General features: G+C 39.5%; 1 protein-coding gene across 2 annotated transcripts; it reads left to right on the top strand.

Moving 5' to 3' along the window:
* The first annotated feature begins 61418 nt into the window (after nt 1–61418).
* SATB2 (SATB homeobox 2) lies at nt 61419–256476 on the top strand. Of its 2 annotated transcripts, none has more exons than XM_081243265.1 (11): nt 61419–61840; nt 66207–66434; nt 87947–88123; nt 137389–137515; nt 138708–138831; nt 153925–154027; nt 174899–175371; nt 196456–196668; nt 201055–201210; nt 218246–218443; nt 253417–256476. In XM_081243265.1, the coding sequence occupies exons 2-11, from the start codon at nt 66266–66268 to the stop codon at nt 253876–253878; spliced, it is 2202 nt and encodes a 733-aa protein (XP_081099391.1). In that variant the 5' UTR covers nt 61419–61840; nt 66207–66265; the 3' UTR covers nt 253879–256476. The 2 variants fall into 2 exon arrangements, with proteins under 2 accessions (XP_081099391.1, XP_081099390.1); XM_081243264.1 differs by lacking the exon at nt 61419–61840 and adding an exon at nt 64901–64978.
* Nucleotides 256477–288358: the final 31882 nt, after the last annotated feature.

Below are 288358 nucleotides of genomic sequence, written 5' to 3'. Positions count from 1 at the left end.
AAGAAAGAAAGCAATCCCATTTACAATAATATCAAAGACAAAATACTTAGGCATAAGCTTAACCAACAGTGTGCACTGAAAAATATGACATTGATGAAAGAAATCAAAGAAGACACAAATAAATGGAAAGATATTCTGTGTTTATGGATTGGCAGAATTAATATTGTTAAGATGTCCATACTACTCAAAGTCATCTATAGATTCAATGCAATCTCTATCAATATTCCATTGTCATTTTTCACAGAAACAGAAAAAATAATCCTGAAGTTCGCATGGAACCACAAAAGACCCCAAATAGCCAAAGCAATTCTGAGAAAGAAAGAACAAATCTGGAAGTATCACACTTCTTGGTCAAAATATATTACAAAGCTATAGTAATCAGAACAGTATGGTACTGGCATAAAAATAGAAACATAGACCAGAATCAAGAGCCCAGAAATAAACCCTCATATATATGGTAACTAGTGTTTGACAAGGGAGCCAATAGTACTCTTTGGGGAAAGGATAGTCTCTTCAATAAACGATGTTGGGAAAACTGGATAACCAGATGCAGAAAAATGAAGTTGAATCCCTATCTTACACCACTAACAAAAATAAACTTGAAATGAATTAAAGACTTCAAAAAAGACCTGAAGCTGTAGAATTCCTAGAAGAAAACATAGAAAAAAGCTCCTTGACATTGACCTTGACAGTGATTTCCTGCATAAAACACCAAAGCACAAGCAATGAAAGCAAAAGTAAATAAGTGGGACTACATCAAACTAAAAAGCATCTGTTCAAAAAAAATAAAAATAAAAAAAAAATAAAAATAAAAACCATCTGTTCAGAAAAAGAAACGGTCAACAAAATGAAAAAGCAACCTATGGATTGAGAGAAAATATTTGTAAACCATCTATCTAATAAGGGGTTAATATCCAAAATATATAAGGAACTCATACAACTCAATAGGGCAAAAATATATAAATAAAAATGGGAAGAGGACCTGAATTTTCCAAGAAAGACCTACAAATGGCCAACAGATACAGGAAAATGTGCTCAACATCACTAATTATCAGGGAAACGTAAATCAGATTCACAGTGAGATATCACTCACCTCATACTTGTTAGAATGGCTGTTATCAAAAAGACAAGAGATAACAAGTGTTGCAGAGGATATGGAGAAAAGGGAAACCTTGTGCTTTGTTGTTGGTAATGCAAATTGGTACAACTACTATGAAAAAAAGTAAAATATTAAAAATCATATTATCCAGCAATCCCTCTTTTCGGTATATATCCAAAAGAAATGAAATCAGGATCTCAAAGAGATATATGTACTCCCATGTTCATTGCAACATTATTCACTATAGCCAGGATATGGAAACAACCTACATGTCCACCCACAGGTGAATGGATAAAAATGTGAGATATATATGATATTATTCAGCTATGAGAAAGAAGGAAATCCTGCCATTTATGATAACATGGATAAAACCTTGAGGGTATTATACTAGCGAAATAAGTCATACAGAAAAAGACAAATACTGTGTGATCTCACTTATATGTGGGATCTAAAAAAGCCAAACTCATAGAAACATAAAGTAGAATGGTGGTTGCCAGGGGCTGGGGGTAGGGGAAGTTGAGAGATGTTGGTTAAAAGATACAAAATTTCAGATAAGATGAATAAGTTCTGGAGATCTAATGTACAGCATGGTAACTATAGTTAGCAATACCATATTATATACTTGAAAGTTGCTAGGAGAGCAGATCTTAAACGTTCTCCCCACACACACAAAAAAAATTACGTGAGGTGATAGAGGTGTTAGCTAACCTTATTGCAGCAATCATTTTATAATATACACTTGTATCAAATCTTCACATTGAATACCTTAAACTTACACAATGTTACATGTCAATTATATCTCAATAAGGCTGGAAAAAAATACAGTAAAATAACTCAACTCAGCAATAGTCATTCTTGTATACCATCAAACATTGCAATCAATATTCTAGTGACATTAGGACTTCTGGTTTAAGGTGGTGCCAACCTAAGCAGCCTCTGGTACACAATCCACCAACTGTCCATTTAAAATACCTATTTGGACATCTAAAGTTATGCAAACTCATATTACAAAGGAAAATAAAAGTTTACCACATGCCAGAATCTTCCTGGAATTTTCACAAGTAAGAGTGCTGGGGGCCAAATCACAAACACTGTGGCTTTCCCACTCTGTACCACTTCTGAGTCAGAATAACACCTTTGGCTATTGAGTAGGTAGAAGAATGCTATATTGTTATTCTCTCTTCAGTGATGCAGAAGCTAGCTCTATCAGAAAATAAGGCAGAAACTACTTCCCTACAACCAAAACGTTTCCCTTAAAAGACCAAAACTAAGTTTTACCTTCCCTCCAGCATCCGTGCATCGCGTTTTACATCCATTCAGAGACCATTACATGGTTTTTGTAAAAAAGGGAAGTGATTAGGGTGCATTACTCTCTGAGAAGAATGTCCCTTTAGATGAAGTGTCCCAACAGGGCCAAGGAATGGTATGTGCTCTAAGACTACAATGCCCAGTATGAAGATCTCTAGTCACATGTGACTATTTAGATTTAAATTAATTAAAATTATACAAAGTTAAAACTTGAGTTCCTGAGTCATACTAGCCATATTTCCAGTACCCAATGGTCACACATGACTAGTAGCTACTGTGCTCAGCAGTGCAGATTACAAACCATCTCTGTCATCAGAGGAAGTTCTGTTGGACAGTGCCACTCTAAGATAAAAACTTCAATAAAATATGGAATAGTAATAATACCAATTTCATAGAATTTTTAAAGCCTACCAAACAAAGACCCCCAGGAACATACTTAAGCCAATGTTTGTTGAGCTTGGTGCATAGGGAAGGAGGTATTTCAGAGGAACCCTGGGTTATTTCAAGAGGGAGCAGTTAAAGAGTACTTGCAGCATATGGGGGGTTGGATTAATCAAAGGATGGCCTTGACAGGGTAAGTTGCTGAAATAGTCCATGGTCTTTAAACACATGAGTTTGTGCAGAGATATTGCTAGATCACTTTGTCCATGACCTTATCTCAGAACATACGGGTCCGAATGAGCTCGTCATAAAAAAAGTTTGAATCTAGATACCCTGTGATGCACAAGATGGTTCGGTGCAGTTTATTTATTTTGCAGTTTTGAAAATTGTGCCTTCTGTCTCAATTCTCAGTATCTCCCTCCCTCCACCACAGCCTGACTACCAGTAAGAACATTTTTCACTTTCTTGGCGATAGCTCATTTTCTTTTGGGAACATGATCATTTTAGTCCTGCACCTCTGTTGAAAGTGTAGTACCTAACAAACTCTTAGGTAAAAAATGAATGAATTTTGAGGATCTAATATACAGCATGGTGGCTATAGTTAATACCACTGTATTGTATATTTGAAATTTGCAAAAAGCAAACAAACAAAAAAACCCAACAACTATATCTCAAAAGAAAAAGGGGAAGAAAAGAAATTTGCTAAGAGACTAAGAGAGTAGATAGATCTTGTGTTCTCACCAAAGAACAAAAACAAAACAAAACTATGTGAAGTGATGAGTGTGTTAATTAACTTGACTGTGGTAATCATTTCACTATATATATATATATATATATATATATATATATATATATATATATATATATATTACATATATATAAAATCCTTATACTGTACACTTTAAATATATACAGTTTTGTCGTTATGTATCTCAATTTAAAAAAGGAAAGTATGACAAAAATAATTTAAAATAAAAAAGAAAGTATAGGATCTGAATCTATTAAAAAGGATTGAACATTTATAATGGTAGTTATTTTGAGAACTGTATGCATTATACTTCCTAGCTATTTTTGTTGGATAATTATTTATTGAATCATTTGGTATGACAGTGACTATGCAGCAGTATTTAAGACTCTGGAGATTATGCACTTGGCAACTATACCAGAGATAAACATGGACACAAGGATTATTATTAATGGTTGAAACATGTCCCAAATGTCTCACAAACTACTTGGATCTTCCTTAGATGATCAAGTGATTTTTCTCTTTAATTTGGATATGGATTGTTTAGCTTTGCCAGTAACTAGAGAAGTGGTCCAGTATCTGGACATTATCAAGGATAAGGGTGTTGGCATGACTGAGGGAGTAGAACCAGCAAGGGAGAGTGAGATGGCTTAGAGGATAAAAAACAAATGTGTAAAGAAGCACAGTTCTAGTGGCTTCTGGCCCCTGGTTTGGTGGGGAGGGATGGTTTTGAACCAAATCTGTCTACTTTATGAAGCCATATGCTTGTTCTAAGGATCTTGAGCTAGCTAGCTATTCCCATGAACCATCTGCTTCTGGAGATTCTTCAGCTTAATGTTTCCATTAAGTGTGGAAAATTTTTTAATGCTGGAGAATGAATGATGTTGTTTTATCTGGAAAACCTATCATTGGAATCTTAGTGCTGTGTTAGATGTTAACAGCACATGATAAGTTCTTTTCCGGTGAGGTTTAAGAGAAGTCTTTATGGTGATGGTGTTTCCAAAATACCTAAATACCTGATCTAATATGTTGAAGCTGATTAGATAGCTGGCAAGGAAGGCTGTTCATATCTTTTGGTAATAAAAAGAACATTTCATGATAATTTATTATATTACACTACAGTATCTGAATAGAGGAGAGTAGAATTCTCTTTTGAGGTATCACACAAAATTAACCTATAGTGATTTAGTCTTATTCCTAGGAAGAAGAACATATGAACAATGAGAACAGTGATAAATATCCAGTGTTTTAATTTATCCAAAAATATATACTATGAAAATCACCAATTGACATTTCCTAGGTAAATCTGACAAAATCTTTATGTAGGCTGTTATTGTATCTATGTGTACCTATAGATACATACATCTACATTGTATCTGTATGTTTTCTTTAATGTGAAGAGTACACAGTAATTGATACATATTTAGAACACATTTTATTTATACTTAACATAGAAATGCTGAATTTCTCTTTGAATTAGTCAACTTCAAAGAAATTTATCCTAAGTTTAATAAAGGAAAATGTTCTCGTAATAATTTTGAGTTAATTAAAATAAAAATTGTCAGACAAATGGAGTCGTTCCTATTACCCTTTCCTTTATAAAGGAGAAAATCTTTATGTTACCTGTATCTGTTGATGAATGGCAAAGGTATTTCAGGGGTAAAAGCTGTCATGACATTTTTATTATTCTAACTTTGGTGTCTAAATTTGAAAAAGACAAAATCAAATAGAGTCATCATAGGAGACAAGATATACTTAAGGCAAGTAATAGTTAAACTAATAAGTGTAAAACATCAGTTAGTGAAGGTCATCATTAAGAACTTAAACTTTTTCAAAAGTGAAAAGCTTTTAAAATTATTTAGAATACGTCAAAAGCAAAGAGAGGGGCTTCCCTGGTGGCGCAGTGGTTGAGAGTCCGCCTGCCGATGTAGGGGACGCGGGTTCGTGCCCTGGTCTGTGAAGATCCCACATGCTGCAGAGCGGCTGGGCCCGTGAGCCATGGCTGCTGAGCCTGCGCGTCCGGAGCCTGTGCTCCGCAGTGGGAGAGGCCACAACAGTGAGAGGCCCGCTTACGGCAAAAAAAAAAAAAAAAAAAAAAAAAAAAAAGCAGAGAGAGTTAGAATAATTTATTTTATTAAATAATTTTATTATCTAGGCACAGAATAATTTAGACATTTTTAACGGAAAGAAAATCCATTCTAGTTCAAGCTTTTAAAAATATCATCCGTGATCAATTTGCAGATAAAGACCTGTAAGTGTTTTTCTCTTTTGAATAAACCCATCAGTTTAAACAGCTTGGTAAAATTTTTAGCATATTTTTTTCCAACTGGTTACTTACAGATATTCTAATCCCAAGCTAATAAAGTTTACTCTTCAGGAGAGATTTTCTACACTTTTAAAATATGCTAAAATTCTGTCTTTTATTATTTTTTTATTCTGACATAACCAGATATTTTTTACTTTTGGACAAAATTATTTCTTTTTTAAAAAAAATAGTAAACCGAAATATATCCATTACTCTATGGAAACATCCTCCACTATCACATACTTTTATTTTAAAATGAGCACATATGTTAAAATAAATGTATTTTTGTGTTTTTTAACCTCTTAATTAAAGACTGCTCTACATGTATTAAATAATAATAACACAAATATATTAAAATTATATGCTCAAGTATCTAAAGATTATTTCTCAGTAAAATCAAAATAATATTAAGATTTTAAACTGAGGGTCTTGACAAATCTTATGGTTTGTAGCTTTATATAAATTTATCTCTTTTCATAAAGCCTCTATTATGATACAATATACTTAAATATATAATATTCAATTTTATATCTTAAGGGATTAACTAGCAAAACCAATAAAGTAAATTTAGGGAATTCAAATTAAACTTTTTATGAAAAATAAAGTCTAGCATAAACTAGAATATTTTGTTAACATTGTTTTTAATATGGTGGTGAAATCAAGGGAAAAACATAAAGCAGTATTTTTTTTAATTTTTTATTGGAGTATAGTTTATTTACAATGTTGTGTTAGTTTCAGGTGTAGAGCAAAGTGAATCAGTTATACATATACCTATATCCACTCTTTTTTTTTTTTAGATTCTTTTCCCATATAGGCCATTACAGAGTATTAAGTAGAGTTCCCTGTGCTATAGAGCGGGTTCTTATTAGTTATCTCTTTTATATATAGTAGTGTGTGTATGTCAGCCCCAATCTCCCAATTTATCCCTCCCTCCCAACCGCCATCTCCTGGTAACCATAAGTTTGGTTTCTACATCTGTGACTCTACTCCTGTTTTGTAAATAAGTTCATTTGTACCCTTTTTTTTTAGATTCCACATATAAGCAATATCATATGATATTTGTCTTTCTATGTCTGATTTACTTCACTCAGTATGACCATCTCTAAGTCCATCCATGTTGCTGCAAATGGCAATGGAATATTACTCAGCCATAAAAAAGAACAAAACATAAAGCAGTTTTTAAACCTGAAATGATTAAATCAGCTATTTGCCCAAGGAATCATTTTGATAAGAATTTTACATGAAATTTTTAAAAATATAATTTATAAATGTGTATACTTACAAGCCAAAAATTTAAATATTATAAATCATAGATAAAACCTCTTGGCATTTTTCTTTCCTTCTTGTCTTGTTACCCAGAAACTAAGGCCACGTAGTTTGGGGTTTTTTTCAAGACCTAAATATATCAATGTTGTTTTTAAAAGTCAGCAAGAACTTGTTCCATTAAACCTAATTTCTGATATCTTTCCCTTTTGGTTAGATCTATCTAAATAAAACATTCCTAGAGTGACATATAGTGACAACTTTTTAAAGTAATTAGTGTTTAAAGTTTCCAATGAGATGGGGAAAAAATTAAATGAGCCAGCTACAAATATGGAAGAAGTCATTATAGATTGGGTGAAAGGGAGGGTCTGAGGGGTTTAAATACCCCTGTCAGCTAAGTGTAGACACCATGGCAGGACTTCTAGTTGAAAGTGCAGTGTCTGAATCTACTAAAAAGGTTTGTTTCTGTCCTCCTATCATTAGAGATAATTTTCCTTGCTGGTTTAAGGGGTTCGTTGGAAATTAGGTGCTGAAGTCTTGCTTGAAGCCTCTTTATTTTCCCACAGAATCTTCAAGTTCCTTTTTCTTTTTGGTAGAGTTCAGGGCAGCCTAAAGAATGTATCCATGATAAGTCTAAACTTTTAAATAAACTTTTCTTTTAAAATTGTGGCTATTGGCAAATCTTTTAAGGGGACCATTTTAGAATCCTAATTGCATTTGGAAGTTTTCCTATGTCAATTAAAAAAAATAAAGACCGATGGATAGTTAAGATTTTGTTTCCTTTTCTGTTCATGTTCAAATTTTTCCAAAGTGGCCACTGTAAGTACAAATTGTCTTTGATTAAATTATGAGAGTAGCATTGACATATACACACTACCAAATGTAAAATAGCTAGCTAGTGGGAAGCAGCTGCATGGCACAGGAAGATCAGCTCGGTGCTTTGCGACCACCTAGAGAGGTGGGATAGGGAGGATGGGAGGGAGACACAAGAGGGAGGGGATATGGGGATATATGTATATGTATAGCTGATTCACTTTGTTATACAGCAGAAACTAACACAACACTGTAAAGCAATTATACTCCAATAAAGATGTTAAAATAAATAAATAAATAAAGACCATTGGATAGTTAAGATTTTATTTCCTTTTCTGTTCTTGTCCAAAGTTCTCCAAAGTGGCCACTGTAAGTACAAACTGTCTTCGATTAAATTATGCCATTTTGAAAGATGTACATGAGTTAAAAGTATAATTCAAAAAATATTATGAAATCAGACGTTTGACCCAAGGTGACCAGCGACTTAGATCGAGACCACCCCATGTGCACTGCAAGAGTCAGTAAGAATGGTGTTTCTACAATCTCAGGTTTCTGGAATGTAAACAAAGGCCAGCCATCACTAGTGGTGAGATTGACAAATCCATAGATCTAGGCAGATGAAACTGAATAAAATAGTTCTCAGGGGCACAAAGACAAGACTGAAGAAGCCCTTGTAAAGATTTTGAAGGATGACTCAAGGCAAAGTTTGTCCAAAGGATGCCAGTGTGATGACAGCTTCTGAACTTCTCAGCCTTGGAGCCATCTCAAATATGAATGCATTGGGCCTATGTCTATCGTGGCTGCTGGGCCTTATGTGACTGACCCAATTCTAATAAATCAAAGACCTTTCTTCCTGGACGGTTAGAAAAGATCCATTCAGGAAAAAGCAGAGACCAAAGATCAAATCTCTGCTCAGGCATATTTACATTGGAGATTTGCCACATAGGTTTATACTCTAAATGTCCAATATTTGAATTGCAATGTAACAACAGAGGAGAAATCCATTTGAACTGGGAGTGAATTATATCCATAAATGGATATAAAAATCAGGGTCCCCATGTGTTGCTTTTTAGGTTACCTGAATAGCAGTTACTGTGTCCTCTTGTTTGGAATTTGTCTTTTAGTCTTGGGTAGTATACAATTCATTGTGCTTGACTTAAGTGGAGGAAAGAATTGCAGTAAATCTTAGTATCTCAACCTAAAGACTTATGGAGTAATTATTTTTTTAGAGCCTGAGTGCTATTTAAATTTACTCTTGGAAGATCTGTTTTCATGTACCTGTGATCTGTTTGGACTCTGGGTCATGTGGGCTGGCCTCTGACTCACATGCTGAGCCAAACATCTCCGATTCCCAGGGTAAGAAGGGGAAAGTTAACTACTCTTCTAACAGCACACATATAGCAGCCACTGCCTGTGTCAGTTACATGTCATAAGTCTGAGCTGGCAGTCTTTGAGAGCAGAGTTTTTGGCATCCTTGACCGATCTGTTCCAGATGGCTCAATGGTCAACACTACCTCTACAGTGCTGCACTGAGGGTCAGGTCAGGGGATTCCAGTCTTACTTCCTCTTCACTCTCTGTGACCTTGAAGTTACCAAAGGGGAAAGAAAATAATCATGCACCCTCACCAAGCCCCCACTGAGTGACTGCTGGTTTCCCAAGTTTCCCAGCCTAGATAGGCAAATTCTTCACCTATCACCTTGACTTGTTGGGATGTTTATTTAGCAAGAATGAGACCAGCTTCCTAAGCGGCTATTATTTCTCTGCACAGGAGGAAATAGAAAGTTGATTAGGAGCAGTTATTAACCTATTGTTATAGACGCTCTTAGGGCAAAGAGAAAAATGGAGCTGTCAAAAACCAAAGAGCAATATATACAATAGACTATTACTCAACCATAAAAAAGAATGAAATATTGCCATTTGCAACTACATGGATGAACCTAGAGAATATTATACTTAGTCAGGCAAATCAGACAGAGAAAGACAAATGCTGTACGATATCACTTGTATGTGGAATCTAAAAAAATGATACAAATGAATCTATATACAAAACAGAAACAGACTCAGACATAGACAACAAATTTATGGTTACCAAAGGGGAAAAGGAGGGAAGGAGGGACAAATTAGGAGTATGGGATTAACAGATAACAAACTACTACACATAAAATAGATACTCAGCAAGTATTTACTGTATAGCACAGGGAATTGTATTCAATATCTTGTAATAACCTATAATGGAATATAATCTGAAAAAATATATATGAATCACTTTGTTGTACACGTGAAACTAATATAATATTGTAAATCAACTATGCTTCAATTAAAAAAAAAACAACTAAGAAACCAAAAAAAAAATCCCCAAACAACAACAAAATACCAAAGAGCATATCTTGCTCTGAAGCCAGTGACCTTCACTGTAATCACCACTGTGGTCCCTGTCCTGTGTGCAGAAGGTATGGAGACCTAGACTGGAGGTTAACTCTGGCTTCTCTTCTCTACGTCATGAAGGAAGAAACACAGTCTTGTCACAGTGGATGGCTGATGGGCCCTGGAGTCAAGGAGCTTGAACTTGGAGCCATCTCCACCCTCCTCGGATTTTGGATCTGGAGTTCCAGGGTGAGTGTTCCAGTTATCCTTTCCCAGTGGAGTTATGCAACAGTGTCTATTTCTTGTAGCAACTATGTGTGGCAGTACACACAGAATATTGCCAACCAGAGAAGCTCACTTGAGCTTTGGTGTCCACAGATTTTATTAGGGATCAGTCATATAGACATAGTTGACTGGCTCCATCACTGACCTTAGCCTCTAGCCCTTTCAGAGGTTGAGCTGATACTGCATGGCTGTATGGTGAGCTGATACCCCACCATAAGTTACATTGTTAGCATAGACCATTGTGGCTCAAGGGACCAAATAAACAAAAACACTTATCAAGCAGGACATTCTGAGGACTTAGAGGTTGCTTCCCAAGAGTTGGGTACAAAGGCCAAACCTCTCTTAGGGCAAAGTTAATCCTTTACTATAGACTGTTGATAACCAGACCTCTTCTGCACTATCCATAAAACACTAAAATAAGACTTCAAATACAAAAATTAATTAATAATTAATTAATTCTTTTGATAAAAGTTATGTTTTTAGCACTTACTATGATCCATGTACCCTGATGGGCAATGGAGATTTAAAAAAAAAAACTCATTAAGCCAGTGCCTCCCTTAATGAACTATTGGGAAAGAAAGATGTCAAGACAAATAATTACAATATAATCCACCAAAGTCTTCTAGGAGTCCAATGAAGAAAACACTTAATTTTGCTTGGAATTGTAGGGAAAAGCTACTTATTTCCCTTTGGGAGAATTTTATTTTGATGCTTTTATCTTGAAAATTCACTCTTTCTACCTTGAAAAATGGCTTAACTCTGAATTATATTCCTAATCTGTAAGCGAGGACTGACAACAATACTCGAGTGATTGATATGGGTAGTCCCAACTTTTCAAAGCTTCTCACTTCATTGCTTCACCTATTGAAAACTCTAACTAATTCCTGTGCTTCACTTCCCAATATTTTTATGAACTGTTTCAGCCAAGTCATTTGCTTCTGCTCTTGGGTAGTGGCTCAGGAATAAAACAGGAAGAAACAGTATTTGTTACATGTTTAGGAGGAAGTGATCCTCACAAGATACAAATATTTGCTCCTTTTTATATATTGACTATCTGGATCAAGGATCAGCAAACTCTTTCAGTAAAGGGCCAGATAGTAAATAGTTTAGACTTTGCAAGCCAGATGGTCTCTGTTGCAGCTACTCAGCTCTGCTCTGGCAGTGTGAAAGCAGCCATCTGCAAACATAAAGGAATGGGCACAGCTATGCGCTAAGAAAACTTTATTTACAAAAGTGCAGCTGGCCAGGTTTGACTATGGGCTCTAGTTTGCAGACCCCTAATCTAGGTCATTCATTATCACATGAGTATTTGTGGACTTACCTGATGTAGAAACACTGAGGGATAAAGAAGGGTTTTCTAATAAACGCAGAAACATAAGTAGGCCAGAAATTAGGACTGTAGTTATCAGCTTTCAGTGTGTTGTGCTAAATGAGATGGGATTCAGGCTATGTGAGTGAAAAGAATGACTAAGGCAAAAGAGCCCAAATCATCTTTTTGACCCATTCTGGCAAGCTCTGCCCTTTCTGCAAACTCCATAGGAAACACATGGGAAGTCCCTGAGGCTGTGTCTAGGCCTGTAGGAAAGAATGGAGGATTTGAGAGCTAAAGCTTGTTGTTGTGATATAAATTGTTTTTGGATCTTCTGATTATAGCAGGTCATATCTGAGGCCGAATCTATACAACATGAATGAAGTAAAGTAGAAAATGGGTCATTTATTTGGTCACCATAACGAGCCACATCAGACGTTTCAGGCGCTTTTACTTGTCTACCCAATTTCTTTTTTCCTCCCTTCATCCTTACCAATGGAGAATTGATTTTATTGAGGGAAGCAAAGTACTCAACAAAAAGGAAGCTGATTTTCCAAGCTACCCTTTCAACTAGTGGTGGCCTATGTGAGACGGTTCTGGCCATTGAGATATAAGCAGAATTCTACTGACAGAGCTTCTAGGAATGCTGTGTTTTCCTTGTTAAAAAGGGTCAGACTCCGCTGGCATGCACTTCCTTCTTCCAGCTAAGGCCACAGATATTATGCCTAGAGAGGGAGCCACCATCTTGTAAACATGGAAATCAAACATCATGGAAGATGGAGCAGGAAACTAGAAGGAACCTCAGTCTTTGGTGATTTCTTTAATGCTTGTAATGCTTCCTTCTGGACTTCTAATTTATTTGAGAAACAAAACTTTATTGCTTAAGCCACTGTTGGTGGGGTTCTGTTAAATTTAGCCAAATACAACTCTAATTGGATTAGTTAGCTTCCAGTTTTTCAAAGCCATGAAAATTAGTCCATGGTCAGTGTTGAAATGCTGTCAAGGACAAAGCATAAAATCTTGACCTTGCTTTGTGTAGTATAGACAGTAGAGTTAAGAGCAGGAGAGTACTGGATTGATCAATGCTCTGGTTCAGATCTTGTTACTCTTCATCAGCTCATTAGCAGCAGTTTTGGGATTCCTAGTGCCTACTGAGAAAGGCATTTATGATGGTGGAGTGAGGCTCATTAAGGAGTCTGGTTGGCTGAACACAATCCAGGCTCTACATGTTTAATATAAGCAGTTTCATAAAAACTTGGGGAAAAAGTAGAAAATCTCAGTGCTTGGGAATTAGTACATCACCCCCAAGAGTGTTCCCATATTTTTTGCTGTTATCTATGAGTTGACCATTTCATATAAAAGGAAAACATATTTTAAAAGTTTTAATTATCCATTCCTTTTTCTGTACTCAGCTTTATAAACAAATTCTATTGAAACCATGTTTATGATGAGTAATTCTTTGAAAATTTTCTCTTAAAAGCCTTTTGTCATTAATATTTCAGTTTATTAAAAATGCATTATGCCTTAATCCTTTGTTAAATGTACAACAGAATTAAACAGCATATAATATTGAAGTTGAAAGTTTCTTTGGAACTGAATGGTTGAGCTTACAATTAATGGTTTATTAATGTAAACCTATTGGGGGGTAAGCCAATGAACATTTCATGTTCTGATGTTTGCAAAAGAGATCAAACTTACAAGGACATTATTTTTTTCCTACTGAATTCCTAAACATTACTATTAAAAGACATAGAATATGTGTAATACAAACATGTGTATCCCAAGGGACAGTTCAAAAAGATTGCTAAACATGGAAAGTTTATGGAGGAATCCAAAATCAAATTAATATCCCTGAGCTTGGATACTAACTTGGATTTTGGAAATGTTTTCCCAGATTAAAAAGGAGTTCTGGTGTAGGGCCACATATGGAAAACATACATAATTTATTTAAAAGACCAAAGCAAAAGTGAATTCACAGTTTGAAATCTGGTAATTATGCTATAATTAAAGGACTAGTTTGTTTTTTGTTTTAAAATTATTGTCTTTGGAGTTTCTACCAACCCCCTTCCCGCTATTCAGGGATTCAAAAGTTTAGAAAGAATTTTCTTCATAGAACTGAAAGATTTTATCTTTTCACTACAGTACAATAATGAAAATCTTTCTAGCCCTTCACTCATTTTGACTTTCCACTCTATAGATTATATTTAAATAAGGCTGCAAAATCAATGACATTGAGTAAACTGGTTTGGTTGGCTACTTGAGTAAATGAATCAATTCCATACAGAATCATTATACAATATCATTCATTCAAAAAAATTTCCTATTTTAGGTATAACAGTATGTACATGTGTACACTGCTATATTGAAAATAGATAACTGGACTTCCCTGGAGGTCCAGTGGTTAAGACTCTGCACTCCCAATGCAGGGGGCACAGGTTTGATCCCTGGCTGGGGAACTAAGATCCTGCATGCCGCATGCCATGGCCAAAAAAAAAAAAAGTTAAAAAAATAGATAACCAACAAGGACCTACTATATAGTGCAGGGAACTCTGATCAATATTCTGTAATAACCTAAATGAGAAAAGAATTTGAAAAAGAATAGATACATGTATATGTATAACTGAATCACTTTGCTGAACACCTGAAACTAACACACCATTGTTAATCAGCTATACTCCAACATAAAATAAAAATTTTTTAAAAATTTCCTGAAATACTTTTGTATGTTGACTCCAATGGCTATGCATTAAGGATCCAATCCTTGATCCCAGGAGCTTTACAGCCATAGTTGTATAAAAATTCCAAAATACTTCATCAATCACACAACACATCTTAAGAAGCACAATAGATCTTCAGCAGAGACTAAACCCTCAACTTATCTTCTTCTCACATTTTATTAAATGACAAGCAAACAAAAATGCATTTATGTGAGGGAGGAATAGGAAAATATTTTCCCAATATTTTAAGATTCTGTGTAATAGATTCCAATGATTAAACATATATTTTAAAATTCTTCCACAACCACAAAGAAATGGAAGTAATTATATATTCAAATGTAAAAACTAGTTTTGAGGATAAATATCCAAGACTCAAGAAAGTTTAGGTTATATACAGTTGTGGTAGCAAATGAATTTTGGTTTCCACAGTTCCACACTCCTTTCTCTCTTCTACATATATATGTTCAGTGCATATGTACTCAAATCATACAACAATTCTTTATCTATGAGAGTAGGTATTCTGTTAAATGCCCACACAGGTAAATTTTACCTAGAAGGAGTATTTCATATATTCTTTCTTTTGACATAAATCCTGAAAGAGTTTCTTTTCAGAAAACCAAACAAAGAATATAAAATATATTATTCTGTGGTTACTATTCCTGAAATCAATTTGATCTAATGCACTATAGACTAATGTCCCCTCTCATTGTTCAAACTTGAGTACAAAAGTATGCTACATGAGTAAAAAGGCTGATGATTGAGCATAGGAGAATATAGTTGAGAGATGAAATAAAATATAACATATAAATAATGTTAGTCTGCCACATATTTAATGGCATGCATAATCATCTTTGTACTGCATATAGTACAGTACATAATGCATAAGCAGTTCTTGTAAGGGACAGTAATTAGTATTTAAAAAAAACAAACCTAGGATCTTGGAGGTCAACTGAGAACAGGGAGGAAGACAAGGAACTAAGAGGTGGACGTTGGAGGATGTCCTGAGGTTCCTATGAGGACCTCGAGACTCAATCCCCACGTGGAGTCCACATTCTCCCTTCTCTTGGCTGAGAGCTTCCAGGGAGATGGTATTTCCAACATTGCAAGTTGGAAGATTCCACCAAGCTGATTATATTGGACTGGGGGAGGCAACCCCATTCTCTCTCTCTCTTAAACAGAGAGAGCCTGAGAACTGCTCAAGGACAGTGCAGTTATCCTGTACGACCCCTAACAACTTGGTTCACAGTGGGCACTTGAAACATTTTTCCTAAAGGTTTGAATGAATGCAGAGTTGCCTCTTTTCATAGAGAAGCTGATTACCCTGAACAGCCCAGTTTCAAGTTCCAGACAGGAACCTAAGGAGAAACATGCAATGGAGAGATGAACCATACCTCCTTAGCCCCAAGACAGAGACCTGAGTTCTGCTTCTTCATCCCCATTCACAATACCCACATGGAGATTGAAAAGGTTGTCTGCCAAATTGCTTTATCCTATAGTGCCAAAAAGTCCTCTCGTTAAGGGACCAAACCACCTGTCTTTATATCTGAACAAGGGAAGTAGATTGCTGGTTGCGGGTCTTAGGACTTGAGAAAAGAGCCCGGGGTTAGGCTGGGGTTGTATTAAGGATCAGGCAAGGGCTCTGTCTGCCAAAAAACACCAAAGTAAGAGGAGACCAGGAGGGAGATGAGGGGCAGAGCAAGTGAAGAAGGGAACCAAAGGGAAGAGGAAGGGAAATTTAAGAAATCAAGAAGAAACAAGAAAAAAAAGTGCAAAGAGAGACAAAGTAAGTAATGAAGGAATGGTTGTAGGGGCAGCATGGAAACAAAGGAGATGAGAACAAGGAGAGCGAGGAAAATAGGAGATACTGAAACAGGCCAGTTCTGAATTATGAGTAGCAAGAGAAGGTATCCTCAGAGTCTACACTGTATGTATCTGCTTGAATGAAATTGTTATTGCATTTGACCTTACCCCTTTCATATGACTACTATTTGCTCCCATTATATTACTTTAATAATATAAAACTCAGAACTTAAATAATTTTTTTTTTTTTTTTTTTTAGCACCAGCACAACTGCATTCCAGCTTTTATTTTCCTTTGAAACAAGTTCCATTTGTGCAGAATGGTGAAGCAGCATGCTTTGGCTGGAGGGACCGAATGCCCCGACATTGGGGAACAGTTGAACTTAAATAATTTTTAAAGCTGATTTTAAACTTTCCTACATTTTCTGAATGCTGCTGCTTTCTTATCAGTTGCAGATTGGATTTTAAAAATTATGTAAACCAGCCTTTTAGGTCCTGCCAAAGTTTAAAAAAACAAAACAAAACAAATCAAACAAACAAACAAAAAACTAAAATACCCAGCTCAAATATTTCACACATTATACTAGTGGATTTAATTACATTTCTAGTCTCAGAAATATAAATGTTTAATAAACTCATGTCGATAGAATGATATAATCTTTGCCATTTATCAAGCTTTGTTTAAAAGCAACACAGGTGATATTATACTATAGTGTTTATATTATAAGCGGGGCATCAGCAAAGTAATTCCAAATTGAAATTAAGAATAAGAACTCTTTCAGATTGAAATTAGAAAGGATCAAATTGTAAAAGATGAGCTGAGTCATTGATAACGCAGTCCCAAAGCAAGTCAGTAAATATGTGATTAAAAGAGCATGCAAAACATAATCAAACTTTCCTCAAGAAGGCAGAACTAAAGTGTGATTATAATCAAGAAAGCTTGAATCAAAATATTGCATTGTATTCCATCTGAGTACGAATAAGTTAATCTGGATATTAATGCACTGAACCTTGCAAATCTCTGAGTCCTAATAAAGATGAAGTTCCTGCAAAGCCCTCCCAGGAGGTTCCTCTCAGTTTTCTCAGGCATATTCAGAAATAATTTTTGTTTGAAGATATCTTCACAGATACCCTTCTGTTTGGTATTTTAAAGCATCTCAGACTGGAGATCAGGACCTAGGTTTTAGGCATGTGTCAAAAGATGGGATCTCTATGCATTCTGGACTTTATTTTTCCATCTGTGGAATGCGCAGGTAGAGCTAAAAATCACAAAGACACCTTCCAGAGGTGTTGACTCTCCTTCCTTCCTTTTGCTTTTCTGGACTCTTGGAGCTGTCTTCCTTTCCTTACTGCCAACTTTTCTGTCTGTTATGAATGCATCTCATTAATTCATTAAAAAAAGTGGCTGTTGGATATTAGATGAGTACTTGCAATGTGCCAGGGAGCACTTTGTCTGCTCTATTTCATTTAATCTTCCCAGTAACCAATTACATTGTTTCATACCAATAGGTATTCATCTAAATCATTTCCTATATTGTATCACAACAATATTTCATATACTTAAATGCCCAAATGTTGGCTAGTTAATCAGTTTCCAATATTATAATATTAGAGGGATAAGTATTGACACATACATGTGTTTGTGTGTGTATATATATATATATAAACAATGTTATAATAAATGTATATATACATGTGTGTATACATGTATATATGTGTATGTGTATATATATATATATATATATATATATATATATATATATATATACACACACATACACACAGTTCATTCATTCAACAAATATTTGATAAGTGCCTGCTATGTGCCAGGCATTCAAGTTATGATGATGATCAAGAAAATCCTATCTCTTGGCTTCGAGGACCTTACAGTGCATTGGAAAATGTAAGTAAACAGAGAATTACATGACAGAGTGAGTAAATAAATGGAGTATAAAAGAGGGGTGATCAGGAAATGCTTCCTGGAGTGGAGCCCTGAAAGATGAGAGACTACTGATAGAGACATATGACAAAAGTTTCCTGGAGAGGAGAAATGAAGGGTTTTACAGAAACTGCAAGATCTATAGTAGAGCTAACATGTTTTACAAAGTGCTGGTTGCAACCCAGTAGTTATAAAACCAGTTCCTTTAGTCATGGCCAATATTTCATGTAAAATGAGATAGAATAAAAGAGAATGGAAAATACCAGAGTGTATCACTGTAGAAAGGTTAAATCTTGTTTTAAAAACTTTTGTTTCATTATGTGTAGGAACCAAGTCAAAACTATTTGAGAAACACTGAGCTAGATAGAATGTCAAGGATGTGTAGGGGAGACAGCTTAAGGAGTGTCAAAGATGTGATCTGAAATGAATCTTACTATATCCTGAAGACAATGGAAGCCATTAAAGAGTAATTCAGGGAATCTTGTGATCACATTTGTGTTTTGGAAAGATCCCTCTAGAGAATAGATGAAAGAGGAGCCAGGAGACTGCTCAGGTGGCTATTGCAGTAATGTACAAGAGATCAAGATGGGCTGGACTGGGAGAGCAGCAATGGGGATGGAGAGAGAGCCCACTTAAGGTTGGCCCTCAATATATAAAGATACCAATCTGTACTGCTGCATAATTAATTCCCCTCAGGTGTAAACAGTAGGTGATGTGCAAGGCAGAGAAGTCAGAATGATTGATCTGCACTGGGGATTTGACCAATAAGTAAGATGAGATGACACTGGGGCTTGGGACTATTAAGAGAGAAATGGAAGTATTAGGCAGTAAAATGTAATCTGGATTTTAAAAGAAATTAAATCCAGAAGCTGATTTAAATTAAAAATAGTGAGAACAAGACACCTACCAGAATAGCTTAAATTAAAAAGACTAGTATTGTTGAGGTTGTGAAACAAGTGAAGTTCTCATATACTGCTGGTGGAAGTAAAAATTGGTACAGTCAATTTGGAAAACTGGTTGGCAGTATCTACTAAAGCTTATCATATACAGATCTCATGGCCCAACTATTCTACTCCTTGGTCCTCCTCTTCCCCAAAGACAAAAGCATGCATTTGTCCAAAAAGACATGGACAAGAATGTTCATAGCAGCCTTATTCATAATAATAAAAAACTGAGAGCAACTTGAAGTTCATCAATAGTAGAATGAATAAATTGTGACGTTTGAACATTAAAATATTATACTGTCTCTCTCCCCATTAAGTGTGATTACCAGTTATCAACTGACAACAATATAGCAATCTGTAGTGCCTCAGTGCATGGAACTGCAGAGGATTACTTTTTTAATATGAATAGTACAAGATTACTATTCTGTTTCTTTTGATGAGTTAATTTTGCCATTAAGAAGTCATTTTATTGTTGTTCCTTACCAATGTACACTTTTTGATGGAATAGAGTCAGCAGTTCAGTGAAGCAAGGTGAGGATTAGAAGGTCATTCACACGAGCAGAAAAAGAAGATGCGCTTAAGTAGAAGAAATAGGCCTGTGCCTTTGCTGAGCCTGACACTATGGTCCTGAACAGAAGAGACTTTTAAGGCAAACATTTTAAATCTATATACTCTGCGTGAACGAATGGCCTCAGTCAGCGTAGATACTCTTATTGAATCAAGTAGGGTTTGAAAACAGAAATCTAGAAAAAAGCATGGACTTGTTCTTTGTTCTTCCATTACTGTAGATATTAACTGGTTTCGGTCTTCAGTTGTAAAACAACCGAGTAATGTAGTACCTGCAACCAGAGGGAGGTTACATATGACGTCTGTGTTGAAAGAAGCCTGGTTTGCATGTTATTGTCATGATATCACTTTGACCCACAAGTTCTTTGAGTCTAGAGGCTATGTGTTGTCTTTGTATCACCCCATGGTCTGTTGCAGAATATCTAGCATAGTCTCATTATCTGTAGGCACTAAAGCTGTTATGTTAGTCTTAGTGACTTCTTTATTAGAAGTACTTGCATTTTCAGGATTCAAGGTTTGTTTTTAAAAATTGGCTATTATATACTGTGCTGGGTTTTAGTGACAATGTAAGAACTATTTGTAATTGGTATGTTAGGTGTCCAAAACACATTAACATACCTAAGAACCTTTGGAAAGTTTCTTGACTATTTTAAACATACTCAAATTAATCCAGTTTATATGGTTAAAAAAATTATACTGTTTCTTGCAAAAACATGGGTTAATCTCACAAACATAATAGAGAAAGAAAGAAGGAGACACAAAAGAGATACCATTTATAGGAAGGTTAAACAGATAAAATTAATCTGTGGTGTGGTGGCAGATCAGAATAGTGGTTACCTTTGATGGAGGCCAGTAATGGCTCAAAAAACTTCAAGGAATTGAAAATGTTCTGTTTCTTGATCTGGGAGTTGATGATATGAGTGTGTTCACTGTGTGGAAAACCATCAGGCTTTACGTTTAATCTTTGATCAAAATCAAAGATTTTTGATTGTGAAATATGTTTTACTTCAGGCTTTTAAAAAGTAGAAAGTCAACAGAGGCTAACTATTGTCATAGAATAAATTCTAGCAGAAGTACAATTCCTGGTTCCATGGACAGGCACCTCAGCTGCCCCAAGTTGAGTTTCTCACACACTTCAGTTCATGGCTTAGTAGTCCAAGTAAGACTTCTCTTATATGTTATTTCGTGCTATTTTTATTCTCTTTATCCCCCATCTGCCTCTCTCCCAGGTACCCATCCTAGTGTATTTAATATCTATCCTTTAAATTCACTGCCCATTCTTCTATGTAGAAATATGTGTATCTGAAAAACTTATCGTGGTGTTGTATACATGTGCTTTTAAGATATACAAGTGATGCTGCGCTAAAAATCTCATTTTGTTTCTTACATGTTAACCTTAAGTACTATGAATTTGAGATATGATCATGTTATATAAAAATACAGCTAATTTATTATAATTGCTGCATGGCATTCCACTGTATGCATGCATTTTACTTCTTCATTCCCTAATAATGGACCTTCACATTGCTTCCCACTCCTCACCCCATCCCACAAACTGTACACGTTTACTCATGGATCTGTGTGAGAGTTAATGAAGCACATTGTACAAGCTTTTCATCTTTATCATCAATTTTTTTTCCAGGAAGATTCAATCACATTCCTATTAGGTTTTATAATTCTTTTAAATTTTTCCCCCCAATCTGATAAGCAAAAATTATCAATATATCTTAATTTGTATTTAAAAATAACTTTAAAAATAAAAAAAAAACTAGTAAGATTAAATCTTTTTTTCATACATGTTTTGTTCATTTGTATTCTTCTTAGTCAACTGCTCGTTCATGCCTTTAATTCATTTTTCTTCTGGGATTTGTTTCTTTTCCTCATTGACTTTTAAGAAAGATTCATATATTAACAAAATTGACCTATGTTCATACATTGCAGATATTTTTCTCATTTCATTTTGTCTTCTAACTTTCTTTATTATGGTGCTGCTTGTGGTAATTGGGGAGTTTATTTTGGTTTTTTTTTTTTGCTGTTTTGTTGTTTGGTTTGGTTTGGTTTTGGCCTTATAGCTGCCTTTTTGTTTCCTTAAAAAAATTTTTTTTTTTGTATTTGTATAATGCCTTTTTGTGGTTTTGGTTTGGGGGTAATACTCAAGAAGAGCAAAAAACCTTCTAATTCAGTTATATGTTAAGAGGTAAGGGAAATATAAGCGAGGGAGATTAAGGTTGAGAGGAACATTAATCCTATCAAGACACATCAGGGAAGAAAGTAACCAACCAAACCAAAAGGAACTGTATTTGCAAAACAAGTTTTTGATGTTAGATACCACTTGGAATGTTTAAGATAAGCCAAAATAGTGCTCGCTTCAGCAGCATATATACTAAAATTGGAATAATACAGAGAATAGCATGGCCCCTGTTCAAGGATGAAGTGCAAATTCGTGAAGTGTTCCATACTTTGGGGGGAAAAGGTATTTGGACCACAGTAAGAATTCAATAAATGGCAGCAGTTGTTAAGACAAAAGAAGAAAAGATAGACTAAAATATATCCAGGATGTTGTTTTGATTGTACCTACCCTCTACTCACCTATACAATATGATAGTCTTGTTAGGCACTGAAGTCAGGGTAGGTTCCAACCGTCGTGACTGAGATCCTGGGTCCTGTGTCATGCAGTGTCAAGAAGCAGAAGTGGGGCTTCCCTGGTGGCGCAGTGGTTGAGAGTCTGCCTGCCGATGCAAGGGACACGGGTTCGTGCCCCGGTCCGGGAAGATCCCACATGCCGCGGAGCGGCTGGGCCCGTGAGCCATGGCCTCTGAGCCTGCACGTCGGAGCCTGTGCTCCGCAACGGGAGAGGCCACAACAGTGAGAGGCCCGTGTACCGCAAAAAAAAAAAAAAAAAAAAAAAAGAGAAGTGGCAGCCTCTCGCCACATTGGCTGCCTAACATTGGTGGGAATTTTAGACCACCAGGCTGATATCATCTGCAGTGTGTCACATGGTGAAGAAAGCAGTGGTTCTTCTCTGGTCAGCATAACTGCTGAAGAAGTACAGTTACTTCTTTTTCTAGACACTTCAGTTAGAAATTCAAACCATGCCTTATTGAAAAGGGGATTTGAGATTGCTTACATGCAAAAATATAGTGCAAGATTAAAAGAGTAGATGAAGAAATTATGGAAAAGGAAAAATCAGAGTAGGACAAATAAGATAAAACCAGGGATTACATTATTATGCAAAATGCATACCTAAAAATTCAGTACAAGTTGTGAAATAAGGGCAGGAATTTGAGCTGCCTCGCATTAAAAGCAAAAAGAGTGAAGCCTTTTCATGAAAGTTGTTAATGAAAATTACAATCATTCCTGATACTGAGTTCTGAGAGAAATTTCTCCACTGAGTAACCATAAAGAGAATACTGCCCCATGACCCAGTTGATAAGATCCTCCACAACATAGAAGCAGCGAACAGTATAAGCCCTCTGTGTAGGCAACTAAGGGGAGTACTTGATATTTTTACATCCAGTGAGTCTCATACAAAAAGGGTTGAAAATGTCTCCCCTTTCTTGATTAGCAGATTCTCTTAGATAAGGAAGAAAGATGTTATGAAAGTTCATAACATTCGGTTCAAAATACACGTGGCAAATGTTGTTCCTTTGAATTCCTGTAGTCAAATTTTCAATGTTTCAGGGCAGGCTTGGATAGGAATTTTGTAGCAAAAAAGGACTTTCACATTAAACTGTGTAATTCCTTGCTGGCTTTTTATTCCTACCCAGTGCAAGCTATCCTTTTTATAATTCTGCAGGGTACTTAATGAACAAAATTTTATTGTAATAATGATTTGAACTACACAGTTGATTTGCAACCCACATGACTACTTTTCTCTTCCTTCTATTAAGAGTGATTTTGTATGTGTTTTCAAATAAGTCGACTGAGCAATAAGAGTGATCAAGAGGGTAGCTTAGAGGAAAAGAGTTAACAGGAACTAAAGGGAGGATGCGGCACGCATTTTTATGTCATTTTATTTTTGTCCTGGTGCTCTTATAGACAGAAGTGGAGCGAATGCACACTTTATGGAACACAATCGGCCTGGGCAAAAACTGTCCTGTATTTGGAATGAGTTTTGGAAGCAGAACAGAGGTGTGTTTTTCATTATGCCACATTGGATTTTTGCATTCGAGAGTATAATTACCAAACCCAGCCCTCAAACCACTGCAAAAACATCACATGTTTCTTACACACATTTTTTCCCTTCAAACTAGCACTCAAGTGCCCACCAAGGGCCCTGCCCACAGTAGGGTTCGTTTAAAATTCTTTTCAAACACAGTTGTAACATGGCCCTCATCCACAAAACAAGTATTATCAGCAGTTAAATCATAGGATTATTCTTACATTACAGATAACTAGGTACATTCAATGTATAATAGTTGTTATATTAAGACCCTGGGCCAGGCTCTCCCTGTGTATAAAATTGCCATCCAGAAGGCAAGCTCTCATCAATGCACCAGTACCTCTTTCAAGCTTATAATGAACCCGTGCTATAAACTTGAAGTTTAGAAGGTCAATTCAGTTTGGTGTTTAACTTATATTTAAAGTTTAGAAGCAGTGCTAAGGAGAAATAAAGACAGAAAGAGGTAGATATTTTATGCTTCCTTTTTTTCCCAGAGAGCTCTTTTGGGGTCAGTGAGAAATTCTAAACATCAAGCTCTCTTACGATCTCCCTTCCTTACTGCCTATTGCAAACCCATGATTCTCCCCACTCACCCCTGCAGGCTGGGGGACAGCAGTTACTGAGGCTTCCTGGGCAGGAGGATTTTCTAACTGAATTCTTTTCTAGCAGCTTAAAGATTTAATGCAGCTTTTTGAAGAACCTTAGTCAAGAGGAGTAGTATGGGAAAGGGAGTCATTTATCACCTATGGGTTAGTGTGGAATATACACTAATATAATGCAAGAAGCTTACAGGTGTTACATTAACAAACAATTATTTTAATAGTTAAGTGTTTACAATAATAATAATTATTGCATTTAAATAGTACTTACTATGGGCCAGACATTATGCCTTATCTCTACGAACTCATTTAGTCCTCAGAACTCTAGGAAGAGGGTGGGTAATATTATTGTCCCCTGTTACAGATGAGGAGACCAAAGCACAGAAAGATCAAGTGATTTGTCCCTGGTTGTTTAGGAAGTTACGGGTAAAGCCTGGATCTGAACCTATGTAATCTAGCTCCAGTGTCTATGCAGTTAAGCCCTCTCCAGCTCTTCTCAGCCATATCGAGGGCATCCATTGTGTGTAACGAATTGCCTCCTCACCTATGCGTCTAGAATAGTAATAGCTATGTACCATCCTTGGGTGCATAGTGCATATCTAAGGACTTCAGAAAAACAGTCACTTAAATAACTTTCTGCTTAATTCTCTCACATAACCCCAATTGGAAAAGGCCATTTGATTATACAGTATAACACATATTAGAGAAATACATAACTAGCTGTATTAATTATTGTTATGGACTGAATGGTGCTTCCTCTTCATATGTTGAAGCCTAATCCTTAATTTGATAGTATTTAGAGGTGGGGCTATGGAAGGTAATTAGGTTTGGATGAGATCATGGGAGTGGAGCCCCCATGATTGTATCGGTGCTCTTGTAACGAAGAGCCCAGCGCTCTCTCTCTCTCTCTCTCTCTCTCTCTCTCTTTCTCTCTATCTCTGTCTCTGCCATGTGAGGACACATTAAGAAGATGGCCATCTGTGAAGCAGAGAGTAGCCCTCACCAAATCTGCTGGCACCTTGATCTCAGACTTCCCAGCCTCCAGAACTGTAAGAAATAAATTTGTTGCTGAAGCCACCCAGCCTATAGTATTTCTGTTATAGCAGTCCAAACTAATAAAGACATTTATCCATTATTGTATTAAAGATTACTCCAAAACTGAATGGCCAAAACAGCAAATGTTTATTATCTCACAATTTATATGGGTCAGAAATTAAAACTTATGTTTACACAAAAACCCATACACAAATGTTCCAAAAACTGGAAATAACTCAAATATTCTTCAAAAGGTGAATGGTTAAGCAAACTGTGGTAAATCCATACTATTGAGTACTACTGAGCAATAAAAAGGAGCAGACTACTGATACATGCAGCAACTTGGGCGGGTATCAAGGGAGGTACGCTAAGTAAAAAAAGACAATTTCAAATGGTTACATGACTTCATTTACATAGCATTTTCAAAATGACAGAATTATAGAGACATTTGAGAACAGATTGGTGGTTGTCAAGGTCTAGGGAGGGCGCGGAAGAATGGTGGCTGTGCCTGTAAAAGGGTAGCAGGAGAGATCTGTGTGATGGAACTGTTCTGCTTCTTGATGTGATGGTAGTCACGTGCATCTAGACATGTGATTCCAATTACACAGAATGAAATACACACAAAAGGAACCTATATCATCTATAATTCCCCCAAATGTCTTTGAGGGAAACTGGGTGAAGGGTATATAGCATTTCTCTGTATTATTTCTTACAACTGCATGTATAGCTCATTTAGCTTAAAAATACAACAGTCAACTTATTTTTAAATCAATAAAATGAATAGGACGAGTACATTCTGAGAAAATCTACAGAAAGTAGGACAAAAAAAGTAAAGGTGCAAAATATAAGAGACAAGAAAAATGATTATAGAATCAATCCAGGTGGGGAATAAGGAATGGCTGTTATTATGTGGTTTCTTTTGGGGGTGATGAAAATGTTCTAAAGTTAGTTTATGGTAGTGGTTGCACAATTCTATGAATATACTAAAAAACAATGAATTATACACTTTAAATGGGTGAATTTTATGGTATGTGATGCTTTTAAAAATAAAGAAAAAAGAATCAGTCCAGGAGCGTTAAGACCAGACTAATAGAAGTTCCACAAAAAGAGAACATGAAAAATACTAGGGAGGGAATTTTCAAATAAGTATTTCAAGAAAATTTCATAGAATTAAAAGATATGCTTTTATAGATTTAAAAGACCTATGTAAAAGACTTAGAACTACGAAAATAATATGCATACCAATGCACAACAGTGTGAAATTTTAGAATACTAGGCACAAAGAGAAAATTCTAAGTTTCCCAAAAGAAAAAAAGTCACAGACAATGGATAAGGAGTAAGGATGTTAACCAGATTTGTTTAAATTTATTTTTTTTAATTTACATACAGTAAAATTTGCTCCTTTTGGAGTATAGTTCAATGAATATTGACAAATGCAGAGTCATGTAACCACCACCACAAATGAGATACAGTTCTATCACCTCAAAACTTTCCTTGTGGGCTTCCCTGGTGGCGCAGTGGTTGAGAGTCTGCCTGCCAATGCAGGGGACATGGGTTCGAGCCCTGGTCTGGGAGGATCCCGCGTGCCGCGGAGCAACTGGGCTCGTGAGCCACAACTACTGAGCCTGCGCGTCTGGAGCCTGTGCTCCGCAACAAGAGAGGCCACGATAGTGAGAGGCCCGCGCACCGCGATGAAGAGTGGCCCCCGCTTGCCACAACTAGAGAAAACCCTCGCACAGAAATGGAGACCCAACACAGCCAAAAATAAATACAAAAATAAATTAATAAAAAAAAAAAACTTTCCTTGTGCTGCCCCATTGTAGTCAGACCCTCCTTCACCAGTGTTCTCTGACAAGCACTGATCTGTTCTCTAACACTATAGGTTTACCTTTCCCAGAATGCTATGTAAGTGGAATAGTGCAGTATGTAGCCTTTTGAAATTCATCCATGTTATTGCGTGCATCAACACTTGATTCCTTTATGGGGCTGAGTTGTAATCCATCATATAGATGTACCACAGTTTGCTTATCCATTCACCAGGTGAAGGATATATGGCTTCTTTACAGTTTTGGGTAGTATGAATAAAGCTGCTAAAAACATTCACGTATGGGCTTTTGTAAAAATATAAATTTTCATTTCTCTTGAGTAAATACCTAGGAGTGGGATTACTGGGTCCTATGATAAGTGATTGCTTATAAGAGACTGACAAACTGTTTTCCAAGTATTATATATTTCCACCAATAGCGTAAAAGAGTTCTAGTTGTTTCCCATCATCTCTGTCACTTGGTTTTCTCTCTTTGTTCTGTTTTGTTAAATTTAGTCATTCTAAAAGATGTGTACTGGTTTCTCAGTGTGGTTTTGATGGGTATTTCCCTAACGACCATTGATGATCAGCATCTACTTTGAGGAAATGTCTCTGCAAATATTGCCCATTTTTTACCAGGTTGTTTGGTTTTTATAGTAGAGTGTTGAGTTCTTTTTATATTCTGGGCACAAATTTTCTGTCAGATGTATGTTTTGCAAATATTTTATTCCAGTCAGGGAGTTGTCTTTTCATTCTCTTGTGTACTGCATGAAGTAAAGATCTAAGTGATTGTTTGTTTTGCATATAGCTAGTCCATTGTCTCTGCTCAATATATTGAAAAGATTATCCTTTCCCCATTCCATTGTTTTGGCATGTTTGTTGAAAATTGACAAATCATAAGTGTAAGCATTTCTTTCTGGACTTTTATTCCATTCCACTGGTCTCTCTCTCTCTCTCTCTATATATATATATATTTTTTAGAAGATGTTGGGGGTAGGAGTTTATTAATTAATTTATTTATTTTTGCTGTGTTGCATCTTCGTTTCTGTGTGAGGGCTTTCTCTAGTTGTGGCAAGCGGGGGCCACTCTTCATCACGGTGCGCGGGCCTCTGACTATCGCAGCCTCTCTTGTTGCGGAGCAGAGGCTCCAGACGCGCAGGCTCAGTAGTTGTGGCTCACGGGCCTAGTTGCCCTGCGGCATGTGGGATCCTCCCAGACCAGCGCTCGAACCAATGTCCCCTGCATTAGCAGGCAGATTCTCAACCACTGCGCCACCAGGGAAGCCCCCACTGGCCTATATTTTTATCCTCATGCACCATCTTGAATTTATAGCTTATAGTAAGTTCAGGTAGTGTACCTCTTCCAACTTTATTCTTTTTCAGAATGGCTTTGGTTATTTTAAATTCTTTGAATTTCAGGTAAATTATAGGATTAGCTTGCCAATTTCTTAAAAAAACAAAAAAACAAAAACAAACAAACCTGCTGGGATTTTTATTGGGATTGTGTTGAATCTATACATCAATTTGGGAAGAATTGACACCTTAACAATATTTCATGAACATGGAACGTTTCTCCAGTTATTTAAATCTTCTTTCATTTGTCTTAGCAAAGTTTTGTAGTTTTTAGTATACAGGTCTTGCACTTTGTTAAAATTATTCCAGAGTATTTTATTCTTTTTGATGCTATGAAATTGTTTTCTGATTTTCACTTTCAGATTGTTTGTTGCTAGCATAAAACAATTGAATATTTATATTAATCTTGCATGCCATGACCTTGTTAATCTAGTTTATAAATTCTAATTGTATCATAGATTCCCTAGAATTTTCTACCCAAAATATCATATTGTTTGTGAATGAGGATGGTTTTATTTCATCTGAATGCCTTTAGCTTTCTCTTACCTTATTATGCTGGCTAGAACCTCTAGTACAATATTGAATTTAAGCAGTGAGAGTGGAAATCCCTGCCTTGTTCTTGATATCAAGGAAAAGCATGTGGTCTTTTACCAGTAAATATAATGCTAAGTGTAGGTTTTTCATAGATGCTTTTTATCTGGCTGAAGTTTTCTACTATTCCTTGTTTGCTTGTAATTAAGAGAGGGCATCCTATCTATATATTGGAGCTCTTTTCTCTCTCTCTCCTGGATTCAGCATAATTTTCCTGCCTGTTGTCATTTGCCCACAGTTATTAATGAGAATTCAACCTGAAGTGCTAAATTCAAAGAAACAGTCAAGACATTTTTAGTCTCTCCACTGTGGACAACATGGGCTTCTAAAGCAAATACAGTCTGTTCTTCTACAGCTTATTTTTCTTTAACAAAAGCTAGCTTGTATGCAATTAGTAATTAGGATAAGGATATCAATAAAATGCAGAAGTTGTGTTCACTTAAATGTGATTTTTCCTAGGATTTTAACATTTTGTGCCAACAAGTAACAGCAATTGAAAATAAAGCACTAATACAGCTGAAGACAGGAAAACCATGGGGGTACAATCGCCCCACAGTCTTCTCCTTGGCTCAGTTTTACGTGATTGCCTGTTTCTCCCGATCACGGTATTATTTTTCATTCTTTGCTGTAGTTCAGCAACCTCAACAATTCCTTTCAGATATGTTTTATTTATCTATTGCTGTATAACAAGCCACCCCAAAACTTAATGGTTTAAAGCAACATAAATGTTTAATTTACCATTGTTCTGGCAATTTTGGTGAGGCTTGGAAGGAACATCTTCTCTTTGTTTCACAGTATCTGGGGCCTCAAGATGACTCCAGTGGATTGGAGGCTGGAAGAGCTGGGAGCTGGCTGGGTTTCTCTATTTCTGTCTCTTTTTCTCTCTCTCTTCCCTTTCCACATGAATAGTTCAGACTTCCTCATAGCACGCTGACTTCAGGATGGTTGCACTTCTTACAGAGCAGTTGACTTCTCCCAGCAGCAGCATTCCCAAAGTCTGTGGTGGAAGCTCCAAGTTTTCTTATGATCTAACCTCAGAAGTACTAGAACATCCCTTTTGCTGCATTCTGTTGGTCAAGCAAGTCATTAGGGCCAGCTCAGATTCCAGGAGAGGGAACTAGACTCTGCTTCTCAATGGGAGGAATAGCAAAAAAACTGTAACCATCTTGCATCTACCTAAAGCCCCTTTCATCAAAACGATTTGACTTTTTTTTTTAAGTTTAAATTTCATATTTACTGGAATACTTTTTATTAGGAATTTATCATATCTTTTAAAATTTGGCTAGTATATTCATTTTAAATTGTGCTAGTTATTTATTTAGATGGTGCTCTAATTATCAAGTTCCATAGATTTTGGGTGGTTTGTGCCAACTATATTTTGTCCACAAACTTTGTTATTTTGAGTGCAAGATTTCACAGAACTCAACATTTTCAGGAATACATATATCATGTATACCCCCATTACAGCAGAAACACCTGTAAATGCATGTGCTTATAGTCCTAGGGTCTTCACTGAGTGTTCCAGGCCTCTGCTTAGACCCAAAATTTCTTAAGAAACCCCTATTTCTTATTTTACCCCTTGATCCCAATGCAGAAGGACATTGTTACATCAAACAACACTCATTCTTCAAGCAGAAACCGCCACAAAGAGACAGTAATAAAACTGATCTTCTGTGATGAAAATGCAGGTTGACTTCAAGGCAAAACTGGGAAAGTGATTTTTTTCAGATTATTGTTGTTTCTGTTTTAGTCATTTAGCACATTGTTACGTATGTGGCATGGCAGAGAATCTCATGCAAGATTAGCTGAAGACATGTAAGGCGTTCAGTGGGCATAATGCTCAGAGGAATTTGTGTGTGTGTGTGTGTGTGAGACAGAGAGACAGAGACAGAGACAGACAGAGACACAGAGAGAGGGAGAGAGAGAGAGGCTGGCTGATTTGTCATTCAGAGCTCTGCTGAATTCTTTCCATGCCTACTTGCATCTTCATCACTTTTTTGTTAAGTACTTTTCAAAACACAGGAACACTGTAAGGAAACCAAATACCATTTACAACTAAAGCTAAGATTGACTTTTCTTCCGGCCACTTTCTCTGTGGAAATAAAATCACACGCATGTACATGCACATGTGCATTCGCGTGCGCGCGCGCACACACACACAGAGCTTAGCGCTCAGAACTTGAGCACCACCGATGAAGGGTAGGTCCTAGCACCAGATTTCTGACATAAAATTCCATATCAAGATAAGAGCATTCATAAAAATGCCATATGATTGACTAAATTAGTAGCACTATTGAGATGAAAGTCATGACATCTTATAGTCGCAGACGAAATTTCAACAAAAATTTCTTGACGACCTGCTGTATATTAAGCACCATATGAGAAGGATGTATGAAAAGAAACAAGAATTCATTTCCTATTACTCAGTTGCTGAGGCCGAAAACCTAGACTCCCCTTTGACTTCTCTCTTTTCAAAGCTCTCGGTAACTGCTGTAGAATCTACCATTCCGAACATATCTAATCCGGACGCTCCCCACCACCTCCTTGTGTTGCCTTCTTAGTTCAAACCACCACCTTCTCTTCCATGGATGATAGCAGGAGCCTTCTAATTGTTCTTCCTTCTCCCACCCCGCTCGGACCACATACTGTCTACTCTCCACACAGCAGCCAGGATGTCCTTCTTAAAAACAAAATCAGAGGGACTTCCCTGGTGGCGCAGTGGATAAGAATCCGCCTGCCAATGCAGGGGACACGGGTTCGAGCCCTGGTCCAGGAAGATCCCACACGCCGTGGAGCAACTAAGCCCGTGCACCACAACTACTGAGCCTGCACTCTAGAGCCCATTAGCCACAACTACTGAAGCCCTCACACCCAAAACCCGTGCTCTGCAATAAGAGAAGCCACCGCAATGAGAGTAGCCCCCACTCGCCACAACTAGAGAAAGCCCGCGCGCAGCAACGAAGATCCAACGCAGCCAAAAATAAATAAAATTAAATCTTTTTTTTATTTTTTGCTTTATAACAAATTAAATCAGTTATACATATACATATGTTCCCATATCCCCTCCCTTTTGCGTCTCCCTCCCACCCTCCCTATCCCACCCCTCCAGGCGGTCACAAAGCACCGAGCTGATCTCCCTGTGCTATGCGGCTGCTTCCCACTAGCTATCTACCTTACGTTTGGTAGTGTATATATGTCCATGCCGCTCTTTCACTTTGTCACAGCTTACCCTTCCCCCTCCCCATATCCTCAAGTCCATTCTCTAGTAGGTCTGTGTCTTTATTCCTGTCTTACCCCTATGTTCTTCATGACATTTTTTTTTCTTAAATTCCATATATATGTGTCAGCATACAGTATTTGTCTTTCTCTTTCTGACTTACTTCACTCTGTATGACAGACTCTAGGTCCATCCACCTCATTACAAATAGCTCAATTTCATTTCTTTTTATGGCTGAGTAATATTCCATTGTATATATGTGCCACATCTTCTTTATCCATTCATCCGATGATGGACACTTAGGTTGTTTCCATCTCCAGGCTATTGTAAATAGGGCTGCTATGAACATTTTGGTACATGTCTCTTTTTGAATTATGGTTTTCTCAGGGTATATGCCCAGTAGTGGGATTGCTGGGTCATATGGTAGTTCTATTTGTAGTTTTTTAAGGAACCTCCATACCGTTCTCCATAGTGGCTGTACCAATTCACATTCCCACTAGCAGTGCAAGAGTGTTCCCTTTTTTCCACACCCTCTCCAGCATTTATTGTTTCTAGATTTTTTGATGATGGCCATTCTGACTGGTGTGAGATGATATCTCATTGTAGTTTTGATTTGCATTTCTCTAATGAGTAAAGATGTTGAGCATCCTTTCATGTGTTTGTTGGCAGTCTGTATATCTTCTGTGGAGAAATGTCTACTTAGGTCTTCTGCCCATTTTTGGATTGGGTTGTTTGTTTTTTTGTTATTGAGCTGCCTGAGCTGCTTATAAATTTTGGAGATTAATCCTTTGTCAGTTGCTTCATTTGCAAATATTTTCTCCCATTCTGAGGGTTGTCTTTTGGTCTTGTTTATGGTTTCCTTTGCTGTGCAAAAGCTTTTAAGTTTCATTAGGTCCCATGTGTTTATTTTTGTCTTTATTTCCATTTCTCTAGGAGGTGGGTCAAAAAGGATCTTGCTGTGATTTATGTCATAGAGTGTTCTGCCTATGTATAAAATTAAATCTTAAAAAAAAAAAAACAAAATCAGAAAGCTCCAACAACACTCAGAATAAAATCCCAACTCCTTACCATGTCCTTCAAGGCCTCTGTCTCTCTCCTACCTCATCTTTTGTACTTTGCTCCTAGCTCACGCCAGCACACTGACTTTGAACATACCTAGTTCCTGTTCAGTTCAAGCCCTTTGCACGAAGCTATTTCTTCTGCTTGGAGTCCTCCTCCCCTCACCCTACCTCCTGCCCCCAGACATTCACTTGATTTGAGTCTCTACTCAAACGTCACTTCCTCAGAGAGGCCTTCTCTGACCTCAAATACCAGAGCTTAAAATAGGAGGGGCTGCCAACCCCTCACTCTGTCCCCTTACCCTGAATTGTCTTTGTCTTCCAGGCCTTTCATGTTACATATTTATCTTTGTTGTCGTTTTTCTTCCCCACTAAAATGAAACCCAAGAGCTTCATCTGTCTTAACTGCTCTCATCCCAATGCCTAGTACAGTGCCTGCCACATAGTAAATACTTAATAAACATTTGTTGAATGAATGCATGCACGAGTGAAAACCTGTCCTGGCAGAGCCCTGATCTGTATTGGAAGGCAATCTTGGAGACAGTCATGGTCATACGATGTGATTGTGCCGTGACAGGCGCATGTGCAAGGTGTTTGGGGAGCTCAGAGGACTGAGTCACTGGCTGCTGAGGGAGGGAAGGGCCAGAGTTTTTTCACCCGGGTCTTCACGATGCATAAGCGTTCACCAGATGAAGTCTGCAGAGGACATTTCAAGCAGAGGAAATAGTGGCTGCAAAGACCTGGATATAAAAATATAACACGCAGGGAAGCTTGTCATTTCGTTGTGCCTGGAAAGCGGGATATGCAAACATGCCACAGAGGGAGATGAGAGAGGAAAGTCTCAGAGGTGAGTTGATCAGCTCAGAGCCAGAAATGACTTTGCAAGGAACCTGGAAGGGCCATTGGGTATGAGGAAGATAAAATCATCCTCAGTGTTTCAGAGAGAGTTTACTGGCCGCTATGTCGTCGGTAGTGTGAGGCAGAACTGTCATCACGGGGGGAATGGAGAGACGGTGATGGATGGGAGGTGCCTTTTGAGAGAGTGTGGAGGGCGCTTGGTGACCTAGTTGTGGGGGACAGTGGAAAGGGAGGAACAGGCCAGCAGAATTTTAAACTTGGGTGACTTGATGACTGTATCCTAGTAAGGAAACCCAGGTCTGGGGAGTAAGGAAGAGAAATAGTTTCTGCCCACATTTGCCCAGTGTTCTTCCTCTCCAAGCCCCTGGATAGCCATCTTCTACTTTCCAGCCGTCCGTCAGTGGAGGAGCCCACCTGCCGGGCTCCACAGCAAACTGCACAGGGCTGGGCTCACACCTGCTCATCCCTTCCACCCACTGAGCCTCGGGGATTAGGTCACACATGTGTGCCTGCCTCTCTCTTTCCTTGAGACAAAAACCTCTCTCAGGTGGCTCTTTGTCTCAAACATAGATTCCTAGCAATTCTGCTCAGACACGCCAAGTCCCAGCAGGGCCAAGACTTAAGCTCAAGCCTAGATCCACCCAAACTCAAGTCTAATATTACTGAACTTCTGTTATTATTTTATGTAATTTTTAAATTATACAACTAATACATGAATACTTTCCCATTATAAAAAAATTCAGACAATACGGAAGTACACAAAGACTTGAGAGTTCCTTTCATGGCCACCCCTTGAAAAAGAAAAAATGTACACTCCCCCTCCTAAGAGTAAGATGTTTCTCTTTTTCAGTCCTTTATTACACGCGCACACACACACACACATTTATATACACACACACATACATACATACATACATATATACATACAGAAACAATATATGGTTTTATATGTTATCTTTGGGCTCAGATTATTTTGAAAACTTTTTCACTTAAATATATGTCTTTTAAGATGTTCACATCAGTAGATATAAATCTACTTCTTTCTTTGCAAACTACTGAATAGTATTCCATGGCAGAGATGTATATATTTGTCACTGAATCATTCCCCTTCTCATGGATACTTGGGTTGCTTCCAAGTTTGCAAGATTTTAAACAGTGGTACAGTGAGTATCTTTGTACACTCTATTTTGTACACATTTGCAAATGTTTCTCTAATGTGGATCCCTGGAAGCAGAATTGGTGGGCCATCCTAAAGGTATTCCATTTTAATTTGGCTAGGGGCTGACAGTTTTCCTATTCTATCTTATGAAGTGCTTCCAGATGTAGTAAAACAAGAAAATTTCCTGAAATTGTAATGTCAGTTTTATCTTGACAGGATCCTTAACTGAGGTTAACATCAATCCAAGGACAAGCCCAACACTCATTCTGATAGATGTGCAGTATCCTAGAAGGCTAGGAACGCTGGGCTACAGGCACAGTTCTTAGGGTGTTATAGCTTATAAGGGGCCTGCCAAAAGGTTTGGAATCTGAAAAAACTGTTTGCTTCAGTACATGAAAAGAAAAATAGAACATTGAGGTTAATACAGATTTATTACATAATTATAAACTGTAGCATGTGTCAACTTCATTGCTATTAGATTTAGTATTCACAAATGTTTCCTTATTGAGCAACCTGGTATTCTCCTGGATTCTCTCCCTGACCTTCTCTACTCCCTAGTTTGAGGGGCCAGCACCAGCCCTCTTGGCTTGTCCTTCTCATGTTCAGGGAAGAGATTCACAGAGAAAGTATTATCAGGGCTTCCTTTTTTCCCTTCCCTGCTTTGGGGTTCTTTCCAAGGGGATTCCTTTGTGATCCTCTTCAGGAAGGAGGCAAGTTTAACTTGGACAGCAGATTGAGGAGGGGAGCTCCTTCTCCAGGAGGGGGCAGTATTAGGGAAGGAACTGCATTTGTCAGGTGTCAAACACCGGGGGAAAATTCTTCTCTCATCTGGGGAGAAGGCGAAAGGCAGTGAGGGCCTGGAGGGACCAGTCCCAAGCACTCAGTGGGTGGGTGGGGCAGGGCCTCTGGGTCACAGACTCTCTGCTATGGGGATGAAGAGGCAGGTGAGAGTTGGGATCTCTCTCTGACCTCAGCTTTTATTCTGAATATCAACCTCTTTTTCAATGAATTTATTTTCTGCTAGTGCTTAATTCCTGGTGTGGCAGTGACATTGCACCTTACTATTTTTCATCACTAAAGTATCATATTTCAGCAGCGCTGTGGGCTAAACAGTCCTTGCAGGACATGCTGGGGACCTGATCAATTATAATGTTTCTATGGGAAAATGCTTTGGGGTTTCCAACAGTGGACTTAACAGAGGAACCTCTGGAGTACATCCATTCCTGACTGAGCGCTGTTCACGTGGCCCACATATGAGATGACCAGACGTTTCTGTTTTCTAAGGAAGTTCCCGTTTGTGATTCCTTGGGATATGTCCCAGGTCAGGGAGTTTTTTATTCAAGTTTCTCTGTACTAAACTACACAGTACTGTGGATGTGAGATGTCTTATGGATTGACCTGGCTAAATTACATTGTTTTTTTAAGCTGGTGACTTTGTAGTTTACAAAATGACCCACAGAGTTTGGCAGTGTGCAAGCCTTGAAAGCTCAAGATGCATTTCTAAGAGTATAAACATTCCCTTTGGCCACTTGGACTATAAAACCCAACAGGTTCCCCTGCTGGGGATTGTTGGTGGGCTTCCTTTCCTCCTTTTCTATTACTCCTTTTTGTTGTTGTTGTTTTTTGTTTTTTGTGGTACGCGGGCCTCTCACTGCTACGGCCTCTCCCATTGTGTAGCACAGGCTCCAGACGTGCAGGCTCAGTGGCCATGGCTCACGGGCCCAGCCGCTCTGCGGCATGTGGGATCTTCCCAGACCGGGGCACGAACCCGTGTCCCCTGAATCGGCATCATCGGCAGGTGGACTCTCAACCACTGCACCAGGGAAGCCCTCTATTACTCCTTCTTTCCTGCAGCCCAGCCTGGAGCTCTGGGGTCTTTAAAGAAGTAGTGAACTAAGATCTGTTGAAATTCTAGCAATTGCCCAACTACTCGTCCCGATACCCTCCCTGCCCTTCTCCCCAGGAAAGCGACCTGATTACAAAACTCTCTTTATAGATACATTCAAGATGTAGTGACCTCAGTTCCCTCCTTTGTTAGACAATGGAGGTTGAGTCGAGGTCTTCACCCTGGAATTCCCTCCCACAGACACTCAGGAGAGCTCCACGTGGGCATGAAGGGTCCACTAACGATTTTCATATTTGAGAAAACCTCCCAAATGTTTAGTTATCTGAAATAAAGCTGCACAGGAAAATGAAAACATCAAATGTCTTTTGCTTTTGGCTGAAATTGTATAAACTCACCAGTTGAGACATTGACCATACGGAGATGAGGAAGAGATGGACCTATTTTCAGAGTTTTCACTGTCTAGCAGGATACTTGGTAAGTACTAAACACATGCTTGTTGAATTAAACTGAGAGCCAAGAAACACTGGAGGTGATTACATTCACCAACTCTGGCACCCTGAAATTTCCAGAACCCTCAGTTATTCCTTGTCTTGGCCACTTGCACTCAAAAGAAGGTGGTTAGCTGCCCATACCTTTTGCTCTGAGGAGCCCTCCAAGGGCTTCCCATACTCCCAGAACATCTGTCACTGTCTCCGCACAACTTGACCGGAAATTCTCACCTTAATACCACTTTGGGGGGTTAAGCCACTGTTCCCATTTAAATACCTCCATTACCAGGAGGAGAGGGAGGAACCTGCATGGTTCAAGTATGTGTAGAGATGTGTGTGTGTGGTGTGTAGTGGTTATTAAGGGAAAAGGAAGAGTAGAGAGGCTGGATGGCTGTAGTTCCCTCTTATTACCATTGAGCCAAAGACCGTTTCTGTCAGGTTATCTCATTAGAACTTTGGAAGCCTTAGAAACTTGGCTTTGAGGATATAGAAAATGAAATGGCACTGGGTGACGCACTTTAGTGCTACACTCTCCAGTCCAGTAGCCACCAGCCACATGTGGCTCTTGAGCTCTTGGAATTCTGTTCCAAATTGAGATGTGCTGTAAATATAAGATACACCAGTTTTCTAAGACTTAGCATGGAAAAAAACCCCATAAAATATCTCATTAGTAATTTTTTATATTCATTACATGTTGAAATGAAAATATTTTAGATATATTGGCTAAATAAAATCTATTATTAAAATTAGTGCTAATTTGTTTCTTTTTATTTTTTTAATGATGGCTACTAGAAAATTTTAAGTTATGTATATAGCATTGTATCACTACTGAACAACACTGCTCTAGTGGTAGGAGGAAATATCCCACCCGAGAGGGCACTGAAATCCAGTGCACTGGCAGAGGTGCCAGAGGGATGAGGCTGCAAAGTCAGAAATGTCACTAGGAGGAAAGGGTGGCCTCAAGGCAGGGGGAGCAACAAAGACTCCCTTGTGTGTCTTGTTGGCAGCCTGGCTAAGCACACAGGGACTCCCACCGTCCCTTTCCATCCCAAGGTCTTAAATCGGTTTGCTGATCTCCCTCGTGTTGACTCCTATGGCAGGGGAATGGGGCAGGGAAGAAGAGCAGATTCCTATGGCTCTAAGATTTGGCTTGGGGTTAGCTTCTGGGGTGATCCCTGTACTTTCTGATTCCTGGTTCTATATGTAGAACTTACACTGTAGGTTACTGACGTGTTAGTTATGAGCTGTATATCCCAGTCAGGCTTGGGAAGACTAATAATTCTATTGATTTGACTGATTTAAAAATTTCAGATAATACATTTTAATTGTAAGACCTTGTTTTACTGTTTTCCTAAACTGACTTTGCAGATCAGTGCATAGACATTGGTATCAAAGCAGGAATAACTGGATTTTTCATAGTGGTTTACAGTTTTCAATGTCCTTTTCAGCAAATTATCACTTTTTATTGTCACAACATCTTGCAAGGCAGGCGAGGCATGTATAGATTTTTATCCATATGTTATAGCTAAGAAACCAAAAAAAAGGTTGCCTTGACCAGCATTTGAAAGCTGTTAAGTGACAGAATTAGGAATGGATCATGGATGATCTCATTGGAAACCTTGGCTCTGGTCTTGGTGGTTTCTTCTGGTGTACAGAGGATCACTGAGTTGGGCCAGGGCATGAGTAGTCAGCAGCTTCCTGAATTCAAGCAATTCTGCCCCCTTAAAGATCAGGAAAGTAATTTACAGGGCCTGCACATGAAGATTTGGAAAGATGCCATTTGGGGATCCAAAGAAGGAGCCTAATTGGAGTACCACCTTCTACTCAGCAGGAATGCCTTTGAAGTCGGTGCCTCTGTTTAATTCCCTCAGGTGGCCTCCCTGGTAGCACTCGGAAAGGCCCAGCCAGTTCCTCTGCAGAGAAAGGTTCTGAGCTGCAGGCAGAGCCCAGCAGAGGGTGCTGAGAGCCTACTACTTCAGGGTGACATTGGTGGTGGGGGTGGTGGTGAAGAACTGTCTGCTTTGCAGGAATGGACGCTGGAAGAGGAGGAAACTTAAGGAAACGATGGTTATAAGAGATTTCCTATCCAGTAGAGGGATGAATATAATGATGGTGAGATGATGATGATGATGATGATGATGATGATGATGATGATGATGGTGATGGTGGTGGTGGTGATGATGACAATGATGATATAAGTGGTGGCCAGGACTCACCTGGTAGATGTGGTGTGATTTGGAAATGTTAGAGGATCTGGAACAAGTACTAAGTTTCCACCATATGTTTGAGTTAAGGCACCTAGTTCTGAGTTGGCAGCCAACAACAAGCAGGAAATGTGAGGTGGAAAAATTATAGAATCAGAGGGCTGGGGGGAATAGTATAAATGATCTCTGGGTCAATGCCACAGATTATTTCATTGGTCTTGACTGTACCTTTGTGATATTTTTAGAGATCACCATGATCACTGACATACTCCATGCTGGGAAAATAGTTTCAGTTATTTGTCTAGATACTCACAAATCATTGCACAACCAAAATTAGAACCACAGTTATTCAACAGAATGATGGAATCAAAGGGGACCCAAGTGATGTCCAATGCCTTCATTTTATAATTAAGAAAATGAGATCCAGACATAGGAAATAACTTTCCAAAGGTCACATAGCTAGTAATGACCTTGGATAAGAACTAGAGACAGTGAAGTATCAATATTATGATCAGGAATACGGGCTATGGAATGAGATCTGGCTTCAAATCTGGGCTCTGACAATTATTTGTTCTGTAATTTGGGCAAGTTATGTAACTTTTCTGATCTTAGTTTCCTCATCTGTACAATAAGGATTTTTAAAAAGTATCTACCTCAAAAGTATTAAGTGGGATAATAGATGTGAATGAAGTGTTTACATATTATATGCTAATTGCAAACATTCAATAAATAGTAACTGGTATTATTATTAGAATTCAATTTTTCTGACTTCCAGGCCAGAATTCATTCTTTATTAGGCAGCCTTCCCCAATCCTCCTCAAGTCTTTGGCATGCTTATACATTTCCCTATTTATAAGTTCTGCTGTGGTATCTCCATGGAGGATTGTTTGAATGATATTAAGGAAGTTATTTGACTTCACAGTTTCCTTACATACAGAATGGGAGAAAGCTATCTGGGCTCAGGCCAGCTGATATAACAAAAAGACTCCTAAATAGAGTGGCTTAAGCAGAATAGGAGCTTGTTTCTCTTTCATGTAACAGTTCGGAGGTGGCAGTACAGGATTGGTAGGACAGCCTGCCATCCTCAACATTTGAATCCCATCTTTAGCTTCAAAGTGACTTCTCCAGTTCTTGTATTTTCTCAGGCAAATGGGACCAGAAGGCACATGCCTGACACTTTCACCATCATTTCTCTCATTTATTTTTATTGAAGTATAGTTGATTTACAATATTACATTAGTTTCAGGTGCACAGCATAGTGATTCAGTAATTTTAGTTTGTACTCCATTAAAAATTATTACAAGATAATGGCTATAATTCCCTATGCTTGTACAATATATCCTTGTTGTTTATCTATTTTATACATAGTAGTTTGTATATGCTAATCCCCTACCTCTATCTTGCTTCTTCCCCCTTCCCTCTCCCCACTGGTAACCACTAGTTCTCTATATCTGTGGGTCTATTTCTATTTTGCTATATACATTCATTTGTATTGTTTGTATTATTTTTTAGATTCCACATATAAGTGATATCATATAGTATTTCTCTTTCTCTGTCTGACTTATTTCACTAAGCATAATATTCTCCAACTTCATCCATGTTGCTGCAAAGGGCAGAATTTCATTCTTTTTCATGGCTGAGTAATATTCCATTGTAAACATATACCACATCTTCTTTATCCATTCATCTGTTGATAGACACTTGGGTTGCTTCCATATCTTGACTGCTATAAATGGTGTTGATATGAACAACGGGGTGCATGTGTATTTTTGAATTAGTGATTTTTGGGGTTTTTTTTCAGATATATGCCCAGGAGTGGAATTGCTGGGTCATATGGTAGTTCTATTTTTAGTTTTTTAAGGAACCTGCATACTGTTTTCCATAGTGGCTGCATCAATTTACATTCCTACCAACAGTGTACAGGGGTTCCCTTTTCTCCACATCCTCACCAACATTTCACTTCTCTCATTTAAATGTCCAAAACTTAGTCACATGGTCACACCTAGCAGCAAAGGGAGCTGGGAAATATAGGTTTCAGCTGGGCAGCCATGTGACAGAAAAAAGAAGAATACTACATGAAAACCTGAAATTTGTCACAAGATACTTACTGTTATAGACTTGGGAGTTGCTGCTAATATAAGTGCTGATATTTCTAAAGATCTATTCACCCCACTTTTCACAGAAGAACCTAGAAAATTCTCTTCTCTCAAAATCTTCTGATTTTTGGCTTGTGATTCAAAAGTAATTTACAAGCAAGGTGGTTGCTGGTGGTTATAGAAAGAGTGATCAAGGATTACTAATGTAAAACTGAGCTGGAAAAGAAGTGGGAAAGTCATGAAGCAACTGAGGTGATTTTTTGATGGAGAGGCAGAGAACAAACAAGGAGGTGCTGTGCTGTGTTACGAAATACAGATGCTGCTTTGACCATTTGGGGGTTACATTCCCTTCCAGGAAGGAGATGCCCATCCAGCACATGGCTGACCCAGAGACCCTCTACATCTGCTCAGTCTGGAGAAGGCTTCTGGAGGCCACTCCAAGAGTCTGGATCCATAAACATTTTTCTGAAATGCTGGAAAACATTTTCCAGTATCTCTCTCAAGCAGATAATAATTTCTAGAACTTTAGCACCCTTTTGACCTACTTTGGGGCCACCTAACCAGGATCAGACCAGGTTGTGAGATGCTGGGTGATCCAGGCTCTGGAAGAAAATTATTGGGATGGGAAAATCCAGGTAAGGATTCCGGAGGGTATGCCCTGGGGCTGGACTCCAGTAGGCTCAGGGGACTTGCTGTGCCATTTCAGTTATCAGAAGAATGCCTGCTGGTGACCTCCTCTGGAAGGTCTCTCAAATTCAGCCTTTCCTCCCCATTCCCACTGCCACTGCTCTAGGGGTGGCCCTCGGGATTCTGTGACAGGCTTGTTATCCTGTTTAACTTGTCTCCTTGCTACGTGCTGTTTGTTCCTCAAAGCCATCCTGCACATTCTTGCCATGATAATTCTCCAAAATCCTTTTCATGGTGAGCCTTCTTTACCTTAGAATTTACCAAGCAGAATTATTAGGGTTCTTTTATATTTCTCTCTCTGTCTCTCTGTCTCTGTCTCTGGAGCTGGAGTTTTTCTTATACGTACTTTTAAAAGCCTCTACAATAGATATGTATGATTTCTGTAACAATGAGAAGACAAAGTCAGTTTTAAATGCCTTAAAAATTGGGAGGGAGAAGTTGGGAGCCACTGTGACTCTCATTTCTTCTTCATCAAGTCTGTATCCTTTGGGGCACTATTTGAGGCCTCCACAGATAGTCCTACCCTGGCTACCAAACACACACTCTCTCTCAGTTCTTCAAATCTACGCTGTTATACTTTCTACATGGCACCCAGCTTCTGCTCCTGTCAAAACATGTCTTCTCAGCCCACTTAAGTTTTAGCCATCTTTCCAGAGCCAGTTAAAATTTCACCTTCCTGGGCTATTTTAATTCTAAAACTTATCTGTCACTTCTTTGACATTTTATTTATGTCTGTACCACACCCCTAGAAAGTTGATGATACCCTTTTAGTTGTTGCCAACTATTTTACGTGTGTGAATCTTGTCCCCTAAGTGAATTCCAAGTTCTCTGAGGACAAGGGTGAGCTCTTGTAAATTCTTTGCTTTCCTCTCACCATCTGGAATAATTCTAAATACATAATAGGTAATCCATTGATAATTATATTTTGAGAACTCTATTCACATCTTAGCTAAATGATTTAACATGTGTCAGACCACTTCCTACAAAATATTTGAAGGAGGATTTCATAGGGATGGTAATCAAGAATACAAAGGAGGGGGCTTCCCTGGTGGCGCAGTGGTTGAGAGTCCGCCTGCCAATGCAGGGGACACGGGTTCGTGCCCTGGTCCAGGAAGATCCCACATGCCGCGGAGCGGCTGGGCCCGTGAGCCATGGCCGCTGAGCCTGTGCGTCCAGAGCCTGTGCTCCACAACGCGAGAGGCCACAGCGGTGAGAGGCCTGCGTACAGCAAAAAAACAAAAACAAAACAAACAAACAAACAAAAAAAGAATACAAAGGAGTAAAAAGCTAATGGGGGAGTTTGGGGTATCAGTAACAACCTGACGGTGTGGCCTTGGAAGACATCACCTTTGCCCTGACTTGCCAGCCAGTCACTCTCTGCGTAACTTGTTTGCTCTTCTGACCGCTGCCCCGATGAGTTCCTTAGCAGATTGGGAACTCACTGTCTACACCAAGTGCCTGCCCCCGCCATTGTGGACAGCTCTGTCTGTTCATTTGTCTCAGTTCCATCAGCATCTGAGGTACCCCCTTCTCCAAGAGGCAGGCTCTAAATGCCCTCAGTGATCACACATCCTCTAAACCTGAATTTCCAAAGAGACTACTCTTCTGCAAGTGTCACTCAAAAACAGGAACTTGTGTCAGTGTACATTTGGATATAAAATCTGTTTGCTTACCCATATATTTTGTCCATGATCTGCGTGGTCAAGCAGGATACGGTTCTATTAACAGTTAGTCTTAGATTGTCAGCTCTTAGAGGGTATTCACGTTGTATTTTTTTAAATGCCTGGCCTATTTCCTGACCTGGAAACACCCTTCCAAAAGATTGGTAAATGGTGCCTTTAAAAAAGGTCACCTGCATAAAAACTCATCTTTGACTCTTCACTGTTAGGCTGATGATGGAACCAGATAGAAAGTCTAAGTAGCTCAGATCTACTCATTAAAACCACTCCTAATTAGCAGTGTGACCTTGTGACAGTTATGTAACTTCTCTGAACTCACTTTTGAAAGTGAAATGTGGATGATAATAGTACCTATCTAACAGTATTGTTTTAAGGATTAAATGAGATAATGCATGTAAAGCATCTAGTAACATTCATAGCTCTTATTTTTGAAGTTGTTTCAATTATTCCTTGAGATAGAAGATAGCTGAACAATGGAATGTACGAACCAGTAGCTTCTCAGTATATCTGTTGAACTGGTGTGGCTCTGAGTCCTGGGTTTTGAAGTCCCCAGTGTCAGCAGAGACCTGAGCCTTTCGGTCAACCCAGTTTGGTGGCTATCATCCAGATCCATTCCCTTTTGCTTCTCCTTCTACCTTCCCCAGGACTGAAAATATAAACAGTTACAGGAACAATAAAAACAAATGGCTGTTATGCAGAAGGGGAGGCAAAGGGTGAGAGTTGCTACCTCAGGCTCCATAGCTGGGCTTTAGTTTATAATAACCCAACCTACCCCAAAGAGCCTGAGGGGTTTCATCCTGGGACAAGGGTTCCCTGTGTGTTAGTGGTGTCTTCCCTTAAGCTGCTGTAGAGAATTGATTGGTAAAAAGCAATCAATTTGTGTTTGGTTTGTGGGAGTGAACACCGTCTGGAAGGTCATTGAAATTTTATTGTATGAATGTTTCAAACTGATGTAAATATCTAGGCAGAGCTCACAAAGGACAAAACATTGAATCAAAGAGAGAACCATACAGAACAGTGTCTTGGGTGTTTGCCTTCCGAAAGCCTATGACTCTGCATTTTAACACTTAACATCTGAAGTCAAAGGCAATGGTAGGCCAGGTGTCTAACCAACCTGCCGCAACAAGCTGATTTGGCTTAGTGTGTAGACTTCGAGAAATCCTCAGGAAAAGAGACACAAAGCTGCGGGACAGAAGAAGTGGGTCTTTGGTGGTAGCCCGTACAGTCTGCTCTGCTTTTGCGAAAGGCTGGAGAGGCCGCTCCTCTGAGGCTTCAAGTGTGGCCCCCACGGGTTTGTGCTTGGTCTCCCAGGTAAGTGAAGAGAATTCTGATTTGGTATTGCTGCTCCTGAAGGCTCTACTTTGTCATTGCCCCCTTCTGGGGCTGCTAGTGGCCTCAGTGTAGCTAAAAGAACACAACCCAGAGAAAAATCTGACCACAGTGAGAACAGCATAGGAATTTATAAACTGGATGGAGAATACTGCCTAACCCAACAAGGTATAACCATTTTGTTCCCTAAAATCAGATGACTGTAATACAGAGGAAAATGGCAATACTTTATTTCTTTGTCAACAGCAAACAAGCAATACCGGTGCCTGGGCAAACTTAATGCAGAGGGCAAGAGAGATGTTTCTCAGAGTAAGCCTAGGTCTTCTCACCATTTGGTACGACACCCTGTGTCCCTGTGTAGCAAGAATCAAAGAATCTTGCATTTCTTTTTCTTTACCCTGAACCAATATAATATCACAACTCTGAGGCCATATGATAGGTTCTACCTGCCTGAGCATAGTCCTCTGAAATGACCTCTTGGAAGGTAGTCCTGCTAATCTCTGCCTGTCTTGCCCGGCTGAGGAGCCTCCAGTGTAGGGGAAGAAAGAGTACAAAACAGCTGAGGAAAAGGCTCTAGACAGATACTTAATACAATTCAGAAAAATCTCACTGGTGATGAAGTGGTATAAGGTCCTTTGCATTATTTTGTCTTAAAAAAAACTGGATCTAAGAGAACAATGTGATCTAACCTTCAACTCCTTGCTCACTCAATAATTTTTCAGTATGAATTAAGAGAGAAAGAGAGAAGGCCAATTGGATTAGGAATTCCCACATCATAATAATAGAGTAAACATTCTCAAGGTTTTTACTATGTTCTAAAAGCTGTTTTAAGCAACTTACATACAGTATTTCATTTAATCCTCTCAGCTTTATGAGATAGCTATTAGTATCATGCCCATTTGACAGATATGAAAAACGAGGCTCCGAGAGGTAAGTTAACCTCCCCAGGTTTACACTGTTAGTTAAGTGGCAATGACAGAATTGATGTACACTATAGGTTTAAAATTCCGAAGCATAATGCTTCATTCCCCCCAATATTTACATTATTTTTAAGAATTTTTCATAGTCATTAAAGTTACCATTGCAGGAAGATGGATACTATTGTTTAAATACGTTTCATCTTTTTAAAAAGAGGCTTGTTTCCTGCACCAGCTCCCAGCACACACTGGCATAACCTCCTTAAGGGTGGTCAGAGTTCTCCTTTCCTTCCCATCATACTCCCTACCCAACATCTTATTCACCACCAGTCTTCTGGGTGAGGAAAGAGGTGCAGGCAGTATTCCAGATTCTTCTTCACAGGCCTCTCCATCCAATGTCTCTTTGAGAAGAGAATGCCTGGAGTCTAGCCTCAAGGAAGGGTGAGGGGGCACGACCAGGGTAAAGTGAATCATCTGTTCTGGAAGCTCACCCCCCTGCTGGGGGAATGAGAGAGAGAAACTCTCTTCACCGTAGACTTCCACCCACAGACACAGGTGGAGAAACGTGGACTCACCTTAGTGGGAAGGGATTTCCTAGATCATGGTGCTAAACCCAGAGGATTGAGCTAAATGAATAGAAAGTTATGGAAGGCAAAGAGGTTCAATTCTTCTTGGAGTAGGGGAGGGAACAGGAAAAACAAAGTAGCTAATATGCAGTTGTGTTTAGAATGCATTAGAGTAAATCTTCCCTCTTATTCAATGCAGCTCACCCACACGGAGTGCCAAGGGAGAGGAAGTCTGAGGTTTGTTTTTATTCGTATAGTTTCAGCTTTGCTGTAGATACTGTTGTGTGTGGTAATTCCTAGGCAGAGGTTACAATGTAGAGTTTCTCCAGGCGGTTTAGTTGGTATTTTTAAGAGGACTCGGATTAAAGTTTTTCTCCTCAAAAACCGGTTCAGTGATTGAGGCTGAAAGGAGCCAGGCTTTGAAATCCTCTCCTACAGAACCAAAGACAATCAGAGCAGCCTTATATTCTTTATTGCCATGAGTCTGCTGTGAACCATCACAGGTTTAGGCCACAGAAATCTCTCAGACCCCCCAGGTGGGAAGTCACTCCAGCCGACGGACCATGGAGACCCCTTGTGTGATCCACAGCAAGTGTCAGTCTTCAGGGATACAACAGAGCTTACAGGGCCCTAGAGCAGGGCTAACGGGATTGTGTGTTTGAAAGCAAACATGTCTATTCTGTTCCCTTCCCAGCGAACCTCCTCTTTTTCTCTTGTTGCCATTGTTGTACGTAGGCTAACTGAAAACTTGGTGCTTTTTAACTTCTAAGAGACTGAACTGGGAAGGGCAAATGACTGGGTTAGGGGATAAGCAGGTTGATGAGTTGAGTTGCCTTAGTGTCATTCCATTATGAATTTCTATAAGCAGTGCTTCTGAATTGTCAATTTTATCAGCCAAATATAATTTTTGTATGTGTATGATAGAATAAGTATCGCACACCTCAGCCAACCTATGCTTTTCCTTCTTCTCCCCAATTCCCAAGGGACTTTGAAGAAGGGAAATCAATAAATCGATTGGTACCTTGTCCAATACCCATTTCAGTGACATAACAGTGCCATTTGTTAAAGATCAGATGTTAGTTACGGAAAGAGACTGAGACATTTCCATTTGATAATGTATCTCTTTGCCTTTGTGAATCAGATACAAAAAAGGAATAGTGGAGTGTCCTTGTAAATAATTATTTTTGTGCTGACCTTATCAAAAATTAATCAGAGGGTAATTATGGAGAGAATGATAAAATATCATTTATATATCAGGGTTTATTACAAAAATAGTTGGGAATGTTTTCTAGGCTTATCTGATAATATTTCATTCAAGAAATGGCCCTACTGTGGCTAAATCAACTTTTTAGTAATTAGATTTTTATCTTTTTTCAAATCTGATTTTAGAAATATATGTATTCGTTCCTCTTGGTCCTTAAAAATGACACCAGAATTTAACATTTACAAATCTATAAACAAACACTTAAATGCACTAAATTAGCTCTGATTTTTGGAGAAAAACTATACAACTTGAAAGAATGCATTTATAATACCAGAAATCCCACATTTTTTGTTGTTTTGTTCATTCAGACACATATTTGCACATATCCAATGTTCTTAAATTGGGATAAAACAATACAATTTTTGTTTAGTCTTTCCCCCAAATACTTCAATGCTATATGTAACTTCATTTCTAAAATTTCCTCCCTTTGAGCCAATACTCTTTTCACACAGACCTTGAAGATTTTATTATCATAATATATTATTAAAGGAGTATGCCTTACTAAGAACCCTAAAATATGTGGGAACATAATAATTACAAGGATAATGACAACTGTAAAGTGCATATCTAAAGCCTCATAGTCAAACTGTACTGGACTGAGGGTCAGAAGAGGCGACTTTGGGGCATTTGGGCTTTCCCACCTGGCATGTGATTCTTTGCCTGTATTCAGCTCAAGTTTCTCACCAGCAAACTACAACTATAAGAATAGATGGTCTTTAAGTTTCCTTCCAAGTGTGAAATTCTTTGTGTTTGTGGTTCCCCGAAGAGACTTTGATGACTTAGCATTAGGAGAGCTCTTATGAGGTAGTTGTGAGTTCCTGGGGGAAGGCTGGATTTTGTATTGGAGAGCTTGCAGGCTTTTATCTGTGGGAGTATTGACCAGGAAGTCTCTGGTCCCTCAGCACTTCTGTGCGGCCACACTGGGCACAGTGTGGTGGTCTGTGGGTTAACCGTCCAGCTAACTGCTTTCCTCTTGACCCTGGATTAGGGGTGTTCTCTAAACATTTGTCATATCTTAAAATGAAAGCTTCCAAACCCTTGCTTAAGCAAATGGAGTCAGAAAGAAAGAGAGTCTGTTGTGATACTACTACAGCAAAGCCAGCAGGTCTCCTCTGAGCTCGTAGTTTGTGCTGGGACCATCTAAAGCTCCTGGAAATAAAGGACTTGGAAACACAGTGAGAAGGGATTAGATCACCTCAAAATTTGTGGAACTAAGGACAGTCCTTAACCACTGGGGGCGGGGGGGTGGGAGATGGGGGTGAAATCTATATAGTGAATATATTTCCCATTGGATATGGGCAAAGGTGGTAATCTCCTCACCTACAAAGTTATTTAACTACATCTGTATCTAAAGAATATACTTCGGTCTCGCCTATGTTCTTCGCTGTGCAGCAACTGGGAATTAGTGGGCTTGGCCCTGTGATCCCTTCTCTGCTGGCAGCTCGCACCTGGAGAGCAGGTGAGGCGGCCACACGCGCTCCGCGTTCCGTTTGCCGCTGGAGGCAGGGCCAACTGGAGGCCTGGACCCGAGCTGGCCTGGCGCCTGAGGCGGCTCCCCCTACCGGGAATCCGGAGCAGCGCCGGTGGCTGAGCGCAGGGTGGCAAAGCCGCCTCCCTGAAGCCCGTTCCTTCGTGGCTTCGCGGGTGGGATCCGCGAGCTGCCGCCGGCGAGGTCCGCCAGCGCAGGGCGGAAGCGTTCGGTCCGGGTGACGAGCATTTTCCTGCATAAGCACTTAGCTATGAATAAACATCTGAAACGGTGGCTCCTTAAACCGAGTGGCTGCCGCGCGCCTCTAAGTGGTGTGGCCGTGGTGGGGCGGGGGTGAGGGTAGGGGTAAGACAGGAGAGTGGAGGGAAAGATGCGAGGCAAAGGAAGGAGGTGCATGCGTGCTTGTGTGCGTGTGTGTGTGCGTGTGTGTGTGTGTGTGTGTGCAGGGAGCTGCCCCAACACGCGGTCCCCGAGTTCAGAGGCGCCTAAGTTACTAACAAGTCAGGGCCGATCCCTGGAGAGGTAGCCGACCATCCCCGTTACACGGCGCCCTTTTCTCTGGCCTGCGATCCGCGCGCGCTGCAGGTAGTCAGCACAACCCACCTGGGCTCCGGATGCCCTCGGAGACCCGGCCCCCAGCATCGAGGGCCTCGGCCGGGGCGCAGCTACCTTGCACTCGTAGGCTCTGGTACAACCCATAGTTCACTGGGGCCTTCGAATATCTCAAGTTCAGGTGAGCAGAGGAGTTCCCAAGCTCCAGGCCTCGCCTTCTCCTTCGGGACTTCTCTCCCGGGTCTTGGGTTCTAGCAGTGCCCCGAAGGCAAAGCCGTTTGGAGTGAAAGACAAGAGGGCGAATTCATTTCAAAGTGGGAGAATGCTTGGACGTGCTCAGGGCCCCCAGCTCATTTAGGAGCGCGCGATGCTGGAGCTCAGACTAGGATGCATTTTGGGTGCGCAGATTTGAGCGATGCGCACTCCGCTGGGCCAGAACAGCCATCAGTTCTGCCTGAGAGCTGCCGTGGGAATCCACGTGCGAGGTGGGTGGGTCGAGAACAGAATCTTGAAGATTGGTCACCAGGGAAGCCAAATTTGCAAAGCCTAGCCCAATCCTTGAGGCATTTTATGTAGGCTAAGACGCTGGAGTATAGCAGCCATACACCTAACAAAGGTGGGACATGAAAAAAAAATGATAGGGAATAAAGGGGTGAGGGTTTGACCTGCCACGGGGCATCTTGACCTTGCCTCCTTCTCCTCAGGCCGAGGGCAGCCCTGGAGGTAGCGCGAGGCGCAGTGGATGTCACCAGACCACGCCCGGGGTTGCTGAGGTCGCCCCCCCGCCCCCCCAGGCAAGAACCCGCCAGTCTCGGCGCAGCCAGAGGCCTCCTAGGCATCCGCGGCCGAGGCGGGGCCTAATCTAAGAGCCCGGGTGGGTGTCCGCAGCCAGACTCAAACCGCAGACCAAGCTCCAAGGAGTCTAGGGAAAGGAGGCCCAAGCTCCGGGCGTTGCGGGCTGCTTCCCGGGAAGTCTCAGGCAGGGGCTTCGACCTGTGAGTGGAGAAGTCGCCTCAACGGCTTTAGCTGCAGGGAGGTTTCGTGGGTCAAGGGTGCCGCAGGAGCCTGTGACGACCTTCTCCAGCCGCCCGCGCTTTCTTGCCCACCTGGGGCTGAGCCGGAGCGGGGAGAGCTGATGCTCTCCAGCACACGCTCGGTTCTCTGCCCGGGCGCCTAGGCTGAGGGCGCTGGGAGGGAGCTGGCGGGGAGGAGGAAGGGATTCGTTTCCCGCCTGCTTCCTCTTCCTTTTCAGAATAAGCCAGCGATGTGGTGGTTGGGCTGTTACAGAGACTGACTTTCTAAACTCTCCTCCCTTCCCAGTTTTTCTTGAAGGTCTTGCAATATCCACCACCTCCCTAAAACACGCGCGCGCGCGCACGCACGCACACACCTTTCTCCAACCTGCTCCTGCCCCCACTTTCGCCGAAAATGTAGTATGTGTGAAAGGCAGCTCAGTCCAGTGTCTACAGCAGAGCCGAAAACTAAGTGCTTGGGGAGGGGGCTTCCCTGAAGGGTTTGGTGTTTCTGAAGTTGCTGATATACCCCCTTGCAAAGGAGCTCGGCTTGTTGGCGAGTAAAACTCGAGCCCCGGGGTGGGTGGGGAGGGGAGGCTGTGTGCGCCTCTCCAGAGCACAGTCTGACCTCCCAGTCTCTGGGCTGGAGGCCCCTAGGCTCAGCCAGGGGCCAGGATCAGGTTCCTAAGGTAGCAGATGAATCAGACAAGTAATCTCGCTCCTTTATCCTCCCCCGTCTCCCACCCGCCCCACCACTTCTCCTTTTTTTCTTTTCGTAGACGGGCTGTGCAATAGGCAGGTAGCCAGAAGCTGCGATGTAGGAGTGGTGAGCGATCCCGGGGCTGGCACTGCCCTCTTGGATTTAGGAACCGTCTAGGGATGGAGGAGGGTCAGAGGAACATCCGTTTCTTTTGAACCAGGACGCCGTTTACTTCCCCTAGACTGCTCGCGCGCGCGGGGAAGAGCTCGGAGCGGAGGGCTCTCTGGGATGGCTCTCTGAGCAGGTAAATCTGCGGCGGGGTCGACAGCAGGTGACTGACACTTTCGGTGATGGCAACCAGGCCGGGCGGCGCCCTTTCCGGTTATCAAGAGGATTAACCTCGGGGCCTTGCCTCTGGTGGGATCTCTGCTCCCCCTCACAGGGATTAGGGGGCGCTCCTCTCAGAGGAGGACCCAAGGGTCGCGGCCTGGGCCCTTCCTTACCTCCGAGCGACCTCTCCTCTGAGCAGGGCGGAGAGAGGAGGGGGCGGCACGCAGCCTGGTCCCTTCTTGTCGCCCACCTTGCCGAGTAGGGTTCACCGGGCCGGTCCCCCGCCGTCCCCCGGGTCACCTTCCCCGCCCCCCACCCCGCAAACACTTGTCTGAAACTTACCAGATTCCAACCTTTAGGCAGGAAAAAAAGTGTTTCATATACAAACCGATCAGGGTATTTGCAGATAATTGCGAATGTCAAATACTCGGGCGTGATGACAAAGTGCAGAGATTGCCAGGGCCCGAGCTCCGCCTGAGGGGCGGGGGCTACTGGCGGGGCTCCCGGGCCACCACACGCCTGCTCAGAGGAGGGGAGGGGGCAGTCGGCCGCAGCTGCCCGCAGCCCATTTAACCGGGGCGGCTATTCCTTAGACCTCTCCGCCGTGGAGCTGCTTCATGAATTCATTCAGTGCGTCCATACTCGAGCCCCGCGCGGAAGGGCAGTGCGAGGCTGGGGACCGCACCAGCCCAGCAGCCCTCACAGCCCCAAGAATGCACAAACCCCCCAGGCAAGAGGCACACACGAGCGGGGCTACTGGGCCTCAGTTGGACGCCGAGGCCCAACGCCCTGCCAGGCTGCGTTCCCCGAGCTACTGCCAAACTGCCACCCTCTGCTGCCTGACGCACGGGAGAGGGGCGAGTCGCAGGTTACTTTGGGGCCAACTGCTGCACAATTTTAGCGCCAGCATCAGCCCTCTACAGAAGTAAAGACAAACTAAACTAAACTCAAATAAAAGATACCCCCTCCACACACACACACACACACACACACACACACACACACACACACACACACACTCAATTCCCCAACCCAATCCTCCTATTCTGGTTGCAGGAGGCCATGGTGTCGGAGAGGGGGTGTCCCTGGAGCCACAGCAGGCAGCCTGCCAGAGCTGAGCCTGGCAAGAAGGTAGCTGCTCTCAGCAGCTTTCGGGACAGTTCCTCTGAGACCTCCTGCGGGCATGCTCAGAATGTTTCAAGCGCCCCAAATCCTAACATAATAGATAAAGTTACCCTTGTTAAATTCCAGATCTACTGCAAACCAAGAGGAGCCATTACAGATGGGATGATACAGTTAGTGGCAGGTCTGCAGCTTCCCGGCGGTCAGAACAGCAGGGGTGGTGGGGTGATGGGGATTTGGGCGCTGGCCCCGGGAGCTGGAGAGGAGAGGAGAGCAGCAGTAGAAGTGCGCACAGTGCTTAAGGCATCGTACGGAGCGCCTCAGGCGACCCAGCGCTGGCTCTTGTGTCCTGGGAGGAGACTGAGAGACCTTGGCGCGATCGGTCCCTTTCCTTTCTGAGGGCCGAAGAAGTGGCGGGGATGGTTCCGAAGGCTGGGCAGAGGGGAGGGAAGGGTGGAGGAGTGCGTGGGCGTGTGCAGCTGGGCTACAGATGGCGGCAAGTCCAAGAGAGCGCGTTGGGACGTCTGTCCTGGGCGTCCCTGTCCCCGACCCTCACCCCGCCCCCGCCCCTTCCATTGAATGCCTGAAGTCAGCATATCCCTGGAAGCCCTTGAAGTTTTACACTACAGTTGTCTGAGGTTTCCAACGACGACAAATTAGAAAAACGCTTCGGCTGCAACCCAGTACCTCAGTCTGAGAGTTGGGGGGCGGGGACGTTACTAGATGCAGAACTGGGGAAAAGGAGACCCTGGCCTCCCCAGCTTTCTCTGCCTCAAAAACTGCAGGGTTGGTGTGAGGGAGAGCAGGGGACTAAGGCCTGGGGCCGGGGAAGCTCTTCCGCCGTTGGGAAGCCAGATCCGCAGAAGCTGGGCGCTTGGCTACTTAGCCAAGGGCCACCAGGAGTGCTCCGGGAGCTCAGCTTTCCATGTCCTTACCAGGAAGGCCTTGACTTTGCCGGAAAAGCCGACTGGAGGTCACCAGGGACAAACAGGGTGGCAAGCTCTGCAGGGGACTCATCCAAGTCCAGTGAGGCTGGTGTAGACAGACAACAGTGTCTGTCCCCAGCCTGGGTGGCAAGCTGCGGCCCCACGAGTGCAAGATGTGATTCTATTTGACTTTCCAAATCCAAATGCATTGACTGGGGCCCAAGGAGTTCATGGCACATAACTATCTTAATTAAACCTGTTATAAACAGACAAATCACTTCTCCTCTTGCACATAGAGCTCTGGGAGGTCGCATGGGGTCTGGCAGAAGCCTGGCTTGGGGGGATGCTCTTTTTTAAAAAGGAGCGTGAATGAGTCAAAGAGAAAAAGAATAAAAGTGGAGTTTCCACAGCCTCAGAAAACAGGTTAACTGAAACCAAAACAGAGGATGGCAGGGAGGTGATGGTGGGAGTAAGGGGGTACTTAAAAGCCTAGGGACCACTTGAGTTCACAGAGCAGCTCTGACAGGAACCCGCAGCCCAAGGTGGGACCTGAGTGGAAGGGCAGGGAGGGAAGGGGAGGCCCCGGGCTTTTGGGGGAGGCTGAGGTGCCCAGTGCTGAGGTTATAAGTTTCCCTATGCAGCCCTGCTCTCTCCTTGCTAATCCTTCCATCTTTCCCTGCCACTGTTTTCAACTTCCTGTCACTCGGAGGCCACGTTCTTCCTTAATATGGTCAGCTTGGGGGACAAGGGAGCACCCCTGTGAGTGCCCTGAGCACTTGGAGCCTGGAGTTGGCAACACTGGGGAGGATGGGCGGGAACTGGAGGCTGGCCCACAGCAGATGGTAAGGAAAGTTGTCTGTAACCTTCTGGGAAAGCAGGGGATGGCGTGTATACATCCACAGCTCAAGGTTCGCTCCCTCTGCAGCGAAGCACTAACACTGGGGCATTATCTGGAGAAGGGAGAAGCGGGTTGGGTGCTCTGATGCCCTCAGCCTGCGGGTGTGGTGGGGAAGTGGTGGCTCAGAGAAGAGTGGGTAGGACGCCCTTCTCCGCTGGGAATGCTCAAAGGGCTGGGTCTATCGCCAGGTAACTCTGGTCCTCCGGAAGTTACAAGGCAGAAGGCTACCCTCCGCTGACTCTGGGTCTCACAGACTAAAACAAGCCGAGCTAAGGGAAGCTCATCAAGTTTTAAACTAAAAGCGGAAAGCAAAAGTTCTCCACAGTATGTAAACACTGAAGGTGTGAGCGCACAGGTTGGGGTGTGTTCCTTGGAACTTCAAAAGCCGGTTCCCCCCTCCCCCCAACCTGATTTGCAAACTTGAATTCTCTTTGCTTTTCATTGAATAGCTTCTGACCTCAACAATAATCTGGTTCAGCAGTACTCTCCATTTCGTTTAGGCTGACATTGGTGGGCACTAGCTATGTTGTATCTAGTGGGGAATTTAAGTTCAGGTAAATTTTAGCATAACACTTTTCTTTAAAGTATTTAAAAATACTTTTTTACTTCCATACAACAGAGATGAAATATATATATTGCTGTGATTGTAGAGAAACATGCTTAGATTGCCTTTAGATTTCCGAGATTTTGTGTAGGCGCCAACACCTCTGTGGACACTAACGAATGGGCTATTTGCAGTTATTCATGAAAGGTCTTTTATATTTTTAAATTGAGGCTTGTTCCCAGGTGGAGAAATTCCTTACGACTAAGAATATGCTTTCAAAAAGATTAGAAAATCAAAACAAAAAATTAGATGGCATTATAGAATAGAAGTCTTTACTGAAAGCAACAGATATCATTACAATCTAGGAGTTGAAGTTAAAATGTAGTGAGACTTAATTAAAATGCAAACTATTACGGAAGCACTGCAAAAGTCTTTGTCACATTCAAAGGGAAAAATCTTAAGGACCCCTGACCTTTTAATATTATACGTGTATTGTGAGACTTGAATTGTTGTTAATATTTTCCCCCTCTGAAATAACAACAGTTCACCTTTCAAAACTCTTCACCACAGAACGACAATGATGATTGTTCTCCAGGAGAAGGACTTTTGAAACAACTTCTTTCACACGCTCGCACACCCGACACAAACGCACCCACAGTTATCGGTTTTTTAAAACGTTGCTTCTGAATGAGAGAGAGAGAGAGAGAGAGAGAGAGAGAAAGAGAGAGTAAGAGGGAGAGAGAGAGAGACTGGGAAACTCGAGCTTAGGTAACCAACAAACCCAATTACTAGGCTTTATTGATACTAAAAGGAAAAGTTCCCCTCGTAAAATGTCTCTGAGCTTATTAGTTATTTAAATCAGCCCCAGGGCCGGACGAGCGACGCCGCAGGCTCCCGCTGTCTACTCCTGGAGGAGAGCAGACGGCGTCTGCGCCCTGACCTGCCGCCCCTCGCTCGGTCCTTGGCACCGGGGGTAAAGGCAGGCGCCGTAAGCAGAGGTGAGCCACTTGGCAGGGGTGCCGGGTCTGGCCCGTTGGAGACAGCTCCGCGTGGCCTACGGGGATTAGATTTCAGAAATTAGAATTCAGAGACAGGTGATAAGGCGTGGATGAGCAGGCCAGGCGGACGCCCAGCGCCGGAACTCAGCAGGCCGACGCAGCTTCCCTAGGGCGCCGCTGGGCACCGGCCGGGGCTGGAGAGCGCGAACTGGCGCGGCTGGCCGGGCGCCCTGCGAGAGTGCAGCTTCTAGCCGCCGCCCGAACGGCCGCTTGGGCGTCCAGGGCTCGCTCCTCTTTTGTGTGGGGCTGGGAGCTTTGTAACAGGGTGGGCACCAGGTGAATTTCCACCTTTGCGTCGTTGTCCCTTTCCATAGCTGACAGTCTCAAAACGTATGTGCGTGTGTGTGCGCGCTAGCGCGCGCACGGGGAACAATTGAATTTGTTTAAGATAAGCCCCAGCCTACCCACTAAAGTCCTCTAAGCCCGACGTGGTGGCTCTGGAGTCCTGACGTAGCGGCCGGGCAGCGCCAGGTGATGCCCGGTTCGGCGGGGCTTAGTCTCTGGGCTCGGAGGCAAGGCATCGCGGGGTGGGGAAGAACCGAGCCCCAGGACACTGTGAACCGAGCCCCAGGACACTAACGCTGCCTGGGCCTTAGCCCGGGGGTCAAGCCTTGCCGGACTGAGAGAGTGGGCTTTGGGGTTCATGAGACCGAGAGAACTGGCGAGTCGCCAGCCCAGAAAGCCCCCCAGGTTCCACGCCACTCCGGACGGCTTTGGGCCGCCGGATAGACCGACACCCGCTTGGTCCTCAGTCCCACTAAGTGCCTGGGACCTTGGGTCCCGCAGCAAGCGCTCTCGCTCTCTCTGGCGCGGTTCGAGACCGGCGTGGGCCCAGAGCCGCGAAACGCTCCTGGAGCCGCTCAGTCTTGGGCTGCCTGGGATTCGGCTTCCTGGGCTCGCTCGCCACAGCTAGGGGTGGGCGCGGATTTCACGACACGGGCCGGCCTGCCTGGAGTTTGGGGTTCGGGTGGGGCGCCGCGGCCTGGACTTTCCAGGTGTACTTTTCATTACAAGGGGTTGGGGCAAACTGAGGGCGCCGGTGTTCTGTCTGCCGGGCGCGTTTTTGTGTTGGGTGGTCCGGTTGTACCCGGGGCCGGGGACCTGACCCTGCCCCTGCCCCGCCGCATTCTGAACCCCAGGACTTGGGGCGACGTGTAAGGCCGGCTCCGGGACGCAGCGGACTGAACCGGCGCCGCAGGTTCGGGCCGCAGCCCACGCGGTGGCGCTGTCGGGAGAGGACGCCTCAGCTCAGGTCTGGGACACGGGACTTGACCCGGGCTTGGAGGTGACGGGGCCGCGATGATGAGTCGAGGCCGTGGGTTTCTTCGCCGCCACCTTGGGCCCGGAATTTGGAGATGGGACCGACCATCTTCTTCCTGGCTCAGTGTTTCCCGACAGAAAAAGCAGCGCGTCCGGAACGCGACTCTGGGCTGCCATCCCGGCCGCCCCGGGGTGGGGGCGGGGAGGTAGTGGCGGCTTCTTTGGCGTTTCGTTTTCTTTCCCTCTTTGCCTTGTTACCCCGTGGTTGAAAGTCGATTTCTACTTAAAACAACAACAACAGCAACAACAACAAGAAAAAACCCCAATTAGATTAGCAGGGCCGTCGTTCTCTCGCTGCGCGGCTGCAGCAGGAGATCCAGCTCTTAAGCTCTTGGGTCTGAAAAAGAATGAAGGGATCCGGGAGCCCCGGGGGCGTTGTCCTGTGTCGCTGGAGTGGTGCTCGGTGCCCGCAGGCCCTCCGCCCTCCCGGGCCTCCCGGCCCGCCGCCACGGCGAAAGCACACCCAGCGACTCCCCTTGGCTTCGAAACCTGTCCGCAGACTTTCCTTGCTCCGGGCAGTCAGTGCCCACCCCCGACGCCCTCTCCCATCCCCTACATGTGGGACCCTGGTGCCGAAAGCTCTCCGTCTTCGCCCGAGGCAGCTCCGGGGGCCGACCTTCGCGCCTTCCCTCCCGAGCTCTGGGCCTCTGCACTGTCTGTTCCCCTGACCCCCGACCCTCTGGCATCTTGGGTGTTCCGCTCACCGTCTCACGCGGACTAGTCGCCCACCACCTTTCCCCAATCAGCCGTCTCCCTGGGACGCATCTCGCTGTCCGGGCTGCAGGGGCTCGTTCATTTGAGGATGGGAGCACGACCTCCACTGCCCCTGCCTTAGGCGGCCCGACGGTCTCCTCACCGCTCCGCCCCCGCCCAGGCCCCTGGAGCCGCTGGGGGAGCCAGGAGGAATTTATCTTTGACTGGCTCGGGTTGGGATTTGTCCGGCTCTGATGCCAACGAGGAAGACGTGAGAATAACCAAGTAAGTGTCCCCCGCCCCTGCGCTCCGGCCAGTCCCCAGACGCCCCGGGGCAGCCTGGGAAAGGGCAGGAGCCCACCCTGGTCGATCGGTCCTTCTAGGCGCGTTCTCCACGGGGCATTCTGGCGCCGGGCCCTTGTCCCCTCGGCGCATCCAATTTCCAATCCAAGCCCCGCGCAGTTATGCGGCCTGCGAAAATGTTGGTCACCCAGCTCTCCTCGGACAGTCAGTGGCGGAAATTGGCTTCAGAGCTGGTGAGGGCTTCAAGTGAAAGGAACGATTCCCTCCCGCCTCCTCTCGCCCCCAGCAGAGCAAGCCCCGGGCGGGGGGGAGGGGTGGGGGAGAGGCAGGCCCGCGTGGGTTCCTAGGAGTCGTCAAAGGTTGTTGACGCTGGCCATTCCCATAGAATTTTCTCCTGTGCTTGCGGCAGTGGAGGGGAAAGGCGGCACAACTTTCCCGTGTTCTCTAAGGTGCAGCGCACGGCCGGGAGGGCCTCTTGGGTGACCGGACCTGAAATCCTGGGAGCCTGGTGATAGATTCTGGGCACAGGCCACGGCGGCCCAGCAGAGAGCCAGGATCCCACGCCCAGCACCCGGCACCCTGCGCCGGGGCAGTCGGGCCTAGGCCGTCCCGCGCGGGCATCAGGGAAGGAAGGTTGGCCAGAGTTCACAGCTAGCACGGCACAAACCTCGGTGTCGAGAGACAGAAATCAAGAAATGTTGTCATTAAAAGTGCAGGCCATAAAATAAAGGAGAAGAAAGGCCTGACGAGAGATAGAAAAAGGAAGAACACGGAAATAAGAAAAAGCATATATACTTAAGCCCAGCGTATAAAGACCCGTTGATTTTTAAAATAACAAATCTCGGTGTGATTATGAAAGACAGACGACCTTTGACTAAATAACATATGAAAAAAATTGGGAGTGGGGGAGGAAGGGGGGAAAAGTCTGAGTAGATTCCCGACAAAAACGTCAGTGAGAAGCAATCTGAGGTATAAAAATGTCCCCCAAAGTGAACTTTATGCTTTGAGCCCTGGCGCAAACTATCATGTAATGCGCAAAAATGCGTTCGGGATCAAATTATTTTTTTAAAAAGTAATTAAAACCAATTCTTTTCTTGAGTGTGATTTTGTTTTAAAACTGTTTGGAAATAAGCCACTTGAGGAATATAAAACAAAGCCAAACAAAACTTTTGAATCATCATAATTTATTTACTGTTTTAAAAAGTAGAATATCCTAGCAAAAGGTAAAAATATTATTTAAAATTTCTTATTGTCGAAATTAAACATGCTGGAAATAATCACTTACTTCAGTTGAAATAAGGTCAATACAAAAATTGTGTAGTAAAAAGCTTAAGTAATTTGAAACAGAAAAGGCCTTCATTAGAGACAAAACTCAAGGGGGAAAAAAAAACCCCATACCGGGCATATATCACAAAAATCCCTAAAACTCTTCCTTTTTAAATCGAAAGAAATTTGTAAAATTTCTAAACACAAATCTCCAAACATTCAAAATACATTTCTGGTAATAATTCATAGTATTTGACATTTTCTTCTATGTTAAATGCAATTTAAAATTTTTGAGTTCTTTTGCCCCAAATGATAGATTTGTTCATTACCAAAAATGATCAAGATTAAACTCCAATTAAGAGAAAAATCAATGAATTAAAAAAAGTGCAGAATCTGAAAACAAACTAGCCACAGTGTACATTTAATTGTACTTAACTGTAAACTTTATTTAAATCGCCCATCTCAGGAGTTTAATAATTTAGAATCAATAGTTCCTTTCAAAACATAATAAAATATTTACACTTTATAAAATATTAACCGATTAACAATACGGCTGTGTTGTTTATAAGAGTGTAACTGAAGTCCCCATAATCATGCTGTTGACATAAGCCTGTGAGGTTAGCGAAGTGATCCTTCGCAAAATGTAAATGAAGATCTTCAGACAGTGGTGTTTATAAAATAGCTCATTAATGACTTAAGATTGAATCGCTCCAACCATTCGCATCATCAGATATAATAATAGTGACGAATCAGACAGGAAAGATCCTGGCTAAACCATTTGCATTTTTTTCCAGAAGTACTGAAGTCCTAATATCACCAATTCTTCTAAGTTCCTGGACATTGATCCGGAGGAGGGTTCTGCAGTTCAACACCAAGGTAAGGAAAGAAACAGCATTATTATCGTTGTTGTTATTAATAAGAAATGCGCCTTTTCCCCATTTTGAAAACGGGCTTAAACTTTTGACAGTGGTAGTCGTTGGCTTTTGCAACACCCTCTTCCCATTCCGACTTGATATTACAGATTTTTTAAAAAAGTTTGTCAATCGAACTTACAGTTTGTTTCTTTGCAGCCCCAAACCTTTTAGCTACCACCACGAAGTTGGTTTGCTAGAGCCACTTTGTTCTCACAGACTCCGAATTGTGCATTTTCTCTAACTCGTTCTTTTAGGGAGGTGGGAGGGGAATGAGGTTGTGGAGGGCGATGAGGTTGTGGAGGGCACAGGGAAAAGCAAACGCAGCCTAAAACCCCCAGGCTGGCTCCCCGAAGCTTTGCTATCCATCTCGCTTCCTTTCTCCGCTCGTCTCCCACCGCCTCTTGGGTCGCCTAGCGCTCCTTTGGAACTTGGTGGGCGGCGACTGGGTGCGGGGTCCTTCGGATTCTGGGCTCTGAGACTTAGGTCGGGGGCAGGTTTCACTTCTGGGACCCTTTCTCTTCCAGAGTCTCCCCCGCCTCCCAGTTTCCTGCTTTTGAGGGGAGGCCAGGTGCACGCCGCGCGCCGGTTGAGTGCGGCGAGTGGACGGCGGCCTGGCCCCGGGTACACTGGGCTGACGCGGCTTCCCGCGGCGGCTGCACCCGACCGAGATTTCCATAATTGCCCCCCGAGCGCGTTTCCCGAGATCGAATTTAGTTTGGCCCTCTGGCGCCGCCGTAGAGTCAGCGCTTCTTAAGGGAGACCGGCGGCTCAGGCGACGAGATGGTTGGGAGTCCTCGGGGTCCCAGGGGTTAGGAGGGAGAACCAAGGTGTGCGAGAGCGACTAGAGATACCGCCAGCTCAGGGGGCTTCATTGGCCTCAAGACGGGCGGGGACGCGTCCACATTTTCCCGCTTCAGGTCGGGACCGCGAGTGTCAGCCGGCGCCCCCGGGGTCTCGCGGGGGCCGCGGCTCCTGCCCACGTGCTTTCTTTAAGGAGGTTCCGCGTCCAAGAGGGATCTTAGGGACAAAAGCGCGGCCAGAGCCCGGCCTGCTCGGCTAGCGCCCGGGCCACCTTAAATGAGCACCACGGCCGGAGCCGGGCTACGGGCGACTGCGGCCGCGGGAGTCGGCAAAAGTTTGTTGGCTCAGTTACGCCTTCGCGGGACCTGCTGGGGACGCCCCCGCACGGCCTCCCCCGGGATGGGGAGGCCGGGTCCCCACCGCACAGCTCTGACCGCGCTCTCAGCCTAGGGCCCGAGCGGCTTGGGATCCCAGGAGTCCCAGCCCAGCAGCCAGCGGACAGGGAGCCCCGCCGCCCTCGCTGCCACCGCGTCACGGCCTGCAGGCTGCCCGGGCTGCGCCGCTCGAGATGTCGCCGGCGCTGCGTGCGCTCCAGGGACGTCATCCAGGGATGCTCCCCGCCCTGCGACCCTCCTGCAGCCCCCTTCCCTGTGCCACCCGCCGCCCGGCGGGCAGTGCTGGTGCTCCTGCCATTCGGGACACCCGGGCTATTGTTCTGGACCCACGGCAGCGCCAACTCTGAGGGAGAGGCGGCCTTCCTAGCGCGTGCGGCGGTGCGGCGGGCCCGGACGGCTGGCTCCGCACGGAGGGGGAGCTCGCAGGCACCGGGAAAAGTTGTTCGGAGGGGCGGAGGCGGTGCGTGGTGGGCGGAGGCGGTGGGTGGGGGAGGTGATAGCCCTCCTATCTCCAAAGTCGAAAGTACTCCGCGTAGTTAGCAGAACCCGGAGCCGAGGCAGCCGTGGTTGCCTCCTGCGCGTGGGTCTGTGCCTCCGCCGGGAGACGAGGCAACCAGCGCCTGCCTTGCCGCCGCCTCCGAGCCGGGACTAGTGCGCCTCAGGGCTGGGCGAGGCAGCCGCGCCCTGGACCCGCCGCGAGGAGGAGGAGGAGGACGAGACCCCGGGCCCCAGCTCCCGCCTGCACCCGGGCGCACCCACCCACCAGCCGCGGCCACCGCCTCGCGCGGCCCTCGGTTCCCTGCCAAAGGTCCCCCGCCGCGCCGCGCGCGCGCGGTCCTCGCCACACCGCTCTCCCACCGCCGACTCTCTCCTTCCTTCTTCTCCCTCCTCCCTGCTTCCCACCCGCCCCTCTCCAGTCCCTCTGCCTCCTCTGCAGCTCCGCCGCTGTTCGGTCGCCGGCCTCACAGCGATTGATTGATTGATGTTTAATTTCCTGCCAGGCGGGGCCCCCTCCCCCCGCAACCTCCCCGGCCCTCCTCCCCGCCCCCCCACTCTCCTCCTTCAATGCGGTGGACCAGTCTGGCTCGGGTTTAGATCTTTTCCCCCCAACCCCCATCCCGGAATAACCCAGAGACTTCCCCTACCCCCACCCCAAATTATTATTTTGAAGGCGCTAGATCTGGGGACGGACAGGGGGAGGGGGAGAAATCGGAAACCGAGGACAACCCAAAAGGACTCACTTTGCCTGATGACTCAACGCAACTAATAATCATCTCCCTCTCACTGTGTCTCTCTCTGCGGCTTGTCAGTGAGTCCGGCTTCGGCTGCTGGCGGCGGCGGCCGAGAGGGGAGAGGCTGGAGGTGACAGCTTGGGCGACCGCCGCTTTTCCTCCCGCGTGCGGTCCCAGGTCCCTGCGCCTTCTCGCTTCTCGGTGGCACCGGCCCTACGGCTCCGGCCGCGCCTCCTCGCGAGCTAGCCGCCCTGCGAAGCGGCAGCCCCGACCCGCCTCCGCCGCCTCCCAGTTTTCAGCCCTTTCTCGCCAGAACGGGTCTCCTTCCCGAAGGTGTGAAAAGGCTTTTTCAGCCTCCTTCTCTCTTCTCCCCTCCTCCGTCGCCTCCTCCCGCGCTCGCTCGGGTGTTCCTTTGGAGGAGCCCTCCTTTCCCTCTTCTCCTCCTCCCTCTACTCCCCCCACCCCCATCATCAGCATCATAACAACCATCGCCGCACTAAGAAGACACCCTGACCCAGGACCCTAAACGTTTGGACCTGGGAAAGAGGAAAGGGAAAGGAAGACTAGGAGAACACTGCAAGGCAAATCACCAGAAACTTTCCACCCTGGATTCTCTACTTTTGCTCCATGGACAGAGCCCCAGCCAGCCAAGTTACAGACAGACTGTGAGCAGTAAGTACTCAGCGCGAAGGCGCCCGCGCCAGGCTCGGGAGTTCGGGGAAGCCCCGGGTCCTGCTGAGTTCCCTCCCCGCAGCTCTCGCGCTGTTCGTTAGACAGCTCAGCCGAGGGAGTCCGGGCGGAACCTTCGTCCTCAGCCCTGGCGCTCCGTCTCTGCATCACTCGCATCTCTTCTCACCTCTCCTCTGCCACCCCCACCTTGTCTCCTTGAGCCGTGGCGACGCGGCTTCTCCCACGGCCAGAGCGCCCGCGAGGATTCCCAGCGCACTTTGTTGTGCCGGGTTCCTCCTGCTTCTTGGGGATGTCAATGACAATGTGAGAGCCGTTTCATCAGGTGTTTCCTCCGCCGCCGCCGCCCCCCAAAAATCCGGGGGTGCCGAGATCTGCGGGTTCCGTGAGGAGCGCGCTGCCAGCCAGGCCACCCAGGAGACAACTTTTTGGATAGATTTTAAAATTGGGGTTGATGAAGGCTGCTCCCGCACCTAATAATTTAAATGCTTTTGCTTTTGTAATTTATGCGGAAGAGCTTTTTAAAAAATCGGTCAGGATCGGATGAAGATTAGAACGTTCCAAAATAATAACGATTGTAGACCCCGCTTGAGGTTATTCTGATGAATTCCGCCAAGTGTTTGGGGATGCTTATTAATGTGGAATCAGGGTTGATTTTGTGCAGAGTGTGTGTGTGTCCCAGGACGTGCTCGGTAAAGGTAAAAAGCGGGGATTCAAGGGTCTTTTTGGCAGGCCTTTGCCTACTGCCCCGCGATTCAGAGCGCATTCTTCTTGTGGTTAATTTGTTTTCATATGGACTTACGTACACCCGCACCCACTCCTTGAGTGAGTGAGATGTCTTCTTAGGAAGTTCACTTCTTCCTCAACCCTGACCCCCCGACAGCAAGGTCGGCGCACCGGAGAACGGTTTATGCCAACCCTGTCCCAATGAATGGATTACTTCTGGGCGCCCTGGGCGGACTTCGTGACCCAGAGCTAACTTCTGGGAGCAGCGATTGGGCAGAGTCGCGGCACCCCAAGTTCTGGGTTTCCTTTGGGCCGCCCAGTGTAAGGTTGGGACCGGTTTCCCTGTTCAGGCCCCTCGGGCAGCGTGGGAGGAAGTTTGTGTGGCTTTGGTGCAGCGCTCTGCCACTGGCCTAAACGTCTATCACGTGTGTGAGCGGTTTTCCCTCTTTTTTTTCCCTCCCCCTTCCCCCCCCCGCCCCCTCCCTAGGTCCCTGTGCATTTTATTGCGACCTGCCGGTGGGAACTTTGTCTCCGAGTCGGAGCAGCATGGAGCGGCGGAGCGAGAGCCCGTGTCTGCGGGACAGCCCCGACCGGCGGAGCGGCAGCCCCGACGTCAAGGGTCCTCCCCCGGTGAAGGTGGCCCGGCTGGAGCAGAACGGCAGCCCCATGGGAGCCCGCGGGAGGCCCAACGGCGCCGTGGCCAAGGCCGTGGGAGGTAACAGCCCGGAGCAGGGAGGCGCGCGCAGCCCGCGGCCGGGTGATAAAGGCCGGGGTGTCAGGGTTCAGGTTGATTAGGCGATGTCGCGGTGTAGGATTACAGGAAGTGAATTCCAGGTTGCCAAATAATGCCCCCGTCGCCTCTCCTCTGCAACTGGTAGCTTCATCTCGAGTTAAAACAAGAAAGTGGTTTACCCGGAGGGTGGCATTTTTTGGGCACTTTGCCACTGTGTGCTGAGGTGTTGGCAGGTTTATGTCACAGCCAGCTAACTGTTTCTAGATTTTCCTAGAGAGCTTTTTAGTGATTTAACTCTTTTGCCTTGCCTCAGAGTATCTGTTGTAGGGATGAAGTCTAGGTGCGTTCGCTTTTATGGACTAATGTTTAATGCTCAGGTTAGTACAGCAGCAAGTGTTGGTGTTACTTTGTAGTTAGGACAGTGCTTCGAGACAAATGATTAACAACTGGGAATATTTCCAGCCACATTTCAAGTGGGAAATAAGGAATCACTACGAATCTGTCAGGCCCTTAGAGATTTTAATGCTACCATTTTTTAAAAAATAAAGTTTAAAGTCATATGCATTTGTAACTTTGTTATGAATTATAGCACAACAGGTGAAAATAGCATAGTAGTCTTATTGACTACCTGCTGTTTTTCTTTCCAAGAATTTGATATTACTTAAAATCTTTCGTAGTTTTTGCTACTTAAACAACCACTTTCTTTTAAAGTGGTTAGGGAAAGTAATTTTATAAAATAAAGATATGCAAGAAATTTAAACATTATTAAAATATTTTGAGGTTTATATGACATTTCCTTAGTTGTTTTTTAAATATAAATACACAGTTCTACATGGCATGCAGTTTTTTTGTGTTTGACGTAAATTACAAGTTTAATCTTTTTTTTTTTTTTTGCTTCTAAAGATTTTTTCCCCCTAATATTTTCAGTAGTAGCCTGTTTAATATAATTCTTATATTAGCCAGCCTGAAATGAAACAAAACCCTGGCAAAAGTTAGTGATAAATTCCCATGTTCTAAAGAGCCATAGTTTGTATTTCCAAGTAAAGCCTTAATTCGAAATATCCACTCCCTTTTAAAGACATTTTATAAACAGACAACAGACAATTTATAAAAGAACAGGTTTTTATTTTTACTTATTTTGCTATTACTATTTCTTCATGGTAGACATTCAAGATGGTTTGCCTTAGTTCCTTATATTAATCATCTCCCTGGAGAAGCACTCATTCTCTCAGTTTTAAAAGCTTTAACAAAATTATTTGACCATAGATTGTGGCTTGTGTATCTTTCATTTTAGGGACTTGAAGATATACTTTAATGAAGCAAAAGAAAACTTGATAGTTTTGTGACTCACTTTTTAGAAATAGTGTTTATTAATGTGTTGTCTTGAGATTGAAGCAATAACTTTGGACTTTTCAGATCATTTTTTAGTATATGCATATAAGAAAGAAAAATATATGGTGAATATGGTGGGACCCAATGTGAGATGGTTATGATAAGTGCTGGTAATGTTGGATTGAAATCTTTTGGAAATCCTTGGAGAGGATGCGTTCTCAAAGTGGCCTTATGCATTAAAGAAAAAAAACCTAGACTGAAATTTTGGTTTCTTTCTAAGCTCACTAAATTGAAAGAAGTCTCTAAACATTTTAGAATGTAATGGTTACCAATCGTGCTTCCCTACAAAAAGTTTTTTTTTCCCCTGTATCTTACTGAAGGAAAGAAACTGCCTGATTTTGTTGACCTAGGGATACCCTCAGTGTAAAATTGTGGTTACTTTTCATATTTTCTGAGACTATAATTCACATTTGGCCACTTACCATAAATTTGATATAGACAAATATTATTAAGTCTTGGGGAGGAATAATAAATTTGTTTCGACAAGCGCGTATAGTCACTTTTTTCTGAGCTTTAACTTAATTTAGTAATATCAAAGGTCTTAGCTGCTTCCCAAACTGAAAATAAAGATGACATTATTTTGTCTCAGTAAGTACCATTTATGATACTTAACAGTAAAGCGGTTACAATAGTTTACCTATGGTGGATTTTTAAAGATTTTTTTTAAAAGAAAGGTTTTACTCGATAGAACTTAATAGATTGTTTGAAAAGATTTTAATTTAGAAAGCTTTCAAATATTACAACTTAGAACGTAAAATTTCAATAGTACAAAGTTTTCTTATGAATGTTAATGATTATTTTGTGGGTTTAAGTTTATATAGTTTCCAAATGTACATTGAGGTGTTAATTTTATTTCATTATGACTTTTAATCATGTATATAGACTGGAGAAAAGCAAAGCCTTTTTAAAAATGCACATTCTAAATTTTAAAAATGTTTAAAATATATTTCTATTTAGTGGTCCTTTTATAATTGAAATAAGTTTTTTTTTAGAACATAGAGTAAATATAAAATAGATTAGATTTCTATCACCCTACCTCCTTTTGTTTAAATTTTCTTTATGAAGCAATATAATAAGTATAGAAAACTACAAAAATATTTGTAGCTCTGCATCATTTATCACCATTTTCAGACATATTGCAGTCTTGTCAGTGTTGTAAAGATGGCTATAATAATATATATTTTAAAAATAGAGCTCAAAATGTTGGGAGGGTGTATTTGTCAATCTTCAGTGATTCTCTTTTTAAATGCTCTCCCCCTAAAAATAGGGGAAATCATTAAGTTAATTGGTTGCTCAATAAAATGTCAGTTTATCTTACTGCTTCTGATAAACAGGTGAATAAATGCTTCTGAATGCATTGGTTGCCCTAATAAATTCTGTTGCTGTTATTCTACCTTTTTTAGGGAGAGAGAGAGTTTGCTATGATTTTGATGAGAACTAAAAAAAAAAAGAGAGAGACATAATTTTAGTGTCTGGATTTGACTAGATGAGGTGGTAGAAACACTGTCACAGTCTTCAGGGTTCTGTTTTAATAGGGGACTTAAGAGTGTGTTGTTTACAATGTGGTTAGCTTTAGAAGACTATTAGAAAGTAGATCAATTTTGTTTTGTATTTCTAACACTTTGTAGGCTATATTTGCTCTTATCTAAGCAGTGCGTTTTAAAGCATGTATGTAATAAAATATAAGTGCTCATATGTGTATGACAGTCAGCTTTTATAGAAGGTCCTGGAAAAAAAAAAGGCTAATATCTCTTTAAAAAACATATGAAGGCTGGGAGAGAGTTTAGAGCAAGCAAGAGCACCATGGTGTTGACAGCTTTATATCCCTGCTGGGTAACATTCACTTACTAGAATTGGCGTCCTCTCTCAGCTAGTAATTCACTCCATAAGGATTTTGAAAAAGGATGATTAATGGTGGGGAAATTTATATTTGTGAAATTGTTGATTAAAACTTACAGATCTTTTTGAAGATTTAGAAAAAGGAAAGATTATTAAGGATGATGAATATAAGAATCAGATGATCCTTTTACCACCATTATCATAAGTACCTAAAATGTTCTGCTGTATGTAATGCTTCAGCCACACAACCTACAGCATAAAATGAAAGTGATGCCAATCAAGTTTCCAGAGGAAACAAGGCATTCTGCTTTCCTCCTGGACTGCTGAAAGGCGCTGGCCAGTTGTGCTTTAATAGCAATAAATTACTGTGCTTCATTCATTGTTAACACAAGCATTTTCATTTTTTAATGTTTGGCTTAAAGAAGAACTTTTCAGACAGCTTTATTTAAACTGAATGAACAGCGCTTGAGTATACCAGATGGTGTATTTGCTGATAGGAGGCATTAAACATCAGAAATCTTTTTGATATTTTTCATTTTCCTATGAATTTTGATGACTTTTTTTGGTGTTAAATCTTCTAGAGTTCAAGGAAAAATGTTTAAACACTGAGAATATCTTGATTTTTTTGAAAAAAATTAGCTTTTTGGGGAAAAATTAGTTTTTAAAATAACTTTAATTTTGTTGAAGAATTGTCTGTTGAAGTTATCTTGTAACTCTTTGACCCGAAGTAAACCTATTCTTCTTGCTACCAGGCAGCCCTTTCAAGAACATAACTGTCTTGTTGCAAGGGGAAAAAAAAATCATTATGCAATACACACTGATGTACTCAAATAGGGAAGCAAATGTGATCATGATTGTTGCGCAGGGCCTCATTTAGAGCTGAACACTGTCTACAACAACAGTTTAATCGTCTGCATGTGGAACATTTCCTTTTAGATAAGAGTAAAAGAAATGCAGTTCAGGTCAGGTGTAGTCACCGTATGAGCAGTTGTAGAGAGATGTTTGACTTTTTGAAAAGAGGGCAGATATGAAAGAGTATAGATATTGACCTATTGAAATGTATAAAATATTTAGAAATTTGAAACGTATTGTCAACATAGGCAAAATGGAGAAAACTCATTAAATTCATTTTAACCGAGGATGTATATACCATTATGCTTGTAGGGAAGACTCATGTTATTACTTTAAAAGTGAAAAGGTTGTATTTCGGTCTTGTACTCCACTTTTTTTTTTTTTTTTTAAGGGTTTAAGATCTTTTAAATAGAATGAACTTAGGCTTTGGGGTCATCCAACAATCTAGCATGTCCTCTGTAGTTTTGCTGAGGTAGAAAAATAGCCCTCTCTAAAGTGTTTTCAGTCCTTGGCCTGTTATTAAAATAAAGATATACTTGGTTAAAAAAATATATGCAATGGAACATACACATTAAACAGAACATAGGGTATCCGCCCCTCAAAGTCTTGAGCATAATTTGATGTTTTGAGTAATTTTGGAAGCTTTATATTCCATCATAAAAACCCCACTGACCATTATATATTCAAGATCATCTGCAGTGAAATGTGTGTGTGTGAGTGTGTGTGTGTGTGTGTGTTAGAACTACATAGATGTCCCTTAAGGCATCTGTTTTCTAACCACTGCAGACAATAAGCAGTATCCTCTTTTTTCAGGGGGTTGTGACTAAGAGTATCAGTCTGTACATGTTAGATATCCTGTGTTAATTCTTTTCTCCTTGTGTGAATGTGTGTATATATTTTGCCTATCTATCTCTGTAGGGAGGGAAACAGACTAATCATAATTTATTAGATATCTAAGCATATTAATTTTGAGTTATTTTAAGAATATGGAAATCAGTTTTATTCCAGGCAAGACATGGTAATTATTTGGTATATCTGACAAGGTGTATCTGGTAAGCAGTCAAATTTGGTGGTGCTACTTCGATAATTTAAAACTCTTTTTTTTTTTTTTAAGATTCAATGCGGAGACAGTTTATATGATATATAAAAAAGGCAAATTGACAGAGTTAGATGAATTTCAAATTGTATTATTTTCTTTGGCCTTTTTAGAGTTTTTAGGTTTCTTTTTTTTGACTGAAAATAAGGTAGAAAACTTTATGTTTCCAGTATAGAGCAAAATGACAATTTTTCATCATTAAAAAAGTTTTTTATAACTAGTAATCTCACATTAGGTGCAAAAAACATGTACATAGTTTATTTCATTTCCAGAAGCCAAACTTTATCTTACATAGCATGTAAATAAAGTTATTTATACTCTTTTACCTAATAAGTAGGCTTTTTTTTTTTTAACCTATGTAACTAATGTGTGGTAACATAGTTTTACTATCTTCCTTACATGAATGCTGAGATACAATGGCATTTTGGAACATATTTAAGGATGGAGCGTTTGACAAAAGTTGTATGTGTAACAGTTTGTCAGTGGAAAGTGACAAGTGGGAAATGACAAATGAAATGTTGGCATCATCATTCTTTATTTTGATAAAAATGTCTCAATTTGCAGTGATATAATACTGTTTCATTTTATTTCATGAGTTGTGTGAGATGCATAAGGGGAATTTAGATTTTGTGAACGGAAAATTAGCAGCCTAAACTCTCTTTTCTGAAGCTTTGGCAGCAAGTTCCCCCTCCCCCCCAACTCCCCAAGAATAAAAACAGCAGTGAAATGTTGGATCTAACTCATACATTTTAACTCATTACTTTTTGGAAAAAAAGAAAGAAAGAAAGAAAGGAAGGAAGGGACAGGGAGAGGGAGAGAGAGAAAAGAAAGAGAAGAACTGAAAATGGTTTCAAGTAGGAGACATTTATGCTTAGCTCAAAAAATGACGAGAGTTTGCCTTTTGTTTTCTTTATAGCGATTGAAAGATGAGTGATTTCCTTCTGCTGACTTTGTATTGGGCCTTTCTCACTTCCAATTACCACTGCTCTCCATCCTTAATTTCGGGTGTCAATGTGGAGAGCCGTGAATTCCTTTTATTTTAAGGTGCAACAGAGGTTTGGAAATGTCTATGTGTTAAAAATTGATTTTTATATACAAAGGATTCATCATCCTACTACTTACGGGTAATGTGATAGATATTTCAAAGTCAAAGTAGACTGCCCTGAGTGGAATTGAGGTGTGAGTTAAAACAAAAGCCAGTTGAGGACTTACAGATTTCCAAAAATTACAGATGTGGCCTCTATAGTGTGTGATTTTCTTTATTTTTTGAAGTCAGTGAGCAACCAAACATTTATTTTCTTCTTTTACATGAAACAAGCCCCACAAGGACTTCATGCTATATAGTGTTTATGTAAAAATGCTCTATGGTGGAGTTTTCAAAATCATGGAACTCCATCTATACATATAATTTTTTTTGCTTTCAATTAACAGAATTGTTTTGCTGTTTAATAGCAAGTGATTTAAAAATTGTGGTAACATCAGTATAATTACGAGGCAGTGAAAGGCTTCATCAGAAATTGTCTTTTACAACTTGTCTTTGGCTTCTCATTTGCAAAGTTTTACTTATTCCAGATTTTTTATTAACCAGGTAAAAATGACCTAAAATGGAGTAAATGTGCCATAGACATACAATTATGACAATTGGGTTTATGGTGTGTATTTTTTCCATTTTTAATTGATGTGTATACCTTTAAAATTTTTTTAAATAAACTAATGAATATTATAGTTATTAGTTTGACAGATGCTTAAAATGAAGAAAAACCCTTAATAGAAATTTAAAGAATTTTAACCTTGCAATAAAGTTATGAGCAAATTATGGCAGTCTTATATTGTACTAAGAATATTATTTGTGTTTATGACACATTGGGGTCGTAAAACCCTCTGGGGGATGTATATTTCAATTTTAATTGCTCCCAGTATTATTACTGTTGGTTAGTGGGTGAGGCAGATTAGGTTCTGCCCTTAACTAGTTGCCTTACCATTGGAATGGAGTTCTACTTTAGCACAGTGGGCTGTTAAACTATAGCATAACGTAACAAAAAAGTTTAAAAAGTTAAGGGGAAACCCTTCAAGCTACCGTATATGAAAAGGGGTGCATTTCACACCAGAGTAAGTGTTTGGTGCCTACTGATGGTTGCACAGTTATTGAAGTGTGCACAGCAGCTCAGTGACTTTCTTTGTTTTGTTGAAGACTTGCACAGATATGAACAAAATTAATAGAGACTCTAGTTAGAGAAAACGTTTTCCAAAGCACTAAGATCTGACAGAGGTGATTTTCACTTTTCATAGAAACAATTTTAATTTCATAATCTTAAGCACAGATATCTTTTTATTTCTTTTAAAAATATTTTTTACTTTTTAAAAAAAATTTGGCTAGAAAGCAAGTGTATCCATTCTTTTATAACTGACTAAAATTGATTTTTAAATTTCCTGATTATTCCCCATATTAAAATTGCATGTTTTTCTTGCATGGGTTCCCATTATTTATACATACATATAAGAAAAGCAAAAATTGATAGCTTGTAAGGAAAACGAATTCATATCAAAACTTCAAATAGCAATGTTTTCAAAACATTATTATTATTTCTTTTTGGTTAACAGAACAAGAGCTTTCTTTAGTCATAACCCAAAGATGCTAACAGAGCGGCGTGATAAATGTCTCTTTAAGTGTCGTAGTAAAAGAAAATGACATGCCTTCTGAGGCAGTGGAGAGTTTATGTTGTTTCGGACCCATTTCCCAAGCAGTGATCGAAAACAGATTACAATAACAATTATACAGTCAGAAGATGCAATATCCATTTCTGCTTTAATTGAGTGAAAGAATAATAAAAACGTCATTAAGAAAGATGAGGGGGACCTGTCACACAACGTACACATTTTTAATCTTGAAGAAGATGCAGAATAACTCAAGTACTTTTCACTTACTTTGCTGTATTTATTAGCTAAAATCTGTTTTGGGGAGAGACCATTTGGTTCTTGCTCCTCCCTGGGAAGTTCAGAGAGGAGCCCCCGGGAGGTAGTTGCTCAGGAGACATGAGAAGTGCTCACTGATTTGTCTTCATATACAGTTTACAATGGGAAATCAGTTTCTTATATTCCACCTGAGGTGTAACTACCTTCTCTCTTTCTCTCTCTCTCTCTCTTTTTCATCTATGTAAATGGAAGTAAAAAGTAATGAATGTCCCTCTTGTTACAAAGTCCTGCAAAGTAAGGGTTAGGTGTGGTCCCTGGATCTGCTGTGCTTCCTCCCCTGGCTGAAGCGGGGGGAGAAAGTTGAAGGTGAATAATGAGCACCCTTATTTTTTCTAGGTTCACGTGGGGTTGTTGGGGACCCCGAGTTTCCACATGGACACATCACCTGACATTCATGTAGGTGACATAGACTGTCACCTGAGATGCATAGGCTCTGGCCTCCATCTGCAATCATTGGAACCACTGAATCGATAATCCTTCACAATGCTGAGCCTCCAGCCCTCATTACCCAGAGTAGAGCTTTCAGCAACTTGGAGCGAGCTGGCTGGCAGCCGCTGAAATCAGTGGCTAGCGTTCTGTTCTTTCACCCTAGGCTGTATTTCTTACTCTATTCATAGAATTGCGTGTGCCTGGAAACTTGGGTGATGACAGTGGAGTTAGCCCAGACAGTGGAGTTAACCCCTGCTCGTTGTGGGGATACTAAAACCGCAAATGGTGTTGGCCATCAAAGCAGCTGGAGCCCAAGGTTGGACTTAGTTGACAGAGTTAGAGGAGACTGTTTCTTTGGTCTGTAGCTAAGAGTTTTCTTGGGTTCAATATTTAAAAACCTTCCTGAGAGCAAAATGAAAGGAATATAAGGTAGGCAGTAAACCCTTCCTGGTGGAGGTCTCATGATCCCAGAATTGTCCCAAGCATAATCCCTTTCAGACTGGAATTTATGTCATACAGCTCAAAAGGCTTTTTTTTTTTTAAAAAAAATTCAGTTTAGAGAGTCTAGTTAATAGTGCCTTCATTAAAATACTTTTGTCAGCAAAAGGTTTTTCAGTTTTAACATTTACATAACCTAACATCATCGACGAATGCCACGAGCTTTAAGGGTCTATTAGTGGTTCCGTTTTTTTTCTGGGCTTTATAATTTAAACCTAAACATTAATTCTGGGAGGAACTTGGCATAATGTCTTTTTGCCTTGGAGGGAATTTTTGTTGTACAATCAAAAAAAAAAGACCTATATATTTTTTCATACAGTCACCTTCTCCATGTCTCCCCTCCCCTAAGTAAATAGCAGTTAAATAGTCAAGGTTTTAAAAGGGCTTATTTAAATCAAAAAAAGAAGTGATTATTTAGGTGAATTTAACAATTTTCCATTAGTTCATATTGCAAACTAGTGCTTTTGATATTAACAAAAAAGATCTGTGAGGCTGCTAATGCAATGAAAATATTTTTCCTCTCTCTCATACTAAAGTGATGTGGCAAATTTTTTTAATAAAATTATATTTGAGAACCCTTGAAACTTACAAATCAGTTACCTGTCTTATTTATTAGAAGCTGAGAGACGTAAAAAATTCTTTATGTCACCTGAAATTATAGCATTGACTAGGAGGAAAGAAGTTGGGATCTCAGTATTAAGTAATAAAGGGACTAAGTTTCCCAGTATATTAGTTTTTTTGGAAAATATACTTAAATTAGGATTCTTAAAATGATCTTTTAAATATATGATATTAATACTATGTGAACGTTGAGTTATTATAGGAATCTGGTTACAAGGTAATTGTGAAATCAAGAAACAATTGAGGAAACCCTGTGACGATCAGTTGCCATGATATGCAAACCAGAAAGTGTTCAGAACGCGAGGAAGAATGCATGCCTGGAAATCGCTCATGGAGGAGAGTGAGGCTAAGCCAGGGTTCTCCCGAAGCTTTGCCGGCTTTCAGCTTACCAGGCTCCATTTAGACAAGATTTTGTCCTGTATGTAGGTTTGGCAGATGTGATATTAGATGACCAAACACCCTTCATTATTGAGGAGCAGTATTATAAGAGGAGCAAATTGTTCACTGAAAGGGAAGTTATTACACATTTAAGACCCAAGTAAAGACATTTTACAAGGGTAAACCAGGTGATTCTGATTTTTTTTTTCCTTCTCAAATGGATCTCCAGGTAATATTCAGCACAATCACTCTATTTACAGGTCCATTCATATAGTAAGCTTGAGCCTTCAGCACGTTTTTACAGGTAACTTATAACCAAACCCCACCGCCCCCCAAACTAGAGCTTACTACTGAAAGCCTGCCAATGCCGTCACAAATGGTCATTACTTCCCAAGAGACTTGGAGGAGAAAAAGAACTGGAGGAGAATGCCATGATTTCAGTAAGAACCATTTTGCTGCATGTGTATATTTTTGCTGCCATGGCAAAACTGTCTGGGGGCTGACCTTCATATTCAGAACTGATACCGCACACTGTCCCATGGAAATGTATAGAATTCCAATTAGCACAGGGTCAGAGTATAAATGTACCTCTTTTCACACTGTTCCAAGTGGTTAGTGGAAAACAAGCTGCAAAGTAATTCCCTCAGTCCCCCAATAAAAAGATTTATAGCAAGATAATTCTCAGCCCCATAATGGGGGTGTTGTAGGTTTGCGTTTGATATTTATAAGACTGAAATACAGTCCATGTACCCAAACTAAGCATTTATTGTAAACAAGTTAACTGCCGAGAGGTTATATTCTGTCCAACTGATGTATAGCTTGAAAGCAGGTTTGAGGGAGACAGTTCTTTTTAACCAAGGAAGGCTTCTGAGACGCAGCTCTTTTCTTCCTTTGCTGTGAGTCAGTGAAGTCGTCTTTCCCACAGCCAGCCTCTCATGTATATAATAAACACAGGCTTGCTCTCTGAAAACATATCTGTTTGTCGATCCTACTTCTATTAGCAAAATAAAGAAATGAACGTATATTCACCGAAGCTGTTAGGTATAGTCTCTTTTATCATCTTTACCTGGACCTGGGCAGTAATGGTGCTAAGATAACATAGTTGCTGTCAGTATGGCAGGCAGGTGAGTTCACCCACAAGCCTAAACCTACGCCTCTGAGTTAACCTCCAAGAGAACCCCTTTCTCCTTTAATGCAAATTTTGAAAAAGAGCCTTTGCCTTGTCTTTCTGTTATCTTGTGTTGAGCTTGTGAGATAACTATTTTGAAATTGTGGCCTCTCGGGATGGGGAGAAACTATACTAATATGCTTCATTTTATGGCTCAGAAATTATTCTAGAGTTAAAGAACTTGTGAATCCAGGGAATCTAAGGAGAATGAAATCTTTCTGAGGTTGAGATATTCCACATCTGGGATTACCCCCAATTTAAAATGGTACAGTGCTCTTCCAAGGTTTCTGTGCTTTAAGTAAGGTAGACACTTACAGTTTCTTTAGGATAAAGATTTATGACTTTCTTTTTTTCCAGGAGAAAAAAAAAAAGGGTTTTTGTGACACTTTTCAAAGATAGTTAAAAATGGAATAATATTCCTCCTTTGGTTGGGTGGTATCCTTTAGATAACATTAAGAATGAGAATAAGAGTTTCAATGGATTTACGTGCAGTGGCTGAAATGGTCTCTTTGGTTTTTTAATATCAAACTTAATAGTGTCTTTTGGAATGATATAAATCGTAAAGGGGATGTCAGAATCATAACATGAAAAAAACACAATATAATAGTTTTCTCTGTTCTGTTATTCTTATTTAAGTAATTGCTATAAATTGTACAGGTACATATAAGCTTAAAGTATCTTGTGTGGGAAGTATTCCATCAGTGGGGACCCGAGTTTCCCCAGTCTGTATGCTGGGTTTTATTAACTTCATCTCAGTCACGATAATAATATCCTATGTATTGCCATCCAGAGAGCCCAGTGTACCCTTAGGGGACTGCAGAATACACAGCATGATTTTGACTTTCTTGCTCTCTCCTCCTGTTCTTTTCTTTTTCTTCTCCCAGTGTTAGCCATTTCAAGGACCTGGTTGCTGTTACATCTCAGTGGAGGCATTTGTTGGGTATAAGAATGAGAGTGGCTTTTAGTGGTTGGGAAAGGATGGTAATGGCTGCCTGTCTGTTTAAGCTCGGCCTTGTGAAATCTGCATTCATTTCACAGTGACGATCTTTTTACATCTATTAAACATCCATATATGTTTTGCTGTTTGAACCCTAAACATAGACAGTAGGATTTCCTCTTGTAAGGGAGAAAGTCTTTATTTTTCACTATAAAAACTTTACCTTTTCAGGTTTTTATTTGATAAAAATCTCTCCACTCTAGTATGATTTCCTTTGGGGCTTTGCACCACTGTTTGATCTCAATTTTTAATAATTTTGGTGAGTTAAACTCCCCAAAGAAAACATGCTTGTGCTCTGAAATATTCCCACTAGAAATCTGGGTAGTCTTGTCTTATTGAGAGCCGAGTGCTTGATTCCTTTATTAATTCCTTGCTAGAGAACCTCAGTACAGTTAAGCTTTCCTTACCACTACACTGGAGAAATTAATCAAGGGTTTTAATTTTAATTATTAAATTAGATAAAATAACATTTAAGGCAGAGCTCAAAACCTGAGATGACGAAGCAAATGTTAGTATAAAGATAATTTTTATTAACTCCTTTTTGGACTCCTGGGGCTCTGAGTTGCAAATAGCTTTTCCAGAGAGGATAATAAGAATGAAGGGAGCGGCAACTACATCTCTAGTTCAACAGTATTTAAAAAATTATCCTCCCAGAAACCTCCAGAATAAAATTTTACTTAACGGAGGAAGGAAATCCTACTGTTGATGAATTATGGTACAGTCATTTCAGCATGCCGTTGAGTCTCAAGGCTTACTAATATATACATTTCTAACCCAGTGAGAAAAGAACCTCAAGAACTTAGTTTTGAACTTGGGGATACTTACACAGTATGCCATATGTTTGAACTCTTCTGTGATACACAAACTTGCATATTCTACTTTTTTTCCTTTTCTTAAATTTTTTTTTTTTGATTCTGGGATCAGTAAACATTTTGTCTCTCTGTAGTTACTACACTTAGAAGAGATGCCGCAGGCCTTCAGTGCAGGACATGGGTAGGACTGCAGATAAGATGCCCAGGGCTCCAGGATGTGCACAGTCACAGAGCACAGTGCTGCTACCCAACAGAGTCCTACACCAGTTGACTGTGATGCCTTCGTGGTGATAAACCAACAATTTCTGTGGACAGTGGTCATGCAGGGCCCTGTGGTCTGGTGCGCTTCCCCCATTCAGGAGTGAGCTCCTGAATCCACTTGTGCGATCCTTTCCTAGAAAGCTTTCCTTGTCTACCAATGCTGAATGCTGTGTAGTAGGGCCAAAGTGATGTGGACAAGTTAGGTGGCAAGGGAGTCGTGGGACTTCAGAACTGGCACTGCCTATTAATGGTGGTTACTAATGTCTAGGTGGAATTAGCATTTTGTTAAGATAAACAAACATTTCTTTTGGGCCTGCTGCAGGTCAGCCTGGGAGTGGAAGGGAGAGTGGGAGGGTGAAGCCTTAATCTAAGTCCAGTTCATGTTGGAGAAGGAAAAGACCGGCCTCTCCTTCACTCTAACTGGACAATCCTGACAGCTGGGAATTTAGTTCCTTGGGTCAGGCTTGTTGTGGCTGTGTTCCCAGGTGTAGCTCAGGCATTTTTGTTTAGATAAGTAGCCACATTGTGCCTCCTGTGTGCCTGTGAAATCCTGTTTTGCAGATTTCCAGGCCAACTTGATCGTGCCACTGCATTTCTATAACTGAAGAGTATTGAGAGACCTGGAGTTTATCCTTCAGCCTTCAGATCTGACTTCAGGTTGAATGGTGGCCTCTCAGTTTGGGGACAGGCCTGGAATCAGAGGTCTGGAAGACCAGAACCCGTCTCCCTTCCCTACCACTTTAAACCCAATTTGAGCCTTTGGGGTGATAAGTGAGAGGACCAGAGTTTACTAGGCCATCCCTACCCCTGGCCTATTTTTTGTTCTTATCTTCCAAAGTTAAGATCTGCCCCAGGGGCTGCACAGTAGTGTCTGGTTTTACTAGAGAGATTTCTGAAAATAAAATATTTCTTGGTAGTCTTACCTCTCCCCACCTCCCCACAGAGGAAGTGGCATCAAGGAACTATATTGTTTAAACTTTACTTGGAGGCGTAATTCTCAGGTCTAAGCAACTGGGTCATGGATGAACAGATCATCGAATTTCTGCATATGTGGCTTCATTTGCACTCAGAGTAATTATTAAGCGCATTTTGCCTTCGGTAGGATTGACTGGTCCTCCACCTGTAAACAACCCAGGACTTCCAGCTGTCCCACCTCTCTCTCAGCTCCTGCTTCCTCTTCGGGAAGAGTTAAAAACAAAACCAACAACAAAAACAAATGAATGAATCCTTCTGAGAATCTGTAGTTCATAAGCAAAAGACAGAAAGGGACTTTGGAAAGTGGAGCAGTTTAGGGGAGCTTGGAGGTCCTCTGGGCCACCTGTGGATGGCTCCTTTCCCCCAGATGTTTTTGCTCTCCCCCCCAAGACTGGGAAGCATGTTTTTCTTTATGACAGTACCTCAGTTTCTTTCCATTAGAAGTTAATGTGGGATACAATGTACTACTTTTACAGTGAAAATATATCTGAGGAAATTAAGGGACTGCCAAGCCATTAAAACAGTGAAGTGTAGCATCTTTTTATTTATTAATCTCTTTGGAATTTCAGCCCCTGGGGGAATGGGAGGCTGGAGTGGAATGTGGAGCCTGGGGCCACCAGAGCTCAGGAGGTTAGTCCCTGGGAGTAAAGAGCAGGGGCAGAAAAGAAGAGAGTAGGGAAGACACACTGGATCCATGTTGGAATTTTGCCTGGGACCCCAAGAAGGAGGTGAGGAACACCCTGTCCTTTCTTTCTATCTCTGGTAGCAATTCTTGGCGCTCAAACCTGCCTTTATTGTTTTAGGGTGGGAGGAAGCATCTAGAGGTTAATATTGGCGAGTTCTTTCTATTCTTGTCTGTGACGCAGGGTGTGTGTGTGAATGTGAGTGTGTGCTTGTGCATGCGTGAGAGGAACAGAGACAGAGAGGGAGAGGGTATGAGGTTGTAGAGCAAGGAAGTGGTTGTTTTGTTTTTCTAGTAAATTTGCAATAAGAAAAGATAGTTGCCACCCCTCACTCCCTTCTCTGCCAGTCCTCTGGAAAACGCTGTATTATTCACTTGGTTTCCAGGGTAGAATTTGCTTCAGTGTTTCTGGGGTTCTATGATTTATCGATTGTGGTGGTTGCTGAGCGTGATGTTTTACTCCAGGTTAAGTTTTATACAAAGAACAGATATATATGAGAGACTCTGCCCTAAAGCCTTTGTAATCTTCAACTAGCCCAGGGACCTCCTCAGGTAATAGAACCATATCTACTGCCAGCCCGAGGGAAGGGAGTGGGCCCTGTGGCTGCCTTTCTTTTGGAAACAGATGGTTTTGGGAGCCCTTTGAAAGAGGGGAGGAGAAAGGCTGGCCTCCTGTCATCTCAGACTGACTCCTGTCATTCAGGGGGCAGGTCCAGGAATGAAGGTGGACCCAGGAGGCAAAGGGGCTGGGGAGGAGACGGCAGCCCGTGGACACCACACTAGAGAAGGACCCATTATTTGAGCCTTTCTTTGTCTGTGAGAGACTGAAGGGCAGGATCTGTGTTTGGTTCCTCCTCTGCGTCCAGCACAGTGCCTGACAGGTGATAGGCCGTTGAAAGGTAAATTCACTTACAAGCGACGCAGGTCACCCACTGGACACAGCAAGTGTGGTGAACGGTCCTTTACTGAAAGCGCACGCCTTTAGATTTCTGTGGACATGGGCTTTGGAGTGTTGTTTTCGACCCCCAAGAAAGCTGCATGCTTGGGATTTAAAGTTGGTTAATCGGAGCTGCTCCACTCTTTCTTCTCCTGGTTTCTTTGGACATCTTACTTATCTTCCTATAGTTTCAGCTTCCTCATTTATCAGATGAGAGTAATAATAACCCTCCCACAGGGTAAACGTGGGGAGGAAACAAAGGTAAGTATGTATGTCAGAGTACACGATGACTTAGGAGGCGCTGTGCAAATGAGAGTGTTGTTTTGTGTCCAGCTTTCGCAGAAGGCGGTAGAACCCTGTCATCTAGACCCCCTGCCTCCGGCCCTTCTTTCATCTTTCTCTGTTAGGTTAGATCTAGCCCATTAAAGAGTACTTGTTCCTCGGGTCACATTCATGCCAGTGTCTTGTCATTTCCTGAACACTGTAACTGTTCTCTAAAATGAAGGGAAGGGAAAAAAAAGCCTTTCTTTAATAAAGAAGTTGGATTGATATAATTAGGAATAAAACAATAGCCTACAATTTGCTCAGTGATACGGAGAAGATATCACGTTAGATATTGGAGTTTAACTAAGAATACATCTGTAGTCAAGTCTCCTAAGATCTGGAACACAGACGAAAGATAAGTGAGGGGCATCAGGACAATCGCACAATTGTCCTGCTTATCAGTTTGTGGTGTATTTATCCTGGGTCAGAAAAACCGCTGTATGTGTTGGTATTTGGCAGATTGCTTAGAGCAGCTTTGTCTGATCAAAATGTAATAAGAGCCGCGTGTATAATTTTAAATTTTCTTGTAGTTTCTTTTAAAGAAATGGTAAAGAAATAGGTGAAATTAATTTTAATAATACATTTTGTTTAACTCAATGTATCTAAAATATTATCTCTACATGCAGTTCATAAAAAAAAGTTTTTGTGTTAAATATAATTATTTTTTATTTTTTGGTATTAAATTGTTGAAATCGAGTGTGTATGTCACACGCCACATCTCAGCGCAGGACTAGTCAACATTCAAGTGCTCCGTCACCACTTGTGGCTCCTGTATTGGACAGGCAATTTTAGAATATATTTTAGAATATAAAGTATGGTGCTTTTAACACTTTCACCCTCTTGCTCTGGGGCCTGTTGAACATTTTAAGACTTAATTATTTGCATCTTCAGTAATTAGGCCATTCAGTGATTATTAGTATAATTTTTATTCTGAAGAAATGCTTTTTAGGAAGTATCATGAGCATTGATTATGGACCCTGAAAACAATGATTGGTCTCTTTTTTTCCTCTGTAAAGTGGTATTAATAATGATTTTGTAAAAAGAAAACCAAATAGGGACTTCCCTGGTGGCGCAGTGGTTAAGAATCCGCCTGCCAATGCAGGGGACACGCGTTCGAGCCCTGGTCCAGGAAGATCCCTCATGCCGCGGAGCAACTAAGCCCGTGCGCCACAACTACTGAGCCTGCGCTCTAGAGCCCGCGAGCCACAACTACTGAGCCCGCGTGCCACAACTACTGAAGCCTGCGCGCCTAGCGCCCATGCTCCGCAGCAAGAGAAGCCACCGCGATGAGAAGCCTGTGTACCGCAACCAAGAGTAGCCCCCGCTTGTTGCAACTAGAGAAAGCCCGCGCGCAGCAACGAAGACCCACAACGGCCAAAAATAAATAAATTTATAAAAAAGAAAACCAAATAGGTTTCATTATTTGAGGGCTACCTGTCAGACAGTTTAACTACCTTCCACTGTTTAATTGTCACAACCAGTCTAGGATGTAGATGTTACTGTTCGCATTTTAGCTGGGAGGAGTTTGAGCCTCAGAGAGGTCAGGTAAATTTCCCAGGGTCACTCCCACAGGTTAGTATGGCAGTGCCAGCACTCCACCTAAGAGTGCCTGCCCCTGGGTGCAGAGCGGCCCTTTCCCTGCACGCCTCTGTTCCCTCTGTTCCCAGGGCTGTGCTGGTGAAGACCAGGTTAACGCTTCATCATTATGCGCGCTTCTTCAGAGATCATGTCATAATGAAAGTGACAATTGAGCATCATAACTAATGACAGTTGGGAAAATGCATTTTTCCAGTAGAGAAAGTCCCGTTGCTGATTTTTCCTCTGTGATAACAGAATTAACCATTTATCCCTATTGTCAGGACAGCTCTTAATTTTTAGCAAATGGCTAGGGCTGTGTGCCTGTCCACTAGATTAAACCATTTGCTTACCTCCTGCAATTGTAAAAGGCTTAGTGAGGCTTGTAATCAAAAGGTTCAAAGTTCTCTACTTGATCATCTGAAGATGGGTCTGTGCTACAATAAAAGAAAACTAATGCCATAAGCCGTAGGTATAGGGCTAGAACAAGAGTGTCTTTCTTTTTCTTCTTGATCATTTCTGAATTTTTATAGATGCAGTTTAGTTTTATTGCTGTTATTCTTTTGTTGAACTTATCTATTAATTCTTCCCATTCTTTAGTTTTTGAAGTGCTTTCCACATACTCTCCCTATTCTTTCATCCACTGTCACTTTTTTCTTTTTCTTCCTTTTTTTCCCCCTCTTTTTTCCTGGAGCGAATGGGGGGACAAAATGGATAAATATATTTTTTTGATATATATTTCTACTCATCCTCTTATAGTTTTCTTTCCTAGGGATTTGCTGTTTTTAAAGGCATTTAAAACCTATGCCTTGATTTTCTTCTTCCTTACATTTGACTTCAATTATACTGTTTTCCTCGTTTTCATTTCTCTTATCATTGGCACTAGTAACTGCATCTATTTTTCCCGCCTTCTTCTTCTTTTGTAAAAATTGCGTTTCATTGTTTAGGTTGGTCCAATTCTACTAAAAAGGTGCATTTTTTAGTCATTCAATCTAACCTGTTTATGATCGTTTTTGGTATCACGTGTGTATGTGCTTTCAGAACAGATTCTATTATCATACACTTCTGATTAATACTGTCTTGCTCTATAAATGGCTTCAAAGGCCTCTTTTCTCCCCCTTGTTTTGGAAGGAGGCGACCGCCTATGGGGTTTTGGCTGTGAGGAGGTACTGCTGTCATGTCATAACAGTTGCTTCCTTTACTCACTGAACTAAAATATTTAGGAAATAGTTTGGTCATTGCCATTTTCAACACATAAATCTCTACATGGTATAGATCCTTGTGCTTTAGTATTGTATTTCATCTCTAACTCGTGAACTGTTAATATTACTAAAAAATATTAATGGGGTCTTAAGTTTTTTCAGTTGACCATAGGCTTGAGGAAGATTGATGGTTCCGAAGTAACGGACACATGATAGCTTGTGGAGCAACTGGATTCACTTAAAGGTCTTGTCTGTGATTCCCAGATGAGTGACACTTAGATGTTGACATTAGGAACTGCACATGGATTTTCAGCTTTGAAACTTATGTACACACAGGTATTAGTGGTGAAGTAGCTTATGGCACCACTGACTGCACGGCCTTATGTGTGCTTACGTTTAAATCATTAAAAAAAGAAATCAACCTACTTCCTTGGACAAAGATCAGATACCAGTATGTAAGAGTTAAAAGGTCTAAATGGGGGCTATTCCCTGCTGGTAAGGACTCTCATGAATGGGTCCTATAAAATGCCATTATGCTTGCTTAGGAAGATTTTACAACACTTTTCAACTGCATTGAGGGCAGGAGCAAGGTAAGGCTTGTTTTCATTTGTATCACTGGAGCCACGAGGGATACCTGGCACACAGTGGGTGTTCAGGGAGTAAGAACTGGATAAATGAATGACCACAGAGACAATTTGGAGGAAATCTATTTTATATTATTCACTACATGTCTTACATGCAATGGGGAGTAAGCCGGACATATAAGTAAATAAGCATTTGATATGTCAGTGCTGGTCACAATTAAAAAAAATGTTTTGTAAGGCACCATGTGGCTAGGCTCAGTTCTCCTCTTTGTGTAAAACAATCAGTCTGCTCCATCCTCATTTCCTATGTTCCGTGAGTCTTATACCATAGATAGTATATGAGCAATGGACGATAATGCTGCTTTGTTGTTCCTTGGCGTGAACACTAAGTTAATAGTTGTCCCAGGTCTGGTATTGTGTGGCTTGCTAGTCTGTCGTGCAGGCTTAGTAATAATTACCGTGATCTTTAATGATAACAATTCTTAATGAGTATTATTATTGTTAATAATGATTATATTTAATAATCACATCCAACACTTACTATCTTTACTAATAATAATTAGCACATGGGAACCAGTTGCACCACTGTATTATCTTTAGAAGAAAAATCTAAATCTGTGACCTGGTAGTTTGCAGAGTATCTCTTCCCACCCTCTGCTTTCCAGATCAGAGTGAGTCAGGAGGCTTCTAGGGTCTGGGCAACAGGGAGGGGCTTCTAGAGAAACTCCTCTGCCTTCTGTGTGTGAGAGGCCATACTTGCATGTGTCATTTTACGCAGAGGTCTTATTTTTATTGTGAAGTGCCATCATCATGAACAGCCCATCTTCCACCTCCCCCATCTCTCCACCTGCCCACTCTTCCTTCATAACCTTTGATTTTTCTTGCACGAAGAGAAGACCTGGAGCAGATCCTTACTCCGTAACATACTAATCCGTGTGAATTGTGTAGGGCAGAGTCCATGTTTATTACTTGTATGTTGGTAAAGCTTTGATCTTCTTTTGCCATGGCTATGTTTAGATTTAAATACCTGTATGACTTTTTTAAAAAAATAAAAAACATTTTATAAAACACCTTTGGCGAATTAAACATTTTTTAGCTTTTCACATATTGATACAAAGGAGAGAAATATTTCAGTGGCAACAGATTTCAACAGATTTTCAACTACACTAATTTGCTTTACTCTTTAGGGTAGTTTACTTCTTTTCTTTGAAAACCAAGCAGAGGTATTCCTTTCCAGTGATAACTGGTGTTATTATATAAAATAATAATTTTTTTAAAAGATTCATAATTGTATGTATATTTTGACATAAATTAAATGTCAGTTAAGGCTTACATGAGCAGGGTATTTTCAGGTTAGTTGATGGCCTGTTTACCAGGATTTAGAAAGATAAAAGATACAAGAGGGGCTTCTTTTAAATTCCTATTGATTTTCTTGTACACATTCACATAATAGCTTAGGACCATTACTAGGTATCTTACAACATTTTTAGACAAAAGCAGATCGGATCTGAAAATACTAGTCCTGATTAATAGTTAATGATAGGACCATAGATACGAGGATGCTAGGGTCTGGAAGGTCACTTTGATCTCACCTATGCGCTGGCTGTGAACTTGAGGTCTCTCAGTCAGGACACCTCTGATTGGTGTGCTCCACTTTTTAATGACTAGAATCTGAGGGCTTCTTCCACTGCTCGGGGCAATTCTGCTGCAGTCTGATCGTAATAATGGAGGGACCCTCCCCCCACCCCCCGCCACAGTTTTCCCATTAGGCCCATCTGACTAAGAGGCTTGTTTAATCCAAACCACTGTCCACAGATGATAACTGTCTCTTCCCTTCTCATGATGACTGGGGTTTGCTTTGTAATGTTTGTGTTTTGCTCTTGGGTTTTGTCCCTGCAGGTTTGATGATTCCGGTCTTTTGTGTGGTAGAGCAGTTGGACGGCTCTCTTGAATATGACAACAGGGAAGAACATGCGGAGTTTGTCCTGGTTCGCAAGGACGTGCTTTTCAGCCAGCTGGTGGAGACCGCGCTCCTGGCCCTGGGCTACTCCCACAGCTCCGCGGCGCAGGCACAAGGTATTCTCGCGTCTCCCCTCTCCTCCCCGTGCCTCGGGTGTGTCATGATTTGAGGAAGAGTGTGTTCCCCGAAATAATTCTCCAAACAGGGATCGGAGGAGAGTGGTTACATCTAACATCTTTCCCAAACAGTGAACAGCAGGATGTTTCATGGAGAGTCTGGTTTTCTGGTTGCATTGGGAAGCATTTGACCAGTACCTCTAGAGCCAACAAAATCCCATTTCAAGCCATCACTTGCATTTCAGAGTGATCATCTTGGGTTTTGTTGCATTAATAACTCTCTTATTTTCTCTAAGTCCCCAAATCGGTATTCTCAGAGTGCTGAGACATTTGACTCCAAACTTATCCAAACTTTAATATGTGAATTATAAGCTTTCAGTTTTCTAAATTTATTTATTGCTTTGGGCCTGCCGCTTTTGCACATTATGATCAGCTTTTAGTTAAATAGAAAAAAATGTATGCCTCTTATATACTGTACTTTTGTATCTTTGAAAACCTCTCTGTAGTTCTGATGTGGTCCATTCATTAAAAAAAAATGCTCAGTCTCTTTGTGATCAATTCATTTTACCTATTTAATTAAATATAATTAAATATTAAAATCGCATCATTATTTCAGTGTGAATTGTACAGCACTGGGGAATCCATTGTGAGCTTGTGTTGCCCATTGTTCTTTTATGCCAGTTAATTGACAAAACAAATAGCAAAAATATCCCCAAACCTTGGAGAATGGGAAAATAAATTTTTGACCCAATGGAATGATTATCTTTGTTTTTTAGCTGAAATTATTGAACTGTATAGATTATGATAATGGTTAGAACTAAAGGATAGAAACAAGTGACTTCCAGGTCTTGTTCCATATATCTATTTCCTTTATTACTGCCCTTACTTAACATTTGTGTATGTGCCATGGATTTTTGTTACTTTTTCAAATGAATTCCTCTTCATATACTTCCTAAGAACTATTAGTCCAAGCCTCTATTTATTGAGAGAAGGAAACTATGAGAAATTAAACAGTTTATAAAAAGTTACAAAATATGGTGACCAAAGACATGGGATTTAAATTCCCCAGCTCTTGACTCTGATTTTGTAAGCAGATTATTACTGTTTAAAAAAAGTTTTAATTAAATATTCAAAAATTATATCTTAGTTCTACCAAAAAAGCAACTCATCTGAAACCAGGAGGTCAAGAATGTTTTTCCAGGGCCATGGATTATTGTGAGTTGAAGTGCAGTCTGAATCCCAGCACTTGGCCTGTCTGGGTGCAGTAATACATACAGCTGAATTGTAGAGTCCACTGCTTTCAAAGCAGCGTGATAAAGGATGATTCATTTCCTTTCCCCGACAACTTTCCTTCTTGTGTGAGGGATTCAAGATTTGATCCCGAGCAAATTGCGTACTGGGCACCATTGCTTTTATTTCATGCTATGTACCTAAATGAAATAAAAGAATCCCCCCTCCTTCCCCCACCGTAAACTTTTCATGCCATTTTAGGGATATTTTTCTCTGAATGTAAAGGTCATTGTATCCCACTGCTTGCATCCTGGTGTGCCAGCTTCCTGTTTGACAGGGCTATCCATCTCAGTTAGCATGGCTGCTCAACACGCCGTGAGCTCACATGTGGAGCACGGAGCACTAAGTGGCCAAGATTTGATTTTTGGCACATGCTCAGGGAAGGGGCTCTCAGGAAATTTGCACGAGGGAGCCACACTGTTCCATTCAGTGGTGTGGACTGAGAGTTCTGCTCACCAAGGTGAGATCCACTAGCAAGAAATATGGTCTACAGTGGAGGATTAAAGAAAAAAAGTCAAAAGTGAATATTTGCTTCCCCAAAGTTTTTGAAAACCACGGTTAAAAATGACTAAATATTACACTTTTTAAAAGTTGAATCAACATCCTGAAGGTGCTCTAGATCATGATATAGTTTATTTTGTGGGTAAACAAGGGTTTTCTCGATAGGTCCTGTACTATAATTTTACAGAGGGGGAAGAAAATCACAGTTTGTTTATTTTGTTTTAAATTAGATTGCTGATCTCTGTTTTGGGTAAATGGAAAAACTTGGAATTGTTTATTTGCAAATGAGTGTATTAGATCTCTGTTGTCATTCAGATCATCACACTTGTGCATTTTGCTGCGTATTTATTACAGATGAAACAGAATGCATGATAAGACAGGTCGTTCATGTGCTGGAGAAACAGCAGAGTGGGAGGAATCTAGAAAAGGAGGCAGAACAAAATGTGACTGCATAGCTGAGGCCTGAGGTTTTATGTGTCTAGTTTTTTGTTTTGTTTTGGTTTTATTTGTTTGTTAGTTTAGGTAATTCCCCCAAGATGGGAAAGTCATTGGGTGACCTGCTAGCAAATGCATTTGTGGCAGAGAAACTGAGTGTTTCTGAACCTCTTCTTCCTGTGTTGGAAAAGTTGGGCCAAAGTAAACTTCAAGGAGAGCTGGTTTCGTGAGCCTACTTTACAAATTGAGACTCTTGAAATGTGATTTTTCATTTTGACATGACCAGAAAAGAGCTTCAATAATTGAATTGGAATAGTATTCAGATTAGCAATGTCATTATTTTGGAGTGATACTCACGTTCCAATGAGAGACAGCATACCCATGTTCTTGTGGGCATAGGATAGTCAGTTTCTTTTTCCGAGATGGCATTTCCTCCAGGTGAGCTGAAGAGATTTTATTAAGAAAGAATGTTTGCTTATAAAGAATGACAGAAATTCCACTAAAATGGAATTTAGGGGTTGCCAATCCTGCCCCCCCTCCCCACTTTACAGTACCTTCTTTATTTGAAGCCAGATATTTGGACCCAAGAGAGGATAAGGGCACAAGATAATGTCATAAATCATGGGCATTATGTTTTTAACTGACCTGAACCCTCCGTATCCCAGAACACATACCATTTACTCTCTGTGATTCTCAAGGATATGAGATGCAGGATTCATCTGACCTGCTGTTTTGCATATGCAAAAAGCCTAAGGATGGCAAGCTCTTGGCTTTTTCCAGAATAGGTAGCCTAAAGTCTAATGAACAACAAGCACGTTTTATGTTATATGTTGAACTATGAGTCAATATATGTGGATCAAAAGTAGTCTTCCAGTCTTTTGGAAGAGGAGTATTAACCTAGGGGACTGCTCTGCAGTAACCCTCCCCCACTAAACTCTTCATTCCCTTTATTCGTCTTTCTTGTTTCCTTTTCATCCTTTCAGTTTTGCTCCATAATGCTTTTGGTAATAGTCATGGGCCTCTCTGCATTGTCGAGAGAGTTCTTTATCTCACTGATTAAGTAGCTATTTGTACTTGCCAAGGTGGTTGGTGGACTCTGGGAGGTGGCAGTGATGGCAACGTGATTCCTCACTGTGTACATTTGACTCAATTTGTAAATGGATATCTTATCTTTTTCCTGCTTCCTATTTAAAATTTATTTTAAAATTTATATTAAAATTTATTTTTGACAAGAAAATTTTATTTAAGAACAAACATGCTGAACAATAAATAAGCAAAAATCCTTTCTGGCTGGTTATTTTTGGGGTCATGAATATGTAAAAATTATGAGTTCAAGAGGAAGTGTTATTAGTCACCGGTTTTTCTTATTTGTGTTAGAGTAATTAAGTGTATATAGTCATTTAAAATGATGTTTTTAACAAGTGACACAAAAATGCATTTAATACAATGTTATGTGAATCAAACAGAGTGCCAAATACAGTCTCAATTATATAAAATTTCACTGATATGCAAAAAAACAAAGGAAATATATTAAAATATCATCTGGGTGGGTAGTGGGATTATGTGGGGTTTTCTTCTTTTTCTAATCAGAAAAAAAAAAGTACAAAATTCCACTTCCTCTGTGAATTCCTCTCTGAATAAGTGGGAAGTTGTTATTTTCACCATATTATCCAATTTTGATAAACAGTTCACTTTGTCCCTACTTTATCCATAAGTGTGAAAACTTGTACATGATACAGGTGCATTTCTGTTGTTTTTTCAGTTTAATATTAAAAAAGGAATCAGTAAGTCATTAATGAGCCCCTGTGATGTATAAAACAAGGGATTTCTTAGAGTTTTTTTTAAAATTTATTTAAGTATAGTTGATGTACAAGGACTTCTTAGAGTTTTAATAGTGCTAGGTAACATAAATTGAGCAATTGCTATTTGTCAGACACTATTCTAAGAGATTTACATGTACTGACTCATTTAATTCTCATAACAGCTCTCTGAAGTAAGTTATATGTTTCCCATTTCATAGATGAGGAAACTGAGGCAAAGAAAGAGAGAGAAGTAACTTTCCCTGGTGCACAGGGCTAGTGGATGGAAGAGTTGAGATCTGAAGGCTAGTTAACCACCTCCTGAGTCAGAGTCCTTAACCACAGGGCTGTCCGGTGACAGACCTGATCACTGGGAATGTAGACTTGGGGTAGGAGTCCATTCTTATTTAATGCTTGTTCTTTTGCTCTTTGACATAAGGCCTAAAAGGCAGGACTTTTTGGATTGGGTTCTTACTAAATATATAATGATTATATTTATTTGATAATGATTACATATATTCAATAATGATAAATTATACATATTTCATTTCCATGATGAAATATATAGAGATATTTCTTCAAGGTAACTGAGACAGATTTCGTTAAAAACAAAAACCTCACAGAATTGTTTATTGAAACCAACTCCTAAAACTAAAAGGTGGGCCTACAGTAGGTTGAGTAATTCAAATATACATTTTTTGCTTATGAAGCCAAAATGATTCCTGATATGGAAATAAAGCATATTCCTTAGCAATTCTCATCTTCAAATTAATTAATTCAGTAGTATGAAATGCCTGCTGTGTGTCGGTCATTGTTCTAGGTTCTGGGGATAAAGAACTGAAAAAAAAAATCTTGCTTTCATGGAGCTTACAGAGAAAAGTTTAGTATGTGGATGACTAGTTGATTTTCACCCTCTGAGCTCGGAAATATTGAATATTGAGGCTCAGAGAACAGAAATGTATATAAAATTTGTTTACAGGTCTTGTGCTAATTTTTAACTAAATGTTCATTTTACTCCTGAAAAAACGCTTAAGAATTTCTCTTCCTCTTGTTAGCCTTTGGAAATAGATGACGAGATGGGAAATAATGGGTTAAAACTTCTAGGAAATCGTACTTTGCTTTATTAAAGGAAAGCTGTTTATTTGCCTCGTCTGTCCATTGTTGTCTTCACTTAAAAAATAGGCCTAATGTTGGCTTTGATTTTTATTGGTGAAACTGTTCCGCTCTCACATGCCCATTTCTTCAGAACACAAGGGTGGTACTTGTGCTAGGCATTTAGTCGATGTTAGAAGAATGAACAAATGAACTTGAAGATATTTATTACCCTGGAGAAATATGGATTCCTAAAAAGTGCCAGTTTACTGTCTTTAATTATTAGATTTGGACTCATGAACTGGAAACTATTTTGTTCCCTTATAACAGAGTGATACATAGCACAATGTGAAGTCTGTAGGAATGCAGTAATTGTTTTCTGACTGAATGAAAACAGTTTTTAAGGTTCATTTTTGCTAAATTTTATCCATGAAGAATTTTTTTGTGTGTGTATCACTGTGAAGTTGGCTCCCATTCATTAGCTATTTTTATCAGAACTGAAATATAATTTAACTCCTTATTGATCAGCTATCACCATTTCCAGGTTATTCTATGTCATCATTCCACAGTCAGTGATGTTTTGGCTATGCTTGGGGTGGCAAAACACTCCAATAATAACTGTTAGACTCAAAGAAGTAGTTATTCAAAGGGTACTTAGGGGATTGCTGAGATCCAGATTCTTCTGATCAAAACTTAGAGATGTTTTGTCAGTATTTATCTGGACCTCATCTGTTTGAAGGCATTGTATGTAGGGTGAATAATTTCAGCCTATGAACTAGTAACTATGATAAGAATAAATAGAATAAGATTTAAAACCAAAGCAGTGAGAATATTTATATAAAAAAGAATGGAAGTAGAGTTCCCTGTGCTATACAGCAGGTTCTTATTAGTTATCTATTTTATACATATTAGGGTATATATGTCAATCCCAATCTCCCAATTCATCCCGGCCTGCCCCCGCTTTACCCCCTTGATGTCGGTATGTTTGTTTTCTACATCTGTGTCTCTATTTCTGCCTTGCAAACCAGTTCATCTGTACCGTTTTTCTAGATTCCACATATAAGCATTAATATATGATATTTGTTTTTCTCTTTCTGACTTACTTCACTCTGTATGACAGTGTCTAGGTCCATCCATCTTCTCTATACAGTAGAAACTAACACAACATTGTAAAACAACTATACCCCAATTAAAAAAAAAAAAAAGAACTACCATATAACACAGCAATTCCACTCTTGGGTATATATCCTAAAAACACCCCCAAAACACTAATTCTAAAAGATACATGCACCCAATGTTTATAGTAGCATTATTTACAATTGCCAAGATATGGAAGCAATCTAAGTGTACATCAACAGTGAATGGATACAGAAGAGGTGGTACATATATGCAATGGGATACTACTCAGCCATAAAAAGAGAATGAAATTTTGCCATTTGCAGCAACAGGGATGGACTTGGAGGGCATTATGCTAAGTGAAATAAGTTAGACAGAGAAAGACGAATACTGTATAATATCACTTATATGTGGAATCTAAAAAATAAAACAAACTAGTGAATATAACAAAAAAAAAAAGAAGCAGGCTTACAGATATGGAGAACAAACTAGTGGATACCAGTTGGGAGGGGGAGGGGCAATACAGGGATGGGAGAGTAGGAGGTACAAACTATTTGGTGTAAGATAGGCTCAAGGATGTATTGTACAACACAAGGAATATGGCCAATATTTTGTACTAACTAAATGTAAAGTAACCTTTAAAAATTGTATAACAAATTTAAAAAACCTTTTTAAATAAAAAATATTTTATATTACAAAAAGGAATGGAATGGCTTAATTTATGTATTATTTATTTATTATTTTACATATTATTCATTTATTAATTATCATATACTTTCCAGTGGACTAGCTCTACAACATACCACATATTGGGAAGAACTTTACATAGAAGCTACTGTTAAGGTAAATTTCATCGTTAGAAATGAATACAATTTCATTTTAAGTTATTCAGTGCTTGAAATGCTCTGTTCTTAAATTAATTATCTAAAATGTTATGGGAATATATAACATATACAAAGTTGAGAGACTAGTGTATTAAATACGAACTCATCAGCTAGGATCACCAATTAGCAATTTATGGTTGATTTTGTTTCATCTATGCCTTACCCGTTTCGCACCTCTCTCCCACTGGATTATTTAAAATAATCCTAGACCTCGTGTTTTGTCCATAAATATTTTACTAAGTGTCTCTTAAAGACTATTTTAAAAACATAACCACAATACCAGCATGACGCCTAAAAAGAAAGATAATGATTCCTTAATATCATAAAATATCCAGTCAAGCCTCAAATTTTCCTAATTATTTTATATATATGTATATATTTTTAGTGTTTGTTTACTCACATCAGGAGCCATACTAATCTATATATTGCACTTGGTTGATGTGTCTCTTAAGTCTTTGTGGGTTTCCCATTCTCTTAAATTTTAAAAAACTCTAAAACTTAGGTTTGCAGCTTTAATTCAGAATTATTTGTATTTTGCTAAACTTAATGAAAACCCTAATCCTATAAATGCCTGCAAATACTGTGATTTCAAATAAAAAATTAATAAGCTTAATCATAACCTTGGAAAGGAATTCAGAAAAATCACTTTTTGTTTTTCTTTTTGAGAGAGGATGGTTAAAAGACATATGTTGTCTAGAGCTGAAAGGTTTTTCATGTTCTAAAAGTTTGACATTCTCCCTACTGCAAATGTTTTAAATGATCTCTTGCCTTGTCTTTCTTAGTTTCTTTCTTTGGTTCTCTCTCTCTTTTTTTCTACGTTTTCTTCTTTAATTAAACTCTTATGTTTGGGAGACTCTCAGAAGTTTTTTCTTCATAAGGGCAATGTTGAAAAAAAGGTACATATTTAGAAATTTTAGGCCTTGGAGCAAACTTTTAACAAACAAGCTGCTTTTTACAAAATTCTGTGGCTCTCAAAAGAGAGCTAAAAAAGTTACCCAAAATTGCTGTTAACCATGTTTCAACCCTCATTAGAGCTGGATGGGCCAAAATATAAAACACTGGCTGGGCTGACACAAATCTCTAACAAGCCCCCATGCTCTTCCCTCCTCTGCTATATAAAATTAAATATTCATGTATGTGTGTGTGCATACATATTTGTTCACCGGCACATAGCAAAACGTGAAACACTACTTTTTAACTAAATGCCAGGGGAAAAATAATGCTCGTCTTACTTTTTTGTCTAATATATACTTAGAAATGAATATCTAATATAAGTGTTTATAGTTCTGTATTCCTTATGTTTGTTTATATTGTCATAAATATGTTATTTAAAATATATAAATATGTAATTATGGCTCGTTTAAAGGTCAGCTGATGGAATTATTGTCTACAGGTAAATTTGTAGAGGGTGAACACCCCATCCAATTTGATTTGTGGAATGCCTAGCTGTTGGGTAGGAAGTACTTGATAAGAAGTGTTAAGGGCAGTGAATTAAAAAAAAAATCTGATCTCACTTTACATCTGACCTTGCAATTTCTGCCAGAATGTACAGTTGAAAAGATCATTATCAGTGGAAATAATTCATTTAAAAAAACAGGCTTATTTTTTTCTCTATTATGATGGAAGGGTTTAGCAATGTTTACAGTTATCTGTTTTGTTTGGGGCAATTGGCCATGGTGGCCATTAGCTTTGGTGTATTTTTAAAACTGCTTAAAATCCTTCTTTTTGGAATTTGGGCATTAATGCCAAAGACGTGGAGGGGACTGATCATCTTAGTTCTGCGTTTTGACATTCATGTAAAATGATCCAGGTTAAACAGATTGACCCACAGTGATATGTAACTTTTATTTAATAATTAAAGTATGTCCCATTAAGAATATACAGCTCTTGAGGAGTTATGAGTAGGAAACCTACAATCTAAAACTGGTGATACTCTGATACAATTTATATTGTGATTAATTTTTTATTCTATTCCCTTCAAGAGTATAACTGTCTTTTACTAATGTATGGATTTAAAATGCAGCGTAGAGTCATTTGCTGAAGACCCACTCTTTTTTGTGCTTTAAGAAGATGCAGTAGCGATTCCGTTAAAGGAATTTATTCGGTAAAAAGCACATTCAATAATGATACAATAGACAGTGCTGTTACCTTTTGGGTAGATCCTTTATATTTAAAGCTCTCCATTGGTACAACTCTCAGTCTTGGTGCTATACCAATCATATTCCAACTCTTAATAAAGTCTGTTTTGACATTCATGATAAACAGTGAAAAATTCTTGGCCATAGAGCATTTTGTAATATTCCAACGCTTTTTAAAAACTCCCTGCTTTCCTTTTTTTCCCCTGTTTTTATATGGATAAGAGCTCTGTCATCTAAATCTTATCATTTCAGTTAATTCTTCGCGAAATTGTGAAATTTCAGAATTGTAGGTCCTTTTACTTCTTATTTTAGTGTACATTTTACTTTATGTCCAAATTTTCTCAGATACAATTATAATTGTATTTAAGCATTTTTATGGGATAGCGACTCCACAGTAATTCATTCATTGCATAGTGTCAGTTGGTGGGCAGCTTATTTGTGACTTATGTAGGCACCTTGGCACACGAAGAGGAGCCCTGCAGTGTCAGGGGCCCCTTCTGTCTGCAGTGTGACAGAGCTCAGAGGCGGACTGTGCAGAGGCAAAGGGTATAGAGCAAGCGTGCAGCTGGCTGTTGGTCACTCCGAGGCTCCTTGGTTTGGTTTCCGAGGTGCCACGTAGATTTCACATGATTGTGATGAGCATTTAAAATCCAGTGCTTTGAAAAGCAATTTTTTTTTGACAGTAGCTTTGAGAGTTTTAGAGAGTCATATCAAGGTTCTACTTGCTCAAAAGCAGTAATTGGCAAAATTATTTGTGTGTCAATGAGGGAAAACACAAAGGTTTTTCCCTGTCTGCCCCTTTTTGGTTTGAAGAAATACCACCCAGGACAGAACGGCGAATCTGTGCTCTTGTTTTACAAGTTCCTTACTGGGTTGGAAAAGATCGCTGCAGGCTATATGCAAATAGACAGTGCCGAGGTTTCTCTCAGTTTCCAGCTCCAGCTCGGCAGGGAAATGCATCCAACACATTCTTTCTGTCGGTTTTGTAAATCAAAGAATGAGATGCAGGAAGGCTCACAGCACAGTCAAACCTCTGTCCTCAGTGATTTGGCTCTACAAGGCCTAACAATCTCCCAGGTGTGAAAACTGGGCCCCCCATCCTGGGAGCCAAGTTAAGAGGGTGGTCTGTTCTTAATCAAAAGCTTTGACCAGTTTTACCAGCTTAAGGTGATACTCCAGAGCCAGAGTAATAAATAAAAATTTAAGTGTCGTGTTTTATTATTATGAATACAGTGGTTCCTTAAGGGAAGAGGGAGATTTCTTTGAAAGGGCGTCTGATTTAGATACTCTGCAAGGGAAGAGAGAGATCAGAATTATTTGGGAAGGAAGCACTTTATTAAGATCGTTAGTCTTTTAGAGCATCATTGGAAGAAGTGTAGCTGAGTTTTACTGTTCCCTTTACAGAAACTTCTAAAGATTATACCTTAATTTTCTGGTTCTTTCACACCCTATGATATCATTCATTCACTTAACAAATATTTCTTGAGTGCCTATTATGTGTTGGGGACACAGTGAAGAACCAAACATACAATGCCTCCGCCCTCAAGATACATTCCAGTAGGAAAGATAGAAAATAAACTATAAATATATAATAAAATGTTTGGTAGGACCTGGCAATAAGTTATGCTTATGTTGACTCTGTTCTCTCAATCTTGTCTAGAAGGAGGTTTTGGCAAATTTAGGCTTCTGGAAAGTAGCCGTTTAGCCAGAACAAACTTGGAAGGTTTTGAATGGGGCTTGAGGATTAAAAATAAAATGATGTAGGTACTGAAAAGGGTAAGCCTCAGTTTTCCGAGAAATTTACCTATTTGGACTATCTCATGTTTGGAATAGGATAAATGTAATATGTCAGAATTAGCTTAGCTTAAGCCATAGTTTAGTTTTTGCGAGGGAAACTGAAACTTTTACATAATAGACATGCTATGAATATATTTGATAGAGTTAATATTATTAACTAATTAGTAATATTAAGCTCTACTATTTATTTACTGCTTCTTATACACCAGGTACTGCTCTAGGTGCTTCACATATATTTGCTCATTCAATCCTCATAATAACCCCCATGAAGTACATGATATAATTGTCCACATTTTACCAATGAGGAAACTGACATTCAAAGAGGTAAACAGCTTAGCTGACACTAAAAACCAGCTTCAGAGAATGTGTACTTAACCAATATCCCCTTCTGTGGCATTATATTTGTAGTCTGCCAATTTAGTCTAGAATTCAAACTCATAGTAACTATATTTTACAGGCATAAACCAAAGATTGACATTTTGGAATTGGTAACTGAACATATCTATGTTTAAATTGAGTGGGGAGCTTGTTTTGAGTTTAAATAACAAAATGGAACTTGCTGTCTTGGGATGGCACTTTATGAGAATTTATTTTGTGAGACCCCCATTTTTGTATACCTAAGCTCCTTATAAACTTATAAAGTAAAAAACAACTTTTTCTAATACCAAGCTAGTGCTTGTTAATTATAGAAAACTAAAAAATACAGAAAAAGGACAAAGAAGACAAACCCCCCACACCCTCCCATTGGACCAACCACCTAGAAATAAATGTAGGTAACATTTTAGGACACTCCTCTTTAGTTACAGTGCTAGGCATTTTTTTACATAGTTGAGGTCATATATGCAATATTTTCATCTGTGGTTTTTCACTTAATATTATAATGTATAATTTGCATATTCTTTGTTATTATTTCTAATATTTTATAATAGTCAAGTTTTTGGTTTTCAAAGCAAATGTGAAAAATTCATTTTCTTTTGATGATCTAGAAGGATTTAGGAGTGGTCAGTAAATTAGGTGTTAAGTACAGACGCTGTGCCTAGGCCATGCTGGACAATCAGAGTGACCAACTCCACTGTTTATGTGAGAACATAGTTATCCTTTGAAAATAAGTTTCATGTAAGTTATTTCATTGCAGGGACTTCCCTGACGGTCCACTGGTTAAGACTCCAAGCTTCCAATGCAGGGGTCGTGGGTTCGATTCCTGGTCGGGGAACTAAGATCCCACATAATGCGCGGCCAAAAAAAAAAAAAAAAGGCTAAGTTAGTTCATTGCAGGTGAAAGGCTGATTATTTAAAAAATAATTTTGGCATTGACCTGCTTTCTTCCTTACCTCTGCCTTGTGGTAAAGAGTTAAGTTTTTTAATGTGGGAGAAGAGTTAAAAGACATTGTGTCATTCAGGAAACCTTAATTGATTGCTTATTTTGTTTTTATAACAGTCTCGTTCTTACCACATTTTGGTCATTCTCCTCTTTAAAAAACACATACACAGCATTGTGTGGGTTAGTTACTGAGCGCTTACTAGTTTCACAATGACAGTCCTGTGTTAACGATGTCCCTTGGCCCAGGAATTAATAACTGATGACAGCTTGTCTATTTTTTAGCCTCTGGTTTTTGCTCTGTGCAGTAAGATGGAGATTTTCTGAAAGAGTCATTGGGGAAAACTCTTAGGGAAGGTTTCTCCTGTGTTTGAATTGACTGAGCACAGCTCACTATGGGAGGTAGGGAATTTGTCAAACAAATCATGAAAACTCCCAGGCTTGCAGGAGCAATGAGCTGTAATCCCTTTTTGGTGGTTTGTTTCTAGAGGACCTCAGATCCTGCTGGGCATGGGAAAGAGATGATCATCTCTCCGTCTCCCTTCTGTATTTTATACTTCTAAGACTGACCCAACTTCTTTTCATAGTCTTCTCTGTAGCTTAGAAGGTGTGAGATGGTCCTAGTTAGAAGTCAGATGTATTTGGCCACCTACCCTGCACCCTTTCCTAACAGTGTCATTGGTACCATTCAGATCATCTCCCTTTTGTGTGCTTTTCTGGAATCATTCAGCTCACACTGAGGTCTGTCCTCAGAGGTAGGGATCACTCTCTTCCTATGTGATAATGTTGGTGGCTCTTGGATAGAGAGAAGTATTTGACTGCAATAAATATTTAGGTGGGTTTTCATAATGGGCATAGCAAGGATTGGTCAGGATTTATGTAACCCAAATCAGATAACAGATGTTAAAATGTACTCATGTGACCAAAAATATCAATTCATGTGAACAAAGAGTTTTAATTATGAAACCAGTGTTTTATTGTGAGATATCTTACATAACACATTAAGTTATAATTTGCTACTATTTTCCTTTTTTCACTTGTAACCCCTAGTGGACATTAAAATGCACCCATTTGCAGTTTAAACAAATGCAATTAAGACCAATAACTGCTTTTTTGTCTTACTTATTAAAGGGAAAAATTTCCTGTTGTGACTAATAAGAATATGAATTTGTCTGAATCTCTCAGCAGGTACTAATTCAGCCAGGTAAATGAAAAAGAATAGGCCCAACTCTGTTGTAAATCAGGGGATTAAAACACTTATGGGTGTTCCCCCAGGAGACTGAGGTGTCATTTAGTACTTAGTCAGGAATCTTGGCTGCATTGTCTTGAAGTTTACAAAATTAACCAATTTATCACCCCAAAAAGGATGCACCAATAGGATATTTTTCTCTTGTCTATCATTGGAATACCTCGGTATTAATCAGTAAGACAGTTTTGTTATGTTTTCATGTATGTTCAGTCCTTAAAAAAAAAAAGGAGTGGTGTGCATATTGTTGCTAATTATAGTGCTAGTGAACACAGAGCTTACTGTGTGCCAGGCATGTGGCACATTTAATGCTCCCAAACCGTGTGTGGCATAAGTATGATTATCTACATTTTACAGCTGAGGAAACTAAGGCACAGAGAGGTTAAGTGAATTACCCCAGGGCGTCCAGCAAGTAAGTGATGGAGCCATGATTCAGATGTTCAAACCCAGGCATTCTGCTTCTTGAGACAGTGGCTTAGTCACTATCCCCTGCCTCTCTGTGGTATCATTAGACATTGTTGTGATAGTGAATATAAATAAAAGCCTAATACAGGGCCTAATATAACTAGACTAACTCATTAAAATGCTACTTATTTCCCCCTCTTTTTCCTTTATTTATTTATCTTTTCTTCTTGTAGTAGATTGGGAGACAAGAACTTCAAAGACATTATGAGTGCATTCTACTTAATCTGAAATATTTTGATGCTTCTGGAAAAGTGAGATGACTTAATTTCATATATAATTGCATGAGGAATTATAAATTATGTTTTCTAAAATACCTATGACACTAAACCACAAAATGAACAGATAAAACTGATTTGTTCTCTGACAAATCAAGATATATGGCAGTGTTTTCATTGCAAGTGCCGTTCGTGGGGATGGAGCAGCTGAGTGTGCTACAATATGACACAAACGTTCCCAGGCAGCACTGCTTTCACACGGGCATCATGAGGTGATTTACAACACGTACTAAAAATTTTTTGAAAACAGTGTCAGGCAAAGCCCAGGTTGAACTTCTAAAGTCATGGAATGCAGATATATTTTTCTAACTGACCTTCTTTAGCATTAACTTACTCTTCAGAAATAAGGTTGTTTTATCCTGTGGAGAGAATGGACTATTTTCAGGGCCCTGGGGGAGTGACATTTAGAAAATTCTGTCTTAAGTGCATTTAATAGTTTCCTGGAAGGTATGTGTTGTTCTTCTGGAGGGTAATTTATTCATAGTAAGACTGAGTAATAATTCCTTTTTCTTCCCACTGGACTAAAAACAGAGTGTGTTGTAGGTCTCTGTGTGGTGAAAGGCTAAAAACTCAAAATTTGGATGTTGTGAGCTCAAGCACTTCTCAAAGGACCTGTGTCCGCAAGCTGCCACAGTCATTTGTTTGCCCTGAATTTTTAAGTCTTTGAAATGTGTGGAACCAAAATAGTTCTGTTTGTAGTACTAGGGAATCTGGGAAAATAAGTGTTGTCTTCTGTGTGGGAGAGACTGATGTGGGTTGATTGCTGGTAGCACCTAATCATTGCGTTGGTTTTGTTGGGCGGTGATGGAGTTTTCACTGAGTCTGCCAAAATCACTCACCTGGTCCCTTTTGTGATCCATGACAGGTGATGTATGATGGGTGGGTAGGAACAGGAGGGGAGATCAGATCTTTGGGTCAAAGACAAAAACAGAACTCCATAAGGCAGATCTTGGTTTATTTTGTATGAGATTCCAGCCCGATGGATGAATTCAGACATAACAGGAGATGCTATTGTGTATCACTAATACTTGTCTTAGATGCTTTATTTAATGTTTTCTTTTTGGGTACGTTTTTTATTATGTGCAACAAAAAGGTGGTTGAAAATGGTTGTCCAATTTAAATGTGAGAGTTTATTAAACAGACCAAATCAAACAACAGATAGTAGTGTACAGCACTGTGAGCAGGTAGAAGGAAACCAGGCTAAGTTTTGAAAGTAAAAGTCACTGATAACATTTCACAGTTGTACATTAGTTTTAAAAAAAATATTTAACTTCCAACTTAACGAACATAAATGGTTAAAAGCATATGGATTTCCCAGTTTCTTTTCTTTAAGACATTGTTAGGAATTGTTCATGGTGAACAGTTGATCAAGTGTCTCCTGTCAGACCCGCTGAGAGCTATCTAATGTGGTGGGACAGGGCTTTGGGTCTCCAGTTCTGTGTCTCCTATGGTGCTGCTCTTGTTGAGGACGGGATAGTATAGTGTGTTGTTAGGTGTTAGGTGTTGTGAAGTCGGGAGAGTGACTGCTGGGCTTTTAACCTTGCTTTTACCACTTCCCAGCTCTGTGACTCTCTGCCCCTCATCCTCATCTACAAAGTAGGGGTAACAGGGACTTGCCTGGCGATCTAGGGGTTAAGACTCCATGCTTCCACTGCAGGGGGTGCGGATTAGAACCCTGGTAGGGGAAGTAAGATCCCACATGCCCCGTGGCCAAAAACAAAAACAAAAACGTTAGCACTGACAATAATCACCTCCTTCCTAGGGTTGTTTGGAAGATTAACTGAAACAATCCAGATAAGGAGCTTTACACCGGGTAAGCTGGGTACCTGTTAGTTGCTAGTATAATTACTATTGTTATTATTATTACTTTACAAAGCAGAAGCTAGACATAATGTGTTAATCTCTTTTGTTTTCTGTGATCTCCATTCATATAGCCCCTCATTCTGAGATTCTGGATGTGAATTACCAATATTATTTCCATAATCATTTTGATTTTCTTACAGTATAGGAAGAATAGATCCTCTGATATTCATTGTGTTTTGATCAACAAAATCCTATTCCATGGCTCTGCATCAACTTGGAAAAGAATTGATTTCTTTTTTTGTAGACAAAGTATTCTGTACTACATTGACTTCACTTTTTTCAAAGAATTTAATCTGTATTTTATATATGCTGACAGAAATTTTATAAAATTTCTCCCCCCACGTCATCTGGTTGAAATTGTGTGTTTTAAAAAATGAAATAGCCTTATTAATAACAAATTTAAAAAGTTTTACATTTCACTAATGGCTTTGTAATAAAATGAGCTAGTTTTTAAGTCAAGTGACAAACACTTTGTGTCTGTTCAATCTTCTCCTTCTACAGCGTTCTAAATATCAAGTTACCTCGGTACAAATGCAGCTTGACTACAGTGAAACCATCTAGTTTAACACAGCTTTTCCACAGTTGGATTGAAAACCAGGCTATTTCCCCTCTCATTCCTCTTCCAAAATAGTTGTTCATATCTTTTCTTCTGATGTGGTTCCACTTGTGGAACTGCCTCAAAGCAAATCTGGGGCTGTGTGGAGCGGAAGGAATGTAAATGTTTTCCCCGGGGACACATTGTCAATAGGTATTTGTGTCCTAGAAAATTTGAATGTCATGTTACCTTTGAATCACGGCTCCTTCTTTTCATTCTCCTTCCTGGAGCATCTCACAGGAGATAGCTTCACTTTGGTACACTTTTACCTGGACTAAATGATCACAGCTTAAAGAAAAAAAAGTAAATAGTGGTATTTGTGTGACTAAAGAGCCCAACTAGATAAAGATATTAGGTCACGTTATGCTATATTCAGTTACGTTGCAGCATGATGCAGTTAGCTTGTAAATAGGGCAATAAGAAACGAACCGGCAGTGAACTCCAAAGTAGCAGTTTTAATTTATTGTGATTTATTAATTTCTTTCCCCTGATTTCTGTAGTCTTCTTCCATTCTCACTGTTTCTCTCCCTTTTCTTACTATTTAACATATTCCTGTCTCAACGTTACTTTTCTGATTACATAAGTCAATATTTCTTTTTTTCCCCTTAATATTGTTCTTTTGGGTATGCCAGATCCAGTGTCAATGTGAATAAAATGCAGAGTTTAAATCAGAAAAAAAAAATTCCTGTCTCCCCTCCCTGCCCTTTTTTGAGCAATATTCTATTATTAAAAAAAAATTAAGCATGCATTTATTACTTGTGGGAAAATACAGCATTTGAAGACCTTTTTCCTGCCAGCTAGTAGATGTGTGGTCCCACTGTGTTTTGGTGTGTGTTTATTTTAATATTAGAATTACCAACTGAAAGCTATTAATACTCTAAGGAAAGTATAATTATGAAGGTAAATCTGTATCAAAAATTGCATGGTGTACCTCAAAGTCAAATATAATTATTAGGGGATAGTCTCCTATTTGATACTTATCCATTCATAGATTTGTACATAAAGTAGTGTTTTTAAAATTGTGTATTTTTAAAATTCATTCAATTCCCCACAAAGTATAATCCACTAGATTTTAAGCAAAATAACCCACTTTGGTATAATAGAACCACACCTATATCGAAATAACTAAAACACACTAAAATAGAAATATAATGTTTCTTCTGCCAAATATTATGATGACTCCTGCCAAGTCCTGGTGCCCACTCCCTTCTGGATCCAGTTGTCCTATTTTTAACTTGCCCGAGTACTCACCCCGGCCGAGGCCTGTGCATCTGACAGCTACCCTTTTCCCTGTGGCCATTTGCAGTGGCAGTGGGAGCAGCAGTGATGCTACAAGTCGGTTGACAGGCTTGATGGGGCTGGGAGCAGCCTGCAGAGAAGGACAGCTCACAGGGAGTGGTGCTGGGCCTGGAGGCTGCCCTCAGAGGGCTTGGAGAGTAGGATGGAGTATCACTCCAGTCAGGAAGGAGACAGGCTAGACCAGGAGGGGCACAGTGCAGGTGTCACGGGGACTAGCTTCTAATCATAAAGGTTTACATGGCCACCACAGACCTGTGGGGGAGGCATTAGAGAGGTAATGGGGTCACTGGACACCTAGCAAGCACAATCTCATCTGGGGAGTGAGGGATGAATTCATTTAACGCAATTTCTCATGAATGAAGGAGTCACCTTCCCATCAAATCAAATATCTACAGATTTTAATGCAATTTTGATATTATTATTGTATGTTATTATTGTATGTTATTAATGTTCGTTCATTTTAATGCAGCTTTGCTATTATTATTGTGTTATTATTGTATTAATGTTCTTTCAGTTATTTTTTAGCCAGCATGCATTTAGTATTAAATGCTTGTTAAAGCAATATCATTTTTAATTATAGTATACATAGTAGCTAGTAAGTTAAAACAATACTATAAGGCACCGTCAGTGATACATATGGCTAATGATTAGCAACTTTCCTCAGAGATTTACAGTAATATTGATGACTTAGTCTCCATTCCAATTAATAGTGTATGTAACAGTTACTTTGTTTTAGCTTACTTTGAACACTTACTTGGCCATTGGGCAGATGACAAACTTAAGTCTTCTGGTGTTTTTTTCATTTTGGCTGTGCCACATGGCTTGTGAGATCTTAGTTTCCTGATCAGGGATTGAACCAGGGCCCACGGCAGTGAAAGTGCTGAGTCTTAACCACTGGACCACCAGGGAATTCCCAAACTTAACTGTTCTGTTACGGAAGATAACGTTTTCTTTAGGGGCTTGCAGTCGTGGAGCTAGTGCGAGTTATAGGAACCCTGTACCGTGAAGAAGGACAGCATGTTTCTCGCTTCTGTATTTTAATATGTAAATGTTATGGCTCTCATTCTTATTTGAGTTATTTTGTTTTTTAGATTGTATTCAAATTGCACAGGCTCTCATCCTGTAGACTTTTCCTTCTTTTATGATTCCCAACTTTTTGCCGTCTGAACTGAATGCTTCCTCAGTATTGCTAAGGTGTAGCCTTTACGTAATCAGAACACACTGTTCTTCTGCCCTTGGCCACCCCGTCCTGCTCTTTACCCCTGTCTAGCTGCCGGGGATCATTTCTGGAAGGACAGGTGTGTGCTGACGGATCCCACTGAGACCCTGCTCCTGCTGGAATCATGCTGTTTCATTTGGGATCCACAGGGAGAGCAGTGACCAGCTAGAGGCTTTTCTTAAGCAGAAGCCACATGGTGCTCCGAATGGAAGGCTTTTGCAGACTGGGGTTTGTTACGGGCAGGAGAGGCTGGCGCAGGAGTCTTGAGTGAGCGCTTTGACACACCGAGTAACAGCCCATTATCACTTGTGCTGGTGTCAAAACAATACCGCAGTTTACTCCTGCTGTCACACATGCTCCCTCGTAAGTCATTAGAGTGCTGGCGTGGACTCTTTCCCGGAGCAGTCAGAGATGCATTAGGAGAGGGGGAAGTGTTTATTAATTCAATTTAAGAAGTGCTATTAATCATCTGCTCTGTGTCAGGCGCTGGGCCGGGGTTGGAGGGGGGGCTTCCATGCCAGAATGACAAGGTCCTGCCTTCAGGGTGCCTCTTGCCTAGGAGAGCACACGAGTGCAGGGGCTGTGGAGTCATCTTGGAGGGGGCAGACAAAATGACTGGGAGAGTTCAAAATGGGGAGACATCTTACCAGGTTGGAGGGATCCATTTAGACTGATGAGGGAAGTGATGTGTGAGAGGAGCCTTGACAAGACTGTAGGATTTTGATGGGCAGAGATGAGGTGAGAGAGGCAGTTGGCAGGGAGTTCTGTTTAGCTGGTAGGCAGGGTGTGTTTAGGGGAGCTATCAGGACTCAAGAATCTATCATAAAGAGCTGTGGATGCCAGGTTGAAGAGTTAATGTTGATTTAGTGGCCTCCTGCGTGAGACCTCCGCTGAAAGGTTTTTGAGTCTGGGCAATGATATGTTAGGAATATGTCACTGCATAGTAAGACGTTAGTTTAGGTATTAATCAGTTAAGATTGCAAGTGACTACATGTAGCAGAAACTCTACGGTGGTGGTTTAACCACATAGGGGCTCTATTTGTCTTACGTAGTGACCCATCCAGGATAATACAGTATTTCCCAGTGCTGCCAGGGACACAGCCTCCAGCTGTCTTCCTGGCTTCTCTTCTTATGTTTGCTAAATGGCTGCTGTACCTCTAGACATCCAGGGCAGATTCCAGGCAGGAAGAGGGTGGGGAAAGAAGGACAAAAGGCCCAATCCCTCTCCTCCTGAAGCTCTGTCTTTATTATTCTGGAAGGGCTTTCATCCCCTAGGACTTTGTCATTTCTCTCAGTTTCAGGTCTAGAGAGCCTGGGAAATCAAATTTTTTATTTGACACAGTGCTTCTAAGAAAAAAATTGGGATTCTTTGGGAAGAAAGAAAGGGAGAGTGGATATTGGGCAGATAGGTAGCAGTGTTGGCCGCAGCTTGTTTGTGAATCTGTCGTGGGAAATCAGGGAAGACTGAGAGCAGAGGGGCAGAAAGCTCATCGTGCCAGCAAGGATTTCTGATTCGATTCCGAGAGAAAAACTTCAGAGTTTGGTTTCAGTTTTAGGTTTGCTTAGTGAAAGACTATGGGACAATGAGTTAGGAAAACTAGGCTTTAAATCTGGCACTATTATTAAAAATGCATGTTTTTGAAGAAGTCACTTCTCTGAACTTCAGTTTTCTTATCTATAAAATTGAGGACTTCAAAACCTGTGAGCCAAAATCTATGATGCTAAGAAACGATTGCATATGTGCTTTTGAATACTATTCTCCGATTAAACACTGAGTAAGTTATAAAAATAAACATACGGATTATGAGAAGATATAAATTTTATTTAGAAATGTTTTCTTCTAATTTGAGGAACCAAAGAGCTAGCACAAGCATTTCATGTATTAATTTTAAATAAATTTTTTAAAACAACATTGTAATATTCCTTGGCACTGGTGTTTTCTGTTATCAACTATACTTGCATTTAGTTACTGTAAGCGAAGTAGGAGATAACAGATTCACTCCTGAGCCCCTGCTCTAACAGGATTATTTATAATGTGACAATTTATTACACGGTCTTTTCCTGATAAATAGCTCAATTACATTCTCCATATATTTTACAGTTCCATCTGGGACAGCTCGTACCATGCAAAACAAACTTGCACAGTTTCTATTTTTCATCTGTGACTTGTTCCCGTTAGGGGAGGTGTTGTCTCTTTTGATCCATCCCTGATTTCCTCCCAGGCCCACCATGACAAGGTACACATGCCTAGCTCAGATGTGTCCACATTGTTTAAGTAAGGAGGGAGATTCAAAGAAATAGAAAACCTGGCCGCTGCCCTTGAGGGACTTATTACTTAGTTGGGAAAAGAAGACAAAGACACATAGAATTGAGAACAGTACAAAAGACGAGCTAACGAAGTGCTGGAGCAGGCATTGTCGTCTCTGTGTGTTGGGGGTGTGTGTGTGTTAGTGGGGCGACTGGCTCACTCACTTGCTTACTCTCTCACCTTTCTGGGGGCTTTTCTTCATCATTTGTCCTGAGAGTTCTTGTAGCTTTGATTTCTCCCTTTCTGCCGCTTCTTTCTGTTTGGTCTACAGAAATGCTCAATCAAGACTGCCCCAAACTGAAACAGAGATTCTCAGTATTTATTCCCTGACTCAGGCCACCACCATATTCTATCGTTTCCTTGTTAAATGTATTCAAAGGTTGCATCACTCCATTCTTCTAATCTAGCTTCCATCCATCTCAAATCACTTTTCACCGTGCTTTTCTAGTCACCAAATTTAGGGGCCCCATGATCTAGCTTGTCGTCTTTTCATCCCCTTGCAATCATGTAACGGCTTGCATTTTCTGCCCTCATTCAGAGTTGAATTTCTCCTTGTTCCTCAGATGCACCATATTCTCTCATGAATCTTTGTCTTTATGCATTTTCTGAAATGTTTATTCTCTCTCCAGGTTACGTGGGACACTTAAGAACCGATTACAATTGTAGTTATCATCCTAGGAGGATCATCCACTGTCCATTCACCAAATAGCATTAATTAGTGCTTTCTTCTCTATGCTCCTAGAGCACCTATCTTTGTAACAGCAGTTAGCACAATAGATTCTAGTTTATCTGTTTACCTATCTTTTCTCCCCTGGTCTGTGAGTTATTTTAGTCTAGAGACCATGTACTATCCACACCCACTGCTTGCCGTACAGTCCATACTATTGATACGTTATAACCACTCTCATTGCTAAAATACTGGCTTTAGAATCACACTGCTGGAGTGCATATGTTGACTACCACTTGCTTGCTTTGTGACATTGAAAAAGTGTGCAAACTTCCATGAACCTCAGTTTGTTTATCTGTAAATAAGAATAGTACCTACCCTCATAATGTTGGGAGGATAAGATGACATACAAGTAGTGTTCTTAGCATAGTGACTAGAGCATGGTAGGTATTCACGTTAATAGAATATTTGTTAAAAACTATGTTAATAAATAGAACAATACTCATTTGGTGGTAATACTGTCTACGGCCTCTTTCACTTTTTGTTTGAATATAAATATAAGCAAGGAAAATTAAAGGGGGTTGTCGTGCATACATATGCTTGGTGAGCGTCTGGATGACAAACTCTACTCAATAAAGATGAGATCTTTATCCTAAGAAGAAAGAAACTACACAAGATCAGTAAATGCCATTTATTAGCAATTACTATTTGGGCTTCTTTAATTAGAAAAAAGCCGCTAGGCTTCTAAGATCACTAATAGAGCTTTAGAAGTAAGAGGCACAAAGGACTTTTATGACTTTTTAGAAAACTTTTTATTTTTGTATTTACAAAGGTGAATGTAAATGTTTTACCAGGACTTAAGTGTATGTTTTGATCTACTTTTACACTTATTAACTGCTTCTAGGAGGAAAATTCATCATAGGTTTTAACACTTGCTTTTATGATAGCCTTATGATGTCATTCTTGTGTAGTACACTGCATTAAAAAATAAAGTGACCACCCTGAGAAGTCGGTTAAAATAATGGAGCATTCATTCTTCTTGAACTGCAGCCTAAAATGTTCCATAGTTAAAGTTATAACAACATGCTCTGGGAGGTCAGTTTTTCAGAGTTGTCATCTCCCTTCAAGACTGGAAATTGGTAAAGATGACAATCCCCTGCATTCTTTGTCCAATTCTTTGGGAAGATGATACTGGAAAATACTGAGTTCTGATAAATGAGGCATTAATAGGTCCTATTCTGACTGTCAGGTTATTTGCATTGAGGAATGGGTGGGTGATCTGTAACAGCAGTTTAACTCAAATACCAGTTGAGATGAGAGTATTCCGCCCCAAGGAACAATGGCTCGTTTTACAATGTGGCCACAAAATTCAGCATGGTTGATCCTAGCTGCCTCAAATATCATTAAACTAATCTCAGAGCCTGGGATTAAGTTTGGCTGACCAAGTGTCCTTTTCAGGTCAGAGTTCAAGGAGTCCTGGTAAAGTTTCAGGGAGCAGGGAAGACAACCTGCCCTTGATATATTTTCAACAAAGATTTTGTTCTATAGAGTTTTAACAATCCCTCAAATACCCTTAACTGCTAAAATAACACAGAGAAAGGCAGTTCATAGTCTCTAAAATAGTCTGTTTACACAGGTTATTAATGACTCTGGCCTATAGAGTGTGTACAAACCAAAAAGAAAAGTCAGTGGGGTGGGGGATGGCATTGATGGAGAGAGAGGGAGCCGTGCTGACGCACTTCCTCTCCGCTTCATTCTTTGCACTCCTGTGATTAAATCCAGACTTAGCAGTGGTATCATTACATTGGGAAGATGAGCTACAGACTCTTTTGAAGTTGAATTTCTTAACATTACCCCCTGCAGTAGAAAGGGCATTCGCACTGTGACCAATCTTTAAAAACAAACCAATGCTAGACAGCATGCATATTTTAAGCAAGATTCCTCCTTTATTAAAAACTTGACATTTGTTGCAGGTGGTGTTATAACACCATGGCATAGAAAAATCTAGTTTTGATTTTTTAAGTAAGGTATTAAAAATATAAAGTAGGCAGAACTGTAGGGCACAGATTAATTTAGCCATGATAAATGTGTTAATTCACCATCTTGTCCATGGAAAAAGCTATTCCTCGGGGAAATGGTATTAACTATGCAATATCTTATAGCTGAATATTGCTCTGTAAAATGTTGGAGATTTACACATGATCTGAATTCAGCTTTCTACCTATTATTTTATTCAATGCCTTTTGTACATCAATAAATCTACTATAAATTCCCCCCCCCCCTTCCAGTGCAGTGTAGATCACAGCTGAGTAGTGTGTAGGGCTGCCTGTGAAAAGGGAAAAACTGGAATGGACTATTAGGATTGGGGTTGAGCCCTAAAACATAATTAGAGATCATCTCTTCCCACCTCCCACCATATTCCGGAATCTCCTCCAGTTTCTCTGGTGGAGTGTTACTAGTCTGTGCTTCTAGGGATGGGGAACTCACTCCTTTCCGAGGCTATAGATGTCTGTCACGTTGCTCTAGTTTTATCATTTCCTGAGGATTGTAAAAGAATAAAGGAAATAGTCTTCAGACAGAGTGTACCAATACTACTTCCTTTGTAGGACAGTTAAGATATTTGGAAAGTAACGATCATGCCCTCTCTAAGACTTCCTCTCTGTAGGCTAAACAACCACAGATGTCTGCGTGTATATTTGGTCCCTCTTCTATCCTTTCATGCTCTGTATCACCCTTGTCTTTGGTTGCTCTCCAGTTGTCCATGGCCCTTTGAAACTAACTCATCTCATTACCTCACATGTGATCTTGACTTTCTAGAAATGCATTAATTGTTTTTGGCAGATGTTCACAGTAGGGGCTCATGTTGAATAACCTTAATGTAATCAATTTTCGCTCTTTTGTTTTTTTTGCAAGAATTTAGGGAAGGTCAAAATTTATATATATATATATCTGTCATATATACTGTACATATATCAGTATACATGACACTAATATATTAATTCTTGGTAAATTTCATTTTGCCTTATCTATTCAAGTGTTAATGGCCCACTGAGATAATTTTTTAATTAATTAATTAATTTTTTGGCTGCGTTGGGTCTTCATTGCTGTGCGCAGGCTTTCTCTAGTTGTGGCGAGCAGGGGCTACTCTTTGTTGCGGTGCGCGGGCTTCTCATTGCGGTGGCTTCTCTTGTTGTGGAGCACGGGCTCTAGGCACGCGGGCTTCAGTAGTTGTGGCTTGCAGGCTCTAGAGCACAGGCTCAGTAGTTGTGGTGTATAGGCTTAGTTGCTCTGCAGCATGTGGGATCTTCCTGGACCAGGGCTCGAAGGTGTGTTCCCTGCATTAGCAGGTGTATTCTTAACCACTGTGCCACCTGGGAAGTCCTGAGATAATTTTTAATCTAAATTATATTATCAACTATATTGGCTTTGTGGACTCTACCCATTTTATAAGCATCTTCATCCAAATCATTAGCAAAATGTTGAATGGGCAGGGCCAAACACAGAATGCTGGGTCATAACCCTGAAGACCACCTTGGAGGCTGACTGTTTACTTGGAGACTAGTTATTATTGAGCAAGGCACAAACTACCTAACTGTACTGTCTGTCTGGTCCACTAAGGTATCATGAAAGCTTTTCTCAAATATTTCTGCCATTCTTATACCCCTGGTCAAAGGACATGATTTTAATTTGGCTTTATACTTTCTTTGTGGACTGAACTTTTTTTACTTCTTACATTTTGAACTTGGAGTTAACAGTTTGACTTGTTCTGGAATTCTTCTGTTTCTTCATGATTTTATGTATGTATGTATTTACTTATTTTTACTATCAGATATCACATCTACAAATTCCTCCAATACCCTGGGATGTGAGTTTTCTGGGCCAGGAGGCTTACACTCGTTTACAGCAGTCTGATGTTCTTTTATGGCTTTATTTCCTGTATTAGCTTTCAGGGCCTTCTCAAGCCGTTGTTCTAGCATTTCTAGTTTGAAGCTTCTTTTGCTTTAGCAGAAGAAAATGGGGATAGATGGGTAATTGGGTAGTTTTGCCTCCAGTCTTTTCATCTTTTTACATGATATCATCTCCCTTAAACCGTTGTCCTGTCTTTTCGTAGATCATCGTTTGGTCCCTGATTTTACCAAACACCTTTGTGAATGTTAGCAGGTTTCGCTTGTCTCAGGTGTTTTGGGGCTGTGACCTCTTTGTTAAGATTCTTTTAGAGATTCCTGCTTATTTCTCCACTCTACTTTCTACACTTTTTATGTAATTTTCAAGTTTTAAGCTCATAGGAGAACTTCCGAGGCAGCCACACAGAAGGCTTTCTAGTGCAGTGTTCAGATCCTGACCTCATTTCTTACTAGGGGAGCTGACCTTAGGAGAGTACCTGAAATTCTCTACACTTCATCTCGAGAATGGGTTCAGAGCCCACCTTACTTTAGGACAGTTTTAAAGATTAAGTGAGTTTTTTTTTTTTTTTTTTTTTTTTTTGCGGTACGCGGGCCTCTCACTGTTGTGGCCTCTCCCACTGCGGAGCACAGGCCCCGGACGCGCAGGCCCAGCGGCCATGGCTCATGGGCCCAGCCGCTCCGCGGCATGTGGGATCTTCCCAGCCCGGGGCACGAACCCGTGTCCCCTGCATCGGCAGGCAGACTCTCAACCACTGCGCCACCAGGGAAGCCCTAAGTGAGATTATTTTAATGACCAATGAGTGGCATCATATTCAATGAATGTTATTCTTATTACTATTATTTTTCACGACGATGCCCATTCATATCTTTCCCATTTTTGTGACTGTACAGGCATTTTTACAGCCTCACATCTCTTTTAAACCATCTCCCTCAAAACAGCACTATCCACAGAATCACACCCATACTTTCAGCTTTTTGATGTCTGCTTTCCTAAGCTATAGACTACATACCTCTTTCTAACAATGTCATTGCTTAACTTACTGTAAGTTTCAGGAGAAGCGGGCTTTTGTACCTCTGAGACTCCTATGGCTCCATATCTTTCAAGTTTATTCTTTTGATTTAAGCCCAGCATAGTTTAGCTTCATAAAGGTGTTCCATATGCTTTCCATAGTGAGTGCCATGAGCCAGATGACTTCTGGGGGTGGCTTATGGCTCTTAAGATACTAACTAAGCTCTCAGAAGGCTCTGTGGAAACCTCTGTTCTTCAAGGGGGTAGACTGTCAGCTGAAAATGTTGGTATTTCCCTGGGTTTTCTCACAAAGGAGTATACATGGTGAAAACTAAACGTATTATTAGCATATAGGGCTGGGAATTTAATGGGCTTAGGGAAAAATAAGTAAGAATTGTGGAAACATAATTATGAAAATATAGGGTTTCACCGTGTTTACATTTTAACTTCCTACCTTGTTAGGTGTGTTAATTGTAAAGACTGCCTGCTTTTTATCTGTAGTATGCAGAGAATAAATAACAGTACTTACCACGGACCATGCAATATTCATATAATTAAGCATTCCTAAATTTTTGGAATTCCTAAGTAAGAATGAATTTGAAAGTGTCTGGCCCTGAGAGCTTTTTTCTTCTTTTTTCCTTTTTAAGAATATATATTTATATATAGAAATAAGCATGTGGAGTTTGATTTCCTTACCATGAATAATTGTACTAAAATATTTCTAGGACATGTTCTAAGTTTGCAGCTCTATGTGCGAAGGTTCAGAGAATACTTTTGAGGAAACTCCTTTCGTTTTCCCTGAAAAAATGATAGTGGTAGAGTACTTAAAAAAAATGTAGCTCCCCTGTCTCACCCATCACTTGCCTGTTCCCTCTGGCCTTCCTATACTTCCCCTGGGGAGACACTCTCTATCCTAGTATCTCCCTGAGAGGCCTGCTTTGCTGTGGGGTACTTCTGTAAGTGCAGATTCCTGGGCTTATCCTGACCTAATGCATCCAGTCCCGTGGTGGCAGACCCCAGAATCTTCATTTTCATAAATTCTTTTCTTGGTGGGCGGGTCTCATGTCCCCAGGTTTTGAGAACCACCTCTCCAGTCCAATTGTCGCTGGCTTCTATAATGTCAAATGAAACCAACATTATGCAGTGTTCCTTCCGAAGTGCTTTGTTGTTGAAGAACAGGCTGCTGGTGGGCCAGAACAGATTGTCACCATGTAAATGGGGTGTCAAGGGACATAATTTTATGGGCTCACACCTATCTCTCAGCCAAAGACATTTCAGGTTAGTCGTGTGCCTGCACTGGTAAAGGAATATAGTCTCATTTGAACTGGGACAACCCTAGTTCTGGGTACATTCTGTGGTATTATATTTGCCAACTCATATTCAGCCCATGCATTTATAATTACTCAACTGTTTCCATGCATTGAGTCATTGCAGAAAAGCCGCTTCTTTGTAGAACCTCATTAAGATTTCAGCTGCTAACAGATTTTATTTTACAGTTCCAGCTTTCATGATATTAAGATATGGAGATTTAGGCTTCTGGGAGGGGTTATTTACAAGTTTAAAGCTCTTAGCTATGGGAGCATCACAGTTATTTTAAGGGCATAACCAAAAAGGGGAAAAAATGGGTAGTCCGGTGTTCTAATCAAAGTAATGTAATGCTATGAAGGCAAAAATAAAGAATACCAAATTGTTTTTTAAAAAATTACTTGTTTGGGATTTGCATGATTTTATTTAAAATGTCTTTTAACTTAACGCAATGTTTTTATAAATGTTATTTAAAATTCTGGGGGCCTAAAAAGACTCACATAGCATTAAAGCACTATTCACAGTGTTTGTATTTTTTTTAATGAGTATACTTTCTTTATGCTAAGTATACATGGTAGATGAATAATCTCTGGCTTAACTGGCACATTTTTCTTTTGTGGTTTCACCCAAAATTATACTGAGCCATTTTATATCCTATATTGCTCTTTACCATGGTATTTTAAAACTTTCTTCTAAATAATGTGCACTATTTTAATTAAGGTAAGTAACCATTAACTGAGAGTTATTGGTTATGTCAATTAGAGCTGCCACTTATATTTTACCTTCTATCTGTTAACATAATAATCATTCTCTAGGCAGCCCACAAAGGGAAGTGAGCTAAATCAGAGCAAGCAGGTCCATGTCAGGAGTCAGGAGTGCTAGTCTTTGAGAAGTTCTTATCTCCTTCCTTGTCATGGTGTTACCATTGCTTTCACTGAATAGGCATTGGCTGCTTGTCCTGTTTGGTAATCCTCTTTAGTATTTCCAGAGGGGAAGTCTTATTCATCCAGCACTTAGGGGCCCTTCTTTCCCTCACTGGGCATCTGTCCAGGGATCATTTACTTGCTGATTTGTGCCTGGTGTCCTTGCCTTACCTATTCTTTCTCCAGCCAGGTGATAAGAAGCCCCTTGTTGACAGACATTGTTTTCTGACTTCCTGTGGTTTGGTGTCCTGCCACCCCAGGAGGCACTGTGCAGGTGTTGCTGGATAGAGGATGAAGACTAGGAGAGGAGTTAATTTCTGCTAACTGACCAGATTGATTTAATTTGTTGGTGCTCCTATCCAGCCACTTTGAATATCAGGCTTTCTTGCTTAATATCCTTTTAGGCAGCATCGGAACTGTTCATGTTTCTATCTAAAGGTTTCTAAATTGGACGATTTCTCATCTGAAAATAGTCTAGAATTTATAAAAGAACAGAGATTTCTGAATGCAAATAGCTTCCTTTCGTGTGTAGGTTGTTTTGCTTAATGATTTGCAAGGAAAGCACAGAATTTTAACAGTAATAAATTCATCCATTATAGGAAGTTTGAAAAATACAAAACAGTGGGAAGGATAAAGTAAAATTGCCCTTTGATATCACCTGTGGTCCAAGATATTTCTTATCTTAAAAGTTTTGCTGATAAAGTTAAAGATTTCTACATCCCTTTTAGTTTCTTTTCCTTTCCCTCCTCGTAGGCACAGGACTATATTTGTATATACTTAATATAGCAAACATTTTCCGTGGCATTAATTTTTAATGTTTTCCTAATGGTTGATGGTGTGGGTTATACCATAATTTACTTAACCATCCCGTTTGTTTTAGGCATTTAGGTTGTTTAGAGCTCTTCATTTTTGCAGATAACTCTTTAATAAATATCTTTGTATTTGATGTCCTTCTATGTTTATGACCAATTGGAGTAATGTTCAATACTTTTTAAAATTCTCGACTATATTCCCAGGTGACAAATTCATGATTAATTTTCACTGATATTTAAGATGTTAAATTGTCAGACTTCAGGCTTTAAATTTAACTTAAAACTTAATGAGTTTTCTTGTTATTATAGTTAACCTGGAGTTAGAAAATACTTTTAAGTAGAATTCGGGCTGGTGAAGGGCTTTATTGTCCTGATTTAAGGGTCAAACTGAAGAATTTATAAAGCATGCCTGCAATTACAAGACAGCTATATCTGAGTATTCTAAGGTATAGCAGTCATTTAAAATGCATAGCATCCATAGTATTTAAATGTTTTATTATGAAATATGGCACACTCACAGAAGAATATGTCATGTATACGCTTAACACTAAAGAGTAAATAGTAAGACAAGTACCCTTGTGTTCACCACTCCGCTTAGGAAATAGAATATTACCAGTACCTATGAAACTTCTTCATGTTCTCAGTATGATTGGTGTTTGTTGTCATCTGCGTTTGTGTTTGTTTTCAATGTCAAGGAGCTCAGTGATATTGGGTAAGAAGATTTGTAAATGTTTAATCATCTTCAGTTGCACTGCTTCCACCTCATCCAGTTGACCATCCCTTCTCACCTAGCCTGTTGCAACAGCCCTCAAACTGGCTTCTCTGCCTTTCACTCCTGAGCCACTTTAGTTCAGGACCTCAACACAACACTCCCTCCACCCCAGCCTGCCAGAGTCATGGCTTAAATACAAAAACTGAATAATGCCGTTCATTTACCCAAAACCCTTCCCTGGTTTTCTGTTTGATTTAGACTAAAATTCAAATACTTGCTGTGACCTGCAAAGCTCTTTCTAACCTGTCCTGGCCTCCATCCTTAAGCACTTACTCTCCCCATTTCTGCTCTCAGCCACACGGGCCTTCTTTAAGTCAGCCTAGGCCAGATCTTTCCTGCTTCATGACCGTGTATACATTCTTTCGCCCACTTTTGCTCACTACCCTGTTTTCACCACATTTTAGTGAAAACTTTCCTTTTCATTCCTTGAGCTGTTTTCCCTATCTGATTATTCTTTCTCATAGCATCCTATTATTTTGTGCTTAGCACTTGTTGAATTTCTCATTTTGCCTTTGCTTATTGGTTAGACCTAGTAGACTCTTAAGTTTCATGAGTGTGGGCACCATGCCTATCTTGTTCACTACCGTGTACTTCTAATACCTGGGTAAACACTCCAGAAATGTTAAAACAATTGAATGAAAAAATTTAATGCTGCATTTGGAAGAGAATATTAATGTTACAAAGCTTTTTATGTTCAAAAATGATACATATTGGGCTTCCCTGGTGGTGCAGTGGTTGAGAGTCCGCCTGCCGATGCAGGGGGCACGGGTTCGTGCCTCGGTCCGGGAAGATCCCACATGCCGTGGAGCGGCTGGGCCCGTGAGCCATGGCCGCTGAGCCTGCGCATCTGGAGCCTGTGCTCCGCAATGGGAGAGGCCACAACAGTGAGAGGCCCGCGTACCGCAAAAAAAAAAAAAAAAAAAAAAAAAGATATATGTTATTGTGGTCCAACAAAATACAACTGATTCAGTTCATTGAATTAGGCCTACATTCCTGTACCACCTTTTGCTTGCATAAATATATTATTTTTAATTCTGACTGACCCATTTATTAAATGTGAGCAATTTAGGTTTAAATACTCCATTAGGGATTTATTTTCTCTCAAGTGCTTATCATAAGTATTTAAAATAGAAAGATTTAGGCAACATAATATAGTAGAAAGGATCTTGATACAATGGAAAGAATGTGGGCTTTGGAGTCATAAAAACTTGAGTTTAAATAGTAGATATGCTGTTTGTTAGCTGTATAATCTTTGGAAACTACTTAACCTTTTTGTCCTCTGGTGTTCTCATCTGCAAAATGTGATGATAACATCTACCTTATTGGTGTGTTGAGAAGATCAAAGGAGGTAAGATATGTTAAATCCTAGCACTGTGCTTCCCACAAAATAGGAACTTAATTCAGGATATTATTATTTTCATAATTATTATTAGAAGCGATGTGCCTATAGCAAGCTGCTTAATCTTTTCCTGCTACTATTTCTTAATCTGTAAAATGGGGATAATTCTTACTTTATGGGAATAACTTGAGGATTAAATGATACAATGTATGAGTGTATTGGTGTAGGACATCTAGAGCAATTCTACCTGACTCATAGGTGACCCTCAATCAATGAATAAGGGTGATTGATAAAAAAGGACTTGAGATCAAGTTACTTAGTGGGAATTTGGAGTCTTTAAATTCCATTGATTCATTCAGTACATATTTATGGGGTGTCTGTTTGGTGCTTGGCTCAGTGCTACAGCTGCAAGGATGGCTAAGATGAAACTCCATGGAGTGGCCTACAGTTTAATGGGGAAACGGGATTTTACATGAACTGTTTAGTAATTTACCTCATGAATAAATACCAGCATAGTGAGATTAATTATCTTGGGGGGAATAGGAAAAGGGCTGTTCCATCTGGAGGTATTGTTGGAGTTGGATTTCAAAGGCTAAGCAGGAGTTCTTCAAAGGGTAAGAGGTGCCATGCATGATATGGGGAAAAAATATCGGCTATGACATCAGGCACACCTGGCTTCCAGTCTCTGCCACTTAACATCTTTGCGATGTTAGGCAAGTTATTTAGCTAAATCTAAAATGGAGCCTCTCATATCTATGTCATAGGATTTTTGTGAAAGTTAATACAGTGAGAAAGTGTTCAGCTCATAGTAAGGACTTATGTATGTGGGTTCTTTGCAACCACCTGGAATTTTGTCCTCTATCACAGGAAATTACAAAATGACCTCCACTCCCATGGGTCCATAGTTATACTGTCTTTATCTGGTCAAACATGAATTTTTTTCACTTGGTTAAATCTTTTTTAGATCTTTGTTTTTAAAAGTTCAAAGACTGACTATTCATCACGACTTCAGATTCAACTTGTTAGAACATTCACTTGGCTCTTTAGGAGCTTCACTCTCACTCATGGTCAGAGAAAATACTGTCCTCCTTCCCCTGGGATTCTAAACAAGAAATCAGTCTTTTTTTTTTTTGCGGTACGCGGGTCTCTCACTGTTGTGGCCTCTCCCATTGTGGGGCACAGGCTCTGGACGTGCAGGCTCAGCGGCCATGGCTCACGGGCCCAGCCGCTCCACGGCATGTGGGATCTTCCCGGACGGGGGCACAAACCTGTGTCCCCTGCATCGGCAGGCGGACTCTGAACCACTGAGCCACCAGGGCAGCCCAGAAATCAGTCATTTTAAACTCTTTGTCATCCTGCTTACTCTTTATAATGTCAACAATGGCAGCTTACATTTGGTTAGCAGTTTAGAATTTACAGAGAACCTGAATTCGTATTACTTCACTGAATGCTCTCAACAACTCTTGAGATGGAGGCCATTATGATCTTGTTTACAGGGGAGGAGATGGAGAGGTACAGAGGGGTAAATGACTTGGTCTTCTGATTCTAATCCAGTACTGCTAACTTGATAGCACACCTGCCTTTCTCTTTTGCCTGTCTTCAGATCCCATCATTCCTTCCAAGGTTGCCAGCATTCATCCTCCTTTTTCCTTTAGACTGCAGCAGTCTTGTTTAGTTCTGTATGGCCCAGTTTATGCAGCAGTCTCCTATGACCTAGATTCTGTAGCTCTAGGAAAGCTTGTACCTGCCTTTTGTTGATTTTGATAGATTGGTATTTCTCCATCATTTCTTTTTTTTTTTTTTTTGCGGTACGCGGGCCTCTCACTGTTGTGGCCTCTCCCATCGCGGAGCACAGGCTCTGGATGCGCAGGCTCAGTGGCCATGGCTCACAGGCCCAGCCGCTCCACGGCATGTGGGATCTTCCCGGACCGGGGCATGAACCCGTGTCCCCTGCATTGGCAGGCGGACTCTCAACCACTGCGCCACCAGGGAAGCCCCCTCTCCATCATTTCTTGATGCTCTCCAGTGGCTTCTCATTGCCCCGTGAAGCAACTTCAGGATCCTTTTACATTCCCCCTCAAAACCACCAGTGATTCTTCATTTCTTTTTTAATAAAATTTTAAATTTTTATTTATTTATTTTTGGCTGCTTTGGGTCTTCGTTGCTGCACATGGGCTTTCTCTAGTTGCACTGAGCAGGGGCTGCTCTTCGTTGTGGTGGGCGGGCTTCTCTTGTTGCGGAGCACGCACTCTAGGTGCGTGGGCTTCAGTAGTTGTGGCTCGTGGGCTCTAGAGCACAGGCTCAGTAGTTGTGGTGCATGGGCTTAGTTGCTCCGCGGCGTGTGGGATCTTCTTGGACCAGGGCTCAAAGCCATGCCCCCTGCATTGGCAGGCGGATTCTTAACCACTGTGCCACCAGGGAAGCCCCTGATTCTTCATTTCTTGACCTTAATTCCACCATCTGTTGAGATGTGGCTTCTCTGAAGTGGAGCCATTTTCCTTGTAACATCCTTGGGCTCCTCAGCACCCTGCTAAGCACCTTCTACATGTCTTTCTAAAACAGCAGAAACCAAATTCTTCCATGATGGCTCTCTCTTGGGACACCCATGTCTATATTAACTCCATTTAAAAAAATTATTTGATATACTTACCTTTGTGAGTTTATTCTTCTTTTCTAGATTTTGTGTGGCTTACATTACTCATCATTCATTATTGCTGAGTTATTTTTCAGAGTCACCCAGGCTTGAACTGAATGACTTAGATTATAAATTCTTGGGCTATAACGAGCACTGTCATTTAAAATTATTCTACGAGCAGCAGAAGCCAGTGTTGAGATGATAATGGTGATACTTAATATAATGTTTTTCTCTGTTAGACAGATCATAGGTTTATAAATAATGATTAGTCTTGGAATCTCTGCTAGCTGCAGCTTGTTTCCCACATTCAGGGTATATTTCCATTTAGCACGTCTTTACAAAATATAAAAACACTAAATTCAAATTCAAATTGATAAAAAATTATACTGTAGAGGATGTGAAGATCTATTACAAGATATGACTTTTTTTTAAGCATTTGTGATCCCTGCCCACTCCTTTGCCTAGCACCTTTTATTTTGTTATCTTTGTTTTAGTAAATAGCCATTCAAGAAGATGGTTTTGCACAAAAAGAATGAAAATAAAGGCATGAAGGAAAATGTATGCACTACCATCTCCTTGTCTCTCCCTCTGAGATTTTATGTATGCTCGGCTTCAAAAACCAGTTTAAAAATAAAAAAGATGAGGGCGGTTGCAATCTGCTCCATTTTATGCAGATTAGGTATGGCCCTCAGGCACCTGCCAAATTGCTAATATGGCCTTCCAGTTGGGTCTGATTAGTGTCAACCCAGATCTTCTTTTCCATTGAAATAGAAATATATTTGCCGGGAATAAGTTAACAACAGAGGTGATATTTTCACTAATAACCGTGGGTATAACCGTGTTTTACTTGGACAGTTTCTCAGTGTAGATGAAGCAGACTAACCTGGACATTTATGATTTCCTTCACTCTCATTTGGCTTCTACTCCCTGAGGACATTGGGGTTTCCAGAGTCCAGTGGGACTGTGACTTCCCTTTGTGCTATGATGACTTTGAAAGGTCATTTTCCTCTGCAGTCCAAATGCAAAGCGTTATTGTCTTTTTTTTTTTTTTTTTGGTAAGACACATCTGTAGGCTTTACATTTGCAAAAGCAAATACCTTAAATTGTCCAGAATGAATGTTTGTTTAAGGATACCCACTCTGGGGAATTGAATTTTTGGATTATTGCAACAGTTATTTTCAGTGCCTCAGGGTGAAGCATTAATTATCTTCCAAAAAGATAATTGAGACAGCAAATACGGAAATCTCAAGCATCTCTTATGACTCTATTAGAGCAGATTTTAAGAAAATATTTTGATAGCAATGATTGCGTTTTGTAGGAAAAGAAGAATAAAAGGTTTGCATGACCAAGCAGGGGCTGGAAGTTCAGGAAGAAAAAAATTGGGGCCCTATCTCCAGATTTGGGTGCATAAAGAGTTATAGAAAATAGAGTCAACTTTGTCAGTCATCTAAATCAAGCCCATTTTGAAAATCGCTGCATATTTAATGTGAGCAGTATCTCCTATGGAGTCATTTTGTAACTCAAATTATTTTTTTGCCAGTGGAGGAGCAAGAAACATATTAAATAGTTGACAGAGTCTACATCATCATGACTAGACCAGAGAGAGAAGTAACTGTGCCCCAAATACTGTAATAAGCTCTTTATGTGGGTTTGCTTCACATGGAATGGTTTATGGATGAATAAAAAAATTTGTTTTTTAGGGCTCTTATTCTGGTTTATTATAAGCATTATTACATGCACCACCCCACCCCAACATTTTGCATAATTAATTAATTACCATCAGGTAATTCAGTAGCAGGGACAAGAATTACAAAGCTCTTGTTTCTCATTTCTTTATTTTACTTGGTAAAATGCAAATTGAATGCTAAAATTAATAGTCATATAGATGTGATTGGGGAAGAAATTTGCAATCATTTTTGAACTCATAGTTCTTAGAACATAGTCATGTTTCGGTATTACTATGCCAGCGGTTTTTTGAGCCTCTACTAAGTGCCAGTCATCAGGTGAGGGCACTCAGATGAATGAGATAGTCTCTGATTGATTAAAACTAGTTTTGAGATGTTTCCAAGGGTGTAAAAACCACAAATTGATAAATAAATGTCCATGGGCATTTAACTTAAGTACATTTAATGAGCTGTGAATGATATGGAAGAGTATTTTATCAGAACTTAAAATTTAATAACTTATTCTTTGTTTCTGGTGTGAAATAATTTTACTGTGATATTGGATAACTTTAACTGCTTTCTTCTAGTATAGCAACATAGCAATACCATGATAAACATAAAATAAACACCCAGTTTGGATCATTATAAAGTAAATATGATAATATACTGTTGAACAGCTAAAGTGAGCATAAAAGGAAAATTTGGGCCCATGAAGGTACATGCTGCTCATCAACATATGAAAGAGTAGACATGAAGAAAATCAGTCTTCTTGTAGTAAATATTTTCTCTACTCCTCCCATATATCATAGAATATATATGTTAAAACAACAAAATAAAGTAACAAAAAGTGAAGTAAACTGATTTTTTTTTTTTTTTACATTTGACTTAGTGACCTGACCTTGTTTTTAAGATTTGTGATTTTTCCTTCCTGTTAGAGGTGGAAAGGTGATGGTGGCTTGACATTAGAATCAAAATGAAACACCACTCAAGATGTTTCAAGAATAATTGAATTAAAAGTCCGCTTGATATCACAGCTCCTGTGGGCTTCTTTCCAGCCTTTTTTCTAATGGAACACAACAGAAATTTACAGTATTAGGTCTCATATAATCCCTGTCTTCTCCTTGTCTTCCTTACCAGTTTTTATTTTTTAATGCCCTGAATAAAAATAAGTCTGTTTATATTTTGAGGAGCTTGTGTATCAATGATTCCTAGGGAATTTCTTAGTATTTATAATTAGATAATTTTGAAATTTCAGTACCTTGCATAATACTTCCTGAATGAATTAGATTTATTTACTTATGTGGGTTATGCTAGGGGCTTAGTTCATATACAAATATATCTTTAAGGAGAGGAAATTACTTATTTGTGGAGGTATAAAACACTATAGTTCTTCTATTTTGTGCTATGGAAATGCAAAATTGATCTGAGTGTAACTTACTTTTCTAATAATTGGTTATTGTCTTTCATTCACATAAAATAATCCCTGGGGAAAGCCACTCTTAGCTAATAATTTTAATGTAAAGAAGTGATGAGCACAATTATATTTATTCAGGTAGCGGTCCATTAGTAGTCTGTAGGCAGCAGCTTTTGTTATTTTAGTTAGAAGTGCAGTTGGCAGAATGATATTCAGTTAAAAACAATCCTGATTGAGCCACGTTCCCTTTTTTGGTTGATATGAAAGCCATTGTTGTTTTGCTCACCAACTGGCAGACCTTCAATTATCCTGAATTTAGAAGTTGTTTACTATACTTTGAAAGTTTAAAAATGAGCCCTCCTTGAGAAACAAAAAGCTGGGTGCTTGCCATTTTTAAATTTTTTTATAGAAAAGTAGAATTTTAATGAAAGAAAAATCAATCCACCAATTCAATGTTGAGTTTATTTTCACAGTTTTGAAGTCTTAATGTGCTTTTTAAATGCTAGTAATCAAAGCCACCATTATTGGTCCCCAAAGTATTTGGGCATTGTTTTGACTTAGAGTGTCAGAGCTGTGAGGTGGAGATCATCAGTAAGTCTCTGTGGGTGGGGTGGATTCCTTGAGAAGATTTGGTTTGAGAGTTTCAATCCCTCGGGCCTTTCTCCGTGGCTTCAACAGCTGTCTGGAATATCTGGTCTTCCTGGATGTCCAGGGTGCCAAGAGCGTGAAGGCTCAATTTTCTACTTGTTGAGGGTTAACAGGATGCTAGGGATGGAGTCCGGGTAGGAAACATCAGTTGAACCTGCCAGGTGAGCTAGTGCTGCCCATGGGCCATTGGCAGAGTGGCCGGCCCCCCTCCCTCCTCACTCCCTCCCCCTCCCTCCTTCTTCCCTTCCCATCTCTCCTTCCTCCCTTCCTCCCTCCCTCCCTTCCCATCTCTCCTTCCCTCCCTCCCTCCCTCCCTTCCTTCCTTCCTCCCTCCCTCCCTCTTTCTTCCCTCCTTCTACCCTTTCTCCCTCCCTTCCTTCCTCCCTCCCTCCCTCTCATATCTTTGTGCCTCCACCATCTGCCAGGAACTGTGCTTACAGTCTAGTGAGGAATCGAGACAATAAGTATTTACAAGTACAGAGGATCTCTGGGATGCTTTGCAGCAGAGGGCAGGGGTGAGATGCAGTTCCTGACCTCCCTCTCAGATTGCAGCCACTCCTAAAGATGGTAAGATTTCCTGCTCAAAGAAATTAAGTGACTTGCCCCAGTCACTGAGAGAACAATTTCCAAACCCAGGCTCTTTTGACTAAGTCGGGTGACTTGCCATGTTTTGGCCAGTGACATTTTGGAAGATTCACGTTTTTGCTTAAGTAAAAACATTGTAAAAAATGTAATGCTTACCTCTTTTATGTTAACTTACAATTCATGAATGCCAGCATATGTTTATGCAGCACTTTATAATTTTCAGTGCCATTTAGCTCATGTTATTTTATTATAATTACCATTTTGTGAGCCAGGCAGGGGAATTTTTGTTGGTGGTGGTTTTATTCTGGTTTTGCTTTTAAATCCCCATTTTATAGAAGAGAAAATAGGTGCCCAGAGAGGTTAAGTGAGTTCCCCATAGGTGCAGAGCTACAGCCAACAAGGTTCAGATCCGACACCAGACCTGGGTATCCTGATTCCCAGTCTGCTGCTCTTTCAGACAGAGTGGCTTTCTTGTTTCATGACTGTCATGCACACACTGTATTTTAGGCATCCTCGTGCTTATGGGCCTGTAGCTAGGGTTGTATGAACAGTTAAACTGTCACGGCCCTTGCCTTCTGGCAGCATATAATGTAAATAAGGTAAAGAGTTTCTGGAGTTTCTGCCTATACAGGAAACCGTTTTCTTCTGCTATCACCTATTCTGCTCATGCCATATCCTGCAAACTTAAGGAGGTCTGTAACTTTGTTACAATGCACTCCTAACTCTATTTTCCTTCTCATGTGCCAGAACTTTCTCCTTTCTCTTTGCTTATCCTCCTTGACAGTAGTGAGGGTATTTGCTGGTGAGTTGGAAAAAAGGAATCTGGGAATCTCTTGGTTTCCTGCCCTTCTTTTGAGGAGAATCAGTGGATTGATCTTCTCCTTGCTCACGTTCTCATTTTTACTAGACGCTTGGGCAGTGCTTCCTAAACCTGGTTCATCCTCAGCATCTCCAAAGATCTACTCTGGAGCTCCTGTTCCACAAGTCCAGGTGGGGCCCACAACTGCTCTAGGGATAAACTTGATCTTGAATGCTTTAGCCATTCACTTAATATGACCACTCTCAACAGGACAGTCTTTACTAAACTGCAAATTCCTGGGAATGGGGAGAAAAAAAATCCATTTCTGACCTTCCCCTACCCTCCAGATCATCTGAAACTGTTTAGCCCAGCTACCATGGGATAACTAGACATCCTGTCAGGGATAATTGTTAAGTCTGTACTACAGTTCGGTTACCCATTGATTCACATGGCATTTTTCTGACATGGCTGAATATTTTAGGGGGCTCAAATAGACCACTGTCATCACCATGTAGATTGTGACTATAGATCTACCTTTTATTCACTTAAAGAAACATTTATCTAATGAGAGCATACCTCATATGTACTGGGCCTTTCGCTTCTTTAGTATAGCCGTTAAAATGGTAGTGCCATATTTAAAAGTTTGGTTTGCCGCTTTTAAATACGATGTTTCCAAAAACTGGAAATCAAGGAACTATCAAAACTTCTTTGAATGTAAAATATCTGAAACCTGCAAACCATGTACATTTTTAGATTTAATAGTAGAGTATATGTGAAGATGTACTGAAAGTAAAACTTATTAAAATGTTCTTAAAGGAAACCCCCAAGAATTTAAACAAAACAAAACCCCTCCAAATTAATAGCAGTTGCCATTTTGTAATCATTATAGCTGTATTTGCTTCCATGTTTTGTAGTTTCTTAACAAATTACTGTGAAATTAGGTTAGTTGGAACATGAATAAATGTACAACATAAATGGGTATACTTTTGCCTTCATATTATATGGCAACATTTTCTTTGATAATCGACATGCCCTCATAATATTTCCCTTAAGATCAGATATTATATAACCTTAAATTATAAGAAACAGAATATGCCTGAAGGACAATTCTGCAATATATAATTGGGAGCATGCAGTTGACAGAATTTCCAAGGGTGTTGAGCCCAGTGACAAGGTACCTGGAAAGCTGGGTCCTTAGGGAAAATTTGTTGCAACATTTGAGCTTCCATCTGAAAAAAATACATGTAATTAATTAAGATGGGAAATATTCATGCATAACTGTATTTTTAGATCTTCAGTGCATACTTCTTACCCCAGAGGATGCAGAAACAGTGGCTAAACCTAAGTTATGAATAGCATCTGCTAGAATATAGCAAAGCATGTTTAAAAGAGTATACATTTTCCCCTGTGTCTTTGATTATTGAAGATACTTTAGGGGGACAAATGCTAGAGGAAAATCTCTTTATGCAAATGTATTTCTGAGTTGAAAGGAGGAGAAGTTTGTTTGTGTTACCTGCCAAAATTAATCATTTAATTCTAAACTCTTTCAGATAATGATTAAACTGAGAACAATAATAAGAAAATATATACCAGATGAAATAGTTTTTAAGCAGTGGCAGAAGCTTAGAACTGATCACAAATAATTTCTCATAACGCTTTTCTTTCTCATTTGTCCTATTCCCCCATGTAATAGTTTTAAATGGCACTCTTATGAAATAAATAACTAAACACCAACCATATTTTTTTCATATCCTGAACAATATTTTGGCTGTTTTTCAGAAGAATCGGAATTCTGAAAATTAAATAAAGGTTTCTAAAATACCAACTTCAGAAAGTTTTATTTAATTTGTGGAATAATTTTGTTCTCTCTTTTTTTTTTTCAATAGGGTCTTTATTAATTTAGTCTAGTTACTTAGTGCTTATATTAAATAATCTAATAAAAGTAAGGGTTATAACATAACGTTTCCCAAATGTGAAGCAGCATCTATTACATGAGACAAAATCTTTATGCTGCAAAATGTAAAAACCATGTATAGAATTACAAGGCATCAAATGGTACTGTATGTATTTTTTTAAGTAGAACATTTTTGTAGCATAAGGGGGTAGCCAGCTCAAGAAAAGATTGGCAGACAGCTGTGTATCACTATAGTTTATTCAGAAAGTGCTCTAAAATTCATATTTCAGTTTTTCAAGGCCAATAATATTCCTTATGATCATTTCTCCTGATACAGATATGATTTAAGATTAAAGTTAATGTCCTAAAGAGTAGAAACCTACCTTATTTGTGTTTGTCACTAATACCCAAATTGCTGCAGGTAGAGCTTTCTCTGTGTGTTTGTGTGTGTGTGTGTGTGTGTGTGTGTGTGTGTGTGTGTGTGTGTGTATTTTTAGATAAATTCATTTAACCAGTACAGCCTCAGTATTTATTCTGAATTGTCAAATCATCTGTTTTGGTCCGGTGTTTTCTTTTGTATTGTTATAAATACAGGATTAAGTGTATTGTAGATTCCCAGACAAGTATGTTTTGAGGTTTCATTAATTTGTGTATGTTATAATGGTACTTGAATAATGTAAAATGCTGGAAGAATGCTATTTCATTTACCATTTACTTTTACCTCAGTACAAGACATTTGAAATATAGATAGTCTTTAAAATCAAAACAATGTGTAGGAGAGTTTCAGTAAATTGTACTGGGGTACTGCTAAGCTATGGATTAAAAAAGGAAAATATGTACACTTCAAAAACCATTTTTGTTTTGCCTTTTTTCTCTTTCCTCATTGAAAAGTCATTCCTACCACAGGTTTCACAATAATAACTACAATTTATGTCCTTATGCTGCTACAGTTTGATGATATACCACAGTCAGGCCACAGGTTACAAACACAGGCTGAGTTATTATATACTGCTGGGTAGTGATTTCCTGTGAACTGATTTATGGATAAATAATTCTATGTTCTTATTATATAGGACAGCTTTTAATTTCTTTAACAAAGCATAGCTGAACAACAGAAAATTACATGCTATAGCATAGGGACACGACCACTCTGAGGAGGATAAACAGATGCGATCAATGTCATGAGTTCTCCTATTTTTAAAAGGGGCCTCATCAGCAGTTGGTTTATTGTGGAAATAATACCGCTAACCAGAAGCCCCAAGGCTTAGTTACTCTGAGACTGGGATTTTTTTATTGATACTCTTTTGCTGAGATCTTTTCAGGGAGTTAATGAAATGTATAAACCCTAGCCTTTAGATATTAAAGCTAATGTCTCATTTTTTTCCCAGGCTGAGTTTTCATTTTGCTTTGAAAATTAATGTTAAAATGCACCTGGAATAAAAGAAAATTATTCATTGGGCTCTTCTACAGGAATACTGCTGATATCTTGCTGGTTTCCTATATCTGTCTCACAGATAATTTGTGGGCTTTATTCTACAATATACCCAACATATACCTATTTTATCAGCATCTATCTGTATGCTACCACAAACCATGAGAGCTGTTCTCTTGTACCTTATAGGTGATCTGTTGCAGGCCTTCATGAAATAAATATTTCTTATATTTGAGGTACAGGGGATAAAACTATCATTTTGGTTTATTTTAAGAATGGTTTCACTTAGCTATGTGTTTAGCAATAATAAGCTTCTCTACTCAATTGTGAGCTCCATAATTACAGGGATAGTGTGTACTGGGTTATCTTTGCATCTTAGTGACTTATGCTGGAGACACGAAAGAAAAATTTGTTAAATGAATGATGACTAATGCTTAATACAAACCCTTGTGATGTTTTATTGCTTATATTGTATTATCGGCACATTTTATTTATCACTCAGAAGTGATCGACTTTCTAAAAACTTGAATCAAATATTGATGAACTGTAACGTGTATTATCACCACTCTTGTTTTCACATAGTTAGAGGTACGAATGATATGAATGATGCATATGAATTATGCATCTACTGAGAAGAGTATTTGGTTTCTTTGAGATGGGCTATAAACTGATAAAAATAACAAATACAGATGAACACAAACAGCTATTGATATTTCTCTTTGTGATACATCCACTCTGGCAGAATACTGCATTGAGAGAGTAAAAAACTGGTTTCCATTATTGCATCTTTTTAATTTTAGACAAACATTGCCTCCATTCCCAACCTAATTTTATGTCACTAATGGGAAGTTTACCTACAGTTGCATTTTTTTATTTGGTCTAAAAGCATTACATGAAGAGTGGATTGGTCCTCTGTATTTTAGTGAACAGATTTGTCTAGATATAAACACTTTTATTTATATTATGCTCAATTCAATCATGTTAACATTTGTATGAATTTCAACCCCAAAATAAAGGCCCATAATTTGGGACTCAAAGACCTTGAAATTGCATCTGTAATAATCCTTAGCACCAGGCATTTTGTAAATGTTCACAGATGATACATTCTTTGGAAATAGGAAAGATGATGTGGGAAACAATGTTTATGTCTGAAATGGCACTATTGAGGGAGAAGATTTTTCCCAAAGAAGCTGGCTCTTCAGGCCTTGTCACATGTTTGCTCATTGGTCTCATACGTTCCTTTGTTTAACATTAAATGTCAAGACCCTGCCCCATGTGTGACTGTGTGATTGGGCACTGGCACACAGGCAGAGCTGAGTAGAAAGAATATTGGTCCAGTAGTTAGAAAACTTGTCAGATGAAGCCCTGGGGCCTAGTTCTGGCTGTCACCCACAGATGTCCTTGAAAACTCACTCTTCTCTGATCTTCACCTCACTTTCAGGTGTAATACTGACCCCCTGCTCTCCTTGTGAGGATGAACTAATAGTTTGGAAAAAAACACTTCATAAACTGTAAAGTAACATAAAGGGATATTGTGATAAAGTAAGCTCCTTCTAAGATACACAAACTAACCAAGAGTATTTATTGTGCAGCTGTATAGAGAAGGGAATTACTTCAGGCTGGGTTGATCAGAGTTGGAACTATTCTTGGTGCAGAATTTGAAGAATGTGTACGATTTCTAGAAGTGAATGCATGGGATCAGTACTCCAGACAGAGTGAGAGTGTGATATATATATTCAGAGAAGAATTGGGAATTGCCATTTATTGAGCATGTACTGTGTGCCTGGCTGGGCTTGAGGGTGTGTGTGTGTGTGTGTGTGTGTGTGTGTGTGTGTGTGTGTGGAGAGTACTATCTAATCATCATCAGTTTTCCTCATATTTTGGATTGGGGCTATAAAACCTACTCATGGAGTGTAAGCATTAGAAATAATTCTGTATACTTATAGTTATGCTGTTTTTATTGAGATTTCTCCAACACTGCGAGTCAGATATCCCCAGTGGGAACATAACCTCTCTTCCTTCTTTGTTCGCCTTCACTGTACTGAAGCATTTCTTTGGGTCCGTATCCCTCCTTAGGGGGAGCCAGGAAGAGGCTGTTATAGTTGTTAGATACACCTATCTGGATTATTTCAGCTCTTTTTTTTCTCCCCTCAGAATGCTTCCCTTTTCCAATCCACCTGAATTCCAGTATACGTTAATCATCCTAAAGCTTTGGTGGTGTTACGTCTACACCCAAGAACTTTCAAAGATCTATTTTCCCCTAACTTTTACTGAGCACTTATTGTGTGCCATCCCACTGCTACATTCTGATGCTCATTTTAAGTCTTGTGGCAACCCTAAAGAGTAGGCACTGTTTTTATCCCCATCTTACAGGTAATGGAAACCAAGCCTTAGAGAGACCAACTAAATAACTTGCCCAAAATCTTGCAGCTGACAAGCAGAGGAGGCTGGGCATGGACTCACCTCTGACTCCAGGCCTTGCTCCTGACCTCTGACCCATATGGTGCGTTACTGAGCTGGGCATCTGAGGCCTTCCAGACTTGGAACCAAGATCTTTTCCAGTCTTTGCTTCTGAAGTGCCTCACACTTGAACCAGTATGACTTACAGGCTACTAAGAAGAGCGAGTGATTGATGTACAGTCTTCCTTTGTGATTTAAAATAGTGAGGGCCTTTTATAGGCACTTGACTAAATTAAAGATTAAATGATATTGAAGTCATCCTTGAGTAAATATTTTTGAAATAAATTGACTGTATCTTTCTTTTAGGGAGCATTAAAAGATGTCTAAATAATTCCTGTAAATGATTAATAGTTGCGATTAATGATATCCAGGCTCTGTACTAAGGGCTGTACATTCAATCTGCACAATATTCCTATGAGGTCAGTACTTTTATTCCATTTTACACATGTGAGGACTGAGGCATAGAGAAATTAAGTGACTTGCTACAGTTACATGGTTAGTAGGTGGAGGAGGCAGGATATGAACAGAGGCAATTTGACTTGGAAGCCGGAATTCTTTGTCACTATGGTCTACTGCTTCCCATTTTGATTTCCTCAATTAATGCTTGACACCAGCCCAAGAAATATTTTTGTCTATTTTATATCAGGGAAGGAGGACTGTATTTCCAAAGGGGGTTAACACTTTAGACAGAGACCTTATTTGGAGGAAAGGCTTATTAAAAAGAGTTACTCCAAGTCCGTGCCAGGCTGGAGGACAGCAGCCTCTGGACATCACTGTCCTACCGGATCTGGTTCCTGCAGACTCTGGTAGGTAGTTGAGCAAAGAGCATGACTTCTAGGTGCAAGTTAGTCAATATGGTGCAAAAAAGAAAAAGCACACGCGCTTCCCATTGCCTGAAAATAGCATGTGTCAGCAGCTCTCTTCCAAGATGTAGAAACCACCCTGTAGCAGCTGCTCTCTGTGGAGGCATTAAGTGTTGTGAAGACACCTGTATGTGTCTAATTCCAGCCCAAACAAGTCTCCTTCCGGCTCATCAAGGTGGGGAGAGAATTTATCTAAATGGAGATTACTATTTTCAATAGAGTGACTTGTCTGTCATTTCCTGTAGAGATTCTTCCCCCTCCCCCTTTTTTAAAATTGAGGTATAATTTACATACAATAAAATATATGCACATTAAGTGTTCGGTTACATGGATTTTGACAACTTTCATACCCATGCAACCACCAGCCAACACTAGAAAATCCCCTTTATGTCCCTTTCCAGTCATGCCCCTGCTGTCAGGAGGTAACCACATTCTGACTTCTCATAGATGAGTCTTGCCTGTTCTTGTATTTTATGTAAGTGAAATCATTCAGAGATATTCTGTTGTCTCTGGCTGCATTGTGGTATAAGCTTACAGCGAAACACTCCTCAACAATAAAAAGGAATGAACACTGACACACACAATAGCATGGATGAATTGCCTCTAGAGTTATGCGTTAAAGTTTACAGGATTCGTTTGCTTCATGCTACCTTCATATTCTTAGTAACCAAAATGACCCACAAAATTGGCTTCTTCTACTTGCCTATGATAGTGTGCAATTGCTGACTTCATTTTTTCTCCATCTAATCTCTTATAATAAAATATCATCTTTAGAAGATGGTCAGTTTATACTCAACTTATGGGCTATCACGATAATGAGGTTTTAAGGGGCTTAAAATTATGGAGTGATTTTTTTAAAAAAGGAACTATGTTAGACATGTTCCATGGTATCTTTTTAGTACTTTCAAATGTCAGAAGGAGTAAAGGAAGCCACAAAGCAGACTCAGCCTCTCCTGGATGGCTGTCCAGTAGGCCCTGGATGTTCATTTTCATGACTACTACATGCTGTGTGCTGTGCACTTTTCATTGTCATGAGAGAGAATGTTAGGAAAACTATCCCCACAAGAAAACAGCTTTTCTTGGCAAGTGAAATATGATTTAAGGAGCCAGAACTGGAGACATACGGTACTATGAATGAGAGCTGTGTTACTTTATTGGATCTGAGTCCAGGCACTATTTATACTGCAGCATATTCAGCACCAGATTGTTAAATCTTAATACTGAAACAGTGCATCATTTTAATATTTTTGTTCTGTTTATTCCCTGTTTTCAAGCATTATGTCAAGCTTTGCGCATTCATTGATTTCATCTTGGACAGGACATGTGCCCTGACCAGAAAGTTCATTTCCTATTATTGAAATTTCGCCCCATAGCTATAAAGCAGCATTTTTTGAAGCTTTTAAAAGTTCACTTGTATATACAGGTGTTCTCTGTCTTTGGTGATAAAATATATTTTTTTGAAAGAACAGTGTAGTTGGACTCACCTGCATTGTCAAAAATAAAAATAAAAATGCTGTTTCTCTTCTATCACTAAAATATAGCTGTTTTGGATATGGGACAATTTTTGATATCCTGGGGACCACTGGATTTTTCATAACATACAAATAAAATGTTTGTTACTGTGTTGTTTGTGAAATGGGCTTCTCTTTATTTTTCTTCATCTATGTTATATGCGCCCTGTGCACCAGATAAGATGGGTCCGTCTTGTGAATAACTTAGCACTTTCACCGCGTGTTGCTGAAGCTGTCCCATCAGTCTGCCCAAGTTTGACCAGGATTTTTATTCTCTCTCCATTGTCACGAGCATTTACCATATGTAGCAGGAAACCCGCAGGGAAAGGGTACCACTGTCACTGTAAAAAGAACTGAGGAATTAAAAAAGAAAAAAAAGAAGCTGAAGGCATCTCTGCTCTTTCGGATCTGTGGTCAATCATTGTGCTATGGAAAACAAGCCCTCTGCCTCGTGAAATGTGAATCTGGAAGTGAACTCTCACGGCTTCTTCAGCTCCAGATGCTATTCGCACTGGGGTTCACACCACAACCAGGATGTGACTGTGTGTGTGCTGAGCCCACACACAGGAATTTTCTTGTACAATTCAAAACCGAATCTTATATTTACTTAAGCCTTGCTTTTTTTTTTTTTTTTTTTTTGTCTATGAAATCAGCAGTTCGGTATATTTAGCATCAGTCTTAAGTTAGACTGTGAAACAAGACTTTGGGGGAAGGAAGTAACCGTATGGTTTTCTAAGTAATTTAAGAAAGAGGAAAACATAAAAAAACTGATTGTCCATGATTAAACCTCATCCTTTCGTTCTCATCTTCCTGTATAGTTAACTCAATTGTCAGCCAGAAAGAAATAGTCTATTGCACTGGGTTGTAAAATATCTCTGAGTGGGCCTTGAATGTTGACTGTTGGATGACCTTCTTAACATTGAACAAACAATGGGAGGGTTTAATAAATAGCAGATATGTGTTTATTATGTTTTTCTTCCCGGTGCAGGAATAATCAAGCTTGGGAGGTGGAACCCTCTCCCCCTCAGTTATGTGACAGATGCACCCGATGCGACAGTGGCCGACATGCTGCAAGATGTCTATCACGTTGTGACGTTGAAAATCCAATTACAAAGGTGGGTGTCTCTGAACATCTGCCCTTCCTAACTCTCAGAGCTGATCTGTTGACCATAGAGTCGCTACAGAGATCAGCTCATCCTGTCTTTGTTAATTTCTAGACATTGGATGAAATGAAAAAAAAAAGAAGAAGGGGGGTGCGTCACCAGGCATCTTTATAGTCCACATTCCAACTGTTTTATGTTTTGTTTTCAGAAGCAGTGAAGTGGTAACCTAGGGGAAGCTTGATAAATCATTAAAAATCTGCAGCCTTTAAAGGGGAACTTTCCACAGCCCCTAATTTAATGAGTCCTCTGGTTAAATGCTTAGCACATAATATTTGAAGAATAAACACCTCTGCTGTTTCAGGCTTGTGTTTGAGGGGTGAGTTTGGCGTCCTTGTAGCCTGCTTACCAAGAAGGTGCTGGCACTGGACCTCTCTTGCTTTCCTCTCTGGTGGCCTGCAGAAGTTCTGGGGATGATTTCTTTTTTTCAGATACAGCATCCAGAGCAAATTATGCCTCTAAAGAATCTAGAGTTTCTCTGCAGAGTCTTGTATTGTAAAGTGCCTGCAACTCATGTGATTTAATGAATATTGTCCTTTACTGTAAAGGTTTTGAATCTACCCCTTTTGGAGAATTTACACTCATGTGATTTAATGAATATTGTCCTTTACTGTAAAGGTTTTGAATCTACCCCTTTTGGAGAATTTACACTTTAATAGGGACCCACCATTCCTGTCCTTGTCTAGGAATGCTTTAATGTCTTTTCTTTAGTTAGTTTTTTGTTAGCGAAGTGACATCTCTGGATTGTTCTATGAGGGTGAAGGATAGACCTTCAAATTTGATGAAGCATTTGTTCACATTTAACCTTAGGAATGTCCAATAATTAAGTTTAAATAGTGGAAGTTTATAATCACACTGTCATGCCATTTCTATCAGTAGATTGGAGAAATCCTGTTTTAAAAAATTGGCATTTCTTCATATCCGAAGTGACCGGTTTTCTCAGGCTAGTGTGATAACCAACTGAAAGAGACCATGATGGGCTCTATCAAGGTCCTAGAGAAGCAGTTTTGCTCCCTTCCCCTCATTTTGGGCCCACATTCAACCCTGTTCTTTGGTGGTTCTCCTAATGCTTCACAGGACCCAGGGGTGACTGCTGTACTCTGCATTTAAGGGTTTGCACGTCATTCGTTCTTGCTCTGTTTTCCAGTTGTTCGAAGTTGGAAGACTTGCCTGCGGAGCAGTGGAACCATGCCACGGTCCGCAATGCCTTAAAGGAACTGCTCAAAGAGATGAACCAGAGCACATTAGCCAAAGAATGCCCTCTCTCCCAGGTCAGTGTCTTCAGGAGAAATGAAGAAGCCAAGGGTGGGCTGTCTGGCAGGAGGGCACTCCTGCTCAGACAGCTGTCTTTTATTTATATTCACACTACATCTTAGGTGGAAAAAAAATATGGAGGTTGTGGTGCTTTTTTTTGTAGAGGAGAACTTATCACTTATTGAGAGCTCCGATATAGTGGGAGCCACATTAAAACATTTTACACTCACAGTCTTCAACTTCTCACATATGTCGTAGGAGGTAGGTATCAGTGTCTCCATTTTACAGATCAAGAAAACAAGGCTCAGAGAAGCACTTTACCTGCCTAAGCTTACTAAGCTGGTTAAGTGGCAGGTTGCAACGCTAGCTGAGACCTCCCTTGCCAAAGCTCAGGCTCCAAATCACTGTGTTCCTTGGTCAATGAAATGGGTCAGCCATGCCAGACCCATCTTAATTTGTTTTTTTTTTTGTTTATTGAGCCTTTTCTAGGTCTAGCAGAGAGAGATGATCTTTGCATGATACACACTTGGAGAGATTTGGGAGTGAGTTCACCACATGAAAATGCACCATGAGAAAAAGTGATACTCTGTTTTTACTGAACTGATCATAAACTAAAACAAGCCACAAAAATAAGAGATTGAGAGGGTCAAAGGGAGGAACAGCAGAAGAAAGGGCTTGCGGTTCCATTTGTGTTCATGGGTGAAGGCCCCACTTTTCCTAATGATAAGATAATATTTTGGTGGCTATGGGGAGTGGCTTAGAACTGCTGTGAAATGAACTCAGGTTAACATTATTTAAAGCCATGAATGGAAATCCATTTTCTGGTGTGAGTTGCTACACTTGATTTAAGACAGTAGACTGACTACATGTCTGTCAAATTCAAGGGAAGATGACAAGAACCTTAGAAACTTCATGTGTCCTGAGCTACGTTCCAGGATAATAATAATAATAGTCTTTGGGGAAAACGGGGAGCCTAGTGGTTAAGAGCTTGCATTGTGGAATCAGTCAGGTCTGGATTCGTGTCCTGACTTACAAGCTTTTGTGACCTCATCTTTATAAGCCTGTTTCTTTGTATGTAAAACCAGGAGAGTAATAGTTCTAAGTCATATAATGAGGAGTAATGAGATAAATCACATAAATTCTTGGCCTGGTATGTCACATACAGTGATACTCCATAAATAGTACCAGCTGTTATTCCTGAGACATGATATTATTGGTGTGAACTGAATAATTTTTATATGCGTCTTGGAGAGTGTTTTGGAATTTAGATTCTCTGAGACAAAGCCGGCTATTAATATTTTTGCTTCCAGAAAATCAGGACGGCATGTACCTGAGTGGTAGATTGAAGGGGACACCATCAGTTACATCCCTACTTTTGTGCTTACAGCTTTCACATAAGCCATTTCAATACCTACCTGTAGGTATGTACATAGGTGCTAAAGCTTGTTGCTAGAATTTTGATTTATTCCAATGTGATTGCTTATGAAGTTCTAAAAATAAATATTTTGAATTATTCTGATCATATACAGGGACTGGATAAAGAACAATTTAGGGAAAAAATTTCAATCATTTCTCCTAAATTTTACGATTAGTCACAATTAATTTTCTCTTGGATTTACTTGAAAGTCAAATTGGGCTTTGCCTAGAAGTGGACAAGGTCCTAACAATATCACCAATTCAGAATTTTATCCAGGGCTTTTGAGGCCTATGGGAATTTGGTCAACATTGATCTATTGTGATTATTAGGTTTGGTTATAACTATAAAATGTGGCTAGAGGGACAGCCTGAGTGGAAAGAACCCACATTAGGGGCTGAGCACCTTGAGCTCTCATCTCAGTAATTTTTTTGTTTGTTTTTTTCGGCCATACCAAAAAAATGTGGCTTGTGGGATTGAACCCGGGCCCCGGCAATGAAAGTGCTGAGTCCTAACCACTGCACCGCCAGGGAATTCCTGAATCTCAGTTCTTTTATGTTGAATGTGTGATCCTGGGCAAGCCCATCAACTCTCAGAGCCTCATTAAACTCGTCTGTAAACTGGGCATGATTGTATCCACATATGTCACATAATTTGCAGGGTTGTCTTGAGATTGAAATGAGAACATCTTTACCCCTGCTGTAAAAATCCTCTTTTCTCCCCCCATTTTCTGTTCTAATTGCTTGCCCACCTAGTTGCCCAACCTAAAAAGTTTCTTTGCTGTCACTCTCACGTTAGATATAATGGATCTACCACCGCTGTATCTAAAATCTTCCTCCTTCGTGCCATTGCCTTGTTTAGACTTTTGTCACCTCTCATGTGAAATATTTTCAGTCATCCCGCATCGTAATCTTTCTTCTGCCACCTGCTTCTCCAAAGCTAACATTGTGCCATTTCCTCGTCTACAAGCCTCCAGCGACTCCCCCTGCTCAGCCTGTAGGAGGAACAGACTGCAGAGCATAGCCCGTGTATACCGTCAAGATGCCACTAACCTGATTACCCACCAGTCGCCTTCCTCCCTCTACCTGCATCCACTCTGTGCTCCAAACCATGCAATTAATTGTTTTGAAACATTTAACATTGCTCAAACTTCACCAAAATATTCCCAAGGGTGGGAGCAACCTAATTAGTACCATTAGCACTTCAAGTTTGACAAAGCAACTTCTTATGTTACTTTTACAGTTCATGAAAAGTAATACACAGTTTACTCCATATACCTGTGTTTTTGCTATTTTTAAAAATGCCATAAAAATCGCTTTACCTGTTAAATTATTAACCTCCCCTGTCCACATGAGAGTAGTCCTCAAGGGAGATGTGCCATGTTAATCTGTGGCTTCGGTGACCCCTGCACACAATGATGGTGACCTCAGAGTCCTGCAGTGTGACACTACCTTGCTTTTGCTATGCAGTTTCTCTTAGCTAGCGTGTACTACTCTCTTCTCTTTTTTATTTATTTATCTATTTATTTTTTATTTTATTTTTTTTATTAGTTTCTGCTTTATAACAAATTTAATCAGTTATACATATACATATGTTTCCATATCCCCTCCCTTTTGCGTCTCCCTCCCACCCTCCCCATCCCACCCCTCCAGGCGGTCACAAAGCACCGAGCTGATCTCCCTGTGCTCTGCGGCTGCTTCCCACTAGCTATCTACCTTACGTTTGGTAGTGTATATATGTCCATGCCGCTCTTTCGCTTTGTCACAGCTTACCCTTCCCCCTCCCCATATCCTCAGGTCCATTCTCAAGTAGGTCTGTGTCTTTATTCCCGTGTTACCCCTAGGTTCTTCATGACATTTTTTTTTAATTCCATATATATGTGTTAGCATACGGTATTTGTCTTTCTCTTTCTGACTTACTTCACTCTGTATGACAGACTCTAGGTCCATCCACCTCATTACAAATAGCTCAGTTTCGTTTCTTTTTATGGCTGAGTAATATTCCATTGTATATATGTGCCACATCTTCTTTATCCATTCATCCGATGATGGACACTTAGGTTGTTTCCAGCTCCGGGCTATTGTGAATAGAGCTGCAATGAACATTTTGGTACATGTCTCTTTTTGAATTATGGTTTTCTCAGGGTATATGCCTAGTAGTGGGATTGCTGGATCATATGGTAGTTGTATTTTTAGTTTTTGAAGGAACCTCCATACTGTTCTCCATAGTGGCTGTACCAATTCACATTCCCACCAGCAGTGCAAGAGTGTTCCCTTTTCTCCACACCCTCTCCAGCATTTATTGTTTCTAGATTTCTTGATGATGGCCATTCTGACTGGTGTGAGATGATATCTCATTGTAGTTTTGATTTGCATTTCTCTGCTTGAGGAAATCTTTCAAATTCCAGCTGGAAAGTCACTGCTGGTGAAGAACCCTGACCTTCTGATGAAAGTAGTTGCTTCTTCTGCTTTTAGTAGCCTTTTGGACACACCCCTGTCACAGCGCTTATCACAGCCTGTTGTTAGTGTTATCTGCCAGTTCTCATCACTTACTGGACTGCCCACAATAGCAGAAAACATCTCTTATCTCCATGTTCTCAGCATTCAGCACAATGTATATCTTTTTTTTTTTTTTGGTGGTACACAGGCCTCTCACTGCTGTGGCCTCTCCCGTTGTGGAGCACAGGCTCCAGACGCACAGGCTCAGTGGCCATGGCTCACGGGCCCAGCCACTCCGCGGCATGTGGGATCCTCCCAGACGGGGGCACGAACCCGTGGCCCCTGCATCGGCAGGCGGACTCTCAACCACCGCCCCACCAGGGAAGCCCAGCACAATGTATATCTTGCATGTTGTTGTTACTCTAATGCAGGAGTTCTAAACTTTGGCCCAGTTGAGCTTTGGGGCTGGATATTCTTAGTGGTGGGGGAATGTCCTGTGGTCCTGTGTATTGTGGGATGTTTAGCAGCATCCCTGATCTCTATCCACTAGATGCCAGTAGCATCCCCCCTACCCACACCCCCTGCCCTGTGACAACCAAAATGTCTCCAGACATTGCCAAGTGTCCTTTGATGGGAGGAAAACCACTCTTGGTTGAGAGCCACTGCTCTAATGTATTAATTTAATAAATTCAATATTAAAATGTTTTAGAAAGTTTTATAAAGTGTAAAGTTTTATTATTTACAGTGTTCTTGGCAGCTGTAAAATGTTTTGAACGAGAATACAGTGAATACAGTACTTTGGTGGTTGATGCCCAGTACATTTTCAATCAAACAGGGGCTCAGTTCTGTTACTTAGATATGGAGGAGATTTGATTTAGGCTTCTGGTATGCTGTGTGATTATGGAAAATCTCACTGGGGTAGTCCTTCTCAGCCAGCATGGGCATGTAATGTGGGCACCTGAATTAATCCTATGGCTGTTACCCTGAAACGTTCCAGATTATTCACTTAAATTGCATAGCTGGATTGCATTTGGTGTGGAGATAAGCTCACTCATTTTGTTGGTGGTTGTCATAGAATAGGTGCATACATTTTTGTTCAATCGGTGCAGTGTGAAAAAGAATGAATTTTTGTTCTGAGACAGTGAAACAGTAATTAAAAAACGTATTTTACCAGCTTTAGTGGAGTCCCAGTTAAGAGTCAGGTACTTCACAATGGGCTGGGGGTACAGTGGTGAGGATGAGAGAGAGATGAAGCTTTCAGTGTAGGAAGAAGAGTGTGGAGCACCAAATACTACTAACTTTAAAGCAGAATGGTAGATTATTGGGCTATGTAAAATATTCTCAGTTCATGAGTAAAAGATGACTGCTTTTAACATAATTCTCCCTTATTACTGCCAAGCCAAACCATATTAGGTATTTCCTCACTTAAGTTTGGCAATTGCATAAAAGAATGATTCAGTGGCTAATATATATTTTCTTGACCATCCCAGTGGGCTACAGTTCAGAAGAGCAGCCTTGAAGGCAGAAGGAAAGAGTGGAAAAGTCCATAAAAGGGCAACAATTGTAGGCTGAGGCATATATATTTAAAGGGAGGGAAGTCATGATTTAGCTGTACTCTGTCTGGCCAGGTGCTTGGAAAGTATAGGTTGTGTTTGTGTGTCTGTGTATTTATTTTTGATTTCACCTTTCAAAATGTGTTTAAGTGCTGACAGCCTCTTCCTTTTCCTCTGATGTCCCCCTGAGTCACCACTTCCAGCCTCTTCCATCAGCCCATAGTCTGTCCCAAGCATCCTAATTTCCTGTACTTTAGACCCAGGTCTCCCTTATTAAAATGGTCTCTAACTGTTCCAATTTGAAAACATTATGAACACATCTTTCTGTGGCTCACTAATTTTTTTTTACTGAAGGAAGAGTTAAAAGACAAAACCCCAGGTCCTCAGGGTTTCAATCCATTAAACTAAGAAGAGCTAACAGTGCCTGCCTTGATCACCTCATAGGTTATTAGGATGATCCAGTGGAATGACAATTTGCAAATGTAGGCGCACCTTCCAGTGTCCCCCTGCCTCCCCTCCTAATTTTATCTCTGCGACACTAGACATGCTTTAAAAAATGTTTTTTGTGGTAAAAATACATAACCTGAAATTTATCATTTTAACAAGTTTTAAGTTTACAGTTTTTAAGTTTACAATTCAGTGGTATTAATTATATTTACATGTTGTACGACCATCACCCCCCCCCACCATCTATTTCCAAAATTTTTCATCGCCCCAGACAAAAGGTCTGTAACCATTAAGGAATAATTACCCATTCTTCTCTCCCCCAACAGCCCCTGGTAACCTCTATTCTGTTTTGCGTCTCTATGAATTTGCTTATTCTAGATGTCTCATAAATGTAGAATCATAGAATATTTGTCCTTTTGTGCTGGCTCATTTCACTTAGCATACAGATGCGTTTTTAAAACAGCTCTGTCCCATGCCCCTGGTTGAGGTTTTATTGCCAAATATTTGAGGAGCAAGATGACTGATGGGAGGTTTTGTTTTTTTGTTTTTTTTTTTTGTGTGTGTGTGGTACGCGGGCCTCTCACTGTTGTGGCCTCTCCCGTTGCAGAGCACAGGCTCTGGACGCGCACGGGCCCAGCCGCTCCGTGGCATGTGGGATCTTCCCAGACCGGGGCACGAGCCCGTGTCCCCTGCATCGGCAGGCGGACTCTCAACCACTGCGCCACCAGGGAAGCCCTGATGGGAGTTTTTGAACTGTGAAAAGGTTACTAGATTTCCAGTATGATGGTGCTGTAGCGTTTATATAGTCTTTTAAAGACACAGATTGTAAGATAATGATTTCTGTCACCCTAGGCAAGTCTTGCCCATTTGGGGATCATTAAAGGAACAACTTAAATGTACAATATGCCAAAATAATGAGGCAGTGGAATCAAGCAGCCAATTGGGTCAATAGAAAAGAACAAATTGATCATGTGCTCATCTACGGACAAGTGACTGATCAACTGCCTGGACCAGTACTGTCTTAACCAGTTGCCACATGTTCATTTCATTTAATCTTAAATTCACGGGTGTAGTGGGGATGCATCCTGTCCCATGTGAACGAGGTGCCAGCTGTCCATTTCAGTTATTTTCATGCAAGGTTGTTTTAGATCGTGGCCCAACCTCATGAACTCTTGTTGAAGAGGGCTCACAGGTGACAACTTCTAAATAATTCCCAGCGGGTGATTGAGATGACCATCTGAAATGATTGCATGGAGAGGAGAGCGCCGGCGTCCGCTGGCTCCACCTCTTCTGTGCTAGGCCTTCTATGCGGATCAACTCTGAATCCTTACAGCCTCTGAGGCAGGTATCAGTATTCCCCTTTCACAGACGAGGGTGCCCCTGTCAGACAAGCAAACCATTCGGCAGTCCCCTAGGGGAGGAGCTCTCGAATCAGCCCAGAGGAAGTGTTTCTTTCCACTAGAATGGCAAAAGCTTTCCATTCTGATAGTATAACCCAGAAATGGGGATGGAAAGGGACAGTAGAAAGTGGCCAAGTAGCATTAATTTTTCATGATAAAGTAATTCCTCCAAATTATTTTTTTCCCTTTCCTATAACCTTAATTGGAGTATCATTATGATCTCATGTTTAATATGTTATTTAACATATTACCAAGCAGAATGACAAGGCTGAAAACAAGCAAAGAATGCATATATCATTCATTGCCTGCATCATGCTCTGTCCTCTGTGTTCAGGTGGGAAGGGAGGCCGTGAGATGCCAGCTTCTCCCCCTACTTCTTGCTCAGACGGGGCATTCTCACCTATGGAACATGTAACCATTCACTTTGGTTTTCAAATGTTCTTTTTTACAGTGAGTGTATTATGCATCTGCAGTTTAGCTACTCTTAGTATAATTTTGCTGTTCAAATAAATCTCACTAAGCCAAAGGGAAAGTGGTGAGAGATACCCAATTATTTTATCTTTCTTTTTTGGGGGGAGGAAAAGGGGATGGTCAGATCTCTGTCTTTCCAAGTATATTGTACAAATCATCTTAACCTGTGTTTATCGTTTTGCTTTTTCTATTAAGTTTTAAATTGCCTTTAGGTTCCTTAGCTTCCTCTGATTCTACACTTCTTAACTCATATAAGGGGCTGAAACTTTTTGTTTTATTTTTTGTCACCTTGTTTCTTGCTTTGTCTAAAGCATTGGTTGCAGAATCCATTTGGAGCTTGTGCTAGCTGATGGAGATGGTGATGAACATTTCCCATGAAACAGTGTGGCCTGGTGGTAGCGTCTCTTTGTGGTGCTTCCTGATGCTATTTGACTTTGGGCAAGATGCTTCTTCATTCTGAGTTTCTGAGCCCTTGGTTTGAAAAATGCAGCCATACTTATAATCACAGGTGACATCTCTTCTCTGGGCTAGTCAAAAACAAACAAGTGAGTTTAAAATTTGTCTCAGGAAGCTAAAAGAAAATTTATTTTTCTTAGCTATAATTTCTACTTAGCTGTAATAAGTATTAATAACAATACTATAATATTCTCTTGCAGTTGGCATAGAGCAAATTCAAATGAGCTAATAAGCTTTGCAGTAACTAATTCTGATATATTTTGATTTCTCAAAACCTTATGTTATTTAAAAATAACTTGTAAGTATAAGTGGCAGATGTGCCAGAGCGACTGCAAATGAGGAAACATAGATTTTTATCCCCCATCTACATTCTTCATATTTAAAATTTCATGATTGATTACAAAGAAGCCTGAAACTTTCAAAATTTTTTCTGTAGTTAGGAAGACATGTTAATAAACCCTCCTATTTATTTTAATATGTAATATTTTTCATAAAATAGCTTTGTCTACAATCACTGTCTGTGTGCTGTTTATGGCTGTGACTGAGTATGAGAGGGGCTGCCTCGATTGCCCATCGCACACGTCCTCCTCCTTTCTTTCTCACATCCCACAACCATGAGAAGTGAAGCGTGCTTCCTAAATGCAAAGTCATTTTAATATTATTAGTCAGTTAATATTAGCCTATTTAATTATAATATAAATATTAATATTTAATAAAACATAGTCCCTTTGTTTAAGTGTTAAAAATAACAGCACACATGTCTTCTGGGTTATTTGTATCAGTATTGCTTTATATTAACATGGATACTGAGGAGGTGGCTGTATTCTGGATTGAAAAAGTGACTCATATCATGTTCATTTATCAAACAGATGGAGGTATTCTAAAAGTCCAATTGTCTGGTTGCTCTTGAATGATTGGAAAACATAAAAGAGCAATGTAGACTACAAAGTTATATACATATTTTAAAAAGCAGTGAATGGAAATTAGATATTTTTTGGCAGGGTGGTAGGTGGGAGAGATTTTAATTATTACTCATCCCATTTTGCAGCAACTGTATCTCATCAGGTCTAAGATGCTACTGATTGTAAGATGCATCCCAATTTCAGTGATGTTAAAGTACAGTCATCCCTTGGTATCCCAGGAGATTGGTTTCAGGACCTCCATGCGGATACCAAAATCCTCAGGTTCTCAAGTCCCTTGTATAAAATGACATAGTACTTGCATATAACCTATGCACATCCTCCCATATACTTTAAGTCATCTCTAGATTAAATGCTATGTTAATAGTTGCTGAGGTGTGTGTAGAAAATTCAAGTTTTGCTTTTTGGAACTTTCTGGAATTTTTTTTCCCCAAATATTTTCAATCCACAGTTGTTTGAATCCCTGGATGAGGAACCCATGGATACAGAGGGATGACTGTATTTTTAAAATGTGGCTGTAGAATGGATGCAATGTGGTAAATACAGATTCTCTGTGCCCCAGGACCTCTGGAGAACACTATTCCTTGTAGAGTAAAAGTCAGCATGTGCTGGGTCTGTGTTAGCCCCTTTCAATTTTGTTTATAATGAATTAAGTTTTGATGTTTTAAAAGCAAATTGACATAACATTAAGATGACCTTGTAGTGTGCGTCCAGAGTATTCTAGCGAGGCCTAGTGGTTCAGACTCAGGCTTTGAGAATATAGCAGTCTAATTTAGGGTTAGAAAATGTTCATAATTGAAACTGTAATGGTAAGACATAACATGACCTTTCATCTTAAATATCCCCAAGATGTACCTCTTCTGTTTTTAAAGCTCTCTCAGGTTGAATTATAAAAATTTGTATCAGTAGAGCTACTTTAAGGGTCAACTAACTGTAAAGACCTGCAGGGAGTTAATATGAATAATAGGTGCCACAAATTTGAAGAGACATTTCTGGTGACTGAAGTTTCTCATGTTACAGGATACTGTCTTTATTTGCTACCCAGTTCCTTTGCTCAGTTCATAGCTTAAACCTATTTATTTTTTGTTCTGTGGTCAGCAGAGTTAGAAACTCACTTATAATAATATGGGGAAGAGAACAAACCTGACTGAGTCTCTGGGTAGCCAACTCCTTTTTTTCCTATTACTTTTTAATTATTATTATTATTTTATTATGTACATTTCAGATGTACAGCATTTACTGTTTGACATCTGTGTATACTACAAAGTGATCACCACCACAAGTATAGTTACCCTCCAACACCATACAGCTGAGCCCCTTCACCAATTTCACCCACCCCGAAACCCACCTCTCCTCTGGTAACCACCAATCTGGTCTCTGTATCTATTAGTTTGTTTTTATTTTATTTTTTTTTAAGATACCACATGAGTGAAATCATACAGCATTTGTGTTTCTCTGATTTATTTCACTTGGCATAATGCCTTCAAGGTCCATGCATGTGTTGCAAATGTCAGGATTTCATTCTTATTTTATGGCTGAGTAGTGTTCCTCTGTGTATATATACCACATCTGCCAACTCTTACTTATTATTTTTTTATTTTTATTTTTTTAACATCTTTATTGGAGTATAATTGCTTTACAATGGTGTGTTAGTTTCTGCTTTATAACAAAGTGAATCAGTTATACATATACATATGTCCCCATATCTCTTCCCTCTTGCGTCTCCCTCCCTCCCACCCTCCCTATCCAACCCCTCTAGGTGGTCACAAACCACCTACCTGATCTCCCTGTGCTATGCGGCTACTTCCCACTAGCTATCTATTTTACGTTTGGTAGTGTATATATGTCCATGCCACTCTCTCACTTTGTCACAGCTTACCCTTCCCCCTCCCATATCCTCAAGTCCATGCTCTAGTAGGTCTGTGTCTTTATTCCCGTCTTACCCCTAGGTTCTTCATGACCTTTTTTTTTTTCTTAGATTCCATATATATGTGTTAGCATACGGTATTTGTTTTTCTCTTTCTGACCTACTTCACTCTGTATGACAGACTTTAGGTCCATCCACATCACTACAAATAACTCAATTTCGTTTCTTTTTATGGCTGAGTAATATTCCATTGTATATATGTGCCACATCTTTATCCATTCATCTGTTGGTGAACACTTAGGTTGCTTCCATGTCCTGGCTATTGTAAATAGAGCTGCAATGAGCATTGTGGTACATGACTCTTTTTGAATTATGGTTTTCTCAGGGTATATGCCCAGTAGTGGGATTGCTGGGTCGTATGGTAGTTCTATTTTTAGTTTTTGAAGGAACCTCCATACTGTTCTCCATAGTGGCTGTATCAATTTACATTCCCACCAACAGTGCAAGAGGGTTCCCTTTTCTCCACACCCTCTCCAGCATTTATTGTTTCTAGAGTTTTTGATGATGGCCATTCTGACCCGTGTGAGATGATATCTCACTGTAGTTTTGATTTGCATTTCTCTAATGATTAATGATGTTGAACATTATTTCATGTGTTTGTTGGCAATCTGTATATCTTCTTTGGAGAAATGTCTATTTAGGTCTTCTGCCCATTTTTGGATTGGGTTGTTTGCTTTTTTGTTATTGAGCTGCATGAGCTGCTTGTAAATTTTGGAGATTTATCCTTTGTCAGTTGCTTCATTTGAAATATTTTCTCCCATTCTGAGGGTTGTCTTTTGGTCTTGTTTATGGTTTCCTTTGCTGTGCAAAAGCTTTTAAGTTTCATTAGGTCCCATTTGTTTATTTTTGTTTTTATTTCCATTTCTCTAGGAGGTGGGTCCAAAAGGATCTTGCCATGATTTATGTTATAGAGTGTTCTGCCTATGTTTTCCTCTAAGAGTTTGATAGTGTCTGGCCTTACGTTTAGGTCTTTAATCCATTTTGAGTTTATTTTTGTGTATGGTGTTAGGGAGTGTTCTAACTTCATTCTTTTACATGTAGCTGTCCAGTTTTCCCAGCACCACTTATTGAAGAGGCTGTCTTTTCTCCACTGTATATTCTTGCCTCCTTTATCAAAGATAAGGTGACCATATGTGCGTGGGTTTATCTCTGGGCTTTCTATCCTGTTGCATTGAGCTATATTTCTGTTTTTGTGCCAGTACCATACTGTCTTGATTACTGTAGCTTTGTAGTATAGTCTGAAGTCAGGGAGCCTGATTCCTCCAGCTCCAATTTTCATTCTCAAGATTGCTTTGGCTATTCGGGGTCTTTTGTGTTTCCATACAAATTGTGAAATTTTTTGTTCTAGTTCTGTGAAAAATGCCAGCGGTAGTTTGATAGGGATTGCATTGAATCTGTAGATTGCTTTGGGTAGTAGAGTCATTTTCACAATGTTGATTCTTCCAATCCAAGAACATGGTGTATCTCCATCTATTTGTATCATCTTTAATTTCTTTCATCGGTGTCTTATAATTTTCTGCATACAGGTCTTTTGTCTCCTTATATAGGTTTATTCCGAGATATTTTATTCTTTTTGTTGCAGTGGTAAATGGGAGTGTTTTCTTAATTTCACTTTCAGATTTTTCATCTCTAGTGTATAAGAATGCCAGAGATATCTGTGCATTAATTTTGTATCCTGCGACTTTACCACATTCATTGATTAGCTCCAGTAGTTTTCTGGTAGCATCTTTAGGATTCTCTATGTATAGTATCATGTCATCTGCAAACAGTGACAGCTTTACTTCTTCTTTTCTGATTAGGATTCCTTTTATTTCTTTTTCTTCTCTGATTGCTGTGGCTAAAACTTCCAAAACTATGTTGAATAAGAGTGGTTGCCAACTCCTTTTTAAATGAGTGTGAACTCACTCTAGTGTAAGACCATCTGTTGATGAAACCAGCAGAAGCCCAGATATTCATTTTCTTGCCACATAGATTGACACTGGCCTCTAACACAAGAGTGTTAATGAAGATGCATCTGGGGCAAAGACCAAGTAGGAAGTCCAGGGAGTGGGGAAATGTGGATTATCTGAGACCAGAGTAATATGGATTTGTGTCCTGGTCTTATGTGCCAGGAAGAGTTGAGGGGCAGCTTCAGGCAGTACTTAAAACACGTTCCATTTTAATCTGCTTTCTAGATCACTTTGTGATAGAAGGTTTAGCTCTGGCTTCTGCCATGGCTATATATCTTACGCCTTTCCAGAGGATAACATTCATACAAACAATGTAGAAGGATGACAAGTACATTTGCAGTTATTCACATAAACCAGAGTAGCTGGTGCATCTGTTATTAGGCTGCTTTCATGTTAAATTTTTCATTATTTTGACATTTCAGTTTGGCATTTTTAAATTTCATCTTTGTCCCTTTTCATCTGTTATATTTCAGTGACTCAGATATCCCACATCAGAACTGTGTTAGACACAAGGGAGAGGAAAAAAAAAGAAACAGACATAGTCACTGTCCTCAAGGATCTCACAAACTGGGACAGAGAGAAAAGCTCAGCCCAGAGAGGGAAGGAACTAGCCCAGCTAGCCAAGAGACTTCTTTACTCCTTTGTTAATAACATACAAAGCAGAACCCTGCCTCAGGAAGATTAGGATTCCATTGATCCTCTAAGGCAGCAGGCAAGGCTCCAAGTTCTGTGATACACTCAGGTGAGAGTGGCTCTTTGTGTTCCAGGGCTGTGTTCAGATCCTCAGACTAAAAGAGTTCTCTTTACTATCTCCCCTTAGAGAACAGAATTGTCACTTGGAGATCAGCAACTGCAGGGAGGATAGCCAGCCATCTGCTATATAGAAAGAACCAGAGGTTTCTGTGAATTGAATTAGGACATCCCTCCCCCATCAGTACTGCATAGTGATTAAAAAGAGGGAGTCTGTGGGCTTATAGAGGAAACTGTCTTAAATGGGAGTCTATGCAGGACTGTCTACTGGCATTTGAACCTAAATAACTTGTCAATGCCTTGATTTATTGTTATCCTTTTTATCTTGACTACTTTGTCGAAATGACGTTAGAAGTTCCAAGATTTCCCTCAGCTGTTCCATATCTGGGGAAAACTTTTTTAAGAAAGATGAGATTTCAAGGCAGCATATAAAGCCTTATGTAGGTCACTTGGATCTCTTGACTCGTTTGTGTCCATTTGTTTGTAGACAGAATTTGCAGAAATAAAATCTATGTATAAAACATGTACATGTACTATCACAGTCATTCAGGTATAAGTTAACATCTGCCACGAATGTTGGTCCAAACATGCCATATTGACTGAAAACATATATCTGTATGAAATTGAATTCAAGGTGTGCAGTTATAATTTTTAATTTTTCAGTGGTAAGTTAGGTTATGCTCCCTTTCTCTTTCCTGTTAACTGCAATTTCAAACAAATCAGCTAAAGGGTTGAGCTGAGGAGAGAGAGGAATATGAAGAGCAAGAAGGAATCAGGTACTTAAACACTCAAAGTTTTAGCTTTGATGCATTTTTGCTTGAAACACAGAACAAGTGTTATGTTTAGTTTCCCCTGCTCTAAAATAGCACTGTTAATTTTTTCATTTGGTGAATTTTCGCACAAGTGCTAATCACACGTTTCTATAAATTATATTAATTTAACTTATTTCCCTAAATGTTGTTCTGTAGTGTGTAGCACGGATGTTCTCAGATTCTTGGCTGTGTAAGCTTGTTGCAGTTGGAAGCGGAACAGAAACATCTGAGAGGCATTATTTGGATTACAGATGCAGGAGCATCTGATCTCACCTTTTGCTCGGGTTCCTAAATCACAAGTGTTCTTTCCCTTTGCATTCAATCTGCGTGTCCTGCCCCCTCCATCTCTGACCTTGCTCCAGGGTTGGTTTTATGGAGAATGCACTGTCATCGTACAAGTTAAAGGGATAGTAAGTTTCGTTAATCATATTTAATAGTTTAGTTTGCAAGAGGGTGACTGCTTCAAATTTAAAAGACAAAGGAGATTGGTATGGACTATAATGTGCCCTTTCTTGTCCCTGAAAAGGAATGCTCATATTTATGGAAAAATAACTGTTTTTTTTTCCTTTACAGAGTATGATTTCATCCATTGTAAATAGCACATATTATGCCAACGTGTCAGCAACCAAGTGCCAGGAGTTTGGGAGATGGTATAAGAAGTACAAGAAGATTAAAGGTAAACTGACTTATTTTTGAAGCCTATTTTCAGTTTCTTAGGTCAAGGAGTTGTTGATTCTTGGGAATTTATGCTAATTTAGATACAATTTTTAATAAAATTTTATATACTTTTTTATAAAGGTAGGATTCTTTTTTTAAATTGAAGTATAGTTGGTTTACAATATTGTGTTAGTTTCAGGTATATAGCAAAGTGATTCAGTTATACATGTATATATATATGTATATATATATGTGTATTTTATTCAGATTCTTTTCCATTTTAGGTTATTATAAGATATTGAATATAGTTCCCTGTGCTATACAGGAAAGCCTTGTTATTTATCTGTTTTATATATAGTGGTGTTTATCTGTTAAGTCCATACTCCTAATTTATCTGCCCCCTTCTCCTTTGGCAACCACAGGTTTGTTTTCTATGTCTGTGATTCTGTTTCTGTTTTGTAAATACGTTCATTTGCATTATTTTTTCGAGATTCCACATATAAGTGCTATCATATAATATTTGTCTTTCTCTGTGTGACTTCAGTCAGTATGATGATCTCTAGGTCCATCCATGTTGCTGCAAATGGCAATATTTCATTGTTTTTCTGTAGCTGAGTAATATTCTGTTGTATGTACATACCACATGTTTATCTATTCATCCGTTGATGGACACTTAAGTTGCTTCCATGTCTTGACTGTTGTAAATAGTGCTGCTATGAACATTGGGGTGCAAGATAAGATTCTTAATATTTTCATCAAGAGATCCAGATTGGCTTCCTTAGAACTAAGATGGTGTTAGAACTAAAATAAAATTCTTAGCATAATATATGAAGTGTGTAGTTTTCACAAGAGATGCTTGTGAAGGCTGAGATCTTTAAAAATATTTTGAAGTTGTATACTTCAGGGAGGCATGTCTATTTAAAAAGCTCAATCAATAAATCATTTTCATTAATTTATTAATGAAAAAAGCAGTCATTCTAGGTTAAATCAGCACTTATAGTTTAAGTACCAATTAGCAAATTGAAATGACTGTGTGGTATCAGGAAATTTTTGGTCAGAAATGGAGTTTTGATGTTGTGTTTATTTGGAGACAGTTCCAGAACAGTGGTTAAAGCAAAGGGACTCTGCAGTCAGGAGGACTTGTATTCAAATCTTTGTCTTCTGTTTACTAGCTGTGTGAGCTTGCACAAATTATTTAACTTCACCAAGACTCAATCTCCTTATCTGAAAATTAGAAGTAATAAAAGTAAGTCACTGGCTAGCTGTGAGGACTAAGTACGTTAATACTGGCACAAAGTAATCTCTTAATAAACAATAGCTCTATAATATTGTAACAATAATTAATAGTAGTAATTCTACTAGCAGCAATATATTATATATAGAATTATATCTGGTCCTGAATATACCATTCTCATATAATAAATGGCATGCTATTTAGGCCATCCAGCCCTTTAAATATATGTGATATTTTGCCTTTGCAAATTTGTCAATGCTGGAAAAATTCTGTTGTTCTCACCCCACTATAAATGCTATTCAATTCAAATGCGACCAACCCCTGAGGGGATTGGGGGATATTTTGATAACAGAACAGGTTGATGTTTGAGGGTCCTTCTAGTTCATATTTTGCATGATTATGACATCATTCATCATGCTTTATTATAGGTTTTCAGAGACTTGCTGAAGGTTCACTGCCCCTGTTGAGAGGGTTAAATGACAATTTATGGTGGGCAGGTAAAAGTAAAGGATTACTTTATTTGTTTTTACTACCTGTAGTTTTCCTCTAGGGAGACAGTGTGGAAGTAATGCCTCTTGGCTGTTGAGTATTTGGGAGTTTGTTTACAAGGTTACCTTTTGAGAAAATGAGCCTTATTTGCATTGGTGACACATTTCTGATTACAAAGGAATGAGAGCATTTTATGCTAAATATACAATTTATAAGCTAAGTCAAGTTGTTGAACTACCCAGGAGAAATTAAGTTCACTAAAAATTGAATTAAGATCCATTCCTCTTCAATATATTCTAAAATTCTTAGGACCCTCTAGTTTCTGGCTTGGGTACTTGCTTTACAATGTTATTAATATTAACTCTTGTAGAGGATAAGATGAATAACTCCTTCTCATTATAAGACATGATTGTGTGGTTCGGAAGTGTTTCTTTTCTGTAAGTGTTGTCTCCAAGTTTTTCCTTTAAAATCAGATTGTTAAAGTGCTTGAACAATATCCTCTTTGGCTAAAAATCAAAAGAATCACACAGCTTCAAGGTCATTTGTTAGATCCAATTTACTTGCTATTATAAGAGAAAGGAAGAGAGCGTTCTCTTTTAATAGTCTGGAGTATAATTCCAGATTCAAAAAGACTGGAAACTCTTCACTCTAGTGTTTTCAGAATCGCCACTACAGAATCTGTGTGTGTGTGTGTGTGTGTGTGTGTGTGTGTGTGTGTGGTTTGTGTGTGTATATATCTGTTCACACACACATTAATACTTATGTCTTCTACTTTTCTCCTTTCTTTCTTAGCAAGTCAATTCTTCAAGCTCTATTTTTTTCTTCAAGATAGTAAATGCACAGTTAAATCTTTAAGTGCCATAAAAGCAGACTGAGACCTTGATTTCAATCAGGAGGTCAAGGATCCACACCTGAAGAGGTGGCCAGATGCTGTGTACACATGCTATTCAAAGAGATGGAGCTAGTCATTGCTGTTAAAAAGTGTGTGTGTGCATGTGTGTGTGTCACTAGGAGGAGAAAAGGGAAGGTTAAGGTATGTGTGAAGTAAACACAAGCTGCCATAAAACAGTTCAAGTGGTGTTGATTCATCAACCAAGGGAGTGGGAGGAAAAACAAAGAATTCATGACAGGTATAATGGTGTCGAGAAAATAAACACCCCAGAGAAGTGCATTTTATTAACTTTCCACCTTCAGAGAAAAGGAAGTGTTGGACCTATACAGGAACATTTCAGTCCTTACAAGCTTTATGCTGTGAATAGATGTCACTGTGGGAGTTCCTATCTAGTAGAATCCATTTCTCATGAGAAAGCAATGATTTTCTTTGTAAAATTTCTATTTGTGTCCATCCATTTTCAAAAAAAAAAAAAAGTAATGAATTTCAAATCCGGAAATAAAGTAGCAAAACCAGAATTCTACCTTAGGGCTCTTCCTGAGAGCGCAGAAGTCAGAGTTCTCTGTCTTTCCTTGTCTCCCCTCCCCCACCTTGTTTCCATTCCATAGTTACCAGTTTACATGTATCATTGTTGATATTCAGTATAGAAGAAAACCTCAAGCTAGCTTACTGATGTCTCAAACTAAATGCAGGCTACATTGTTAAATATGTTTCCTATTATCTGCTAATGTCTGTTTTAATAAAACAGTGGGAACTAAATGGTTGCTTCTTAATCAAAACCATGATTTCCCAAACATAAGCTATGTGATTCTGTTACAAATTGCCACATATAGATCTCCTAGGTCAAAATTTTTTTCTCTTCTCATAGAAATAAACAGTAAAATAATTATATACTCTGAAAGATCAAAGTAAACATGACTAAAACCTGGCAAAAATAAAAGTCTACTGCAAGGTTTTAGGAAAAAAAGATCAGATTGCAAATTCTATAGTTAATGCTTAAATAAATATGAGAAAAATGAATAATCAATAATTTGATATCATTAAAAACAGATGTAAAGACTATATACAAATGGAATTGTCTAAATTTTGAAGTAAACATTTTAATGTGCATTTTTTGAATTTGTTGTTATTATAGCTAAACTATTTACACTTATTCCTTAAAAAGTCCTAAGTTGGTTTGGCTTAGCATGTTAACGTTATTTTCCCCAGTGATCACAGCAAAGCACATTCTGTTTACCTTTTTCCTTTAATTTCAAAGGCAATCATAGTTGACACAGACATATTTGAGTTAACATTAGTGTTAATTCAGGATAGATGGGGAGACAGTTTGTGTACTCTGGTTTTAAAGTTCAGAATCATGAACCTGCTTCCCAGGAGTTTTTGATACTGAAGAAAATGAAGTGGTTGAATGTGGTAATTGGTTGGTTCAGATGGCATTTTTTTAATTGCTGTTCATCTCATGCTGTAATTGCTTCTGGCCTAGATTTTACAGTATAGCACTCATAAGCTCCCAGGATTCAGAAAAATACATACATTTTGTGGAAAAACAAAACAAAACAAAAAGACCAATATTAACGGTTGTTTAATGTGTAGGAGTCTTAGTGTTGGACCTAAGGATAATCCACTGGGACCTAGAAGCATTCATGCTATTAATTATTTTCAAGAATTCTGAGGGTTATGTGGGATTTACCTATCAATTTTGCTTTCATAGGTTCTACGCATTTTATTAAAACAATATTTTTAACTTCTTCTTTTGGATTAAGTCTATTTAGACATACACTTGCCCCATCAGTTTTATGAAACTAAGTGGCAATTATGTGCAGTACTATTATTAATTATACTATTATGGCAATCTAATTCTGCAAGGGATCTTATAAGAATAAGAACGTACCTTAACAAAGAAGCACTCATATGTTTTAAATGTTTCCTAACTAAAAATTAATAATTTAAAAGAAAATAATTTTATATTTAAAGTGTTTTTCATCTGGCACCAAAAGCAAAATGAACTGCCGTCTTTGGTCAGGTCAGTTTCAAGTATTTAATATGTCACAAGAATTAAGGGGTCATTGAAAGTTCACACAATTCTAGTGGATATCTCAAAATTATTTGTGTCATAAAATAATACCACTAGAATGAATGGACCTAACCAAACCCTATACTGTGGCCAGAAAGCAAAATTATCCCCATCACTTTCCTTTTCTCAGTCATTGCTCACGAAGCCCCTGATTGCTAGTTGTCTTAATTTTGTTTGTTTATTTGAGCTTATTTTGCAAAATATTAAAAAGCTGGGAGAAATGAGGATTTTAAAAACCAGTGTTACTTCTTCAAGCCTGGTTTAGCCTAGTAATCAGTATTTTATCTGACCCTGTCTGATCTAGTCTTGCAAGATCAAACGTCCAGGCCAGCAAGCAGACAGTAAACAAAGCCTGTGAAGGGTTTCAGTAAACACAAAGATTAGATGTTGAATGAAAATTAAACTCCTTGAACTAGTTCTCTGTACTAAAGTGGTTAAGTGGGTTGTGATTAAAAGAAATAAGTAATTATGATCATTATAGCTGAAATGATATAATGTTACCACATTTAAAGCACCTCTTATACCCAAAAATGATTGTGTTATTTACAAAGTGGTGCCTCGAAGTTGAATAGAGAAATCAGTGTCCCCTGACCTGGTTCCATAAGGCAGCCCTTGCTTAGCCATGGTGGTCAGGACAATGCCTTTAATCAACTGCTGGTACTTCTGCCTCTGCTGTTGTTTAGCTCTGATGAGGTAAAAGTAACTTAACTTTTTTTGTTTTTTAACATCTTTATTGGACTATAATTGCTTTACAATGGTGTGTTAGTTTCTGCTTTATAACAAAGTGAATCAGCTATACATATACGTATATCCCCATATCTCCTCCCTCTTGCGTCTCCCTCCTACCAGTAACTTAACTTTTGTCTACCTAATTCTTCTGGGTCATGAAAGAAATTTACTTTCAGTTCTGGATCTAAATTAAGGTGCTTGGCAAGGAAGTTTGTCTGCCCTCTGCCTATATTGCTCCTTGTGTAAAGTAATGACAACATCAAACCCTTGAATTTTATATATATATTAGATTAATTGAAATAGAAGCATCACTTCTGCAAACAAGCACTTTCCATCTTACTGGTTTTCCAAAAATTGAAAGAGCCTTGTGCATTTACACTGGTAATCACTGATGTGCCTTCATTGATCACCTTACCCTTCCTAACCTTCCAATTAGGAGCTTATTGGTAGTGTCACCAAGTGGAAGAATGGTACGTGGGGAATGCCTTGGATCCTAAGCTCAGATGTGGACTCATTTCTTGCTTGGATCTTAAGAAGCTTATTCTAGCTGTACTGGTAGCTGCTTCTTTAGCCTGAATGTGTTTATTCATAAATGTTTAAAGAAGTAAAAACAATCATTTGTCAACAGTGTGGTTTGTAGGTGGAAAGAAACACACTTGCTATCTTCTCATATTTATAAGCCATTTAAAAAAGAATGGAAAGGGAAAAAGGATCTGCTTTTCTAACCCCTTCCTTTCTTCATCCATCCATCCATCCATCATCTATACTTACTATTTGAAAGAATTATAAGACACAATTCCTGGTTTCAAAAAGCCTACATTCTCTATGAAATAATTAACAATATAACATATTTTACTATCATTCAAAAGGAAATTTGAGCATCTACTATATATACCTGGCAGGATTTTAAGTGGGGATCATTACCTAGTCCTTCCTTGCAAGAAAGTTACAGTCACAATTAGATAATTAATTTTAATAAAATGTTTAGTGAGTTTCTCTACTACAGCCCATATTCAGTGCTAGAAGCAGTGAGAGACATTCAGAAACACTTAAGATATGGTTCTTACCTCTAGTTGTGTCACCCTCAACCTAGCAGGGGGGTGGCCATATAAGTATATCTGGCAAATATGTAACAGTGGTATAAACTAGTATAGTGGTAACACAGAGAAAGGTCCATAAATTGTACCTGCTGGGTGTCAGGGGATAATTCGAGAAGAAGTAGCACATGAGTTATACCTTAAGTACAAAGAGAGTTTTGCAGAGAGGACAAGGAGAAGGAAGAACATTTCAGGCAAATGCAAGTTCATGAGTATAGATGCGGGGGTGCAGAAGAGCATGATATATTTTGGAAATTATGGGTGGTTGTCCAGTACGTCTAGAATGGCAGTGCATTTATCATGATACTGTAATATAACATGCCCAGAATGGCTACGATTTTTGATTGGTGAAAAGGAAAAGATAACAGCATGGCAGGGTGTGGGACTGATGGTGGCACCAAACATTGGTGAAAGAGCAGAAATGTTTGGGACCTGGCTGTGGGGAGCGTTCGTATTCTAGTGATGAAAAATAAAGTTGGGAAGGTAGTAAACACATCTTAGGGAACTCTGAAAGCCCAGTTGAGAATCATTGAAGTCTTTTCAGCAATGAAGCAATAACGAAAATGGTGGTTTTAAAAAAAAAAAAAAAAAACCAAACACATCCTCTGGAAGCCATCTAAAACCATGTATGGATATGAATATGTTTATGGTAGGAGGGGAGGCAAATGGGAGGGAGAAGGGGTGGTGTGCACACCCTGGAGGATGCAGACAAAATAGAATCTATTGCAGTAAGATGGTGAGGGAGGTAGAGCTTTGGCTCTGGTGGCAGGAATGAGAAAGAGAGAAGTGACCAATGCAATATGTGTATGGGAAGAGAAAGGGAAGTCAAAGTAGAGTCCAAGGTTTTGAGCTTAAGTGACTCTTGATGGTTTTGACAGAAATGGGATGATATAAACGGAGAGGAAGTTGCTGATGCTTCAGTGAGAGTTGGTGAACTAGGTAGAAACATCCACTGGGCTGTTCAAGGTGTGGAGCCACCTGACCAAAAGACAGGACTAGAGAATAGATTCTGGAGCTAATGTTTTAGATGTAATAGTTAAAGTGATACCAAAAGAGGATTCTCTGAAGGGGAGAGCGAGGACAGGAGGGGTTGGAAGCTTTGAGAGGTAAAAGGGCCATGGGTTAAGAAGACATGATTAGGAAGAAAGTGAGATTTCATAGAAGCCAAGGGAAGATGGGTTACCAGTGGAGAAATGTCAAGGGTGACAGGAGGAGGAGAAGGAGAAGAGGTGATTGGAGGCTCTTAACTTTGGCAAAAAAGGGACCATAATGACATTGAAGGGAGCTATTTCCCTGTCGTGTGAGAACAAGGAGAAACTATATGCATCTGAGATGGAAGGTGGCGAGGAAATGAGGATAGCAGATACTGAGTGAATGAGGAAAGGATATAACAGCATCTAACTGCAGCATTAGGGTTAAGTGTACCCATACTTCCACCCCACCCCAACACTCAGGAGAAAGACGATGGAGCCACAGGAGGCCAAGGGCTCTGAAGGGGAAGAGGGGTGGTAAGCAACAGTTCACGAACTAGGAAGGGATGGGGCACAGAGGATGCTTTGCCTTTGAAAGAAAGAGAAACAGCTTTGCTTCAGACCTGGAGGAAGGGAAGGAAGATGGATAAGGAGACAAGTTTTTGGAGATGGAGTGAGTGGTAGAGAATGAGGCAGCTCATGCCATGTGGTAGGGGTGGGGGTGGGCTGTTGTGATTATCTAGCAGTGAAGGAGAGAATGGTTGGTATGGCGGCTTGGTGGCGAGCCCTGAAACAGGTTCTGGACTAACTATGTTTGGGAAACAATGAGAGAGAAGCAGGGAGTTGAACTGAGATGACATATTTAAGGGTTGTGGTCCAGGTCTCTTTAGTTCTTAGCGTTTTCTTATAGTGAGCTTTAGATTTCTCATAGTTTCAGATTTCCTTTTGTCTTGCGGAGAAACAAAATTAAAAACTCAAAAACAAAGATCTGGTGGTGCTTGATGAAGAATGTACAGAGTTGTGAAATGAGAGCTTTTGTGTGTAGGCCAGGAAATAACCAGCTTATTTAAAATCTGGTATGATTGTGGTGACACCCTCTTATTTTGGGGAAACCCATAGGTTAAAATCAGAGAATTCTCTTGGTCTCTTGATCGACTAAATAAAAATTATTACTTGTGTTTCCTCAGATGATTTACAGAGTTAAAAGCTGAAAAGCACTTATGTTTGCAGAGTGCTTGAAGCTCTTAAATATAAGTGCTATGTAAGATGCTAGGACTACCGTGACAATTGTCTATGGTAGACAGTTGTTTAACTTGCTCCTTGTCTGACTGGTGATATGATTCTTACCCTATGCAAGAACTTGAGCTTATCTGACCTTGGACTTCTGAACTCTCAAGGGGATGGACATAAGTCTAGAATCATCTGGAGTACAAACCAGGCTATGAGTTCTAACATTTGGCCTTTCAAGCTGTCACTTTCCAAGTTCCATGTTCTGTAGTAATTTTGATTCTTGAATAATCTCCCTACTAGGCCAAAAATCCCTTGAAAGAACATCTGGGGGACTCATCCATTTTGTGCCATCCTCCAAGCCCTGTGAACTTAGGACTTTGTATATTGTCGATGCTTAGTAAATATTAATAGAACTGAATTTAATATAGATGAATTTATTTGAACATATGCACTTAGAATAGTTTTATTTTTGGACATATTATATTGTTACTAAGTCTTATTTGCTATCGGACATCTCAGTTGAGAGAAGAAAGAAAACCTTTGTCTTGTTCCTGATCTTAGTGGAAATGGTTTCAGTTTTTCACCATTGAGAACAATGTTGGCTGTGGGTTTGCCGTATATGGCCTTTATTATGTTGAGGTAAGTTCCCTCTATGCCTACTTTCTGGTGGAGCCCTCAACTCCCAAAGGTTAGAAGAGACTTAACGTTAGGAGTGATAAGGACTTGCAGTATGAAGTCAGTGGGTAAAAAGGAATATTCTGTGGGGACTTGTGTCAGGTGTGGAGGTTGGGGCAGAAGTGAAAGATGTCATAAATACATCAAGTCTGATGAAAGTTGTAACATGTTATAATCACATATACATGTTCATAACAAACTCAGAAGGTCTGGAAAAAATATATATTAAAAAAAAAGAAAACCTTTGCTTGTTTAATTCATATTACAAATGTCCTTAGCAAATTAGTTGTCGGTTAAAATCATTCTTTTTTTCTGTTAATTAGTTATTGAGCTAAGGATTTAGCAATTGTTAATCAATTCCACTGAAAGAGACGGTAACACCTTTGTTAAGTAAAAATTCGGGACCATTTATGTAACCTAAGAAAAACATCCCTTTGAGGTGTTTCCAGCTAGTTTATTGAGTATTTTACTTAAAATAATGGCCCCAAACATTTAAGTCCTGTGAAATCAGAGAGAATGGCCAATGGAAAATAACGAATTATGGGTTGATTATTTCTTTGATTCACTTTTCCTTATTAGGTTGAATTAAAGAATTAATCCACATAGAATGCTCCTGAATGACGATGTTAAGTTTCTGAAATGTCATTTTTTTTCCTATCATGTGTGAATTCACCTCTGAAATTACAGTTTTAAATTAAAACGAAGAGTAAAAATCAAGATATTATTAGATAAGTAGCTTTAACCTATACAAAAAGCTATAGGAATATTTGAAATGATCAGTGTTATCAAACTATTATGAAGCATTGTTTGAAACCAAAAGGGACAATAGCATTCAGACACAGTAAAGGTGGACAATGCTTACTTTTTCTATGGAACATAATGGGTCCTATGAACTTTTATTGTCAAAAAACAAAGGTGTTCAGCTTCAAGTTGCTTTATGGTAGATAATATATGTTTTTGTGGATCTTAATATGATGGGAAAAGGAAGTTGATAATAAGGGGAAAATATACCTAAGAAAACCAGTCATATGGTATTATCACAATGCTGGCTGGTACACTTCGCTTTTGGGGCTGGAAGCATTTTCCTTCCAAGTCTTGTTTTATTAGGAGTTAACAAGTTGGCTCTGAATATCTTGCTCTAGGCAGAGACTTTGCAAGCAAGTTCTCAACCCAGAGACAGATTCTCTTTAACAAATTTAGAGGAAAAAAAAATCTTTAGGTTTCATAGTCCTAAAAGACTTATTTTTTTTTTCTTTTGCCCTTCAGCCCTTTCAGACTCCTAATATTTTCTTTAATTATATATAGTGAACTCTTCTGGTTATAGCTTTGTTTTTAATTTCCAATAGTGTGGGGTTTGTATCTGGTATATATGGAATATTGGCTTTAGCTCTTGAGATCATGTCTGTCTATGTTTGTGTTAACAGAAAATCAGTTTTTATATAACAAATTGACTTTGTACCTACAGTTATTGACTAGGAGATAATAAGTCAGAAGTATTTTCAGTGATTGGGCATGTTCAGTGTTGGCAGACAGGATGCTGTTCTGGTTTGTCAGGAAAATTAGGGTTATGTTTACATTCTAAAAAGAGTTTTAACTCAGTGAAAGACTTTGGGTGGACAGTAGGACTTTTTAATGTTAATGTGTAGCCTAGTTCAGAGAGAGGAGTCTAAATAAATATCAGGCTGAATCATATGTAAATGCCATTTTCGTAGGTCAAAATTGTTGTATGTCGCCAATTTCATATAGTAGTTCAATCATATATGAATTTATTGTGATTGCCTGAGATTCTCAGGTTATTACCATGTTACATGAGTGTGCATACCCCATTTTATTTTTTGTTGGTTACCTATTTCAAACAAACACTTCGTATTTACGGAGTTTATAAAGAGTACTTGCAAAAGCTCTCAGTTGCGTGATTCATCAGTCAGGTGGGACTCCGTGCTGATGACACTCATTTGGGGACAAAGCCTTTTGGCTACAAGAAAAATAAAAGAATGGAAGGATTCATGGAAATAAATATAGTGAGTGTGAAATTGTATTACAGATGACTAGAATGAGCTGCTAATAAACAACAAAGTAGGGATTAAAAGGAGCTATGTTTTATCATCAAATAGAAATACATTTTATATCATAGGCAGTTGTTACAGGCCCATCTATACTCAGTTAAATTGTCTGAAGCAAATCTATAGATGGAGTTCTTTCATGCTAGTATTATTCAGTACTGTATTTGTAGGGGCTGTCATCATTCTGGTACATAGTAGTTGATTAGTAAATATCTATCATATGAATTAAAACAATAAACAAGCAAACGCGAATAATCCTATTTTAGTGGTTAGCTCATTCAGTTGGGAAGAGTCAGTAATTTCCTCACTGTTTATTTTTATTTATTTATTTATTTATTTTTTTGCGTTACATGGGCCTCTCACTGTTCTGGCCTCTCCCGTTGCGGAGCACAGGCTCCGGACGCACAGGCTCAACAGCCATGGCTCACGGGCCCAGCTGCTCCGCGGCATGTGGGATCTTCCCAGACCGGGGCACGAACCCATGTCCCCTGCATCGGCAGGCGGACTCTCAACCACTGCGCCACCAGGGAAGCCCTTCCTCACTGTTTAGAACTGACTGGTTTCTGTAGTCTGTCACATCAGGAAGGTTTACAGGGCACAGAGTAGAGGCTTCAGGATGAGCCCTCACCATTCAGATAACTCACCCACTCATGTCACCTATGCATCATCTTCATGCCGCATGTGCACATGCACGCACACATACAAACAGAAAGCAGGGCTTGTCTGTCAGAAAGTTGATGAGTCCTGACTTGAACCCTAAAATTAATAACAACCACATGTCCCAAGTTGGGCAGTTTAGTGTAAGCAGTGGAACAAAGACTTTAAAGGTCCTAAAGACATTGGTTTGATTTCTGCTACTTGCTTTAATAGGTTAGCGACATTGTTTTCTTCTGAGCTTCAACTTCTTTCTCAATAACGTGGGCATAATAATATCTATGTCATACAATTGTTATGTGAGAATTAAATGACAGTGATGTGTAAAGGGTTTAGCTCAGGCCTCAGCTACTGTATAAATGGTAGAAGGCTTGATGTTACCTGCAATGCACTTATAATAAAAACATTTTTCTCTAAAGGAAATATAACAAAAGTACTTGTGAAGCATTTAGGCCCTGAGAACTTCACTTTGAGTCATGCAGAAAAAGAGAAAAAAAACCCACTAGTTTTCACTGGTCTTGTGATTTGTTTATTATGCTTATGAGGCTAGAGCCAGTAGTCCTAATCATTTTAATTTTCCCTAAATATTTGTCTACATTTGGACTGCTGTTTGTCCCTGAACAAGTTACCTGACTTCTCTGGTATCAGGCAGGATCATTATCCTTAAAATTGGGGTCCAATGTTGGGGTTGAGTGTCACGGGAGCAGGGAACTTGGGGTGGAGGTTTGGAAGTCCAAGGCAATGATATGCTCAAGAATATCTTTTCCCTATGCTCAAGGTTTGGGTGCCCATTCAAAATTGTCGATTTGATTGGCAACTTCCCCACCAAGAGTGCCAAATGGCCAGCCTATGTCTTACCTTATAGAATCACTTCCAGAGTACTTTTTGAGGCTGAAGGAGTCACAGAGAAATGCACTATCCTTTTTTATTTGGCTTATATTCTTCTATCCAGGGTTTCCAGGATTTGTTCTGGGGAATACTGCAGTGTTAGCTTATTAAGGAATCCATTAGCACTCATTCTTGCTAATCTGTTTACATTTGCATAAGCATCTTAATGGTTTAAGGAAAAATCCATAGGCCAGAAATTCCAGAAATTTCTCAGTGCAAAGCCTTTTACCCAATTCATTTCTTTCCACTCATTATAACTATGGACAAAACCCCAGGGCTTATTTCTCAAAGGCAATTGTGTTAAGGTTTGCATTGAAACACTAGGTTCATAGTTCTGGAAAAAAATTATCAGTCTTTTAAGCAGTATTGATAGATAAACTTGCAAGAGCAATACTACAACTGCTGCTATTGCCACTATAATCTACTGTGATTCTTGTTGCACTGGGGAGTTTCACAAAGGGAGATATCTTGGGAAAGTCTTGAATTTTTGCCGAAGAGTCAAAAAACAGAAGCAATTATTCTGAGAAAGGGAATTGTTTTGAAAATCCTAGCAGCAGTACTCCTTAAGATGCTATCAAGATGCTGGAAGTTTGCTTTAAAACCAGTTTACAGGTAATCTTTCTCATTTTACAGGTAATCCCAAGATCACCCAGCTAATTAGAACTCAGGTTTAAAAATCCCAGTTTGCTCTTCTTTCCACCTATCCTATGCTACCTTGCTTTGATTGACAGACATCTCTACATATCAGATGCTTTACCTTTTGCTCATAAATCCTCTTCAGAAAGTATACTTTGGGGCATAAAGTCATTGGAGTATATTTGGAGTATTGAAATTTTACTGGGTTTACTTTACATAGCATCTATAGCAAATATAGATGTAATAAAAATAATGAAATCTAACAGAGAAACACTAAACTGAAGAAGAAAAACTAGTGTGTGTGTGTGTGTGTGTGTGTGTGTGTGTGTATGTGTATTTCTTTTAGTTAGGACGTCTTTGATACCTACTCATTCCCTGGAAAATAAAAGCAATCCATTAAACATTTGCTTTTTAAAAATACTGTTGTAATAAACTATAATGGAAAAGAATTAAAAAAATAGGTATATACATATATATGTATAACTGAATCACTTTGCTATACACATGAAACCAACACAATATTGTAAATCAACTATGCTTCAATTAAAAAAACTGTAGGACACTTTCCTTCTTTCTTTTGGTTAATGCAAATGTAACATGTATACATTTGAAGTTTGTTTTATTCCTTAAGTTTTCTTTCCATTTTTTATTTATAATAAATTTTGAAACTTAAAGCCGTATTTATGTAGCATTCCTGTAAATTTAATTTCAAGAGTTGTGAGATTGTCATTTTATTTCCTATCTATTCTGCTGTCTCCTAATATGAATGTCAGGATATGAACTATTAAGCCTCATTTGGAGAAGCTGAATCCAACATATTCCTGCGTATGCCATGAAGCATGTGATTCTAAATTGACAACGAATTCTTCTAAACTGTAGGGATTTGTTTTAAAAAGTAACATGATGTAACATGGCATAGTTACTTAAACCAAAGGAAAGGTTGCAATTCTTTAGATGACCTTTGGGAAACAGCAGACATTGGTCAGAATGTCCTAATCAGGAAATTTTGAAATGTCAAGCCTAATCTGTTAATCACAATTATATAGATATTTTCTGAAATTTACAGTAGCCCTTTAATAAAGATCTTTCACATAGACACTGATCATCTAAAATTTACTCTTACAACTCTAAGATAATAATATTTTCCCTATGGCAAAACTGAGATCCAGAGAATCTCCAGTTTGCTCAAAGAGACCCCACAACTAGTAAGAGTTAGAATGTAGATTTGAATGCAGTTTTATAGTATCAGGTCCAGTCAGTGCTTCTTCAGTATAACAAAAACTAAACTAATCATCAACAAAAACTAAAAATATATCATAGAGAAGAAAATTTAAAATGTTTAGATACATTTATAGGATAGTGAACGTTCAGTCAGATTGAATCCTTAATGTCATTAGGGTTTAGAGAAAAAAATGGAATATGACAGTTATAAATGTCTGGTATAATCTCAAAAGACAACAACAACATAAAAGTAAAGACAGTATAGAACAGCGATTCTCAAACTTTAGCATACCTAAAAATCACCTGGCAGCTGTATTTTGTATAATCTCAAAAGACAATAAGTAAAAGCAAAAATGATATAGACATTGATTCTCAAACTTTAGTGTACATAAGAATCATTGGAAATTTGGTATACATAAGAACTCTAAGAGATCCTGAGTTTGTATTTCTAAGAGTCTTCCAGGTAATATGGATGTTGATGGTTCAAGGGACTATATTTTGAATATCTCTGACCTAGCGCAAAACTGAAATGTACAATTTACGTCCATCCATCTATGCCAGTACACACACAGACACAGACACAGACACACACAGGCAAGGTGAATGTAATAGTAATGGTAAACTGCATAGTGCCAGATACTGTTCTAAGTGTTGATATATATTCTCATTTAATCACACAGTAATCCTTCATGGTAGGTGTAAGTTTTAACCCACATTAAATATACAAGGAAACTAAGGCACAGGGAAGTTAAGTAACCTACCCGAGGTCACACATCTACCAAATGGTAGAGCTGAGATTTAAACCCTGGCAGTCTGGCTTAGAAATCTCTGCTTTTAACTATTATACCATACATCTTTCCCAACAGCTGAAAACAAATTTACCCAAAATTGCAATAAAGAAATTATAATAAAAAATTAAGTGCCAGAGAGGAATATAAGACAAGATTTATATATAGACATATATTTTTTTGAGTATTTAGAATGTTCTTGCAACCACCTAAAATACATATGTATATATCAGGGATTTGTGATTATTAAAATAAGTACTTGACTTCAAAATGTACTTAAAATTGCATGAAATAAAATGAGATTTTTAAACCAAATATCTTTTCATTGTAATGTGGATAAATCCCTGGGAAGGAGTGTCCCTTTCTTGTCTATGAACAACCTGCCATAGCCAGCGGTCTTGGACATTGAATAGCTAATGTTCATAGGGTGCTCTTGGTTAGAACATCAACTCTCTGAGCTTGGGAAGGCTTCAGGAGCCCATGGGATTCTAATACAGGGCTGCAAAGGCCTCTCCTACTTTGGAGTTATATAGAACCCCAGAAGCTCAGAGGGTGGTTACATAATTGTTTCCCAGTCTTTGCAGTTTTCACTCAATCCCAGAAAGCTCAAAGGAATTGGCGAGGTCCTACTGGAACTGTGAGTTTCTCAGAAACCTGAGCAGACTCCAGATCTGAATTATCCACTGGCAAGGCCCCAGGACTGGGACCCTCCTCCAGAGGTTAAAATAGCTACAGAGAGCTGCTCAGCTACCCAGTGTAGAAATATTTCAGCCCCACTTGCCTCAACAGCCTCAAGCCACACTCTGTTTGGGGACTTGTACTTGAAGCTGGGGTAATCATTCCTTCCCAGGCACTTCCCACTCCACAGATTACCTTTAGGACTTTGGCAACCGTAGAATCAAATTCACTGTGAATTAAATTACAGCTCTGATGTAAAGTCCTGGAAGCAGTTGTGTTTTTAATGTCTCTTTAATAAGTAAGCATTTTGGCTTTATTGAGAATATTTTCTGTTGTGAATGTGAACATTGCGTTCATCACGAGAGGCAGTGCTGCCTTTTATCCTTCATGTTTTTAAGGATTTCTGATCCATGGCTGAGTATTGCAGAGATAAGATGGGCCCTCAGAGCCAGGGAGTTACCTTTGGTCTTGGTCTGGTTTAAGATAGACTTAACATGATGTTTTCTATCAGAATGAAAAAGCAAAACACAAAATCAGGCACTGCTGTTAGGTCTACATTTCAGTCATTGTGGTTACTTTCAAAAAATTTAAAAAGAAAGAAAAAGGAAGGAAGAGAGGGAAGGAGGGAGGGAGGGAAGGAAGGAAGGAAGGAAGGCCAGAAAGAAAAGGGAAAAGAAATACTGAAGGCCCAGGCTCAGCTTTCAGATTGAGTCTGGTACATTGTTGATGCTCCTCTGACTTTTTTTTTTTTTTTTTTTTTTTGCGGTACGTGGGCCTCTCACTGTTGTGGCCTCTCCCGTTGCGGAGCACAGGCTCCGGATGCACAGGCTCAGCGGCCATGGCTCACGGGCCCAGCTGCTCCGCGGCATATGGGATCCTCCCAGACCGGGGCACGAACCCGTATCCCCTGCATCGGCAGGCGGACTCTCAACCACTGCGCCACCAGGGAGGCCCTCCTCTGACTTTTTTAAAAGCATTTGTATTTCATCTGCTGTGACATAAGAGGTTAAAATATTATTCTGATATTATCTGTATAAGAGTGGCAGCAGAAAAAAAAGAAAAAGTTTTTCAGATTTGGGAAAATCTGTGCAAACTGTTCCTGAAACCATGAACTGCCTTGGTCAGGAGAGATGCAGCCTGTTGGTGAGCATTTGATTTTTAGGCATTCTTAAAGTTGGGATGATTGTTTTTTTTTTGTTTTTTTTTTTTTTTTCCTTTATTCTTGGAAGTAAAGAACTTGGCTTTTATTGATAGAGCTGTCAGGGACTGGAGAACATTAACAAAGATTCTTTGCTTGACCAAACTCTAGACAGGCTCCTGAACATTCTCCTAGGCCTATCTGTGCACTTCCTTGTAAAATCCAGTTTTACAAGAACCCTGCTAAGTCAGTTTAACCAGAAACCCCCAGCCTTGTATCTGATCACCCTCGATATCTCATTCTCATCAGGTTCCTCATCCTCCACCATCCCCCAGGTGATGTCTGATCACCCTAGCCTGTCTTTAGCAAAGAATCCTGTTAGGTTGGTTTAGCCAGAATCCCACTTACTCCTGATGTTTCCTTTTAGTAATTTTCCATCCCCTGACCTCCACCCTGCTCCTTGGCTATAAATTCCCACTTGCCCATGCTGCATGCTGTATTTGGAGTTGGGCCCAATCTCTCTCCCCACTGTAAAATCCCATTGCTGTGGTCCCTATATCTATTGCGATGGTCCTGGATAAGGTCTACCTTAACATCTTTAACAAGTGTTGGTGAATATTTTTTCTTTAACAACATAGGGGGTGTCTTTAGTCTCGTAGACAAAATTTTGACACTGGTAACCCATGGATGGGCAGGATCTACTTTTCAGAAATGTTTTGTTTGGCTTTTATTGTGTTTTGAAAATAGAATTATTTGCCAATACCTAAATTTAGGAGCTACCATGTAAAAATCCAGATTTTTCATTTTTTTGAAAAAAAATCTAAAGAAATGACAATATGAGAAAGACAACTGGCTGAATCAAGTTAGTGGCTGCTTTGTTTGGAGTGGGCAGGGTTTCTCCCTCTCCTGGTATCTCTGAAGCTAGCTTCTCTGGCTGTTGTGCTCTACCTGCATGTGTAGGCATTTGCATTTGCAATGCCTTCATTATGGCTTACTAATCAGTTAGTACTTCATGGTGTTACCACATGTCTCTAAGGATGCTTCCATAGTTACTGTTCTTAACAATATGAGACTATAATGCTCTGGGAACTCATAAGGAAAAGGAGAATTATTATACATAATCTTAAAGGACTATGGACTGACATTATTCTGATTCTTACTGCACCAATTTCATAGAGGTTTCATGGAGCTCTGACATTTGTTTTTTTTTAAATTAATGACGGGATTTAGATGTATCTTAAGAAAGTAACTCAAATGTAATTAAGTCATTGAAAGATAAAAATACTAACATTTTGGAAAATTGGCTTTTGATCAAAGAATGTATGCATTAAGAGGGTGCTTCTATGCTTTTTAAGTAGAAAAAGAAATGGATAAACCGTCTGCTTCTTAAGTACCCGAAAACATAATTTGCCACTTAAATTTGCCTTTATTTTGGCTGAATTAAAAAGCAAACAAACAAACAAAAGCGAATCAAATGTCTACCTGAGGGCAAATATTTCTGCCTATAGAGTATGACCTTACTCTGGAAGCAGTCCGTGGTCTCTTTACTTCTTTCAATAAGGAACTTACAATAGTAACTTCTGTTCTATGAAAACTGTGTTCGATTACCTTGTTTGAAGGCTCTTAACCATTTGCTAGGTTTGGTTTTCCAGATTGTATACCTTAAGGTTTAATTAATACAATGACTGAAAAATGTTTGCCTTTAGAGAATAAGATTAAAATAATTTGTTCACCTTGAACCTTATGAAGGAAAGGTGAATACAAACTATATGAATTACATTGAAAGGATTAGGTTGGAAATTGAACTCTTAAAGAAGTTTGAGGTAAACTTTTGACTTATTTAGGGGTTCATAGGAAAGTTAAGCAATCACTCAGCTTTTTTAAAAAGCAGGAAGAAATACTGTATATGTCTGAATATAAGGTGCTCCCAAGATGTGGATGTTTATCTATTTTCCCAATGAGAAGTTTTAAATATATAAAACCTTTAGAAATATAGATAAAATGATCAGATATCTATTTACATATTGTTAATGTATTAATTTACTTCCACATATGTATTTGAAAATCACATATTACATAAATATTAATTTAGAAATATCACTTTCCTTGCCTTTATAGTTCATTGGTTGATTTTATTCAAATGGTTCTAGTGACTTTTCATCACTTTGAGTCATCTCAACTAGTTTTCCAGCGCACATAATTTCCTAAATTTTTTGAGACTCAGCACTTTTTTGATCAAATATGATTCTGTCACTGTAAACCATATACCAATTTACAAGCACTATTTGCATATAAGGGGGCAGTTATTTTAAAAATTTTGTCTTATAGGTGAATACTTTTCTGCTCTAGCATGTAACCACTCCAAGTAGTGTTCTTTAACATTATATTAATATGATTTTGCATTATCATATCAACCACTTTCAGCTGTAGGAAAAAATTACTAAATCTGTGAGGAATTTTTACTTTAAAACACAGATTTTGTTAGATTACATCTATAAGCATTTAAAGCAAGTAAGGATAGAGGTTGTTTCAGCCTAATGTGTTTTCCCCAAACAAACCTTTGCTTTACATAATAATGTAATACAGAGTTTTAGGTAAGGATTTGACTCTGATGTGACTCTTTCCTGAGGAATATTCTTGAGGGAAGAAAAGAATCTGCCTCATGTATGAACATATATGATACTTTCTTTTTTTCTCCCTTTCAGGGTTATTCCTTAAATCTTTACTAAAGTTCAACAAAACATAAAAGATAGATAACCTGGAGAAAGGGAGAATTTTATTTAATGGCAAATCAAGGCGATGTTATTAATTTTGTGACTTTTTTCTTATCCTAGTGCATATCACAATCATTAAAATATCCATTTCTTAAAGAAATATTCCTATAAAAAAAGATAGCAGGTGAGGAGACGAAAGGATATACTATGTGACAGACATTTTGTATAAATGTTTCCATAGCTGTAAAATAGTATTTATGTGAGATTTTTATTAGGAGGTAGCAGTTACTTTGACAGGAGACGTTGTCCTTGTCATTTCCTGATAACCATGAACTACACCATTAACCACAAGCTACAGAAGATGAAAACAGCTGGTGTTTTTATCACAGAGGGAGATGATACAGCTTGGGAATATGAGAGGATTTAGAATTTGTAATGGTTAGTGGTTTCTGTCTTGGCTATTTAATAACATGCCTAGTTTTAGGAATTAAAGAAAATTGAACTGGCAAATATTTTTACTTTCATATCATAACCTATGGAAAAATCTGTTATTGTAACATTTTCCAGGAAAGGATAACTCACTTTTACTCTGGGGCTTCCAGCTTTGTATGAAAAAACTACATATTAATATACCAAAAATATAATTTAATACTACATTTATCAGAAACAAATTATGCCAATGTTGATAATGATGAATTATCATTTTTATCTTTTAACAGTGGAAAGAGTGGAACGAGAAAACCTTTCAGACTATTGTGTTCTGGGCCAGCGTCCAATGCATTTACCAAATATGAACCAGCTGGCATCCCTGGGGAAAACCAACGAACAGTCTCCTCATAGCCAAATCCACCACAGTACTCCAATCCGAAACCAAGTGCCCGCGTTACAGCCCATCATGAGCCCTGGTCTTCTTTCTCCCCAGCTCAGTCCACAACTTGTCAGGCAACAAATCGCCATGGCCCATCTGATAAACCAACAGATTGCCGTTAGCCGGCTCCTGGCTCACCAGCATCCTCAAGCCATCAACCAGCAGTTTCTGAACCATCCACCCATTCCCAGAGCAGTTAAGCCAGAGCCAACCAACTCTTCTGTGGAAGTATCTCCAGATATCTACCAGCAAGTCAGAGATGAGCTGAAGAGGGCCAGTGTGTCCCAAGCTGTCTTTGCAAGAGTGGCATTCAATCGCACACAGGTACCGTTAGCAATGAACGTCATAATTGGTGATTCAGAATAATACTAAGGACAGATTGTGGCAAGTATTAGTTCTTTCTTACCTCTTTAAAAATTTTTTTGTGGATCTCAGAGCATGTAGAATTAGATTAATTAATAATCCTTTGTTCATGAAATACTATCACCATTGATCCATACTTGGCCATATTAATTAATCAATTTCAGTAATGTAATGAATGTCTGTGAACCCACCACCCAACTCAGGACCTGAAACATTACCAATGACCTGGGTCTCTTTATGTGCTCCTCCTCTCCTCCCTTTTTTTTCATTTGCTTTTCCCCAGACGTAACCCTGATCTTGAATTTTGTGCTTATCATTCCTTGTTTTTTAAAAAAACTAGTTTTAGAACTATTCATACCCAAACAATCTATTATTTACCTTGTCTTTGAACTTTATAGAAAGAATATCACTATATGTCATCATTTCTATAATTTTTTAATAAACCCTTCAAAAAAAAATAAACCCTTCAAAATGTACAAGTTAGATTTAAGACATTGATAAAGTAAAAATGGATAGATTACTCATATTTTTAATGTTTTGAGGGAATTATATGCCAAAATAATATTAAATGATAAGACGGTAAACAGTTTATTTGTTTATGTCTTATTTTATTGAGGGCTGCTTATAATTAAGAAGTTCTTTCCCACCAGTGCTAAACGTGAGTGTGCATCAGAATCACACTGTTTTAAGGCAGTTAAAACACAGATTGCTGGGCCTCTTCCCAGAGTTTCCGATTCACCAGGTCTAGGGTGGGACCCAGAAGTTTGCATGTCTAACAAGGTCCCAGGTGATGCTGATACTGCTGGTCTGGGTCACACTTTGAGAACTAGTAATCTAGCTCTTATACTGTTGTCCCTCTGGTATCTGCACAGGATTGGTTCCAGGAACCCCCCACGAATGCCAAACTCCACAGGTGCTCAAGTCCCTTACATAAAATGGTGCAGTACAGTTGGTCTTTCATATCTGTGGGTTTCACATCCGCAGATACAGAGGACCAACTGTACCAGTAACAGAAAAGTAAAAGTGCATAATCTTAAGGAGCTAACCAACCTGGTAGTGAAAACAAAAAATGTACCCAGATAATTAGAGTAATATGTGAGGTAAGGTGAATAATGCAGGATAATGTGAGCAGTGATTACAGGGGGTGTTCATGAGGAGTCATTAACTGTCAGTAGAGTGAGTATGGTAAGTCTTTAAGAGGACGGTGGGTTTAAGTTAGCCACCCTACTAAATGCAAGGCAGGAAGCCAAGCTCTGTGCAGATGCAAAGGTGAAAAAGACCATGAGTGAGCACATATGTGAACAACTGATTTGAGTATGAGGTTGCTGGGCGGTTAGACCTTGAAGGATAAATAAAATTTAACAGGAAAACACGGAGAAGAAGGGTATTTTAGGCCACAAAAATGCACAAGAAAAGTGTTGATTCAGAAAAAGGCGGGATTAGTTGGTAGTTGATAGCAAAGCTAGATAATAAAACTAAAGGTGGAGGGAACAGATCTGAAAAGGTCTTGGGGCCATGGTAAGAACTTTGAACTCTATTTAATAAGCACTGGAAACACTGAAGGTTTCATGTAGGAATATGCTATGATCCAGTGATCAGAATTGGATCTTAGGAAGACTTTCTTCCCCTTAATGATAGCAAGAGGGTTAGGAATATCATTTAGGAAGCCGCCTGAAGTGTCCAGCTGAAATGTGTAGAAGTTTGAACAAGACTGACGGTGATGGAGTAGACGGTACAGTCAAAAAGCATTGTAAGAGTGAAGTTGACAGTGCAACTGCCTGGAGTGGAGACACCACCAAGGTCTGAGCCTGGTGACTAAGAATAAGGTGAACTTATTTAGAGAATCAAGGAGGGCATTGAAAGAGATGGTTGGAGTAAGGTGAAAGCGATTATTTTGGGTTGGGCTATTTTGACTTCAAAGTGCTAGCAGACTTCTTAAGTGAAGATGTGCAGCAGTCATTGAAAATAACAGTTCAGTGCTAAGAAGAGTGTCAGGGTTAGAGAAGGAGATCAGAAGTTTATTCACAGAGCCTGGGATTTAAGAGACAGGGAAAGGAGGGGAGAGGCCACCAGCACTACTAACACCAGAAAAAGAGACAGAAATGCCCAGAGCGGTGGGGGCAGATGGAGGTGGAAGAAAAGGGACATGCTGATAAAAGTATAGAGGACCTGGGTAAAGAGTTTCCAGAAGGAGACTTGTCCGTGTCTGGAAAACTAAGAAGTCTGGGAAGGGGAAGCTTGAAACCGTGCCATGAGATTTGGCGATTGGTTGGGAGAGATCTTTGGCAAACTTTAGAGTATAATTTCATTAGAGTGGTGAAGGCAGGAGAGAAAATTTAGGAGTTCAGGAGTGATTAACTCTTGAGGATACAGAAGCAGTGGCTGCAAATTACTCTTTCCAAAATTTGGTGTTGAAAGGGAGACCAGAAATGGGTTGACAGTTTGAATGTGAGAGGGAGTCAATTTGAGATAGAAGAATTTGTGAGGTAGTTTGGGGCCTCAGCTGAAGTCAAACAGCATGAACTAGTGATGGACCCAACCACTGTGGTTTGGTAACAGTCTTCAGCCACGCTGGAACTGCAGGAGTCGGAGCAGGGGACAAACGCAGTGGGATTGTTTGAGGTTTGGTGCTGACAGCTTAGGTATGGCCGGAGACCAAGAGGGGTGAAATCTCTAGCTCCCTTGACTCCTAGCTAACTTATACATTCTATTATTGACAGACTCAGTACATCATTTGGAAATGAGTTCGGAGGTTCACAGAGGACCGCACATGTTCCAAACATCACTCTACCACTATTCTCTTGTGACTCAAAGTATTGGGGCTGCATTTGTGTGTCCACAGTTATCTGAACTGGGGTTATGAAGAACTCTGATCCTTTGGGGCAAGTCTGTTGCATACTATTATAAAACACAGAGTAGAAGGATGCGTCTTTTAGTCTGTATCTTGCAGTTCTCTGTGTGTGTGTGTGTGTGTGTGTGCGTGTGCATTCTTTCCTCTATCATTCATGTGCACGAATAGGCATTTCAAGGCTAGCCAACGCTTTATTGCTGGTTATTTATACCGCTCCTTTGGATAAGGATAAAATTGAGAGCATGGTCGTATTGCTTTGGATTTTAGAATCGAATACAGTATACATTTAATCCAAATAGCATGAAGCATGAGAGAAGAAGACTCACGATGAGGCTAGACAAAAGGCGGGCCGTGTTGGTGTGAGGAAATGCTCTGCCAAGGCCCTAGACTCCTGGAGGTCTGTCTTCTTCTGCACAACTCTTTTTGTCTATTTTTGGGGATTAATGATTTTTCTTTGGCATTGCCATCTTTCAAGTGCCAAGTTATAAAAGGTCTAATTGAAGCATGGAACGCATTTTATTATTTTCCTCCTGCCATTAAATTTGTAAGATGGCTACATCCAGAAAGAAACATTCACATTCAATCAACATGAGCTTGAGTTCATGGGCAAGCCTTGAGGATATCAAATGGAAACTGCATAGGAATGTATGAGTATTTCCTTTTAAATTTCTGCTTTTAATTTGGGAAAGCTTTTCATCCCTCTGGGATCATAACCTGTTGTGTATAAAGCCCAACCTAATCAAGGTAGATGGTATTGACAGAATGACATAGTTTGAACTTAAGCTGGAGGTCAACAGACAGATTGTTTCTGCTGTATATACTGTAGTCACTAACAGGAAGGTTGGACAGCTAGGTTTCACCAGCAGCCTTGTTAAATGGAAACTATGGTGTACTATGCCCCATGAAACCAACTGTGGATTTTCCAAATGGTAGGCTTTTTTTTTTTATCACATGAGTGGTAAAATGATTTGTCAGCTATAATAAACAAATAAGAATTAACTTTATAGATAATAACATAAACAACTTGTTAATCTTTGGATAGAAAAGAATCTCAACATTTTTTTCTTAAAGCAAACGAAATCAGATTTTAGATGAACACCTAAGGCCAATATTAGTCTTGTACTCAGTTGTTTTACTGATATGTAGCATATCCTCAGTTTACTGAATATTTTTCAGAAATAGTTTTTGATAACTATTATTCATTTATTATCAAATTCAGTAAAAAGCAATTTGATTTGTCACCCTGTAGTTTGTGCTCCTGGATTTGTTCTTGATGATTAGACCAAGAACAAATGTAGCAATTAGTTCCTCTGTGTGTGTGTGTGTGTGTGCGTGTGTGTAGAACAAAATCACATGCACAACATTCATAAATGAATCTAGAATTGTAAAAAAAAAATAGTCTAGTTTTTCATGTTTAAGTCTTCCAGATGAAAAGCTCAAATTCATAATAAATAGCATTTGAAAATAACAGTTCTTCAAAGAAAAACTATTAATTACTTTGTGTGTCTGATCCATTGCTACTATATCATTTGGTGTTGTAAAGTAACATAATTAAGGGAATGGAGCTATATTTCCAAGAACTTGCTTTTTAATACATTTAAATTTTAATCCGTGTGTCTTTTAAAAACATAAAATATATTTGTTTGAAAAAATGATCCCCTACCCATACTTCATGGCAAGGTCATGACTTCTGGCAGAGTCAGAGATAGACAACCTTTTGTCAATCTGATTTTATTATTTATTATTATTTTTTACATTTCTCTATTGGTTTCTTAATACTGTCCAAACTAAGAACATAAATTAAGTCACATGTTCTGGGCAAGGGAAACAGCACGTTTGAGATCAGGTAATGCCAAGATGTTGAATCTTCAGCTTGGGCATGACACTAATGTAATTCTAGATGCAGGGAGTAGCAGAGCATCACATCCTATCTGAGCCATCAGCATGGTAGAAGCCTATTTTTGTCCTTATGACCTTATATAAAATATACTCGGAGCACCATCGCTTACTTCTTTGCTAGACTTTTGAAAGAAAAGGTTAGCCCTACTTCTCATGCCTCTAAAGACTTTTATGACAAATGGGACCCTATGAGAAGAGTAAGATAAACGTGATGTTTTCTGACCTGATCATTAATATTCAGGCAATCCTATGACACATTTCTAAGCATTTCTGTTACGTGTGGTCACAAAGTAATGTGATACACCAGAGGAGGCTGAGGCAGATAACAAGCCAGCCCTTTTTCCATGCTTCACGCCTTCCCCAGCACCACCCTCCACTGTCCCACCCCATGATTTACTTCTTTTTTTAATATTTAATTTAATTTAATTTTTTATACAGCAGGTTCTTATTAGTTATCTATTTTATACATATTAGTGTATACATGTCGATCCCAGTCTCCCAATTCATTCCCCCCACCTCACTGCTTTCCCCCTCGGTGTCCATATGTTTGTTCTCTACATCTGCGTCTCTATTTCTGCCTTGCAAACTGGACCATTTGTACCATTTTTCTAGATTCCACATATATACGTTAATATACGATACTTGTTTTTCTCTTTCTGACTACTTCACTCTGTATGACAGTCTCTAGGTCCATCCTAGAGACTCTACAAATGACCCCATTTTGTTCCTTTTTATGGCTGAGTAATGTTCCATTGTATATATGTGCCACATCTTCTTTATCCATTCATCTGTTGATGGACACTTAGGTTGCTTCCATGTCCTGGCTATTGTAAATAGAGCTGCAATGAACATTTGGTACATGACTCTTTTTGAATTATGCTTTTCTCAGGGAATATGCCCAGTAGTGGGATTGCTGGGTCGTATGGTAGTTCTATTTTTAGTTTTTTAAGGAACCTCCATAGTGGCTGTATCAATGTACATACCCAACAACAGTGCAAGAGGGTTCCCTTTTCTCCACATCCTCTCCAACATTTATTGTTTGTAGATTTTTTGATGATGACCATTCTGACCAGTGTGAGATGACACCTCGTTGTAGTTTTGATTTGCACTTCTCTAATGATTAATGATGTTGAGCATCCTTTCATGTGTTTGTTGGCAATCTGTATATCTTCTTTGGAGAAATGTCTATTTAGGTCTTCTGCCCATTTATGGATTGGGTTGTTTGTTTTTTTGATACTGAGCTGCATAAGCTGCTTGTAAATTTTGGAGATTAATCCTTTGTCAGTTGCTTCATTTGCAAATATTTTCTCCCATTCTGAGGGCTGTCTTTTTGTCTCGTTTATGGTTACCTTTGCTGTGCAAAAGCTTTGAAGTTTCATTAGGTCCCATTTGTTTATTTTTGTTTTTATTTCCATTTCTCTAGGAGGTGGGTCCAAAAGGATCTTGCCGTGATTTATGTCATAGAGTGTTCTGCCTATGTTTTCCTCTAAGAGTTTGATGGCGTCTGGCCTTACATTTAGGTCTTTAATCCACTTTGAGTTTCTTTTTGTGTATGGTGTTAGGGAGTGTTCTAATTTCATTCTTTTACATGTCCCTGTCCACTTTTCCCAGCACCACTTATTGAAGAGGGTGTCTTTTCTCCGTTGTATATTCTTGCCTCCTTTATCAAAGATAAGGTGACCATATGTGTGTGGGTTTATCTCTGGGCTTTCTATCCTGTTCTATTGATCTATATTTGTGTCTTTGTGCCAGTACCATACTGTCTTGATTACTGTAGTTTTGTAGTATAGTCTGAAGTCAGGGAGCCTGATTCCTCCAGCTCTGTTTTTCTTTCTCAAGATTGCTTTGGTTATTTGGGGTCTTTTGTGTTTCCATACAAATTGTGAAATTTTTTGTTCTAGTTCTGTGAAAAATGCCAGCGGTAGTTTGATAGGGATTGCATTGAATCTGTAGATTGCTTTGGGTAGTAGAGTCATTTTCACAATGTTGATTCTTCCAATCCAAGAACATGGTGTATCTCTCCATCTATTTGTATCCTCTTTAATTTCTTTCATCAGTGTCTTATAATTTTCTGCATACAGGTCTTTTTTCTCCTTAGGTAGGTTTATTCCTAGACATTTTATTCTTTTTGTTGCAATGGTAAATGGGAGTGTTTTCTTAATTTCACTTTCAGATTTTTCATCACTAGTGTATAAGGATGCCAGAGATTTCTGTGCATTAATTTTGTATCCTGCTACTTTACCAAATTCATTGATTAGCTCTAGTAGTTTTCTGGTAGCATCTTTAGGATTCTCTATGTATAGTATCATGTCATCTGCAAACAGTGACAGCTTTACTTCTTCTTTTCCAATTTGGATTCCTTTTATTTCTTTTTCTTCCCTGATTGCTGTACCACATCTTCTTTATCCATTCGTCTGTCCATGGGCATTTAGGTTGCTTCCATGACCTGGCTATTGTAAATAGTGCTGCAATGAACATTGGGGTGCATGTGTCTTTTTTTTCTTTTCAGAATAAACTGGATTTAATCAATTTTATCAGGTTCTTTCATGAGTCTCAGATATTCTTCTATCCTGTATTATTTTTTTCTTTCAATTTCCATATATATATATATTTAATATCGTTATTGGAGTATGGTTTCTTTACAATGGTGTGTTAGTTTCTGCTGTATAACAGAGTGAATCAGCTATACATATACATATGTCGCCATATCTCCTCCCTCTTGCGTCTCCCTCCCACCCTCCCTATCCCACCCCTCCAGGTGGTCACAAAGCACCGAGCTGATCTCCCTGTGCTATGCGGCTACTTGCCACTAGCTATCTATTTTACATTTGGTAGTATATATAAGTCCATGCCACTCTCTCACTTCGTCCCAGCTTACCTTTCCCCCTTCCCGTGTCATCAAGACCATTCTCTACGTCTGTGTCTTTATTCCTGTCCTGCCTCTAGGTTCTTCAGAGAGCTGGAAATGCTTAACCAATGTCTGATAGGTGCAGGAGGGTGAAAACCCAGCTCCTTGCCTCCATAGTAGGGACAGCACTGAAGTGTGACTTCCCCTCCAGAGCTCTCTGCAGGATCGGGCTGAGGCTGGGACTTTGTTTGGATCTCCTCCCTTCTCTGACCTGCTTCTCCCACTCCTTCACCAGTTTCCCTCAGAAGCACTTCCTGAATAAATCACTTGCACAGGAATCTTTATCTTAGGATGTGCTTTTTATCCCAGTTTATAGATCAAGGTCCTTGCTAGTCTAATTGGCATTTGGATATGCCATGGGGTAGTAGTTTGAATAAAACTTATCTTCAGTTTTATACCTACTACCTTCACAAATCTAAGGCAAGATGTTATTATGGGAATAGTATAGAGGTTTTTATTGTACTACTTTGTTTTGAAAATATCAGTATTGTTCATAAATCATGAGCAAGATGTTGTTAAGGAAATAATGCAGAATTGTATAGAATTTTTTACTGTACTACTTTCTCTTGAAAATATTATCACTATTGTTATTTTAAACTGAGTCCCCTGAATTCAGTGGGCTGATATTGATATTAGCCAGATTTACTTGTGGATATTGAATGTGGTGGGGGGGTTTGGTTAGAAGGATCGGGGAGAGAGAGAGAAGGAATAAGACAGAAACAGACATTGGATATGAGGCCCTATGAGATCTTTCAAACTTGACTTAAAGCCATCCTTACTGAGTCTCCAAGATGAATTACGTGATTTATGTGAGTTTCAGAGTAGCTTTGCTTCTCAGCCCTGCCGAATTGCCAGTGCTCTGTCAATGATGCAAGTGGGTCTGTTCGGCTGATAATTTCAAGAAGTAATAGGACCAGTGCTGTCAGGTTTTATTTTTTTGCATATTCATTTTTCCTTGCTTCTATCCCAAATTTATTTTAGTGTTGGCACACTTTCACTTATCAGTCCTATGGACATGAAATAAGTTGCTTGGCTATTTACTGTGTTTACATCTTTGCATTTTGACAGTTTAATTATGAATGCTAACCTAAAGCATTCTTTTGCTCCTGTCACTTTATGGACTTAAAAAAAATCAATCACAGGCTTATGACTATATGAAAAGGTTTGTGACTATTTTACAAGGCTTAATATTGCCCAGGAATGGTTAGGGGATGTCCACTGACCTATAATAAGAATGGTTTCATGAAATATGTACAGTAAATCTTCCTTAATAGATAAACTATTCTCTAATTTATTTAAAAATCCAATGACCTACATATTCATATGTTCAGAAATCCCCGATTTACTAACATTATTTCTCCTTTGAGACCTTCCATCTGAGCAAATCTGTTAAATGAAGTAGAGGAAGCTTTGATCGAAACTAGGCTAAATCCATCGTAACGAATGCCCTGCTACGTGTGAATGGGAGCATTAGAATGCCAGCAAAGGGAAATGAGGTGTGATTCTCTGCCCCTGTCTGCACCACTATCCCCTTACCTTGAAGGTGGGGTTCAGGAAATATCCATACACAAAGAATTGGCATTAAGAGATTTGTATTGTTTGAAAACGAGACTTGCCACATTCGTTATTTACACAGTGTAGTTATTTTTCTTTTTCCTCTAGCAGATTATACCATAACTCAGAAAGTTCGGGTTTATTTTGTGTCTCGGGTAGCTCTCCTGAGCCAATTCTTAAAAATATGTTTTCAGTAGAAGCCCTTGTGTGTTTTGCAAAATGTGTTATTCTTCTGCAACATAAAGGCCTCTAATTTGGTGTCTTGTTCCTTCTTTAGTTTGTTGAAAAAGTTACACAGTTCACAACCTTTTGTCAAAGGCTTTTTTGAAAAAGCTGTTCATCTTGGTTTTATCTGATAGAGAAGAGGATTTTTTAAATCCTTTGGGAACTCATTTGGTTGACCTCTCCTTATTTGCCTACTTTTTATTTTTTATGAGACTTTGCAAAAAATCTGCTGTTTACATATCAAAGCCACATCATTTGAAAAAACTTAAGGCCAGGGTCATAAATACAGCTCATGAAGTCACTCAGCAACCAGAGAATGTTTTCAGCAGATTGGAAAATTAAATTGAATTATGTATCAGAAAAATTGGCAGTAAGGTCAACAACTAGAAATGTAAATGTCTTTGTGTGAAATGACATGGACTTTGCTTTTATGCTTTATTGGCACTGTGTTTATAGTATTTGCCCACCCGTATTATTAAGGTTAAAAATGTCTAAGGACTTACTAAACATATTTCAAAGTGGCACAGTTAGGAGGAGATGTGTAGCAACAAAATGAAAATTTTAGCAACCAAAATATTTGGAAGTCTGAGCTTTTAGTGTGTTACCAGTTAGTTTTTTCGGGGTTGGGGGGATCTTCTCTTTTAACTTTGTGCTTGATTTAAACATATTGTTAGCCAAAGATAGGCATGATTTAATTACATGTACAGTTTATATTTGTAGAAAACTTGACCTCCAAGATATTTAGAATTCTTTCTCAGCTGACCTCTGGTCTCAAGTCATTACTTCTCAATATCCAGTAGAGATATAGGCACTCAGCAAGTCATACAGGAATAGAATACAATGTAAATCCAGGAGTCTTGACTCCATGGTCCAGTAAGCTGGTTATAAAGTGACAAGGAAACCTCTGAGAAAAAGGAAGTCCTCCAACTGAAAGATGGGCTGTAAATATGAAATGCTGCAGATCAGGCATGAACATGTTATTGGGTTTTGAAGCAAATAACATACCCTCTTTTGATTTCAGCATTAAATTAATAAAGTAGGAAAAGATGGCCCTGCAAGCTTCATAAAATAGGTACTCTTTCATTTCAGAATCACTGGCTTGAATTCATAGATTTAAAGATTTTAATAATATTAATATCTCCTAGGATAGCAGTGTCTCAAAGTTATTCAGTTACTTAAGGATGGCCCTCTAGATAGTGGTCTCAATTTAGTCCTCCTTACATATAAAGACTATCATTAATTAGCACTTCTTAGGCAATTTCAGCCAAAAAGCGTGGGGGAGATGCTGTCTCTGTCTGTGCTCTGGGTAAAGAGAATGTTGATTCAGTAGCTGTCAAACGTATACCACCCCTATTCCCATTCCTAAATCTAACTGAAATAGAGCATTTTATGTAAAAGAAAATATGAAGACTCCTTTTTCCCCGTCCTTCACAAAACTTGTACCAAAGAATCAGAGGAAAGAAATATGACAGCACAGCCTTCTATCTATTCCTTTCATCCCTGCTCAGTGTGCAAAGTCCTTAAAAATTAGTTGCTGAACTATTATAGAAAATTCAGGTTTATCTACTTTACTCAAAAAGACTGCCTTTTGATGATGGTTTTATAAGTTTTTGTCACTATTCTCTAACAAGGAGTGATTGACTCGTTTCACACAGATGAAGGGGTCTCTGTCCTAAATAAGGTATCTCACTTCTAGTGAGTGTGTCTCAGTAGAGACCTGCACTTTTATTGGGAAAGCCTAGTTTTATTATTTAACTAGTTTCTCCAAGTCCTGGGTGATGTTTATAATTAAAGTAGAATTTTTATAGAAGAAATATAAGGAAACACTAGCTTTAGATTCTATTATTTATATGCTTTTCACCTTTGCTTATTCAAAGTAACTTTAAAAAATACATAAATGGTTCCTTTTTTGGCCGTTGATTGAAATGATGGCCTGGGGTTAAGTGCATGTTTGTTCAAATAAAGTGAATTAAGTTTAAAGGCCAAAAATTCTGTGAGAAAAATATAACTGAATCACTTTGAAGTCAATTGGAAATTACAAGATTGTTTAAATTCTATCTGCCAGTTTTGTGCCTAAAATTATTCCTGTAGACAACAGTATTTACTTTCAAATTTATCTGGCTACAACACCCAGTAAGAAATAATTTTTACATCATGAGCTAGTACACATACACACACTCACACATTTGTTCACATATGTATGTATGTCTGTTTTGAGTTCTATCTCATTTCCAACTATATCTTTATCTATCTATATATTTATTCATGAAAGAAGAAAAAAGCCTTCATGAAACAATACATGTATGAAGCACTGTGGTAATTTCTAATCTATTTAAATGCATTTTGTTATAAAAAACTAGTTATGATATGCTAAATTAATTTTATCATCCACTAGTAATTGTGACCCATGCTTCAACAATGATGCAGATTAAGGCTGATTTTAAAAGTTACTTAAGGAAGGAAAGTGGTTTTACTTCCTTGAAGTATAAATGAATATCTTAGTTTAGTGCTGTCCTGAATGTCCATTTCACTTTAGATAATTTATGAAAATTTTTTTTACATTCTCCTCTATCCCAAATAATTTTAATTGTTCTACTTCCTAAAATTTTTTAAAAAATATTTTCTGTGTTCTGTATGGGAAGACATATAGCAAAATATAAGTGGAGGGCCTTGAATATTTGAAGTTGCAAATTTAAAATAAGAAATGTACTTTGATGTTAGTTCTGTCTTTATCCATTCATTTAACAAATATTTATTAAGCATTCAGAGACTATTCTGGGGTTATAATGAGGGCTAACAGTTATTGAACATTTAACATATAGGGTACAGTTATAAGCTCTCTAGGGAATCCTATGAGGGAAGTGCAATTATTATCCCAATTTTACAGATGAGGAAACTGTGCCATAAAGAGATTAATTAATCCTTGTCCAGTTGAAGCCCAGTTTTGAACCCAGCAATTCTAACTTCAGAACTCATACTCATATCCCATTTTTTCTCAATCATGTCTGTTATCATAGAGCAGAAAGACACAGTCCCTCCTTCAAGGAGGTATGAGGAATAAACAGACTTTTAAACCAGTAATCCCATTGTGGTATGATAAGTACTGTAATATGTTGCATGTACTGTGTAAGAACAGATGCTTTTGACCCTGGAGGTGATTGAAGCTAAGGCAGAAAATGTTCAGCAAGAAAAAATAATGTTTTATAATTATTTCAGGACAGAGTCAACTCATATGTTAATAGACTGCTTTACTTCTTATATCGGAATGCATTTGATACATTTGAGATATAAATATGCAATAAATGTATGTTTTTGTTTTGTTTTGTTTTTGAAAGTACTATTTTTGCCAATGTTTTGACAAAGTAGCCAAAGCTAGTAAATTTTTTGGAAGTTTGCCAACAGTTGTTTCACAGAATACTCATGGAAACCAGGAGTAACCAGGGCCCAGCACTTTGTGAATTCAATAGTCATGGTGCCAGGTACTTGAGGTGTTAGTAGAAACCATGTATGTGCCCAGAGCTGAGAACACCACTGGTAAATGTTTCCAAAAGGAACCTGTTCAGTTCTGTGTTTGCTTTTGCTTTTTGGTGCTAATGTGTTTAGGAAATTTTGACTTAGATTGTGCACCATCCCCCATTCCAGTACCTAAGACTTCCTAGAGATAAGGAGGGAAGGAAGAAAATGAGACAGGACTATTTATTTATTTGCATCTATCGTTGTATAGATTAGGTAGGTAAAAAGTAGTAAAGTTGCCAGGAATCTGGTTTTGGCTATGTTCCTCCACGGTACATGCTCAAGTGTGGCTTGGACAAGGGGATTGCAGTTAAGAAAGCCCAGACTGCTTTGTTTTCGAGAATGCTCTGTTACACCTACTAACTTTGTTTTGCATGCTTATAGTATGCTGATGTGTCAGATGGCACAAGCAAAGTTTTATTATATATGCTAGAAAGAAACCTGTCTGTGAGGGAAGTGTTTCATTTAATAAATTGTGGGCTTGGGGTGCATGGAATATTTGTTCTAAAGTGGAGTTTGCATGGCACAAAATTTCAGTGTTTATTATCTTATCATTTTCAATAGGTTGTATGAGAAGATCTTGAGTTATTGTGAATTAGGCTTTTAACATGTGGTCCATCAGGGCCTGCTCCTGACTGTTTAGCAAAGATGGGACTCTCCCACTTCAAGAAAAATGAGAAATATGCATTTGATGCTTTCTTAGGGCTCTATATTCCTGTATATCCCCAACTAACCTCTAAGCACAAAATGTACAGATTCTCCTCCCAAGGAGTTCACTATATGATAGGAGAAAGAGGTTTTATAGTTACACAATGTAAAGATGATAAGTGTCATAAATGTGAAATAGAACTAGTGCCATCTCCCTTCAAAGGAGGGAGAAAGTATTGCCAACTGCAGTGTATATACATATACAGATATGTACATAGTCTTTTAGTGCATTACAGAATACATCTCTACAGCAACAACATTTGTCTGCAAATGTAACTTTTATATATGCATTTATATTTGCAGAGTACATTAATTCCCTTTAGATGCTCAATTCTATCTACCCCCATGGTACAAAAGTGCTATATGCATAGGCTGTCTTTTCTAATAAAGAAATATTATAGTAAAAGAGAGGTTTTTATTAAACTAATGCAATAACAACATTTTCTTTGAGGATTTAACACATCATTTTTAATAATAAAAATCAAATTGTCATTGTTGTGCCCTGTATACCTTTTATTCAAATCAGACTAAGTACTCTGGCTTCATGGCTGAGCAGTACTCTAGGGGGTGATGGGGGAGGTGAGTATTTTTTAGCATAACACAAATTAATTTCAGTAGTTGGCTTTGTAGTGTGGTTGTAGATTATGAATATGGGACCCAGGGAAACCTGTTTATATTTGTGAGCAGAGGAGAACATGCCTCTCAGGAATGTCTAGAAGGACATGAGACTGGAGGTTAGGAGAGAACTGATTTCGTTAGGTCAGCTTTCAGGTGGTAGGATGTCAATACTCTGTTCAGCCAAGAGCTCAGTTCACAGCTTCAACTAACTGTGCCTTAACCACTGAAACTGAAGAGTTCACTTTGTACAATTAGGCTAAGAATTTGGTATCACCTGGTTTTCATCAGAGGATACCATTTTTGGGCTCTCATGTCAGCTGGAACCAGACATTTCAGAATTGTATGAAGTTAAGGCTAACCAATAAGCATGCAAAAAGGGTGGTGAAACGTGAAGAGTACCTTCAGAGGGAACTATGTGATAGGTCGTGCTCAGTGGCAGGATGTGGGGTTAGCCCATATGGGTGCCAGGGCCTCTTCCACCTCTGACCCTCTGTAATTTTAATCTGTAAAATGGGGGTATATGTGCCTTTGAAACTTGATGGCTTAGGACATCATTTGTTTTAAGCAAATGATGAACTAAAATATATTTTCAGACTCACTACTACAAAGTAAGTATGTTTCAACCCATACACCCTTAAAGAAATGTAACTTGATTTCTGAAAAGGACCTTCATTTTAAAAGCTTATGTGCTTTATTATTGATACATCCAACAATTAATAATTAAAATACATTATAAAGGAATAGGGCTAATTTTCTCTAAAATAACCAGTCCAAATGATTCTGTAGAAGTGGCAAGCATATATTTTTCCCTTTAGCATTGCAATCAGTAGTACATATAAGCTTTCTTTGGGATTTATATGACATTCTAATATCTATCTTTGTTTGGGTTGTAACCTAACACTTTCAAACTATGATATGCTATGTCTGTTATATGATATATGAGTATTTTGGAGGTTAACTTCAAAAGTTTATGTTAGAATAAATATGTAAACAGAAATGTAATTTACAGAAATGAAAATAGTCTCCGGCTAGTTTGAGGCTTTTTCCAAAGAATAGCACTGGGGTTTGGCTGGGCCAGTTTTTTCAGTACACACCTGGTGTATATCACTTTAAAAAGTAAATTATGCCTCATTAAATTACAATTAAATGGAATCATGATCATTTGTTTTTCTGGAAGGAAGATGTTTTGCATATTGAAAGCCTAATTTGTTGCAGGTGACAAAAAGGCCGAACAGATTAATATCACTTCATTTTGGGGGTAGTGTTTGCTGGTTAGTTTGTGTATACTCCAGTAGCTCTGAATTATATTAATGTGGACTATATTATTTTCACTTCAAAAAGTCTTCTACCACTTTATCAGTTTTTGCACTTTTTTTTTTTCTTTAAGCTTTTAAGGAAACAGAAACTTCTCTTGGTATTCTGGATTAGTCATGCTCTTTCTTTTTCTTCAAGTGTTCTAATACCATCCAATCCTTCATTTGCCCTCTCCCTTCGCCTGGTCTCATCACTATCTCTATGTCTATGCATTATGTACATTTTGAATCCCTGCCAAGTTGAATGCCACTTCTTCCAAAATGTTTTCCCTGAGTCTTGTGATGGCAATACTTTCACCCTCTTTTGAACTGAGATGGTACTAGTTCTATCTGAAATTTATGACACTTATCTTTCACATTGTGCTTCTGTAAACCATTATATAGTAAACTCCTTGGCAGCAGAATCTATGTCTTATTAATCTTTCCATTCTTTTATGAGCTTTGTACCAAGTTGTAAATAGGGAGTGAATTACTAGACTGATCTGTCATTTTTTGGCAATAGACGTATTGAATTTGGGGGTTCTCTAGATAATCAGTGGGACATATAACCTAATCATAGAGAATTACAAATGTCTAGGAAGTATGAAGAAGAGATATCTGCTAAAATCTAGTCAGTAATGATCTTCAGTGACCTCTCCTGGAGTGACCTGGGAGGTCTGATGGACTCAGGCTCAGATTTCTAAAACCTGGCCCAAGCTTGGGTTCTCTTCTTGCTCTCTTAAAGGATTTAAGAGGATTCAAGGGCCCATCAAAGGCAGTTTCTCACCCGTCCCAGACGAAGCCTCAAGGGCTAGTACAGAAACTTGGAAGTAAATTTTATAGAGCCTGTCATGGTAATGTTTCCCAAATATTTCTGAGTATCAGCATGTATTTTGCACACTAACGATTTGGAACAAACTATATAAATTGTTGAAGGACTATGAAAATCATAATAATAAGAAAAGCTCTTCAAATAAGAAAGCTCTTCAACAGAAATTGCAGATTCAGAAACTCTAAGGTCATTTAAGATGTCACAAATATTATTAAAATACTAGTAATAATAAGCATAGCAATTTTTTATTTAAAAAACTAGCCCTAGTTCTTTTTTTTTTTTTTTTTTCCACATCACGTGGCTTGTGGGATCTTAGTTCCCCCATCAGGGCTTGAACCTGCACCCTCAGCAGTGAAAGAGCCAAGTCCTTACCCCTGGACCACCAGGGAATTCCCAGCCCCAGTTCTTTGTTTTGTCTGTAGAGATAGCCTGTATTAGCAATGAAGCTAGATGGCATTATATTATCTCTTGTTTTGTGCTTTGAATTATTTTGCTTTTGTTGAAATTTTCTGCCAACCTCATGTATTCTTTGCTGGTGCTGGAAATAATATGAAGCTTACAAAATCCTCCATTAAAAGACTAGGGAGAAGGCCAATTTGAGGCTCTTTTTGCCCGACTCCCTTCTTTTTTCAGTGACCTGTAACCCAAGAGCTCTGGTAGAAGGTGCCTTTCTCCCCTGTGCAGAGGTTTGTTCTACTCCTTTTCAGTCAACATGTTTCCTGGTCTTACACAACCTCAGCTAACACCATGGAGAGAATTGTTTATAATCTCTCCCTTGAGAAGGCTCTCTTGCCTATGATGAGGAAAACACTTAATGACCACTTTACTGAATACTTGCAATATGTTTTAATAAGATTACTGATATGAAATTTTAATAAGCAGTATCCTGGTTAATTTATTAATTTCCCTCAATTTTCACATTCTCAATATTCATGACCTTTCTATTCATAAAAGTACATCTTTTTTTCAGTGCCCAGGTGCCATGCCATGTTCTCTATATCTCAGGCTGCATAATGGGAATGTCCAAGTGACACCTCCTGCCTGGCTGGTTGATAATTAAATGCCAGACAACATAGTAGCAAGGGCTTTAGAAATATTTATGCAAGATAAATTATTAATTTATGTTCTATTCAAGACAGTTTCAGTATGATAAACATTTACTTATCTTGATAATTAGGTGGGGTGATTTGTGGTATATTTAAGTTATGCCATACATTTTCTTCTGATCTGTTTCCCCTATGATGATTTTAACCTATCTAAAGAAAACGTGCTTTACATTTATGTGCCTGCAGAATTTTGACTATGTTTTTAAAAATCCCTGCTTAAGTCGTTAAAAGCACATAACCAAAACGAAGAAGGCTCAACAAAACAACTAAAACTCTTCTTGTGCCCACCAGTTAGCCACTTGTTATTGAAAATGTCTGAGGTAAAAAGAATCTGCTTTGGGACCAGGGTTACACAGATGAGACTTTAAGTAAATAATTGAGAACAGTGTTCTCATTCTCTAGGGCAGTAATGGCCACCTTGTTGGTTTGAGACTTTATCTTCAATTAGGCGAATAAAACAGAGGCAACAGTATATTCCGCCAACCCCTTAAAATACAAATATTGTGTCTCATTCACTTCAGAAGTGATGCTGATGAGCAGTCATTTACAAGGATGCTTTGTCTTGATTTTTCTTAGAGATGGATTCATTTCCCTCTAAGGTTGTCCAACAACCTTAAAATGCAGGGGAAGGAACTCCACAATTTCAATGTGGGGAAAAAAAGGTAAACCAAGCTGAACAAAAAATAAATAAAAGAACTCTATCCTTAGGAGTGATTTTGTTTTCTATTGATTAGGAATAAACAGACTTACAATTTTGAACCTCATCCATTAGAACAATATTTTTTGTTTTTTCAATATTTTGTATGGAAGATTTTTGCCATAGTGTCCTCCACAATTTGTGAAAATAATTTCACGGAAGAAAGAGTTTACAGACTTCGCCTTTGAGAGATCTTAAGTATAATCATATAACCAGCATAAAGAATATATCCATGTAGATCCTAAAACTTTTCCAAATTTGGTAGTCTGACATTTAGTAAAATGCTAAAGTTACTTACGAGATAGAGAAAAAGACAGAGAGAAGGAGAGTGGATACCAACTTGTCCTTCATGTGCAAAGTTCATTGTTAAAGAAAGTTCAGAAAATATCAATCTTAGTATCTTATTAGTATTGGAAATTGGTATTGATCGTCTTTTATGCTTTAATTTTTTATTTAATTTTAATTTTATTGAAGTATAGTTGATGTACAATGTCATGTTAGTTTCTGGTATACTGCAAAATGATTCATATATATATATATATATATATATATATATATATATTCTTTTTCATATTCTTTTCCATTATGGTTTATTACAAGCTATTGAATATAGTTCCCTGTGCTATACAGTAGGACCTTGTTATCTGTTTTATATATAGTAGTTTGTATCTGCTAATCCCAAACTTCCTCCCCTGCCCTTTCCCCTTTGATAACCATAAGTTTGTTTTCTATGTCTGTGAGTCTGTTTCTGTTTCGTGAATAAGTTCATTTGTATCATATTTTAGATTCTGCATATAAGTGATATCATATGATATTTGTCTTTCTCTGTCAGACTTACTTCACTTAGTATGACAATCTCTAGGTATATCCATGTTGCTGCAAATGGCATTATTTCATTCTTTTTTATGGCTGTGTAGTATTCCATTGTATATATAGGAAATTGGTATTGATTTTAAATTCACATCCCTATTGCTTCTGCACATATTAATTTGGAGAATTTTCTCTTAGAAACAAATTTGTTATTAATATTTCAGTTTGCTTAGTCCAAGTGGAAAGTAGGATAACTTAAGGCAGAGCTGACTTTTAATTTCAGAAAGATAATTAATACTTAGATTGTATAACATTTTCTGGAAGACAAGTGTCTCACTTGTTGCTTCTTTCTGAAAGCATGACAAGAAATCAAGATTTTCTTAGAATAATTTCAGCAGTAGGGTAGTTTTATATACATGCCCTACCTTGACCTTTCCTTGGGCACTCACGCACACAGACACACACTTGTTAACATTTTTTTCCTAGCTTCATTGTACGGCATATTATAGTCTCATTTGTAAAGACTTCTCTAATCAAACTGGCAAGAGGTATCAGATGGCATGCATCTTGTAGGTTCCTTATAGTAAAATTGTCTTACATGATGTTTTGAGTGGTGATTACTCCCAGAAGCTGATAACTGTGTGATGCACATTCCTGTAAGTGACATTTACTTCACTACATTATAATGCATTATTTTTTAAAACAAAAAACCGCCTACCTTACCCTGAGGATTTTTGGCCAACTAGAGATGGTATATTTCTTTGGTATCCAATGCCTTTTTGGCCTATTGGCCAAATATGGCCTATTTAGCCGTCTACTACAAATCTGATAGTGTTTCTTTGCATTAATATCCCCTAAGTGGAAATGCCTTTGGCATCTACTTTTACAATTTGGGGTTTTCCCCATCTGTTGTAAGATACAGAGGTTAACATCTTAGCTTTTTCTGGGGGATAATCCTAGGCCCTGATCTCATACTGCCCTGAGAAGGGATGTTAGCTGGGGATGTGAAGTGATGCCTCTGTGTGATAATCTAACAAGTGTGCAGAATGGAAATGGATCTGCTTTTGCCCCAAGTACTGCAATTTTCTAACTCAGGTCTCTAGCCTTTTTTTTTTTTTTTTTTTTTGCATCCGTACTACTTTTCTTTAGACTTGTCAACATTTTTCTTTTCTTTGTGAATTCTCTGTCAGCAGAGCACATGAAAACACCAGTTTTTTTATGTTAAGCATTCTATTTGGATGGGTCACACAATCAGAAAGTATCTGAGCTTATCATGGCATTCTCTGAGGTGCGCTGTGGCCTGTTACCGGCTGTGACTATACTTCCATTGCTTTAATGGTGGGATTGGAGCGTCCCCATGAGGGCATCTCATAAAAAGGTTTGGGTGCCCTCTGTTACATATGCAAGGAAACCTATTATGTGTGTGGATTGGGAAGTTAATAGAGGCCAAGTTATAGCCATTTGCTTTGTGTCTTTTTTTTTCTTCTTCTTCTTGCCATAAGAAACATCTATATTGAAAACAGTGTCCGGTCACACAGAAATTCAGCCAAACTTTTTTTTTTAAGTCGATGTAAATCTCCCATGCTGTTTAAATGTCGGAACTAAATTTACCAAACTTGGCAGATTTGTAAAGCTGAGCAGGACTGCCAAGTGTTCCCAGTTTCAAGCAGAGAGAGTTCTAACAGTTCCTGAAATACTTGTAGGAGGCACCTGGTGGTAATTGCAGTTTCACAATTCTTCTGAGCGCCTACCTTGCTAGCTGGCATCTCTGTACACTGATGATTATTACAGTGATGATAAAGTGTCAGAATAGAATGTTCCAAAATAAGGCACAGCCCCCAGAGAGTGAGCACGTTCCCACCAAATCTTCCTGCTGGAGAACCCTCGGGAATTAGACTGAGGTTCTTGACATCACAGCCAGCTGGTTACACCAAACAGATAAAGGGGAAGAGGGGCGCAAGACGGAAACCACACACGCGTACCTGCAGATATAACTTGGCCTACTTTTTTTTTTTTTTTCCCATTTAATCAGGGGTTGTTGTCTGAGATTCTGCGTAAGGAAGAAGACCCTCGGACAGCGTCTCAGTCTCTTTTAGTAAACCTGAGGGCTATGCAGAATTTCCTCAATCTGCCGGAAGTGGAGCGGGACCGCATATACCAGGATGAGAGAGAGCGGAGCATGAACCCCAATGTGAGCATGGTCTCATCGGCCTCCAGCAGTCCCAGCTCCTCCCGAACCCCTCAGGTGAGATATTTGCTCCACTGACTTTTCATTCTTAGCCTTGGGGATATCTTGCCTTCACTGCTACTGTGTTTTCCCTCAAAAACTAAGAGACATAATTCCAGGACTTTTTAATCCACTGAACATGTGGGTCAGAGGATATGAGCCTCTGACCATATGCTAGTGGTTATCTTTTACTGTATCATCCATGCCATTTCTGTCCCTTTAAGAAAGTCCCATTCTTCCACATGTGGCAGGAGGGTAGCAGTGGGTGTCAGGGTAAGCACTAGATGTCTACATACAGCTGTTTGGTTATCAAAGAAGGGGTTAGGGGATTTGTATTGAAGCTGAGTTTGCGAAGCATTGCTTTTCCTTCAATTGTGTATTTATTTGGATGGGGGCAGGGGACAGCTAGCGTAGTCTAAGTTCTGCTTGATGCAATCTGAAAGAGACAAAATCAGGGAGGAACCTGTGTGTGATGGAAGCATGCAAATGCAGCGGCTAGATCAGAATGACTGGGAGCTCATTCAGTGATCCCTTAGAAAATGGTAGTGGTAATGTAGGCCTTAATTATTTTCCTTCCTACAGTGATGTCCACAGGACCCTGACTCAGCTTTCCATCCCTCCTTTCTTCACACTTTAAAAGCATTCTGGGGCTTTCCTGGTGGCGCAGTGGTTGAGAGTCCCCCTGCCGATGCAGGGGACACGGGTTCATGCCCCAGTCCGGGAAGATCCCACGTGCCGCGGAGCGGCTGGGCCCGTGAGCCATGGCCGCTGAGCCTGCGCGTCCGGAGCCTGTGCTCCGCAACAACAGTGAGAGGCCCGCGTACTGCAAAAAAAAAAAAAAAAGGATTCTGTTCTCAGGTCCTCCTGCAGATGCATACATCTAGTAATGTTGTGTGATTTAAAGATTTTAACTGAAGGGTCAAGGTCTCAAGTCAGCCAAGAGTCATTTCCAATTCAGATCTGAGCCCACTTATTTTTAGCCTACTCCCTACTTCCCCTAAACTTTTACTAATCAATGGATTTATGGTAAAACCACCCCATTTACTGTTGCTAGCATGGTTGCAAGTTCCTTCTTGAGTGATAGTTTTCACAACAAATATTTAACAGGTACACATTTGTACAAATCAAAAATATGGGTACTTTGAAAATAAAGGGTTTTTTTTTTTTTTTTTTTTTTTGCTTAGATACTATAGTTTTGGGTATAGGAGTTTGTTTTCTGGTAAGTTCTAAGGAACTGATTAAGCAGAATCTTATTCTAATAGAAATATTTGAGCTTTTTCAAGTATATCCATTTTTTCACACAACTTAACTCTTTATATTTTGCACTCTGCAATAGATTTTTTAACTGAAGATAATTTTCTATTGTGCACTGCCAAACTGTGATACTGAGACTTTAGTGTTTAGTGAATTATGAATTTTAGTTACTGTTAAACCAAAAATAAGTCTCTTGACTGCTTACTTTGGACCACTGTAAACAAGCTTTTTTATCTTTATTTTTATTTTTTAAAAATTTTGGGGCATACATGTTGAGCTATTGAGTTGGACGAGTTGTTAATTTGCACTAATATTTACTTCTATTAAATTCACCAACATTTTTGCCACTTTTGAAGCCCATTAAATCATTACAGGAGAATCCAGCCATGTTTCATGGCCATTTAATTGGGCAACTCTTCTCAGAAAATCATTCCTCCTTGTTACAAAATCACACAGGTCTGTGTGTTTTGTTTTCCACTCCTTCATAATATTTTTCCAACAAGATTATATCTTAGGCATCTTTTCAAAGACCTGGTAGCTTTCACAGCCAGACCAACTTACAACACCACACAGTTAAGGTCAGTATTTTGCTCTTTTAACAGCAAAAAATCCTGTCTAGAAAATTCCTAGATAAAGGTGCCCTTTAGGGACAAGTATAACAGGGAAATTGAACGTTTAATTTCACAGTTTTGAGATTTCTGAAAATAAATATAAAATGTTTTTCTCAAAATAGTTTTGAGAATACAGTCATGGCACTGACATTTTTACATTGTCTGGAACATTCTTCTTTTTCTGTTGGTTAAACATTGAGAAAGTTACTAAAGACTTTTAAAATATTTCATGATTACCTACTTATTCAAAATTCTTTACAGAACTATCTCAGTAGCAAAGATCCATAGTACTATAAGGCTTTCATTGTGCAAATAAATGTCAGAGGGGTACCCACTGATTCAACCTTTGAGTTGGAGCCAGCAATGCAGGGCACACACACACAGAACCTTGCCATAGGTCCATGGAGATTATTTTCCAGACCCCGTCAGTACTTTGTTATCGGTTTAAAACAAATTGAAGACTTTCAAGTTTCAAATTCAACCTCCAGAGCCTCTTCTCATAACCTTCAATTGGCCAGGATTCCTCAATGTACTTAAAAATAACAAAACGACAGTACAAGTATAAGAATGATCATTTATTGAGCACTTACTGTATCAGGTATTGCAAACATTTTGCATGAATTGGATCCTCACCATTTTGCACTGTTGTTCTCATTTTATAGATGAGGAAACTGAGGTTCAGATGGGTTAAATACCTTGTGTAAGGTCACATGGCTGAGTGGTAGAGCTAGAATTTGAACTTTGGTTATTCTGATTCCAAGGCTGGGCTCCTAACCATATATTTCAATGCTTTGACTTTAGCCCTCAGTGTTCTAGAGAAGATTTGACCAGTCAGGTAAGATTAGTCAGTGAGGCTAATAAGAAACCTGCATTGAGAAAGGCAGAAATGGTATGCTAAAATACGCACTTAACAGGAAAAGCACTGAACGTTAATTAGAAGTTTTAAGAAGAAAAGAGAGTTTTGTTGAAAAAGATGAGAGAGGATTGGACTATTACGGGAATAGCTCAAACTTGAGGGCAAGAAGAAACATGTAAAAACAGCACCAGTATGAACTGGAGGTTTTGGGAGGCAGAGTAGCGCAGTGATTGCTGAGCCTGTGCTTTGGAGCCTGAGAGACTTGAGTTCAGATCATGGTTATTTCACTTGCTGCTGCATGTCCCGTCAGCAAGTTAAGTATCCTCTTTTATTTTCAGTTGTCTTCATCTGTAAAGTGAAGATGATAATGTCTAACTCATTGTGTTCTTAAAAGAATAAGATGTGATAACAACAACAAAAAAGCACTTTTTGGAGTGCCTGGCACGTAAAAAGTACTACATCCGTTATTCTTATTATCACTTTGCAGTAATTAGAAAGTAGTATGAGACAGGAAATTCAAAGGAGAATGGCAAAGGTCACTGAGCGCTCGCAGGAATCAAAGCCTTCCTGGGAACTTAGGACATAACTCCGGCTTCAAGACACTGTTGAGAATGACCCCATGGTGTCCACCCTGCATGCCATGTCTTTCTCCAAACCTGCATACTGTCAATCCAGCAGGGGAACAACAGCTCAGGACATCCACAAAGGGAACATAGTGGTTTAGGATTCTAGGGTGGGTAGGGATGAAAAGAAAAAACAATCCACTTTAGACCAAGTCAGCTGGCCATGCTCAGGAATCCAGCGGTTGGGGCAGACTTTTCCCTTTGACCTGTTGCCCTGGGTTCTGAGAAGGCTGCCCAGAACCCTCTCCTTACACACCAGAGCAAATGCTCTGCAGTCTTTTGGATCAAGTAGATTCAAACGTTTTAGGGTTATCCTAACCCCAAGAAGTACAGACACCTTCTATATTGTCCTTCATTTGTCTCTGAAGCTGATGGGAAATCATTCAATTAAAACGAGCACGGCAGAATACATAAAACCACAATATGAGTTTAAGAGAATGAAAACGGCACTCCAAAGGCATTCTGAAGCCTCGTTTTATGAAATGAAATTTTGTTTCATTTCCACTGATTTCCTAGGTGAAATTAGGTGACTGTCTGGGTAGCATAATGATGATAATGGTGGGAAGCCATACATACTCGAATGACATACGTAAAGCTTTAATAAAGAATGAGAGAGACTCAGGGGAGTGCATTAAATTGAGTAATAATTTATTATTTAGAGACCTCTACCCATTTACTCATTTCTTCTGGAAGAATTGGCTCTTCCTCCAAGGTGTACTATTTTCAGAAAGAAAAAGGTAACTGTGTGTGTGTTCTGCATGCTTGTGTTGCAGTTAGGTGATCGCTTGAGTTTGGTGCCCAGAGTAGCCATCGTACCTGTGAACTGTCTCAGCCACTGTGAGGAAAAGAACAAGGTTGACAGGACTCTGCATGTCCTATAGGAATGCACTGCAATTATTTCCAATCACAATTAACCTGATTAGAATAATGGACAGGAAGTGTCCCTCTGTAGCTAATGCAGTTTGGCATCAGCTGACTGAAATCCTTTGATAATTTCTGCACAGATGGCTGGGCTGAATGCAGCACTTTTTAAATTATTATTTTCATGGTCTCTTGGTAGGCCAAAACCTCGACACCGACAACAGACCTCCCCATTAAGGTGGACGGCGCCAACGTCAACATCACAGCTGCCATTTATGACGAGATCCAACAGGAGATGAAAAGGGCCAAGGTGTCTCAAGCCCTGTTTGCCAAAGTGGCTGCAAATAAAAGTCAGGTGAGTGGTTTTTAAAAGAGCAAAAGTGAGGGCTGGAATTAGACCGTTCTCCTCCTCCCACCAATAAAAATACATCTGTTCCTATAATAATAATAACAACAATAATAATCCCTAGAGAACCTGTCGTGTTCTGCATTTTGCTCTACGGTTTGCTTTTATTCCCATCAGAGTTCAAAATAGAGACTAAGTCAAAACCCAGTTTTTTTTTTCTTTTAAAGAATTTATTTTTCAAAAGGAATCAGCCTTGAATGATTTCTCTCCTAATTCTGAATATTGCTATGTATCCTTTCTTTCTTTCTTTCTTTCTTTCTTTTTGGTATTTGAGCAAAACTTAGTGTGTTCAAAACAGCATCTTCCTGAGACCAAGTTTTAGCCAGGTCTCATCACCTCTCTTATTCCCACCAGGGAAATGGATGACTTTGTTATAATAACTACTTTTCCTCAGCCCCAGAGACACCTTGCAATGTCAGGTGTTTCTTTTATGTATAGAATACAGTTGTTTTTCCAGGAGAAAACACACATCGGGGAGTGCAGAGTGAGTGCTACAGTCTTTAACAGAAAAACATAGACGCTTATCCAGTACAGTTTTTCAGAGTGCTGGGATTGTGGGGAATGGAATGCTCCAGGGAAAAGGGTAGACAGATGCTTAGGTTTTTTACTTCTGAAAGCAGAAACAGTTGATAGGATCTACTCTGTTTCAATTCATTTAAAGGGACAACTACCGCCCTATCCTAGAATGGGTTAGGTTGAGTTGCCTACTTATTTATCCCTGGGTTGAACAATTACCCAAATGCAGGGTAGAGGAAACAAAAGTTAGTTAAAGCTTAATTTTGAGAGTCCTTTGATTCTGAGCTTGATTTCCTCTGTGGCCTTGCATGACAAATGTTTTCGTCCCTACATATGTAAATGGTAAAATGGTCCGCCATCTCCCTAACAAATCTTCTGTTGTGTGCTATAAAGGAAGGAAGTTACTGAATATTGTATTAAGCAAGGTGGTTTTTAATGAAAATTAAGTTTTTAAAATGATAGTCAAATGCTATATTTATACTAATTATATGGTTTTTGGAATAGCCGTTTTTTCCTGTGGTTTTGCAGTAACCTGACTTAAGTTATTTTTCAGATGTTAATAAAGGGAGAGCATAGAATATCCAGCAATTTCGAAGAGGATTGAAATATTGGTTTCCCATTTCAATTTCGATGTAGTGATTTTTCCAGATTATTCTTTCTCTCACAATGAAGTCATTGAAATACAGTTTGCTAAGATATAATGTCCAACCATAGTATGAAATACATGAAAAGAAAATACCATAGAGCTTTCTTAAACTGTTAAATGCATAAAATCCCGTGTACCACATGGCAAAATATAATGAGAGTTGGAGCTGTTAAACGAATAAAGCTGTTAAATGCATAATGCCACTTGGCAAAACTACTGTGCATTTAATGGTTTTCCACTGTGTAATAAAGGACATATGTGGTAAATGTGCAGTAAGTATAAAGCTACACAATTGATTCTGCAAACCTGCCCCTTAGTTGTGACTTGACATAAATATCAAAGTTTCACTCAGTCCTCCTTTTATAAGCAGCTTTCAAGAAAAACCGAAGGCCACAGTCTGAGAACTTGACTCAGAATGCTTGTAATCTTCCTGTTGACTTGGCACTATTGCTTCTGGAAATAGTGATGCCTCCAGCCTCCCCAAGTAATTCAGGTGGCTGATTGAAAAGTGTGTTTGCCAGTTGGACAAACTTAGCTCTCCAAATTTTTGTTGCCTCCTGAAGAACTCAGTAGCCCTGTTTTTGCCGAATCTGGAGGAAAACATAGTACTAGGAATTAATATGCTAAAGGATGAGATTGAGCCTAAATGGGGATAAGATGCTTTGTTTTTCTTTTTTCCTTTGGGACAATGATTTCATTCTCATTTGTGAATAGGGAACTTTATTTGTAAGTAGCTGACTAGATTTGCAAATCAGGCATTAAGTTTTTTAAAAATGGCATTGCCAAGCAAAATGAACTTAACTGACAGTTTCAAAGGCAATTTAACATAAGTTATTCACTCTACTTTGTAAGCACTACCAGCATTTGCTTGATAAAAAGCATACTTAGTGAAATCAATTGATGTGGTACTTTGCACATGTATTTGGTGTGTATCCATAAGATGTGTGTGTGTGTGTGTGTGTGTGTGTGTGTGTGTGGAGTGGCTGAGAAGGCAGACGAAGAGCAAGGGCGCTCCATTCTCTTGGAGGTGAAATTAGGAGAACCTTTAACAGGAACTCTTGTGAACTGTAGTGGGTTTGGAGCCTGGGAGGCCCAGTTCAAACATATATAGTAACCCCTCCCCTTCCATTTTAAATGTCTTTTAAAATAGAAAGGAAACCCTCATAAAATCTCATTCACTGCGTGGTGTGAATTACTGTCACCATATTAAGAATAATACCTAACGCTGCCTGTGTGTTAGGCACGCTTTGAATGAAGAGTAGGAAAACGGGAGGAAATTTTTAGAGATTACGGGTGGGTGGGGGGCCAAGATGGTCCTCAAGGGCTGGAAGTGTTTAGGGAACAGGCACAGTTGGAGGAGGGGTTCAGAAAAGGAACTGAAAGAGTGACAAACGTTTGCAGTTTTGCCTGTGATCCTGTTGGGGAAAACAGTATTACTGGAAAGTGTGTGTTTTCTTAGTGGGTGGGTTACATCAGGGCACATTTGTAGGGTCGTTGACCACCTGTTCCTTTAACTGGGCTTCAGCTCCTCTGTCATGGCCAGGCCAGTCCATCATCTGATTCCACTGAGTGCCTCCTATCTGACCCTTGCCCCTTTCTTCATGGGAGAGAAGTCAAAAAAGTAAAGCAGGGGTAAAAATAAGAGGGAGAAGTATGCTTATGCACATTTCACCTTTTACTTTTGCTTCATTTTCAATTTAGGATCAATTTTAGGTGTTGTGTGTGTGTGTGTGTATGTTCTGAAGACTGCTTTCCTTTTCTTTCTGCAGAATATTCAGATTGTTGGTCTTCATGGGATAGGATGTACTATGGTCCATGGTTGTTCTCTGTGAACTAAGAGTGGGAGTCCTCAGTAGGAGCCATAGTGCAGAGGCATATGGCATTTTCTGCACACCTTCAGTATGGCCCTTACATACAAAGGGCCTCCAGGGAATGAGTGTCCCAGCATGCAATTTAAGTGGCTATGGGAACTGTTTGTCCCTTGATAGCTTCTTGTATTCTCCCTGTCCCTCTTACTCAAATTCTGTAGGGTTACTTTCCCCTTTCCTCCCCAACTGCAGCTTATCAAATGTGATCTGGGCAGTGGAAATCCAGTAGGGAGCAAACACAGCGACCGTGGGCACCCTCACTGCAGTCCTCCAGGGCCGGCCATGTGCCTTGTGACAGCATATTCAGCCACATTTCTTTCCTTTGACATCAGTTGCCCCCTTCCCCAGACATTAATTCACTGTTTCTCTCCTGCCCGCTTCTCCTTTTTATATAGCTTACAGTATTCAGCTCATGAAATGCTGAGGATCATCAGAGGCTGGTTTTCTTTTGGAAGGAGAGTGAAACTTTCTTTGTTATTTGTATACCCAAAGACCCAACTCTACATATATGAGTATCTTTTCCTACTAGGTTTGGGTGAAAACAGAGTAGGTAGAGGAATGGGAAGGGGCTTATTTTAATCCCTGTTCTACCTTGCCCCCATTAAAAAAATAAAAACAAACGAACAAAAATGTTAGAAGGTCACTGGGTTTGCTTTCTTTTATCTTTTCTTTCTTCCTTTTTTTTTTTTTGGTGGGTGTGGGGTCTTGCTTTCTATATTAGGAAGGTAGAGAGAATCTGAGACATTGCAAAAAGGAGAAATAGACAACCTAGTTGTAAAGCTCAGTTGGTGGTAATGAAAGGGCCAACCCCAGAGTCTTCTGGGATAAAAGAAAGGGAGTGATCTGGGAATAAATGGACCCAGAGGGGTCTCTGATGAGATGACATTGGAGATGCCTTCATCTCCACCAAGATTTAAAGACCCCTGCCAATCCTCCAGTTCTCCTCTCTGCCACGCACACCTTCCCAGGCCCACAGGCTGCAGGAGCTACCACTGGGATCAGGAATGGGGGAGTCCTCACTCCTACTACAGAAGAGGGAGGGAGGCACAACTGTGATCCCACTGCATCTGGGGAGGAGGAGTTTCTGGCCTTCAATATACAATTCTGAAATCATTTCCTCTATAGAAGCTGTGTTCTTCATGGTGACTGGATTTCAATGTGTTCTATGCTTTACGTACGTTAGATTTTGTGTAGCCTTTATTCCTTATCACTGTCTCACCAAAAAAAAAAAAAAATTCCGTGTTCTCACCTACTGACTTAACAAGTTATAATGCTAAATAGAAGGCTTCTTAAGCTTTAGATGTAGATTACAAACTCAGCTTTTTATGGACATTCTTCTTTATTGTAAAATATCTCCTTACAGATGACCTAATTTGCTTAACAGGCTGAATGATTTAAAATATACAGGTCTTTCAGACATAGAGAATGGACTTGAGGACACGGGGAGGGGGAAGGGGAAGCTGGGACAAAGTGAGAGTGGCATGCACATGTATACACTACCAAATGTAAAATAGATAGCTACTGGGAAGCAGCCCCATAGCACAGGGAGGTCAGCTCAGTGCTTTGTGACCACCTAGAGGGGTGGGATAGGGAGGGTGGGAGGGAGACACAAGAGGGAGGGGATATGGGCATATATGTATATGTATAAGTGATTCACTTTGTTATAAAGCAGACACTAACACACCATTGTAAAGCAATTACACTCCAATGAAGATGTTAAATAAATAAATAAATAAACTAGAAAAATATATATACAGGTGTTCATGGCAGATCCTTTTATAAGCAAAAATAAAGACAGACAGCTGTACATAAAGAAAAATAATTGGTATATTATTTGGTTTGTTTCCTTCCTTTTATCGCTCTTTGCTATTGGAGTTTATATCACATTCAGTATATGTGCTAACATATTTTTTTCATTCAGTCATGGGTTACTATATTAATCTTTGCTTTTGTGTCTCTTCTTAAAAATATCCCAGGCACAAGTTAGTTGTACATATTTCCTTTTTAAAGAAATAGCTTCTATTTTATGATTACTTAAGTAAAACATCCTCGTTTTATTTTGTATTTTTTATTTTTAATTCTCAAAGGCATTTCTTTTCTTCTTTAATGTTATTTATTTTGAATAGGTAGCATATGTTCATTGTACAAGCTTCAAAGAGAAACAGAAGCGTATACAGTGAATAGTTTTCCTCCATCCCTCACCCCCTTAGCCATCCTTAGAGGCAGCCACTGCTAACATTTCTCCTCTATCTTTGGAAACACAAATGTATATACTTTTTTTGTCCCTATGCACAAATGACTAGCATACTTTACATGTGATTCTGCTTGATTTTTTTTCTTATAAATCTCAAAGATCTTGCCACATCAGCACACAGAGCCCCTTCTTCTTTTAAGCTGCTGTATAGTATTCAATGGAATGGATGCGCCATGATTTATGTGACTCTCTTCCTTTGGTGGATGTGTAAATTGTTTCCAATCCTTCCATATTAAAAATGATGGTGCTGACATTCCAATTGACCTCCTTGCCAGCAATGCCCAAGGGTCCCAGCCCCTATACCCTCACCTAAGACATTTTAAATGACTCAGCTGACTACAGTTTTGGCAAATATAAAACATTTACAATAAACAAAAACAAAACAAAACAAAACCCTGAACAACTGGAACCTCCCACGTCTCCCTCTCCCATGAGTTGGGCCCCTGAAAGTGAAGCTAGGGCTCCCGCAGGCAGGGCCCAAGCTAGTGGTCTGGTCTGGCTCCCCTGCACGTGCAGCGGCATCTGGGGATGGAGCCGCACGCCACCCTACTGTGCTCTTCCCGGGGCCCACCTCCCTTCTGGGGCCTGTGGGCCCATGCAAGCACTGCAGAGGCCCATCAAGCTGAGTGCCACCTGCCATTTGTGGGGCGGCAAGCAACAGGAAGAGACCACGCACCCCCGAACTGTCACTTGCATGCCCCAGCTTCATTTTTTAAAATGTAGAAAATGAAGAAAAGTGTAAAGGCAAAAACATGAATCACCCATAATTCCACAATCCAGAGATAGTTGCCATTAACCTTTTAGAGTCTTCTAATGTGTAAGTGTGGGTTTGCACATGTGTGTTTATATCCTAGTTGGGATCACACTGTAATAAGACAAGTTAAACCTATAATTTTCTTAAGGTCAACTTTTCATGTGGGAGAGTAAATTTATGAATTATAAAATATCTTCAGTCTCATTATTTTGTTTCTTAGCCTTTAGAAACTATTGCCCAAGGATTGTTTTTGCCACTTTGCACAAAAAGTGGTTTGACAGTTACCTTATTTATTAAGTTCTCTTTACGGAGATGGCTTTATTGGGGCTGGGATTGCTCAGGCTATTGGAAGTAAATGTTTGATTACCCCAATCTCTGGTGTAAAAAGTGACAGGAAAAACTGGCCGTATGATGCCAGTTGGTGATGAGTTGGTGGTCTAAGTCTCACTCACAATGCTTTTGCTTTTGTTGTCTTATTTTCAGTGTGTAAGGCAGACTAAAATGAGGCATGTGGCCTTGACTGAGTAGCTGCCCCTTGCTGCTGGGCAGGTTTCTTTGGAACACATTTTGACAACCTATCAAAAAGCAGTTTCTACTCTTGTCAACTGGGGCATGTATACTACAATGTCAGGTCTGTCCACCAAATTCAAATGAAAAAAAATTAATATATTTACAGTACAGTTACCTTTTTTTTTTTTTTTTTTTTTGCGGTACGCAGGGCTCTCATTGTTGTGGCCTCTCCCGTTGTGGAGCACAGACTCCGGACGTGCAGGCTCAGTGGCCATGGCTCATGGGCCCAGCCGCTCCACGGCATGTGGGATCTTCCCGGACCGAGGCACGAACCCATGTCCCCTGCATCGGCAGGCAGACTCTCAACCACTGCGCCACCAGGGAAGCCCTACAGTTACCATTTTTAAAAAACTGTTATACCAAGTAGTGAAGAAATTAGGCTTCTCAATATTCTCAAATGGCAAACTAAGTGGGCAGTCAATACAGTGATGCCCAAGCGTCAAGTTGAACCCTTCACTTTCTTCCGTTATCTCTCAGCATAATTCAAAGGATTAGATTCTTTTGAGAAGTGATCAACAGAAATTCCTGCAAGATCTCAGTTTTTACATCAGTCTTATAATGAGGAATTGGGTTCTTTTTACCACTCTTACAATTAATTATATTAACGTTTCATGCCCTAAAACTAGCCTTTATGGGAACCCATAATTAGATATCAATGAAGGTTAATTACAGTTTGTATGCAGTTCATAAAATGTCATATACCTTTGCTAAAGTTTCTGTACTGGTTTTAAGCACATTTTTATGTACTGCAGAAACCCTTGAGTTGCATTATTTTGCCTGTTCATGACATGGCACCTTTAGGAACTTGCATTTGACTTTGAAGCAAATCAGGTTGACATATTAAAAACCATCTTTCTGAACTCTCCAGCCCTCTTTCAAAGATGACATTGAGTTAAACCATGGTTCTTACAGTTGGAGAATGTTGGTGCCTGTGAGTGGTTCCTACTGTTTTGATGTAGAGACCGTTTAATCATCTTGCTTGGGACTTCCCTGTTGGCGCAGTGGTTAAGAATCCACCTGCCGATTCAGGGGACACGGGTCTGATCCAGGTCCTGGAAGATCCCACATGCCGCGGAGCAACTAAGCCCGTGTGCCACAACTACTGGGCTTGTGCTCTAGAGCCCGTGAGCCACAACTGCTGAGCCTGCGTGCTGAAACTACTGAAGCCCGTGGGCCTAGGGCCCATGCCCTGTGACAAGAGAAGCCACTGCAATGAGAAGCCTGTGCACCGCAACCAAGAGTAGCCCCAGTTCGCCGCAACTAGAGAAAGCCCGCGTGCATCAACAAAGACCCAACACAGCCAAAACAAAAAAAGATCATCTTGGGCTTCCCTGGTGGCGCAGTGGTTGAGAGTCTGCCTGCCGATGCAGGGGACACGGGTTCGTGCCCCGGTCTGGGAAGATCCCACATGCCGCGGAGCAGCTGGGCCCGTGAGCCATGGCCGCTGAGCCTGCGCGTCCGGAGCCTGTGCTCCGCAACAGGAGAGGCCACAACAGTGAGAGGCCCGCGTACTGCAAAAAAAAAAAAAAAAAAAAAAAAAATCATCTTGCTTTCACAGGGCCAAGACTAGGGTTAGGCATGTAAGGCTTGCTAGGTCTTCAGGTGCAAAATTCAAGGAGGCACACACTTTCAGAGTCACATTCCTTAAATTTTGCCTATTAGTCGCTTGCTTGCCTCACTCTAGTCCCAGCCCTGATCTTTCAAACAAGTCTTATGCCTGGTTTTCTGCTGTGTCTGCTTTTTTCCCCCCCTGTACTTACGAGTTTTTGAGGCAGTGTGCCTAATAATGTAGGTTGTTTTTTTTTGTGTGTGTGGTATGCAGGCCTCTCACTGTTGTGGCCTCTCCCGTTGTGGAGCACAGGCTCCAGACATGCAGGCTCAGAGACCATGGCTCAAGGGCCTAGCCGCTCTGCGGCACATGGGATCTTCCCGGACCGGGGCACGAACCCGTGTCCTCTGCATCGGCAGGCAGACTCCCAACCACTGCACCACCAGGGAAGCCCCCATAATATGTAGTTTTGTATCATAGGTATGCTGGAATTTGGACCTGAAGTCAGGGACTAGAAATGTTTCGGTTGTTTTCTCCTTGATATTTTAGTCTAGTACATTTTTGCTGTTAATATTTTTCTAGTATTTAAGTGGAGAAGATTCCAGATTCATTCTTTTTGACAGATATGGATGGTTTTTTTCAGGTACATGTTCCATCTATGTGTATATGTATGTGTGTACATACTTATATAAAGTCATACTAAATCTCTGTACTATTATATAGCTATGTATATCCCGTATTTCTATGGTAAGGAAGGCAACAAGATTTTATGAAATCCCCTCTTGACGTGGGCCCCTTATAACAGAGGTTAAGGAGTTGTTCAGAAATAAAATTTTCATTACTGTCAATTACAGATTCACTCTTTACAAACACATCCATAGAAATGTGATACACATGCCCAGAGATAGCTGAAAATTAGTCCCCATGAAAATACAGTTTAGAACTTAGTGTACAATTTTGAGAAATAAAAAAAGAAGCAGATCATTTTTACTTATTACATTCAGGGTATAAAATAATTAACCTTGAACTGTAACCAAATGCTCAGCACAAATCTTTTTTCAGGTTTAGATGACCTCCTCGTCAGGGATTCATTGAAGCCCTTGACAAGTCTCCCTTGCAGTTTAGCCTTTTACCCATTTCAGTTTTCTTGATTAGGTTATCTTGAATCATTAGGGGGTTTATTTATTTTAATAGACACTTATTGGATTCATGAAAGGAGAATTCGGTGACTAAGAAACAAGAGCTGAATATTATCTGGCTCATTTCACACTTCAGAAGAGTCTCAACCAGTTGAAGAGAAATTCTTTCACAGTTACAAAAGTTTGTTTGGGGACTGTATGTGGTTCCGTTTAGAAAGTGAACTGCCTGTGGTTTATAATACGAATTTTCTTTTGAGTCGCTCAGAAAACATTTCCTTTTGGTTACATATGCTGACATTTTCTGTATTGAAGATGTGGGTGAGTAAATGGCCTTTTACATTTCTGTTGCAAGAAGCCTTGTGTCATTCTCCTGAAGAACTGTTCATTTGCCGACTTATTCATTCATTGGGGTTCCTAGATGGGCAAAGGGGAAGGGGGCTTCTTACTATTTGTAGATTGAGTTCACTCGTCACCTCTGTGATAGGTACATCAGGGGGAACAGTAACGACTGTGACAAGGCCTTCCCTTCAAGGCCAGTACAACCTTACTTAACAGGAACAAACGTATTTACTACATCTCTTTTTGGAGATCAGAGCAGACTATGAACTTGCATTTGTTTCTTAGCAAGTCCTGGTTTGTATTCATTTTTTTTTTTTTTTTTTTTTTTTTTTTTTTCTTTTTGCGGTATGCGGGCCTCTCACTCTTGTGGCCTCTCCCGTTGCGGAGCACAGGCTCCGGATGCGCAGGCCCAGCGGCCATGGCTCACGGGCCCAGCCGCTCCGCGGCATATGGGATCCTCCCAGACCGGGGCACGAACCCGTATCCCCTGCATCGGCAGGCGGACTCTCAACCACTGCGCCACCAGGGAGGCCCTGTATTCATTTTGAAATATTATAAAAACTAGGAAATTTGTCACTAACACAGAACATAATTTTCTTTTTAAAGGAAAAAATATGGGAACAGGGACAGGTTGGAGTTATTACCTGTGTCCTGGGGTAGGAAAACAAATGACTTAGGACACAATGAAATTTCAGTACCACGGACAGGAGCCCCAGTCTTTTCATCTCCTTCCCCTCCCCCATCACTTAAACCTAAGGCCTGGAGCTAGGATTCAAACCCATATCTGATGGGCTCCAAATTCAGACCCTGGGCTCTATTATTGTTTTCTGAAAGACCTCCTTGTTCATTTGAATAGTCTCAGCATTTGGTATGTAGTTTGGAGAACATGTCACTCATTTATTATCTACTTGAATTTTTAAACCTTTCAATATTTTTATAAGTGTAATAGATATTGTCCTTCCTCATTCATTTTCAATGTGAGAGAGCTTTACAAATTCTCCTTTGAACAACAACAGCATACACACTCACACACACATACACGAAAATGGTTAAAATGATGAGAATAGATTTTTTTAAATGATTGATAGTGTTTGGTGCTTATGATATATGTCATTTTTTTAAGAATGAAAACTTCTGGAAGATGAAGCTTACCAAGTATGTAATTTACCACTAGCAGGCCGCTGTGGGCCTTCATTGATACCCAGCAACATGATTTCACTATGAAAAAAAAAGATATCTAGGCTAGGGTAAGTGGGGTTCTTGACTTTATCGTAGTCTTTTCTCCAAGAACTTCTTGTTAAAAAAGAAGGAAGGAAGGAAAGTAGGAAGGGAAAGGAAAGAAGAAAGAAAAGAATTCTTTGTCATGTCAGTTTAAAAGCCTTCAATGACTCCCATGGCCCATAGGATTAACAAGAAATTTCTTTGCATGGTATTCGTTATGACCTGACCCCCACCTCCATTTCTAGACTGTGCTTTAGCCACACAAAGTTGTTTCTGATTCCTTGAATGTGATCATTTTATAAGCCCCTGCATTTGCTGATAATGTTATCTCTGCTTGGAACATGATTCCGATCACTTCCTCTCCCCACCTGGTGAAATGCATCTTTATCTTTCAAGGCCCACCTTATGAGTCCTGTTCTCTGTGATCACATATTCCCTGAACTTCATGGTCAGAATTACCTACTCATCCTTTGGTGATCTCAGTTAACCTTTTAAGTAAAAAGCATGGCCCACAGTAGATGGGTGATCAGCACAAGCTTATAAACTAATGTTCTGAGAGACCTCTGCCACTGTTTGCACTTATATAATGTGGTAAATTGGATCACCCTCTTTTCTTTATCTTCTTCATGCATTAGAGATGGGTGAAAAAGAGCCCTCAGAATGTTGACAGGGTTGCTTTTGAAAACTAGTACTCTACCCCAACACTAACTCTTTTAATTTGAGGCCATGAAACATTCATCTGGACTAATTTCTATGCACTCTAATAATTTCAATTCAATCTATGGAGCACTTATTGAACATCTATTATGTGCAAGAAACTATACCCTGGTCTGAAAATGCTAAAGTGAGTAAGAAATCAACAATTTCCCTCCACCCCCATTAAGAAGCTGACTGTTCTGATAGGGGTGCAGGCATGCCCAGCAGTAACAAAAATAATCATCAAATTGTGAAAAGGTGTAAGCAACATGCTTTCAAATTATGCAGGAGTGAGTAAGCAATTCTTACAAGAGAACAGGTGAGACCATGTCAGCTGAACCTTGAAGTACAACTTCTCATAGCGGGGGTAGAGGGTTGAGTGAGATTTTCCAGGAAAGGGAGTAACATGAGCAAAAGCATGAAGATGGGAATATATCAAGCCTATTCAGGGACTGTGAGTAACTCACAGTGGCTGGAGGACACGGTCCATGGGGAAATTGAGGGGAGATGAGACCGTGAAGGAAAAACAGGAGCAAATTGTGGTTCTTATTGTTGCCTCTTCTAATGTTCTTGAATTGTGAACTAGAGGTGTCTCATTTAAGTAAATCCTCGATAAAACTATCAGTTTACTAAAATATAAACTATGGGGTTATTATTCATCTTTCAGAAAGAAATAATGATACCTTTCTTCAAGTAGTAAGGATTCCTAATACATTTACAACATTATTTGTTTTGTAAGTTCAGATTGACGTACAACTTTGTAGGAAGATGTGGATTGTAAACAAAATACATCTTGACTGATGTGAGTGTCACCTCACCTGCATAGTTGGGGAAAGGTGGTCAGAGTTGTTTTTTCTGCTGAGGGAAATATATTTGTTTAAGAGGCTGATGAGATGACTAAAATGAGATGTTAGTAGGTATTATTTGCTTATGCCCTGAATGCTTGGGAACTCTTTATCCATTGATCACAAGGATGTAGCCTTTGAACTTACATTCTTTCTCTGGGTTCAGATCTTGAAGGTAAAAGTGTTTTAATCATAAATTCCTTAGCATCATTATACTTAGGTTCCATGTACATTTTCCCATGTAAGTTCCAGGTATTCTCTGTATTTTTTTTAAACTTTTTATTTTGAACACACTTTAGACTCACAGATTTTGGAAAATAGTACAGTTTCCATATATTTCTCACATAGCTTCCCCTAATGTAACAGCTACATCACCATAGTGCAATGCTCAAAACCAGGAAGTTAGCATTGTTTTAATACATTAACTAAACTGAAAACTTTATTCTAATTTCACTAATATTTTTAATTAACATTATACTAAATATTAATAGTATTTCCACTGATGTCCATTTTTTGTGCCAGGATCTCAATCAGGAACCATATTGCATTTAGTTATTTATCCTTAGTTTTCTGCAGTCTGTGACCATTCTTCAGTCTTTCCTTTTTGTTGTTGTTGTTTTTAATGATCTTGCCACTTTTAAAGAGTACTGATTGGTTGTTTTGTTGAAAATCTCTGTTAGGGTTTGTCATGATTGGACTGAGGTTATGCATTTTGGGCAAGACCTCAGATACTATGTTGTGTCCTTTGCAGTGAGTCATATCACAGAGTTCATGGTTGTGAATATGTCATCACTGGTGATGTTGACCTTGATCACTTGACCAAGGTGGTTTTATTCTTTGTACTTTGACCCTGATGGCTAATCATTATCTGTTGTTTCTGACAAATAACAAGGTAATAGATCATGGAATGTGGACCTGGAAGGGAACTTAGAGATCATCTTTTGTAAACCCCTTCTTTTATAGTTAAGCTTCCAGAAGATCCAAGAGGGTAACCACTTATCCAAAGGTCACCCAATAATTTAATGTAAGAGTAGGAACTTAGCAGTTTGGTCTCCAAATTGAATATTCTGTGCTTCCTAGCTGTGCTCTGGCACATGTAACTTACTTAGCCTCAGTTTTCCCATACTAAAAATGTGAAACTGACTATGTGAATATACAGCCAACCTTTGGTCAAAGCTTACAACCAGAGTAAAAGAGAAATCACAGCTAGGTATGTACACCACAGTTCCTGGTGCCCGCTCCCAAGGCTGGCCAAGGCTGGAAATCAGATGAACTTCTGTACTAGCATCTCCGAAATGAAAATAATTCTCCTGGAATGCTCCACCTAACACATAGGGAGCAACAACAAAAAACCTACTTGAGATTTTAACAGAAAAAGGAGATTTGTTTATTAATAATTCATGAGTTCCCATTGAACATGCACGACAGAAACAGTGCTATTCAATAGAGAATACTGTCATCTGTCACTGTTTTATTTGACATTTACACTTTTTTTTTTGCCTGATACTGCAGAACTTTCTTGGATGGCATGCAAAAATTATATAAATGAAAAAAATCCCAGTGTGGGGACTCTTTATCTCTTCTGTGATGGGTTCACTCAGTTACATATGTGTGTGTTCAGGCAATAGCGTGGCACTTTCTGGCACATGCATTAGCCACCAAACAAGCTAATAAGAGACACTATTGAGAAAACAGAGATAAGCATCCCAAGTGGGCTGGTGGAAGGATCATGTGAATAAAAAGATGGAGGGTGAGATGGGAAGTGAGGTGGAAGAATAGATTTCCGGGAGATAAGCGTACAGATCCGTGGAGTGAGCAAGTGAGTCAGAGTGAGGGGAAAGCGAATCATGGCTGCCGTGAAGAAAACTGACAAAAATACACTGCCATTTCCGATGCAGAATAAATATTTATAGATGGCATCAGAGGAACTCCACCAGCAGGGAATATCGGCATCTAGTAGAAGAGCAAGTTAGAGTTAGGAGCACCTTGCAGTTTTGTGCCACCGTAAGGCTCTTGACAATGTTTCTGCTCAGTAGGTTAGTTATTATTTATAAAAATCAGAGAACCAGCTGATACATTCATAAGCTAATTATTGAAGCAGCTGGGTACACATGGTGCAATATGTCCAAGGCTGTGAAGTATCACAGATTTCTTGGGGCCTGCTGTGGTGAGGGTGCGCTGTTGAAGGCTCTATCCCTTAATCTGATCAGCCAAGCAAACACTTTGAGGGGAAACGAGATTAATAACCCTCTAAATACCATGAATGTGCTTCGTCTTCAAAACTGGGTTCCCTTAAACATGCTATTAGCTCAGCTCCATCAGGGATTTGAGGAAGTTCTCTGGTGCCCTAAGAACAGGGTCTTGTTGCCTACCTCCCTGTGCCAGAAATTAATTTGGTTTGCTTATGTCTGCACACATGATCACACTTGTGTCTAATCCGCTCCCTAATAGCTTCAAGGTCAGGACCTTGCATGTCAGTGGGCAAATTGAGCACTACACTTCTTAAAGACGGATGGCAGACAGCACACAGTCCATAACAAGGTCTGTAGTTTGTTCTAAGTGGTTGTAATGAGTGCAGATTATAACAGCGCATATAAATCAAATGCGGCAGTGAATGTTGTGCGAGACATTCCGAGTATCGTAAGTGGAGATACCACTCAGCTGTCACCTGTCTCCTTTCAAGCTGTGGCTTCCCACAATGCAATTCACTCCTCATGCGGAACAGCAGGTGCTGTCCTCCTTAAGGTCTGGGTATCTCAGAACTTCGTCTTTTAACAGATGCAGGTTTTTGTTTTTATTTTCTGTTTAACGATTGGTCTCCATGCTGTAGCCTCCCCTGGGAGGTGTTAAACATACCTGTTTGAAACATTTGAAAGAGTTCAGTTGGAGACTTACTCAGATCTGTGAAAAGACAGAGAAATGGAGCTTACTTTTTCCACAGATGGTTTGTTTTCCATTTCAAGAATTCTTTGCTTTGTACAAAGAAACCCTCGAGGAAACACTTGGGGACTAGGAGATTTTTTTAAAATATAATTTATTTCCTGATAGGGATAAAAATTTAATCGTCTTCAATTTTCATATATGTTGCACCTTGAAAATCAACCATTACCTGTCTCTCAGTTGAGCTGGAAAAAAAGAAATCTATGAAAATACTTGGAAAAACATTTCCAAGCAAATGATTAGATATCTTGTTTTCATTCTTCCTAGCCCTCTAACTCTCCCCAGCTCCCAGTTTATTGCAAGAAAAGATCAGGTCTGCACAAATGTGGCCTCTCACTTGTAAAAACAAGGCAGTGTTGTGTTACAGATTAGTTTATAAATCCCCAGTGGCTTCACAGTTCAGTGCCTACAGCTGCTGCAGATGGGCCTGGGTTTTTGTCTCTTTGCGGTGCTGCAGCCGGCAGTTGAAGGAGAAAATGGAATGATCAGGTTATTAACATGGAGGCCGCGAGGAAGAGGCTGCACAATGAGAACAGCTGGTGTTGCTGTCTTGGCTGATGCAGCGGAGATAATCAAATCTTGCCTTTTTTTGGGTAAAGGCAGAAGACACAGTGGAGAGTTAGACAAACAACAGCTTATGATATTATAAGGGGTTTTTATAATGCGTGTCAGGAACTTTCATTGGCTTACAAGTTATGATATAGAATTTGTTGAGGTTCGGGATTTATTTTTTACAAAGTCCTTTGTGTTTACTTATGCACCTTTTTAGAAAAATTCTTACTCTTGCAGGAGGCGCGATGTGGGACAGTTCTTGTTTTTAAAATTAGCATCGTAGCTTGGAAATGATGGGTTAGAAAGCTACCGGGTAAAATATTTTGACATGAGTCACTGAGCGATGTTGACAGCATCCTCTGTATTATTTTCATATAATCCATCATTATTTGCATTACATTTTCTTTCTTGTGCAGTTGCAAGAGAACATCCGGATGCCAGAGTTGGGAGGCAGACATTTGCAGGTGTGACCCGTCCGACTGCCTACCTTCCTGCAGGTGTGGCTGAGGCAGGAAGGTGATGGTTAAAAGGGCCTGGAGCCCATGGCATTCAGAGATTGAGCAGGAACACAGTTTTTCATTCTAGCTAAGGTTGTTATGGAGGAGTTATTGATAATTGTGAGACTATTTCCTCCCTATTTATACTTAGGTATTTTTTCTTCTTTAGAATTTGCCATTTTGCAATGGCAAAAGTGTTCATCTTCACTTTTTTTCTTGGAATAGAGTACTATCCAATTGGGTAATTTTTAAAAATTGTTGCTGACCAACATGAATTACTCTTTCTGAGAATTGGATAGCTACAATCTTCCTTGAGTATCTTTTACAAAGGAACTGTAAATTAATTGAGAATATATTCAATAGGAAGGGTGATAAGATAATTAATAAAGACCAAAGATTCTCAGGTATCAGTGTAACTATATGCGTGGTCATTGGTTGGTTTTCAGAGTTGTCAGGCTGTATCACTATTTTCCCAGTTTGGTGGGAACAAGTTTGATGTAAAAATATGATAAACCGGTATGGTACTTGACTGCACTCAAGCCCCCCTCTGCTGCTCTGCACTCTGCAGGTTAATTCAAGTGACCTTCTCTGTTTCTAGGGCTGGCTGTGTGAACTGCTCCGCTGGAAGGAGAACCCCAGCCCAGAAAACCGCACCCTCTGGGAGAACCTCTGTACCATCCGTCGCTTCCTGAACCTTCCCCAACATGAGAGGGATGTGATTTATGAGGAGGAATCAAGGCACCATCACAGCGAGCGCATGCAGCACGTGGTCCAGCTTCCCCCTGAGCCAGTGCAGGTGGGCGTCCCCTTCTCCCACAAACCAGAACAAAGCTGTTGGTGCCAGTAGCCATGAAGGGTCAAAGGGGCACGCCACATCACCTCCCCTCGGAAGGTGTCTCATGCCATGTCCCCCAAAACAGAGGTCCCTGTTTTCACAGTGGGCACAGTGTGTGTGCGTGTGCATGTGCACACATGCTCTCTCTCTCTCTCTCTCTCTCTCTCTCTCTCTCTCTCTCTCACACACACACACACACACACACACACACACACACACAAATGACTGAGAAGTCTAATCCAAAGGCAGCTGCTTTCCTGAGAGCATTTTACTTGTGGAATTGTGAAGCCAGAGAACTCATGGAGAATTAAATCTCCCAGTTGGAAACCATAGTTCATTGTTTGCATCAGTTCATTTTCTAAAGAAAAAACTCTGAAGTAGCCAATGAATTGATCCAAAATTCCTCAAGGAATATTTCATTAGGCTGAGGAAAAGAAATTTCCACATGAGCTAGGGAATACCACTGAACTCAGTTCAACCTTTGAGAGAAATTGTGACAGATCTTAGTATTTTTTAGATGAGTTCCTGCTGTGTTTGGTTTCCTGTCTTTTAGAAATCTACCTTCATTTGGGTTGCATGTTCTGTTTGCTTAGATTTTTGCTCTCACTGAGAGAAATAATATTTATTTGTGAGAGTCATTGATCTTAACTACCGACACTTGCTGTAGTATAAAGTCAATTACTTTCGGGAAGAAATATTAATGAGGGTTTCTACAGTTAACACCTCTTCGAGTTGTGCCACAAATTGTTTTGTCGGACTGTGAGACTTGTCCTCCTGTCCAGTACCACCAATCCCAACTGCCACCAAAGAGGATCCTCTAAGGCCTGTCTGAATCTCCTTGTGTGTAGTAAGAAGAGGGCCATTGAGGCAGGAGTGCATGCACGTGTGCACATGTGTGTGAAGAATGGAAGATGGGGATGAAGGAAGTGTGGGGCATGGGGTCTTGATCAGAGCATAGGAGAGATGGTAAAGGACACAGTGAAATGCTCGGCCTGAGGTTTCCTGTCACCTTTCCCCTTACTCCACCCTCACATCCCCGGGGGAGAAGCCAGAAGCCAGTGGGCCCATTATATCACTTTTCATCCAGATACTGACATCTCAGTGAGTGCTCTCATGCTCTCATTGGTCACTTTCCAAAGTCATGGAGTGAATCGCCCAGATCATTAGACTCATGAGTTCATAGAGCTATACACATGCAGGAGTCTCTTATAATATCCACAGTGAACTCAGAGGGGAGGTAAAAAGGGGTACTTGGTTAATAAGTGGGAGAGCCCGCTGTCCAGGCTCTGGATTAGTGCTTGGGTGACTCATTCCCCAGAGATGAGCCCCAAGTCTTACCCTTCAGGACCAGCCTTCCCTCTCTTGTCCTTTCCTGGCTGGGGCCTCATCCAAACACCAGGGCACCTCCTTATAGATAATTAGACCAACGTGCTGAGTCACATGGAGGGGTGGTTTTTAGATTTTGAGATTTAGTAGAAATTAAAATTAAACAGGGGCACATTGTAGGTTCACCAACTTTTTATTTTAGAAAATAAATTTATTCAAAAAATTCAAGGTGGTGGAAGTAAGAGCAAATACTGAAATGGAATGTACTTAAAAATATTATTTTGGCTGAATTAGAAAGACCATTAAAATTAGTTGTTATAAAATATATTTACAAATAAAAATTAGTAAAATTGTCTAAGTAAAAAAAAATTCAATGGGCACTCACATTTGTTATTCATATATTTCATACAATAAAATAACAAATAAATTAATGAAAAGGATAGCCTTAGGCAAAAGATCTTACAAATGTATAAATTCAGTCATATGAAAAACTCACCATCACCCTTGTTTTTCTCATTTTGATGTGAATTGATCCAAACTTCTGTGTTGAACCAACACAGGACCAATGACTAGCTTCAGGAAACTACTGACTTTGTGTGGACTTTTCATTCAGGGTCCATCTTAGTCAACCCAAGCAAAATAGAAACAGAACAGGAGTGAAAAAAATTGATTTATTATAGACATTAGTAGCATTTCTTTTTTATCATAGGATGATGACAAAGTTGAAAATTTAGAGAAGTTTGAGATAAGAATACTAATACTTGTTTTCCATTAAAATGAGGACCTCCCTTCATTTGGATGATGGCTCTTGTATATTCCTGTCTCCATTCTTTGTCCAGAAATTCTCATCTCTGTGAGGTCCCTGTGTTTAGGTAGCTAAAATGACATTCAACATCATATTTTGTCTTTTAACTGACCATTCTGAGTAAAATAAATCTTAGAAGCAGACAGCCAATTGATTTATGAGTTTTATTACCTTTTATGTTAGTGTGTCAGAACTAAAGTGTGCTAACAATATTTAATGGCTAAGAGTCAGTCTGTAATTTTCCTTTTTAGTTTTAAGCAGTCTGTGGCTATTAACATTAACTTCTGATATCACTAAGAGAATTCACTTATTTTATAAAAGATTATTCCTATCACTCAGCTCTTAGCTAAAGGGTTTACAAATAAGGTAATTTTCTCTACACTGACATTGTCTTAGCCATTGACCTTGATCCCATAACAACTGTGAAAGTCTCCAATACATCAATTTTTTTTTTTTTTTTACATCATGCCTGTCTCAGTGACACTGCTTTGAATGCTGTATTTCTCTTTCGTGATATGAAAAATGAAGAGAACTTGAACTAACCAGCAAAACTCTTGAGAATGGAGAATAGAGTTAGCACAGCCTCTGTGACTTGGGAAGGACTGTATTCAAAAAGGTCCCAGACTACATAAAAATGTCTGTAATTGTCCAGAAGTTAAGCCGTTGGACTCAGGGTTGGGATTCACTTGTGCCTTTGTATCAATTAAAATTTTAGGAAGATATAATTGCTTACATGTTTTAGGAATTTAAAAATTCATCTGTCGGTAATACTACTTTGGTGACGTTACGTTTTGTCTCATTAGGCAGAAAACACACCATTTTCAAATTAAAAAAATTTTTAACCTCTTTATTGGAGTATAATTGCTTTGCAACGGTGTGTTAGTTTCTGCTTAATAACAAAGTGAATCAGCTATACATATACATATATCCCCATATCTCCTCTCTCTTGCGTCTCCCTCCCTCCCACCCTCCCTATCCCACCCCTCTAGGTGGTCCCAAAGCACTGAGCTAATCTACCTATGCTATGTGGCTGCTTCCCACTAGCTATCTATTTTACATTTGGTATTGTATATATGTCCATGCCACTCTCTCACCTCATCCCAGCTTACCCTTCCCCCTCCCTGTGTCTTCAAGTCCATTCTCTACGTCTGCGTCTTTATTCCTGTCCAGCCCCCAGGTTCTTCAGAACCATTTTTTTTCTTTTTTTTTTTTCAGATTCCATATACCTGTGTTAGCATACTGTATTTGTTTTTCTCCTTCTGACTTACTTCACTCTTTATGACAGACTCTAGGTCCATCCACCTCACTACAGATAACTCAGTTTTGTTTCTTTTTATGGCTGAGTAATATTCCATTGTATATATGTGCCACATCTTCTTTATCCATTCATCTGTCAAGGGACACTTAGGCTGCTTCCATGTCCTGACTATTGTAAATAGAGCTGCAATGAACATTGTGGTACATAACTCTTTTTGATTTATAGTTTTCTCAGGGCATATGCCCAGTAGTGGGATTGCTGGGTTGTATGGTAGTTCTATTTTTAGTTTTTTAAGGAACCTCCATATGTTCTCCATAGTAGCTGTATCAATTTACATTCCCACCAACAGTGCAAGAGGGTTCCCTTTTCTCCACACCCTCTCCAGCATTTATTGTTTGTAGATTTTTTTTTTTTTTTTTTTTTGCGGTATGCGGGCCTCTCACTGTTGTGGCCCCTCCTGTTGCGGAGCACAGGCTCCGGACGCGCAGGCTCAGCGGCCATGGCTCACGGGCCCAGCCACTCCGCGGCACATGGGATCTTCCCGGACCGGGGCACGAACCCGTGTCCCCTGCATCGGCAGGCGGACTCTCAACCACTGCGCCACCAGGGAAGCCCTGTTTGTAGATTTTTTGATGATGGCCATTCTGACTGGTGTGAGATGATACCTCATTGTAGTTTTGATTTGCACTTTTCTAATGATTAGTGATGTTGGGCATCCTTTTGTGTGTTTATTGGCAATCTGTATATCTTCTTTGGAGAAATGTCTTTTAAGGTCTTCTGCCCATTTTTGGATTGGGTTGTTTGTTTTTCTGATATTGAGCTGCATGAGCTGTATGTATATTTTGGAGATTAATCCTTGTTTAGTTGCTTCATTTGCAAATATTTTCTCCCATTCTAAGGGTTGTCTTTTCGTCTTGTTTATGGTTTCCTTTGCTATGCAAAAGCTTTGAAGTTTCATTAGGTCCCATTTGTTTATTTTTGTTTTTATTTCCATTTCTCTAGGAAGTGGGTCAAAAAGGATCTTGCTGTGATTTATGTCATAGAGTGTTCTGCCTATGTTTTTCTCTAAGAGTTTGATAGTGTCTGGCCTTACATTTAGGTCCTTAATCCATTTTGAGTTTATTTTTGTGTATGGTGTTAGGGAGTGTTCTAACACCATACACAATTTCTTTTACATGTAGCTGTCCAGTTTTCCCAGCACCACTTATTGAAGAGGGTGTCTTTTCTCCATTGTATATTCTTGCCTCCTTTATCAAAAATAAGGTCACCATAGCTGCGTGGGTTTATCTCTGGGCTTTCTATCCTGTTCCATTGATCTATATTTCAGTTTTTGTGCCAGTACCATACTGTCTTGATTACTGTAGCTTTGTAGTGTAGTCTGAAGTATGGGAATCTGATTCCTCCAGCTCCGTTTTTCTTTCTCAAGATTGCTTTGGCTATTTGGAGCTTTTGTGTTTCCATATAAATTGTGAAATTTTTTGCTCTACTTCTGTGAAAAATGTCATTGGTAGTTTGATAGGGATTGAATTGAATCTGTAGATTACTTTGGGTGGTAGAGTCATTTTCACAATGTTGATTCTTCCAATCCAAGAACATGGTATATCCCTCCATCTGTTTGTGTCATCTTTAATTTCTTTCATCAGTGTCTTATAGTTTTCTGCATACCGGTCTGTTGTCTGTATGGTTATTAAATTGTTAAATATGGGTAAAATCTGTGATTATTAAAAGGCTCTGATGATGCAGCATATTAAAATACATACAGAAGTCCACCCCACTTGTGGTCGCCGAAACGTGCCATTTAAATTTCTTTAAGTAGTTAGGGTACACTATTCCCCAATTTTTCTTAAATTGTAAAGATATGAAGTGGTGACCTTTGTGCATAATTACTCACCAGATATAGTCTGTTAAATTAGGGCTCTACAGATGTACTGGATAAAAGAAAGAGCTTGGAATCAGCCCCTTCCCATTCAGTGCTTTCTGTGATGTTGAGAAGTCCCTTAGAGTCAGAGCCTCTTTCCTCACAGAAGGAAGGAACATTTTCTTGCCCTTTTTTTGCAAATAGTTTACTAATCGGTAGTCTTATATTGCATGCAGATGCGTTTCTTTTTTTTAAGCCCATGAAAGGTTTGAAAAATTCAAGCCCACATTTGGAAATGAGGAGATTTCATTTAAAATCTGGATTTCATGTAACAATCCAGAAATTCGGAAGATCTGACCCCTTGGGCCACATGGCTGGAGCTGACATACTCTATTCAGGACACACACTTGCCATCCTGCTGCAGGATCCCCACTACCCACATGCTGTTTCCATGTGCATATGTTCCATCCACTTTGTTCACTTAGGGTGCTCCTATCCCGTCACTCTGTCCCAGTGAGGCCAGCTGGCTCCATGAGTCCTACATCTGAAGCTGCCACACTAAAGCCACACACGCCTTTGCCGTGTGCTTCTGATTTCTTCCATGGTAGCCATTGTGTGCCATGTATTTTTATAATTTTAACACCTAACAATCCTTGAAATGCATATTTGTTGGAATTTCCCTTCAGGGATGAAGCTAGGTTATAGTTGGGTTGGGGGCTGCTAAGGGGTATAGTCGGCCCCAGAGACTTGGGGGTCCTGGAAGAACGAGATGTTTTTTCGTGGGAATTCAGTTCTCTCCAGGTGATGTAGATTTGATGTCATATGGAATTATCCCGTTTCTCCAATTTTCTTTCTGATATTCTAAGTCTCTTTCGAACCCCCATTTAAGTTCCTGCTGTCTAAAAAGTGATTTTCCAGGCTCTGAACACACTTTGCCAACTAGATTCACCTACACTATGGACCCTCAGTGGGGGCAGTATTGCCCCAGGGAGTAAAAATTGATTCTTGGGGGCATAAAAATCTTATTTACAGTTGTTTATTGCCCTCCAAAGGGACATAGTACATAAAGAGATATTCTGTATATCTGGTATTAAAATTTCATGATGCAGGGGAAATGATTAGGAAAAAATGCCTACAAAGGCTCCTTTGGGGAATAATAATGAAAAATAAATGTTGCAAAATGCTAATATATGTAATAATTCTAGTTCATGTATGGATAGCACAAAGAAGACCAACATAGGTGAGATGAAATGGTATGACAAACTAAAACATTCCGTGAAAAAGGTGAAATAAATTCCATCGTTTACCTCAAAAGGTTGGAACCAAAATTATTTCTTGTGGTTGTAGTGATTTTACCCCTAGTGGTTATTACGACCTGAGGTCCTATAGTGAGGGGATATCCTCAACTTAGAATCAAAAACTAGTTAGGTCAGGGGATTCATTATTACCAATTCCATTTTACAATTCGAAAAACTGGAGCAGAGACCAAGAGCCTTGCCTGAAGCCAGGATCGCCAGCTAAATGAAAACACAGGCGTTTTTGGCATTCAGTCTTTCCTCTGACTTCACTCTCAGTGCAGTAGAGAAGAAAGGACATTGCTCATGCTATGACTAGGTCACTGAGTGGGGTTGATTGGGAAGCATTTGCCAAACTGTTCATGTCTGTGTAGTTTGTGCTTTATTGCTTTATTATATTTCCACCACAGTGTTTCCATGGGTTATTTTGTAAGTTCAGGAATTCTGAGCTTGCTGCTATGTGGTTTCCTGACAAGTACTTGTTTCAAAATTCCATGCCGTACACTGAGTAAGAATGTGAGAGACCTGGTGGATGACAGCTGACACCAGCTTTATACTTTAGCTTGTCTGGATTGCCACCCACTCAGGGTATTCTCAGCATTTTCTAAGCTACCGAATCCCTGTGCTGATCTCAACCAGTGGTTCTCAACCAGCGGTGACTTTGCCCCCATGGGATATTTAGCAGTGTCTGGAGACATTTTTGATTACTATAACTTGGGGATTCTACTAATATCTACTGGGTGGAGGCCAGGGATGCTGTCAAATGTCCCATAATGCACAGCCTCCCCACCAAAGACTTATCTGTTCCACAGTGTCAATAGTGCTGGGGCTGAGAAACACATATAGAAACCCCACCAAGGTTGGGGGGGGGCAGCATCTACTTTCGCATGTGAGAAACTGAAGCTTAGAGAAGTTTAGTAACCTGCTCAAAGTGGGACCTTAGATCCACATTAGTCTACCTTCAGCATCTGACTTTTTTCTCTGTGCTAGAAAGAACTGCTAAACATGCAGCAGCCAGCCTTCCCTGAATACTTGCTGTTAGCTGTCTGATATTAGGCAAAGCTGTTTATGTACATCATTTAATTTTTAATCATTCTACTGAATAGATCTAGTTTTGTTAGCTTCTTTTTTACAGGATATTCAGTGCTGTGAAACCTGTAGCTCATTGGTGTGATGTCGAAGAACTGATGTGACTGAAATTTTCACTTTCTGTTAAGCTTTTTCGGCATTTTTGAGGTAGCTTTGGAGTGTGACTCTCAGTGATAGTGTTTAAGGGTATTTGAAATCTATGATTAAGCCCTGAGAATTTGATCATGGCTTTCTGCTTCAGCTGTAGGTATATTTTGATTTGTGAATTTGCTTTCAAAAGGACAGTGTCTAAGAATATAAATAAGCTAATTAATTAATCAGTTAAGGATGTTTGCAAATTCTTTAACCAGGTTACTAGAATTTCTCCCATTTTGGATTCATTCCAAGCTCCTATTCAAAGCCTGCTCTCTGAATGTGGCTCTAGAGGTTTGAAACTCTACCCTAGTTGTGAGGAAATGTGCAGATAGACACCTGCCATTTTAGATGAAGTATTACAGCAGTTGGGTATACGTAGGTCCTCAGTTGGGAAAACTTTGGGAGTCCCTGAGCATCAGTCAGGAGCCACGCTAGCCTTTTTCTTGTTAACATTATGCTATCCTGCATGCATTTATTCAACTTGGAGAGCGTTCCTCATTTCTTCATTACCAGTTAGCTTTTCAGCGCATCCAAACTTTTAAATTTGTCACCGGGAATATAGAAAGATTTGGAGGTTATTTACAACTAACTCTTTTTATTCTAGAACATGGACATTTCTATCTTGGGTTCAGCTTCTTCCAAAGTGTAGTGAGTGAACAGTTTCTCTTGGTGGTGATATGAAAAAGTTGAATAACCTCCTTAGAGTTGCTAGCTGATAGATAGGACATTAACTGTGGCTTTGTTTTCTCTAGAGATTTAAGCAAGTTGCTTGTCTACTTTTTAAATTTAAAGTTTCTTAAAGTAATTTTTTTTCTTTTGCAAGACATAGAAATTCCAGCTTAATTATTGGAGATATATTCAGAGAAATTGAGGGTGAAAGAACTTCATGAAAACCCAGGTGTAGGACTGTGAATATGGGTAGGTTTCTCTGAACCTGGGACTTGTAATTCAGCAGCTGCAGTTCATGGATTCACCCCCTCCTTTGCAATCCTGGATATAACATACCCCCTCCCCATATCAGCTTCTTCCTGTTATCAGTCTTTTTCTTTCTGCTATCATCTGATTTACCATTTACTCTATAGTTGTCTACCATATGACTTCTGCTTACTATGCATAGTTTCTCTGAATTATAATTCTACCTTGTCAAAGCCTTGGCCTGCCCACGACCTCTGCTCTACCTCATGACTTTTTTGTATGCCTTTATGAAATCCAGCTTCTGTTACCCACTGTTATTACTTTAAATACTTACTTATAAGGGAGAAATTGGCTGGTCCACCTTATCCCCATGAAGGCAAACTTTCTTGACACTTAATTTCCAACCAGTAATGTGAATGCTTAATTTGGAAGTCACTGCATTTTAGAGAAAGAGCTTTGTTGGGCACAAGGTTAGAATGACCTCCAGGAGCATGGGAAGTAGAAAGCTAGCTGGCTGCAGACCACCTACAGGTAACCTGTGAATGCTATGTCCTTGGCCTGGGAAGTTAAGGCCGTTTAGGAGCCCTGCATTTGTCAGGATAGATGGTAGCAGGTATGATTAACAAGTCTAATATAAAATTCTCGTGGGGCTTCCCTGGTGGGGTAGTGGTTGAGAGCCCGCCTGCCGATGCAGGGGACGCGGGTTCGTGCCCCGATCCGGGAAGATCCCACATGCCCCGGAGCGGCTGGGCCCGTGAGCCATGGCCGCTGAGCCTGCGTGTCCAGAGCCTGTGCTCCGCAACGGGAGAGGCCACAACAGTGAGAGGCCCGCGTACCGCAAAAAAAAAAAAAAAAAAAAATTCTTGTATCAAGGGAGATTTATATGACTTTTTAAATGTAAAGTGCTGTGGACATATAAGCAGTAAGGAACTAATGCCTAAGAGTGATTTTAAGTTTGTGTGTATCCAAAGTATTATGCCTTTATATTTCATTGCAGTTTTTCTAACATTTATCATGTACATCCATGCTTTCAAGCACTGTGCTATAGATCCTGATAGGAATTAAACTTAGAATTTTATAGTACTCTGTTCTGGGTCTGCCTATTTACTGCTTTAAAGTAGGTTCAACATTTTACCAGGCTTATCATTTTAATAATTGGAGTTAGCTTTCTATTTCTCATTCTTCATGGGGTTGTTCCAGTGTTTTTGCCAAGCAGAGCTTGCCCTATGAGTGACTAAATCTTCACAACACACCACCTTCCAAATTAAACATCCAGGGTTAGCTATTGGTTGGAAGTGAAATGTCAAGCAGCTGGGTTCCACTTCTCCCAGTCTTTTCCTGTCCTGTGGCAGCATAGAGAACCTTGGTTTCCTGAGTAGCTTGCTCTTCCATAATTGCTGTGTTCTTTAAATAATAGTCTAATTGCATTTTTGAGAGGCAGCGCTGTCCCTTCAGCTCATGCTGTGGGTTACTGATATACTCCTTGTTTCTCAGATCCTAAAACTGAGTAGAAGGCACTTTGCCCAATGCCACTCTACAGGTGAAGGGAGGAAGCAGGATTCGCTGTGTCACTTACGTCAGGACAAATACTCCTCACTGATTTGAGTTTCTGCACTGCTCAGTGCTCAGAAACCACTAAGATCACTAATATAAATTACCTTTATTTATGTCTGTTTTTAAAGGTTTGGGGACAGCAAGGTACTCCTCATATATATTGTCATATTCTTTTCCTTCTGGTAAAGTTAAAGTAAGAATATTATCAAACCTTTAGCACCTTGGCCTTTTCTTGATGTTCTGATAGAAAATGAGACTAAACATACTACTTCTGAACATAAAGCTTAGTTTAGTTGTCTTTTAAAAAATATATGTTGCTATGGAATAGTTAGAGAATGTTCTTGCTATTGTCCTGTTGGCCAACTCAACGTAGCTATTTTCTCCCTCCCTCCCTACTTCCTTCCTTCCTTTCACCCTCCTTTCTTTCCATAATCTGAAACATCTGAAACACTTTTTTTTTAAGCTGAGAGAGCTTAGGGCAATGACTAATAAATTTTGTGATGGGGCAAACTGATTAAATATGAGCAATGTGGAGCAAATTGAGAAAGAGAGGCAAAATAGACCAAGTCAGTGCGTTCACATGCATCCTGCCTTCTTCCCCAACCACAAAAAAGCCAACAATAAACTTAAATTAAGGCACTTGTGGACATTGATTTGTCATTGTTCTAATGAAGGGCCTTGCCATATTTCGTCTGTGAGAAGGAAAATACCTCCTTTATACTTTTACAGATATCTAGCAAAGTCTGGCTTTTGGCAAGGCTGATTAAAATTGACTGATAAAACTGTTTTCAGACCCAAGCTGCAGACACAATTGAGAGGTTGCCATTTTTATTCATTTATTCAACAAATATTGGTTGGGTTCCTTCAGTGTGCCAGGTAGCGTTCTAGGCACCACGTATATAACGGTACATAAAACAGAATTTCACACATCTATTGAGCAGCTTTCCCCTTTACTCACATAGATTGCGTTTTTAAACAGACTTCATTTTCCCTCTGGCTGCCTTGCCTTAACCTAGAATTCAGACTACGATTTAGTGGAATCCATAGATTGCATTCCTTTCTCCGATCCCGACCTTGGGTACCATCTCTGTGCCTCAGTTTTTCCAGCTGTTTCCCGAATGTACTGGGTAATATCTTTAAAACACATAGAGCCTCTCAGAGATGACATTACCTTAAAAAAAGTGTTTGAAGATACCAAAGCTAACAGATCTTCTGAGTCTATTCTCTAGAGTCCAAAGAACTTCATCCATGTGGAGAAGCCCTTCTCTGCAGATGTACATTTCTGTTGCTTCTGCAAAGAGAACGAATACCTTTCATATCAACAATTAACTATGAATGAGAAGCATTCCAGTAGAAATTTTAAGGAGGTAGTGAGAAGCAGCTCCCGTAGTCCTTGAACAACACATTTTCTGCCACAGCAAGCTCATTATTTAGAAGGACTAGTTCACACACCTGACCCTCCAAAGGCCCCAGCTTCATCAACACCAGTGAGCCAGGTGGTTGGTTCAAAACAGTGAATTAGCCCATACCGCAGTACCAAATAATAAGGTTGCCACTTGGAGAAATCACCCTGGGTGAAGAGAGAGAACATGACCAGGACAAAAAAAGAAGTGTCTGTCTGTGTGGTCGGGGTGAAATTAGGGGTGGAGTAGACATGCTTATTATCCATCTGTTTTTCATCAAAACTGTCTTTAAAAATGCTACTTGGGTCACTAATCTACATATGCAGTTCTTTGTAAAACTATGTTAATCACTTCTGTAACACATTAGAATCCACAAAGTTGTGAAGATGCAGTGATGATGTTTTAGTCTCTTTGGTCCAGGATTAAATAAGCATTTACTATCAGCAGCTCTGTACAGGCTCTGATAGACTTAAGGGGAATGAAATTTTCTCTGGTCTTGAGTCACTTGGAGGCTACCAGGGAAATAAATACAGACTTTTGCAGAACAGGCTATGTATTCGTAGGTTGAGCAGAGATACAGAATTTGCTAAGATCTTAAGACAATCTTTAATGGGTCCCACATACTGAAAATAATAATGGGTGGTTTTCGTGTTAAGTGATTCAATTCCTGGCATCACGACCTGGAATTCTACCTCTTTCCCTCCTAGATAAGCAAGTAAACAGAAGAGGAAGTATGTATGAATAGTGTCATTGTAGAAAAATAGAAATCAGTTCTAACTTACCAAAAACAAAACAAAGGTAAAAAAGTAAAACATTTGCAAATTTTACTGTTGAAGGTAATGAATTATTTAAAGTGTAGTTCATGACAAATGTGTCATGAACTCCATGACTGAACGACACAGGGTTAAGAACCTGATGATAAATATAACCATTTGATTTTAATTTCGAAAAATCATGATGCCTTGCTCACATAATGGTAGAAACAAACATAAATGCTTCTTTTGAAGTCAGCACCTTCTGATTATAATTTTTAAAAGCACATATAAAGTAGATGACTGGGATTTGCTTAAATCTGAGTATAGTTGAAAAGTTCTTAAATACAAAAAATTTTTCTGTATATGTTTGTTAACCCCTAAGCCTTTCTATTTAGTGTTTCAGGAACTAGAGCATCTTGTAAAGAAAGAAACTACTTTCTATTTCCAATGAACCTTTGACCAAATGGGAAAAAAGATGATAAGGTAAAGAAAAGGGCCTGTAAGTGACATTGACTCCAGTCACAGGGCTGTGACCTTGGACAAGGGGTTTTATCCCTTAGAATTTCCTTTTACTGTTTTGTAAACAGTTATAACCTGGATTAGGTGATCTCAGAGACTCTTCCGATCTGAAACACTCATTCTGTGAGTTGGTTCATCTATTTCTCATCCCCATTTGAGTATTTTCATGCAAATGTAGAAAACAAAAAATAACATAAAAACACATGGCCCCTGGGAGGTTTAAATGCATTTTGGAAAAACAAATTAGCAACAACATAACAAATTATGAACACCTTATAGGGGCTCAGAGAGATCCAGTTGATTTTCTTATGATTGATAGTTACGACAATTACAAGAGAAAGCCAGCCACTGAGTTTTAAACTATCGTAGCCAAACCTACCTACTGTGGCTTCTCAGCTGTTTCTGTTTAGTGTGGAAATCTAATGTAGCTGAAAACTACTGCTGATTTTTATTAAGTTGAAGTCTAGAACTTCCCCTTGTAATGATAGACAAGCATACTTTCAATTAAAGGAAGACTGCCAAAGTCCTGAAATTCATTTATTTTATTATTACTCGGTTTAACCCTAGAAATGGGAGATCAAGCAAACTAGATAGATTTGACAGTTCTGAGGTCACAAGTTCAATTTCCTCACAAGTTGTTTCTAGATCTAATTCACTGCAAATCATATAGCCCTTCACCTTTTGATATGGAATCTTTTAGGGAATTGTATATCACATCAAGGTCATCCTAATCCCTTTGGGGCTGGGGAAATGACAAGTAAGTTGGGCCAGGTGAAGGAATTCCAGTGACCAAGTCTGGAAAGCACAGGAGGGATGGGTATCACTTTCGATAGCAGATCAGGGTGTGCTGGAGTAAGCTTACACCAGTTAGCAGGATCTGATGGTTAAGTTTTCAGGAATTTTGGAAGCTGGTTTTTCCACCATTAGTAGAATGGAACTGGCCATGGTTGAATTATTCACACTACAAGAACTGGCAAATGATTCAATTGGAGCTTTTTTTCTGTAGAGAGTCAGTTGTTAAACATTTACCAGCACAACACTGAATAGACTCCAATTAGCTTTTTTTTTTTTTTTTAAAGCTCTGTGGATATCCATGTATTTATTTTTCATAAGTAAGACATGCCAAAAACCATTGTATGAAAAAAAGGTTTAGGTGTTTCCATAGCTGAATGCTGATTGGTATTACAGCTAACTTGATCACCCAGGTATCAGAAATAGTTATATATTTAAACAGTCGTCGTTTCTCCTCTTTCCTCTTCATGCTCTCCTTTAGTTTACATTTATTGCTCCATGTTCATGGCATTTGTCTTTGTATTTCTTTCTGTGTGTGGTATACAAGGCTAACTGAAGTAACTGGTTAGATTCATTTTGCAGAATCAGAGCCATGTAACGTAATAAGTCCATTACGTTGGGATTCCCTAGTGCCAAACACCCAACAGATTTGGGTAGAACACAGGGGAAGTTATTTTAACAGAGTTACTTTGTTAGATATGATAAAGTGAACCCTGACAGTGCACTTCAAAATGAGGAGTCGATTAGTTTTTAAAAGTACTCTAAACTTAGGGAGCTAAAATCTATGATGTGAATGCTTAAACATATGTAGATATGGAAAGCTTTGTCTTTTTATTTCCATTATGATCTAAATGAACAGAATGTGCCAAAGTGAGCATATACTGTTTAAGTGCAATATATACATGCAACTGGTTTCTTAAATATAGTTTTTCTCATTTCAGTTTTTTGACAATTCATGTCAACAGTGTACTCAAAACTGTGGTACTAGAAGAGCAGAAAGGGAATTGTGGTTGACACATGTCAAATATTTCCATGTAGGTATAATTCAGGAGTATACTTTTGAGAGAACTCCTTATTTGAGTTTATGCTTCATGTGAAATGAAAGCCTCCCAAAGAGATAAAGCTAAAATAGTCAAACAGTGTGTGTAGTAAGTTAATACAGTCATTTCCTTAGTAATGAAAGGAGAGAAGCAAATTGACGGATTCTTTTGCTTGTAAAACATAATCTGGATCAAATGCATCAGTATGTTCTATCAGTTGATGGTTCTTTGATATATCTTCATTTTAGAACAACTGAGGTACCAGAGGAGAAGTTTTCTTGTCACTTTATTTGCAAGAAATCAACCAATTTATTTTGAGCTCCTAGAATAGATATGCTAGAGATGGCATGCTGTACTTTGATGATCTCTTCATGTTTGCATATGTGAAGCACAGTTGTCCAGTACACTCTATGAACATGTAATGTCCTCTGTGTTCTATGTCACCATTACTCACGTATAGAACGTGTATGTAATCAGTTCCTATTTTATGTCACATTCATCTGCATTTGCAGCATTTCAAAGACTAGTCTGAAACATCTTGGCACAGATGGGGAAAGCAGAGTTGCTTATAAGTTCCAGAACTACAAAGACACAGATCAAACATACGATATTAATAAATAGCTTGGATGGGGGAGGGGAAGGATTAAAAATTAGTTTATTTATTTAGAAAGTTGAAACTCTCCATTTGTGATCATTACTCTGTTCTTGAAAGGAAATAGGTGCTGGATTTTGTGTTTTGTTTTTTTGCTCCAATCCTCACGTTTCCCTCCTCCCCCTTCCTCATGTTTTGAATTAAAACCTAAAGACAGACTGAAAGAGTATATATAACTGCAAAAAGGATGTGGTAAATCATGGCAGAAGTTTGTGATCTCACAGACATGGTGGTGTCAGGGGCTGAAGACCAAAGGCGAATCCTTAGCTTCCAGTGGATTTACTTGAAATCCTTCACCCTTGTAGCCTATCATGGATAATAGCATATCATGGATAATTACATTTTTACAAACGGTAGAGAAAATCATTTTGACACACACATAGTATTTTCTAGCCAGACCAGCTTTTCAATCTTTTACAGCTTTCATGCATTAAGGCTCATATTTTCTTTGTTTATTTTTAAAATATTATCATTAATAATAGGTTTGTTCTGCGGTCAACCTCTGAGTGGAAGATACTGAGGAAGACCCTTTTTTCCCTATTTGCCCTAAGTCAAACATTTGATACCTTTTCCTTTGTAGAAGTTTGTGTTACTCGTGTTTTTCATTTAAAAAGTTATGGCAACCAAATTTTCATGGAGATTTTTAGGAGTTTTGGTCATTTTTCAGCTTATTGCTATGTGAAACAGAATGAATTATGTTCAGTGACCAATCACTGGCGGAAAAGAAACAACAGAAGAAGAAGTCATAGAAGAAATACTGTCATTGACTTTGCACTACCGTGAGATGATGTGAATTCTGACCAGGTGAACCTAAAGAAGTCTGTCCCCATTAGCCACTTAGCTGCTTCAAAATTCCAGGGCCCAGAAAAAACTGGGGGACAATATTCACTTTCTTAACCCTTTCTGATCAGATGTGGTATTTCATTTTGAAAATGAAATTAATTCCCCTGAGGCCTTTGAAACTTTAATAATACCCAATAAATAAAATCATATCTAATAACTCAACGGTTTCATTTGGCACCATCATCGTCTTCTAGATGTACTGCAACTGCAGAAACATAAATACTTGCAGGCTTCGAAAGCCCAGTTTCTATTTGCTAAATAAACTTGGCTGCTTTAAATTCCTCTGTGTATAGTCATTAATACAATCCACTTTGACAGCATTTAATTAAAGTGCTTTTCTCTATTAAATTCATTAAAAGTTCTCCCCCAACCCCACAATGTGTATAACTCCTTTCCAGATGCTGGGTGGCAGGGACCTGTGAGGCTCACTTTAAATAACTTCTCATTTCTCTTTGAAAGTGTTTATTACATTCAGTTTAGAAACTGTTAAGTATGACTTAGAAAGAAAGTCAGATTTCAGGACATGCTCATCCCTGCAGCAATTTCTTAAAAAAAAAAACAATTAGTTTAACTCATCTGAATAAGCATTTATTAGCTGCATATTCTTCTTATACTGTGTCAACACTCCTAGGCACTTAAGCTGGGAGGTAATAAAGATATGATTTCCATATCAGGGTTGGCGAATTTGCATTAGTTCTCAGCAGGTCTTGGCTTGAATGCCTTTTCCTGCAGATTCAGGGAGAGTGAGCTGAACAGTCCAGTATTAATAGATTATTGACAGTTTAATGTCTTGGCACCTACTTAGCCCATGAAGTATAATAACCAGGAAGCTGTCTGATATGAAAGCAGTCAATAGCATTCAATCAAAACCTTTCAGTTAATTGCTGGTTGACCTTAGAGATTTCCTTTAGGCAACGCCGTCTTCAGTTTAGACCAAAAGGACTGTATTTATTTGTAGAGTTTATTCAGAGATGATTATTTAATATCCATTGCTCCAGTATATGTGGTAAAATTTGCCTTTTCTGTGTCTACCAAATGAATTGTCTTTTTGGCAGTGCTTTTCACAAATATTCCCTTTACCAGCTCTACTTTGAAAATATCTCATTAAATCTGTTCTCAAAAATAGAAAGTTGGGAATCTTGAGGGAACACATGATCAAGTGTTTTAATATGATAATAGAGGTTGTTTTTTTTCTGTTTTTTTTTTTTTTGCGGTACGCGGGCCTCTCACCGTTGTGGCCTCTCCCACCGCGGAGTACAGGCTCCGGACGCGCAGGCTCAGCGGCCATGGCTCACGGGCCCAGCCGCTCCGCGGCATGTGGGATCTTTCTGGACCGGGGCACGAACCCGTGTCCCCTGCATCGGCAGGTGGACTCAACCGCTGCGCCACCAGGCAAGCCCGATAATAGAGTTTTGATAGAATTCTTTGCTCAGTCTGGAATTATAATTCCAACGGAGAATCTGACAAAGCTAAAAAGTATGCTCTCAATAAGGGTAATTATATAATACTTTAAAAGCACTGCACCTGAAAACAAAAATGTTCTTTAATGCCAAAATGCTTTTCTGGTCTCTGTAAGTATAAATGAGATGGCTTATATTTAGTTTATAGATTCTTTCTTCATGGATTTTTTCCCCCATGGTTTATTTAGTTTTAGTTGAATGTTTCTAAAAACAAATTTTAATAAAATCTAAATAAACTACAGAGGTGGCCAGGAAGCAACAAAGGCCATTTCTGGCCCTAACTTTAAACCATTGGCCTTACTCGCTTTGGACTGTGTGGTGTTGGAACCACAGTGGTTAACTCAAAGTGGTGGCAAAAATACATACTTTGAAAATAATTTTGTTACTTTCCTTTCTTTTTGGTTCTTCCCACGTGAGTTAACGTCATTCTTTCTCCTCTAAGGATAGGCATTTAATATTTGTTTTGGAAAAGACCTACAGTGCTTTCCATAGCATTGTGTAGATAGGCAGCATTCCTTCGCATTTCATTCCATTGAGGGCCATTACTGTCTCAGGCTTTATTGTGCTACCTATGAGCCATTTTTAAGCAAATACATCTAGTTTTTATAATTTTCTCTCATTGTTACTTCTTGTTTTGCCGCCAGCAGCTTTTTTTTTTGTCATAGAAACTGTCTGCTGCAGGCCTTTTGAATTCTCTTGATAGTAGAAATATTTCTGGAGATTGGGGAGGGGGAGAGTGAAGCAAGCTGATGAATATGTCAGTTTTTATCCCTGACAACAGTGACACCCAGAACGCATGTCCCTGAATGTCAGTAATTTTCAGGCAGATAATTGGGGGGTGGGCAGGGGCGGAATTAAAGAACTGCTTGAGCCGCTGTATGGTACTGGTGGCTTGTGCCAAGTGTGTGTGTCTGTGAGTCTAGTAAGTCATTACGAACTAGTGTGATTTAGCCCTTTTCAGTACTAAGTGTATTTTTAAATGAGTGTCAGTGTGAACTGGCCATTTTTCCCCCCTTACAGCTATTAGACCTGTTCTAATTTTTTTTTTTTTTTTTTGCGGTACGTGGGCCCCTCACCACCGCAGCCCCTCCCGCCACGGAGCACAGGCTCAGGAAGCGCAGGCTCAGCAGCCATGGCTCGCGGGCCCAGCCGCTCCGCAGCACGTGGGATATCCCTGGACCGGGGCACGAACCCGTGTCCCCTGCACCGGCAGGCGGACTCTCAACCACTGCGCCACCAGGGAAGCCCTGTGTTCTAATTTTTAAGAAGACTTTTGGTCTATATAATATGGCTATTACCAATACAGAAGTATTCTGGAAGTTTTAGGATAAATTTTAAGTTTCCACTATTCTCTCAAAACACAGTGCCTGACCCTGTGCTAAGTGCTGAGTGTGTGGAGGAGAATGTAACACAGAATCTATCCCTAAGGAGCTCACAGATTCGTGGACAGACAGGTGTGTGGACAGATGACTGTAGTACAGCATGTAAGTAAGTACAGAGAAAGAAAAGCACAAAAGATGGGCACATATGCCCAAAACCGAGTGGGCCGGAGGACCCCGAAGGCTTCCAGGAAATAGTGCTGCCCAAGGTTCCTTACAGAATTCCTCACTGGAGGCGCTTTCCAGGTAGAGGGGACAGAGGAGGCAAAGGCACTGAGATTAGAGGGGCAAAACAGCACGAGGGTGGGAACTATAGCTTTTAGAACCGTTGGAGCACAGCCTGAAAGGCAGGGTTCAGGAGCAAGGACAGAGCAGGGTCACCTGCTGTGCTCAGGTTATGGAGCTTTCTTGGATGTGCCAGAGGCCTTGACCCATCTTGAGACCACTGAAGGCCTTTTGCAAGATGCTGTGTTGGCTGTCGCCGGGAGGCCTTTTGTGAAGTAATGGTTACTAATTCAGGCAAGAGATTTTAAAGTCTAAATAACAGCAGTGAGAGAAGAATGGAAAGGGGAAAATTAACCAGCAGCACGTGGGATTGGCTAGATGTGGAGGCTCAGAGGAGGGGGAAGGAGTCAGTGAGAACTCTCAGATCCTAGCTGGGGCAATGTGGGGTCTTGGAACACCAGTCGAGAGCAGTAATGATTAATTCCCTGATAATGTCAGTTGTAAGTATGTTTGTTTTGTACTGAGTTTTCAGCTATTAAATTAAATCCACCCCTAAGCAGATTCACATTTGGAGGTGTAATGACTTTACAGTTCTAGTTTCTGAGGACGACCTACACAGGATAAGCAACTATGCTTAGAAGAGCCAAGGCAACGTGGCACAGAGACAAAATTGGACTTGCTTTGTGAATCTGAGTAGATAAGGATACTGCATGACCGGCCTCATGGGAATATAATGGTTCATCTGGAGCTTGGAGACTAGAATCTTTCTTGTGGGAAAAGGAATTGCCAATCCAGTTACTTTGCCCTGGGGAATTAGGAACTGGGATTTCTCTTCCCAGTGACCATCCTTGGTACCCTGGGAGCAAAAGACTTATTTTCTTGAGTAAACCACAGTCTGAGTAAGAGTGCCTGGCCCTGTTTGCTTTTCCTCTCGCACCCGGTGTATTTACCACAAAGTTTAGAAGCAAAAGTTTCTCCATACCTGATTACCGTTAGTAAGGTGATCGAAGTGGACAATGTAAAACCAGTAGCCTCGTCATGAATTAAACGTGGTTTCAAATTTAAAAGAATACTCTAGAATTAACCTTTGGGAAGTTTCACCTCACATGATTTAATTTTTCCATATTCTTTTTTCCTTGAAAGAAAAGAAAACCAAGGAAGCCAGTCTCTGATGAAATTAAATGAAATTGAAAACTAAAGGCTCTGTTTGATAAGCTCTCATTTGACACCTTTTCACTGCTAAGTCACAAGGAATCTCTGTTGACACTCCCTAGAGATCAGTGGCCCTTACCTCACAGTCTGAGGGGAAAACGCTTCTTTGATCATTTGACTTTGTTTACCCAGTTTGGATGTTAGGGAATAATAAGCCATAATATGTCCGTGGTGTGGTAATTCTAGAGACTTTGTCTGTTACCAGAGTGGTTGATTATAATGCACTGCTTAAGACTTGCTTTCTATAAAAGGAATATTTCTACTTTTATGTGTTTGATTCACACAGTGCAGTTTTCTCAAGTCCTGTTATTAAGTGGTTACATCCAGAAAGCAAAAAATATGCTGAGGTAGTATTTTGTTGGTGAACATCTAATATTTTCACTAACCATAACTGTCAGATTGTTCTGACTTCTGAGTGCCCCAACTGTAAAAATTATACAGAAAATGTGGCCTATCAAGGGATTCTAAACAGCCCCATGTGGGACCTCAAACACATGGATTACCTTCTTTCTTCCCCCCACCCCCCTAGTGAAAAATCTAATCCAAACACCCTTTCTCCTTAAATAATTTAAACACTCTTCTTTAAGAAGCTGGAACGCAACATAACTGCAGTGTCACTAGTGCCATTACAATTATGGGGATTTTTCTTCTTATACTGTCTTGGCTGAGTTGTGTCAGGCAAAATCTCTCTTTTTTGTTCTGGCAAATTTTGACAAAATTGGGTATATATATATTTTTAAATGGTATCCAAAGATAGAAAAAGTAAAAATTCCTTTATTTCCCACTCAAAATTAACATTTGGGAGAGGAACTTCTCCATAATGTATTATAATTTTTCTTAACTTGTTTGTCTTCACTTTTAACCATACACTTGAAACATTGAATAGTTTCCTCTGTCATTTTTAGTGTTATTTTTATATTTTAATTGGAAGATGTTTATTCACACCAAAATGAATTTTTGTTCAAAACTTTTAAACAGAATAATTTTTGTATTTTTCTCAATTTTCCACCTAAACAGCAGTAAGGGCATGTTTGTTATATGTTAGACTCAGGGGTTTGTGATTTGTGGATCAGAGTTCAATTTTGTATATGCATTTTCTCATCCGAAGAATAAATACAACAGGACCTTTCGCCATTGTGAGGTTAGTTTGTTATTGTTTTTAAGAAACAAGAAGTCCAAACGATGGCGAACCACTTTGGATACATACTAATTGTAGGATTTGAATGATTAAATTTAACATACAACCTCCAACTCACATCATATAATCCGTATGTAAATCAGGAAGAATGACGTTTTAGTTCAATTAAGCTTATATAATTTATTGAGATCCTATGACTTAAAGTGTACACATTCTTTCCCCCATATCATCTTTGTTTCTAAGTCATTCTTTACCAAATAGGTGTTTTCAAGTTATTCTTGTCATTGGCTTTCTAAATAGTAAGAGATTTCTAAGTGGTTTGAATTTTGACTCTAGTGCTTTACCTTAGGAATCATTATTTTAAGTCTTCGTTGATGCAGTTCTTGGCTGCCTACATGATGTCTGTTCTTGTAGAATATATATATTCTCTACCTCCTTTAACTTAACATGTTTTCACTTAAAAGGAATTGAAACTCTGCTCTAGTTAAACTTGTTGGATGAAATTTATTTATCTGAAACAGTTTCTGTACAAGCATAACTCAGAGATACTGCCAGTTCAGTTTCAGACCACCACAGTAAAGCGAATATCACAATAAAGCAAGCCAGTGTATATGAAAATGATGGTTACACTCTACTGTAGTCTATTAGCTGTGCAGGAGCATTTTGTCTTAAAAAGAAAAAAAAACAATGTATATACCTTAATTTAAAAATACTTTACTGCTAAAAAATGCTACCCATCATCTGACAATGTGGGGTTGCCACAAACATTCAATCTGTAAACAACGCAATATCTGAGAAGTACAATAAAGCAAAGCTCAATAATGTATTCTATTCTTTTAAGCTTACCTTGAGTCTGTTTTAAAAAGTCAAATTTCAGAGCTTACTGGGTCATGTATCACTGGCATCTGATGAAGTTGTTTTCATTTGGTTTACATTTTACTTCACTTGAGAATTATTTAGCCAACTGGATTAACTGTTTAGGAATTCTGATGGATCATTCTTATGCTGAAGCTTTGCACATCTTTCTCTCTTGCCCTTTTGCCATTGATGAAGGGTCATGAATTTCCACGTTGGTTCTTTTAATACCATTATGAATTCCAGGTACGTATATCATCCTAACGTTTTACACTCTTCATTATCTTTAACTTAACTTTAACTTGATGTAGGAGCTCTTCTTTCATCCATGCTGGTGCAAAAGCCACTCTTTTCTCAACTATACCAATGAAACAAGTCATGCAGTCATTTATAAATCAGAATCCCAGAGGTAACTGTCAGCTCTGGTCATGTTACTCTTTACTCATTTTAACTCAAATATAAGGTCTTTAAAGACACTTTAATATTATCTGTACCTTGAATCTGATCTTCAAAAGATAGGCCTTCTCTATTCGCTTTGAGGCAAAGTTTTGTGTTTTGAGACAACATTGTGAAAGGTGGTGGAGGTGTATGGAAACAGGAGGAAATGGATGCTCATGGGTGTCGGGCAAATGGGATTGGGGTAGGTGGTCTGGGAGATGGTTTCTCCCAGGAAGAAGGACACATGGTTGTGGCCTGGACTTTCCTGAAGAGTCTGCTCTTCCTGAATTCTCCCATGAATTCTGTTACGTTTGTGGAATGATTTTGGTCACGTTAGTTCCTAAATGGGCAAATAAACCTATTTATCATAGAACACTGATGAAGGGAAAGTTCTAATTGCCATTAGGTTCAATACATGTCTATGTTTTATTTCTCTTACATTCTAATAGGAGAGAGAATTGTTTTTTATGTGTCATGGAGTCTATTTGATTGAAGTATGGCTACTCATCTTGACCCTGCTTAATTTGCTATCAGCTCGTCTCCTTATGTTGGAAAAGCATCTCACCCAGCTAGCTACCTTTTCAGGGTTCACAGATTCTGGCCACTCCCCAAAGTCAGATTGATGACTATGACACATTTTTTAACCCAAACCATGCCAAAGTCATTGGTATAGTTGTTCTCAATTTGTTACCAAAGAGGATATGATATAAGCCAAAGGCTGTTTTAAGAAGCTTCCTCTAAACCCCCAAGTTTATTTTAACAGATTATTGTGTCACAGTGTTTTTATGCTTTTATCTTTGGCCAAAGTGTTTATTTTGAGAAACAATTATTAAACTGCATTAAAAACATACATGATGTTCCAATACCATCTTGGTTACAATATTAAAGGAAACTCAGACTAAGGCTGGATGAAATTGAACACATATTTCCGTGTTAGACTTCCTACCATTTTGCTTGTTTGTATTGATTTCTCTCAACATGGTCTTCTTTTATTGAACTCTACTCTTTTTTTTTTTTTTGGTTCGTATTCTCTCCCCTGACCCCCAACCCCCAACCCCCTTCCCATAGCCGTATGTGCTAAGAGCAATTGTAAAAGGAGACCAACTTATATTAAACCTGCCTGGAGTCAAAATGTAATCTAACACCTGTAGTCCGCAATTTGTCATCGCTTCATGGATACTTTTTTTTTTTTTTTTAATAACAGATTTCCTGAGTTTTGACCTTAGGATACTGTATAATCCAAAAAAAGCAACAAAACTAAACCACGGTTTTTAATAAGTCTTATACTGTTAGGATGTGAAATTAGAACCATAAGAGCCAACTCAAGTAACATCATTTGAAGTTAGAAATAGTGCTGAGTTGTGTACGTAGGTGGATATGTTTTGCCTGTGAAAATGTCTCTGAGAGATAAAGTCAGGGGCAAATCGTAATGCATGTGTACTTTCTCCTACACTTGTTCTTTCAGACTTTCCTAGGTGACTGAGATCAAGTATGGATGGTATTAACTGTAAGGTCCATTTTGTATTTTATAGGAAAGTGCTTGGTTTTCATTAGGGGAAAGACAAGGCTATATATTCAAAGCAATTCATGTGGTACAGAGTTTTCAAAGTTTTTGGTGTCAGGGTCCCCTTTCACTCTTACTATTAAGAACTCCAAAAATGTGCATATCTATCAATATTTACCATATTAGAAATTAGTTCTGAGAAATCTTTTAAATGTTTGTCTGAAATAATTATAAATAATATTTACATGTAAATGATATATTCTTATGAAGATAACTATCTCCAAAACAAACAAAAAATAAGAGTACCATTGTTTTACATATATATTTGCAAATACTTTTAATGTCTGACTTAATGGAAGACAACTGGATTCTCATAATTGCTTCTCATTCATTCTGATACAAAGTGTAGTTTTGGTTGAAGTAAATGAAGAAAATCAAGTGTCACACAGACATGCAATTAGAAAAGGAAGGGATATTTTAATACCCTTCCCAGGAAATTATGATCATTCTTCTTTGATACAAAACTCTACAAGTGGTAGTTTCTTAAAGGTTAGCTGCAAAGTAGAATCTAAAATCATATCAGTGAACTTTCATACTTTTTTACATTATAATTCATTGGTCTGCCTTGCACTTTGAATGGATCTTTTACCTATTCGTAATTTTATAATATGCAATGCTCATTTAGAAAATATTGATACATTGAATTATTCAGATCTTCTAAATGTTGACACATTTCATTGTATGACATATTTTTTTAAATTTCTTAAATCACCGCCAGTATCATCAGGGAAGTCTTTAAGTATTAGGGAACTGCTAAGCTTTTAGTGGAAGCTACAAGTTTTCCAAAATTCTGATTTTTGCTTGAAAGGTAAAATTTAATCATTGGCAACAAATACTACCAGGTTTTTTTTTTTTTTTTTTTGAATTGACAGGCTTACTTTATTTTTAAGAAAATATCTGCCACATACCCAAGTCTGAATAATCATAGTTTGCCTGTTGGTTGTTCTTTCAAGTAAAAATGATATTTATTCCAAGACAAAGGTGCTAGTTCAGCTCTCAGCTCATACCATCTCACAAATGCTCTTTCTCATGAGAACCATCTTCACTTCAGTATGCCACAGAAGTGCATTCTGTGTATTTCCCAGTTCCTCACTCAGACTATTAAAATGAAGTATACCCAAGAGTTGAGATTTAATATAATTAATGCCACATTACTGCTTCATCAAGGATATTCTTAAATGAAAGTTGCATTTTTATTATGTGTATGTGGCAGTGAAGAACACAACTACTGGTGAAGTTTGGTGCCACTGACTTGACTTATGCTAACAGGCCAGCAGTTTCCCCACCATTGCTTTTGTACCATCAGTACAAGTTTTAGCACTGTCAAAGAGGCAACTAATGTCTCAGTTTTGCTATGAAAATAGTTTTGATTCATGGACCTCTCTGTGGGAATATCGGGATTCCCCCAGGGGACTGTGGATCACATTTCTAGAACCAATAAATGAGGTCATCTTAAGAGGATCCCAGATTGTGCATATAGAAGGTGTCACCCTGAAAGGGATTATGATGATGAGGTGTAATTCCATGTGACAGATGCTTTAGCGGCAACTTCCACGTGCTAGGTGCCACGTGGAAGAACTAAGATGTGTGCAGTATATGAATGAAAGAAATAAGACAGCTTATTGGTGGACTTTCTCCTTTGTAGATCTGTAGATTTTTGGACTGAAAAGGACAGACAAATCTCTGAATTTGTTGCTAATTTTCATAATAAGTGTAGTTACAGAAAACTACGTGAGGCATTATACTGCTGATTCTTAAATCCTCCTCTCATTTTTTAATGACAGAAACTACTTCCGGAAACCTTACTTATGACAAGAACTCTACTAAGTACTTAGCATGCATTATCTTACTTAATCCTCATAAAACTACAAGGAAGATTTTACAGATTAACAAACGCTGTGGCTCTGAGAAAGAAACTTGCTCACAGCTGCAAGGCTAGTAAGCAGATGTGCTTTTGGGGATAAAGATTGGATTCAAAACCAGAACTTTGTGACCTCACAACTCCTGCTAACAAGGTTAAGTAAAAGCAATCTTAAGGATTATGTGATTGTGTTAAACCATTTTAACACAAAAAAAATGGTTAAAATATATATATATATTTGCTCTCAGATACCTGCTAGATGTAAGTTCCTATAATGAGTGACAGTTTCTTTACTTTTAAAACATAGTTTTGCTAAAAATGAATAATAGAAAAAATAAACAATAAGTTGTACAGAACAAAAATAGTAACTGGTCTTCAATTAAAGAAAGAGAGAATATGGAATTAATCCAGTGCAGCAGAACAAAGATGTACTGAGCACTTATGTGTGCCCATATGTAGCTCATAGTCCAATAATGAGATAGATGTATAATAGTTCTATTAATTATTAATTACTAATGCTAAATTCTCCCCACTGAGGTTTTGAGCTAAAATTAATAGTCTTAATAAATGCTGATTTTGAAAAAAAGGGAAAATTAGGGGGTAGAGCTAGGTTGCTGAAACTTAAGACAAATATCTCAGTTATACGGTATTTTATATATAGTATATTTTAAAAATAGCACTTATTCATTTAACAAATTCTAATTGAGTTGTGCATGAGGGCTTTCCAGTTGTGCTAACCAATTGTTCTTATTGCCTGGTAAATACATTTTCTCAAGATTTTTAGTGGAAGAATGCTTTCCTTCTTCGGATCAACTATATTACATTCTGTTATTTTAGATGAGGTAAAATTAAACAAGTAAAAATAATTCTGATATTAACTCAAATGCGGTTAGAAGTCATCTCCTATTGATGCGCATGTAGGACCTGAAGCTCTGATGAGGCTCACTCCTATGGGTGAGGCTTGTCAGAGAGAGGGGGATGTGGCCACCTGGGAGCCAATTTTAGCCTATTACCTATTACCGCACTGGATCAGCCACCCTATACAGTCACCTCCTTAATAATTTCTCATTTTCTCTATATAAAAAAGACCACAAAGTCTTGGCATATTATAAGTAATCCAGTTCACCCCATAATGATACAGTGAATTATATACTTTCCTAAACTTAATCATTTAGGATCTCACTTCCTTCCCTGCAGGCAAAAGCCATTATTTTTTACACATGGCTTCCAGCTGGTTTTCATTGAGGCCTTCAAAATCTATTTGAACACTGAGCAGTTTAAGAAGAGCTGCTTTATCTTTCTTAGTCAGCTTTTGTCACAGTACCATTTTGTCCTTGTGTTTTTAAAATTTTCAGTTTCGAAGGCAGAAAAACAACATATATCCTTATTACGATTGTGTTTTGTCACTGGGCAAGGAGGTGTTGGGTTTTATTTAGAAGCTGATATCTCTTTTGAATATATTTACAACCTTTCTTTCTTCATCGCCATCTTCATGTTCATTTATACACATGTATGTCATATTTCAGCCTGATGAGATTTTAGTGAATAAATAGGAAGGCAAGACTTATTAAACTTTTACATTTCTATTTGATTATGTCTTACCCATAACTTGTTCATCAACACCCAACTGTTGGAGACAGGACTCCTTACTAGAAAGCTTTGTAAATTAATAGGTCCAGTTACTATAGACACTCCATAAATATTTGATAAATGGAATTTTATTTTTTTACTCAACCCAAGGTCGATGGTTTTAAACATAATTTCTTTTAGACATGATAAGCACTTCTGATGAAGAAGGCAGCCATCAGTTAAATGTAAGTTTACCATTCTCTCTTTTTTTTTTCCAATTTATTTATTTATTTTGGCTGCACTGGGTCTTCGTTGCTGCGAGCAGGCTTTCTCTACTTGCAGCGAGCGGGAGCTACTTTTCGTTGCAGTGCGCGGGCTTCTCATTGCGGTGGCTTCTCTTGTTGCGGGGCACGGGCTCTAGGCAAGAGAGCTTCAGTAGTCGTGGCACGCGGGCTCAGTAGTTTTGGCTCACAGGCTCTAGAGCGCAGACTCACTAGTTGTGGTGCACGGGCTTAGTTGCTCCATGGCATGTGGGATCTTCCCGGACTAGGGCTTGAACCTATGTCCCCTGCATTGGCAGGCAGATTCTTAACCACTGCGCCACCGGGGAAGTCCCCGTTCTCTTGAGGATAGAAGTGCCGATGCATGCTTCTGGTTGTTTTTATGATAGTGTTGCCATTTGTGATACTATGTTGAAAGTCCAGTAATATATTGATATTATGAGCTGAGTATTTCTTACTTAGTACGTGGATACATGAATATTTCTCTTCTCTCTAGTGTTAGTGGTGGTTTCAAGTCCTACTGTGTTTTGGGCTAGATCAGAGGACATGACTGCAGGTCACAGTAAGGGTAGACCTTACTGACAGTAGAATGCCAAGGCCCTGCTGCTCTGGCTCTGGCCCTGGCAGCCCCTCAGTTGTCATTTCTCTCTAGCGGAGGGCTGTCCGAGCTATTCCTGTGATGGCAGTGCTGGTGGCAATGTGCTGTCTAGTATGGTATTGCACAGGGTGGTAATCTAGCACTGGAAATGTGGCTCGTGTGACTGAGGGAACCCAGTTTTTTCTTTTTTTAGTTTTACTGAGTTTAGATGTCAATAGCCATATGTGGCTAGTATCTGTTGTACTGGGTGGCACGGCTCTAACATGCTGCCTTCCTTGCAGTTCTTCAAATATACCAAGTGTACTCCTGCCTCCCTGCCTTTTCGCTTGCTGTTTCCCTTGGTCTGGGATGCTCTTTTTCATAGTTTGGTCCTCCCTTCCTTCAGGCTTCTGCTCAAATCCTACCTCCTTAGGGAGCCTTCCTTGAACCACCGAATCTAAAATACCTTCCTCTGCCCCCAATTCTCCTCCTTATGCTTGGCTCTATTTTTGCTTCTAGTATTTATTACTACCTGATATTTATGGTCTGTCTCCTCTACTCTAGAGCCTTTGTTCAATTTTCTTATGTGATCTTGCTCACAGAAGTCAGGAGAACATAATGTTTAAGGGCATGGGATTTAAAATCAGATATGTTTTAGATATCCAACCCTGCTAATTAGAAGCTATGAGGCCTCACACAAATTACCTATACTCTCTGAACCCCAGTTTTCTCATCATAAATGGAGTAAAAATGCTTACTCCAGGATTACTGTGAAAATAAAATATATTTATAGCATTTAGGCCAGTGTGAGGCTCATAATAAACTTTACATGAATGCCAGCACCTATGATTAATATTAATAGTATTATCCTTGATATTTCACTGCTGCGAACCCTAAGAAACCAACAATCGAAGCGACAAAAAAAGAAAGAGGCTTTTAAATAAACCTTTTAAAACTCTCTTTGTAGAAATTATCAATATCAGAAATGAATTGCTGACCAGATTAATTTAAGTTCCGTTGTGATGGAGAAAAATCCAAACCAAAATGAGATAGGATGAATTGTCAGGCTTCAGTCTGCAAAGGTCAAGAGGAAAGGGATGGATAGCTCTCTTTACAGAATGATCTATTCTGTTATTTGGGAAAGTCATGTGAAGAGAGATGAGAGACTTTAGGAATAGAAAGGTCAACTGCTAGGCCCATTTTGAAAAAGGGGAAAAAGGATGAGTCTGGAAAGTGTGCAGACTTGGGCAGACGTACATAAATATCTGGGTTGCTGCTCCATTATACTTACCTTTTTTTAAAAAAATACCAGAAAACAATAATCTGGGCTTGGGAAGAACCTGTTAGGAAAGAGCTTATCTCTGTTCGGTTGGCGGCGCATCCTCTGTCTTGGTTGCAGTGATTGTAAATTTTGTGGTTTCAAAAAGTCAATCAGCCAGAAATATATGCCCAAACTGTCAGATGAGCTGAGGAACAGGATGGCGTGTAGTCCATCCAGCGGGAATCAATGACATGGCCTCAGGTCGGAGTTACTCAGGGCACTGGCTGGGGGACAGGGACCAAACTTGGGTCATTCTAGTGAACAAACAAGGAGTTTCAAACATTTCTGAGAAGTTCGGACAGAAAAACTAAAATTCAGTTAAGTGGGTGTTCAGAAACCTGTCCTGTGAAGACGAGACTAAAAGAGTTGGCATTAGTTAGTCAAGATGTGGGAAAGTGCAGAAAAGGTGACTTGATCCTGCTGTTTAGATGGAGGCTTTGTGGGGAGCATTTGGACTGATTTCCCTGCCTGGGGAAATACCACACCGTAAGCAGTAGGCTCTACTCTGTTTTTGTTCAGAGTATTCACACCACTGGAAGAAGCACTACACGGCAGTAAGAAGAAGTTCCTGATTGTTTGTCATAATAATAAGCTACTGCAGGTGGCTAGTGAGGAAATGTATGCAGTGCTTTTTGCTAAAAATTATAGAAGACAATAAATAACTCTCTGCCTGGAGTAATCAGATCATTTCAGGGGAGTGAAGATAGTTGGGACAGAGTAACTTGGGGACTCTTTTCATCTCAGATATTATGAATATTGTGCTCCTTCCTATCTGCTTGAAGATACCAGAAATATTATTTAACCTTCTTCATGCAAATATTGTCATGCCTCCCAACGCAATATAGAACATTGTCTGACCTGACACAGGATATCTCACTTTGTAGATCATTTCCATTGCTGCTAGGTCTCTGAGAAACATCTTCCTCTCCTATGATGGCAGCGACATTGTCATTGTTCCGTGGAAACCTACTATCTTAGACTGACAGCTCTCTGTGTTTAAAATGTCCAATTTTGAGGGTGTTCCTGAGATGCTCCATGTTTCTAGGTTGTTCTGCATCCAAGTAGCACCTTCACAGGGAACTGTGAGGACTAAATGAGTTAATCCATGTAAAGTTCTTAAAACTGTCTGGCACAGAGTAAGCATTCAGTCAGTGGTAGCTACTATGATTATTGTTTCTCCGTTTCATGTGTGGCTTCTCTGTATCCGTGTGTTACTACTGCTAGGTTCAAAGTTAGAAGTGGGGGTGAAATAGGCCAATTGGTGGGACCTCAGGAGAAGAACAAACCCTATCGTGCAGAAAGATTATAGTAACTTCAAAGTATAGTTTTGGAAAATCTCTTTAAATCTAACCAATGCACAATGGAAAACCCCTAAAGAACCAATCTAATTATTTAATTAAGTGGAACCGTTATGCTGACTTTTACTACAGAAGGCAAGCATAATTTTAAAAATGGGGCATTTTAATTCTCTTTTGTTTTCCAATTATCGCAATTGCTCTAAAAGGGGGTCCTTGTGCTTGAGTATACATGTTCTGTGAGTACATATTCCTATGTAATTTCAGTCTCTCTCTCTCCTTCTTACCGACCCCCCCCCAAAAAATCTTCACCTGTTGATGTAGAGTTTCATTTATTACAGCGCTCAAGCTTCCCAGGTTACAACCTTACAATCTCAGAGCAAATATCTTCCCGCCATCAAAGCTGCCATGAGCAGTGTGGGTCCACAGTGCAGATCTCCTCTCCCTGCCAGCTATAATTAGGATGTTGAAGTAATGGAGCTCTCATTTTTTGCTGATGCCTGCTTACCACAGCAGACCACATGCGTTTACTCTTAGTTGAAAGGGGTAAAAAAAATGCCAAGAACATTCATTTTAATTGGTCGACACTATATGGACCTTCAGTGCCACTGTTTATGGTCTTCTGTTTTAGATTTCTTTCTGCCACCAGCCATCAGCTTATTATAATGGGTATTCTTATTTGCATTTGATTATCCTTTTATTGTTATTTTGATTGTTACTTGTTAGGAATTATTTTAAAAGTTTCATCCTCTTCTGTTACCTAAGTAACAATGTCATCTGCCCTAATATCTATTAAATTCTACAGAAAACACTGACATTTTCACATCGGTAAGAAATAAGTTTTTCATCAGGTAGTCCCTGAGACTAGGATAAATGGCAGAGATTGTTTTCTTAAATGCTTGCTTTGATGTTGATGTTTTGTAGTTTAAAAAAAATTTGTCATCTGGATAGTGTGTGATGGTGCTGGTAGCGGTGGTACCAATGTTTCTCTCGTGTAACTAGACATGTTTTCTTCTTCATTGACTGGACTGAGTTCCCCCTGAACTTTGGAAAATGTTTAATTTGTTACTCTAACATGGAAAACACCACCTAAAATAGGAGAGAGTGGTAAAAGAGAAACATGTGTTTTTTAAAAAGTGAACTCACTATTCTTAAAGGTCTTGGGAACTTCCAGGACATTAGACACTGATCTGAGTGGAGGAAATTCAGTCTTTGCCTTTGGAGTTGACATAGTACTTTCTAATGGGGACCTTCCTGGTAGCCTTTTACTGTTACAGCACTGCCATTGATGTTGCAAGGTGTGAGCAGCAGCTGAGTTCCTCTTCAGGATCCCATGCGCCCTCTCCAGGAAGCCCTTCTCACAAAGGCCTCTGAGGGGGACAGGGGCGAGTTGTTTGGACAATCTCCTTTGTATTGCTTTCTCTTTCTTTAGTCAGATTGAAAAAGTTCATAAATAAATATTAAAATGGGAAACTATTTCATGTAGAGATGATGCTGAAGAAGCAGTTATGAGGATCAAGAATAAGCTTGCCTAACGAGTGTCAAATGACAAAACTAAACCAATGTAGTGATCAGTTTGATGTCCTTTATTCAAGGGGAAAAATCCATGGGTTATAGGGGGTACAGTTCTTCACAAGCAGTGGAACACTCTTCCGGAGGGATTTGGGGCCAGTTTTATAGAGCATTAGAAGTGGCGACACAGAAAACAGGGCATGATTGTCTGGGGTTGCATATCTGACCTTATTTAGAAAGATCAGAGAACAAAGAAGTGAGTATGGAGCCCAGAGCTGGCGTTGCATTTGGGGATTTGCTGACAGGATACTGTGTTTCTGGTCAAGCAGAGCATTTATAGCAACATGAAAGTTCAATCTGCTGATGTGGCACCCCAGGCAGGAGTGGCTCCAACTTGTATCTAGTATTTAAATACTAGAGGGTTTTTTTTTTTTTTTTGGTTTTGTTTTGTTTTCTAATGAGTGGGGAATAGGTAGATATGAAAGAGAAATTTAAATTAATTACAACTAGAAAACCTTGACATGAAGGATAACAAAAACAAAAAAAGGAAGTGGATTGCAGAACAAAGGATGAATAGTTAGTTCTCTAGCCTCTGCTGGACTGGTGGCTAGGATTCCTGGTTTTCACCCAGGCTACCCAGGTTCAATTCCTGGGCAGGGAACCAAAATCTTGCTTCAAGCCACCACTCACTGCTGTCTCCTCGACATCAGTAATGTTGAGGAGGTCCATTTATATGAGTATAATCTAGTCATTTAAAGGGCATAATTTAATAAAAAATTATGTCTTTTAATTAATTTGGAAGTTTTTATATTTTTAAAAAACATTCTTGTTTAAGGATTGAGATCAGGGCTAAAAGAAAATAAACAAAAGTTGTCCCTAATTTTATGGAGAATTGATTTTCTGACTCAAATACTGACTTATTCCACTGTTATACTCTAAGAGTAATTATGAGGCTGATACAATAATGACTATCATTTATCGGCTGTTTGCCCTAAGCCAGAGGTGAACAAACTCTGGCCCATGGACCAAATCCAGTCTGCCACCTGTTTTTTTTTTTTAATTAATTAAGTTATTTGTTTATTTGGCGCATTGGGTCTTAGTTGTGGTATGCGGGATCTTTCATTGCGGCACGTGGGCTTCTCTCTAGTTGTGGCGTGTGGATTTTTCTCTCTCTAGTTGTGGCGTGTGGGCTTAGTTGCCTTGCGGCATGTGGGATCTTAGTTCTCAGACCAGGGATTGAACCCGAGTCCCCTGCACTGGAAGGCAGATTCTTTACCACTGGACCACCAGGGAAGTCCCTGCTACCTGTTTTTATAAATAAAGTTTATTGGAACATAGCCATGCTCATTTGTTTATGCTCACACTATAGAGATGAGGCATCACAACAGAGACAGTATGGCCCTGCTAAGGCTAAAATATTTCCTATTTGGCCTTTTGCTGAAAAAGTTTGTCAACCTCTGGTTTAAGGCAAGCACTGTTCTTTACATGCGTTATGTCATTTAATCCTTCCAACATCCCTAGGAAGTCAGTGTCTTATCTTTCTTTCCTAGATGATGAAATTGAGGCTTAAAGATGTTTAGTGTCTTGCACAAGGACACCCAGCTAAGGGGAAGAGTCTGGACATGAGCCCGTGTGATCTCATTTGTAGAGCCTGCACTTTTCCTCTGGGTCCGGTTTCTTTGTTATTGGGCTTCAGAGAGGTGGCACACCACTCTGGTTAACAGCAAGGCCCTGGAGCCAGATCCTTTGAATTCGAATGACCTTTGGCAACAAATGACTTAACTTCTTTGTGCCTCAGAATGGAAACATTACTATTATTAACCTCTTGCTTTGTAGATGAGATTCTGAATCTCCAGAAATTCTTTTAAGTTTTCAGAAGACCTGAACTTACCATGACTACAGCATCACTACAGTGCTAGCTAGACAACACGTATTTCATTGGAACGATGGCTTTTGAAAGGTGAGATTGTGAATCACATGTTAATCTTGTTTAAATTTTAATTATCAGGTCCTGCATAGACAGCAGTCTCAGCCAGCCAAGGAGAGCTCCCCTCCCAGAGAAGAAGCGCCTCCCCCGCCTCCTCCGACTGAAGACAGTTGCACCAAAAAACCTCGGTCTCGCACAAAGATCTCTTTGGAAGCCCTCGGGATCCTCCAAAGCTTCATCCATGACGTGGGCCTGTACCCTGACCAGGAAGCCATCCACACTCTTTCTGCTCAGCTGGATCTCCCCAAACACACCATCATCAAGTTCTTCCAGAACCAGCGGTACCACGTGAAGCATCATGGGAAGCTCAAGGAACACCTGGGCTCGGTGGTGGACGTGGCCGAGTATAAGGACGAGGAGCTGCTGACAGAGTCGGAGGAGAATGACAGCGAGGAAGGCTCGGAGGAGATGTACAAAGTGGAGGCTGAGGAGGAGAATGCGGAGAAAAGCAAGGCGGTGCCTGCTGAAATTGACCAGAGATAATGTGAACTGCCACCAGGCAAAGCAATACATCGGTCCAAGGATTTTCTGTTTTAGTTTCTTTAAAAACATTTTTTTTTTGCTTTATTTTATTTTTGTCTTTTTTTTTTTTGGTCTGTTTTGTTTTCCTTACCTTTTTTTGACATTTCTCTGTTGCACAGGATACACCTGTAGACTGAATAAGTTCAGTATTTCTGAATCAGACATCGCCTTGGCAAAGACACTAAAGTGTTACGCTTTACAATGGACTGGATCATAGTCATTATAATCACAGGAGACTCTGCCTTCATTATCCTTGCACTTATGGAAGAGACACCAGGCAAGTTCCAGGATGAAAAGACCTATGAAATAAATGAAGGAAGCTACAAGTGTGTGTGTATATGTATATGTATATATCTATATATTTACATATATATATTAAATTGCATGGGACAGAGAACTTTACAATCCGAAAGAATAGACTGTGAAATGAGTTCTTAAGAGACTTGTTTATGTATTAAAAAAACCACTTCACAGTGAGTCGCTTTGGCTTTTTGATAAACTGCGGCCTGCTCTCAGGGTGGGGTGACTATTTTTGAATTCCTATTTATTTTCTGTGTTTGTCCCTGATTTTTTTTTTTAATTCTATGGCTTCCTATCTGGCAGCTTGATGGGTAATTTTTGAGGTATGTATTTAACAAAACAAATCAACACTGCCAAAAAAAAAAAAAGTAAGGAAGAAAGAAAGAAGAAGAAAGTAAAGTGAAAAAAAAATCAGGGCACCTTAAAATGATACCAGTCAAATTAATCTTAAAGACACAATGCACACTTAAAATGACTCTCATTCCGTTATTCAACTTGTCGTTACTGTAGTGAACAGATGCATTTCTGTGGAATTCCAAATGAGTAAAGCTGAAATTCAGTACAGAGAAAACTTGTCCGTTAGTGCAGTCTCAATAAAATGACATACTGATGTCAGACAAATGGAATTCACAGTATGAGCCACATTTTATTGTGAAATTTATGTACCTGCTTGTGGCTTCAGATCTTAAAATTAATAAGCCTGCTCATTTAAAACTTGTTTATTGTTGCTGTTTTCTTTTTCTTTTTTTTTTTAAATAGAAAATAGTTCAATGTAATATTAAGTTAGAAAAGAAGTTGCTGCCCAGTTAAAGGGGCTCCCTCTCAAATAAATCTCCATCCCTTCATCTCCCAGAAGACGTTTCTCATTTCTGTTTCACTTTGGGCTTCCTCTTTGTACGTATTCCATCCACCTAACCAGATGTTTTTAGTCCTTGCTCTCACGCGCCTCATCCCTTCCCTACTATGGGGGCAGCCCTAACAAGAACCTGTTTTTGAATCATTGTGCAGCTCCAGGCAATAGAGTAAGCAAAGCAATTTCAGTGGAATCACCTACTCCTCTAAATGGAAACATTTTCCCAGTTACCTACATAGCAGTTACCTTACATAAAGCAGAACTAATGCCGACTGGCTATTTAGTGGAATGAGCATTAAAGCTGCAATCTACTATAGTCCTCCCCCGCCTCTAGCTTCCCATCAGAAACCATTACTTCCCACTTCTACTTCTAGTCATTGCAAGAGGAGACCTCACCTTCAGGACTGGCCAAGTGAAACTAATCTCATGCTTCAAGGTGGCGGTCAAACAGTCCCACACGGTTGGATTTTTTTTAGAGTTGTGCTGTCACGCAACCTTTTCAAAGACCTCATGCAATATCACTTTGAAAGTTATTTTCTGTTTACTACACAAACATTGTAATATAACTGTTAATACTATTTATATATTTGAAAGGTATAAAAGGTCGGAGTTAAAAAAAAACAAACCTCTATGTGTAGATATTAACTCAGAACTTACAATATACAGGGAGAAGACATGTTGCAATACAAGCTAATTCTAGCTGCTCAGTAACCTCTGGAGTTTTTAAAGGGACATTTTCCTGTACTTTTTCAAATAACGGTGTTTAAAAAATTATCTTGACATGAGCGTCATATACCTTTGCAAAAGGATGGTTGTTTGCAGTCAAGCCCTGGGCCCATCCTTCCTATTTCTGTAGTATGCTGCAGCTTTAATCAGAAAGTCCATGGTTGCTGCTTCCTGATACCCGAGTTACTCTTTTCCAAATTGTCTTCTTACACTGTTGCTGAAGGTCACTCTGTACACGTAATGGAAACTGATTTTGCCAAGCTCTTACAAGGTGGTTCATCTATCGATGGCATCCGCATTTGGTATCTTTTACACTTCAACCAAAAATTTATTAGGTATTTTTCAATGCTAAGTCTTGCCTTTTATTTTTTAATTTCACTGCCAAGTTTGCAGTGGTTCTAAGTGAATCTGTGGGCATTTTAGCCTGTGGTCTTGCCAGATCTTTGCGAATTACAATGCATATATGTCTATTTATTCAATATCTGTCATATAATATCTATTTGGAAGAAGAAACTTTCTCTTGTAGTGCCTCTTGACAAAGCACAATTTCCCGCCTTTTTTTTTTTGTGAAATGAAAAAACAAATTGTGTTTTATTGCGATATCAACAATGTGAATAAGGATTAACATATTGTAAATGTTCTTTTTTCCATGTAAATCAACTATCTTTGTTATCACTAAGTGATAATTAATTTTTAACTTATGTGCATTGTTAGGCTGTTAGAATTTTTTGGTTGTTAAAATAAAATGCATTCAAAAAATACGACTTTGTCAAGTATTTTGCTGGGCATTGCCCTCTTTCCCACTTGATTTTTTGTGTGGAATGAGACCTGGTGAGTGTAAGGAAAATCCACTCCTTTATTTACAAGACAGCTTGTACCTGCAATTACAGATGTTTGAGTCCTGTCCAATGCAAGAATTTAATTGCACATGTGAATGTATGTGCACCTCTGTGTGTTTATAAACGTATGCATGCTCACATCCTGGAGCTGGCAACTGGGGGAGTCATTTGCCCAGATGTTTTGTTGTATACAAACAAAACTCAATTTATAAAGATATATTTATGGGCTTGCTTCTTTATTTTTCTAGTGAATATTTTCTGTTTATAATTAAAAACCCACAAATGACTGCGTGTCAAGAAACTTTTGGAGCACATATGTCCATGGTTAATGGACATAATAAAAGTCTTTTATATTTAGAGCCGGGTACCATAATGTGAGCATAGAGGAATGCCGGAAGGATTGATGTATCTGAGAAATGTGTGAAAATGATTTTTTAGAAAGTGCTCACAATGGAAAAAATTGCTCTAAAGACTAAAGTCAATAAGGAAGGAGCAAGTGCTCAGCTTCAGAACTGACAAAGAGAACGTCAATTAAAAAGTGTTTTTTTCTTTTGATACGGTAAATTGTTTTTCCTGTCTTTTTTTTTTTTTCATTTGGTTGGCATACAGATGTAATTTTTCTTTCCTTTCTTCCCCAGTTTCACTTGCCTTTTTTCGCATGATAGTTGACAGCCCGTGGACTGTGTAGATAAGTTTTAAGGACAGTTTGTGGAAACTGGGTGTTTGCAGAAAGGCGGACAGCCCCACAGCACAGTGCTAAAGGTTTTTAAAGAAAAAAGAGATTCAGTAGGGGGTGAAACAAGTTGCTTATGCAAATTCACATGAATTCTGCATTTGGGATTAAAGACATAGAAGTGAAGCATGTGTGAGATAGTCTGCCTTTTAACACAAACGCTTTCCACCTGCCTGAGGTTGTGTTCTGGGGGGTCATAATTCACTGGAGGTGACAAACTCAAAACCAGGTGGCTCTGCCCACGGATGGATTGGCTTTGGCCTAGAAGGTGGTCTCTGTGCTAACAACTTTTATTTCCAAGAAAACAAAGTAAGAGATTTCTTGACTATATGTTAAGTCATGTCATCTCAGAGCCATCACTTTATGGGTTGAGTTTTTGTCTTTTCTTTTTTTTTTTTTCCTTAGAAGAGATACTTTCCTTTACTCTGTTATTTCGCTTTCTGCAAAGTTTTAAACAAAGATTTAAAAGTCCCCACATTTTTTCTAAAGAGCAATTATGGCATAATTAGTAAACACTTATTAAACATGTACTCTATACAACATAATTTGCTAAGAACTGAGGTGACAAGGAAAACTGTATGATTTAACTCTCTCCCCTCAAGGAGCTTATAACTTCTTGGAAATGTATGATATAAATCCAGGAAAAGTGATATTGTCATTCAACGGTTGTCTCCAGACAGATGTTTATTTGTTTAGTGAGTGATACAAATGTGCTATAATGCAGAGAAAGAAATTATCATTATTTGTGAGCTAGAATGGTCTTGAAAGGTGTGTTACTTAGGATTGGCTGCATATAATTTTAAAAAATACAAAGTAATCGTAAGAGAAGAGTTTACCTATTTCTTACATAAAAGAAATTGCTGAGGTATTCTGGCTTCACAAAGTTGTCAGGGACTCGAACTCCTTCCAGCTCCCAGCTCCATTTTTCCCTAGATTCCTGTGTTCCATCTTCCTCTTAGTCCAGGATGATTGCTAGAGCCTCGCCATCACATCCACCTTTCAGACACCAGGGTGGAAGAAGGAGTAAAGAATAGCATACTCCCTTTCTTTTATGGGACTTCTTCAAGTCCGCCACGTAATGCAAGGGAGACTGGTAAATGTTCCCAGCTGTTCCATTAATTCCAGAGAGAAGGGTAGAGTGGATATTTAGTAGGCAACTCACAGCCTTTGCCAGAGAAGGTATCCAGAAGGATGTTGAAGATAATAGATAAGAAGAAGATAGTGAAAAGGCACATTTATCCTGCTGCTACTTCTGGTAACTTGTACGTCTTCCTCCTTCCCACCCTGAGTTCTTTTCCTTGCTAACTTTAAGAATCAGTCCAAGCACCACTTCTTCCAGGAAGCCTTTCTGAGCTGCCCTGCCAGTGTGGTTACAAATCCTCCTGTGCTCACATAACATTCAGAGTATTCCATCATGACAGGACTGTCCCAGTTCTTGTGGCATATTGTGGTTGCTGTATTTGCTCAGTGGGAAAGTGTGACGTTTTTCTTTGCCTTTATCCATGCAGAGAATGGGGGTGGGCTGGTGGAGGTGACACGAACCCTGCGGAAATAGGTGTGACACTGTTTCCTCTGGATGAGCATGTCTAGGACTGGCACATTGAGTTGGAGACAGAAATGAAGAATGAAAAGTGCAGCGAGGGCCAGGTGATTGAGAACTCTGCCAGCTCAATATTTCAGGCAGGCGGTAGAGTTAAGACCTAAAGCCAAGCCTGCGTGTCTCCAAAGCTTACATTTCCACCCCCAGTATCACACCACCTCTCTTTATGTCCTCGTGTGTCCTAGAAAGGCTGTATGAACTGAACATCAATTTATTGGCCAACATATTTTGTATGAAATGGCCTTTTGACTTCTCTTCACACACTTTTTCATCATCTTGTCTGAGGATGACATTTCTGATGGAGTTTGGTTCTAAAGGAAAAACCTATTTTAAAAAACACCATGCTCTGCTTGTAAAACTGTCCCAGAAAAAATCTAGAAGTAGCTTCTTAGGAGACATTTTAAGAGATCTAAAGTGTTACCTTCACATATGGAGAAATGACTACAAAAATATTCCATTAGCACTGTAATGAATAGTGTAGAGCAATGATTAATTAAAGAGAGAACTATAATTTATTCACTATCCATTAACAACCATAATCCCGTTTTAACGCAAAACAGCACAGACTAAGGGAGTCCTGGTAGTCTCTGTAGCAACTTTGGACTGTGCAGTCCTAGGAACCCTCCTCGCCCACCTTAAGGAAAAGGTAAGGAGAAAATTCTTTCTAGATTTACTCTCTCTCAAGTTGATTGTGAGAAGGTAGTGAGCTATCCTAGGTTCTATTTCTTACCAGTTTTGCAGCTTGTTATTTTTCAGATCCTCAGTTTCTTCAACCATAAAATGGGGCTGATAATTCATAGATCTCAGAACTGTTGTTATGATTAAAGAAAATAACTAGGTAGAAGCATCTAGAACATATCCTTCCTTTCTTTCTTCCTTCCAAGAGAGAAAGAGAAGCAGATATAGTAAGATGCTATAAATGACTTAAAATACTTCAGGTGAGTTTTATAGTAGGATTAAGTCTAATGTTTTTAGAAGTTGTTTTACACTATTTAAAGCATTTGTACCTGAAGGGCTACTGTGTGCGCTGTTTACGTCCTGCTTTTGTCCCTCCTTTGACCCTCTCTTTCTTCCACTGTCTCTTATTACAATCTCTTTCTGTCCCTCCCTCTCCTCCTCTTTCCTTCTTCCTGTCAAGAGCTATAATATGGTTTTCTTTCTAAATGAGTAAGAAAATGAAAGAGACAGTTTAGCAGCCTTCTGAAGTCTTCAAAATTAGATGTTTAAACACGAATGACACCCACTCTCTTTTTCTCCTGCTTCACTCCTGCTCGTTTCTGGTGTGTTTTGCGGATTCCTTCTTTTCCCTCCATGAATGCTCAGGTGCTGCAGGTGCCTTCTTTGAGCCTCCTCTTCCCCGATCCACACTCCTTCCTCATCCGCTGTCGGGACACTAAGTGTCCCCGCGTGCCGACGACCTCCACTTTCTACCTGCATCCTTAGACCTTTTCCGGGTCTCCAAACTGTCCAGTTGTACTGCCTGCTCACACTTCCACTGAACATATCCCCAGGTGACCTTATCTTCCTCCCCAAATGTGGTCCACCCAGCTGATGGCAACTCCAAACTTCCAGTTGCTTGGACCTAAAACCTTGGCTTTATCCTTTATTATTTTTCTGTCAGCAAAGTTCTTTTGGCTGTACCTTCAAAACACATTCACGGTCTGATGGTCTCTCACCTTCAATGCCGCTCCCAGCTCGGTCAGAGGCACCATCCTCTCTCACCTGATCTGACCCTCTCTTCCACTTTCCTGCTGCTTCCTGGGCTCCAGCCACATCGGCCTCCTGGCTGTCCCTGGAATAAAGGGCTCACTCTGGCCTTAGGGCCTTTACTCTTCTCCCTCTTCACTCTGCCAGGAGAGCTTTTCCCCCGGACAGCTGCACGCTCACGCCTCAGTCCCCCTCAGTCTGCTCAGACGTCACCTCCTCAATGACAGCTACTCTGACCACCTTATTTAAAATTGCAACAGGGCTTCCCTGGGGGCACAGTGGTTGAGAATCTGCCTGCCAATGCAGGAGACACGGGTTCGAGCCCTGATCCGGGAAGATCCCACATGCCGCAGAGCAACTAAGCCCGTGCGCCACAACTCCTGAGCCTGCGCTCTAGAGCCCGCGAGCCACAACTACTGAGCCCACGTGCCACAACTACTGAAGCCCGCGCACCTAGAGCCCCTGTGCTCTGCAACAAGTGAAGCCACGACAATGAGAAGCCCGCACACCGCAACGAAGAGCAGCCCCCGCTCGCCACAACTAGAGAAAGCCCGCACGCAGCAACGAAGACCCAATGCAGCAAAAAATAAACAAATAAATAAATAAATTTATTTAAAAAAATTGCAACAGACCCCACGCCCACCTTCTGGATCCCTTTTATTCTACCCTACCTTATTTTTTTCAGAACTTCTAACATAATGTATAATTTACTTATTTTTCATGTTTTTGTCTACTTGTCAGTTCCTTAACCCCAGTGAAAACACCAGGGGGGCACAAAGCCTGTTTGTTTTTAAACCAATCAATATTTAAGTGGACTACATTTCATAACAGTTTTCACCTAGTTGGATTTTTCCATTTTCCCAACTTCAGCCTGGATTAAGGATTTAAATTACTTTCTAGAGATGAACTTCATCTGAATATTTCTTTAGTGCATAACCAAGGTACCTGAGGCCTCAGGGACTTCCAAGACTGACATTTGTAAGCCCACATTTGGGTAATTTATGGCCTGTGATTCTACGCTGTCTCGGAAGATAGAATCACTGAACCACGGATTCTGTTGTCTAGTGCATCCTCTATTCAAAGCAGAAATCCCTTTTCAGGTTGGAGGCGTCTTTGGCTGGAGGCCAGGCAGTCTTTGTCCCTCCATAACTAGGAGCTTATGACTTTGGAACTCAGCCCAGTCCACCTTGGGTCAGCTCTGCTGTCCCTGAGCTCTTATGGATGCCATCTAAGACTGCACGGGCTCTTCCTGTAACCACCTCACATATTTGAACTCACATTGGATTTATGACCACTAAATCCCTTAAGTTCTTAGGTTTCTTTTATTAACCATGTGATGTAGCCACAAAGAGAGCTTATGTCATTCAGACTGCGTGAATAGAGATACACTGCTTAGGTCAGGGAAGTGATCACCCTAACCTCTTCAAACCTATCAGGCCACATTATGGCATTATTTTCAATTCTGATGACATTTTGGAAATGTATCAGTAAATTGAGGTATATTCAGAAAACACAGCGTGATCAGGATGGCAAAGGACCTTGAGAGCTTATTTTCTATTAATTTATTCGATTCAATCATTTTCTTATTCATTGACCAACAAGCCAAATGTATGAAATGTCTATTGGATTGAAATCACTGTGGGAGAAACAAAGTTAGGATCTTTAGTTGACAACAACAGAACTAACTCTAGCTAGTTAAGCAGAAAAAGGAATTTACTAAAAGACATGAGAGTCCTCAGAGAATTTCTGGGAGGGTCAGAAAATCAAGTTCAGAGGTGATGGTCAAGGTCTAAGACTACTCCAGTGGAGACTACACTGCCGTCCTATGAGGTGCAGGCATCAGAACTTGGCCCCCTGATCGGGGGCATGGATGCCACCTGTAGAACCTCTACCCTTGCTGCCTCTGAAGGAAGGGGCTCTGCTACTGCCCTTTACAGAATGGAATCCACATGGCACATTTTTCTTCATTCCACTCCCTTCCAAGTCAATGTCTCATGCAGATGCGAATGAATGAAATAGTCTAAGTCATATGAAAGGAAGGTGGGAAAGTGAATTTCTGTCCTCTGTCTTGGGGAAATACAGATTCATAGATGGGAAATTCTCTAAACATAGGAGAAATAGTCAGAGGTACTCAGGGCCCCAAAGCATGCCAAATGCCAACAGCAATGAGATTACTAGACTGTGAGCTCTTTGAGGAAAGATACTGTGTCTTATTCAGACAATATGGTGTTTGGTCTGAAATCAGAAAGATCTGGTATGAATCCTGACTACTCCACCTCTTAGCTCTTTGTGACTTTGGGCTATTGTTTAACCTGGATCTCAATTTCCACATCCGTAAGAAAGGGAAAATAATACCTACCTTGCAGTATTTTTGTGTTTGAGAAGCATGGTTAAAGCTTCTAAAGCACAGTGCCTGCCTATAAATGAAAGTTTTCCCTCAACATCTTTGTATCCCCTTTACCAAGGATGGAGCCTGGTACATGGTGTTCAATTTTTTTTTAATATGGGAATGTTTGTAGAAGTCATGGTATTTGTCTTCAAGAAAAATATTTCAGTGGTTAGGTAACATGTAAACCCCAAAATACTAAAACCCAAGATGGAACAACTTAGATCCACTGTGGATGGGAAGGTCAGTGTCCTCCAAGGTACTGATGACTGCTCTATTAGCAGAAACTAGGAGTGGCCTCACACCATACTCAGTCCTGCTATCTCACTCCTGTAAGTGTGACTTAGTGTGCACTTGGTCAAAGGTAAAATTATCTCCATGAATCATTCTTCTTCTTTCTTCTGTATTCAATTCAATCTACTAAATATTTCCTGATGGCAGGCCAACTCATTAGATTATCTGGGAACATGTTTTATAACCAATTCCATGGTGGGCAAGCATCAAGTTGGGGTGCTTAATAGCAGAAGGATGGTCAAAACATAGGAGAATTTTTTCTATATCAAAGACAGGTCACAGATGACACAGCTTTGAAAGCCTCCAGACTCAAATCATGGAGGGAATCCCCTGGCGGTCCAGTGGTTAGGACTCGGTGCTTTCACTGCCAGGTCTGAGTTCAATCCTTGGTCAGGGAACTAAAGTCCCACAAGCTGCAGGGTGTGGGAAAAAAAATCGTGGAACAATGGGGTTTCAACAAATTGTGTGTCAAGATGTTTGCACATGTCCAACATTGCTTTCTTCTTGAGGCCCAGGTCTGGTGGCAGTGAGGAGGCCCAGCCCTGGGAATAGTGGGGAGACTTTGCAATCTCCAGCATCAGCATAGAAAGATGCACTTATGCCCAGCCCCTTGTCAGCAAGTATGGCTCTCAAATATTTGCTATTTTGGGAAATCCTATGTTGGGAAGATAGTCCATGGTTATCACTGCAAAACACTGGGATTTTAGGGAGCAGTAATAGCCACCCCCTCAGACGCGGTGGCCAATAGTGTTGTCAAATTCATATTGGCAAATAAAGACATTCAACAAGCAATAAAAATTATAAAACTACCATCTGCTCTACCATCATTACATCAGAGGAAGGACCTTTAATCACTCCCAAATTTGGGGCACATACTCTTACAATGAAGTAGGTCCTAAACAAGTGAGGAAAGTTAGACAATTTGCAATGAAATGTTTGTGTCTTGCTCTTCTTTTTCTCCTTTTCCTGGGGAGCAGTGAAAACTTTGTCACCTCCCAGAAGTTAACTGCAGATGGACATTTGAGAACCACTGTTCTGAGTATTAGGCTGGATATTTACTTCCCCAGAAACTCTTATCTTTTGATTGAATCAGGCACCAAAAGATCCACAGTGAAGCCAAAATTAGCTCAGCCTTCTCAGAATTGACTCAACTGTGCTTTTCTGGTATCAAGGTTTGTTACAAGAAACCACTTATACGGACCTTGCTATTGCACTTGCTGTTACATTTTTGATGCCACTCTTGCCCGTAATGTCTCTCAGTGGCTCCCAAGTGAAATTCCACTTGAGAAATTGCTTTTCCAGTTGAAAGTAAAAAAGATCTTTGTCTCTCCAGTAGAATGGATATGCTATTTACTTTTTCTGTTAATGAGAACAACTGAACTTCTTGAGTTGCCTTTTTTTGCCCTAGCCACTAGGAAGCTCAGCCTTAACTCGAATGTGTACTCATAGCTGCTGAATTACCCTGACTTCTAAATGGGAAGGAGGTGACACCTCGAATTACCCAGAAAGCTGAGTTTGGAGAGTACAGGGGTTTTAGTAGCAAGTCATTAAAAATTTAACCTAACAAAATTTCTTCATACAGGCAAATCCATTCTTCTAAAGAAACCAAAGAGCTCCCCCAAGTTCATACTTGGGGCCACCTCATATGAATGTGCTGTTCTTCATAGCACAGGTGTGCAGGAAAAGGGCCAAGTGGAGGCTCACTAAATCCTGTGCTCTGGTGTGGGGTGTGCTTCTGACCAGAGAAAGGGGCCCTTCTCTCTAATTAACACCAAGGTACAGAACGGGCCAGGAGTGCCTCTGCCTGTACTCGTGCACAATCCATTTGCGGATATGTATCGCATTCCAGCATTGACTCCTCCGAGGTCGGAATGCCTCATGTAAAGATCTCATGATCTGTGAACAGGGAGCTCTCCTAGGCTGTCGGGCTTTGCACTCTGTGGGGCGGAGCTACATCTCTGCTTCGGTGGACTTTGGACAAAGGACAGAGCTTTGCCTGAGTGAAATCGCCAACCTTCTTTTTTTCTTTTTTCTTTTTTCCCATCTAGGCTTTAGTAGACAGGCCAAGACAAGAAACAAGAGAGCTACCAAAAGCAGTGAAAAATTGTTAGTCAGAACTTTTGACTGATTGGTGCCTCCAGTTTCCCGCAACATGCCAGATGTACAGCTTCTTACTGTATGTAGTTACATATGTGTCCTTTGCATAAAACCTCTCTGGCTAAACCTCAATCCCTGACTATTATATATTCTGAATAAAAGCGAAACATCTCAGCATTTGCAAAAATTCAAGATTTATCAACATATTGAGCTTTTACTAAGTCATGAATTCTTGATTTGTATTCATAGTGCTTTTGCATATTCATAGCCCTCTTTAGCCAAAGATCTTCAATATTCATTTACTATGGAGTGGTAAGTATATATTATTCAACTCCATTTACCAGTGGGTAAACTGATGCCCAACGCAAGGCCTGATCAGAGAAGCCGAATAAAGAGCAAGATGCTCTTAGCCCCTCAGAGAGAGAGCTCCAGCTGTCTCCCTCCAGAAATAAAGGCCCACGGCCTGCTTGTGATTCTCACTTCTCAAGCATCAGGGGAATCAGGATTTTTTCCTTCTGGATTTGTTGGAATGTCTTGGATAGAGTTTTCTCTTAAAGTGCATGAGACAAAAGGATAGCCCAGAGAAATGAAAAATAGCCTTCTTCCAAATTGCTTCGAATCCATGATGCCAAAGGTTAATTGACCAGATCAGTTTCTCTTAAACCTAGAGGAGAACAGGTGAAGAGAATCATTCGTTTGCTCCAATAACCAATTAATGGCATTGATTGGGCTGTAAGGATCCTCTCTCCCACTTTTATTAGAGAAACAGAGGTCGATTTTCTTAATACCTTCCTTTAATACAATCTATTCCTTTATTTTCTAAGTAATTTATTGAGGATTATAACTACAGATTTACCAGGTGCTGACTGAAGAGGAGTGTACAACATAAAAAAATATTTCTGGCTAAATTTAGAAAATTAAAAGAGAAGAACTCAAAATGATCCCTTGAAAGTAACCAGCTTCTAACACACATGTCAAAAGAATGTCGACTTATGATTATTTTTGAAACTGTGCAAATTTGTATTAAACATTTCTCTATGGAGATTGCATTTTGCAATAACAGTGTTTTTAAAAGAATGCCTTGTGTGATATTGAAAGGAAGACCATCTCAAAAGGTATGTTGTTGGGAAAAATGACTATCCAGCTCCCTAAAATGTTAACTTGAAAGCTGGTGTCAGAAAGCTCAGTCTCTCTTTCCCCTTAAAAACAAATAAAATAAATGTAATTGCTCAGACTATCAACTACACAAATGCCTGTTTTTATCCACATGTGTTGCCCTTTAGACAGCAAGAGTGTGAAGAGTAGCATTACTGTTGGTTTTTATTACTAATAAACACGTAATGTAAACTGAGCTCATAACAATCTAGAACAAAACTCTCCAATAGAATTTTCTGCAATGATGGAAACGTTCTACATCTTTGTTGACTAATAGCCCCTCACACATGTGTAGAGTTGCCAGATTGAGCAAAAACAAAACAAAACAAAGCCTCTACATTTAAAGAAGCAGGGCACCTAGTTAATTTGAATTTCAGATAAACAACAGACAATTTTTAATATATATACGCCCCATGCATCATTTGGCTCAATAAATGTTAGCTATTATTACTGTTATTGAAAATTATTATTGATTCATTTGTTTGTGTTTGACTGGAAAGGAATCTATAGCTATAAAGTGTAAAAGGCAGCAAAGTCAAGTTCTTTGAGGTGATTTAAAAAAAAAGAAACTGAAATCAAAGCCCTACAACTTGGAATAGAATGGGAATTAGTTTCTTCTGGGTTCTGTCGGCTTTCACTATTTAGTAGCTAAAACCATGGCTAGAGACCAAGGTGCATCTTTAAACATTTCTTCAGCATCAAACTACAATTTCCAGGATCCCTCAATTTATGCAAACAGGTGTGTCTCCTGAAAAGTTGCTTTAAGTCAGTTTTACCTGAATCAAATAATTCAGGCTTACTCTCTGTTTAAAGGAATATTAAGGGAGTGGATATGTAGACAGATGATAGATAGGAGATAGATAGATAGATAGATATGACAAGTTGTCATATATAACAAATAATCAACCCCATCATTTAAAACATCTTTGATATCCATATTTAATTTCTTTGAAGTGTTGTGTTTCTATGAATGCCTGGGCAGGGAACAGATAGCAGATGCAAAGTATTTAACCAAAATGAGGTTAATGAAGTGCCTGCCTATAAAGGTGTGGCTATTGTTAAAGGAACCAGGAAGGGATGTTGGGCAAACCCAGTGAGTAGCAACAGCGGAAGTTGTTACCGCAAGTCGGTCTGAAGGAGGCAGGATGTGGAAAGGTAAGAGGGGCTGCACGACAGGATCTCTGGTCTCAGAATATTGAAGTCCCTCCGAGCCACAGCAAGGTAAGGGCATAAACCGTCGCTTCTCTCCACGTTCCAATCTACTTTCAGTTCCTTCCATTTCCAGAACAACCTGAATCCAGAGGGCAAATGGTCCTGGGTGGTGAAGCAACAGAGATCAGCCTCCAGGACACTGAGCAGAGAATGGAGGGTGTGGGGTAGATTTGAGAGCCGAATAGAGAATAACCAGCCCACTGAGTACACATTATCTTCCTTTAAAACTCAGATCACATGTTCGTGAACATTTTGGAAAAGGACTACCTTTTCTTCTTGTGTATGAGTTTTCATCGTTGAGTTAGTTAGGAAAATTTTATGCAAAATTAAATCAGTCTTAGAATGTCTAGTCAATTTTGTTGAATGTGGGAGTCAAATTATTTATATGGAACACAGACAAGAATTTTGCCCTAAAGTTGTATTGTGTGTGATATAAGTATTAACCACACTAAAAGCAATTATTTTCACGTGTTGCAATGTATCAAGATAACAGTCCTCTATCTTGATCTCAGGCTCATGTGCATACACTCTCTCTATTCAGAAGAACCAGATGGTTAAAATGAAGATAATTCTCATAGTAATTGGTGGTTTCTTATAAGATTTTATTGGGGGGGTGAGGGAATATCTAATTTGCTTATGGAAGTTTATGTTACTGAATGCTGCCATCTTTCTCATTGTACAGTAAGGGAATATTTTTAAAAATTAATGAAGAACTGTTTCCTTTGTCAGGAACTATTATAGATATTAGATTAAAAAAGGAAGGGGCCATGCGTCATGGTAATAAACTTTTCAAAATATAAGCCCTACTAAAAGGAATTTACCCTGAAAAAAATTTACCCTGGAAAAATAGGACATTCCTTTCGCATGTTTGCTTCCAGAGACACACTTCTCATTTTATCAGGTTTTCCTTTAGAAATCATAATTCCAAAGAGTCCTCAAAATGCCCCCTCCATAATAGAAATGCTATGGTTCACTTATTTAGAGTGGAATGATTAAATACAATGGGGCCAGGTATGAGAACTTCAGTAATTTATTTAACCTCTCAGTGCATTCATTTTACCCATCTTTGAAATGGTTATAGTCACAGTATCAATCTCATTGAGTTGATGGGAATTTAATAAGTTAACATATTCCTGGCATGTGGGAATTTAATAAATTAATATATTCCTGGCATGTGGTATATGCTCAAGTGTTAACTATTATTGAAAATTATTCATTTATTTCACTTGTGTTTGGGTAAAAAGGAATCTGAGTGTCAAATGCAAAGGGGAACAGAATAGAGTTCTTTGAGGTGACAACGGAAATAACAATAAATCAGAGCCCTACAACTTGAGTAGGATGTGTCTTAAGAGATTACCTACTCTAACCACTAAAGCCAGAAAAGTTCAGCAGGTTGCCTACAGTCTCTTAACCAAAATCCAGGGCCCTTTTTCTTACTGCAATGATTGTTCCATTCCTCCACAATGCTGCCTTTCCAGAGCATGCTGGAGCCCACTCAAACCAGCTTGCTGATTGTTATAGATTTGGGAATGTTGTGAGCTAATTCTTAAAAATTAAATTATATAAACTTAGAATTAAATGAATTATATTAAAGTGAAGATTATAAATACTCAAAACTTATCACTACATAGTTATTTTCCAGCCAGTTACTATCGTTTGTGCTCTTGAGGTTATTTACACCTGTGTATGATGGAGACACTATAGAATTATGTGCTACTCTGAATCTCTTCCCAACTCAACGCTTGGTAATGTCGTGTTGGTAGTTCAAAACTGGTCATGTTGGCAGTATTTGTAGCCTATGAATTGGCAAACGCTACAAATCAGCACCCTCCCTTTTTTGGGGAGAGGTGGTTGTTAAACACTTACCAGTACACCATTGATTAGACACTGATCATTTTTCTTAGTGCAAAAGTGGGATAGTAGGTATTAAATTGGACCAAACTTGTTAAAAACCTAGGCTGAATAGTTGATTTCAGGTTAGTAAAATGCACAGAATGGGAAATTGATTTTAGCTGTTAGTGAATTCTAATGAATAGCAATGGTAGAATACTGATCTCCTGATGTAAATCGATCCCTTATAGAGGGCTGTTTAGATCAATGGGTGAGGTACTAATTGGGAAGTCAAGGTTTTTTTGGTTTTCTTGTTTTGGGAGCGGGTGCGGTTTTGCCAGGGCTCTTCCTAAAGACAGCATGCACCAGAGAGGTGACAAGGAAGGTTTGGAGTGACCACCGAGTCCCTTGACAACATTCACTCCCTGTAGTTCCCATGGAAGAATAATTCTCAGAAATCATGTGCCATCCACTAGGAGAGAATCAAGAAAATGGCTGAGGCCACTAGGTCTGTGGGCCTGAGCAGCTGGTCTTGGGGGAGGACTTGTAGTTTCTCACCCTCACCTGGGGCCTCTCCTGGAACAAGAGTGTCTTCCCTTTCACTGTGGAAAGGAGATCCGGCTTTAACTAGCCAGGAACACTGAGACCCTTAATTTAACGCTATGTCAAATTAATTGCCTTGTTTGTCTTTATTCATTTTATCATTGCTGGCCCCAGAAAACTGATTGAACAGTGTATTCAAATATCTGATCATCCCCCTTGTTAGGACAGGATCTCTGAGACCCATTCACAGACTTTGCTAAGTGAGTGTGTGTTGTTGTTAATCCACAAACAAACATTTTTGTTGTTGTTAGTTCACAACTCATCTTTTAAATGTTTTTCTTCAAATTTTCCATCTGTAACTTGAGTGAGGTCAGGATGGGAACTCTAAAGCATCAGTCAGGGGTGTGAGACAGACTAGGGGACAGATGTACCTGGCAGGCAGATCTAGAAAGGCTAGTGAATTAAGATAATCGAGTGGCTCCAAAGCCATCAAGCTGCACAGAGTCAAGGATATCTGGCTGCAGTAGCAGGACTTCAGCCGTGAGATGGGGACAGAGGCCCAAGTCCAGCTCCTGGGATAAGAGGTCAGAAAAAGGCAGGGTCTGGTGAAGGTGGGACTGGATTGGGTGGGAACATTGATTATGCCAGTCTATGTCCTGAAGCTTGACTTTTCAGGTTTGAATCCTCGATGAAGTTTAAAAGCTCTAGGTACCTCCGTTTCCACCAGTATAAAATGGGAATAATAATTTTGCCTACATTATAGCATTGTTGTGAGAATTAATTAATATATGTAAAGTACTTCTGAAAGTGATCGATTTTCAACAAGGCTGCCAACAGTACACAATGTGGAAAAGATAGTGTCTTCAATAAGTAGTATTGGGAAAGAATATCTACAAGCAAAAGAAAGAAATTGGACCCTTTTCTTACACTATACACAAAATCAACTTAAAATGGATTAAAGACTTAAACATAAAACCTGAAACCATAAAACTCCTAGAAGAAAAATAGGAAAACTTCTCGACATTGGTCTTGGCAATGATTTCTTGGATATGGCACCAAAAGCACAGGCAGCAAAACAAAAAATGGACAAGTGGGATATCATCAAACTAAACAGCATTTGCACAGCAAGGGAACATATCAACAAAATGAAAAGGCAACCTACAGGATGGGAGGAAATGTTGGCAAACCATACCTGATAAAGGGTTAATATTCAAAAAATATAAAACTCCTATTCAGTAGCAAAAAGACAAATAACTCAGTTTTAAAAATGGGCAAAGGAGGGACTTCCCTGGTGGTCCAGTGGTTAAGACTCTGCGCTCCCAATGCAGGGGACCCGGGTTCAATCCTTGGTCAGGGAACTAGATCCTGCATGCTGCAACTAAAAATATCCCACACGTGGCAAATAAGACCCAGTGCAGCCAAATAAATAAATAAATATTTTTTAAAAATGGGCAAAGAAATTAAATAGACGTTCCTCCAAAGATGGCATACATGGCCAACAGGGGGAAGAATAGGTCCCAACATCACTGATCATCAGGGAAATGCAAATTAAAACCACAATGAGATATCACATCACACTTGTTAAGATGGCTATTATAAAAAAAAATAACAGATATTAGCAAGGATGTGGAGAAAAGGGAGTCCATGTACACTGTTGGTGGGAAAGTAAATTGGTGCAGCCACTATGGAGAACAGTATGAAGTTTTCTTAAAAAATTAAAAATAGAACTACCATATGATCCGTCAATCTCGCTTCTGGGAATATATATATGAAAGAATTGAAATAATTCTCAAAAAGATATCTGTACTTTTTTGTTCATTGCAGCATTACTTACAGTTACCAAGACATGGAAGCAACCTAAATGTCCATAAATGAATGAATGGATAAAGAATATGGTATATACATACAACAGAATATTAGCCTTAAAAATGAAGGAAATCCTGCCATTGCAGCAACATGAATGACTGGAGGACCTTATGCTAAGTGAAATAAACCAGACACAGGAGGACAAATGCTATAAAAATTTATATGATGACTCAAAAGTAGTTAAATGCATATAAGCAGAGAGTGGAATCGTTACCAGGGGTGGGGAGGAGGGGAACAAGGAGGTATTAGCCAAAGGGTACAAAGTTTCAATTATACAAGATGAAAAAGTCCTGGTCACCTACAGTAACACCTACAGTTAACAATACTCTATGGTATATCTAACATATGCTAAGAGGGTTGATCTTATGTTATGTGTTCTTATTACAAATAATTAGACAGAGGGAGAAAACTTTTGAAAGAGGATAGATTTTTGGCATAGATTGTGATGACAGTTTCATGGGTGTATACTTATCTCTAAACTCACCAAGTTGTACACATTAAATATGTACAGTTTTCAGGATGTCAGTCATGCCTAAAGTTTTTTCTTTTTTACATATTTATTGGAATATAATTGCTTTACAATGTTGTGTTAGTTTCTGCTGTACAACAAAGTGAATCAGCTCTATGTATACATATATCCCCATATCCCTTCCCTCTTGAGCCTCCCTCCCACCCTCCCTATCCCAGCCCTCTAGGTGGTCACAAAGCACCAAGCTGATCTCCCTGTGCTATGCGGCTGCTTCCCACTAGCTATTTTACATTTGGTAGTGTATATATGTCCATGCCACTCTCACTTCGTCCCAGCTTCCCCTCCCCGCTGTGTCCTCAGGTGCATTCTCTATGTCTGTATCTTTATTCCTGCCCTACTACTAGATTCATCAGTACCATTTTTTTAGATTCAATATATATGCATTAACATACAGTATTTGTTTTTATCTTTCTGACTTACTTCACTCTGTATGACAGACTCTAGGTCCATCAACCTCACTAAAAGTAACTCAATTTCGCTTCTTTTTATGGCTGAGTAATATTCCATTGTATATATGTGCCACATCTTCTTTATCCATTCATCTGTCTGTAGACATTTAGATTGATTCCATGTCCTGGCTATTGTAAATAGTGCTGCAATGAACATTGGGGTGCATGTCTCTTTTTGAATTATGGTTTTCTCTGGATATATGCCCAATTGCTGGGTCATATGGTAGTTCTATTTTTAGCTTTTTAAGGAACCTCCATAGTGGCTGTATCAATTTAAATTCCCACCAAGAGTGCAGGAGGGTTCCCTTTTCACCACATCCTCTCCAGCATTTATTGTTTCTAGATTTTTTGCTGATGGCCATTCTGACCAGTGTGAGGTGATAACCTCATTGTAGTTTTGATTTGCATTTCTCTAATAATTAGTGATGTTGAGCATCTTTTCATATGCTTCTTGGCCATCTGTATGTCTTCTTTGATGAAGTATCTATTTAGGTCTTCTACCCATTTTTTAATTGGGTTGTTTGTTTTTTGATATTGAGATCCATGAGCTGTTTGTATATTTTGGAGATTAATCCTTTGTCCGTTGTTTCATTTGCAAATATTTTCTCCCATTCTGAGGGTTGTCTTTTCATCTTGTTTATGGTTGCCTTTGCTGTGCATAAAGTGTTTTTGAAAAGACAAAAAAGATCTCAATAAATGGAAAAATATTCCATGTTCATGGCTAGGAAGATTCAATATTGTCAAGACATCAGTTCTTCCTAAATTGATCTATAGATTCAACACAATCCCAGTCAAACTTCTAGAGAGTTATTTTGTAGATATTGACAAACTGATTCTAAAGTTTATAAGGAAAGACAAAAGATGCAGAATAGCTAACACAACATGGAAGGAGGAGAACAAAGCTGGAGGACTGATACTACTTGAATTCAAGATTTACTATAATCCTACGGTAATTAAGACAGTGTGATAGTCATGAAAGAATAGATGAATAGATCAATGGAATAGAATACAGATCTCAGAAATAGATTCACACAAGTACAGTCAACTGATCTTTGACAAAGGAGCAAAGTCAGGTTAATGGAGAAAGGACAGTGTTTTCAACAAACTGGACATCCTTGTGCAAAAAAAAAAAAAACACAAAAAACCTGAGACACAGATCTTACACCTTATACCTTTCACAAAACTTAACTCAAAACAGATGATAAACCTAAATATAAACATAAAACTATAAAACTTCCAGAAGATGACATAGGAGAAAATCTAGGGGATTTGGGGTTTGGTGATCAGTTTTTAGATACAACACCCAAATCATGATCCATGAAAGAAAAATTGCTAAGTTGAACTTTATTAAAGTGAAAAGCTCCTGCTCTGTGAAAGACACTATTAAGAGAATGAAAAGACAAACCACAGACTGGGGGAAAATATTTCCTGAACAAATATTGATAAAGACTTGTATAAAAAATTCTTAAGAGTCAATAATAGGAAAACAAACAACCCAAATAGAAAATAGGCAAAAGAGTTGAACAGACATCTCATCAAAGAAGATATACGGATGACAAGCATGTGAAAATATGCTTCATATCATAAGTCATTAGGGAAATGCTAATTAATACAACAATAAGATACCACTACACACATATTAGAATAGTAAAATTCAAAACACTGACCAAATGTTGGCAAGGGTGTGTAGCAACAAGAGCTCTCATTCATTGCTGATGGGAGTACAAAATGGTACAACCGCTTTGGAAGAGAGTTTGACAACTTCTCATAAAGGTAAACATAATCTTACCGTATGCCTGATCCTAGGTATTTACCCAATTGGGCTGAAAACATGTCCACACAAAAACCTGCACAAGAGAGTTTATACCAGCTTTATACATAACTGCCAAAACTTGGAAGCAACCAAATGTCCTTTAATAATAGGTGAATGGATAAACAAACTGGTACATCCATACAATGAAATCTTATTCAGTGATATAGAAATGAGCACAAATCATGAAAAGACATGTAGGAAATCTAAATGCATATTGCTAAGTGAAAGAAATCAGTTTTAATGGGCTATCTCCTGTAAGGTTCCAACTATATGACATTCTCAAAAGACAAAACTATGAAGATAGCAAAAAAGGTCAGTGGTTGCCAAGGGTTCAAAAGAAGGAAGGTAGGAAGAAGGAATAAGTGGTCATTTTTAGCACAGTAAAACTAAAAATGTGTCATCATTCCGTCTGACACTGTAATGGTGGATCAGGACATTAGACTCCTGTCAAACCCCACAAAAGTGTACAATGCAAAGAGTGAACCTTAATGTAAACTATGAACTTCAGTTCCTAATAATGTATCAATATTTATTCCTTAATTTTAACAAATGTGTCACCCTAATGCAAAGTGTGGGGAAACGGTATGGAGGGTCAGTATATAGAAACATATCTGCTCAATTTTTCTGTAAATATAAAACTGCTTGAAAAAAGTATTATTTTTTCAAGAAATGTGTCCATTTCATAGATGAGAAATCTGAGGCTCAGGACACAGAGAAATTCAGTAGCTTGATAAAGCCACTCAAGCAATGACCGTGGAAATAGGTTATCCAGAGAAGAACTCAGGAGCAGAGGCTCAAAACTAGGAGCCAGTTTTCCTAATCTAAGTGCAAACTCAGTTTCTTTAACTAAGCCCTAAGCAGAAGCTCTTTTATTAAACAGGTATATTCTGTTGTGACATGAATGTGGGGTCCCAGAAACTATTTTAACAAGCGCTCCATGTGATCCTGATATGCACTAAGACTTGAACGACTGTCCTGGGCTACTGATGGGGAGTCAGGAATCAAGGCAGAGATAGAGCCAAGCTTGGCTTGACAGAATGAGGAACAAGCTGGAGCTCCATGTGGATGCCTGTCTGCTCCAAGAGACCCTTCCTGCATGTTACCTGGAGTGGCTGAGCTTGCTTGGGCTGCAGAGGATGCATGCAGAAGGTGTTAGGATAGAAGGTGTCCCCTTCCAGGTGCAAAAACTTGTCTATGGAGTTTAGGAGAAAAACACTCAGTTTAATCCCATTTCTTTGCATTGAGACTAAGGAAATACATTGTACTTTTCTTCATCTTCATGACTTGGTATTTGAAGGAGGAATCTTTCATTCATTTAACATGTATTTATTGAGTATCTACTCTATGCCAGGCATTATTTAGGCTCAGGGATACAGCTTGAACAGGTTGTACTGGTCTCACAGAGCCTTCATTCTCAAGGGGGCAGACAGGCAAATAATAAACAGATTTTCTTTTCTTAAATATGGTATTTCTAGGTTCCTTGCCTCTCATAAAGTTGTATTTTTGCATCTCTCCTGAAGTGTATGTGAGAGCCTCACAGGAGACTTCCTCCCTTAGTTACTCTGTGTAAATGTACCACATTGTTCTGTAGATCTGGAGTGAGCAGATGTCCAGCATCTTCCATGCAGAGAAGAATTACGTGCTTGAGTTGTTGCTGAATTCATTCTCCATGTGATGAAGAATGTACATTTCACATCGTTTTGAATATTAAATGACAAAAAAAGGAAAAGAAGATAAACCATACAAAAATAACTGCATGACATTAGGCGAAGGATTTAAATTCACCAAAACAAGGACATTCCAAATTAAGGCCAGATATTCAGGACCACACTGCCTTTTCAGCCACATTGATGTGAGCGTTACCAGGATTCTTTCTTCACTTGGTGTTTTCTTGGCTTTTCATTTTGACACTCAGCAACTTAGTCACTGCTCACGGTGAAATGATCTCCACTCCCTCAGGTTATCCTGTTTTCTTTCCTGGGATTGGTATTTAGAATTTTGAGTAAGCAACTTCAAACTGAAGGGTTTGTTTGTTTCAACTTTGCCTGACAGTTGACCCTCTTTATTAAAAATTGCGGCATTGCGAAAGTAAGATCATAATTGATTTCAGTACTGTCTTAAAAATACCTCCACTGTAAATAAAAATCAAAGAAACTAAGGAGTAAACTCCATAAGAAAAGAGGCTCCCAGGGAAATTGTAGAGGTAGTCAAACCCTAGAACTTTGTACCAGTAGGTACTGGAGTATATCAGGAATTGCCATTTGTAAGACTGCTTTACCAAAGAGAAATCAAGATATCTTTATCCCTATTATTATAATTTTCTCCCCCTGACTTGCTAAATCTACTCAAACTAGTCTTTAAGCTCCAAATCAGTAGCTTTCAGACTTGACTGCATTTAGAACCCCATAGGGAGCTTTAAAAAATCCCAGTGTTCAGGCCACACTCCAGATGAATTATATCAGGATTTCTGAGGATGAGATCTGGGCATTAGCATTTTTAAAGCTCTCCAAATGATGCCGATGGGCAGCCAAGTCTGAGGGCTAGTGCTCTAAGTAACTGGTTAATAAGCCTTGTGTTAGGCAGCTATTTGCCAACACCAAAATAATTGTTCTGTGTCAGAGAAGGATGAGCGAAAGAATGTAATTGATCTAGCTTTTCTTACTTTCCCCTCAGAGAGAGAGGAAAAAAAAAAGTAAAAGAAGGCTCAAGAGAGATTTGATACTATCAAGGAGAAAGAAACAAATTTTAATGTACTTAATAAATGTTGAGCCGAAAGTGAACCAATTGGTTTTTCTTCTCAGTAAGAATGTATGTCAGTCAGACTAAATGGAAGAAATTAGGAGGCTGTGAAGATGAATTAAAATGTAGGCCGATAATATTATTTAGCAAGCCAAGAATGACAGCGTTTGAACATATCTTTTATCCATTGCAGGTACAATTTTTTTACCAGGTAGACAAGGTGGAGTGGGGAGCGGGGGAGGAGTAGTATGTTGCTAATCAGTGGCCCTGGGCCTGCTGTTGACAAGTTCAGGGTGAAGATCCAGGGGAAAAAAAACAAAACTATTCCTGAGATTTTCTAATTGAGGTATTCATGGAAGTAAGTGAGAGAATTTTCATAAATAGTAACTTTCCTAGTATTTGGTGGTGGACTATGAGGGGGCATATTATTTATTTATTTATTATTAAAAAAATTTTAAATTTATTTTTGGCTGTGTTAGGTCTTTGTTGCTGTGCGCGGGCTTTCTCTAGTTGCAGCGAGCGGGGGCTAATTTTTGTTGCGGTGCACGGGCTTCTCATTGCGGTGGCTTCTCTTGTTGCGGAGCACGGGCTCTAGGCGCGCAGGCTTCAGTAGTTGTGGCTCGCGGGCTCAGTAGTTGTGGTGCACGGACTTCGTTGCTCCACGGCATGTGGGATCTTCCCGACCAGGAATCGAACCCGTGTCCCCTGCATTGGCAGGAGGATTCTTAACCACTGTGCCACCAGGGAAGTCTGGAGCATGTTATTATTAATGCTAATAAAAGGAAAAGGAAATGCTGGTAGCATTAGTGCATCAAGTTGTGTAGTACTTGATACTCCTGACATGCAGATATGGTTTTCACTATATCCCCAATTGGTAAACTGGGTACAGAGGTACTTGGGGCCTTTTTCAGGGTAACAGCTGATAGAAGAATAACTGAGCCTGACTCTGAGCTCAGTGGCATCCACAAAATAATGTGAGCACTCATTACGTGGTTATAGCACCAAGGACCACTTTGGAGTAAGTGTGTTTTTGACTCATCAAAGCATTACTTCTGATACCCCATCTAAGAGATGAGCATCACTGGCTCCCCCAGTGAATTTCTATTTTATGCTTAGAGCAGATGATGAATGAGAAGTGATTTTCTGAACTTTTTGGATAATCTGGATTTAAAACTCACAGGGGCAGGATTATTTAATCAGAATAGTCATAACCGATGGTAACTCTTCATTTTGTCTCCAGAAAAAAAGTGTCTCTAGACAGAAAAAGTGATTTAAATGGAGTCAGAGGCAGGACTCCAGACTCTGCCCAAGTCACTGTCTACCTTCTTATCTGTCTTCCAGGTCAACACCCTGATAATGTACCTAGAGAGTTAGGGCAGTGAAATTGTTAAGACTTAGACTGTTCTCTGTTGGAAGCCTAGTGCTTCCTTTTACTGGCTGTGAGGCCACCAGCAAGTTCTGACATCACCTGAACATCAGTTTCTTCATCTGTTAAATGAGGAACTTATGATAGTTTTGGACATAAGAGTGCTCAGTATTGGGTCTGGCACGTTGATTAAGTAGACACTCAACCAATGCCAGATGTTCCTGTTGTTTTGTTGGATTATTTGTTCCTATTTAAATAATCTTTCATCAAGTTGTACTGCCAATAGATGCAGTATTTCTGTGTGACAGAGTTAAATAGACCCAGATTTGACCTGATGTCTTGAATCACCAGAGACCTGGAACTGTAAGATATTTGTTGTGCAACTGTGCATTTGTTGTAAGTTTCATTTTGAGCCCTTTATCATAAAGAGAATGGTAGTTTGACTAATAACTGTAGTTGACCTGAAGTCAAAATCAACTCTCTGGGTGCTTTTAAGTATAAATTATCAAATGATGTTGAAAATAACCTCTGACTGGCTCACTAAGAGTTGGAAAATGAAGTACTTCAAATCAATGGAGAGAGTATAAACACCACCAAATGACAATCAGGATTTTTGTCAGTATTTATATATGTGTGTGCTGACCAGTCACGCCACAGAGCTCAAGTCTGCCTGGTTGAGAATGAGAGCTGTCAATCTAATCAGGAAGTATCCAAGCATCTTTGTCACAGCATTTAGGCTTATCCCATATTACACAAGAGGTGGAAACATCTAGCAGAGGGGGAATTGTGCAGTGCTGAAGAATATGGGGCTTTGGATTCTACAGACCAGGACTCAAGCTCTGTTCCTCTTACTCAGTGTTATCTTGAGCAACTGACTTATGTCTTCTGATTTTGTCTATTCATCTCCAAAGATAATAGTACCTACTTCAACAGACCAATGTGAGGCTTAAATGAAATAAAGCACATAAAAGTTTTGGTACGGTAGGTGGCATATGGTATATGTTAACTCTTATCGTTGTTATAATCATAATCATTATTATTATTAGATCCAGGGACTCTTTCCAGAGCAGAGGAGGTTTAGGGAAAAGGAAATGTAAAAATTACTCAAAAAGAAGAAAACTGAGCTGAACGTATACTAAAATATACTCCAACCAGCTTGGCATAGTAATTTGACATAGGTTGCGATGTGGATGTGTGTCTTTGTATATTTTGACCACACTCACCGTTTGTCATTTTTTTTAACCAAGAACTACTGTCAGCTTAGAAAATTATGTTAAGTTTTACCATCACAGAAAGATCAAAGACCTACCTAAGTGAGCTCTGATAACTCTGTAATAGCTAATTACTAATGCAACTAAAATGAACATGCAATAGAAGATGGTTGCCCCCTTTCCTTGCTTTCCTTTTGGAAATTTATTTTGTAATGCATAAAAATATTTTCATGAGATGTCTATTTCTCCTCGTGTGCATAGCACATCTAAAGAAACCATGATAACACTGCAGACAAATTCCAGTCTAGTTGCTGAAGTCAGTCAGGTTGGCTATTGGCTGGAATTCTTATGTGCTACCTCACAGGTCTAAGGGGAGGGGCCCTGAGGTCAGTAACGAAACAGGGGCAAGAGGCCAGGACAGCTGCCAGGAACACCTCCCATTCCAAGTTGTATTTGTTTTTAAGGGCTACCTAACAAATATCACAAACTGAGTGGCTTAAGACAACAGAACTCTGAAACCAAGGTGTCAGCAGGGCCATACTCCCTCTGAAACTGATAGGGGAACCCTCCCTTGCCTCTTCCTAGCTTCTGGTGGTTTGCCAGCAATCTTGGGTGTTCCTTGACTAGTAGATGCATCATCCAATCCTCTGTCCTCACATTAACGTTCTCCCTGTGTCTTTTCATAGTCTTCCCTCTGTGTGTGTCTATATATCCAAATTTCCCCCTGTTATAAAGACAGTAGTCCTATTGGATTAGGGTCCACAAATTAGACTTCATTTTAACCTGTTTACTTCTGTAAAGATCCTATTTCTAAATAAGTTCACATTCTGAGGTATTGAGGGTTAGGTCTTCAACATCTTTTTAAAAAATGATTTTTATGGGGAGACATAGTTTACCCCATAACACCAGGAATCCTCATATTTAGACTGGATGGATCTCTGAGGCTCTACATCTAGTTATGGCAGTTGAGGGAGGACAGCAGACATCAGACAAATGTCTCTCCAAGTACAGGGCCATACATTTCAATTTCTTAAAAGTAAATCTTGTCATTATGTTGTGAATACACTCCATTGTATTTTTTGTGTGTTAAAAATATAAATTTGCAAAGGGTAAACATTTAGAATTCACTGTGTAAGTTTTGTAATCTTTTTGTGGCATTTCTCTTTCATTGGGAGCCTCAACAAATAAAAATAACTAAGGTCTCTGAGCATGAGTCAAGTGTGTCTTCATGACTTAACATGACTTGAATCTGTTTTTCAAAGATTTATCCCAAGGTGGCAACTATCTTTCTTTAATATTTGCTTTCCAGTGAAGAAACATTCAGACCAGGAAAATCTGTGACATATTCCATTGTTAAGGTCAATTTCAGGAAAAGAGAATAATAGTTAATAATAATCACAGGTTCATATATGAGCCAGGCACTATATAGGGGGTCTCCTTATGTTACGAAGCCCCATACTGATAGTTGTTAAATTTAATGAAATTTAATAACATTTAGCAGTGAAAGATATTTAACTCATAACGTTATTGACTGTGTAACTTTGAGAATAAACACGGAAAGATCTCTTTTTAAATTCTTGTTTACTTATTCTGATTTTCCCCCCTCGTGCTGCTTTACTCGATTACTTTGTATGATGTATTGTTTCCAAAGTTTCTCTACTTCTTGTTTTAAAAATCCAAAAACAGCATTGAAAAGGAAGTCAGTTTCTGCCCTCTTGACACCTGACATGCATTGAACATTGGCCAGTTGGCTGTATTTAAGAAATGAATCCACTATTTGTGCATTTTATTGAAACATATACATGTTTAAGCACTGTGTGAAAATATCCTCCTGTATCCTATGTTTACATTTACTTTGAAACTTCCTAGTCCTTGAGGTATTTTTATGGTCAGGCACATATGCATGCAATGATTGTATGACTGCCCTTGGATTATATATTGCATCTAATGACATTAGCTTTTTTGCTCACCCCTGGGCAACCTTTGGAAAAAAGACAATAGTCTCAGTTGTTTGTTTCCTGGAGAAATGTTAATGATTAACCTGAAAAAAGAAGAATTTCTTTTACCCCACTGCCTAATTTTTCATGATTCCATACAATTGCTGTGTACCTTATCTTTGTTTAATATATCCCATGCAAGATATTAACTTCTATAATACTAGTGTACATTTATTTTTGGCAAAGGAGAAAGCACTACCCTACCTAAAGACTTTAGTTCTTTCCAGTTGAGGTGGTTGGTTTTTTATATTAAGTCTTGTCTGCAGTCAGAAAATGTTGCATTCAGGCTTTGCTTTAATGGTGGTTAGATAAAGCATCAATCTGATTTGGATACTAACTACCTTTTGCCTGAATCCACATAATAACTAATGTTTTCCACATGTGCCCAGCAAATATTTATGGGTGTACTCCAGCATGACGTGAAATACTAAAGAAATGTGAATTACTATGACTGGGCTAAGAGTCTGCAGCATCTGAGGAGTGTTCTTCAGGGCATGCTTAAGTGGACAACTCAGTGTAAAATGTGGGAGGTGACATTACCCTGGGGACGATGAAGCATCTGCAGGGTATTTAGTTGAGGGTTGGGTCCTCTGTTAGGCTCAGGAAAGTGGTGTCTGGGCTAATCCAGAAGTCCTGCCTGACAGGCTGGGCTGAATAGAGAAGCCAGTTTGCTTGCCTGATGGCTTGATGTCTGAGTGTCTGGACTGGGTACAAAGATAAAAGCATAGCCCTGAGCCTTGTATAGTATGCCCTCTTTCATTTGCCTAACAGCACTGCTAGGTAGGTACTAGTATTTGCTCCCATTTTATTCTGAGAAAATATGATTAAATGCCTTCTCCTTCTTGGTCACGGATAGAAAATGATGGAGCAGATATTTGAAGCCTGGCAGTTTGACCCTGTGTACCCCTTTGTTTGCAGTTAGCTCTTTATTATTCCCTAAGTAGGCTATATGGTAGAATGCAAAGTCTTGGGTCTTATGAATAGACGGCCCTGGGTTCAAATTCCAATTCTACACTTAATAGGTGGGTGTCTTTGAGTCCATTATTTAACCGTTCTGGGATTCAATTCCCTCATCTGTAAAATGAGATTGCTGTGATGATTGAATGAGATCATCTATATTATTGCCCAGCCTGACAATTATTAAATGTTCAAAAATGGTAGCTGATTTCCCTTCGAGCTACTGGCTTATATTCCATCCAGCACCTTAAGTGGGTCTCCCGGTATGGTCCTTACTTGTTGTGCTGGGAATGGTACCATCGTCATGCTGCTAACCTGCCACTGTTCTAATAGATGCTTCTCAGATTTAGGGCTTTGGCCAAAGTTCCAGGAGTTTTGTTTCCCTTCAAGCAGAGGTAAATCCACCAGACACCCTCCTTTTGAGTACGGAGGGCTGCATCTGTTTTAGACCAAAAATAATACCATGTGATTGGAAATGTTTCAGTAACATTATTTGTGTGTTTTATTGAAGCAGAGGTTACAATTATTAGCGACACCAGTAATTTCAGACATTTAAACACAGTCTTGACTTCTCCAGAGCAACCCACATACCTGTGCAATTGTTAGTTTATCTAAATAACTTCCATCCAGACTTTAAACTGGAGCTGGCCTCTGTGGGAGGTGGTCCCTCTGAGGACACACTCTCTACCGTGCATGTGTCAGTGGCAGGCAGACAAACCTGGAACTCAGCTGGGGGTCGCGATAAAGGTGACTTTGTTCTATTAGCTAGTAATTTGCTACCTGGCTTGGGTCACTTCCTAGTCACTGCCAATTTGGTTAGGTTATCCCAACTCCCTATTTGAAGCTGACCTTAAGGATTTAAAAGAATTAAATGCAGGGTTTCCTTCCCTTGGAGTCCACTCCTTCTGTCACATGATCTCCTGACAGCATCCATTTCAGCCAGTCTCTCACATCCCAGCATCTGTGCAAGAGAAGGAAACTCAAACAAATAAAAAACCAGCTTATCCTACAGAGACTCCAAAACTTCCCTCTAGCAGTGGGCTAAACATTTTTTGTTGTTGTCTTTGCTTATTTGTTTCATTTTAACAATAGTTTTTAATATAAAGAAACTATAATTCCTTTTAAATTTGAGGTAAGTAATTATCAATAGAATGGGTAGGCATATTGTATTACTAAGACAAGATGAGTTACGTCTCTTCTGAAAAAGGCATACCTACCACTTATCCTCACAATTACTATGATATAAGAACTATTATCTCTACCTATAGGTAAGGAACCAAGGCTCACAGAGTAAGGCATTTGTACATGATCATACATAGGTGGGGCCTGGATTTGAACCAAGGTCCATGCCGTCCAAAGCCAGTAGTTTTCCAGCCATTTCCTGCTGCTTAAATTTGGGAGAGGCAAAGAGGCAAGGCTTGCAACCTGAACCACAGGCCCCAAATTCCTGTCACAAGAGTGGTGGCCTCTGACAGGCTGGTGTTTTTTTAATGTATTTATTGTATTTATTTTATTTATTTTATTTTTGGCTGTGCTGAGTCTTCGTTGCTGCGCGCAGGCTTTCTCTAGTTGCGGCGAGAGGGGGCTACTCTTCGTTGGGGTGCGTGGGCTTCCCACTGCGGTTGCTTCTCTTGTTGCGGATCATGGGCTCTAGGTGCGTGAGCTTCAGTAGTTGTGGCATGCAGGCTCAGTAGTTGTGGCTTGTGCGCTCTAGAGTGCAGGCTCAGTAGTTGTGGTGCACAGGCTTAGTTGCTCCGCAGCATGTGGGATCTTCCCAGACCAGGGCTTGAACCCGTGTCCCCTGCATTGACAGGCAGATTCTTAACCACTGCGCCACCAGGGAAGTCCCAGGCTGATGTTTGCTGTTGTTGTTTTTTAAACCTGTCTATTCTCATGTAAACATTAAACATGTAGTTGGACCAATCTGCAATTTACTAATACACTTACATCCAACAGGAAGTTGTGGAGTGTGCCACGCATTACACTTGGAGAATATGTGGAAGACATTCTCAGGAACCAGGTAGAAGATTGGGAGCTACTAAAGACTTTAAGTAGGGTTGTGATGTGAATCTATTTGAGGTTTGGAAAGATGTTGACAGCAGTATGGAGAATGGATTAGGAGAAGGGCTGAAGGCAAGACAGTACTGAAGGCATTTTGCTGGTCCAAGCAAGAAATCATGTGGGTCTGACCGATACTTTGTCACAGCAAAGTTTTAGGAGAATAACTCAGACCTTCAGTGAGTTAGTGTTCCAGGTGGGATTTCTTAGTAAGCAGTCCCAGTATTAGACAAGTTTCTCTCTTTTAGTACCTCTCCCATTCCAACACTTTGGAGGAAGAGATGATTTAGTTCTTGAGTGCCACCTTCCCTTTTCAAGGCCTGACTCCTCTGGTGTTGGGGGAAGAAGTGGCATGCTGGATTATAGTGAGATGCATCAGTGAGCCCCAAGGCCCTGTGTCTGAAACAATTTTACCCACTGAGAAGCTCTGTGTAGCTCAAATGGTTGAAGGAGAGGAAGCAAAGGAAGAGTCTTGTTGAGAGGTAGGACAGTGTCTAGATCATGAAAGCTCAGTCGTATCCCATGAGACAGTGGGGAGGTTTTAAGTCAAGCTGTGTGGAGAGGTGAGGTAACATGCACATGTTCATTTTATAAAGATCACTCAGGCAAAACTGGAGGCAGGGAAACCAGTGAGAGATTGTTGCAATAATCCCAGTGAAGATAATGAAAGACTGAACTAAGTTAGTGGTTATAGTAAAAGAGAAGAGGACGGAAGAGAGAGGTTAAGGAATTAGAATTCATTGGGCTTGGTGACTGATTGGATGTGGTGTGGGAGATGAAGTCTGAGAGGGATGCTGGATATCTCCAGATTTCTGGATTGGCTGTTGTTGGTGCCTTGTTCACTGGGATGGAAGACAGGGGAGGAAAAGCTTGTGTGGGTGGGTGGTCAGGAGCTCAGTCTGGGACTGTTGTATCTGAGGGTCTGTGGGACCCCCAGGTGGAGCTAGAGGTCTAAGAAGCAGTCAGATAGAAGAGCCCAGTCTCACAAGAGAGGCCCAGAGTGGATAGCCTCTGGGCACAGGTGTCTGTTGAAGAAAGAGGAGTAGATGATGAGGTTGGCAGAAAGTGAGTGAGGAAAAAGAACCTGGTGATTCGCAGCTGGTTTTAGAAGAAAGGATGTAAATTCTCACCTACCTGCCTTCTTTAAACCACTCTTTTTGTGGGGTAGGGCATGTATAATGAACCTCATGTTCAAACAGCAGAGAATTTCCTCTAACCTTCAGGTGCCTAGTTCATTCATTCTTTATTATTGTATTTTTTAAAAATTTAAATCTTCAAACAAAATGTATCGACTAATTAAAAAAATTTTTAAATCTTAATTACTCTCATCACTCAATTTCACTCAATCTCTTCTATCACAACCCCTGCAAAAATTGAGAAGCCATGTCACAGACATCTGCTGCTTTCTCCAAATGTCATTCATTCATTCATTCCTTTTTGCATTTATTTGCCCAATTTTCCACTAAATATTTTTTGAGCATCTCTTATGTGTCAAGTGCTGTTTAGGCCCTGGAGTCCTAGTGGTGTATAAGACACAAAGGCCCCCTAATCTCATGGCGTTTATATGATAGTGAAGGGTGATATTCAGAAAACATAGAAATAAATAAGGAAGAAAACTTTAGCATGTCCATTGAAACATTGCCATACACTTACCTTATCTCATGAATGTAATTTAAAAGAAAAAAATATTGGTGGAATTTTGACATGCATGCCAGTACCAACAGATTTCTGGGTGCCTTTATAGTGTATTTCCATTGTTAAATTTTCTGAAATCTGTTGATCTATAGGATGAACACTCAGGTAACTTTCATTTTTTTGTTATGGTTTCTGAATAGACTTCCCCCATCTCCTCTCCTGTTAACTGTCTGCCTCTGGATCCTGGAGAGTGAGGAAACCAGGTACCACACTGTATGACTGCTCAGACCCTCCCTCCATGAGCAAGGAGGGAGGCTCCTGGGCTGTCTGCAGAATCCACGGGTGTGAAAGTGCTTTCGCTCCCCAGGAATGCCCTTCTCGAAGCACAGGGAGCCAGGAATGCAGAATAGACTTGACTTGACCCAGGTGTATTTAAACAATCTCTTCCTTAGTAACACCCATGAAAACAAAGTTCTTCAAGTCACAGAATTAAGTGATCGTACAGTGAGGCAGTTGGGCCAGTCAAAACTGGACTTGATGAATGAATACTTCGAGAGCTTCTTTATAAAAGTGATGGGTTTTTCAATGGCCACCATATGGGGGCAGGCAGGTGGCTGGCAAAGGTTTCTGTCCTGCTTTTGCTAGACAGGCTGCCCTCCAGCGTGCTGTCAATGAAGGGCACTGATACAAAGTGATTCCTGAGTCTCTTCCCAGGCAGTGTCTTGACAGAGGCCACTCCTGCCTGAGCAGGCAGCAGGTGCCGGACCAGGCTGAGCCCCGAGCTCGCCCGCAGTTATGCTGTCAGCCTCTTTCAGCTCTAATGCTTCGTGACAACTGCCTACCTGGACTATGATAATGGCAGAAAACCTCTGCAAAATTGATGTGGGCTTTCACACCGAAGAGTGGCTTCTCATGTTATGTGAGGCAGAACACTTTGGGTCTCTTTGCCGCTGGGAGACAGAAGGTTAGGGTCAAGACCTGGGCAATGGTGTAGATTTGAAAATTCAAATTTGCGGTTGACTCGACCCCCCTCCCTGGCTCTGCGTGTCACATACATTTGTTTTCTCTCGAATGTCTGAGCCTCGGCTGCTCTTTAAAAAATATATTACCAAAAGATTATCTTTGAACTGGATTCCATATGACATTAAGTAACATAGAAGGCTGACAATGAATGTAATGCGTCAGTGCTTCCACTCTGGATGAAGTAGGATAAATCCCACGTTGTCCCTGCTTGTCTGGATCAGGTTGAATGTTTTGAGTGAATTATACAGCTGATTGAAGCTTGTTCAGTGGTTCATAGTCGATCATTTATGCTGAGCCACTTAACAGCCCTCCTCTGCACAGATCAAAACCACATTTTTATCCTGAACCTTGTCATTTAGCTCATCAAAATTATGAAGACTCAATTAAATGGACTTAGTTGTTTTGTTTCCTGGCCTTTAGGAATGGAAAAGATACAGCTACCCTGAGAGGCCATAAACAGCTAAGCGGTAATCAATGAAGTAAAACATTAAACACTACTTATTAGAAAATCAAATGGAATAAT

This window comes from Mesoplodon bidens, assembly GCF_964165515.1.
Source record: "Mesoplodon bidens genome assembly, chromosome: 8".
NCBI classification, from domain to species: Eukaryota; Metazoa; Chordata; class Mammalia; order Artiodactyla; family Ziphiidae; genus Mesoplodon; species Mesoplodon bidens.
The sequence above is the reverse complement of the archived record's forward strand: the minus strand, read 5'-3'. Positions and strand labels throughout refer to the sequence as shown.

Bases quoted from the DNA above. Each gene is read 5' to 3' on its own strand.
- SATB2 (XM_081243265.1), top strand. From the start codon at position 66,266: ATGGAGCGGCGGAGCGAGAGCCCGTGTCTGCGGGACAGCCCCGACCGG. The intron at 66,435-87,946 runs GTAACAGCCCGG...TTGTCCCTGCAG, and splicing joins CGTGGCCAAGGCCGTGGGAG to GTTTGATGATTCCGGTCTTT. The intron at 218,444-253,416 runs GTGGGCGTCCCC...TTTAATTATCAG, and splicing joins TTCCCCCTGAGCCAGTGCAG to GTCCTGCATAGACAGCAGTC.